Source organism: Podarcis erhardii (genome assembly GCF_964252035.2).
Source record: "Podarcis erhardii genome assembly, chromosome: 2".
Classification (NCBI taxonomy): domain Eukaryota; kingdom Metazoa; phylum Chordata; class Lepidosauria; order Squamata; family Lacertidae; genus Podarcis; species Podarcis erhardii.
The window spans coordinates 100,062,665-100,351,022 of record NC_138498.1 but is presented as its reverse complement, the minus strand read 5'-3'; the positions used below and the strand labels follow the sequence as shown (position 1 = coordinate 100,351,022).

General features: G+C 43.5%; 1 protein-coding gene across 1 annotated transcript; it reads right to left on the bottom strand.

The window, feature by feature from the left end:
* Positions 1-61,756: 61,756 nt before the first annotated feature.
* On the bottom strand, positions 61,757-281,501 carry SUCLG2 (succinate-CoA ligase GDP-forming subunit beta). Its single transcript, XM_081853591.1, has 11 exons — positions 281,352-281,501; positions 225,764-225,905; positions 160,833-160,932; positions 160,651-160,741; positions 155,361-155,513; positions 153,039-153,128; positions 146,558-146,654; positions 140,326-140,487; positions 135,269-135,411; positions 76,217-76,337; positions 61,757-63,447 (listed from the first exon to the last, which is right to left on the bottom strand). The coding sequence occupies exons 1-11, from the start codon at positions 281,436-281,438 to the stop codon at positions 63,332-63,334; spliced, it is 1,302 nt and encodes a 433-aa protein (XP_081709717.1). The 5' UTR covers positions 281,439-281,501; the 3' UTR covers positions 61,757-63,331.
* Between the last annotated feature and the right edge of the window lie 6,857 nt (positions 281,502-288,358).

The following is a 288,358-nucleotide window of genomic DNA, read 5'->3' as shown; positions in this document are numbered from 1 at the left end:
AACAAAGCAATGACTTATGAATTTTGCAGAAGGGGAAGTGTAGCCATTGGGATGCTTCCTAGATATAAGTAAGTGGGCATATTTTCTTGTATGCACTTTCTCTCACTCGATAAGCAGCACTTCATATTTCAAATGAATCTTCACTCCAAAATAGGCACTGCAGCACTGGGCCTGTTTCGAGGCACATGCTAAATACTTCTTGGCATGTTATCTCTGTGGCTCAGAGAAAATAATCATCACATTAAATCTGCCCAAGGTAACACAGGAGAGGCATATTTCTAACAGGCAAAGTGAGACAGAAGAGCCATCTAGAGGCAGCCTGGCTGAGTTTATATCTCACTGAAAGAAGGCTGACTTGGTGAGTTAGCAAGCAATGAATATTAAAACCAATAAGCAATAAGCATATTTTTATATTGTGAACTGCCCTGTGATCTTCCAAAGAAAGGTGGTATAGAAATTATCACTATCACTATCACTATCACTATTATTATTTACACTATCCATCTTGCTATGCTTATTCATCATCAGTGGCTGCTAGTCACTGGGTCCCCCCCCCCCATTCTGATTCTTATATTCATTTGATGACATTCTGTTTTCATTTGTGCTCCTCAATGTCCTGCTATCTCTTGACCACCCAAAACCAACAACAACCATTTTTCTTCTCCCTAAGTTCAGGTATTCAGATCATCACTTCATGCATCTGATGAAGTGAGCTCTGTGCCATCAGCGCTAATGCTGCAATAAATGCCTTAGGTGCCAAAAAACTCTTTGGAGATTTTACTGCAATGGCTATTATGCTATGACCATACTATGGTACCAGTTTGCTGGGGCTAAAGCTGATCTAGAAGACACACTGTCTGAATGGAAAGCCAAGCAAAGGCAAGGGCATTTTGAATGTGGTGCTCAATAGCGATAGTCAGGCAAGGGTGGAGAACCTCAGGCCCCAGGTGGAATGAGGTCCTCAGGACCTCTGCATCTAGCCCCTTGGACTCTCCCAAGGTGACACCCCTTTCCGGTCCACACCCTCCTCAAGTGGTTTTTGCCTGGATGGAATGTGTCCTTAAGAGGCATGATAATGCCTCTCACTTGGCTGGATAGATGAGAGAGAGGTGTGTCAGATGTGCGTAGCTTTATATTGAAACCTCTGACTTTTAGGATACAAAGGTAAGATTCACAACTGTGGCTCCACCTGCTTCTGGCCCTGCCAACCACTGATCTATGGCTCACAGGAGACTGCCAAAGAGGAAATGTGAGCCCTGAGCTGAAAAAGGTCTCGTAATTCCTGGCACTAAGGCAACATGCTTTGATGATTTCATATGTTTCAGAGCTCAGCTATACCAAGAGGTCCACATATACCATATTTTTCACTCTATAAGACACACTTTTTCCCTCCTAAAAAGTAAGGGGAAATGTGTGTATGTCTTTGGAGCGAATGCAAGCTGTGCGACTATCCCTGAAGCCAGAACAGCAAGAGGGATTGCTGTGCAGCAATTCCTCTCGCTGTTCTGGCTTCAGGGATAGTTGCGCGAAGTCTCTTCAACAACATTTGATTCAGAATATATTGTTTTCTTGTTTTCCTCCTCTAAAAACTAGGTGCGTCTTATGGTCGGGTGCGTCTTATAGAGCGAAAACTACGGTATTTGCAACTCCCTGATCCATAGCTCAGTCCCTCAGCCACCATGCTATACCAGCTCACATAGACTAGATATGAGGATGCATGGGCCTAGCCCTGAAGATCAGTCCCAGGGTTGACTCTGAAACAGATCAAGGCCAGTCTGGTTTATTTTATAAAACCAGAACACACTGCAAGCGAGAGAACTAAGAAGCAGAAACTTTAATAAAAGGGAACTGTGAACACCTGCTGATATTGATAAAGGGATGGCCAAGTTTCTTGAAAAACTGTGCTATTCTAAGTATCTGCAATAAGTGAAGTTTTAATCTGAGCTTATTATAAATGTACTTCTGTGCCTCCCCCCCTGTAAGTCTGCACATCTGGTTAGCAGATTCTCTTGTGGTTTCCAACTTCATTTCTGTTCAAGCACCTGTGGAATCCTTGATTGTTAAAGGGGGGAGAGAGAGAGAGAAAGAAAGGAAAAGGAAAAGGCCCATCCAGAAAGCCGAGTCCCAAATGCTGTGCTGCCTTCTGCATTATGTATGCACCTTCTGATCATTCTCGCCAGATGTGGGAGGGAAGGTCTACTCCTGCAGATGCTGCCAGTACAACAGCAAAGGGCTTTTCAAGTCCTCCGAGATGAAGATTTTTATCAATACGTATTCAAAATGAACAGAGTTGAAATATTTACGTGGGGGATTTGGGGCCTTGAGCCGTAAAACTTGCTTGATCTCAATGCCAAAAGCAGAAGAGAAAAAACAAAGAGCCAGCCTGTGGGGGGTGGGATCCGTCTGCCTACGAATTCCTTTCTTCTGCTTTCACAAAAACCAAGAGCCATTGGTAACATAAAAATAGATACATATTTAAAACCGTGCCTCTTTCACAATAAAGGAGAACAAACAAGGATGTTTGGGCCTCCTATCACAGAGCTGCTAAACATTCTGTAAAACTTCGAATTAAGGGTCATAAAGTTCAAGAAGAAGAGGGGACCAAGTCGAGATTGTAGATGGTTGGATATGGTGCATAATTTATGAAGGAAATACTGTGGGCAGATTGTCAGCTGTAACAGAATGCTGTGCAGCACCAGTCCTATCATTAGGCAGAGTGAGGCTGCTTCTTCGGGCAGCTGGTTTTGTGTTTCATAAAAGGTTGGTTGTGTAATTTAAATTTTATTGCATTGTTGACTTACAGGGAGAGGAGCTTGTGGGGACTTTAGGGGAACAATGTACATTTGCTGCTCTGCCTCAAGCAGCAAAATGTTTTGCACTGGCCCTGATTGCTGTGAACATAGTCATTGCTGAAATAACTTTACTGGGCATTAGGATGAAGTTTGATTCAGTTCACTTTTAAAGGCAAATCTACCCAATTTGCACATTCCAACAGAATTTGTGAACTGATCCACAGCCATACTTTGAAATTTGCACTTCTCTGAATTTTGCAGCCCAGTTCTCTAGCCAAGTAATGTGTACAAAAAATGTGCACATAGAAATGAATTATATTGGGGGAAATTGCTTTGCAGAAAATGAATATATTAGGCAAAATTACAAAAAAAAGTAGGAGAAATTCATGTGAAAATGCTGAATTTTCATGAGGATTTTTAAAGATATATTAGCACTTGCAAACTGAACTGAAAGATTGCAATAATGAGAAACTAAGAGGAACAGAAAAGAACAAATTCACCCATCCTTAACTGGCTCCTAGTTTGGTTTCCGGGTTCATTCCAAGTGATGGTTTTGGATCTTTAAATAGCCTTGCAATTGCTTCTCTCCTAACAGTCCTTGCTTCCTTGTAACCTAAAAACTCTGTTTATTCTTCTAGCTCCTGCTGTTCCTGAGCAGTGGAAGCATTTGGGTGCTAGGAAGAGAAGCATCTTTTCATCTGTGTTGCTGCAGCAAAAGTCCAAATGCAGCAGCCTAAGACATTTGGCTGTAGGCAAGGCACCACAAGACTTAGCTTTTGGATAAAATGATCCCGTATTCTCTCCCCTACCACTAAAGTAACACAGATACTGAGGCTGATTTTGGATGTCTGAAAGCACTTGATTCTTGATGAGCATGGAGGGGCTACTAGACTGGTCCTTTGCAATCTTTTTACTTTTTTCCCAGGAGCAAAGTGCCCAGGGCCATTTCCTATCACGGCATTGACACTTCAAGAAATTGACAGAGAGCAACTAGAGGTGAGTCTGGCAAGTCACTGATGTGCTTTGTGAAGGCGGTCTTGTTCAGTGTCGGTTTGCAAGCCCCCTCCATAGAGGCTGGCCCCTCTCACTGTGCTCGGAGCTTGCTTACCGGTAACCTCCTCTGGCTGATATCCGGACAGACCAGGGAGATTTTGATAGGCGACATTTTCCCAAGCGTGGGTAAAATGCACAACCCCTCTCTTCTGCTTCCGCAGGGGAAAGAAAATAAGTCAGAAATCTATTTACATGATGTTTATTTCTGACATTACAGCACTAGAGAAAAACACGTCTGTCAGGGGTTCAGGAGCAGAGACACAGGAGAGGGAGCAAATGGAGAGCGAGGGGGAGGAATCCGAGGGGGGTGTAGGCAGTGACAGTGGTCAGAGGGATTCCACGAGTCTCTCCAGCGAATCGGAAGATTCACAGAAGGGAGCGCCGATGGCCAGGGCGAGGGGGGTGCCAAGGGGGAAAGCCCAGAAGGAAGGGGCCAGCGGGGACTCCCTGAGCAGCAGTTGGAAATCAGGACCAGCTTCCCCACCAGAACGCAGTAGGGGGGAGGAGTCCCAGGAATCGGGACCAGTGTTCTCACCACCAGCGAGAGGAGATGAGTCAGGATTGACCACGCCCACATCGGAGAGCGGGGAAACGGTCAGGAGGAAGGTTACCGGCTGGGCGCGCGCGCCAAGTTCAAATGTACAGGCGAGCGGCACAGCAGGTAGCCCGGATAGGGAGCCAGGTCCTAAAGCCCGCCGGAAGGAAGGGCAAGACTCAGGGGGGTCAGCGTCAGAAGAGTCCAGGAAGGAGGAAACCCCAGGGGGCAGAAGGACCCAGAGGAGGAAAGAACAGCGCAGTAGGTGGAGCCGGGCTAGGATCTTAAACTGGTGTGGAAGGGGTAGTGATTCAGAGGGGACTTCGCCGATCTAAAGTCAAGACGTAGGGCTGCACGCTCTGGGGTTTGAAATGGAAACTAAACTTCAATAAAGGCTTTTGTACATTACATCAACCGGGCGTTGGTCCTCTGTGAGCTGGGACCTAGAGGCAGCTCTGACAGTAAGTCCCCTCTCACCAATTTTTTTTTTAAAAAAAAGAAACCTCGCAACGTGAGGGAACGCAGCGAGGGGCGAAGATTGGTGCTTCGCGAGCTCACGACAACAAGGCAAAATGACTACCGAAGAACAAATAGCAACCCTGCGGAATGCAGTAACACAACTTAACGCAGAAATTTTGGCATCCAGAAAGAAGGAAGCGGAAGCAGCTGCTGTCTGCCAGGATCTGCGAGCCAGGTTAGAAACGTTGACTACACAGGGGCTACCGGGACCCAGACCAGAGGGGATTGGGCTGGGGAAGAGAGGAGGGAGCCTTGTGTCTCATTTCAATGGGAATCTGCAGCAGTATCCTAACTTCCGAGCAGACGTGGTTTATGCGCTAAAGTTGCTGGAGAAGGACTTTAGAGATGAGGAGGAGAAAGTAGGCTTCATAGTAAGTCATCTCCATGGAGAAGCTAAAGCATGGTTGCGCAATCTCTGGAGAGATGAGGATCTAGCCCTCCGGAATGCGGATGCCTTCATTAAAGCGATGGATGCGTGTTTTTTGTCAGAAATTGATGTAGATATCGCCAGGAAAGAGGTTCATGGACTGAGACAAGGCAGAGCCACTGTGAGACAATATCACTCCCGCTTTTTTGCATTGGTCAACGCACTGGGGTGGGAGAAAGAGTCAGCTGCCGTCAGGGACCTGTTCTGGCAGGGGCTGAACAGAGCTGTGAAAGACGAAATTGCAAGGGGGGAGAGACCCCAGACCACCAAAGATGTGGTGCAGAGGGCGCTAACGATTGGGGTGCGCCTGGAAGAACGCCCTTGGAGCAAGGAGGAAGGGCGTTGGGGACGCACGCCAGCAAGAGCACCGCCCTCCTTTCCCAGGGAAACAGCGTGCGCTCAATCCACGCCTCCGCTGGGAGGGGGAGAGGAGCCGATGGAGATAGGTGGTGCTAAAGCTCAGTCAGCAGCCGGAGCCCTAACGCCGGGAGCAGTCAAAACGAAGCCTCCTAGAGGGAACAGGAAATGTTACATCTGCGACAGTGCTCAGCACATGGCGAAAGAGTGTCCCCGGAGGATTCACAAGCACACTGCAGCCTCAGCAACAGTAACAGAATCACTTCAGCAGAGTGCATCGCAGCAGGGAAACGAGATGGTCTGGCTGGAATCGGAGGCACTGGGGACCAGCCAGACAAGTCAGTGAAGCAGTCCCCAGGGATCTTACAGCCCACAAACCCCCTCCCACCCAAACCAGTGGTGCATTTCACCGCATCCCTCCAGCTTCCCAATGGGCTCACCATGGAAGTCCCTATTACCATTGACTCTGGCAGCAATGCAGACTTTATCGGAGTGGATTTTCTCAAGCAACACAACGTGGCGCTCCTACCGGCCACGATGCCCCTAAACGTAGTCACGGTGGACGGCAGAGAGCTACTGGGAGGGCAAGTGCTGCAGCAGACACCTCCAATGGTGATGCGAATTGGAAATCACCGCGAAATCATCAGCTTCAATGTCACCCACCTGTCAGACACGCCCATAGTGTTGGGCATGAGTTGGCTGGACAGGCACAGCCCGGCATTAGCATGGTACCAGCGTCAACTGACCTTCGGCTCCTCCTACTGCGCAGAACACTGCATCCTCGCTAACCCGGAAGAGGAGCGGCACGAGGATGGACCACAGCTGAACTTAGGCGTGTTGCAAGCAGTACCCAACAAGTACAAAGAGTTTTTGGAGGTTTTCTGCGAGAAGGAAGCAGACAAGCTGCCTCCCCACAGACCCTACGACTGCAAAATTGACCTCCTGCCGGGGACGACGCTGCCGACGGGGAAACTGTATTCCATGTCTGAGGATGAACTGCAGGAACTCAGGGAGTTCATAGATCACAACTTGAAGCGGGGATTCATCCGAGAATCCAAAGCAGTGGGGGGCAGTCCCGTGTTTTTTGTGAAGAAGCGGGACACGCCCCAAAAGAGGCTTGTAGTTGATTACAGAATTTTGAATTCGAAAACCAAGCCCACAGCCTTCCCCATGCCCAAGATCGATGACCTGCTGGCGACGGTGAGGAAGGGTCGCATCTTTACCAAGTTGGATCTACGCGGAGCGTACAATCTCATACGCGTGCGGGAGGGCGACGAGTGGAAGACGGCCATGTTTACGCCGCTAGGCACCTATGAATATAGAGTTATGCCTTTTGGATTACAAAATGGTTCCCACTGTTTTCAAGCCTTCATGCACCACGTCTTAGCGGGTCTCCTCTACAAGAAGTGCGTCTGCTTCCTGGACGACATCCTGATCTTCTCGGAGTCGCAGGAGGCCCACGAGAGAGATGTCAAGGAAGTCCTGCAGAGGCTGAGAGAGCACAGGCTTTATGCCAAGCTGGAGAAGTGCCAGTTCGACGTGACGGAGGTGGATTTCCTGGGCTACAAGCTGTCCGACAAGGGACTCGCCATGGACAGCGCCAAGGTCCGCTCGGTGCTGGACTGGAAGAGCCCTCACAATAGGAAGGAGGTCCAGAAATTCATCGGCTTTGCCAACTTTTATCGCAAATTCATCAAGGGTTTCGCTATGCAGACGGCGGCCATCACCGACACCCTCAGTTCCAAGAAGAAGAAGTTCATCTGGACTGAGCAGGCGGAGCTGTCCTTTCAGAAGCTCAAGCGTCTCTTCGCGTCCGAAGGACAACTGCTGCATGTGAACCCCAGCAGGCCCATGAGGGTGGAGACGGACGCCTCAGACAGAGCCGTGCGGGCTGTCCTGTTGCAGCAAGACCACCAGGGGGACTGGAGGCCGTGCGCTTTCTACTCCAGGAAACTCAGCAAGTCGGAACAGAACTACACCATCTGGGACAGGGAGTTGCTGGCCATTCATGCAGCCTTCAAGGCGTGGCGGCACTTCCTCATCGGAGCCAAACACACGGTGCTGGTTCGCACGGACCATAAGAACTTGGAGTACTGGCGCACGGCGAGGTTCCTGAACCAGAGGCACATCCGCTGGGTGGAGTTCTTTGCAGATTTCGACTTCAGGATAGAATACATCCCGGGAGACAGCAACATCATGGCGGATGCGCTATCCAGGAAACCGCAGTATCTCGAGGAAGCGGCACCGGCGGCGGCCAAGCACATTTTCGCACCGGAAGCGTGGGCATGCGCCTCAGCCACGGTGGACCTGGACGCGGTACGTTGCGCGCTGCAGACGGACTCCTTCGCTCGAGCCAAGATAGAGGAGGTGCGCAGCGGCACGGCGAGGGGCGACGAGTTCCAGATACGCGACGGACTGCTCATCCGCAAAGGGGCCCTCTACGTGCCGGGAGACGACCTCCGAGCGAAAGTACTGCAACAGTTGCACGACGTGCCCAGCGCTGGGCACTTCGGCAAAGAGAAGACGGTGGAATTAGTAGCCAGAGACTTTTGGTGGCCCAAGATGAGGGGGGAAGTCGCGGATTACGTCAATAGGTGCGACACCTGCCAAAGGGCCAAGCCGGTACACAGGCAGCCGGCGGGACTGTTGGAACCGCTACAGACACCGTTCAAACCGTGGGAGAGGGTGGCTCTGGACTTTGTCACTGATCTGCCCAGCTCGAGGGGAAAGACAGCAGTACTCGTGGTAGTAGACCTGTTCACCAAGATGGCCCACTTCATTCCTTGTGCGAAGGTGGCCACAGCGGAACAGACAGCCAAGATGTTCATAGACCACGTGTTCAAGGTGCACGGCCTACCACGGTCTATCCTGTCCGACCGGGGGGCGCCAGTTCATCTCCAACTTCTGGCAGAAGCTGATGGGCATCCTGAACGTCAAGGTCAACCTGGCGTCGGCGAGACACCCGCAGACCAATGGGCAGGCAGAAAGGGTCAACGCCGTCATGCAGCAGTACCTGAGATGCTACGCGAATCAGCAGCCCTCGACCTGGGTGGACTACCTACCGCTGGCCGAGTTTGCCTACAACAACACGAAGCACGTGTCCACGGGGGTGACACCGTTTTTCGCCAACAATGGGCGGCATCCCAGAACCTTCCCGGGTTTAGAGAAGGTGAGGGAGGGGGAGCCGCAGGGAGCAGAGGCCGTGGCAGCGGAGTTAGAGGAGGTCCACGAGCAGCTCAGGAGGCAGTTAGAGCTAGCGAAACAAGCTTACAAAGTGCAGGCAGACCGACACAGGAGAGTTGGGGAGGACATCCGGGTGGGGGACTGGGTCTGGTTAGCAGCCCAGGCAGTCCCAGCCAGATCGTTAGCTAAGAAGAAGCTCGGACACAAGCAGCTAGGCCCTTACCAAGTCGAGGCACAGATCAACCCAGTGGCTTTCCGGTTGACACTCCCGGAGGGATCCAGAATGCACCCGGTCTTTCATAGATCGGTGCTCACGCCCTACAAGGCACCTCACAGGTTTCAGGCGCCAGGGACAGCACCAGAACCGCTCAGGGGAGCACCTGAGAAGGGGGGGTCGCCGAGAGGGGAGCCACTCAATGAAGCCACAGAGATTTTAGACTCGAGGTGGGGGGAGGAAGGGATTGAATATCTCCTCGCCACAGAAGACACCCCGGCCAGCGCCAACAGGTGGGTGCCGGATTATGCAGTGGAGGAGCAGTGGCTCAAAGAAGAATTCCATACAATTTTCCCGCACAAACCCATGCCAGCGGATTATTTCGACGAATATCTTTTCACACCCACACTCTCAGCCAGCACTTTCCAGGGTTTCTCATCAGCTGAGGAGACGGCTCCGGGGACTAGTTCCCCAGAGGGATCGCTCTCAGGGTTTGGCACGGGAGGATCTTATTGGTGGGAGGATCAACCCGAAGTGGGCTGGCGCAGAGACCTACCGAAGGGACCTTGGCACGCAGTGTCATCCCAGGCGACAGGGGAAGAGGGGGTCTTGGGTGATTTGGGGGTGGCTCCAGGTTTCGAACACGCCTCCCAAGAGATGGAAGCAGAGGAGATCGCTGTCGATGAGCCCATGCAAGACTTCCCGGACTTATCCCAATGGCTGCATGCCACGGGGGACGAACTGTACCCTGCGCTCACCCCCACAACACTGGAGCTCCCGGAACCCGCACCTGAAGAGGGGGAGGGGGGAAGGGGGGCTTCGAGGGGGGGATGGATGTCAGGGGTTCAGGAGCAGAGACACAGGAGAGGGAGCAAATGGAGAGCGAGGGGGAGGAATCCGAGGGGGGTGTAGGCAGTGACAGTGGTCAGAGGGATTCCACGAGTCTCTCCAGTGAATCGGAAGATTCACAGAAGGGAGCGCCGATGGCCAGGGCGAGGGGGGTGCCAAGGGGGAAACCCCAGAAGGAAGGGGCCAGCGGGGACTCCCTGAGCAGCAGTTGGAAATCAGGACCAGCTTCCCCACCAGAACGCAGTAGGGGGGAGGAGTCCCAGGAATCGGGACCAGTGTTCTCTCCACCAGCGAGAGGAGATGAGTCAGGATTGACCACGCCCACATCGGAGAGCGGGGAAATGGTCAGGAGGAAGGTTACCGGCTGGGCGCGCGCGCCAAGTTCAAATGTACAGGCGAGCGGCACAGCAGGTAGCCCGGATAGGGAGCCAGGTCCTAAAGCCCGCCGGAAGGAAGGGCAAGACTCAGGGGGGTCAGCGTCAGAAGAGTCCAGGAAGGAGGAAACCCCAGGGGGCAGAAGGACCCAGAGGAGGAAAGAACAGCGCAGGAGGTGGAGCCGGGCTAGGATCTTAAACTGGTGTGGAAGGGGTAGTGATTCAGAGGGGACTTCGCCGATCTAAAGTCAAGACGTAGGGCTGCACGCTCTGGGGTTTGAAATGGAAACTAAACTTCAATAAAGGCTTTTGTACATTACATCAACCGGGCGTTGGTCCTCTGTGAGCTGGGACCTAGAGGCAGCTCTGACAACGTCCTTTCAGTTCAGTTCTTCCAGCAAGTCTAACAAACTTCCTGAACATGCGCACACAGAAGGTTTCAAGTTACACTCTTCACAAAGACTTATCCAGCCTGTGAACGTCCTGGGAAATTCTTCTTTCCCACAGATAGGAGCATCATGTGATGTCAACAAACTGGCTGTCTGCAGTGGTGATGTTTCCATATACTGACATTCAGTGCGACAAGCAGCTGAGCAAATGGAGGTGGCGAAAGGAAAACAAATATGTAATCTTAGCTGACAGATTAATCAACTACAACTTTAATTGATCCTCCATCATTTTTAATCAATGACACCACACACACACATTTTTAATGCACCCACAAAAGTATTTTTGACACTATTTTTCTTCTGGTATACCTTTCTCTGATAGCGAACTTAGAGAGTGGAATGCCTTGGAACTGGGCTACCAAACATCAGAAAAGTGGCTTGTTTTTCAAGGGATGGGGGAGATGATCAATTCCATTCCCATTGAAAAAATGAACTCTACCTACCTGCTCCCCCCCCCTAATTTTCACTTTCTGAAGCAGTACACAAACTGAAACAAAAGCACTTCTTGGAATTTTTCAGTATAGTTCTACAGCCAAATAATGTGTACAAAAGTGCATATACTAGGGTAAACTGTGCATTAAACTAACATACAAAAACACACTCTATGAGGGGAGATTGCCTTGCAAAAATGTGTATTTTAGACAAGAACATATACAGATAATATGAATATTAGGAGAAAATTGCACTAAAATGTGATGAATTTTCATGAAGACTAAAAACAACCACAAACATGTGTGGAAACGTGGAGAACTTAAGACTGAAAACGACGAGATAAACAAAAACTGAGAGACTCATACAGCCCTAATACACACCCAGGTTTCTCTTGAGGTATGCAGAAATAAATGTTTGTTAAATATAGAATACAATAGCAGCAGTAACAGAAATCTCAAGAATGGCCCCACAAGCCCCTGTAAGGTCACAGGACTTACAGAATGTTCACGGAAGATGTGCTTATTGTGCGAGTGAAAGAGAAAAGAGTTTGAAACTATAAAAAGCCAGGCAAACTGTGCAGAGAGGGGAGGCGGCAAGGGAAGTAAAACAGCCTGCTCAAGTCGCTAACAACTCATTGTGTGTATCTTGCAAAGGGAGGAGTAGCACTGGAGGCAGTGGTAAAGGGGGAGGAGGCGGCACAGGGGAATGCAGCTTCCTTCAGAGTAGGAGTGATGCCACCAGGGTAATAGATGGGTCGTCCTTGCTCTGGAAAGTTAATCAGCACTTTTTCACGATTTTGTGATAGACAGTGTAGAAAACAAGGAAAATAATCAAGCAGAGGATGAATACTTCTTTCTTTTTCTTTGACTGAGTTCCTACCTTCAGGCTAACTCTATGAATGCCAGTACTTTACCGGATCATCTGCAGTTCTTATTTAAAGCAAACACTGCATTTCAGCTGGCTGAATATCTTTTGTTCAGGCTCGGTGTGTTTTACAAGCTGAATGTCTTCTATAAACATCCGTTCTCTGACGATCAGTGAGCCTAATAAATTGGGGATTATGGGATGCACTGCTGCTCTCTGAAGGGTGTATGCCTGATCATCCAATAGACTATTTAAAGCAGACTATGGGGAGTAGCTAAATAATAAGCAAATTCAAATAAATAAACTTCTGCCCAGATATGATAACACACATATATTGGAATTGTTTGCCTCACCTTCCTTCCAGATTCTCATCCCTTTGATCGACTGTTTCCCTCACACCATTTCAAATCTCCATATTAAATTTCTTCTCATGCTGTGGGTGGAGGAAAGGTCTTCTTCTTGGGTTTTTTATTTTTTTTGCCAGAAATAGATTATTGCTAAGAGAGATCTATTTAATATGACCATATTATATATGGACATCAGCTTCCTTTAGACTCTATGGATTTAATAGCCTACTGGTGGGTGGGTGGGTGGGGGGAGAGAATACAGCTGAAGGACTTAGAAATATTTTGCCCAGAATCTACCAGACACCATTCTTTATGTGCTATGAGAGTGATATTCAGCATAAAATAGATGCTTTTTTTAAAAAAAAAAAGATTCAAAAGAAAGATATGAGCATTTAAAGGAAGGGAATTTAGAGCATTTAGAGGGAAGTAATGTCCCTGTTTCCTCCCTGCAAAAACTTGTGCTTAAATGTGCCCTCGGAACCAACTGAGAAAGTGACGGAAAAAGTATATATAAAAAGAACATTAATGGATAATAAATTATTGAGAACAAACTAAAACAGCATGTAAACAGCATGGCCTTTAAAAGCCTGCTTGAGATGCCTTCTGCTGTCCTGAAAAATGAGCTTCTCATGCCTAAGTTAAGTTGCCGACACTCTCTTGAGCCTCAGATTGCTTCTGACAGAGGGCAACATTTTAACACAGACATAAAGAGTTGTAAATACCAACAAATGTCAAGGAAACAGGAGAAAGAAATGCAGATATGTTATGAGAAAGAACCCGGAGCTGCAATGTTTCCTCATTTCTAGAAAGAGGCACTATGTTCTGCATTACAGTGGTACCTCAGGTTAAGAACTTAATTCGTTCTGGAGGTCTGTTCTTAACCTGAAACTGTTCTTAACCTGAAGCACCACTTTAGCTAATGGGTCCTCCTACTGCTGCCGCGCTGCCGGAGCACGATTTCTGTTCTCATCCTGAAGCAAAGTTCTTAACCTGAGGTACTATTTCTGGGTTAGCGGAGTCTGTAACCTGAAGCGTATGTAACTCGAGGTACCACTGTATATTATGGGATGGGTAGGGTGGGCATCATGCTTCACCAGACACTATCTGTCAGAAAGTTTGAGATTCGGTTATTATTGACTCATATTCGGCACTACCTCTCCCAAAAGGCATTTTGCACTGGCTATTCTTTTCGCTGCACTGGCTATTCTTTCCAGACCGTCAGCATTTTGTGGTTCAAGTGCATTAGCTGTGTAATGAAAGAGGGTTAAAATGCTTTCTGTCACGCTGGCACAACAAATCCACTTTTAAAAATAATAATAAACAAACAGATGCTCATTGGTGTCTAACCACTCCACAAACAAATCAGAATGACTGCTCAATAAAGACTGGTCATAGTGTAAGCTCCCTTTCACTTTTATTTGAGCCCAAAGAGGCTTACCTCTTATTTTATTTTATGCACAGAGCCAAACCCAGGACGAGCCCTATTACTAGGCAAAGTGAGGTGGCTGCCTTAGGCAGCAGAAGCTGAGGGGCTTGGAGCAGACAGAATTGTATGCACCGCATGGCCTGGCCTGCGCCTCCTAAGCTAGTTTGCTGTAAATGAATATGGAGATGGAGGACGAAGCTCCCTACAACCTGTGCTGAAGTAACATTCAGCTGCACTCTTGTTGGCTTCAGTACATTGGATTTGCTTGTATTCATAGCCTGCTGTTCATTGAATATTTTCAATCCCACAGCAGGGAACAAAGTAAGAAAAATAAACATGAGGAAAAACACCAAAATACAAAAATTGCACAATCATATAAACAGACCCAATAAACAATGAATTAGCATTAGAAACTGTGTCTTAAGGTAAACAAGCAAAACTGCAATGAGAAAAATCAAAATTTCTGGTTTAACCAAATACCTAGGCAAAAGAAAAGAAAAAGACCTTCAAACTGATTAAACTGTCTTAGCAACAGTTCCCACCCTGTTCTTCACTAATGGCAGCTGTCTCTCACACAAGAGGGCCCCACTCTGTGCCATCAGACTCTGGGGCTTTTTGAGCAACCTTCCAATGCATTCAGGTTCTCACCCCGAGTGGCATGAATTGTCCCACTCCTTTTCCACAGTCACAACAGAGCAAAGACAAATATGAAAGAGAAAAAAGAGAGAGTGACAGTAAGAGCTATTTCTCTCCCTTTCCTAGTCCTCAGGAAACTCACAGGCCTCAATATTGGTAAGGAGAGGTGGATTTGCTGTCCTCCCCATCTCTCTTCTTCTCCTTACCAGAGTTCAGGAATGGGGACAGAGAGGAGGTGCCATCTTGTCCTTTGCCTCAAGCAGCAAAATGCCTTGGGCTGGCCCTTGCTGAACAGTAGCACTGTGTGTTCAGTTTCAACTGCTATGAACTGCTATTCTCCAAAAGGTGACTGGAATTACCGGTATCATGATTGTAAAACTCATAAGGAAAGGGTTTCCCATTTTATTGGAAATTTCAAAAGTCGTTGAACTACTATCTGAAGAAGTGTACATGCACACGAAAGCTCATACCAAGAACTGACTTAGTTGGTCTTTAAGGTGCTACTGGAAGGAATTTGTTTTGTTTTGACTATGGCAGACCAACACGGCTACCTATCTGTAACTGGTACTATCTAAAAGGCCATTTATTTTTTACTTCAAATCCTGCCCACCTAGCGCTGCTCACACAGAGGGAACAAACAAACGAAAATCCCAGGCAGAGGGCCTTCTTGGTAGTGGCGCCCGCCCTGTGGAATGCCCTCCCATCAGATGTCAAGGAAATAAGCAACTATCTGACTTTTAGAAGACATCTGAAGGCAGCCCTGCTCAGGGAAGTTTTTAGTGTCTGGTGTTTTATCTGGGAAACCCAGCCAGATAGGTGGGGTATAAATAATAATAATAATAATAATAATAATAATAATAATAATAATAATAATTATGGCTCCAGGGACCAGTGTCCAAGTCCAGTGACGATCTCAGTGAAGATTCGAGGCTTCCATCCCTACTAGTTATGTGGAATGCTGGGAACCAGAGTAACCTAGAGCAACCTGCATTGGGCCATTGCTCAGTGGCAGAGCATGTGCTTTGCACTCAGAAGGTCCCAGGTTCAATCTTCAGCATCTCCAGGTAGGATTGGGAAGGAATCCAGCTCTTGAAAGCCATTGCCAACCAGTGTGGACTATGCTGAGCAAGATAGACCAATGGTCTGACTCAGTATAAGGCAGCTTGCAAAGTCTCCTGTGTTCTGTGGGGATTGTAACCCTGTACAGGAAACTGTCTAGATTCTCCTTAAGAGGATCTGTAGATGCCGCATTTCAGTTACACTTTAGGTAGTGAAGCTCAGTCGGCACAGTTCAGAATAGCTGAAAGTCAGTAAGGTCTTCTCCATGCTGGTCCTTGGGCACATAACCTTGCGTTATGAAAGGCCTATCTATCTTTATGCATTAGGGAACTTAAGCTAAAACACACACAACTTTGCTTTACTTCCTCCTAAGCGCAGCTCAGGCACGGTGAGCAATAAAGCAATAGCTGAATTAGAATTCTGTTGAGCGGATGGAGGAAAGAGCCATGCAAGAACACAGGACTGGAAATTTCAGAGTCTATCAATGCATAAAGGAGAAAGAGTCATGAATCACTCTGCGGAGCATCCTCTACATAACCCTTTGGCTTTCAGTTGTGAACGGCAAAAACGTTACATTCTGTTATTCCCAGTATACCTCATCTATTTATCCTGCTGAAGCTTTTTTTCTTGGTGGGGGGGGGGGCGTTTCAAAATGTTTTTATGTACCAATCTCCCGCTGCTTTTCCTATTCAGGGAATGTACTTTGGAGACTGTGGGCCTGCCGTAGAGACCCACAAGTTGCAGCTACTCCTCCTAGCTCCTGGGCCTATGTGAGGCATGTGACCAGAATTATACATTTGGTGTTTGCCAGGCACTGTTGTACATGACTATGTGAATTATTTTGCATGTACTAATAAAACTGTAATATGTGAACTCGTTCTGAGGTACATTGCACCTTGGAGACATTATAATGCATCACATTTCCAAAGTAAATGTTGCCCATAAAACAAAACTTTTCTACCTCTACTGAGGCATCTATTGATCATTTGTATGCAACTTAATGAATCCCCATTTTCAGAAGCAGTTAAGCTAAGTCTTCTAATTCTGTTTAAGATCTAGGGCTGTCTTTACCCAGGGATGCAAGGGGTGTGGGGCACCTGGGCACCGAATTCTGGGGGGCATCAAGTGCCGGCTGCTCTTAACTATCTACCTGTTATGAAATAATAAATAATTTTGATTAAGCTAGAAAAACAAAATACATATATACCTAGGTATTACCGAAATGTATGCCTACTGTTTCACTAAAAGACTATCGACTTTGTGTGCTCATTTACCAAAGACGTGCTGTGCCAGCGGCAGCGCTTGTAATTCACAATGGCGCATTTTAATTTCCCCACTTACAGTTCAAATTGGTTTAGATTTATTGTTAAAAAAATAATGTTTATTTTCGCCAATTGTCAGCATTTTCTTTGGCTACTTAGTACTTAGGGCTCTACTTCACATGCATTTCAGCATGCAATTTTAGTTTTCTATTGCCACAAAAACACGCCTAGAGCACACACTATGAATTCCGCGAGCTGCATTTTTTCTTCATTTTATGATGAATGCTAAGTGAGAAACACATTTCTTTTTCATCCCTTCTTTCATAAACAAGATATAAGGCGTAAGCGTGGTGTCTGACATAGGCATAATCAAAGTTAATTTGGGGGCTAAACTAAATTTGGGGGTGCTGGGCAGATCTTTGCACCCTGGTGGCGTGTATGCTAAAGACATCACTGATAAGATCTGGTCTATGTCCAGGGCTAGCCCACTACATTTTGCTGTCTGAGGCAAAGGAGAAGATGATGATGAAGAAGAAGAAGAAGAAGAAGAAGAAGAAGAGGAGGAGGAGGAGGAGGAGTAGTAGTTTGGATTTGATATCCCGCTTTATCACTACCCAAAGGAGTCTCAAAGCGGCTAACATTCTCTTTTCCCTTCCTCCCCCACAACAAACACTCTGTGAGGTGAGTGGGGCTGAGAGGCCTCAGAGAAGTGTGACTAGCCCAAGGTCACCCAGCAGCTGCATGTGGAGGAGCAGGGAATCAAACCCGGTTCACCAGATTACGAGTATACCGCTGTTAACCACTACACCACACTGGCTTCTACATGGGGCTTTCACATACAGAAGCCAAGAAGACCAGCAGTTGAATGTTACCTCAGCACTGACAATGAGACAGCATCCTTAATCACACCTGAGGGCAACAGACTAGTTGAGGAGGTTGCAAGACAGTCTATGTGGTACAGACAACTTAGTCTTCCAACAGAAAAGAATGCTACCCCTCATCCAGCATTTGCCACCTGAAATGGCTGCCTCAGTATGCTGAATGCTAAAGCCAGCCCTGCCTATATTTAGCCCCAGGGATCACTAAATCTTTTAGGCCAATGGGCACATTTGGAATTTAGAGAATCTGCCATGGGCGCCAGTCACAAAATGGTTGCTGCTGTGCAGGTGTGACATAACACAAAATGGCTGCCATATCAAAAAGAGCAGAAAAGGAGACTAGGCATGAAATAGTCCAGGCACCACACACATACATACATCAGTGGGAAATGGATTTGATTCCTACACTTTTGTACCTGTACAATATGCCCTGCCTCAGTGTTTGCTTACTGGTATGTGTGTGTGTGGGGGGGGAGGTTTAGCCAGTTCTAGAAATACTTTTTCTCCTGTTAGTTTAATGCTATGTGATCTGACTTCATAACATTTTTTTTTAATTGTGTGACTGAATTTGTAATTTAAACCTGCCCACATTTTACCACTTTGCTGTGTAATATGCAACTGTCAACCGAATACTTTGGAAGTGTTTTGTGGTTTTCGTTTTTTTAAGGCATTAGGGTGTGCTGGTTGGTCTGAAAGCATCTTCAGGAATGGCAGTGAGAACTATGTGAGTTATTTTAGCACAGACTTCTGTTCGGTCAAGCTACTGCTTGCTGTTTAAAGCAGTGCACATATGAATGGCACTTGTTTTCCCCTGTATTGGGTGACAAACACTCTGTTTCCTGTGTCAGTTTCTGCCAGAATGTTGCCTCTTCCTCATCTCTGAGCAACAGAAAGTAGATTGATGGTCAAGTCCAACACCTGTGATTGACTGAAGAATATGCTTCCCAAAGTGATGGCTGTGTTTGGGTCTCTGTACCAGCACATCCACAGGAATGAAGATCAATTCCTGCTATTAGGAAATCGATAGCCTAAAGTCAGCTTAGAGGCCATTGGGCAATAATGAGATTCTCCCTGTGGCTTCTTGGAGTCATACTAAGTGCGGGAGGTTCAACTCTCAATATTATGGCTGCCCTAGCCAAAGAAAGATAGGCAATAAATCACAATGTGCTTGCATTTCTGGCCAAGTGAACTATCTACATAAGGCCTTGCATTGCACATGAAAGGTATAGATCAGTGCTTGCCATTTGGCCAGGGCTTTTCCTCCCAAGTAGGCTCTCCCATTGCTATTTCCTTCCCCTGGCAACTTATTATCATCAGCAGTTCTGCTAGGACATTTAAAGACAACGACAGGTGGTATAGGAGAGCCTATTAGAAATGATGGAATCAGCACATCAGAGTGTAGATGAGAGAGTATGGGCCACATGCACACTAGCATGTGGCCCTTGGACCCAGAAAGGTTTACCACAAGAGCTGAGGTGAGAACACTCCAATGTTGGCTGACTTCTGATGAAACCATTAGGAAGACCATCAGGACTTTAAGAAGATGGTTGTGTTCAAGGGCACAAGGCCTTAACAACAATGGTTTAGAATTAGCCTCAGTTGTTTGCTTATGCATCTGAGGTGGCTTATGCATCTGAAGTAGATGAATAAATAAATGTGGCTAGGAGACTGAGCTATGAATCAAGATTCTCCTATCACCTCTTGCCACTTTTGGGCTGGGGAAAACATTCTCAGTGAGCTTTGCTCTGCAGTCTGTGAGGCTGTAATTCCAACTTCTCTTACAGAGTTGCTGTGAAAGACTTACAGCTAGATAATGCTCGTGAGGTGCTTGGAAAGACTCTCCTCCTGCAAGAGAGGGGAGTGGCTGTGGTCGGGAGCCGGACTCCGCCTCAAGCAGGGGGCATTAGCCCCCTGCCTCCCACTCACCTGGCTGGCGCCCACGCCCACGGGCAGGCACCCAACCAGGTGCCTCCAAGGGGGTGTGTTTAGCAGCCCAAATTGCTGCAGCACCAGCCTTCCGGCCTCACTTTTCATCGTCCCGTCGCACCTTTTGCGCTTGGGTGGCGGTTAGGCATTGGAATAATGTGTTGTGGTGTCAAAGGGCTAGGTGTGGCCATCGCCTGCGCCTTCAATTTTGGGTATTCCGTTAAAGGAATCCGGCGGTCGTGTATTCTGTCCGATGCCTGCGTGGCGGGAGGCCATGGCATGACCCTCGGTGACATCAGGGGAGAGCTTATAGTTGGATTAGCATCAACAGGCTCCACCTACTGGTGAATAAACCCCTCCTGTTTTAGACTCACCCCTCTCTGAGGGGGTGGAGTCAGCTGACGTAATCCAATGCCTAAGCCAATACCTTTTCACCTGCTGTAATCAATAAAGTTGTGGCCTTTTTTTGCCCATTAACCTTATATCATGTGTCCTTGTGTTTTCATTCCACTACGCGGGGATCGGGTCCTCGAACCACAATATTCAAATCTTAAGCATTAGTTTCTCTCCAAAGGGTTTGTTGCTGTTTTGGCCTCTATTGCTATTCCAGGTCAGGTGAGAAGGAAGAAGAAGAAGAAGAAGAAGAAGAAGAAGAAGAAGAGGAGGAGGAGGAGGAGTTTGGATTTGATATCCCGCTTTATCACTACCCTAAGGAGTCTCAAAGTGGCTAACAATCTCCTTTCCCTTCCTCCCCCACAACAAACACTCTGTGAGGTGAGTGAGGCCGAGAGACTTCAGAGAAGTGTGACTAGCCCAAGGTCACCCAGCAGCTGCATGTGGAGGAACGGAGACGCGAACCTGGTTCCCCAGATTACGAAACTACCACTCTTAACTACTACACCACACTAGCTGGACAGATCTGGGGAGTTCTTACCTGGTTCAGAATATGATCTGAGATGGAGAAGAAGCTAGAGGCAAGAAGGCAAAGAGGAACAGCACTGAACAGCATGGGCTTGACAAATTTGTATCTCAAACCACTCCCAACTTTAATTTCTCTACTGGAAATGTGCAGTGGCCATACCACATATGATGGGCTGGTGTATCTGCAGGGCAACCTACTCGCACATGAATCTGTCCAATAACTTAGATCTCCATCTGAGGCTCTTCTCTTTGTGCTGAAGGCTGCAGAGGTTAGTAGGGTGGCCATTGGACAGAGGACCTTTTTAATGGTGGGACCCTGGTGATGGAACTCCCACTCCAAACACAGGCAGGGAACCAGTCAGAGGGCCTTCTCGGTAGTGGCACCCACCCTGTGGAATGCCCTGCCATCAGATGTCAAGGAAATAAATAATTATCTGACTTTTAGAAGACATCTAAAGGCAGCCCTGTATAGGGAAGTTTTTAATGTTTGGTTTTTTTATTATGTTTCCGTATATGCTGGAAGCCACCCAGAGTGGCTGGGGCAACCCAGTCTGATGGGAGGAGTAAATAATAAATTTCTTCGTCTTCGTCTTCACCTGGAATCTTCTTTAAGTATTTTTTTTCCAATACAAGACTTAGTCCATACTGTTTCCTGTTTCCTCACCCTTTTAAGAGCAATTGTTTTTATTGACTGTACACCATTTCTTACTCGTATTTTTCTACTGCCTTTGATTGCTACAGCATGTTGCTGCTTATTCAGGTTAAGTTTTGTGCTTAATGATTTACTGTGATATTTTAGATGGTTTCTTATCGATTTGCGAACCACCTTGGGGGTGATTGTAGCAGGGGGAAAATTGTGGGTTGAAAGTTCTTAAGTGAAATAAATATTTGGACCTGGGAGTTCTGATCTCAGATTCCATTGCAGCCACATCCACTGGGCACCCTTGGAAAGTTGCTATGCAGTTCTCTTCCAGCAAGCAGAAAATATGCCTGTTCATCCTTTTTAGGAAAACTCGCCTCACACAAATTGAAAATGATTACCTGTTTCCTGTGTCCCCACACTCTCATAGCTGGGCACAGAACTTGCATGATCCTTCCCCATTTCTTTTTACACCAGGCTGAGAGTGCCCTCAAGATATAAACTCAAAAGTATTTAACTTTATTGCTCAAATAATTCTTTACCGAACAGTCAGGTTTTGATTGTACAATCTGTTTAAAAGCCTGCAATTATGGGTGATGTTGGTTGCTGTTAGCTTTGAAGAAATGCAATTTCTGCAGAGGACCTTAATAATTTGTTCGGTGGACATTTTATGGAATACTTTACAGGCATGTGTGGGAGAGCAAGCAATCATGGAGGCGGCTGCGCACAAAAATGGCATACCTGACTCTGTGCTGCTCATGGATCATAGAAGCGAACCTGTTTAAGAGATGTAAGCTGCCTTAGAAATGCCCACAAGATCATTTTAGGTTATAAAACTATCCCTAGAAAAGTCGCTGCTCTTGCTGTACACACTCAAAGCCAATTTGGAATCATAAGAGCTGCCACTCAACAAAACAAAACAAAACAAAACAAAAAAAACACCTACAGTTGAATTTGTGGGATACTGCTGGAAAAGCTATGTTATTTCCTGGTATGTCCCACAGAGGAACTTACGGTCTTCAAACAAAAACATCTTGGAGGTCCTGGGCCACAGAGAGGTTAGGCTGGCCTCAGCCAGAGCCAGGGCTTTTTCGGTTGTGGCTCTGATCTGGTGGAACGCTCTGTCACAAGAGACTAGGGCCCTGTGGGACTTGACATCTTTCCGCAGGGCCTGCAAGACAGAGCTGTTCCACAAGGGCTTTGACAAGGGCACAGCCTGACCCCCTCCTTTGGCAATCCTCACAGAACTCTAGCCCAATGGTTGCCATTAATCTGATTTGAATTAATTTTATAATGAAATGGTTTTAGAATGTTGTATTTTTTACTGTTGTTAGCTGCTCTGAGCCTGGCTTTGGCTGGGGAGGGCGGGATATAAATAAAAATTATTTATTTATTTATTTATTTATTTCTCAACCTAACCTACATCACGGGGTTGTTGTGGGGGTCAAATAAGGATGGGGACAACTATGTGTGGCACCTTGAGCTCTATAGACAATCACCCCTCACCCATTTGAACACATTGACTACAGCTAATGGGAGTTAGAATCCAATCTTATCTAGAACACCACAGGTGCCCCAGCCCTGCCATAAACCTATGTCTAATCTAAAGTTTTTTCTCTCTCCCAATTGGTTTAAGAGGTTTCTGCTGTAGTTTTTGTCTGTACTTTTACAAGGCCATTACCCTTCCTTTGCCTACTGTATATTTCCAGAATTCCCATTATTGGAAAAAAGAAATAAATCATCTCACACAATATCTTTCAGAGGTATATACCTTTGCTTTGTCAGCAAGGCTACTTTATAGTTTTTAGCTTCAGAAGTGCATGTAACCAAATGATTGAATTTCCCCCTCCTTTGGATGTGCTATTTTTCTTCTAGCTTTTGAAGCATGCCTCATTCCCCTTATAATTCCATCTATTCAGTATGTTGGTTGCACTGCAGGAAACTACTAATGTTAAATTACAAACTCCCGAACTGCTCTGAAATATTTGTAGCATATACAAAAGGCAGCTCTTGCTTCCAACTCAACTTAATATTTATCTGAGGCTACACAGAGAGCGCCAATGTGCATGGGCTCCCTTATTTATTTCAATGCATGCAGTCAATTTGCACATGCAGCAGAATTTATACATAGATTGGTTCTTCCATTGAAACTGATCAGGAAACCCCTGCAGATGTATAGTAACAAAGGCTTTGGGCCCACGAGGGGAGGTTGCTTTATGGTGAAAGTCCGATAGAATTTAGCCAGGCAGGACTGGATGGAACAGGACCTAGGACAGCTCCCAGAAAAGATAGGTGTTGTTCCAATAAAGACCACTGCTCTGAAATTATAGAATATGATGGTGAAAACCTGAAACTACAGAGTTTTGAGAAATTGAAACCTAAAGTCCGAGACTGGTTACATTATTACCAGATTAATGAAACCTTTAAGCAGGACAGGAAACTAGGATTTCAGAAGGAGAGGTCAAAGTTAGAAACAGAATTGTTAGAACCCAATACTAAGAATTTGTCTAGAATGTATAATCTGCTGCTAAAATGGAACACACAGGATGAAACGGTTAAATCAGCTATGATTAAGTGGGCACAAGATATTGGTCATGATATTATGTTTGCTGACTGGGAGCAGTTATGGACCACAGGTATTAAATTTACGGCATGTAGTGCCTTGAAAGAGAATATAATGAAAATGATCTATAGGTGGTACATGACCCCAGTCAAGCTTGCAAAGATATATCATCTGCCCAATAACAATTGCTGGAAGTGTAATGAATGTGAAGGAACTTTTTATCATCTTTGGTGGACCTGCCTGAAGATTAAGGCCTACTGGGAAATGATCTATAATGAAATTAAGAAAATCCTTAAGTGGACATTTGTAAAGAAACCAGAGGCTTTTCTCTTGGGCATGGTAGGCCAAATGGTTCCAAAGAAAGATAGAACATTCTTTATGTACGCAACAACAGCAGCAAGAATTCTTTTGGCGAAGTATTGGAAGACTAAAGAATTACCTACTCTGGAAGAATGGCAGACCAAGGTGACTGAATTTATGGGACTGGCAGAGATGACCGGCAGAATCCGTGACCAGAGGAGAGAGGCAGTGGAAGAAGACTGGAAAAAATTCAAAATCTATCTTAAAAATTGTTGTAAAATTTCGGAATGTTAAGATGTCAAGGGATTGGATATAAAGAATTACAGCTGTAAAAACTGAAATTTTAAAAAAAAGCTTTAAAGAGAATTAAATATAAAAAGGGATGAAGGATTGCTAAAAAATTTTAAAATAAGGATGCAGTGAAGGGGAGGTTTGGGGAAGTCGTGTTATGTTTGTCTGTTTTTTGTTTATGTTGTAAAATTAATAAAAATTATTTTTTGTAAAAAAAAAAAGACCACTGCTCAACGAGTTTCTAATTTGTGTAGGAGGCCTACTGAATATCCAGCCAGGACAAAACTGAAAGGTATAATATCCTGGCTTGAAATGTGGCAGTCCAGTGTCACTTGATGTTAGTGACTGACGGGATGATGAGAAGTGGTGGGAGGCTCCAGCTGGAGAGCCCCCTAGGGAAGTCTCAGAGGAGGAAGAATCAGAGCCAGGGGAGTGGTGGTGAGCCATCGAAGACAGGTCAGGGAATGAAGGGCAATGGAAAGGGGGCAGAATTATACGCGTTTTTGGCTTTCTGCGCTATCTCTGGAAGTAAGTTCCGCGTAAGTTGAGAGTTGCCTGTAATTCTACAGGTGTGCTTTAATGGCCTGGCAAGGGAATGAAAGGATAGGGCAGATCTGCAAAAAGCACAACACTTAATATATTTTTAAATGAGCCAAATTGTCAAGGGGTTGTCACTGGAATCAATAGACTGATTCAGCCTGGAGTGATTCACAGCTGTTTGTACCTCCCCCTGCTAAATAAAGCTTCCATACCTCACCCAAGAATTATGTACTGTCAGCCGAGAGAGAGAGAGAGAGAGAGAGAGAGAGAGAGAGAGAGAGAGAGAAATGTACAACAGAAAGTATATAATTTGGTTGCGGGGGAGGGAAATGTTGCAATAAGCATCATTATACCTGAAATGCAAGAACCTTGAATACTTCCATCTGTTTGCAACTGCTTAATATTTTTCTCAAGTTTCAGGTTGCACTGCAAGCTGCTGTCTGTGCAATCTTTTCTTCTTCTTTTTTTGGCCTATTTTTCTGCCAGCATCCGGACAATAAAGCTGTCAGTATCATTACAGGCCCATCTTTCTTGGCTGGCAAATTGTCTAGTGAGGGCTATAACCTTCTGACTGCTGCTTTGTATAACATAAGTATCCTGTCTTAACCAAACAGAATTTAAATATTTTTGCGATACGAAGCATGCACAAACATCTACACGGAAACAAGCTCGATAATATATTTCCCGAATACCTGCTTTAGCATCAATCTTCCTCCAGTGACAATAACACAGATATCCATTTGTTGCTGAAAATGTATTGACATATTTGGGTGCTGGGGGTGGAGTGGGGCTGCTCAACTGAATTATCTTCAGGGAAGATATGGCTGCTGCTTTTGGAGCCAGGAAAAGGTGATTATAAACTGGATTAAGACAACTGTGTACTATAGCACAACTTTGGGTATCCCTGGGATTTAGGGAGGGGTTAAATGTATGGAGTGCAGAGGTTGAGCCCCTCACTCCCCATGTTTCAGATCTATATATGGGATCCAGTGGAGGCATAATAATAATAATAATAATAATAATAATAATAATAATAATAATAATTTATTTATACCCCGCCCATCTGGCTGGGTTTCTCCAGCCACTCTGGGTGGCTTCCAACAGGATATTAAAATACAATAACTTATTAAACATTAAAAGCTTCCCTAAACAGGGCTGCCTTCAGATGTCTTCTAAAAATGGTAGTTATTTTTCTCTTTGACATCTGGTGGGAGGGGGTTCCACAGGGCGGGTGCCACTACCAAGAAGGCCCTCTGCCTGGTTCCCTGTAATTTGGCTTCTCGCAGTGAGGGAACCGCCAGAAGACTCTCGGCACTGGACCTCAGTGTCCGGGCAGAACGATGGGGATGGAGACGCTCCTTCAGAGGCATGACTCTGCCCAGCCTTGCTGGCTTCTACCAGCCTGCAGCAATGGAGCTATACCAGTCTTACTCCTCTGGTACAAAACTCTCCCTTCTGTCAGAGACATTACATTTCTGACAGACAAAGAGGAATCAGAAGGGGAGGGAGAGGAACCAGAGAGTAGTAGGAACCAGATTCCTTCACACAGTGAGAGTGAGATAGACTTATGTCACTCAGGAATTCAGCTCTGAAAGTAACACAGAGCAGAGAGAACTGGATGCAACAGAGGAGGGGGGAGGGCTTGGAGGACCAGAGTCTCCAAAAAGCCAGAGATTGGGTCATTTAGCAGAAAAGCGCATGACAGGGAAAAGGAGGGGGAAGAGGTGGAGAGTATCATGCTTCCACCGGAAAAAGAAGCTAGATCCGGCAACAGACTGCTGAGCCCATTGATTGCTGAATAAATCTGAAGTAATAAAACTGTCAGAGGTCGCTTCTTGTGTGGGAGAGACTACCAAACCTGACCCCTTCTGCCTACCAAAGATGTTGGCAGTAGCCCAAGGAAAGCCCTAAAACAGGGCATTCTGGGGTTGGTGGGTCCTGGGATCCGCTGGCCTCTGAGCTGGGCTCATTGCCATCAATATGATGGCATTGGGCCCAATTGTTGTGCTCGCTCCAGGATGGTGTCACAATTTGCCTGCCTCTTGCCTTCCACCCCAGCCAGACTAAGCAACAGGGCTGTGAGCGGGGCAATGTCTCTGCCACTTCGTGCCCTGGCAGTGGTTAGATTGTCTTGCTCATCTCTCAGATAAAATGGCCATAGGCCTTCTGGCACTGAAGTACCCATTTAGCCATGAAACCACACAATCCCTCCTCAATCTAACCTGTCTCACAGGTTGTTGTGAGGATTAATTGGGGGAAGTGGGTGGAATCATAAATCCTGTTGTTTGGTGTCCAAGTGTACGGAAATGTTGAACTAATCTATGTTGGTAATGGGACCTACGTGGGATTTCTCCATTTCCTTGTGCAGATTTGTTGGAGTTTCTTCTGCCTTTTGATTGGCCCAGTTCTTCATAAGCAAGGAAGACCAAACACCCAACCAATCAAATCACAAATAACTAAAATAGCCCTCAGCACTGTGCTATTGACAACTGTGTGATGGTTTTTTTGTGTGTGTGTGTGTGCATTCAATCCCTGGTACCTCATTTTCATGACAAAGACTGTAATGGAATCCTTACTCCATACAATATTATTCAGAAGAGTGACAAACTGCATAACTCGAATGATGAGTGGTAGGAGCTTAAAGCCCCTCTCAGATTGGATTTCATACCGGCAATATAACTGAACAGGTTATCGCAATTTTCACCCATATAAATTGTTCCCTCTGAAGCAAACAAATGCATGGTGCAGAATGCTGGGGCTCTGATGCAGAGCTCTGTAAACAAAACTGAAATGCGGTGGCCAGCCTGAATTTATTTGTATTCCTCTTCTCTGTCTAATAGGATTCCATAAGTACCCAAGGTATGAGCAGGGTAGTGTTATCATCCCACGGCATCTTGAATCGAGGCACTATGGAAGCCAATCAAACACTGGCACAAAATCTAGACAGATCTTAACAAAAAGGACATTTGCAGCACTGCCTGTTCTTGAAATAAAATGGGTGGCTGGTACATTCACATTTCCAAAGCTGCTACTGTGTACCTGAGATTTAATGGGTCTCCCTGGAAAAGCTGATATAGGGAATTTCACTCTGGTTTCATAAAAAAAAGTGTTAAAGCATTAAATGGGCATTCTTAAACAATCAGAAAACCTAATCACGCTTATGTTTGGTTTTTTAAAAGGGCAATCTTTCACATGGCAACAGTGTTAGAAAAAATACCTCTCTGTAATCATTTTAAATCAGCGTCTGCTCAATAAAATAGCTGAAAGAGTCTCTTACTCCACATTTCTAAACACATAGGTTGTCAGTATTTGGCAGGAGGGATTCAAGTGCAAGTAAATTTAGGTTAAATTGAAGTGGATGAATATACTCTTGTTAGCCTAGTGTAACAAATCCACTTAAAAATGCAGAGACTGTTTGCAGTTAGGAAAATGAAGGGGAGATCATAGAATCATAGAGTTGGAAGGAATACCAGATGTCTTCTAGCCCAACCCTGTGCAATGCAGGAATCTCAACTAAAGCATCCAAGACAGATGGCCACCCCACCTCTGCTTAAAAAGTACCCACAACCTCCCAAGGGAGACCGTTCCACCGCTGATCAGCTCTGAAAGGTGTAGGATGGGGTCTGAATAATTAACAAGAAGATGTCTAAAGCTGCACAAGCAAATCACGATGAATGCTCATCGCCGTATAACTTCCCCACAAACAAATCAAAACAAATGCCCGATAAAGTCCTGACATAGTCTAACCTTGGCATAAGCTTTGTGCGAGTAATTCAGGAGAAATATTCAACCAACAGGTCATCTGGAGGAGCCCACAGCCATGGGTTTACTTTAGAAGGATATTTGTAGAAGGAAGTTGTCACGTCAGCATTTCCTCAGTGATCGTTTCTCACCTTGAGAAATGGGAATGGAATCAAATTGAGGCAGGGGCCTCAAGCCCAGTAACTGAAAGACAACACCCTTTTGCTGATAATGTTCAAGAGGGTGAAGTTCACTAAATAAAGTTCAGGAAGATGGTTTGCTATCATGAAAAAAGGATACCTGTTTTTCAATTTTCTGTGTCTCGTTGCTTTGGCTTCCAGGCTTTTTCTGTCTCCGGAACACTTGATGAGCAAACTACACACAAAGTTAAATTCATATTTGTGTCAAGGATGCAGTTTTATTTGGTTTTTTTAAAAAAATGCAAATGGCATGAGTGGAAGAGATTGATAATTAATGGAACAGTAGTAAAAGGGAATTGTAGCCTTTCTACCTAGGGGCAGTCCTGAGGAATATCCTTCACATTTGCTTTAAAGTAAAATATCTTGTTGGCACCAATGGAAGATTTCCCCCCAAAATAAATACCAGCTTCAGAAGAGGGATTTCCCTCATGGTACAGTAGAGGCAGGCAAGAGTTAAATTTCCCTCCAGGCCTGCTCTGGTCCCAGTAATTATCCTCACCCAGCTTATGCTATTTGCATTTTTAAACAACCCTTCAGATTTGATGCAAATTCAATCAAATGGCTGTCACCTGCACGTTCAGACATGCAAAGAACCTGCAAATGTAATCTAATGTTTGAAAAATACAGTGAGTAACATTTACTGGCTGTTTTCAATGTGTTGGATGCTGATATGATACACAACTTCTAGCCCCTTAAAGTAAGGTTGCCAGATTTTTTTCAATGAATCTGGGGACACTTTTCAACTTCAATGGATTTTGTATTGGGGCTGATTTGTAAATCTGGGGACTGTCCCCAGGAAACAGGGACATCAGGTAACCTTACCTTAAAGGCATAATTTACATTTTACCAATGTTAACGTTCTTCTCATTTACAAAAGTGAATGTGGTCAAAGCTACCTTTCTTTTTTTTTATAATATATTTATTTCATTTTACAAAAGAACAAAAGAAATTCAAAACCACAAAGCCAATCACAAACATACATCAGAATACAAAAAAATAAAATAAAAATAAAAACTCCAATTTTTAAATTCATGTTTACATAGCAATCTTTCTTGACTTCCTCCCGCCTCCCTTTTCTGTGTTCCTCTTTGTCCAATCAAATACAGCAAATCCTTACCCTCTTTCAAAACTCATTTCTAATTATTAAAATCACTTCTATTATGTCTCCAATCTTTCCTCCTTATGTTTGAACACCTTTAACGTATTGTTTACTTTTGACATAATATAACTTTAATCTTTCACCCTTTTTCTGTTACGTTTTTGCATACTTTTTAACACTGTATCACCAATGCCATATTGTTTTTATATCCAACATCATTTTAGCATTCATAAACCCTACAGTGTTTCTGCAGATAAGTCTTAAACTTCTTCCAGTCCTCTTCCACCACTTCTTCTCCCAGGTCTCGGATTCTGCCAGTCATTTCTGCCAATTCCATATAGTCCATTACTTGCATCTGCCATTCTTCCAAGGTGGGCAAATCTTGTGTCTTCCAGTACTTTCCAGCTACCTTTCTTGTAGTGTGAATGTACTCAAACAGTTGGATAGTTTAAAAAAGTGATGTGGCTAATTGGTATGCTCATTATGTAAATTAAGACCAAAATCATCTCAGTACTGTATGCTTGTTTGACCACTCCCCTTCCTGGGGGGGGGGGGTGGAGTTGTGGAAGGGCATCCAGGATCTCACTGTGACCTGGCAGGGGGTGGAGTGATGCCGCCCACATCATTGGGACTCCCAGCCGTGTTATGCCCCCTGGCTAACCAATCGTGTTAGCCAGGGGGTGTGGCTGCTGCCGTTTAAATCGTGACGCAACTGGGAGGCAGCCTCCTTCGTTGGATCACCCAGCCCACCTGCCCTCTTTTTTTGCATTGCTTGACTTTGGCCTTGCTGTGGACTAATGTTGGTCGCCTTATTGTTGGGGGGGGGGCAGGTAGGAGTTTTTCCACTAGGCAAATTGGCACCAGCCATTTGGTTTTCGCCTACCTTGTAGCAATTGTCACATGTTTGAAAGGTTAGGCATTGGGTAAACCTTGTTCATGGGAGGGGAGGTTGCTGCCTCCGGCTGCCCCTCCTCGTTTAGGGTATCCTGTTAAATGGATCCGGGGGCCGTGGTTCCTGTTCAAAGCCTGGGCATGGGCTAGGGCCATGCCACGACCCCATCAGGAACCCTGGGGGTGCTCTTAATTGATGTCTATCATAGGGCTCCCCCTACCAGTGGGTGAGCCTTCAGAGACTTCCTGCAGACGGGCAGGAGTCAGGATATAGTCTGGTTTCACCCAGTGCCTAAGCCAAACTGTTCACATCTGTAACCAATAAAGCTGTGGTCTTATTTATCCCATTAACTCAAAATATTTGTGTCTCTGTGTTTATTATCTAAGGGGAACTTTGAGCCTGGGGCCTTGCCACACAAATGGAATCCTTCACATGGAGTCTTAGATTTAACTAAGATAAAATGTAATTAAGAGGACTCCTATTCACAGGTTCCAATAAGCCAAAAATAAGGCCAGCTGCAAGACTATAGCCAGAACCTATCCTATTATTTTATTTTACAATGAGGGTATCTCAAGTTTAAATCAGTGATAATAAACAATTTGCCCTTTATATCTGAACATTCATTAGGGCATTAGGTGTTTTCTCAAGCATCGTTATGCTCAAATGATTTAATCTAATCTCTAGCCTCATTCCTGCCCCTAGACTGCTAAAAGTAACACACTTACGGATCCTAATCATAGCTTGAATCTCCCCAGAAATCTTATCATTTAAAAACAGATGAATGAGGATGAAGGTTAACAGAGAGGAGAAATATTTATTTATTCTGTTTAACTAATTGCTAGACCCCTTGTTATGAAACACTGGAGTGCCAGATTTTTAAAAGAAAGATTACAAACCAAAGAAGGAATGAAGCACTGAAACCACAGATCCAGACCAAATTTGGAGAGAATTTGTACACATCTGTACTGATCTTTGGTGTAAGCAAAGCTGTGGGAAATAAGATCATTGTTTGGGCAACTACCTACCCATTGTCAAAACCCATGTGCAGACAATACTGATCACTGGGCTGCTGTGAGGGCAAATTGCTGTTTTAAATATGTTGCAATGTATTTTAATTATTAACTGGCATGTCTTTATCATTCTGTCTTTTATTATTAGTTCTTTTAAATGTAAACCACCTTGAATCCCAACTGGGGAGAAAGGCGAGATATAGACTTCCGGGTTAGCGCGATCGGTTAATGGCGGATTCCCTCCGAGCTCCGGAGGGAATCGGCTCTGCTGAAGACGGGTCTTACCGCGCCGGCGATGCGGGGACCCTTAGAAACCGCAGGCGCGGAAGCCTGCGGACTTGGTGACTCGGCGGGCACCTTTAAGCGCCTTCCCCGACCCACGAAGAGCCTTTTTAAAGGCTACGGAGAGGGTACGGAGAGCGGCGTGGTGCTGTGAGTAGACCGCTACTTCAGTGGAGCGAAGCCACGAGCCATGGCCAGAGAGCGCTGACTTTTTTCCCAAAATTTGGACTGGAAAACAAACAACCCGTGAGTAGAATGGAATTTGGACTTTAAAATTTTTACCTTTGAATTCGGCACGACCGGGGGATGTGCTAAAGGGAAGTCCGCACCCCCCCTACCTACAAACGATCTAAAGCAAGGATTGGAGAACTAAGGTGGAGAGATTACTGTCTTTTTGGTGCTAGATAAAAGATATTTCCATGAATTTGACAGAAGAAGTCTTTGTGCTGGAGAGAAAGGGAGGAATTTTGGAAGTTTTTGTGTAACCCCTCTGCGAAAGATGAGAAAGATGAGGAAGGAAGTCCCTGGAGTACTTGGAATACTGGAATTTAAAAGAATAAAGAAACATGATCGGGACTTCCTCTTTGAGTATGGGAGAGCAGCTGACCTTTTGCAGCAATTGCTTTTAAACATTTTGGATGGAAGAAAATTTGATGTGACTGTGACAGAACTCCTTCGAGACCTGAGGACCAACAAAAAGGATTACCAACAAAATCGGCAGAGAGAGACTGACAGAGAATTGAAGGCCTCGGATGTGAGGAATCCGGGCTAGGAACTGTTTTTGTGGACATTTGCTTGGGAAGGGATGGAAACCGGGATAGGGAGGGAGGGGAGAATAGAATTTCAAAATTTTATGATTTTTGTATTTGGCCATTGTGACCTATAATTAATATAATAAAGGGAGAAATTCGTGGAAGGGAAGTTAGGTCGACCTTAGAAAAAGGATTTAATGTTTATAAGAGAACTGGATAAATTAAATGTGGACAAGTAAAAAGAGCTAAGTTTTAAAAATAATAATAATATGTTTAAGATTATAGATAAGAACTTGCTGAACTAATTATCGGAATTGGGATGTATGAAGAGGGGGTGGGGGAAAGTCAGGGAAAGAGGGTAAAGAAAGTAAGGGTATGAAATTGTATATGTGTTGTCTTCGTCTTTTTGTGTGTGTGTGTCTTTATAAAATGTAAAAACCCAATAAAAATTTTATAAAAAAAAGAAAGAAAGGCGAGATATAAATAAATCAGACCAATAAGCTTGAGGTAAAAAAAAATCGTTTTGACTTGAGGTCTAGTGTGTTATGTGTTTGTGTTTCTTCCTAGATACAGTGGTACCTCGGTTTACAGACGCATCAGGTTACAGACGCTTCAGGTTACAGACTCCGCTAACTCAGAAATAGTACCTCGGGTTAAGAACTTTGCTTCAGGATGAGAACAGAAATTGCGTGGTGGCAGCAGGAGGCCCCGTTAGCTAAAGTGGTGCTTCAGGTTAAGAACAGTTTCAGGTTAAGATCGGACCTCCAGAACAAATTAAGTTCTTAACCCAAGGTACCACTATATATGATGCGAGTCTTTGCACTCCACTGTTTATGCAGGCAATGTTGAGGCAATTTCTTAAAGTATGCCTCACCCCAAAGTTTGCTGCTTTTGTGCTCTCTGTATGTTGGCCTTGATCCAGTTATTCAAGGGGCAAGAGTGGAGGACACTGCCATTCAAGCACCACCTTCTGCTTTGTCTCTAAGAGGTTTACAGGGTTGCCCTGGGCCAAGCAGCTTCTGTCTGAGACATTTCTAGTAGACTTCACTTGCAGGTTTCCCCACATAGACTTTTCTGGAGGCCTGCTCAAAAGCAAACCAAAGCTCACCTCTATATCAAAATTAAAAACAATCCTGATCCGGCTGAAGTTAGTTGTGATGAGCTCCCTCTGAAACCAGTTCCCATCACTTCGTTGCAACTAATTTGAGACATTCACTTCAATGAAACTTAACAGCATTCAACAGGAACCCTTTAAACAGTGCAAATGATAAACTTTATGCCCCCCCCCCTTTTGGATACCAATGAATCGGGAGCCTAGCAGATATAACAAAAGGAAAAGAAATTGCCAATGAGAAGACTTGAGCAAAAGCTCTTAAAATACTAAGCCATTTTTATATTGGTGGCAAGTTCTTCATCCCGTCATTTATCTAGGTAATGGGCCTTTATTGCTTGCAAGAGACGCTGTATTTGCTCACCGAAGATGATGAGATGTGCTCTGTTTGTATGAATATTTGGTCAAGAAGATACCGCTCCTTTGCCACGCGTCTTCCACCCACCGTTCCCCAGTCATAATGTATTTACTCTACAGCAAAACTTCTTGCAGAACACAGACAGAGCCCCACTTTCCTTCCTTAATAGCTATTCCTATCTGAGGGGATTGTGCAAACATAGACAGACCATCAGACGGTTTTAGCCAAGTGAAAGGTTAAGCTTGGAATAATTTTAGTCAGAAGACATTTATTTCAGCAGTGATGATGCTTGGTGTTAAATGAAACTACCTGCCCGCCCCCCGCCCTGGATAATGCTAAAATCCTTCATCAAGGTCTAAATAATAGGAAGACTTAGAGGGGCATTGTGGATAAGGTGTTACACTTAGCTTGGGAAGACAGTTAGTCGCAGTCCTGACAGTCATGAATCTCAAGGTACCAGTTGCTATCCTTCAGCCTTATATATCTTTAAGCCTAGAAGTCAGTCTCAAGTAGGGATGAGGAGAAATTCATTGCAGTTCGCATTTCAGTGTGAGCCGAGCTACCTCTTGCTCTCTGGAACAATATGTGAACACAGCTGCCCTTTGAAATTCACACACCTCTGAATTTGGCGATGCTGTTCTCCAAACAAAAAAGATGTGCATAAAAATCTGTATATTAGAGAGAAGAGTGCAACATGGAAATGACACACACAAAACGTATTATTTAAGGGGAAATGGCTTGCCAAAATATGTATATTAGACAAAATTGCATAAAAGTGTGCATATTGAAAGAGCTGCCCACTAAAATGCCAATGAACTTTTGGCGAGGACTTGTGTTTTAATGTTGTAACTTGCTCTGGGACCATAGGGTGAAAGAGAGGTAAGAAATTGAAGAAGGAGAAGAAGGAGAAAGAGAGAGAGAGAGAGGGAGGGAGAGAGAGAGAGAGAGCAAACTGTTGTGGAAATGTGGCATAGTGGTCATAAGACTGGAAAAACAAGGAACTGAGACAAATGGGCATTGGCAAAGTCTTCCACCTCTAGTCTCAAGAGCCAAGCATCTATGCTGGCCCCCAGTACCAACTTGAAATAATGGCCCCATCCTGCACAGATAAGACAACAAGAAAGTAAGAAGAGCCCTGCTGGATCAAAACAAAAGCCCAAAGGAATGCAGCATCCTTTTCTCACAGTGATCAATCACATACCTTTGGGAACTCCACAAGCAGCACCAGTGCAACATCATTTCCCAATAACTGGTATTCAGAGGTATCCTTCCTGTGATGCTGGGGTCAGTACACAGCTATCATGGCTCCGTGATGACCCCATCCCTATGTTATGAAAGTCAAGCTTCTATGTTAATTTTGAAATTACATTTTCTCTGTTTCTGAAATTGTATGGCGGTTCACACTGCTGCTTTTCTAATGTGCTCTGAAACACAAACATCCCCTTTGCCATTTTTGTTTAATAAAACATGCAGCCGGAGAAAAGCACAAATATAAATAAATGTAGACTATTATGCAACTGTTTTGGTTGGTCCTAAGAAAGGAATTGTGATCCTCTTGATGTTTTGCGTGTGTGAGAGAGAGAGTATCTAAGTTTTGGACTTAACTCATTTGTTATAGGCCTGCCGTCAATTAGATTACAGTGGTAACTCAGTTTAAGAACAGTCCGGTTTAAGAAAAAATTGGTTTAAAAACTCTGAAAAACTGGAACTAGTGTCTTGGTTTGAGAACTTTACCTCGCTCTAAGAACAGAATCAGAACAGTGGAAGGGCACCAGCGGTGGGAGGCCTCATTAGGGAAAGTGTGCCTTGGTTTAAGAATAGTTTCAGTTTAAGAACGGACTTCCGGAATGGATTAAGTTCATAAACCAAGGTACCACTGTAGTTGTCTTCGACCTTTAGGAACACAGGAAGCTGTCATACACTAAGGCAGACTACCAATCCATCTCAGTTTTGCACATTGGCTGGCAATTCCTGACCTTTAACCAAGCTGGCTAAGACTGATGGGAGCTGGAGTCCACAGCCTATGGAGGTCCACAAGTACTAGGAAACACCTTTGGGGTTTAGGTTTTATTTCAAAATAAAAACAGCTTTTATTACTTGCTTTGAAGATAGCTTTCAACAGATAAAGCAAAACTGAAATGGGTAATCTTAAAAGGAAGGTTTCTGGCATACTCTTGTATAAAAAATTGTGAAAGTTGTGGCCTGTTAATAGCTGGTTTCTAAAAGGTAGCTTATTTTGTCATTAATCAGTATCTGGGTTTTTTTATGCTCCTTACCTCATAAATTGGCATGTTGCCATCCATTTTGGGCCGAAATGCAATTTAGACACGGATTGGCTGTGATTAGATTTGCTTCTGCTCAGATGGAAGAAATGGCTTCCACGTTACTCCTACTAATCCTGCATGAACTAAAATAAAAATAATAATAATAAATGTTTACATTATTATGAGTCACCATGACGGCTACCCTAATTGAACTGAAGTTCTAAAAATGCTCATTGGTGATATGCATGCCAAGAAAAAGTGTCTTTCCTAATCTCCCCTGCTTAAAAAAAACCACATGGAATTTTAGCAAATAATAACATGCCCCGTTCAAATTCATGACATGCACAACTAATAAAGCTCAAAAGAATGAGGACCCTGGCTATTTATTTGCATGAAAAAGCTTCAATATAGGATAAACTTTGGCTAAATTAGTTTTTAATCTAGGTGACTAGATGAGAGTTTGACCCTGAACTGTTTTCAAATTGACCTGGGAGAATTTATTCAGCGAGAAGGCTGTGATGCTGATGTTCCAGGCTGGCATAGCTTGCTTTTTATTCATTAATCTCAAAGCATCTCTTGCGTAGCAGAAAATCACCCTTTTTTTATTTTTTTAAAAAAGACTCACCTTATGTGAATTTTCGTTTGATGAGACACAATAATAATAATAATAATAATAAAAGGCTGTTTGAAATCTTAGCAGGAATGCATTCTTTGAAAATTTGAACAAGCAAGGAGGTAGAGGCATCGATTCAGCATTCATTGCCCTCGCTTGACCTGCATAAAAGAGAAATCTACAACTGTAGCCCTTTATGAATACATTAAAGGAAGGCAGCTCGCTGGTGCATCAGCACTCTATTACCCAGAATGATTGTTCTTCGCTTTTTAATAATAAATGATCTGACAAGTCCTTGACACAAAAAAACAGCTTTTAAAACACCATTGTTCAGGGGGCTGTCAGAGGAAAAGAGGAAATAAACACAATGCTAATATTTCCCATTTCCAGGTTGAGGAATAACCTTTGCACATCACCAGAGGTGAGGGATATTGCTAACTGCGCTAGGCCATTTATCCATGCTGTGTCAAGACTGTTCAAAACTTTTGGCTATGGATCCCTGGGACTCTGGCATACGGCACTGAGCTAAGACTAGGTGGAAGACGAGGTCACAGCACATGACATCTGGGATTTGGGATTGGATTGAATGCATGAAGTAATCTTGTTCCAGTATTATTCAACTTTTTCAGCTCCAGGACCTAGTTTTAACCAAAGCATGCATTTCTTAAGGGTTTAACATATACTTACTTATATGGTGGCTGTGTGTTGTGACACACCTTAGATCAGACTGCAACCTGGCTATAGGTCCTGACTAACCAGTTTAAGATCTATCTCTACAGGCCATTAGCTTGCCCTCCACTTGAGTAGGACCCTGGCAGAGACACATGCATGACTGGCATGTTCGCTCCCTCCTGGTCAATCGTTTGGGAGCTTCAAAATCTTTCTTCAGCCCAAACATCACAGCGACTGATGCCAACAGACACCAGCACACTTAGGGATCTGCAGAGTCTTTGCAGCTTGTTTAACAGACCTCAGCAACTCAGCATTTTGGCTAATCTACTTTAGTTACATATAAACACACACGGAGCACTGCAACATGGCTCCCTCTCTCTCTAGCATCAGACAGCAAAGAGAAAAAACAAAGGACAATAGTCCCACTTCACGGAACGCAGTAACACAAACATCCTGTCTATGTCACTTCCCACTTTGTGGAGTCAAAACATATACCATCATGTGAAAGACAACAATCCCATGACTGCAATCACGGAGCAGGAATTCTAACAGTCTAGCACAGTGCTGCTTACTCTAACAGGTAATGTTTCTATAGACAGAGGTCTGCCTAAAGCAAAGATGGGATTCTATGCAGTGCCGGATTTATGTTATAAGCTAAACAAGCTATAGCTTAGGGCCCCACTCTCTTGGGGGGCCCAAAAAAATTAAAGGAAAAAAACAACTGGATGCACATTTCCAAAATATAAGATAAAAAACAAATAAAATAAAACCTACATAGAGCAACAGTGTTTTGTGTTGTGTAGGCTCCTATGATGTAAGTAATGCGCTCCGCCTGCTCCCTTAAATATCATTGGTTTGCTCATTTCTATATATAGAGTGCCTACATTCTGCATGGACTGGTTGCAGGGCAACATGTGGAAATGGCTATTAGGTTCATAAATTACCATATACTGTAGTATATATTCAAAACAAAACCAGAAACTATTTGTTGTTGACAAAGGACAGCTGGACATATAAAGGGCACCATTACCTTCAGTAGCTTAGGGCCTCATCAAACCTAAATCCGGCCCTGGTTCCATGTCCCTCCAGATGTAGCTGATATCCATTCCGTTCTGCCTCAGCCAGCATGGTCAAGGATCAGGGGTCATGGGATAAGGCAACAGACCACAGGTGCCCCATCCCTGACCTCAGGTCTTTCAACTGGAAATGCTAGATTTTGAATATGGATGGGAATTCTTGTACTCAGCAAGTGTCATTTTAGGCAATATGAAGGGAATTGTGGAATAGTGTGTTCATGCAAAACAGTCATAACCACAAACTGGTACAAATGGCATACAGGAATCTCAGAGATAGCTGTAGAGATGAAGCTGATAGAGAATTGCCTCCATTGACTCACAAAATCTATCTAATACATTCACCAGTCATTGTTTCTTCATTACTGGATGATAATGATAAAATGCAGTCAATTGTATTATTATTTCCCATTTTGATTGGGGGGCTTCTCTCCTCCCATTTTTTTTACTTTGCATTTTGTTTCCTTATTTGATTCTGCTTGATTCAGTATTATTACATTCCTTACTTAATTTTGTGATATATTTTTTTAATATTTTAAATATATCCAGCCCACATAAGATTGCTGCCTTATTGGTTAATAATTCAAACGTGTGCCACATGCATTACCCAAGATGTTATCTTTATTAAATTCCAGCCTATTTGTTTCGGGACGGAACTTGCAGTTTGTTGAGGTTGCCTTGAACTATTGTTCTTATAACTGCTTACAACAACCTCTTCTGGTCTGGTGCCAACTCATACATTTTAGAAGTCTACACTGGAAGATAGAATTGCCCAAGAAATGTTCAGTATCTACACTGTGTTGCTTGGGAACAGTTTCTTCCTGCTGTCACTTTTAAAGGGTGTGTGAAACGGAGAGCAACATTAAAAGGAGACATGGTGATTGACCAGGAAAAATATAGTTGCTTGTTGTAGTATTTATGGTGCCGCAGCAAGTGGATCTATGTGGATATTGTCCCTGTGCTGTAGAACACTGTGTTGCTAACGTAGAATCAATACAAAATAAAAAAATTCCTTCCAGTAGCACCTTAAAGACCAACTAAGTTAGTTCTAGGTATGAGCTTTCGTGTGCATGCACACTTCTTCAGATACCATGGACTTCCATTTCATGCGGCTCAGTGTGGTGCCTTGGTATCTGAAGAAGTGTGCATGCACATGAAAGCTCATACCTAGAACTAACTTAGTTGGTCTTTAAGGTGCTACTGGAAGGAATTTTTTTATTTTGTTTTGACTATGGTAGAATCAATGGGTTAGATGCTATCCAGTGGCTTGTGTGGTTCAGAGGTAGCCGGATGTTGTTGGATTCCATCTCCCATCAGCCCCAGACAGCATGGCCAATGAGCAGGAATGATGGGAGTTATAGTTCTGTAACAATCTGGAGGGTGCCACGTCAGGTAACCTTGTGCACATGAACATCACATGCCTTGGAATAGCTAATTGCTTCTAGTGTGCAATGCATTGTCCCTACTGAGCAGATGGTCATCCCACTTCACTCAGTTACACATACACTCCCTCCTCCTAGCTGAAAAGCAAAAATCTTGCACAAGAAGTTGCACAAGCTGGGAGAGTTCATGCAGCCAGAAGTAGTGCTTAAGGCTGTTTGTCACATGCAACGATTTCCTGAACAGCTATAACTTCCATCTAGCCAAGCTGTGCATAGATAACCATTGTAAAAGAAAGCCACCGTATGCGCACATAAATTGGGACGATATGTTTGGTGGCGGATTTTCATGTTAGGAGAGCATTGTGATTGCTGCATACCTATAGCTCCCTCCTGTCTGCATAGTGATACAGAAACTGTTGGGATAGAGCCAAACGATATGCTTCCTTATGTGATACAACAACCTACATTGTTTTCCCTTAAATAATTACAGGCACAGTTGAGCCTGATTCTTACTGGAATAGCAGAATAGGTTAGGAGAATCTGATGTCTTCACTCCCCACAGAAATCAGATCTACCTCCACATGGCTTGGAAAGTTAGAAAAAAGTCTCCATTGGTTATCAATTAAATGAACCTCTAGTTTGACACTCATTCCAGCCTAAGGGCTGCTTCCCATGCTGTGTCTCAAGTATAATGGACTCTAGTCTCTGAAAATATATGTCTTTAAAAAATTGTTTGTTTTTAAGATCCAGCAAGACTCTTTGATGTTGCTGGAATAACAAACTAACAGGGCTACTGTTTTGAAACTCACATAGATTGACATTCTATAAGTCAACTCAATAGATGGAAGGATCCATCTGTCTAGACACAAAGCCCTTTTGTAATAGCATCAGTTCTTCTCTTACAAATAGATGAAATGAACACACTTACAACTTTCACAATCTTTTTATCTCTCACACCTCTCCTCTATTGCGTTTAGAGAGAGAGAGATATCTAACCCTGTCTCTTCTTCAGTGTTGTTCATGGAGATGTAGCAGTCAAGTCACTTTCACACAAAACAAAATGGAGAATGTAATAGGCTACCGCCCATGTGACCAAAGTTAACCAATCACACGAGAGTTACTGGGGAGCATTCTGGAATCGAATACACAGTAAGGCATGTAAGCATTCCCAATTTCAGTAAATTAAATCACTATCTTAACACAATGTTTCACCACGGATATTAATTATAGTTGCTATGATTATTACATAGCCATTTTAAAATCGACAGAACACAATGTTTATGGATTGCACCATGCATTAAAATAGACATTTTTGTGGGAACAAAAGTTGAGAAGTAGTGATTGTGACCAAGGTCATGGCATAGAGGAGAGAAGAGGATCCAATATGACTTCATCTCTGTCTCTCTGTTTGCATTCGTATCTACTTATCTCTCTCTCTCTCTCTCTCTCTCTCTCTCTCTCTCTCTCTCTCTCTCTTACAATGCACACACACACACACACACACACACACACACACACTGCATGCACACGAAAACTTATACCCAGAACAAACTTAGTTGGTCTCTAAGGTGCTACTGGACATTTTTTAATTTTTTTAAAATTTCTTTCGACTGCATCAGACCAACATGGCTACCTACCTGAATCGTCTCTCTCTCTCTCTCTCTCATTCTCTCTCTCTCTCACTCTCTCTCTCTCTCTCTGTGTGTGTGTGTAGTTTAGGAGATATGTTTCAAAAACTGCAGGGAAGAAGTTAAAGTGGAGCCTAATGTGATGTCTCTCAGTGTTCCTTGAGAGTCTAATTGCTATGCAGCCTCATGTTTGGAGCCCGAACTGTAGGGGGAACGAGCTGGAAGGTATGCGCCAGAACGACATTGTCTCATTATGCCACATGCTTCCTCACTTGGAAAAATCAGCTGTGACAAGCCACTTTCGTGGGTGAAGTGCTCAAAAGACATTGGGGAGGCTTGGGGCTGGATGAAAGGTATTTGATGTCAATAGCATTTGACATATGCAGGTTTGATATGTTCCCCGCTTCTAAGCGATGCCACAGAATGCAGCTTATGAGAATAATACAAAGAAAGAGGACACAGAGCTAAACTCCTTCAGATAATTGCTCTCAGTTGTTGCAAGGTGACCTTCCCTTTTCTCTCAACACACATTCAACATATTGGGCAGAGCATGTAGCACAGCACATTCTCCTTCCCTCTCCTCATACGGTGGTAGCTGTTCACAATGCACCCGATCTTGCAAAGAGGAAGCAATTACGAAGCCCAAATATCTTGCTCAGAGAGGCAATGCATATTATGTCCAGGGCTGTATTTAAAAACGCAACCTTTTCTAGGACTGGAGGAATCTTGGATGCATACATATATTTAAAGCACAGAAGTGGCAGTGGCTTTCAGTGACAACACCAAACAGCTTCAATATAGAGTGCCCTTTCTCCAACAGAAGCTCTGCCATCCTATTTTCAGATCGTTTGCTAATAGCATCTGACTAAGCATCCAGTAGTGATGCATGGAAGTGAGAGCTGGACCATCAAGAAGGCTGATCGCTGAAGAATTGATGCTTTTGTATTATGGTGCTGGAGGAGACTCTTGAGAGTCCCCTGGACTGCAAGAAGATCAAACCAATCCATTCTTCAGGAAATCAGCCCTGAGTGCTCACTGGAAGGACAGATCCTGAAGCTGAGACTCCAATACTGTGGCCACCTCATGAGAAGAGAAGACTCCGTGGAAAAGACCCTGATGTTGGGAAAGATGGAGGGTACAAGGAGAAGGGAACGACAGAGGACAAGATGGTTGGACAGCGTTCTCGAAGCTACCAGCATGAGTTTGACTAAACTGCGGGAGACATTGGAAGACAGAAGTGCCTGGCGTGCTCTGGTCCATGGGGTCACGAAGAGTTGGGCACGACTAAACGACTAAACAACAACAACAACAACAAAGAGAGTCATGGAAACACAGAATTGTAGAGTTGGAAGCGATCCCAAGGGTCATCTAATCCCACCCCGCCCCTCCGCAATGCAGGATTCAGAAATAAAGCATCCCTGGCAGATGGCCAGCCAACCTCAAATAAATCCACCATCTTCCAAGGTAGCCTGTTCATTGTTTATTCACTCAAATCATGAGGGTTAGAAGCTTGCTTTTATAACCAAATCTGGTGTCTCTGAGAAAACAAGATGTTTTAATTCTATGAAGCACAACCATGGTCCTGCAGATTCTTTAGAACATGTGGCATACATAGTTGTCTTCATTTTGTATTTTAGTTGCCTTTTCCATTTTGCCTCAGGTGGCAGAATAGGATGTGCTGCCCGTGGCTATGAGGTAGTCATAGGCTCAGTAGTGGTAGCAGATGGAACAGTGTGGGGTGGGGTGGCTTTCCTAGTTTCCCAACATGGAGCTCTCTGCCAGAACCCTAGAAAGAGGAGGGACGATGTCCATGCAGTGTGAGTACAGCATTGGGAGTGTTGGATTCGCACTGCTGCTGTGCCTGCACCACACTCACCTCCTCACTGCCTCACCCCTGCAGCGACCTCCACACTGGGAAGCCAGGGAAGCAAAGCCACTCCAGCCAACTCCAGCTTGCCAGCCGCTACTGGCTATAAGCTCAATATGATGGATTCCATGTTGGCCTCTGTAAGCTAAATGTATGGTACGATACAGGCGGTACAACACGGGTGACGCTGTGGCCTAAACCACTGAGACTCTTGGGCTTGCCAATCAGAAGGTGGGTGGTTCAAATCCCCACGACAGGGTGAACTCCCGTTGCTCTGTCCCAGCTCCTGCCAACCTAGCAGTTTGAAAGCATGCCAGTGCAAGTAGATAAATAGGTACCACTGCAGTGGGAAGGTAAACAGCATTTCCATGCACTCTGGTTTCTGGCACAGTGTTCCATTGATTCAGAGCGGTTTAGTCATGCTGGCCACAGGACCCAGAAAGCTGTCTGTGGACAAACGCCGGCTCCCTCAGCCTGAAGCAAGATGAGCGCCGCAACCCCATAGTTTCCTTTGACTGGACTTAACCATCCAGGGGTCCTTTAGCTTTTTCTACCTTATAGGCTCAACATGATTGATTCCATGTTAGCCTCTGTAAATGGATGGTACGATACAGGGCAAAGCACACCACCTATTGGCATTACATGCAGCAGAAATTGTGCTTCTTGTCCCCACCGACAGAGCCACCTAGCAATGTCTCGAGTCCAGATGTGCAGTCCTCAAGTAATACAAGTTCTCACTCCTCGCTTTGGATTACAGCATCAAACATAGACTATTCAGTGGTTCTCAACCTGTGGGTCCCTAGAGGTTGTTGGACTACAACTCCCATCATCCCTGAGCTCTGGCCTTGCTAGCTAGGGGTAATGGGAGTTGTAGTTCAACAACATCTGGGGACCCACAGGTTGAGAAAGGCTGGACTATGTGCACACCAACAGCAGTGCTACGCTCTCAGCTTTACAGCGCAGGCCACAACCACCTTGTTTCAGAACCTATGACAAGAAACATCCAGCTTTCTCATACGGAACACCCAATGCTTTCGGGAGAAAATTAACATCTGGCCATTTCCCTGGCCTTTTTGCCACAGGCGGGAAGCTGCTTTCAACATGCCATCGCCGGAAGCAGAAGCAAACAAAATGAAATAAATAAACAAATCCCCACAGCATACCATTTTACAGCTTCATTTTACTCGAGTTTGAAACCTCAGTCAGTATCGGAGACACTAGAACATGAGTAATGTTCTGTCTGAGGGACTGGAATGTTCCGGAGGCCCTTAGCCCCTTGTCAAGTGTGTGCATTTATTTTTTAAAATATATATATATAAAGTACAGAGGAGATGAGAAATAGGCCTGGTTTATTGTTGTATTCAGGGAATAGTTCCTTCTCTACTCCCCTCTCTTTTTCTATATACAAGTCACCACCACAGAATGTCCACGGGTAATTTATTTCCAAGCTCCAGCCAATATTAAGTTTGGTTCTGCATCACAGAAGCGTGGAGTTGGAGGGTTTCTCTTAGGCCATCTGCTCAAATATCCTCTGGACGTAGGGCAAAGTAACCTAGTAAGACAAAGTTGTTAAATTGTTATACTATATTCTGTATCTTACTTATTTATTTCTATCTAAGTTTTTATGTGCTGCTCTCTTGTAAATTATCAGGGCGCTGTACAACGATAGGTGTACAATAAAATATAAAACCCATTACCTTCCAGTTCTTCTTTGGCTAGTTCCCTTAAAGCGATGATAAGAAGGTTATGAGAACTCAGGCTTTACATTTTTTTCAGCTCCATTTGCAGTCTTCTGCGTAAACATTCGCAGGACTGCATTGCACACCGTGTTATGCAGCTTTGAGTATTTGTCTAATTGTGCACATCCTACCCATTGTTTCCAAACAGACACAGTTGTAAGAATTTAGAAATGGCATTTCATTTGAAATGAAATGAAACACTGTGCTTAAATACGGGGAACGTTTAAGCATTAGTTAGGGTTCAGGGTATTTTACTGGAGCAGGCATGACACAAACACTGTTTTCTTAAAAAGAGAAAAAGCAAAAAGCTTGGCACTGGTGAGGTGGAAGGAATCTTTACAGCCCCTCAATGCAAATGTTATATACTTGCATGTAATTATTTTTGCATGCTTTGTTCTGAATTCCCTATTGAGGGAATTTGAGGGTTTTTTTTTAATAGAATTTGGAAAATTATTTCAGGAAATAATGTGGTAAGAGCAAATCGTAATATGAATCCTGCTTTTAAGAGAACTTGACAGAAGAGGCTTGCGGTCACAGTCACCCACCCCACCCTTCTTTTGCAGGTCTTGCTCTTGGATTGTCAGCCACCATAAGGCCTAGAATTATGGTTACAGTGGTGCCCCGCAAGACGAACGCCTCGCAAGACGGAAAACTCGCTAGACGAAAGAGTTTATTATTATTATTATTATTATTATTATTATTATTATTATTATTATTTGTACCCCGCCCATCTGGCTGGGTTTCCCCAGCCACTCTGGGCGGCTTCCAACAGAGATAAAAAATACACTAAAATGTCACATATTAAAAACTTCCCTGAACAGGGCTGCCTTCAGGTGTCTTCTGAATGTCAGGTAGTTGTCCATCGCCTTGACATCCGATGGGAGGGCATTCCACAGGGCGGGCGCCACCACCGAGAAGGCCCTCTGCCTGGTTCCCTGCAACTTGGCCTCTCGCAGTGAGGGAACCGCCAGAAGGCCCTCGGAGCTGGACCTCAGTGTCCGGGCAGAACGATGGGGGAGGAGACGCTCCTTCAGATATACTGGACCGAGGCCATTTAGGGCTTTAAAGGTCAGCACCAACACTTTGAATTGTGCTCGGAAACGTACTGGGAGCCAATGTAGGTCTTTCAAGACCGGTGTTATATGGTCTCGGCGGCCGCTCCCAGTCACCAGTCTAGCTGCCGCATTCTGGATTAGTTGTAGTTTCCGGGTCACCTTCAAAGGTAGCCCCACGTAGATCGCATTGCAGTAGTCCAAGCGGGAGATAACCAGAGCATGTACCACTCTGGCGAGACAGTCTGCAGGCAGATAGGGTCTCAGCCTATGTACCAGATGGAGCTGGTAAACAGCTGCCCTGGATACAGATTTGACCTGTGCCTCCATGGACAGCTGTGAGTCCAAAATGACTCCCAGGCTGCGCACCTGGTCCTTCAGGGGCACAGTTACCCCATTCAGGACCAGGGAATCCTCCACACCTGCCCGCCTCCTGTCCCCCAAAAACAGTACTTCTGTCTTGTCAGGATTCAACCTCAATCTGTTAGCCGCCATCCATCCTCCAACCGCTTCCAGACACTCACACAGGACCTTTACCGCCTTCACTGGTTCTGATTTAAAAGAGAGGTAGAGCTGGGTATCATCTGCATACTGATGAACACCCAGCCCAAACCTCCTGATGATCCCTCCCAGCGGCTGCATGTAGATGTTGAAAAGCATGGGGGAGAGGACAGAACCCTGAGGCACCCCACAAGTGAGCGGCCAGGGGTCTGAACACTCATCCCCCACCACCACTTTCTGAACACGGCCCAGGAGGAAGGAGCGGAACCACTGTATGACAGTGCCCCCAGCTCCCAGCCCCTCAAGACGGTCCAGAAGGATGTCATGGTCGATGGTATCAAACGCCGCTGAGAGATCCAGCAGAACTAGGAAACAGCTCTCACCTTTGTCCCTAGCCCGCCGGAGATCATCAACCAGTGCGACCAAGGCAGTTTCAGTCCCATGATGAGGCCTGAATCCCGACTGGAAGGGATCCAAATGGTCCGCTTCTTCCAGGCGTGCCTGGAGTTGTTCAGCAACCACTCGCTCAATCACCTTGCCCAAGAATGGGAGGTTTGAGACTGGGCGATAATTGGCCATCGTGGCCGCATCTAAAGATGGTTTTTTAAGAAGCGGTTTAATAACCGCCTCTTTCAGCGGGTCTGGGAAGGCTCCCTCACGGAGGGAAGCATTCACCACCCCACGAAGCCCATCGCCCAGTCCTTCCCGGCTAGCTTTTATAAGCCAGGATGGGCAAGGATCCAGGAGACAGGTGGTTGGCTTCACTCGTCCAAGCAGCCTGTCCACATCCTCGGAGGTAACAGATTTCCGTTTTGGAGGTGCTTCGCAAAACGAATTTCCTATGCGCTTGCTTCGCAAGATGAAAATGTCTTGCGAGTCCCTGCGGGTTTCCCCCCCCTTTCCCCCCTTTTTCTAAGCCGCTTTTCCGCTTATCCGCTAAGCTGCTAAAAGCCGCTAAAAGCCGCTAAACCGCTAATAGCGCTAATCCACTAAGCCGTCAATGGGCTTGCTTCACAAGACGAGAAAACCGCTAGACGAAGAGACTCGCGGAATGGATTCTTTTCGTCTTGCGAGGCACCACTGTATTTTTATAGCATTGCTGGATACATTCAGTGGTGACAAACAAGGGTCATCGTATAAACATTTAATTGGTTACTTATTAGTGGCAGAAAGAATATTGATAGCTAGAAATTGGAAAGAAGTGAAGAGTTTAAATGTACAAAAATGGTATAACAAGGCAGCCCCGTATCGGGAAGTTTTTAATATGTGATGGTCTGTTGTGTCTTTGTACAGTGGTACCTCGGGTTACATACTCTTCAGGTTGCATACGCTTCAGGTTACAGACTCCGCTAACCCAGAAATAGTGCTTCAGGTTAAGAACTTTGCTTCAGGGTGAGAAAAGAAATCGTGCTCTGGTGGCGCAGTGGCAGCAGGAGGCCCCATTAGCTAAAGTGGTGCTTCAGGTTAAGAACAGTTTCAGGTTAAGAACCAACCTCCAGAACGAATTAAGTACTTAACCTGAGGTACCACTGTATATTTGTTGGAAGCTGCCCAGAGTGGCTGGGGCAACACAGATGGACGGGTACACAAAACAAATTGTTGCAGTTGTTGTTAATGTAATTTGGGATCTGAAAACCAATGCAAAAACTTGTGTAGCTAGAGGGCAACAAACCTGAGACTTCCAGGGCAGACTGTAGCCATTCATCCAGCACACAAACAAGGACAAAATGTACTTGCTTAAATTCCTTAATACATATGGCTGTATTAACTGTTTCCTTCATATTGATATTAGCAGTTTCCAGTCTCTCGCGACTTCAGTGATTGTATGAACTTACGACTATTGTTTACATCTGAACCATGCCTTTGGGTTGGGGAAAAGGGGGAGGGAAAGTGAGGATATTCAGTTTATAATTCTTTTCCTTTTCCTTTCACATTTTTCCAAAGCTAGAAACATAGCTATTTTTTTAAATGAGCATTCATATTTCCAGGTACTATGCCAGTGCTGGTTGATCAGGTGACATCATTGCTTGGCTCCCACAGCTCCTGTACAGTAGAAGAAATGGCTCAGTCAATATGCAGCACATATGGTTAACGTATTTAAAGTGAATTATTGACCTGCCATTCTTGAGCATCAGAAGCAGAGATCCAGGTAACCAGCCAGTTCATAACAGGACGCGACATAATACAATTAGGTCTCATTCGATTTTATCTTTGAATACTCTCAGCATGCATTAAAGTTCATAGACATCAATGAAGGATATAGTTGAAAGATCCAGGAAAAAACAGGGTTCTTGCCTGCCTCTTTATTAGCAACTAGAAGGGAGAATTCTGTTGACTGCTGCATCTCCTGTCAGAGCACTGGAGTAAATGAAGGAGGCCCTGTTCAAACCCTCCTTTCTGTGACTTAAAGGAAAGTCCATTTACGTGTGGAAACTGTTGAGCATATATCCCACATGTTGTGTCTGAACAGAGGGCAGCAGAAGGCATGGCCAATGGTCTAGGATGATGGCAACTGTAGCCCAACAACATCTGGAGGGTACCATATTGGCTATCCCTTCATTCACAATATCCTTCTTAAAGCTAACAATGATACTGTGAATGGATGAGTAGCCAGTGTGTTGCCCTACATTTTAGTTGATTGCCATTTTTTCCCCTTGCAAACTAGAATCATAGAATCATAGAATCATAGAGTTGGAAGAGACCACAAGGGTCATCGAGTCCAACCCCCTGCCAAGCAGGAAACACCATCAGAGCACTCCTGGCATATGGTTGTCAAGCCTCTGCTTAAAGACCTCCAAAGAAGGTGACTCCACCACACTGCTGGAGAACGGCATGGTAAGCACTTGTTCGCTTATGCTACAGCATTAGGTCACTTTGAAGACACTCAATCTCAGGAGAAAAGGGAGAAACATGCTAAAAGGAAGGCACATTTGGCAAACCCTCACCATGATCAACTTCTGCCCGGAAATCTATGTCCCCACTGTGGAAGGACGTGTGGATCCAGAATTGGCCTCCACAGTCACTTACGGACTCACTGTTAAGACTGTGTTCATGGAAGACAATCTTACTCAGCTACGAGCGATTGCTGAAGAAGAAGAAGAAGAAGAAGAAGAAGAAGAAGAAGAGGAGGAGATCAGTTGCTTATTCCTCTACGTAAATGCCTATGGATACAAATATTGCAATGTTTGCAAAATAATTGGAAATCAACACTAATGTGCCCGTTTATAACTTCCAGAAAGGCACTGGCACAACTCAAAAGTTTGAGGCTTATATAATTTATTGTGCCTGATGTCAAAAATGATCGTGCAATGGGCCCTTTTTGGATATTAAAGCTGAATCCAACAGCGTCGTGAGACTCACGCTTTACACATGAAGATCTGATTGGAGTTTATTATGGAGGAAAACTGGCTGGCTGAAAAGCATGATAAAATGATGGACAAAAATGGGGAAAGCAGTGGAATGGATCCCATTCTAAATGCAGCTTCGGGCTGAACAGAAATCTTAAAGAGTCCAGTCAAGTAGAAATATGCAAGAAAGGAACCCCAGAACTTCCCATATAACAAATCAAGGGTGACTAAATCTTGCTTTACCCAAGCAGTAGATCTAGAGCTGCCAGCTGACGAGAAAAAAAAGGCCTGGCCTGCTCCTATGCCTTTAACAGCAGCTTCATTTGCCAAAATGAGTCGATGAAACCTAGAATGGTATCGATATGAGCATCATCACATGCAAAGGTCTGTTCTTAGGGCTACACAGGAGCAGGGGGCTCACACAGACCAGCTACATCTACTGGCAGTGGTCTTCCCCAGAACTACTATCCTCTAGCTGGAGATGAAGGGAATTGAAAAGCATGTAGTCTTCCACTGGGCAGTGCCTTCATAGAATTGAAGAGTTGGAAGGGACCCAAAGGGTCGTCTAGTTCAATCACAGCTTCATTCTAAGCTTTCTCCACCCAGGAACAGTTTTGTCTCTTGATCTGCTAGTTGTGTGTTGAATGGACTTTTTCATCTGAGCCAACAAGTCCATGCTACATTCAGACATCAGTAGTCCACTCCTGGAGGCTTGGCAATGCTAGACCAGTTGCACTTGATGTCTTGAGCATTCAAATGCAGTGAGAAAGTATGCTGGAGTTTCTGTTTACAAGGAAGAAAGTTTCTTAGAAGTTCATTTAATGGCCATCAATCAAGGCACAATATCTTTTCAAAGGAAGCCTTCCTCATCATTCAGGGTATTTCCCCCCTAAAAAAAAGAGCAGTGGAATAATAAATGGCTATTTCCGACCAGGTTTCTATTTGAGGCATGCCTTGTTGAGCAGCATTGCTCCCCCTTCTCAGCAATTCTCGCTCCACAGCATCAGTTTTATTTGCTGGGCCCTCCAAACAATGGTCTATCCATCCATGTCATGCATATAATATCAAATTTATTACAGCAGCTCCTCAGCATATTTTCAGCCGAGGCTTCATTCTTCTCGCACATTCTGCAAATGAACAACAGTTTTAGTTACAAATGTTTCCCGGCGAGACAGCGGACCTGACGGTAGAATGAAACGCGGTGCATTTCTTCCCGACATCTGACCCCCATACAACCAATCATTATGACACACTGCTGAGAAATGCCATTCCTGTCCTGCACCTGATGTATTTCCACTCTAAAGCGAACAGTCGTGGAAACTGAGAGCTGCTGAGCCCTTGATTAGCACTTGAGCAGAGCCAATATATATATCTCTGCATCACTCTTAAGGACAGGAGAATTAAAGTCCCATGTGACCAGGAATCAAGGAGAGGCTGCAAATGGAGCGGATGATGGATCAGGAATCATCTCCCACTTTGGGACATTGAAATGCCATCATTCACAGAGACTGGGCTGTCGTGAACATGCTTCAACTGTGTTCTTGGCCCCACTAGATTCTGACTGTGATATACATTGGTGCATTGAGCTAACCAATAGTCTGGAAACTCTCCCTGTGGAAGTTCCTTCCATGCTTGATGTGGAACCTCTCCATGTCATCCATAGAAGTCCTGTGCTTTGTGAGGATTCTAAGGCATAATATGGGATGTACACAGTTTGCACATGGTAACTGAACAAGCTGGGCCTCATGTCACACAGTGGGTACTGAAAGCATGGTCTAGAACACACCCAAAATGCATCTGAGGCTATGAATTTCACGGGCATATCAGGAAGCTCTTTATGATAGAAGGTTGTCAGGAAGCCACCCAGAGTGGCTGGGGCAATGCAGTCAGATGGGTGGCATATAAATAATAAAATTATTACTACTACTATCTTCTAACTCACAGATGGGGAACCTTTCTCCATCCTAGGGCCACATTCCCTTCTGAGGGCCACATGGCTGTGGTGGGTGGGTGCAGAGGCAAAAACAGGTGGAGCAATGAATATATATGTTACCTTTATATAGTACAATACAGTGGACACTCGGGTTGAGAATGTGATCTGTGTGGGACGCACGTTCGCAACCTGCAGCGGTGCGTCTGTGCACACGCGGGTTGCGATTAGGCGCTGCTGCGCATGTGCGACCGCCGAAACCTGGAAGTAACTGTGGCGATCACACAAGGTCCCCGGACGTTTCATCGTCTATTGATCCCTGTGCCACCACTTTATTTCTCGCTGCCACCACCCAGGCCCTACCTGGTACAATACTGAGTCCAGTCAGGGTTAAATTGGAACATAAACTTTTGTTTATTTATTGCAGTTTAACGGGCGTGTGGTTTCATAAACGGTATCGGTCAATTACAATCATGGGGTGCCTATCCAGACCTATAACTTCCACTACCAGCTCTCACTCACTAAACCACCTCTCAGATATTTACTTGTCTTCCTAGCTCCTAACTGTTCCTGACTCAGCTTATTTCTCTACACTTAACTCAACCTACCCACAGACTCTATCCCAATTCACTCCCACTCCAACCAACCACCCAACTCCCAACGAACTCCTCCCTTCACCCCTCCCAGAGCTGGTCTTATAGTTCCTTGGACTCCACCCCCCCGGGTTCTGATTGGGTAACCTGTTTAACTGGTCCAGTATACCTGAAGGAGTGTCTCCACCTCCATCATTCTGCCTGGACACTGAGGTCCAGCGCCGAGGGCCTTCTGGCGGTTCCCTCGCTGCGAGAAGCCAAGTTACAGGGAACCAGGCAGAGGGCCTTCTCGGTAGTGGCACCCGCCCTGTGGAACGCCCTCCCACCAGATGTCAAAGAGAAAAATAACTACCAAACTTTTAGAAGACATCTAAAGGCAGCCCTGTTTAGGGAAGCTTTTAATGTTTAATATTGTATTTTAGTGTTTTGTTGGTAGCCGCCCAGAGTGGCTGGGGAAACCCAGCCAGATGGGCAGGGTATAAATAATACATCATCATCATCATCATTATTATTAAACTATTTCACCTCCAGCACTCTCATATGTTAACGTCACAGTAACCCATTCCAGTACTTCCGGGTTTCGGCGGGTGCGTAACCCGAAAAAAATGCAACCCTTTGGCAGGATCAGAGTTCAAGGATGGATTCCAGCCAAGCAACAACAGCCATAAGGGGTGTGCTAGGGAGGGGTGTAGCCTGGGGAGAGGGTGTGTGGCCTTAAAGAGTTGTATAGTAATAACTGGTTTTTATTTTCATTGTATTGAGTTATTTGTACACTGCTTAGGGATGATTAAGCAGTATGAAAATTGTCGAAATAAAACAAAAAATAGAGTGGATTAGAGAGCAACATGTGGCACCCAGGCCCGAGGTGCCCATCCTTATTCTAACTTAACAGTGCTGACAGACTTCCAAGCAGAGCTTTTTCCCCTCAACCGGAACTCACCGGAACTCTGTTCTGGAACTTCTCAGGTGGGTACCATTGCCATTCTAAGAGAATGAGGTGAGTTCCGGCACATCTTTTTCTTGAAAAATAGCACCTCTTCCAAGGTTCCTCAAGCTGTCGTCAAAACATGGTTTGAAAGCCACTCACATTAACTGGGCAATGCCACGATTTATACACTTATACAGGGCAAAAATTGCTACCCACATACAATATACAACTTAAGCTTAAGCTTGTACCAGCGCAACAAAAAAGACTCAATTTACTCAGTGAGCAATATAACAAATACATACAAAAGGCTTTGTAACTTTTGTTAAGCTTCACTGCATTTCTTTCCCACACAAAACCATCACGCTTGGTCAAAAACAACAACACACCAATCTGGGATTTTATTTTATTTTTTGCTGGCTTTATTTTATTTTTTTGCCAGTTTTACACTCATAAGATTTCATGCTCCACTGCTCTAATCATTTGCTCCAAACCAGTATTTCTTATAAAGTGCCTCAGATTCAGAGAAAGACATTAAGGTGATTATTAGCCCTAAATGAACCGAGGAAAATATCTTTCTGACTAGCGTGCATGTTGACTTGCTTTTCGTTGCACTCCCAAACAGGATAATACCCAGCGGGTGTTTTTTTTAACACTTTGCATTTCAAGAAACCAGGGACTGGACTTGGAATGGTGGAAGTCTGAAATACTTCAGTTTGAACAATGCCCAGTTTGAAAAAGTCCCAACTTCATCACACAGGTCTTTGTTATGGAACTTGCACCCACAGGAGACAGTGATGGCTCCCAACCTGGATGGCCTTAAAAGAGGACTGGACCAATTCATGGAGGAGAAGGCTATCAATGCCTACTAGCCATGATGCGTATGCTGGAGGAGGGGAGAGTGCTGGTGTGCTTGGTTCCTCCTTAAATGTTTCCCACAGGCATCTGGTTGGCCACCATGAGAACAGGATATTGGACTAGATCAGGCATCCTCAACCTTGGCCCTCCAGATGTTTTTGGCCTACAACTCCCATGATCCCTAGCTAGCAGGACCAGTGGTCAGGGATGATGGGAACTGTAGTCTCAAAACATCTAGAAGGCTGAGGAAGCCTGGCCTAGATGCTTTCCTTTTATTGTTGAACTCCAACTTCCATGAACCCCAGCCTCCAGCCAGCATGGCCATTGGTCAAGGATGATGAGACTTGTAGTCCCACAGTATCTGGAGGGAACCACACTGGCCGTCCTGCCCCATGGCTTCATTTGGACATAACCCCTATCCATGGTTTGGTTTAGGGATCATGATGGTCCATGGGAATTTCTACCACTTGGCAGTTGCCTAATTTTTGTTAGTATTGTAGATGATGCTTCGTTTTTGGAGTTGTTCTTTTAAAAAAACAAAGCTCAGAGAGATGGTTAAAATGCAACCATAGTTTTCAGAGGCATCTAAATGAGATAAGTTGCGGATTACATCAAAAAGAGGACAAACAATTCTAGGAAGCTTTTCGAAGTGAGAACTACCACAATTTTTTTAGCTCCTCCTGTGCTCATGCAATGACTGTGTGCGTTTGTTTTTAAATAAAATTCTACAATGTCTCCAACATTACTGAGGCACACCGGAGATATGAACCAACCACCCCAAAAAATGGATGAAAAGGAATATATTCTTAGTGAACACTGAATATTTGAGAGCATCCAGGATTCATATCAAGTTACCACCTTTCCTTCCAGGGAACTTAAAATATCCTGTAAAAAATTCATGGCTTCTTCAAAATGCTTATGCAGCTAATGCACAAGCTCCTCTTGCCTGTTCTTTCCGTTATCTGGCCCAGTCAGCCCATGTTTCCTGCCCTGTATTCCCCTGGGGTGTTGCAACAACACTCAACATTTTTTTTTAATGACTTCCAATCCTGTTTTACAAGTCCCATCCTATTACAATGACTGGCCAAAGAAACAAATGTCACAGAACACAGAGTTGCATAATCTGTGGAGAGAAGCAATCCAAACAAAGCGGTTCTAACCACAGGTCATCGAAATCGAAACAAAATATGCAAGCTACGGTCTTTTATACACATTTACCCTCTGCTTGGCAGGCTTCCTCCTTGGAGAGAGAAGAAACGGAGAAGACTTACGGAGACGCCTGTCTCTTCTCTCCAGGGATCCTGTGGGCTGGTTCACACATCACAACAGCCTCCACAAAAATTGCTGCAGGATTGTGAGGAGGGGGGTGTTTGTTCAGTTAGCACAGGGATGAGGAACTTGGGGTCCTTCAGACATTGTTGGACTCCAAGTCCCATTAGCCCAAGCCAGCTTGGCAAATAGTCAGGGATGATGGGTGCGGTAGTCCAGCAACATCTGGAAGAAGGCAGGTACCCAGTCTCTGAGTTAGCAGCTCTTACCATGAACATAGAAAGCTGCCTTAAACGGAATAAGACCTTTGGTCTATCCAGCTCAGTATTGTCTAGACTAGCCTTGGGTCCCCAGGTGTTGTTGGACTACAATTCCCATCATCCCTAGCTAGCAGGACCGGTGGCCAGGGATGATGGGAATTGTTGTCCAACAGCAGCAGGGACCCAAGGTTGAGAAAGGCTGGTCTAGACTCACAGCAGCCTTCCAAGTTTCAGATGGGGGATGACATGGATTAAATCTGAGGCCTTCTGCATGCCAAAGTCATGCTCTATCACTGAGCAACGGCCCTTCTCTACAGAATTCAATTTTAGTTTTATTATTTCTATGCCTCCCATCTGACATACGCTTCAGGCTACATACGCTTCAGGTTACAGACTCCGCTAACCCAGAAATAGTGCTTCAGGTTAAGAACTTTGCTTCAGGATGAGAACAGAAATCGTGCTCGGGCGGCGCAGCAGCAGCAGGAGGCCCCATTAGCTAAAGTGGTGCTTCAGGTTAAGAACAGTTTCAGGTTAAGTACAGACCTCCGGAACGAATTAAGTATTTAACCCGAGGTACCATTGCACAGTGAAGCACTCTTTGTAGAAGCTGATGCTTCTGTGTGAGTGTATGTGACTGGGCCAACCCAGCCATTTGGGTGGGGTATAAATAATAAAATTATTACTATATAACAAAATTGTTCTGTAGAGCCGCTGAGCACTGCATCTCAAAGAAACCAACTGATCACCTTTCACCACTGCAGACACCTTAGGGGAACAACACTGTAGAAGTATAGCTGTTGGTTCACAAAAAGAGCAGCCCTGAACAAGAGTGGCCAGACCAGAAGTTTAATGTAGACCTGGTACAGACCATGGGCAATTACATGAGGACTGACATAATCATCATCATCATCATCATCTATTATTTCTACCCCGCCCATCTGGCTGGGTTTTCCCAGCCACTCTGGGCAGCTGTTTAATAGGCGCAGAAGTGCAAGTAGTAGTGGCGGATCGAGGTTCCTTGTGATCCCACCCACTCCCACTTGCAATAGCAAAATGAACACTGCAAACAGCACTAACACAGGCATCTTCCACCAAGGTTGCACTTTTACTGTGCATTTATGGGCTAGTGATTAAACCCAGTAAGACAATAGTATATTGCAACCTACTGGTCGGAGGTGCCACAGAGCTAGTCATTGCAATAAATATTTGGATAGGTCTGTGGCATTACCCCACCCCCTGCCCAACCCTTTCCCCATAATGAGGTATCGTAACTCCTTGGTTACTTTTTAAAAAAATGTTCTTATTTATTGTTGCTCGATTCCTAACAGAATTCATTCCATGAAACCATTCCTTTTTCTTTTTACGAGAGACAATTTGTTACCAGTTTCAAGCAGCCTAGTTTGTATGTCATAATAAACTCCAGAAGCTTCACTCTATTAGCTGTAGAGAGTAATACTGAAATATATTGCTTGAGAAAAAGGAGACCCAATGCTTCTTGGCTAGAATATATCAGAGCAGATGTATCCCTTCTATTGGGCACCATTTGCTTCAATTATTCTTAATGCTTAACGGCAGAATAATTGGGACAAATATTGATGGATATTCTAATAAAAACACTTTCGTCAAATGCTTTAATTGCTGGATCCCGTAACTACGGCATAAAACATTTTGCTTTGCCTATTGACATTTGACAGACTGAAATACGAACCCATCACGTTCATATAAATCTCCAGGCTTGGTTTCGACAGACATAAACACTTGTGCCAACGGAAACACATCTTCAGCTGAAAATAGGCTGCAGGACTAGAGCCATAGCCCTTGGTGGGAGAACCGTAGCTCAGTGGTACAGCTTCTGCTTAGCATGCGAAGGACCAGCTTCTATCCCTGGCACCTCCAGGGAAATACTGAGGGCCTGTTTGGATGTAACAGTCCTGAGTTCCTAAACCAGGTGTAGAGGAACCTTTTGCCCAGAAACTGAATGGGTCTCTTTATCCAGACCTTGGAATATCCTATGGGATACACCATTAACTGAGCACCCTCAGTTTCCTCAACTGTTTTGCCTGGCTAGCATGTGGTCTTGAATTGTGATGATGATAGTGTGTGTGAGTGTGGGTGAGAGAGGCCTCTGAATTTTGGAATGTCACATTCATTACCTATCCCACTTTTGCCTCTAGCCATGACCACCACCAGCAGGTGACTCCAGGAAGGTCCTCGAGCTGAAAGTGTTTCCTCAACCCTGCCCTAGACCAGTGTTTCCCAACCTTGGGCCTCCAGCTGTTTTTGGACTACAACTCCCATCATCCCTAGCTAGCAAGACCAGTGGTCAGGGATGATGGGAATTGTAGTTCAAAAACAGCTGGAGGCCCAAGGTTGGGAAACATTGCCCTAGACCATGGTTTAGGAAGCCAGAATGTCAAGCTGATGTACTCCTCTTAATCATATTGAAACACACACATATACACCACCCACAGCTTCCTTGCAATGATAAGCTGAAAGGCCCACATGCACAGAACTGCTAAAGAAATTCTAATGTGCTCCAAGAAAAAGACAGCAAAATGGAAGTCTTTTTCACAGGGGAAGGAATTGGACAGATTTCAGAAAAGCACTGGCCGTGAGCATGTGATGTCCCTCCTTAAGTATAGAGAGCTCCTTGTTTGCTCCCAGATTTTGCGCAAACTTATGATTATCTTCCACGCCCCTGTCCCTAGCAGCTTATGAGCTGAAATTTGACACAGGGTGACAAATGGAAGGGAGGGTATACAGGGGAATATGCATTCAGCACAGGATGAGTTTCAGTAGGAAACGTATTCTGAAGCCTCGGCAGAAGACCTGAGATTTGAGATAACAGCTTGTAGGTTTTCAGGGAGTTTGTTCCAGGAATAAGGGGGAGCAAGGGAAAAAGAATGGAGCTAAGCAGCAGGAGACCCAAGCACTCTGGCTTCAAACTACCATGCTGAAGGATGCAAGACTGGCACCAACACTGTACTCTTTCCAGCACCAGATTACGGCATTTTTATTCGCCTAGGTTTTTCAGATTTTTAGCTTGATGAATAGCTTCCGGTCCTTACTTCTCAGACCTTGCTATATTTTGATTTTTGTTCATTAATATTGTGTTGATGTTTTAATGTTTATGTACACTGGCCCATGTTTGGATTCTTGAAATATTATTCTATTTTGTAATTGTACTATAGGAGTTTACTATAATCATTAAGATAATTTAAAATAATTTTTTAAAAAAGGTTGGTGGTGATGCAATAGGTGAGAGAAGTTTGGGGGTGTCAGGAGCTGCCAGAGCTTGGATTAGGACTCTTCACGTGTGGCTGCCCCATGTGGTGAGTCCTTGAACTGCATGCTGTAGCAGCTCCCAAGGAAGCTTTGTCTTTTCAGAGCCTTATCCATCCAATCAGGACAGGGAGACTTCCTGCTAAGCAACAAGGTTTTCCTAAACCCTGGTGTGCTCCCTTGATCATGTATTGCCACAGGGAAACAGTGAAGAGTCTTAGAAGTATCCAAAACTGGCTGGTTTGGTTGTATTGGCCAACAACTCATTGCGTCCATTAAAACAGAAGATCTGTTGTCATCCTAGTTCCCTCCAGATGTTTTGGACCATAACTCCCATTAGCCTCAGTTAGCATAACTGTGCTGGCTGCAACTGATGGGAATTATGCTCCAAAACATCTGGAGGGAACCAGGTCGGCCCTTACTATGAAGGAAAGATCACATCTCTTTTTCCTGCTTGTGGAATTTGCGGGAGGAAGTCTGTCTTAACGTGGATAAGTCCTCTGAGCCTTGCCGTCCCAGAAGTGTTTACAGATGCTTTGTCACTGTCAGCCTGCCTCGCCATGACCTTTTTTCCAGAAGCGTCAGTTTACAAAATGGAAAGAGGTCTGCCTCAAACTCCCATCATGTCATCTCCCTCAACAGCAGCTCATTCGCAGAGTAACCTACTTCTGTCACCGACTGGCCCCATTAGTTTTCAGAACAAATTAGTCTTGATTTCAATAGGAATTTAGTGTCAGATTATCAGACTGCTTTCCGACACAGTTCCTGTACATCTGCCCTAGGGGGAAACGTTGGCTCCCCCCTCCCCCCCTGTAAAATCTGGAGGAACAAACTGGCTATAGTCCAACAGAGTCAAGCGAGCTATTAATGGCGGGTACACTTTTTAGCTATGCAGATAATACATCCTGCATCAGGGCATTGGTCCAGGACTAGAAAACCAGTTAAGGTAACAGGGCTGCAACGCGTTTGCAATTTTAAAGGGAATCCTTGTTGTCCAAAATCAGAAGTGCACTCACTAGGAAGCTCTGTTGGCATGAGACTGCTGCATAAATTAATGCTGGGGGAAAATGAAGAAGGATTGGAAGCTGCCTTATACCGAGTCAGACCACATGTCAGAAGAAGAAGAGTTTGGATTTGATATCCTGCTTTGTCACTACCCGAAGGAGTCTCAAAGCGGCTAACAACCTCCTTTCCCTTCCTCCCCCACAACAAACACTCTGTGAGGTGAGTGGGGCTGAGAGACTTCAGAGAAGTGTGACTGGCCCAAGGTCACCCAGCAGCTGCATGTGGAGGAGCGGAGACGCGAACCCGGTTCCCCAGATTACGAGTCCACCGCTCTTAACCACTACACCACACTGGGTCTCAGGGTTGGAGTCAGGCATAGGTCAGCAACAAAAACAATAGATCACCTGCAGTTAAATCTTTATTCAAAGGAACAAGCCACAGCTCAGGAATAGTGTTCTCAGCAACTCTTCCCGGGTCTTGCCCCAATGAAGCAGTTGCGAGGACTGAAGGTCGCCGCCTTCCCAGGGTCCACCTGGAGTCCTCCTCTCCAGGGTCTTTCCCATGCAGTCTCATGCTGTGTGCACAACCACCTTCTGCTCTTTCATTTCATTTCTCTGTGAGTTCTAGGAGACCAAGGGGGAGACTCCCTGGAGCAGCCTGTCTCTGCTCCATCTCTTGGCTGCCCTCCTCTCCAGCCTCAGAGTCAGAGTCTGAACCAATCTCTGCCATAGCCTCTTCCTGTTCACTAAAGCCTGCTACCTCTTCAGCTTCCGACACCACCTCCTCCCAGTCTGCTTTTTCTTCCTCTGACCACTCATCACCGTCCCACCACCAATTCCCTGGCTCTGAGCCTTCTTCCCTTGGGGGTTTCCTGGTTGGTGCATCCCAGCACTCTTTTGCATCCAGCCAGTCCATGACATCCAGCCAGTCCAGACGTCAGAACGGCTTTTCCAGCCCTATATGCAGAGGCTGGAACCTTCTGCGTGCGAAAAAAATGTGTGGTTTAACATTAATGGTGCAATTCTGTGGTGTCTGGGAGTGTGTCCCAGAGGAGCATCAGATTTTACAGTGGGTGGGGGGAAAGAAAGTAGAGATTCCCTCCCATCTTGCTAGTATGGGTCCAACACAGCTTTGGAATTGGCGGTTTGCCTATTGACTTCATGAGAATCTTGTATAAAAAAACAAACCCACAGCATTAATTGGAACTAATGAGATATTAACAATGAAAAATTTATTAGATAATTTTCACTTAAATTAGTTGCAATAGTCTTTCCTGAACATTAAACAAAAAAGTTCGGCACATGCATTTGTAGTTTAAGTTAGTTAGACAATGTGGCGTATACTTCTGTTTCCTTATTGTAGAGCTCGTGTGAATTACCAGCACCAAAAACAAAGTAGATTTCAACAGTGAACATTCCAGTTGTTGTTGTTTTTTTTAAAAAACAAATCTTTACATTGTGAAATAAGCATAATGGTTATTGAATCAGTTCAACAGCTTCTGCACCTTTTTTGCATACATATTTTCCACAAATCAAAGGCACGATAAAGCCAACGTTAAGTACTTGAAAGCTCAATTTATTGCAAAATGAAAATGAAGCACATGATTAATACCTTCTTTGCAATTAACAGAACTGGAAAGTTCTTATCTCAAGCCAGATTATGGCCTAATAATTCTCATTATGGTTTATATTTTTTTCACATTCTTTTTAATGACGGCAGGTTCCCTGACAGCTCATACTAGGCAGGTTTGACTAATCTCAGTGGGATAACAGTATAAATGTTTGAAGAAATGTCATCCCCCCCACAAAAAGATCTTCAGTACGCTATGTCGATTCTCCAACAACAATGCACATTGATTTAGGAAGGTCACAGTCAGTATTAAGTGGACACACAGTTATCAAAATAACATGGTACTATGCATTGCATTCGCCCTTCACTGCTTAAGTATTCACACGAGAAACTCATTCATTCATGATATGATATATCAGTATGGTTTCACACAGCTACATTTTTGAGTTTTCTTTTGATGTGAGGTATACAGTGGATATCAAAGCACAAACATTTAATTTTAAGGCATGTGTGAAACAGGTACACATCTTCTAAGTGAAAAATCCAATTCCTGTTATTTTGGCTCAAATGACATAATATAAATGTAACCATTTCTCTAGCCCTAATTGGAAAAGCTTTTAAAAAAAATAAAAATGGCCAAGATTCAGAAAGCTGTATCTTACACCCTGAAGGTTTTTGGGCATACCCAATTTGGAGTCCTTTTTTTTGTCTTTTAAAAATTCAATTGGCAAGTCTTGTCACAAATGGCATTTGTGACACTTTCAAAAGTTTCTTGCCATGTTGGAAGGCTGCTATTTTTGAGAAACAAAATTCCCATTGTGTGCTTCCTTGGATCCGGGCCATGATGACCAATAAAGACCGAACTATTCTCTACTATTCCTCCAGGACATTAAAGATGTACCAAAACACCTTACAAAAATTACAAATCACTAACAATGGCATATTATATGAGGAAGAAACCAGAGTGGAAATAGATAGTGGTTACTCATCATATTGTACTCGCAGACCATTGTGAAAAATCACTGAACAACAGGAGCTCTGTGTGAAGTTCCAAACAATTTTTTTTTTTTACACACCAAAAAACTCGTAATTTATTGTGGATAGGTTAGGCTGACCAAATAGAGTTTTACTCCTGGCTGGTTAAAAGAATCCTAAATATGCATTTGAGACAACTTGGGGAATGTTGTGTGTTATATAAAGTCCTTTGCTGGAAGTGTCTTCTATTTCTTCGTCACACTGGCCACTGCCTTCTTGGCAGCATCTTCAAGGTCACTTGCGGCAGTGATTGGGAGCCCACTTTCAGTCAGAATGCGCTTGGCTTCATGAACATTTGTCCCTGGTGGGAGAAAGATGAGGGGAAAAGTTAACTTCCAGTTTTTGTCTTCTAGATTTTGGAGGTTCAGAAGAAGGAGACCGAATGGAGATCCTATTTTACACCTAATGAACATTTTGATGTGAGATCACCACACACGCACACACAACAACAACAACAACAACAACAACAACAACAACAACAACAACTCAGCAGGTTTCCAGTATTCATGACTGCACAGATAATAGGTTTAAGGTTTCAAGAGCCACAGAAATACAACTTCAAGGACAATCTTCTGAAACTTGGAGAGTCCCTGCCAGTGTATACAATACTGAGCAAGGGGCAGAATAATAGAATCGTAAAGGTGGAGGGGATCCCAGGAGTCATCTAGTCCAACCTCTTGCAATGCAGGAAACTCAGCTAAAGCATCCACGGCAGATGGCCATCCAAGCTCCACTTAAAAACCTTCAAGGAAGGAGAGTCCACAACCTCCTGAGGGAGACTATCGAATAGTTCGTACTGTCAGAAAGTTTTTCCTGATGTTTAGCTGGAATCTCCAATGGCCTGATTTAGTAGCTGGATTTCGAAGGGGCAGAGGAACCAGAGACCACATTGCAAACGTGCGCTGGATTATGGGAAAAGCTAGAGAGTTCCAGAAAAACATCTACTTCTGCTTCATTGACTATGCAAAAGCCTTTGACTGTGTCGACCACAGCAAACTATGGCAAGTTCTTAAAGAAATGGGAGTGCCTGATCACCTCATCTGTCTCCTGAGAAATCTCTATGTGGGACAAGAAACTACAGTTAGAACTGGATATGGAACAACTGATTGGTTCAAATTTGGGAAAGGAGTACGACAAGGCTGTATATTGTCTCCCTGCTTATTTAACTTAAATGCAGAATTCAACATGTGAAAGGCTGGACTGGATGAATCCCAAGCCGGAATTAAGATTGCCGGAAGAAATAACAACAACCTCAGATATGAGGATGACACAACCTTGATGGCAGAAAGTGAGGAGGAATTAAAGAATCTTTTAATGGGGGTGAAAGAGGAGGGCGCAAAATATGAAGCTCAATATCAAAAAAACTAAGATCATCGCCACTGATCCCATCACCTCCTGGCAAATAGAAGGGGAAGAAATGGAGGCAGTGACAGATTATACTTTCTTGGGCTCCATGATCACTGCAGATGGTGACAGCAGTCACGAAATTAAAAGACGCCTGCTTCTTGGGAGAAAAGTGATGACAAACCTAGATAGCATCTTAAAAAGCAGAGATATCACCTTGCCAATAAAGGTCCATACAGTTAAAGCTATGGTTTTCCCAGTAGTGATGTATGGAAATGAGAGCTGGACCATAAAGAAGGCTGATCACCAAAGAATTGATGCTTTTGAATTATGGTGCTGGAGGAGACTCTTAATGGTCCCATGAGACTGCAAGAAGATCAAACCTCTCCATTCTTAAGGAAATCAGCCCTGAGTGCAAACTGGAAGGACAGATCCTGAAGCTGAGGCTCCAATACTTTGGCCACCACATGAGAAGAGAAGACTCCCTGGAAAAGACCCTGATGTTGGGAAAGATGGAGGGCACAAGGAGAAGGGGATGACAGAGGACGAGATGGTTGGACAGTGTTCTCCAAGCTACCGACATGACCAAACTGCGGGAGACAGTGGAAGACAGGAGTGCCTGGTGTGCTCTGGTCCACGGCGTCACGAAGAGTCGGACACGACTAAACAACAACAAGTTTTCTGTGTTCTCGTAGAACCTTTTTGATTGGAGATGCCAAAGGTTGAACCTTGGACCTTTGGCATGCAAAGTATATGTTCTACTGCTGAGTAAAAGGTCCTCCTGCTGTATCTTCAAAACAGGCCAATATGTGCTCAGCAGTAAAATTTTTAGGTTAGGGGCAGGAAACTTTTGGCCCTTTAGACATTGCTAAGCTACTACTCCCATCACCCCCAGCAAGCATGGTCAATGAGCAGAGACATTGGGAGTCATAGTCCAGCAACATATGGAGGGCTAATTTTTTCCTACACTGATTTAGATTAAGGTTGCTGCAATGCAGTGCATGTTCCTTGGAACAACAGAACACACTTTTGAGCCTAAGGTTGCAATCCTGTGCACATTTACCTGGACGTAAGCTTAATTTAACAGACAGTGGGACTTACTTCTGAGTAAATATGCACAGGACGGAATAGTAAGAGCCACATTAGCTGATGTTCATGTTCAGTCAACAGCAGCACTGCTTCCCCTTTGGAAAAAAAATGCCATAAATTAAGAGAGACATTTCAGGGAAGTGTGCGTTACACTCTGTCAAGCTCCTATAAAAGGCACATGCATAGCTAAATGAGAGGAGATTAATTAAAAGAGATGACTGATTGCTGCTCACATCCTGTAGCTCTTTGCTCATTAATGCTGGGGAAAAAGATAGGCGCAGTTGAAATGTTCTGGCAGAGTGATCATACAAATTCCAGCTTTCCCAAAAGCCTCCTATGCGCTTTGGGCATCTCCTGACAATGATGGCACCTTTCACGGGGTAGCAGAAAGGGCAATGCACAAGACAAAAAGGTCTGTCAGAAATCGAGACAGGTGCTCCCCCCCTCCCCCAAGCTCTGGAGGCTTTAATAAGCACAGGCACTGAATGTCAATAAGGAAGATCAATACAAAAATGACAAGTGCCGTCTCGGAGCCATCCTGGGAGTGGAGACCTCATTTGGGCCTTGGGTAAAATATCCACACGTCTATGTTGGGACTAAAGCTAGAAAGAGGACAGTCACCTTTATGTTTCATTCCTGGAGCAGTAAAGCGTGGCAATAAATCAACGGGAAGGGGATCAGTGTCTGGCTGTATAACGTGGAACAGATATATTTCCCCCATGTAAGTCAGGATGGCAGGAACATACAGAGCTGTTTTAGACAAGTCCATTGTCTGCATTGATTGGAAGAGGCTCTCCAGGGTCTTGGACCGGGGACATTTTCCAGCCATTCCTGGACATGCCAGAGGTTGGACCAGGGACCTTCTGAATGGTCTACCAGTGATCGGCAGCTCTTCTAGTTAAGTAGGGCCGGCTGGCTAAGTCTTATGCAACAAGTGCAACAAGCATCAAAGCGGCTCAATAAATATGCACCAATGAAGTATTATTCAAATGCCTATGCCCTACAGGAGCTGGTCTACTACTATGCATTTATACTAGAGATGGGGAATGTGATCTTCCAGATGCTGATGGACCACAAGTCCCGTCATCCTTGCTGGATGGGGCTGATGGGAGTTGGAGTCAAGATGTCAGCATGGTCAATGGTTAGAGATGATGTAGTACAGAATATCTGTGGGGGGCATCATGTTGGGGGAAGGCTGGTTGAGAGACTTATTTTTATTCAGAGCGGATGCTCAAGAAGTTCAATTCTCTGTTAGTCTTCAATTTCTACACCTGAACACAAAATAAGCAGAGGCTTACGCCCGTTCGTTAAGTAACTACATTTCAATTGGATGAAATGAGTTTCACATACCAGGAATATTAGTAGGTGGCTTAAATCACCACTAACCAGGGAGCTGAAGAATTATCTTAATTGTGGCGGATGGAAAAATTCTTGCAAAATCTTTCCCTCAAATTGCATGTGAGTGAGAACATCGATCTTTAAGTTTAAGAGCCAGTGGTTTCACAGTCCCAACAGCAGGTAAAATCTCTCCATCTCAATTGCAGGAAGGCCAGTTCAATAGTGTTTACTCAGCTTCGAACTGTAAGTAACAAAACCACTGAAGACCACTTACATTAGTCATTTACCACCCACTGTGATAGGTTTAGCCTGTTTCTTTGTTCAAAGTATCGCCAAACTTGCAATACTTCTTGTTATAGTAATGTACTAAATGCACCTTTGCACTGAATATACCCATGAAAAGATTATCTTGATTCAACTCATTTACCTCCAATCAAAACTGCTTGATTGTGATGCACGGAGGGAAACTGAAAAAACAATCTTTTTTTCAAAAACGGGATGGAGCAGAGGAACCTCCTATCATACAGTAGCCATGGTTTGACTTTACCTGGCAGAAATTCCAACTAAGTCATCAGAGAACAGAGCCAGGCTCTATCTGTATAATTCAGCTGATTTCATTGCTGTGCTCTTCTGTCTTGTTGAATGGTTAAACCAAAGCCCGTGACCTTCCAGATGCGAACTCAACACATACCTCTTTGGCAAAGCATCATTTCCCTTTCTAGGGTCAGATAGGTCTAGAAGGCTATGCAATGTTCACACAGCATAGGAAGAAAGCATGGAGGTTACAAAATGCAGGCACACAAAAACCAAGGCTAATACATTCTATCTAAAAGGTTAAACGCAATTGATATTGGGACAGTTAGTGCAGAATCTATATCTATATCTAATATTCAATCAAATATCACAATTTTTGCATCATTGTTGAACTCTAACTTCCATCAGCCTCAGCCAGCATGACCAATGAGAAGAGATGATGGGCACCATTGTGCAAAAACAACTGGAAGACCACAGGTTCCCCATCGTGATTTTTAAATAGTTTAGCACAATGTGCACAAGCCTGCCCTCTCATTGAGGACTGCATGCTCCGCTCACCCTTTCTTCCTATGTGACTGCTTTTAGTTAACAGAAAATTCCCATGCTGCCCAAACTGAAAATTGTGGTTAATAATAACAACTATGGTTTGTTTAAAGAAGTCAGTTTTCATAAACAGTGTTTCAAAATGACATGTTTTAAACTAACCAGAGTTAGTGTTAAGCACAGTTTGTTACACCTGGTGGCAAGATAAACCATGGGTAAGGGAAGAGGAAAGCTTCTGAATTTCTCCTCAGGAGGAGAGGCTGAGTATGCAAAGCTCAGGAGGTGGCCATTTGGGACTGTGCATGAGCAGGGAATTATCCTTATGATTAATTGCTACAAAACACTCAAGAGTTATGAATTGACTTATCTGACATTTAAAAGACTGGGATAGCTCCAGCTTGAACAAAACTCTTGAATGTGTAGTGAAGCCCTGTGGAGTCTTAAAATGCAATCAGAAGAGTTCAGGCCAGCTCTAGTTAAAAGGGACTTCTGACGCAACATTTTAAAGGAAAAGTGAACTTTGGCATGCAGTGCCGGAGATCTGGAGAGGTATACATAAAAACCTTACAATAAGTTTTACTTTGATTATGCACCAAGTGTGCTGAAAAACACATAAATAAGGTCACGGAAACTTCTTCCAAAGAAGAGCTTATCTGGGCCACTTTTTGTTGATAATTGGCAATCTCTGAAAAACTATCACTTGGCAGTGCTCAGAGCTTCCTTCTGCCCTGTTTTCTTTCTGCACACATAATGCAGCCCCAATGCAGCTTCCAAAAGACAAACACAGTTTTGACCTTAACTCCCTCTTCCTTTGCCACTAGAATGTAATTAATGTCATCTCAATATTTAACAATTTGTGCTGCTTCAGCCCTTTTAATCGGAGATAATCCTAAATGAGAGCAGAAGGATGTTAGTCATTCTGGAGACTACTGCTTATGCTCATGAATATGCCAGGACGTTTCCACAGAATGTGAAGATAAATTATAATCAGGTCACTTCAGGACGAGAATGGGGAATTTTTAAACGGGATAAGATGCTGAACCAATTTAAGCTTCCAAATTGCATCAAGATCATTTTAATTTGGGTGTGTGTGTGCCAAATTCTTTTTATACTTTCATAGAGGGATTTTAAGATTTTATTTTCCTGCTCTTGATATCCCCTTTGCCAACTTTTGTATCAACAATACAGAATCCCTCCTGCAGTATATTGACTTTCGGTGTCTTCAGTTCACGTAAAATCTTAGGTGAACTTTTCATTCACTAGGTAAAGTGGTTTACTTGTGCAAAAGAGCCATGAACGAGTAGCTTTTAGGTTTCCGGTACACTAATTTCTCTAACTTTCCATGTTTGAGTACTCAGAACATTGAAAATCGCAGAGGCAACTGCAGCTGAGAACCATGAAACTCCCCTGCTCCTTTTAGGGAATGAACAATATGCTCTGAGAGGAAAAGATTCTGCAAATACATCCAAAGTACTGTGTGAAATGTCCTCCCGCATTCCACCAAGATATTGAAGTTTTGAAATGAAATTGTTGAAAAACTGGAGTATCACAGATCAGCTGGAAAGCATTTCAAAAGCCAAATTGTCCAATCCCCTATCAAAGTAGGAAATACAGCTTCCCTGACAGGTGACCATCCAGCCTCTGCCAATAAACCTCTAATGAAAGAGCCTATCACCTTCTGAGGCAACCTGTTCCATTGCTAAATAGCTTTCCCAATCAGTTTCCCCTAACACTTAGTCAAAATCTTCCTTCTTCTAATTTGAACCCATTGTTTTAAGGTTCTGACAACCCTGGGTTTGTCTTATGACATGTGGTGGTGTTGTGCTAAAATACAGTGGTACCTCAGGTTACAGACTCCGCTAACCCAGAAATAGTACCTCGGGTTAAGAATTTTGCTTCAGGAAGAGAACAGAAATTGTGCAGTGGCGGCGTGGCAGCAGCGGGAGGCCCCATTAGCTAAAGTGGTACCTCAAGTTAAGAACAGTTTCAGGTTAAGAACAGACCTCCAGAATGAATTAAGTTCTTAACCTGAGGTACCACTGTAGCAGTCAGCACATTCCACCTTGAGCAATTATTTGCTGATGCTAGCAGGCCTCAAAACTGAGGTGCATGGCTGAAATGGCTGCAGATGGTTGCTGGAACTGTCTTCAGGGAAATGTCACTGAGAGATCACTCTGAGGTTGTCACTCTGGTGTATTACAGGCTTGGCACTTTTGAAACGTCATGAAACATCAAGCCAGGACATCTAAAACCATACTAGTGTCCTGCTCCGTCCTTACTCGGCAGCCTTCCCTAAACCAAATTCCTTGTTCATTTTGCCACATCAAAATGCTTAAGGGAATGTTAATGAGATCCTCCTAAAAGAAAGCTAATTATACTAGCAGCTTTCTTCTAATGACACCCCTTAGCTGTTAACCATAAAGGATTATTTCTGCTACATAGATGAGATATTTCTAAAACATGTGGGAGAGCAATATGAGCAGGGCAAGAGACAGCCGGGCTTGAATCCAACTAGGTCATTGCACGAGCGAAACGGCATTGGGCAATGGAAAACCACCTGCACCCACCCCAAATCTGCTCTGAGATTTTACTTAACCTTTTTTCCATAGCAGATTTGAGTGCGGGACAGGGGGCACGCAGGAAAAATAAAGGGAGGGGAGTTCTGTTGTGTTATCCAACTACTTAGTTGGCTAAATGACAGTTCTGACCCAAGCATGCAAGTATATCTCAAAAGTTGCCAAGGGACAGAGGACCTTAAGGTCCATGAATAACCATAGTTTAGAGGTCCCAGGCTCTAAGGAAGTCAGACTATCCTCCACCAGGGCCAGGGCCTTCTCAGTGATGGCTCCGACCTGGTGGAATGCTCTGTCCCATGAGACTAGGGCCCTGCAGGATTTAACCTCCTTCTGCCGGGCTATTCCGCCTGGCCTTTAATTTGAATTCAGCCTGATCTTTTATTTCCCTCCCCTTCCCTCCCCTCCCCCTCCCCTTTTATGAAGATTACCCACTCTGAGACCCCACAGCTAATTCTCCCCTGGCCTCCTCGCTGGCCCAAGTAGGACTAATTCAGCCAGCTAGCCCTGGTGACTAGCTAATGCTTATTAGATGGATTTCCCCCAAATTGATTTTTGAACTTTGAATTTTATTGTTATTCATGTTTTTATACTGTATTTTATGCTGCTTCTATGTTGTATTACAATTAAGTGTTTAAAATTTGTTGTTAGCTGCCCTGAGCAGGGCGGGGTATAAATAAAATTATTATTATTATTATTATTATTATTATTATTATTATTATTATTATTAAAGCCATTAAAAATGAGTGAAAAGGGAACGTAGTAAAGATTCTCACTAATGGCAAGGAATAATCAGCGGTTTGTTTTATCCAAACCATTTTTTTTTTTAAATCTCTTCTCTGGTGTTTTGGTTTTCATTTTTTTTTTTTTTACTCAAAAGTTACATGCGGCTCCACAAAGGACATTAAACAGAATTGATGTGAGTAAAAGTTTCCATGCAAAAAAAGTAAAATGGACAAAGTCGGGCGTTCTCACATGGAATATAAACGGGTGTGAGTAGTTCATACGATATCAGTTGCACAAAGCAAACACTTGAATTAAACTGTCTTGCAGAAATGAAAGGAAACAGGCAAATGATGTACAGGCAATAGATAGACTATGAGCAAAATTAACTATGCACAGCATGGTGAGGTTTATTAAAAGCAGAGGAGACATTTCCAGGATGTCAAGAAACAGAAGCTAAAAGCCTTCCATGAACTAAAACAGGTGGAAGCAACCAATTGTTTGCACCCCGTTCCTGCCACAAAGCACGGGAATTTGATAAACCTTGCTTATGAGTGAGAATGAATGAAAATATCACCAGAAAATATAGCAAAGACTGAAATATTTGAAACCTAGAAAGCTCAAGAAGCAGGCCTTTTTTTGGGGGGGGGGGGGAGAAGCTTCCCCCTCTAAACTAAACCAGCATTAACCTCCTGCCACTGGATGGTGTTAGAGAACTGTAAACAGGTTTCCAACGCAAAGCTATCAAAATAATCTGCACTTTGCTTGCACGAAAGCAAGTTTGACAGAGAAAAGGCATGGGATTTGAAGAGAGATTTATACTGCCTTACTCCAGTCACACCGGATAATAGGGAAGATTTCCCTCAAATTTTAACTCTTGCAAAGTGGGGCAAAATGATGAACCGTTTTATTAAATACACTGAGGAGCTGGGCACCAAACAAATTTGGGCCTCTGATGGCCTGACAAATATACATCTGTTTTCCACATTATTTATTTATTATTTTTATTTATTATTTTACTTTTAGAAGGTACAGTAAAGTTACTTTTAGATGCATACTTGCATCTGAAGATGAAAGATATGGCAAATGTCTGTGAATTTTCATTTCATTTCTCAGGTTTCAGATAAGTGTCCTGAATTATAAGAATAGGTTCCCAAACATTTATTGCAGATCCGTGGAGAGATTAAAAAAAGAAAAAAGAAAAACATGTCAAATTTTCATGCAAGATGCTGCACAGCGTAAAACAATTATACAAAAACAGGGGGAGAAGCACAAGATCGGCAGTGCAGATCCATATACACTTAGGTTCCGCTATGCAAACCTAATTCGTTCCTGAGAAACGGTTCATAGGGCAAATATTTGCATAACGAGTCGAGCATTTCCATTATTTCCTGTGGGAAAAATTCTAATGTGTTCCTAACCAAGGAAGTTTAATTCCCAAATGATTTTTAAAAGTCCAGCAAAACCCTAAACAACAGTATTATTATAAGGAGAGATCGTACTCGTATTCCCATTGGGAGAATTGTTCAGGATGCTGAACAATTTCTTGCTGATTTGTATGAATGCAGGTTCCATCTTTCAGAGCACAGAGAGAATAAACACCATGGCGCATCCAGCACAACTGGATGCCTTCATTTGCCCCAGCTGAAACAACGGTTGGACTTCACACTCCTCCACTGACAGACGGATGCCCACAACAACATAGCCCTGCTACCCTCCATGTACTGGGCAGGGAAGTGTCTGCAGCAGGGCTCTGGCTGTACTTGTGGTGGATCCCCAAGTGATTCAGGAACCCTCCCTCTCAAGATCCTAAATTGTGCAAGGAACCTCTGTAAGCACAACAGGCTCCCCAACTCACATGTTTGTCTTTGCCTCGGCGGGCTAGGCAGGGAGGTGCGATGCGGCTTGATTCCTCACTACGCCTCGTGTTGTGTGCTGCACACCTAAACAGGGCTAAAGAGTAGCACAGCTGCTTGCCTAGTAATTAGTCTTGGGATTCGTCATCTCTATATCTGGCTGCATGAAGCCACATACAAATCTATGCCTTGCTTGATGCGGTGGGACAGTTAGTAATGTCCCCCGGCTTGTTTCCACTAGAGCTCCCCCACTTGGATGCTACGCTCCATCTTTTGCAGCATGTATCTGAGTCCAAAAGGTATGCCTTCACTATTAAGCATGGATTACTCAAAAAGGTGCCTCTTAAATCAGGCTTCCTCAACCTTGGCCCTCCAGATGTTTTGCGACTACAATTCCCATCACCCCTGACCACTGGTCCTGCTAGCTAGGGATTATGGGAGTTGTAGGCCAAAAACATCTGGAGGGCCAAGGTTGAGGAAGCCTGTCTTAAATCAATAACAAAATTTTGATGTGGAACAGCAGGGAAACATGCTCAAAGGCATTTTCACCATGCTTGATTCAACCATTTATTCTGGAGATGAACATCTGCGTTTGTCAGATGTCGAATTTTAACTGCTTTGTAGTGTCTTCTGCAGGAATCTGGTATCTACATACTGTAATAGGCGGACGTTTATCATCTGCATATGTTACACCAATGCATGGTGTAAGTAAGCCAATGTAGATCTTTTAAGACCATTGTTATGTGGTCTTGGCGGCCACTCCTGGTCACCAGTCTAGCTGCCGCATTCTGGATTAGTTGTAGTTTCCAGGTCACCTTCAAAGGTAGTCCCACATAGAGTGCATTGCAGTAGTCCAAGCGAGAGATAACTACAGCATGCACCACTCTGGCGAGACAGTTTGCGTGCAGGTAGGGTCTCAGCCTGCGTACCAGATGGAGCTAGTAAACAGCTGCCCTGGACACAGAATAACTAAAGAGAAAGAGATTGTGGTTTGTTTATTCATTCAGTGGTGTATTGAGGAGATTTCTTATTCATTTAATACAAGGGAACAGGTGTGTCCCTGCATAAAAGTACATCTGCAATCAGAACTACCCCTTCCACTAAAACGAATGAAGATATAGGAATTTTGTGTGTGGTGTGTGTTTACACAAGTATGGAACCACAGCCTGGAGACAGAGACTTACAGAAAGCTGGTAACAGTGGGTTGTATCCAATGCCAGTCCTATTCAGGGTAGACTCACTGAAGTTAATGGATATGGTTAACTTAGGCTCATTAATTTCAATGGGTCTACTCTGTGTAGAACTTAAGTTGGATACACCCCAGAGCATCATGACTGAGGAAAAATCCTGTATTATTTTGCAATTGTGTCTATACTTTGTATGAGGAGTGCATGTCTGGCTTTAATCCAATACTTTTAACTATTTGCTATGAAAATCCTGTTAACAAAAAATTGCTGCTCTTTCCCAGCACAAACGACTACTTCAAGTTAAAATGCAAAATACACAGTTCTTCTAGTCAACCTGGCTCCTAAAAAAAAAGGAATGGCTTTTCTGCTGGAAAATTCATTCTCTTTCTCCCCTCTCTTTTATCAAGCAAGAAAATACATGTAATTATAAAGTTACCATTTTCAAACGGGAGAATAATCCTTTCTTTATCCACTGGTAAAACAGCTGGTAATTATTATATAGCTGGGAACAAAGATTTGTCCAGAAAATCCAGCTAAATCAAGACAGATCTGACTGATTAAAACTTTACTCATCCAGACATTTGTAATACATTGCATGTGGGCAAATAGTCTTTAAAGTCCAGGGCACAAATCTGTAAAGATTTATGGGAATAATCATGAACCTTCGGTTAGGGGGGAATGTGCCAAATGGAAAACACAAACCACACTAGGTCCCTCTTCACGATCTTATGAAGCTGTATTTTATTGTATCTGTGGACTCCAGTCTCCTCATAAAAAAATAAGGAATTATTAATTTTAATTAATTTTAGTCTCGTTCCACGCGTTGGGAAGTTCAAAGAAGAGCAGATAATACGATTAAGGGTCTGCGATGGAGGATCAGCTACAAGGGAAGATTAAAGAAACTAAATCTACATGCATCTCAGCCAATGATTATGCAACTTGCGGGTGGATGTTTTGTGTCACACGATTTTGGCCTACAAGTATAGTGATGTTAAGATGCAGATTGTAACAAAACGCTGCTTCCAGTGATCCAAAAACCCCAAAATAAAAATGAAGTATAGAAAGAGTAAAACATCGGAGATCCTTAAATGTGGGTCATCTTTCCTCAATGAAAGGGATGTTCTGGAAGACACCAAGGACCTTTTTCACAAGTTGTAGAGATGGCCACCAAGATGGCTTTAAAAGATTAGACAAATGAATGAAGGATAAGGCTATCAATGGCTAAAAGTTATGATGGCTGCGCTCTACCTCCACTGTCAGAGGTGCTGTTAGCCAGAGGACAGAGCCCTGAATGCCATTTGCTGGGAATCACAAGTGGGGAAAAGGGCTATTGCACTTTGGTCTTGCTTGTGGGCTTCCCATAGGCATCTGGCTGGCCACTGTGAGAATAGGTTGCTGGACTAGACAGGGTTTTGACTGATGCAACAGGACTCTTCTTCCATTTCTCACCCACATCTGCTCTAGAATGCTCTCTAAGGACAGACACAAAATTAAACAAGTTATGTACTGTTCCGTGTGTGTGTGTGTGTGTGTGAGAGAGAGAGAGAGAGAGAGAAATCTCGTTTCAAAGGCACCCAGCACACACACAAAAATCTGGATAGAATTTTCAGTAATTTGTCAAAATTTATCCACTCAGAAGGGCTAATATGCTTGCAAATTTTATCCACTTCTGTCAAACAGAAATAAGTTATGGGCCATAGTGAATAGGGGAAGTGTGAAGTTTCTTTTCATCTGAATCAAACCGAGACCCTGAAGTTTCTGAATGTTGCTCCTTTCTGAACCACTGAATTGGAGTCAGAACTGAATGTGTGGTAGGTGTGCAACCCTAATAATAATAAAAAAGGTCAACGGATGCAAAGGAATGTTGTAGATTTCAAACTTACCTTCAAGTCTGACCACTAGAGGCACTTTCAGTTCAAGCTCTCGGCAGGCTTTGGTGATGCCGTTGGCTATAATGGCACAGTTGACAATCCCACCAAAAATATTGACCAGAATTGCTTCAACCTGGGGGAGAAAAAGAAACATGCTGTCAGATTAGTTAAAACATGTGCCTTTTAAAAGGGAGGCGTAAGGCAGTAGCAGTAGATGCAGCTACTACTAGAAGTGGATGGATATGACCTGAGCCAGTGGAAGCCTGTGAGATTCAACATATAGTGTGCTGGAAAAGTTAATGTAGATTTCTCAGTATTATGCAGTAATGGGTGAACTCCCCGCAGTCTGAATTAGACAGGCTTAGATAGGAGTTCGGCTGCTTTCTCAAAAGTCAGAAGCTTATTTTCTGAGCCAATTAGACTTCAGAAGTTATATCTTCATTCACCCTTTGTCCTATTTGCCGCCAAAATGGCCCTGGGAAAAACTACAGTTCTCAAAAGCCACTTTTGCTTTTGGAGAAAAAAGATAGATCACTTCCTCTTCTCTTTCCCTATAGCAGGGATGGAGAATGTATGTCCCTCCAGATGTTGCTGGACTACAAATTCCATTATCCCTGGCTACTGGCCATTTTGGCTGGGACCGATGGGATTTGGAGTCCAACAACAACCACTGCAGGGGACATACGTTAGCCACCCCTGCTCAAAGGAATGTAAAGCAGTGACACAGCTCTGTTACACTGCATAAGGGAAGGCAGTGATTATTCTCCAGGTCCTATTGAGAGGCAAGCTTTAACAAGCGCCTGACGTTTTTTCTGAGTATGGCTTTTAAGGACTGGTCTGGCATCTCTAATTGGAAGGGAAATGGGGAGGGATATTGAGAATTGGGCAGGCAAGTCAAGAATTCTTTTCTAGCTTGGATTAAAATCTGAGCTGGAAAAGCTTGCCTTTTCTTTAAGGAGATCTTTATGAGCTCCAGAAGCTCATATTTGAGTATCAGAGAACTTAACTGGCTTTTGTCGCCAGACTTAAAATTGAAGAAAATCTTTCAGATTATTAGGGACCAGCTGGCATACTCTTGATGTGAAAGGTCTGGGTTCTTGGTTTTACAAAGCCTTGAAATGTTTGAGTTCTGGGTTCAGATGAGTAGCTGTGGGAAAGCCAGATAATTTCAGATGTAATTTTCCACGAATAAAATTGTGGTAATATTGACAAAACTCAGTAAACGTGTGATGAAAATGCATAAGGTAATGGACCAAACATATAGTATATAGGCTGAGCTTTGAGAATGGTGATTAGTGACTCAGCCAGACCTTCTGACTTAAGATTGCCCTGTATAAATAGGTTCTTAAGAGGCCTTCAGTGCCATCCGTTTTGGTAATCTGCATAATTTTCTCATTTGTTGCAGAATATGCACCTATAGGTCACACTCCTGTTACTGGGAGATTTGCATATCCAGCAGTTAGAAGCATAGTATATAACACCTGCGAAAATGCAAAACTTTCCCAAAGATTTTGCCATCTACTGCTTATTGTGATTGCTTTGTGGAATGAGATGGCGCAAGTGTCATGGACAGCTGCTGGATAATGTATGCCACAATTAGTGAGCAGCGGCGATATCCCCTGCAATGGCTCTATTTTGTAAACTCCCCCCACCCTTTTTAAAAATGCTTATTCCTCTTCAATTCTTTTGAGGTGTTAGCACTATAATTATAATGTGGGAGATCTCATCCAGTTGTTAGATGGGGGATTCAGGAAGATAAGCTTTCAAAACAAATCTCCAGTTATGTGAACCTTTTGCTCGTTAATCATATTAATATAATTATATTATTATTATTATTATTATTGAATAGAAGTCATCTAGACTGCCTGCTCCATGCACATTGAGTCAGGTTTCAGAGATGTGGTTATGCCAATCCAAGAAAGCTATCCTTTCTCACTCTATAATGTGCGACAAAATATACCACGATAGCCAGAAAATGGGAAATTGCACTGGTATTCTGCAAAGTGTAACATGTGACCGGGTTATGCTCTGAGTGCTTCTGAAGAAAGCGCCATCAACAGACAGCTAGTTCCTACTCTTTAAAAGCGACAGGAAAATGTCCACAAAGGAACTCAACAGCAGGAGAGCTCTTGCTATCAAGGGGATACCTCTCCAACACTGCATGGGGCTTATCAACAATTCACGCCAGAAATTCCACATCAGCCATTCATGAAGGCACAGCATGTTTCTTAAAAATAAACTTCACTTTTGGTCGGCCTGGCTTATACTTTTTAAACCTTGTGGGTTTAAACAGCTCCCACTGATATGACTAAATAAACATGTGAGATCTGGGTAGCTGATAAGCTATGTTTGTGGCAAAAAGATTTATTTTAAAAAACCCAGTACAGTGGAATCTTGGTTTTTGAACATAATCTGTTCTGGAAGATCGTTCCGACTTCTGAAACGTTCGAAAACTGAAAGCAGAAGCCTCAATACAATAGGGAAACTCAAAATGGAAGCTGTGTAGCATGTTTGGCTTCCGAAAATTGTTTGAAAACCAGAGCAGATACTTCTGGGTTTTTGGCGTTCGGGAGCTGAAACATACGGTAACGGAGGCGTTTGACAACTGAGGTTCCACTGTACATTACTTGAATGTAACAAAGGAGAAAACATAAAGGCCAGGCATCTTTCCCTTCTCTTTAGTCAATTGCCTGAATAATCTGAACCACAGTATTTAGCAAGTGGATTTTTGCTGAAATCACTGGGGCATATTCCACAATCAAAACAGAGGAGACTCACAGAGGTAAAGTACTTGTCCTGACGTGATAAACGGGGTAAGAAAATCCTTTACAATCAACAAGGAGAGGTAAGTAATAGGGAGTTCATCACAACAGATTAATAGTTAAGTCCCACCAGGAAAAGGGCCGTCCATCAACTCAGAGGAACCGAAATTTCTGGTATGTAACTTACAATCAAATTGCCCTATGGAAATTCCCTTCCCATTTGACTTCAGGCCGTTATTTTACTTGGACGCAAGCACATAAAAAGTTTCCCTGCGGCCTATCTGCACATCTCCATGGAAGCTGCCTTAATTAACTCCACACATTCAATTTTACCTCAAAGTTTATGTGCACCTGGGAACTATGTAGATCAGGTGAGTTTAGCATGGCACCACAAGTTCCTTGTTGTGACATAAGTGAAAATTATCCAGTGTGCTTGGTGGCTCAAATACTGTACTGCACGAGAGATGAAGAAATAGGCCCCTAGCTAATGTGATGGTGCACAATAGTCGTAAACATTCAAACTACTTATGGGGAACATCTTTCAAGGAACACTGAAAATGACTAGAGCTCCAATGAGGAAAACAAAAAGCGGAGGAGCCATGAGCGGGAGAGGAGCTATAGGCAGGAGAAGGCATGGACTGCTGGGAAAGCCTCTCCTCTTCCCGGAGGAGAGGGGTTGTGAGCGGGAATCTCTTCCTGTGCTCACGGGGGGGGGGGGCATGGCCGGGCCCCCTGCGTCACTGGAGCCCTGTGCCCGTGTCATGCACCCTAGCCAGCCAATCCAGTTGGCTGGGGGTGTGTGGTTTAGCTGGAAAAATGGCTGCGAGCTCAGGACTAGACCCACTGAAAGAAATCAACAAAACTTAGTCGTGTTCACTGATTTCAATGGGTCTACTCTGGGTAAAACAGAATACCACTCAATGTAATTTTGCCTGACAGCGGTAAAACAGAAACTTCCTAGCATTAGAATGTTCTTCTCCGTATTATATCTGTAAAACAATCCTTCCATGCCAGAAATGGATTCACTAAAACTCTCTCTGAGAGTGCTCTCTCAGATCAGGACCATTGTTAGGATAAGCATATGCAGAATTAAGAGCACAAGGGAATGCTAAACTTAGTGTCATTTTAATATGATCAAGATGGCACTGGTATCTTCTCATTAACTTCCTTTTCAACTAGTTTTTACTATATTCTTTTTGTGCTTCCCTTGCAATCTAGAATAGTTTATATCTTGCTTTTACATTTCCCTGCTAAATACTGCATTGAATACTGCACTTGATGGCATAGAAGGATTACCACAGCGAAGCTCCCCTAGTCAAGAAATAAGTGATTGGAGCCACATAAGACAAAATGTGTGTAAAGGGATTTATGAAGGATAAGAATGCACTATGAATAGTCTCTGCTGATTTTGACCTTTCATTTAAAGGGAAGAAAAGACTTGCTTCTTAATCTCAGGGTTGAGATAGAAAAACCTGAAAACCTTTTATATAGCTTCTTCAGAAAACGAAAACAAATAATCTAGAGATAGTTGGCGCTAAAGCTACCACTGTTGGGAACCACTTTAATTAGAAAAGATTCAATTTCTGGACCTTCAGCAACATAAACTAATCCCACCTTCCTATTTCTCTGCAGATCACATATTTCGCCTTGGAATAGGACCATAATACCTTTTACTCTGGCGCAGTTGGAAGCAAAGAGACTAGCTGGGGAAACTCAGCCAGATGGGTGGGATATAAATATTATTATTATTATTATTATTATTATTATTATTATTATTATTATTATATTCACCAAGTCCATGGAAGAGCAATGAACAAGGTACAGCATTTGTATGTAGGCTTTCAAATATATAGAAGTTTATAGGGCCTTCTTGGTGGCTGCTCCCAGACTCTGGAACTCCCCTAGAGAAGCTAGACTGGATCTCTCCTTGTTGTCCTTTCGCCAGCAGGTGAAGACTTTGTTGTTCCAACAGGCTTTTGGCAATTGACTGCTTTAAGGGCTGGTGCCGTGCTGCTTTTATTGTACTCATTGGTATATTTTAAACAGATTTTATATATGCAGATAGTTATGGATAATATGGACAGATTAGCTACATACGAACGAATTGCATGTCAATGCAAAATAATAATGGATAAATATGAAGAAATCTGGAACGAATATTTATGCGATAAGGAGGATAGTGGTGGGAAGTAGGTGGAGGAGAGAGAGGTGGGGAAATATTTTTTAAAAAGGTGTAGTCATAGGTATATCGGTGTATTCAAATCTGAATTGTCAAATTGTGTTATTATTGTTATTATGGTTTTTGCTGTATGTGTCTTTTGCGGTTGTTTGTATCGAAAAAACGATTAAATAATTTTTTAAAAAATCTATCAATGTTTAATTGTTTTAAATGATTGTGTTTTTTCTATATTTGTAGCAGCTGATATTTAATCTGTAAGCTGCCTTGAGTCAAGGGAAAAGGCGGGGTATAAATTAAAATAAAATAAAAATAATATTCTGAATGTGAAACTTGTAATAAGCACACAGTTGCTGTTTTCAGCTAGGTGTTTAACTTCTCTTTGTAAGAACCCGTAGAGCTTGCCAGGCATTGTGATGTCACAATGCTCTGCATTTCTCCATCTCCACTGCCCACGTCTCTGGTTGTGAGGGGCAACCAATGTAGACAAGTAAACTTCTATCATACACTACAGACAGAAGAGAGGAATGAAACGTGATTTCCAGCAGCATGTTTAAAACCTTCTGGTTTAACTAACATGCCAGCAGAGACGTATTCAAACATCACATTATCTGATCATCCAAACCAGGCATCCCCAAACTCGGCCCTCCAGATGTTTTGGGACTACAATTCCCATCATCCCTGACCACTGGCCCTGTTAGCTAGGGATGATGGGCGTTGTAGTCCCAAAACATCTGGAGGGCTGAGTTTTGGGGTGCCTGATCCAAACTATGACTTGGAAGAGTGGGAATAAGCTGTGTGCACATAAGCTGTGTGCTTTATCCTTCCTTTTCCTCTTCCCATTAACAGAAATCTTCCTGGTTTGTCAAAGTTTGGCACGATATCTGAACTGGAGAATTGGTTGGAGCAAATCTTCCGAGCCAGCTCTCATGATGAACCAGGAAGTGTTCTATTGAGCCAGCTGCTTGAGGAAAGGAAGGGGGGAAAGAAGTGTGTGCACACACAACTCAGTTGTGATATTCTAAAATGAACCCACTGAACAGAGCTCTGTTGCTAACACAACTGAAAACCTTTTAATTTTTTCCCTCTCTAACGTGTTCCTAACGTTGGGGCACTGGACCAGCTACATGACAGATCCACTTAAGAAAGCATGTTTATATCATTCAAGATAAGGAAGAGGATTTTATGCCCAATATAGACACTTTAATTCCTAATGCAGTCCCCTCATTTAAAGATCTGCCTTTTCCGTTTTCAAGCTGAATTCTAATCAGCTCCATTGGCAGCCACATGAAGAAGAAAAAAAGTATTTTGGAAGAAAATTAAATTTGGCACCGGATAACCGGCATTACGTGTGCCTGGCTTTAATAATAACGACAACAATAATATAAATAAAATCAGCTAAAATAGAGAGGAGCCTGAATGAGTTCAATCAGTAGGAAACTGAATCAGGTGGAGAATTTAATCATGGGCTTTATTATAATTTTATAAATAAGCCTAAAGACCAGTTTAGACAGCCAAGAGATTCCGTTACAAACTCTGCTGAAAATTGGTGAACATTGTTTATCACTTCTCTGCTGCCCTAAATGGATTTTGCAGTTTGTAACATTCAGGCAATGCATTCTGATGAAGGGGTAGTACGTTCTGGTATTCTTGTGTTCACAGAAGAAGGAAGGAGACTGAAAAAGTGCTCAGTGGGGGAAAAGAAAAACCACCCATTGCATATTGCAAACAAGTCTTCATTAACATACCCAGCATCTGAGGACACAGAACATAAAATGTGCACAGAGAACAGAGTACGCTGCCTGCAGAAGAGAGCGATTTCCTCGAATGGCATATTAATGATTAACATCTCCACCTTGCTTCATGCCTTGCAAGGCAGAGCTTTATCTCTCAGGTAGCCTTTTAGTAGGAAGTATAGATGCAAGCATCTTTGTCCGGTAACTGTTTGCTTTTACTGACACAGCAGACATGAAATATCCACCAAAGGGAAGCCACGGCTGACGGCAACAGCTAATGCTAATATGTAAAGACATCCACTGCTATGGCCAATGCACAGCTCATCAATACGAAGGATTAATGTTGGGAAATAGGTGCTACATGAGGACTGTCAGCATTTTACAACAGCATCTCTGGCATCTGCAAGTCGAGAATGACATTTAGCAGCCAGAACCCTAGGGGGTTAAGAAGGGGGCCGGTTAACTTCCTGCCTGTCTGGAACAAGGACCTCCATGAAAATCCTTCACATTAGCCAATCACTTTTACACCCTTACTGAGTTGCCTTCAGGACCCATTCTTCATAAATGAGTTGCCACAAAGTGCCTGCTTATTGTTAATTTATTAATCCTGTCAAGAGCTTATTAAGGCTTATTTCCAACCAATATACAAAATATGAAGTACAGTGGACCCTCTGGATACGAATTAAATTCGTTCCAGGGGTCCTTACTTAACCTGAAAAGTCTGTAACTGGAGGCGCCGCTTCTGCGCACGTGCGCGGCGCAATAGTGCGCGTCTGCGCACGCACGTGGTGCACAGAGTGCTTCTGCGCATGCAACAAACCCTGGAAGTATACACTTCTGGGTTTGCCACGTTCGCAACCCGAAAGTTACGTATCCAGAGCAGTACGTAACTCGAGGGTCCACTGTACAAAACCACAATGTCAGAAGAATGTTATTTTGTTTTAAAAGACAACCTGAGGACCAACTGTCACAGTGAGAGACACAACCACATTCAGATATTTTGCCACCTGTTTGATCGTGAATGTATTGGTCCCCTCAAGAAAGATGTTCAGAATGGTCTCTGAAGGTCAACTAGGAAACCATCTCATAAGAGAATATATGATAAACAGCAAAAGAGAATATATGATAAACAGCAAAATAAAATGAAAGGCAATTTCAACCTGTGAGCAGTTGTACAGGCAGCATATTATTCTTCTAAAATGACATTTTAAAATATAGTAGTAGTAGTAGTAGTAGTAGTAGTAGTAGTAATAATAATAATAATAAGGAAAGCCCCAGGTGTAATAATAATACTAATAATAATAATAATAAGGAAAGCCCCAGGTGTGGAGCCCGAATAAAACTCACAGATTTTCTCCCAGCAGATGTCTACAACTAATACTAGGTTCATATATGGATCAGAGGCTATGTTCTCTAATGGATACATAAACGGTTTAAAACAACAACAACAGGAAAAGTAGTTTACTTATTTACAAATGATGTGCAGTCAGGGATAACCAGCAAAAGAGGCAAATCTATGGATGACAACACCAAATTATGGCAATATAGGCGACAGTGGTACCAGTTGTGTTTGTTTGTCCATGGGTTTGTTTGTCCATGGGTCAAACAAACCCTGACAGTAAGAGCTGTTTGACAGTGGAATTTGCTGCCAAGGAGTGTGGTGGAGTCTCCTTCTTTGGAGGTCTTTAAGCAGAGGCTTGACAATCATATGTCAGGAGTGCTCTGATGGTGTTTCCTGCTTGGCAGGGGGTTGGACTCGATGGCCCTTGTGGTCTCTTCCAACTCTATGATTCTATGATTCTATGGTCTTTCACGTGGGGTGGGCTACAATTTCAACCTAAGGAGTGTGTGGGTGAAGGGAGCCAAATCTCCGCCTATCATCACCATCTTAGTTAATTTAGTTAGTGAATTATCCACCCTTCACCCTAGGTTCCTATGTGACAGTAAAAACAGTATAAAAATAATTGCAATCATAACAAGAATAGATGCTAAAAACATACCTCTCAAGCGATATTTGGGGCACAAGTCATTTAGGGCTTTAAACACTAATGTAAGCACCTAGAATTGGGCCAGAAAACAAACTGGCAACCAATACAGAGCTGTTTTAGTAATTTGGTTGCTGCATTTTGGACCAGTTAAAGCTTCTGAGACAGGCCCATTGCAATAATCCAGTCTGGAAGTTATCAGAGCATGGAATACAGTGGCCAAGTAATTTCTGCCCCAAAGGGACCATAGCTGGTGAGCCCGCCGACGCTGGGAAAAGGTCTCCCAACTGGAAAAGGGTACTGATGCCATCTGAGCTTCTAGGGACAGGGCAACCTCAGCTCTGCTCCTTCTAAGACAGGCCATCTCCCACCACCCAGACTTGAGAACTTGGGACACATAAAACCTCTGTCTTTTCAGGATTCAGCTTCAATTTCTCAGCCTACATTTAGTCCACCACACCCCTTAAATACCAGTCTAACACCTCAACTGCCTCCCTCAAATCTTGGAACAGACAGATGGAGCTGGGAGCAGCAGCCCAAGTTTAAAGAGTCCATGGTCAGGGAGAGGAGTTCAGAACCACATGGAAGCAATGGAGTAGTTCCATGGATTGCTACCCCACCAAGACAAGGCAACACATGCTTATTTTTAATGCATTTGTGCCTTGCAAGATGTGCACTGTGTCAGGAAGGATGCAACAGGAGTGTCACTGGGTTGTGGGTGACCGGGCTGCGTCCTCCCTTTCTGGCTGTGATTCTTTACTCCATACCGGTGGGCAGACACCCTCCCCAGATTCCTTTGCTGTGCCTCTCCCCACCAGAGGGCTGAGGGGAGTCCTTCTGTTTTCCCAATAATCCTGTCCTCCTCCTTGCCTATCTCAGTCCACCACTCCATTACTGAGCCTGGGAGTGGTTCTGGATACGGCAGGGAGCGAATGATGTCCAATGGGCAGTTGGAAGTCAGGAAGAGAGGAGGATTCATCTCCTCTCACCCAAAGCTCCCTTTTAAGATTAGAATCAGAGGCTCCCCCTCCTGCTTTAGACATTCACATAAGGAGGTGAACAACAAACATGGCTGCTGTTGCCATGTCTACAATGGCCCCTATACACACAGTCACTCTGAACTAGGCAAAATCTACTAAAATATCTATGTGTTTCAAAAGGAAAAAAACAAACGAAAAGCCCTACCACACGCAGAGAACACATCTATAAATCTATATACAGTCTAGCTGTTTGATGCAGCAAGAATCTCACCTATCACAGGTACCCTTTGAATCCTACATCAGCAAAATGAATATTGCACACAGTGGCTAAAAGGATTTGTGCATGCCACTGTAGGAGTTTTCAAAATGGCTTCTCAAATATGGAACCCTCTTAGAAAGCACTGAACAATACAATGGTGTCCATATTACACCTTCACAGACTCGGGATACATTTATTATTAGCAGCACAGGACGAAGAGCAGAATTCAGTATCACCGTCAGAAAAACAACCCCCAGCTGCTTCTGGACCAGAATGCCAGAAACACTGATTAATTCATAAGGCAGCATCAATGTTGACTTAAAATGAGAGATTGCAAAGGTACTTTCTGATACTTTTATAGGCACATGTTAATTCAAAATAAAGACCTCTCCAAAACACAATGGGTCTTCTCAATATAAAGTGGGGAAATAATTTTAAAAACAAGTCCCAGTCTCCCTTTCTCTCTCTCACACACCCCGAGTATGTAATTGAGGGGGCTAATTAACAGGAGTCCTTAGATCCCAAGAATCAAAGCTGCTGCTAATGTTCTCTTTATGAGATGCTTCTATTGAAGACAAATTAAATGTTATCTAATCTTGCAGCAGTAGGCAAACCTAATCTTCTGGGTTAGTTTTTCATCTGCTGCTGGTGTCAGATATCTCCATCAGAAAACACCAGCACAGGGAGAGAGAGAGAAAAATCTGTTATAAACAATATTCTAAAATTACTGATATCGCTGTCTGACCTTGCTGTAATCTGTTGCTCTGTAGCTTGATCCATTTATTTTAGCTGAAACAAGCAGCTCAGTAACTGTCAGTAAAGCCGTGTCTGCAGTGAATTAAAAGCTACATATTGGCAGAGAGCTTGCCTCAAGCCTGAGGTGATTGAAATCTGACAAAACCTTTTTGCACCTGCAGGTAGCTCAATGCATTTGTTGAACACTCCTCCTTCCCAAGGCAAACAAGCTCGGCTTAACCCTTTCACTGGCTGCAGTGGTACCCAAAATCCTGTTGTTAAAGAGAGCATTTCCCTTCTGATTATTTCACAAAGATGTTACTGTCACAGTTCTCCCAGGCACAGGAGAAGCCAAGTTAACACAGCAACTATGGAACATTTTTGAGTATCTGGGTGTCGCTGCCGTGACCTTTTGCATCAGCCATAGAAGGGCTAAAATCTGTGTGCAGATCTCTTCAGCGACTCTGTTAGAAATAAGTCCCAGCATCTCTTTGGGATGAACATGGAGAGATTTAATATAATGTTACCATAACAATTGCGTCAGACTTCCACTAGAGGACAGTAGAAATTCAGAATGGGAAGGGAAAATAAAAATGCAATGGGAGCTTTAGAAAGCAAAAAAACCCAAAATCAGTCATTTCTTTCAATACTTTGGGGTGTGGATTTTTCAAGAGCCAAGGAAAGTAAACATGCAAGGTAATTTAATACGACCACCTCTCCCGTCAGCCTAAGAAGGATAGTTACAATTAGCCCCATTAGCTAAAGTGGTACCTCAGGTTAAGAACAGTTTCAGTTTAAGAACGGACACCCAGAATGAATTAAGTTTTTAACCCAAGGTACCACTGGATGTGAAACTGTTGGGCAAGATCACTGGGGGACTTGGGGTGCGATGCCAACAATAAGCAGGTGACATTCACATATTTCTCCTTGTCATCAGAATCAGGTGATGTGATGGATGTACTCAATCCAGGAACTGGTTTCAGTAATGGGTTGAATGATGGCCAGTAAACTACAGCTTAATTCTAGCAAGATGGGAGGTTCTGTGGGTGGATAGTTCCTGTGCCCGGGGAAATGGGGCTCAGTTTGTTTTGTAAGGGGGTGCACTCCATGTGAAAGTTCAAGTTTGTAGTGTGGATGTGCTCAGAACAACTGTGTGAGCTGGTTAAGTTGAGACCGTGGCTGGCCTAAAGTCATTTAGTGAACTTTGTGGCTGAGTGGGGATTTGAACACTGACCTCCCAGGTTCAACCACTACGCTACAGTGGATCTCATAGGGTGCTGCCTTATGCCAAGTCAAACCACTGGCCCACTGAGCTGACTACTGTGTGCCCACACAGACTGGTGGCATCTCTGCATAGTTGCAAGCAGGGGACCTTCCAAGCCGTACTTGGGAGATTCCAGGAATCAAATCTGGGACTTTTTGGAAGTAAGCGCTCTGCCACTCAGCTGCGGCCATCCCTCTACAGGTGAGATTCATAAGGGAGATGGTCATGTTTAACTGATTTTTAAAAAAAATTAAAGGAAAGGAAAGGAAAGATTTCCTTAAAAATCAAGGAAAGATAGTGGTGGTGATGGGGAGATGTCTGAATACTAAGTTGGGTCTCGTTAGAAACCTGTAAGTCTCTCAACACCACTGCCATTATGATTGAAAATTTAACAACAAATATAGGAATGAAATGGCAAGGAGCCCCATTTTATCATGCTTGCCCCTACCGAAGTCATCATAATTCATTGTTTTTCCATTTCATAACTTTTTGAGGGGCTGGCTCGATTTTATTTTTCTTAGCTGAATTTAAACAATTCCAGGACGTTGCCAGGGCAAATGAAAACCCATCTCTGTTATGTCTTGGCATCCACAGTCCAAGCAAATGAAGTGGAAGCACTGCCGTTTTACAAGAAAGATAACGCAAACGAGTCACTTCCGTCAAATGCGCCACTTATTTCAAGGGTGGCCTGAAGAACCCATCAGATCCCATAGCAAGGGATTAGCTGGCTCATGCACTAGGACTGCCTAGCTTGGCTCTCAATCGGAATCAACTTGAAACGTTTTCTTCTTCCTTCCAGTTTGCCCTCTCTGTGCCCAAAGTGGTCATGTTATGTGGAGAGGCTCAGGAATTAATAGCTTGTTTTCCTACTTGGCCACCGTATCAGGGAAAAACCTCGTAATGAACTGACTAGCATGTGAGCCACAGTCCCCGCTCAGTGTGGTATAATCAGTATCCTACCGTATAATTGGTATAATCAGTGCAGTGATTAGAATGCTCAATATAATCGTGGCTGCTGGGACGCGGGTTGCAGGACTTCCAGCGATAGCAGCTGAAGGAGAGTTTCCTTCAGCCAAATTGCCAGAGGCTTCAGCTACTGTGTGTGTGTGGGGGGGGGGGGAAGGCTAAAGGGCTATCCTTCCTTGCCATCATAAAGTTCAGGACAGACATGGTATGTGGCCAAGTGACACCTGTCAGCGCTGCTCATCACGTCAGCTTCAATCTCCGTTTTCTAGTAAGACACCCCAGGTACTGGCAGGGCTTAACGTGGTGCCTTGTTTACAGGACAGCTTTGGCTTGAATCATCAGGAAATAGATGGTAAATAAGATGCAGCAGCGCTAAATTCATTCCTGCACAGGGTGAATACATAATGCCATTTTATCGAGCGGACACCACTTCACATCTCAGGAAGCTATCTCAATTTGTGTTTATTTTTATGATTTATGGAAAACGGGGATTTCTTTCTTTCTTTTTTTAAAAGGAAAAATAATAACAATAACGAAGCAGGACTCAAATTATTTATTATTTAAGCCAGTGCAACAACAACATGCTGCATGTTCCTCTGCAATTAGTCCGTGGCACTTTTAAAAATGTACCGAAAGCTCCAGTGACATATAACAAAACAAGAATTATGCAGTGATCTGAGAAGTAAAGCGGGTGGTGTGGAGGGGAAAGCAAGCGTAGGATTAATAATTTAAGCAATGTGACACAACAGGTTGTGTATTTCTCCGGCGTTTTACCAATGCGCTGTGACAGAGAGCGCGTTTCTGTACAACCTCATCATGTTCTACGTAGCGTTACAAAGCTAAGGGGCTGAGCGACTTTAACCACTTGAAGAGGGTGATAATCTTCTGAAATGACACAATCCCATGTATGTGTGAATGTTCTGAAGGCAAGAGAATGCCCAACGAAAACAAAACTAGAGGAGTTCTTCTGCCGAAAAAAGAATCTTATATAAGAAATAAGGAGGTCTATTTTAATCAACCGCAACCTTCCAAATTAGCAAGCGTTATGTATCACCATGACATATCATGTAAATTTCTTCCAAGGAACCAAAAATTGCAGCTGCTTCTCTGAAGATGGTTCTGTGAGTTAGGTTCAGTGGCCTCAGTGACTGGCTCTCTCAGCTTGGATTTCGGCTGAAGGGCCTCAGCTACTCTGTGAGGTCCAAAGTGTGGCCAATGCTGCCTGTATTTACACCACATACTAAACCATGGGTAGGCAAACTAAGGCCCAGGGGCCGGATCTGGCCCAATTGCCTTCTAAATCTGGCCCGCGGATGGTCCGGGAATCAGCATGTTTTAACGAGTAGAATGTGTCATTTTATTTAAAATGCATCTCTGGGTTATTTGTGGGGCATAGTAATCCGTTCTTTTTTTTTCTTCCCAAAATATAGTCCAGCCCCTCACAAGGTCTGAGGGACAGTGGACCGGCCCCCTGCTGAAAAAGTTTGCTGACCCCTGTTAACTAAAGCAATATGACACCACTTTAAACTGCCATGGCTTCCCCAAAAGAATCCCAGGACCTGTCATTTGCTATTGGTGCTGAGTCATTAAGGAACTCCTGTTCCCCCTCACAGAACAATTCTCAGGAGCGTTAAGCCATTCTGGGAACTGTAGCTCTGTGAGGGAACTAGGGGGTCTCCTAACAATTCTCAGCACCTTTAACAAACTACAGTTCTAGAATATGGAGGTGGGGAGAGCCATGCCTATTTATAATATTAAAGATGTGGCTACTGTTGACATACAGTGGAACCATGAGGCTTGGGTGAAGGATTGAGGGCCGGTGGATGGAAGGAGGAAGTGACTACAATGATTCTGATGAATCTTCACCCAAGTCCAACCCTCAACTCAAGGGCTGCATGGAGATTATTCTGGCATTGTCTATCTGTAGTCTTGCTTCTCCCAGAACTGTGTGGGCTGAAAGTGGGGAGAGGGGCGCAAGTAAGCCCCATCCTCTGCATGCTAGCTCCAGTTCAGACCTTCCTGCATTGATGGGGAAGGTCGGAAGGGAAATCCTGACTTGCAATCCTCTTTGTGGAAAAGACCCCTGTCTTATCAGGGTTCCCGATCTCAAGGTATCAAAGTGCATTCACCCAAACTAAAGAGGGCTAATGTATAGGTTGGAAAGCAAAAACTGTTCTTTCCACACTCCTACTGCGACCTTCTGAAAATCACACAGAATGTTGAATTCTCTCTCTTTTTGGCTGACATTTATTGCTGTCTCTTTTATAGGCAGAGTTCCACATTTTCCTTAGGGCACAGGGCAAGTGCTATACTTTAAAAGGACATACAACAAGGGAACACCAAAATCTCACCCTGAAGAAACATCATGCCCTGCTAAACAGCATTCCCCAAATATATGCTGCCTTCACTTACTGCACCTGTCAAAACATTTACTTTTGATACCCACCCACCAGAATAAAAACAGACGAAGAAAGAGTTAGTCACCAGCTAGGAGAGATTTGGGAATTTTCAGCATTTTGTCACCTGAGAAACATCTTTGGCATTTATTCCCTGTACAGGAGGAAAAAAAGCAGCTTCTCAGTAATTCTTATCTAGGTCAAGCCACTTTTTAATTGATAGACAGACGCTTCTAGGTTTCTTAATAATAAGAGAGTAATTAACATATAAAAACACAATGTCAGGAGTGCCAAATTGCATCTGTTATGTCAAATATATGCACCTGGCAAATAATTTAAAAAGGGTCTTTTAGCAATGAGAACATAATAATCAAAAAGGGTACTTTAATTGTGGCAATTTTTTAAAACGTATTTTTGATTTTGTTGGCTGAGGGTGCAATCCTAATGGTGGTGGTGAGAGAACTGAAGATGGACTAACCACAACATTTTCTCCTGCCCTGGAGGGTAGACTCGAACCCAATAGCTTCAAGTTACAAGAAAGGAGATTCCGACTAAACATATGGAGAAACTTTCTGACAGTAAGAGCTTTTTGACAGTGGAAGGGTCTCTCTCAGGAGGCTGTGGATTCTTCTTCCTTGAAGGTTTTAAAGAAGAGGTTGGATGGCCATCTGTCATGGATGCTTTAGCTGAGATTTCTGCATTGCAGGGGGTTGGACTAGATGATGCTTGGGTCCCTTCCAACTCTATGATTCTGTGATTGAGCAGTCTGTTGGGCTCCCACAGAAGTGAAGTGCTATTACTTGTGTATAGCCACTGGGGAAGTTGTCTTTGGGGTGGGTTAGGGAGGTGAGTAGTTCTAACGGACTTGTCAGGGTTAGTAGCCGTTCAAAATGGAGATCTGGGTTGCAGATGCCATTTGGTGAATTAATTTTGCCTTTTGAATGCTAAATTGCAGTGAATGGGTCTTCTGGTTGCATTTTGTTGGCTTCTAGCCCATGTGGGAATATAGCTGGATCAGGAGACTCAGAAGGCATTGGAACATGACACTGACTTTGTGTTGTAATTGTCCTCTTTGCAAGTTAAAAGTGGGGTTATGGGGAAAGTGATGGGTGAGTAGCAAAGATAGTGCAAACATCCGACAAGAGCGTGGGTTGAATATGTAAATAATTATAGTACACCCGCTCCTAAGAAAAGCAGACAAAATGTTACTTCAGAGTAGAATAATACCCAGTAAATATGGTCCCTTGCTCACTTTCACTTAGACTTAAAAGGTCTTAGGGAAGAACTTTTGTCCTTAATGTTATCTTCAGGGACTGCCAGGTTACTTGCTGAGTATATTAAAGGCCATCCATTGTGAGCAAAGTTTTGGGAAGATGAATGTTCATTTTTATCTTCTGCAGGGTTATATAAAACTAATTTGATTTTTTTTTATAAAAAAAAGAACCTGAATAACTGTGACAGTTTAAAAATTAATGATCAGTAATAACGTTCATACAACTAAAGTGCTAACTTCGGAATTCACATTATAGGATGAACTAGATGGCTCACAGGCTCGGTAATGAGTTTGAAGTCCTTTTATCACTGCCAATTTGAAGCTATAATATTTGTAAATTTGCCGGGCAGCTTTAAAACAAATCACATTTCAGATGTAATGCTCTAGTCCAAATCTGAAGCAGGCATAAAAATGAAGGTGTCCGCATTTACATGTGCTATGTACCTGATTTATTAGCCAAAACAAAGTGTGGCATGCAACAAAGGAACATGGATCCAGAGATCAGATGTGGGTAAGGTATTCTCATCTGCATGGCAAGAAGGACTGAGGCGCATAGCCTAACCTGCAATGTGTGGCTTCAATAAAGATGCACATTACCATCATTATGTGCTTGTGGAACCCCCCCCCCCATATCAGTGCTTCTTTCCATGCATATCACTCAGCTTGCATGATTACAGAGGTTTCAAGAGCTGGATGTACATGGCATGCAGATATACATCTGGATATACACCTGAGACTCGCTCCATCCAACTCAGCAGACTTCTCTGTGTGTACACAAAAGATAGCCTACTATAGTGTGCATCCCAGTAGTGAGAGCCGGACCATAAAGAAGGCTGATAGCTGAAGAACTGATGCTTTTGAATGATGGTGCTGGAGGAGACTCTTGAGAGTCCCATGGACTGCAAGAAGATAAAACCTATCCATTCTGAAGGAAATCAGCCCTGAGTGCTCACTGGAAGGACAAATCCTGAAGCTGAGGCTCCAATACTTTAGCCACCTCATGAGAAGAGAAGACTCCCTGGAAAAGACCCTGATGTTGGGAAAGATGGAGGGCACAAGGAGAAGGGGACGAAAGAGGACGAGGTGGCTGGACAGTGTTCTCGAAGCTACCAGCATGAGTTTGACCAAACTGCGGGAGGCAGTGGAAGACAGGAGTGCTTGGCATGCTCTGGTCCATGGGATCACGAAGAGTCGGACACGACTAAACAACAGTGTATATCTCTCTTATACAGGGCATAGAACTTCGTTTTATGCACTTTTGAGCAGTGAGAACATTGCTTGATTAATTGCATATTTTCCCATATGCTTACTAGCCAAGTTCAAGGTTTTTGTGGTAATACACAAAGCACTAAACAACTTGGGCCCCTTGATACATTAAGGCAGTGGTTGTCAAAGGATGTGGCAGAAGCGGATGGCAAGCCGCGGTAGGAAGATTCAAGGACAATCACAGAAACTTTTAAACATTTCAGTGTAGTGGAGTGTAGTACAGTACACACACACAACCAGAAATAGTATCCCTAGGTCTCTTCAAGAGCACTGGCTATTCTTTTACAGTTCCCCACAACATATTGTTGTGAGCAGGGATTTTCAACTCTGGCAAATATGAAAGAGCACTGCTGGTTGTTCCCCGGTGTTACAGAGGCCCAACCAGGAGTCTTGCTGCTGGTTTTGGGCTGTGGAACACTCTTCCTCTGGAGATTCGGCAGGCCTCTTTGCTGCTCACTTCCAGGAATCTCTTGAAGACCATTTTATACTGACAGCCGTATTTGGTTGTTCATATTTTCCTCAGGATTAGTCAGACATTGTAACAATTATTTTGTATTGCTTTTACAGCCTTTTGTGTTTTGTTGCATTTGCATATATTGATGTGCAGTGCCTTGATATTTTATATGAGTTGGCAGTATAGAAATATGTATTTTTTATACAAATAAATGAAACAGCTGGCAAAACAAGCTTGCGTTTTTCTCAAGCAGCATGGGACATCAAAGTGGCGTTATCACAGTTTTGTTGCAGTTGTATAATCTGCCCAAAGCGTTTTGGGATCACTTGGATAAAGAAAAACTATGGGGCAGGTGACGTGAAGACCAAGATGAGGAAGATGGGAGGTTGCTACAACAATCTAAATTTTCCCAATTGTATAGTCTCTTCTTTGAAAACAGAACAACAAAAGATCTAGATACCTAAAAGAACTGACAGTTTCCATCCTACATAGGGCTTTTCTAGAATTATGCCTACAGATTTGCCTTCTGCTACATTGGACGGTAGCTACAAAGAGATACCTGTCTTCTAACATATTTGCATCTGTAATTTGAAGAAGGTGGAGAATGCAATCCTTTGTGTACTGGAATTCCCTTTATTTGATGGTCCAAAGGAAACATTCTTGAGGAATATTTTGTCTAGTTTAACAACCCGTTCTAATGAAGAAACTATCTGCTTCCTGTTAGAAGATATTTACCAATTTGTGACATACAAAACAACATTACATGCTTTAGCTGCAAGGAAACGTCAGATGGAAAGAACCAGCTAAGGAACCAGCTGTTGTCTGAGAGTTTAAGGTTTATTCTCCTCAGTTATTTCAGAATGGTTTTGTTCTTTTTATTATGCCATGTAATGGTTCTTAGTGTAATTATACCATATTTTCACTTTTATCTTATTTTACCTTCAGCTCATTGCTTAAGCGTCAAAACCATATTAGAAATTTATTTTTAAAGTGGCCAAGATCACTTCAAGCCTAGCACAATAAATGTGTCGATTTAAGCAAGCCTAGTGTCACCATTCTGCTGTCCGCCCTCCGCCCCCGACTTCCAAGTAGTCAGGTCAACTGTGTGGCTACAGGAAACCTGTTGAGAGGATGGCCCTGCTGCAACACAAACCACCAGAAGTGTCTCGCCTGGGTGAGGTGGAACTGCTGTACTGGCTTCCCAGCACATAGGTTGCTGCTGTTTTGCTGGGGGAAGAAGGGCGAGGAGGTTGGCAGGGTGTAAATGGACCAGTAGGAGCACTGGATTACTATTATTCATAATAATGATAATACAATCTTATTACCCGCCCTTCACCTTAAGGTCCTGAGGTGGGTGTTGTTGTTGTATACTCACAGGTCTCAGGGCAGTTCACAACAACATCAATCTAAAGTTCAGTATTGACACCAGTTTGAAACAAATTGCAAACACAGAAATAGGACCTGTCCTGAAAATATATACAGCCGACTCTCAGCTTACGCCAGGGTAACGTTCTGGGTACAGTGGTACCTCGGGTTACATACGCTTCAGGTTACAGACACTTCAGGTTACAGACGCTTCAGGTTACAAAGTCTGCTAACCCAGAAATAGTACCTCGGGTTAAGAACTTTGCTTCAGGATGAGAACAGAAATCGCACAGCGGCGGCGCAGCGGTAGCAGGAGGCCCCATTAGCTAAACTGGTACCTCAGGTTAAGAACGGTTTCAGGTTAAGAACGGACCTCCAGAACGAATTAAGTTCTTAACCCGAGGTACCACTGTATAGTGCATAAAGCCAAAATGCATATGGTCAAAACACACACTCTCTAATTTCCCAAGGCCACATGTACTCTACCAAGATACTCTCTGCACCTTTGAACGCTCTCCAAAGTCGAGTCCAATGGCGGGTGGGACAGCCGATGTTTTTACCCTGTCAAAGGCCAGGGTAAAGAGGTGTGTCACGATGCGACAGAAGCCATGCCAAGCTCCCTCCAACCAGCCCCTCCCCCCATGGTGCGCCACATCTGCAAACCGCTCTCTGCTCGGTGGCGCCCCAAGAGAGCGCTCACACAAAAAGTGCAGACTTTCCTGCTACCCTTCGGTCTAATTAAAATGTTTAAGAACCATTTAATTACAACGTGCCGAACTATACAAATGCAAAGATCTTTCCTACAGAGAATACTGAGATGAACTGAATGTTGGGATTTTTGGATATATATTTTTAATCAAATTTTTAGCGAGTACGCGACTTCCTTGTTTGTAAACAGCTATACTAATGCTAAACATATTTATTCATGACTTGACAAGAAATATAGCTCTGTAATTAATCATTTCCCTATCTAATTCAGACCACATAGAAAAAAGCACAAACAGAACTTGTAGCCCCACTCCCATTGTGAAAATCAGCTATATACAAATGAATGATTATCTGCATTATCAACTATCTACACATGTGCGGCTCTTTTCAGCAGAAACAATACCATACCCTTGGTGCATGTTGCTAATCTCACCCGCTTTCACTCAGCCTTTGTTTTGCTTTAAACTAAGAAAATCCCCTCACATATTAAACGCTCTCTATCATGGGCTATTAAAATTATTGTTTTAGGTTATCTATTAATTGCAGGCTTCTCCATCTGCATTCACTGCTAAGAAGCTAACCCTTTATTAATTGAAAACTCCTTTCAAAAATCTGGTGGCGCAGAAATGTTAAAGGTCAAGGGTCAAGATGAATTCTTTGAGAGAGCCGCCATAACTCCTTTAGCTTCTGAGGAAATTAACTTGCTTTGAAAATAATAATAATAAAAAAGACTTGAGTTCTTACCGCACAAGCAAAAAGAAAAAAAGTAAAACGTAGCTGGGAATAAACAGAACAAATATTTAGTAGATTAGAGGACGTTATTAAAATAAGTGTTTGATACTCGGTTTCAAAGTTCTTATGCGCTTTGCGATATTATCACTGGATGCTATATTGACAATATCCAAGAGGAGGAAGGAGTGGGGAGGTTGGAGTTACCAGTCCTTCTTTCCAAGTATGAACTAAGGAGGTGGCGTGCCCCATCCATTTGGCAGTGAAATAGAGCCAGCCAAAAATAAGGTTGTGGCTTCTACATATTCACCCAGTGCTTTTCAAGCTGCACTGGCTCCCGGTGGAGTACAGGGTCAGATTTAAGGTGCTGCTTTTGACCTTTAAAGCCCTTCACGGCCTGGGACCCTCGTACCTACGGGACCGCCTCTCCCTGTATGCCCCACGGAGAGCCTCAAGGTCCATAAATAGCAACACCCTAGTGGTCCCAGGCCCTAAGGAAGTTAGATTGGCTTCAACCAGAGCCAGGGCCTTTTCAACTCTGGCTCCGGCCTGGTGGAACTCTCTGCCTCATGAGACCAGAGCCCTGCAGGATCTGATTTCTTTCCGCAGGGCCTGTAAGGCAGAGTTGTTCCGCCTGGCCTTTGGCTTGGAGCCAATTTGATTCCCTCCCTCCCTCCCTTTTTTTTTTCTTCTTCTTTTCCTTCTCCTCCTGCGATGAGGCTACATTTTAATATTTTAATGTTCCATTATTTTAATGTTGTCTTTTATTTTTGTTTTTAAGTTTGTAATCATTCATCTTGTTTTTATTATTGCTTGTAAGCTGCTCTGAGCCCGGCCTTGGCTGGAGAGGGCGGGGTATAAATAAAAAATTATTATTATTATTATTATTATTATTATTATTATTATTATTATTACATAAGGGACTATCCCATGTATGCAGAAGCATGACCGCCTTCTTCCAGTTAAAAGACAGTACAGTGGGACCTCAGGTTATAGACACTTCAGGTTACAGACTCCGTTAACCCAGAAATAGTACCTCGGGTTAAGAACTTTGCTTCAGGATGAGAACAGAAATTGCATGGTGGCGGCGCAGCGGCAGCGGGAGGCCCAATTAGCTAAAGTGGTGCTTCAGGTTAAGTTTCAGGTTAAGAATGGACCTCCAGAACGAATTAAGTTCTTAACCCAAGATACCACTATAAGCTTCAAATACCAGTTGCTGAAAATCAAAGGAGGGGAGAGTGCTGCTCTGCTCCACTACTGCTTTTAGGCTTCCCATCTGGTTGGCCACTGGGAGAACAGAATGCTGGGCGAGGGGTGTCACTGGCCAGAACCAGCAGGCTCATATTATGATCTTTATATAACTGAATATTTATTTTTAAGACCCAATGGGCCTTACGGGGACCTGTAAGATTTTGAGACCTGTGCAAGGAGAAAAAACAAGGGGGCGGGGCAGAGTAGGCCATTCAAGCCCCCAGCAGCTTATAGTATGTAACCTGGAGGGGCAGAATGGAGTTTGAAGGATGTGTGTAGTGAGGTTCAAAATCATCATCATCATCCAGATTACGCCTCCCATCCCCACACTATACAAGGAACAAAATTTTAAAAGGGCAGTTTTCCTTACACCGTAGAAACGATCCTCTCCCAGCCAAAATGCTGGAGTACGCCAAAATGGCAAAACTAACTGGGAGACTCAGGAACCAAGAAGACAAGGACTTTAAAAAGGAATGGGGAATTTTTAATTTATATTTAATTTACCTAGGAGACCACTGTAAGCAAATCAAAACCTTAGCTGGACTCTAAAGAATCACTTGTAAAGTAACGAAGATTACGGATAACTTGGAAAAATGAAAATATACTGATATGTAGTTTTAAATATTGTAATAAGGACCAATGTAGGGGATGGGGGGAAGGGTCGTGAGATTCAGAGAATCTCACAAAATGATTACATAAACTGTTCGATTGTAAATTTGTATTGATAAAAGGAAATAAAAAAATATTTATTAAAAGAAAAGAAACAATCCTCTCTCTGCTAAACAGCCATAAAATACTCAGGTTCAGAGCTGCAAGGCAGCCCCCAACCAGCCCTCTAACATTACAATGGTACCTCGGGTTACATACGCTTCAGGTTACAGACTCCGCTAACCCAGAAATAGTACCTCGGGTCAAGAACTTTGCTTCAGGATGAGAACAGAAATCGCGCAGTGGCGGCAGCGGGAGGCCCCATTAGCTAAAGTGGTACCTCAGGTTAAGAGCAGTTTCAGGTTAAGAACAGACCTCCAGAACGAATTAAGTTATTAATCCGAGGTACCACTGTATATAGAACTGAAAGGGTAGCATGCCAATTCTTTCCATTCCCCTTCCTGAAAATCTCCAACAGCTTCTGAAGTCTTTGCAGGAATACTCAACTCCTGTACAGGGAAGATGGGAGCCCTGTATAAAAGCATTCTCCTTCTGGTGTGTGTGGGGCATGCTGCATTGTATTGCAGGCCTTACCTGCCACGTATAATACAGAAAGCGACTGATTAATGGACATCCGAATGCTGCACGATTGCACAATCACGCATGGCACCGAACCCGGAAGTGACCCAAAAATGTCGCTAAATGAGTCATTAAAAAGGTGGGATGGTGGCGGGGCAGATTGGGGCGTAACAAGCTTATGCATGCTCCTCCGATCTGCACGGGGATCAGGAATGGAAACTCTGTGCAAAATGGTTGTCGACTGTACACATCAATACCACCAAATCCACACAATATTTGCTATTTGTGGTGGCAAATTCACATGCAGCCCTGAACACCCTGCATGCCAATACTCATCCCGGGGCGAAACAGCCCTAATCTCACTCAATGGCCATAGGGTGCCTTCAGCTTTTTCCGACAAATAAGCAGGCTAAATAATAATATGTGAAAAGCAAGAAGTGTATTTGTGTCATAGAGGAGGCGGGGGTGGGGAGGAGAACGGAAGAGCATCAGTTTAATTTTAGAGCTCTGTTGAATTCTGCAAAGGACGACAAAATTATTCTGGAATAACTGCAGATGATAATACATTCATTATCATTGTTTCACATTGTCATTTGTCTAAGTGTCTGCAACCGACAGATAGAACCATTTATAATCCCTTGCCCGTCAGAGACGGGAAAATTCTTTTGAATTAGCTCCTAAACTTGAGCTACCCAATCCAATTCTCTCCGCGAATGACTGGGCAACGGTTCAAAACTTTGCTCGGTGCTGGTGTGCATTATTCAGCCTCTTCAAAACAAACAAACAAACCAACAATCCCCAAATTAGTAAACAGAGAGGAACTGATGGGATTTTTCCAAAACGTTTGCCCGACGTTTGCTTCAGTTTTGTTCTGAAGGGAACAAAAGAATATGTAAAAAACCACACAAAATATAAAAGCCTCGATATAGCAGACCCCAGCAACACCTGCTTCTCCACCCCCTGGACTGTAGAGACTGATACGGACACTCTAGACAAAACATTAACACGTTGCTGCCTGATATGTTATCCCCCCTCCCTCTCTCTTTAAAGCAGGGATTGAATTGTATTGGCATCCCAGTCTTGGTGGAAGGTGTATGCCATTTCCCTACCACTATTACTACCATGCCAGTGTGGCGTAATGGTTAAGAGCAGGGGTCAGCAAGCTTTTTCAGCAGGGGGCCGGTCCACTGTCCCTCAGACCTTGTGGGGGGTTGGACTATATATATTTTTTTTGGGGGGGATGAATTCCTATGCCCCACAAATAACTCAGAGATGCATTTTTAATAAAAGGACACATTCTACTCATGTAAAAACACGCTGACTCCCAGACCGTCCGCGGGCTGGATTTAGAAGGCGACTGGGCCGGATCTGGCCCCTGGGCCTTAGTTTGCCTATCCATGGTTAAGAGTGTTAGTCTAGGACCTGGGAGAGCAGGGTTTGAATCCCCCCTCAGCCATTAAGCTCACTGGGTGACTTTGGGCCAGTCAACATCTCTTAGCCTCACCTACCTCACAGAGTTGTTGTGAGGAAGAAATGGGGAGGAGGAGAACCATGTATACCAAATAATAATAATAATAATAATAATAATTGTACCCCACTCATTTGACTGGGTTGCCCCAGCATCTTGAGATCCTTGGAGGATAGAAGTGGTATATGAAGGTAATGAATAAACAACAACAACAACAACAAATCTTTAGCCGACAGCTCCTCACCCCTGCAGCACCCTCCAGCTGTCACGCAATTGCTATTTCATATTTTTTATAATCAGGACAGGCAGTTAGTGTGACATGTTTTAACATCACATCGAGTTTGGACGTGAATGTGGTGCTGCCTGGTACAGTACACTACCCATTACACAGAATTCCAGTCCTTTCACCACAGCAGCATTACAGAATGTACTAATGGATTACTTAAACATTTCCGACTTTGGCAGTGCAAGAGTGAACTTTATGCTTGACAGGTATGTGGGGCTGGGGCAGGAGGCCAAAAATGCGGAAGCTTTTATAGAAAGAGAGGGAATAGAAAACCATGGATGAATGCATTAAATAAGCGGGAGCCATGTTGTTTTATGGAAATAGCAGCAAATGGAAGTGGACCGCCTGAAAATGTATTAACGACAGGAAGACATTCTACAATTTGCCAGGTATACAAAAATGGCTTGTGATAAAGTTGCATAGTGAAAACTGCAGGTATGCTAAGTGGACCTGGTGAGCTAAATAGAAAATGTGGTCTAGACCTTTGTTTGCAGTTCTTTATGAATGCATTAGTAACGTCTTCAGCAAGACACAGAGGCAGAGAAGATAAGACTGTGAAGGGTAGAGTGGAGAAGGAAGCTCCTTAGGCATTTTTAGACGGAAAGTCCACCCCATTTTAAAATGTTGGATGTTCCGCCTCAGAGTGCGTAATACATGGCAACCTTAGGGCACCATGCCAATCACTGCAGTAATAAACAGAATGGCAAGTTTGGACCTAGAAAGACGAGTGCTACTGATAGGGTCTGAAGGATCGACAAGCTTAGAACTTACACCCATTCGCTCCTCTCTAGCTGGAATCTCGTAGACTTCCCCTCAGTTATTGTTGTATCGTGACTGTTCAGTGGTGACTTGTGAGTTGGATGGTGGTGGGACATTCTCCCAGCACTAGTGCTGTGCTTGTCGGAATGGAAATGGGACAGCGAGGTCAGGGAAGCTCTGGAGTGGCAACAACGTCTGTGCAGGGCCACAGCTCCCCTTATCCTAAAAGAGCAGCAACTAATATGGGCCATGTTATTATTAAAGGTGGAAAAAACATTTATCTATAAAGCATTTCTGTACTGCCACATCATAATATATATCAAGACAGTGTACGCTATACACTATAAAACCTCATTTAATGTTAATCATTCAGATGACCAACTGATCAAAAACTGAACATCTGCAAAGGACTGTTGGCTTTTGTGCTGTAACCCCCTTTTTTGTGATCATGCTTGTTTGTGGGTCATGTTTTCCCCATCAGAACAGCTAGCGACCCATCTAGACCAGTATTCTCTTCCCACAGTGTCAGGCTTCGGGGAGTCCGATCCCTCCCACGGTGGCAGCCAAGAAGCAGAAAAACAAGAAAAATTCTTACCAAGTATTTTATTTAATATTCACAGAGAGAGAATGTAGAAATGCAGTCTATCTTAGATAATGCCGTTGCTCCAAGTAAAGTCCCATCCCTCTCTGTCTCTTCTATTCTATGTCATCCCTGCACCGGCTTATCTGTGCTTTCTGCCTCTGAGCTTTCTGTTCTACTACTCTCAAAGCATGCCGGGTCCTGGGATGGGGGGAGGGGGGAAATCAGGAATGCTTTCTAAAATCACTGAGTCTGTCAGCTGTCTCTCCCCTGGTGCTTCTTCTTCCTGCTGCCCTCCCAATATTACCCAGCGTCTCCCCTCTGTAGCCTCTGAACTATGACCTGTTGTAAATCTATACAGTGGTACCTCGGGTTAAGACTTCTGGTTACAGACGCTTCAGGTTATAGACTCTGTTAACTTATAAATAGTACCTCGGGTTAACTTTGCTTCAGGATGAGAACAGAAATCGCACAGTGGCGACGTGGTGGCAGTGGGAGGCCCCATTAGCTAAAGTGGTGTTTCAGGTTAAGAACAGTTTCAGGTTAAGAACGGATCTCCAGAACAAATTAAGTTATTAACCCGAGGTACCGCTGTATCTGTCCTCCTCTTCACGGGAAAGTTCAGCAAAGGGGGACGGGGCAGCCCCCACCATTCCTCCTCAGTCCAGCCCCTGACACACAGTGGCCTATCAGATGCCTGTGGTAAATCTGCTAAAATTGCGGGTTTTTTGCAACTGGTACTCTTGACTGCCTCTGACAGTGGAGACAGAACTTAGGCATCCGGTTTAGTGGCCATTGATAGCCCCATTCTCCAGGATTCCAGGAGAAGGATATAAACAATGATGAGAAGACTCACGTTGTGCCTTTCGCTGCTGTTTCAATTACCAAAAACAATTAACACAGGGAGACGAGTCCAGTCGTGTGTAGTGGCTGGGTATTGCTCCAAAATCTTCCCACCTGGAAGCGACTTCCCTGGAGATACATTTCTTCACACCTGGCTTAACACTAAGTGCTACATCAACTAACCAAAGGAGGAACCAGCGGCTGGACACTCTCTTGAATATGTTGGAGAAAGAAGCACGCGGCAACGAGATGTGGGTATGTCCCAATGGCTTTGAACCAATGATTTCCAGCACGTCATGATTTTACCTGCCCATGGTTTGTTAGGCAACAGTCTCAGAGTATCACAAAACTGTAGCACTCAAATTCAAAGCCTGATGTTGCCCTCCAGGCTCATGGCATATTTTTCTTTCAACTCCCCTACCCCGCTATTCATAACTCTCTTAAAATAAAAATAAATAAATAAATGCAGTAATCGAAATTCATGCCTGAGGAGTTTGTTTTATCCCATTCTCACTGCAGTCTGAAAGGCAACTGTATTAGCACTGCATTACCCTGACATCCTCTATGTTGATTAATCAGGTTATCAGCAAAGCCAGTGATGCTGATCCCTTTTCATACTTGTTGCAGCTATAAAAAAGGCGGGCAGTGGAGGGCTGCTACCATGGAGGAACCATGGCTTTTCACTTTAGGTGACACACCAAACAAGGGTGAGGGAGGAAAACAAGAATAGAATAGCTATGCTTTTCGTGAAGAGTTAATCTCTGACAGAGCCCCATTTCTCTGGCTTCTCCACCTGATCTAATTGCCATAGTACCAATATTTTGAATGCTGATGCTTTTTATTTGGTAAGAGGGGGGGTTGTCTTAAGAAATCCCGTGGCGTTATGCAGAAAACACACAGTTTCCCAAATGGGAGTGAAGAATTGAAGCCAGATTTAGCTGAACAGCAGCCACTCCATAAGATGAACCAAGAACGCAGAGTCTAGCCTGGTGGGGACATCTGTGTTGGAGCGTCATTTTTGCACATAATGTGTGGGCAGGGACTGTTAGGGTTTTGCTATTATAGTCAGGTCATGAAACGTATTCATGAAACGGTTGCTGTAACCATGTTGTCCCATCTGTGCTGAAATCTATTTCAGAGCACACAACATCTTAACCATGCCAGACACCCAAGAGCACGCTGTAAAATCTTACATTTGCAGGCAAAACCTGAAAGGAAGAGACATAATTCTTCTGATTTGTTGGATAACTGTGTGGGACTTGCCATTACTGAAAGGCTCAGCTGCCTTGTTGCTCATTTCCTCTGTAATTCTACTCTCTGAATCTAAAATCTTCTTTAGGAAGCATTATAGGAAATGTTCAAACAGAGCATCCTTTGTGATGCTGTTGATTGTTCTCCCCCCTCTGTTTTTAATTCCTTTATGTGGTTGTCTGTGGAACTTTGCACAATCAGCTGCGGCAGGAGAGAGTGTTTTGCACAAAAATAAAATAAAATGTGTAACTGGCATATACCTGGGGCACTTGTGGTAAGAAACAAGTATTTCCAAAAGAGACGAGCTCTTAGAGATACTCCTATCGCTGACAAAACAAACACAGCAGAATCCAAGGAATGTCTAGGCTTCACCTTGTCATATTTGGCCCATGATGCTAAACTGGCCTATGGAGCCAAAAGGGTTCCTTACCTCTGGGGTATACTATGGGGAGATCTCCATGCATGGCAAAGCTTTCCCTGGACTATACAACTTCATGTTTCGGGTGAACAATTGTGTGGTTAAATGCTTCTCTCATTTGGGGATGGGACGAACCTGCATAGCTAGGCTGAATTCGTGACATGCTAGCTCCCTCTATATGAAGGGAGCTTTTTTCCTGATGCAGCAAACATGCCTGCACTAAACACCTCTAGCCTAAAGAGCTCCAGTCTAGATTCACCACAAAACACAGTTGATTATGTGAACTGGCGTCGACTGAGCCTGCCATACTGTTCAGAATTAGGAGTCACCACTTCCACTAATAGCAAAGAGGGCGTGTGTCAAACCAATTAAACCTGATGGATGGATTACTTCCATTGAGGAGGCATTTGCATAATTGGTTCCATTTCAGTCTGTTTGCCGTGAACCTATAAAATGTGACTTTTACTTTGGATTCTCCCCCCCCCAACCCACAATAAAGGTGAGGGGTTGCTTGAGGATAAAGTTGCAATTGGATTCCCCAAAAATTAACAAGACACAATGGCAGATGTTCTGCCATGGAAATCATCTTAGCTCCAGCAATTTCTCCTGAGTTATGCTAATCTCCATCAGCTGTGGAGCCAGTCCATGGTGTTTATTTCTTTTGTTGATGAAAATGCACCACTTTTTCATGTAATTCAGAAACTATGCACACACACAAACACACAAAGAAAGAAAAGGAAGGGAAAATGCTGAAAAGAATGGCAGAACTTTAATCCGATAGATGAAGACAGCGTATCCTGGAAATCAAAGGGGGTAGAGGATCCCTTAGAATACACAGATGCCTGCATGGAATTGCTGATCTAGTCCAGGACACTGTTTGCCAAACTAAGAGACAATTAGGAGAGCTACGGCAACCCAGGCAATGATGGTGCACTGAGAAGGAAACTGAAAAGGACATGGTAATTTCAAGGTCCATTAGAGACACGGAGGGTGGGAAGGAAATCAATGTTTGCCAAATAGAAAGGGGCAAAATCGGTAGGAAAAGGAATTTTAATTTCAAGCTACTAAGCAGGTATTATGAATAATGCAATGCGAAAATAACCCATATATCTATATATATATGTAATATTTGCATTTTAAGAACTGGGGAAAAGGTAAAATCCTGAGAAAATGAAAAGACAGGGCCAGGAGACCAAAGCTAGTTGCTGCGCCCAAGCCTGGACTACTGTACCACTGAGAAAAGCCCTGCTGGATCACACCAAAGGTCGATCCAGACCTGTGAAGGCTATGCGTTGATCAGCGTGCACTGATCTCCCACACGTAAAACAAATTCACACACAGGCTTCTTCCAAAAAACACCCTGTTTCTTACAGTGCCCAGTCAAGTGTCTATTGGAAGCCTACAAGCAGGGCAAAAGCTTAATAGCCCTCTCCTGCTGCTGTTCCCCAATGACTGGTATTCAGAAGCCGGCATGGTGCCTCTGATCCCGGAGGCCATCGTGACCAGGAGTGATTGACAGCTTTATCCCCCAAGAATTTGTTTAAGCAGTTTTGAAAGCCGTCACAACATCTTATGGTAGCAAATTCCTCAGTTTTACGATGCACTGGGCGAATAAGTATTTCCTTTTGCCTGTCCTGAATCTCCTACCATTCAGTGGTACCACTGGATGACCACAGGTTCTTTTTTTTAAACAAAAAATCTTTATTCATTTAAATTACACACATATACAAAGAATTTACAAAGAATTTACAGTGGTACCTCAGGTTACATACGCTTCAGGTTACAGACTCTGCTAACCCAGAAATAGTACCTCAGGTTAAGAACTTTGCTTCAGGATGAGAACAGAAATCGTGCTCCGGCAGCGCAGCAGCAGGAGGAGGCCCCATTAGCTAAAGTGGTGCTTCAGGTTAAGAACAGTTTCAGGTTAAGAATGGACCTCCGGGCGGCAGCAAGGATTCTCATCGCAAAAAATTGGAAAACTCAAGATTTACCCACACTGGAAGAGTGGCAGATGCAGCTGATGGACTATATGCAACTGGCCGAGATGACTGGCAGAATCCGAGATCTGGGAGAAGAAAAGATGGAGGAAGACTGGGAGAAATTCAAGATGTATTTACAAAAACATTGTAATTTGTTTGAATGTTAAGAAGGATGCTAGATTATAAAAAATTGGCCACCACTAAACTAGATTTAAATTTGATGCTAAGTGAGATTAAAGAAAATATAAAAATTTTATTGGAAAAAGTGCTAGATTATATTTGAATGTGTGGACATGAGACTGTAAACAAGTTGATAATTTGTTTGGAAAAAATTTTTTAACGACGTAAATGAGAGAGGGGGACGTGAGGGAGTCCAAAGAAGCGAAGAATTTGTTGTGATAGAAGCAAGATTGTTTTATGTGTGCACTTTATATCTAAAAAAAACCTTAATAAATATTTTTTTTTAAAAAAAAAGAATGGACCTCCGGAACGAATTAAGTACTTAACCCGAGGTACCACTGTACAATCTCATACTACAAAAAGAAAATTAAAGAAAAAACAATTAAGAAAAAAGTAAAGAAGAAAATACAGAAAGAAGAAAAAGCAGATTTATGTGCATAAAAAAACTTAATCTTCCTAATTAATACTCAAATAAAAAAGACTTCTGACAAAATGAGTCTTCCAATCATTCTCATTGTACTGTTTATACTGTCGTTGTTTCCCCCCGCACAGTTTTATATTCTTTAATATTGTTCCCGTCTAATCCACAAACGGTATTTGTTGTGTTTACAAGTATCACTCAAGTTCTGCTAATATGGTGTGGTTGGTACAATATGATCTTATATAATCCTTAAATATTTTCAATTCTCCAAATATTTTCTGGTTCAATACTCCTTTAACTCTTCCCGTCAGTTTTGCTAGTTGTAAATATTCTAACATGAGTATCTGCCAATCTGTGATTGTCGGTATTGTAAAATAGATGTGGGGTCATACTATCACATGTGGTGGACTTGTGCAATCATTAGGGAATTCTGGGATAATATCTATAATTAATTCAAGAAATTATTCAGACTCACTTTTTAAAAAACCCCAGAGATCTTTCTTTTAGGCATTTTACCATTAGAAATTAAAAAAGACATAAGACCACTGTTGATGTATGCCACCACAGGAGCAATAATTCTTGTGGCGAGGAAGTGGAAAGGATGATCACAGGTTCTAATATGAGACATGTAGGGAAACTTCCTCCAACAGCAGACTCTCCTGGAAATCTTCAGGCCAGTTAACAAAGAAAGTACCACAAGAAAGTAGCCAAAACATTTCAGTACTTTTTTGTATCCAGGGATGGAGGACATCAGAATGTGGATTCTGGAGTTCCAGTTGAAGTCTCATCCAAAAAATAATCATTATTATGCATGTATGCACACGTGTCTTTTGGGGGAAGGTGTGCTATGGTATGCCCCATACTTTACAGGTGAAACTCGGAAAATTAGAATATCGTGGAAAAGTTCATTTATTTCAGTAATTCAACTTACTGAAACTAATATATGAGATAGACTCATGACATGCAAAGCGAGATATGTCAAGCCTTTATTTCTTATAATTGTGATGATCATGGTGTACAACTGATGAAAACCCCAAATTAACAATCTCAGAAAATTAGAATATTAAATGAAATCAGCAAAACAAGGACTGCAAATAGAGCAATATTGGACCTCTAAGAAATAGAAGCATGCATATGTACTCAGTACTTGGTTTGGGCCCCTTTTGCATCAATTACTGCCTCAGCTGTATGCCACAATCATCACAATTATAGCAAATAAAGGCTTGACATATCTCACTTTTAAGATGAATTACGGAAATAAATGAACTTTTCCATGATATTCTAATTTTCCGAGTTTCACCTGTACTTGCAACAATGAAAGAACCTACACTTTTCAAAACAAACCATGACTAATGGTCTATAAACGAGAATATGAGAAACTATGGGGCGGCTATGGAGGAGGACTTGTGGTATGAAAACCAGTAAGGAGCTCAGTGTAGTTAGTTCAACTGCAAAGTAAAAATGGCTGCCTGGGTGGCTGCAGCATGCCCATCCCCTTAAAGGACCACGAGTGGCACACACCAGAGTGCTCAGCTATCACCCTGATATTTATTTTGCAATAACGAAGGTGAGCTGGATGCAAGCCACTCCTTGGAGACTGATGATCAGTTGACTTTAATTGCCCTTAATTATACTTGAGCCATCAGCTCCTCCCCGCAAGTCATTAATCCCTAAGAAATGTCTTAATGCCTGAATTGTTACTGCTTAGGCATCACATTTTTTTATTTCCCAGGCCTTAAATCTTAAAAAGTAATTTTTCCTCCTACTTTATAAGACTGCATTTCACTGCAGTTGACAAGCTGGGTAAGACCAAAGCGATTTGACCAAACCGTAGCCCCTACCTGCCTGTCAACTTTCTCCTCTTTAGTCTCAGTGCTGCCCTTGTAGGTGGAGGATGGGACCAAAACTAGAATTAGTTATTAATTATATGGCCTCGGCCCAGTATACCTGAAGGAGCGTTTCCTTCCCCATCGTTCTGCCCGGACGCTGAGATCCAGCGCCGAGGGCCTTCTGGCGGTTCCCTCACTGCGAGAAGCAAAGCTACAGGGAACCAGGCAGAGGGCCTTCTTGGTAGTGGCGCCTGCCCTGTGGAACGCCCTCCCATCAGATGTCAAAGAGATAAACAACTACCTGACATTCAGAAGGCATCTTAAGGCAGCCCTGTTCAGGGAAGTTTTTAATGTGTGACATCTTAGTGTATTTTTGGTCTTTGTGGAAGCTGCCCAGAGTGGCTGGGGAAACCAGCCAGATGGGCGGGGTACAAATAATAAATTATTATTATTATTATTATTATTATTATTATTATTATTATTATTAGCTGACTCTGCCTGTCCTTGGCTCTAGCTGTGATGTTTGGGGTCTCTGTCTTCTCCCCTCCTAGTCCAAAGGAGCACAAGCCGCCACTGATCATCATATCTGGTTTGCTCATCAAAATGCCTACTGTTTTGTTGTGGTGGTTGCATGTAGGATGAGGCTAACACACACACCTTTTCTGGAAAAGGAAAAACAAAATCACATTACATAGAATTAAACACGTATGCAATCACATTAATGGTCCTTCTACAAGACAAGATACCAAAAATAAAGGATCTAGGCGGGTGGGGAGAAAGGAGAACCATAAGGTATTAGGCAAAATTCAATATTCAAGAAGTGGCCAAAAGAGGAGTTCTGAATGAGACACAGAAGATCAATACCTGGTTCTGTTACTCACTTGACATGTGTCCGTAGAGAAATCATTAGGGTTTACATTTTCCAATTTAGCCTTTGATATTGAGTGACCTCCTTGGTCCTGATATTTCAGAGGGGAAAAGGAATGGAAGTGCCCATCGATTTCAGATAAAAATGGTGGGTGCCGAAATGCTTTGGGGGGGAGGGGAGGGGAGGGGAGGGAAAAACCAAATGCACACAAAGACACACAAGGGGCACAGACAGAGGAGGCAGCCATAGGCGCCCATCTCAGCACAGCAAGCTGAGGTCGATAATGACAAGGAGTCCCAAATCATCACTCCTACACAAAGGACTCTTGCAGTAGGGCATGTAAGCAGCCCTTTGAGAAAAGCATAACACTATTCCTAGACAAAAAGCACTGCTGTTAAGAGAAAGAGCAAGAATCTTTATAAGGCTAAGTAGGATGCCTCTTTGTCCATGTGGCTCAGCTTGAGCTTGAGCTTGAGCTTGAGCTTGAGCTTGGCAGATTCATTTGGTTTTCCATTGCTTTGACCTTTTCTCTTTCAAAGACGCACCTTCTCATCTTCGCACACTGAGGGAAGTAGCCTTTTGGAGCAGGGATGGAGAAAGTCTTGTCTTCCAGGTGTTGCTGGACTCCAACTTCCATCAGCCATAACAAGTGTGGCGTATCATAGGACGAACGGGAGTTGTAGTCCAGTAAGTTCTGGAAGGCCACAGGTCATTTTGTTATGGTTCGGGCATTTGCAGTTTCTTCGAGCTTTCATGTAAAACAAAAGAATGTTCCTAAACACCAGAGTCAAGAATAAAACGTTCAACAGAAACCAGATAGTGATCTTGAATATAACTTCCGCTAGGAAAGTCAGGAGCAGAGAGCTTGATCCTTGCAGTGGACCAGATGCAGTGGGCCCAAGTTTGACAAATGGACAGTGTTGCCCACCTGACATCACAATGACAACAAAGGAACAATCTGCAAAGCACCAAAAAACAGCTGGCAGTCAGAGCTTGTGGAGAGCTGTACTCTAGGCTTTGCAAGACCTGACGGTCAGTGAAGCTCCACCACAACACCCATTGCTTATGCACGAAGATGTTCATATTTGTTTATACAGATAAATAGGTGCAGCCTCTACAACCCTCCCCCCTCCCAATGTTTATGCAAGGAAGTTTTACTATTTGTCGAGACAATTCTGGGTAACACTTTGGAAGCTGAAAAGCAAGTTGCGTGCACAGTAAAGTTTAATGGCAAATATCAAATTCGCCCTGACCTTTAAAAATATTTACAAGAGGGAAAAATGGATTATAATTATTTTTTAAGCCTAAGAGAGAGTAGCACTGTGATATAATTCGGGGAGAAAGGGGGACACACACACACACACCAACACACACCAACAAATCACCCGAACTGGATAATAGCTTCAAGGTAAAGTTTGCTTACACTTGTTGTGATAAAAATACGCATATAAAACATGTGTGGAAAATTGGTTATGTGGCAGAGGGAAAATTATGGGAGAAGTATGAAGTGGAACAGCACAAGGCCCTAAAGAGATTTTATGAACAGAGCTCTTGGTATGACTTCTAAGCCCAAGGGTGTCCATACAGATGAAAACTATGTAGATTTTCTCTGCACAAGTAGCAACAATTTTATGCTTTCCCCCATCTTCAAAATATTTTACTGATACTGTTTCTTCTGTGTCATTTTTCCTGCTGTGGCGGCTCCCTCCCCCCTTTTTTTTACTCTCACGGTTCCTTCCTCCCTCGCCATCTGGGACAAAGGTTTCCCTTCCTGAAAATATCTTATCTATGCTACAATGAGTGTTCAAACCGCCAGATTTCTGACAGCCATGAAGGAATGCTGCTAGCCCTCATACACCTGGTGAATGCCCTGGAACGTCAAAGGGCAAACACGGCCATGTGCAAAAATGGTACATGAAAGTACATCACAGAAAGGACATTTCTGTCTGATGCTGGGGATGGGTGGGTCTAATGCACTCTGACTTTACCATCTGCAAGCGAAGGGCATGACTGGAGAATGGATTCTGGACACTTTTTTTGGATTCCATAGCCCACTACAGAATTTCAGTGCCCATCCTTAATCCTCATTTTGCCTACTTCTAATCAGTGGTGGAGCTCCAAGAACTTAGGTAGAGGTCCTCCGCTGGATAAAGGACCCCTAACCATTAGGTCCAGTCGTGACCGACTCTGGGGTTACGGTGCTTATCTCGCTTTATTGGCTGAGGGAGCCGGCGTACAGCTTCCGGGTCATGTGGCCAGCATGACTAAGCGCTTCTGGCGAACCAGAGCAGCGCACGGAAACACCGTTTACCTTCCCGCCGGAGCGGTACCTATTTATCAACTTGCACTTTGATGTGCTTTTGAACTGCTAGGTTGGCAGGAGCAGGGAACGAGCAACGGGAGCTCACCCCGTTGCGGGGATTCGAACCGCCGACCTTGTGATCGGCAACTCCTAGGCTCTGTGGTTTAACCCACAGCGCCACCCGTGTCCCTCCGCTGGATAGAAGATATATAAACACGTGAGCATTTAAAATGATTGTTCGCAATATGCAAACAACACCATGCAGCACCCATATTATTTCACATCTTATCTAAGTCGGAACTGGCCAGGAATCCCTTTGATACCGGGACACGATCTCAAAAAAGGTAAGTTCAATAAGCTGTGCAGTTATTTTTTTACTTCTTTTTGAGTGGGGTGGGGGCATCACTTTCACCGCATGTTTGAAGCAATTTTCTCAAGTGACAGGCTGTGTTTTGTCTTACTGAACATTTAACCTCTAGATTTGGACAGCACACATTTGGCTTAGCCACATTTCTTTAGGGAACACTGGAGTGGTTACTTCAAGTGACAGTTTTCTAATTATTCTGTCAAGCATCAATCTGTGAAGTTCTACATTCCTCAGAGCGCTGACTGACTGGGCAATCAGCACCTTACTTATAGCCTAAGCATCATCTCCCCTGGAGCGCCTGCCCTGCCAAAGGCTTGGGGTGGGGGGGAATGTCCGAGCATACACACGGCAAAAGCTGAAAGTATCATAACATGCTGCCAGTGCGTATTCCCACCCTAAAATCAGTAGCTTAAGATAGGCTGTTTTGCATCATGGCCCCTGGCTGCAGACTGATGCGAGATTAACAGCAGCAAATAGACATCGCTAGCAAGAACTCCAGATGGATGCCCTTGTGCCTGGACACCACAGAAGACAGAATGCTGAAATAAATGGTCCATGGTGTGTCTCAGCATAGCAAGTATGATTGATTATTTAATTTATTTACCGCTTATTATTTAACATATCTTTAACCGGAGTACAAAAAACTAAAGCAACAACAGACAACTTGAACAAAATATTACGAAAATACACAGCAACATATAAAAACGTTATACTAATACAAAGTCTCACACAAGTTCACTTTCCTTCTGACACATTAATTTTCCTTCCTCTCTCATAGCTTCCAGGTTCTCACCCAAGGTCCAAACAAACTCCCTGCTCACCCACAAAAGTCTCACAATGAGAAGAGTTTCTGGAAACCGTGGGGATCAGCCTAGTGTCTCATTCTAGCCTTGTTTTTTATGGGCAGGCCCAAGGCGGATGGTACTTCCTCAGGCAATGCTAGAAGCTGTGGTTCTCCAGTTGTTGCTTGCCTACTTTAATAGACTTTTGCCACTGACTATTTTGGCTGTAGCTGATGGGAGTTGGGAGTCCAAGAAAGTGTGGGGAGCCACCGGTTCCCCATCTTAGCTTACACAGAATGTACATAGTTACTGCTTTCTATAGAAATTTGTACATCTGCTTATCTATACAGTGGTACCTCGGGTTAAGAACTTAATTCGTTCTGGAGGTCTGTTCTTAACCTGAAACTGTTCTTAACCTGAAGCAGCACTTTAGCTAATGGGGGCCTCCTGCTGCCGCTGCTGCACAATTTCTGTTCTCAAAGTTCTTAACCCGAGGTAATATTTCTGGGTTAGTGGAGTCTGAACCTGAAGCGTATGTAACCTGAAGCTTATGTAGCCCGAGGTACCAAAGTAATTCCACCTGCTTTTGTAACATCAATCTTTCAATAGTAATAACTCATTTTGCAAAGTATGAGGTGAATTTTGACACTCAGTGGGTCTGTGGCCACTGCATAGCTCATCTGTGGCTCATCTGCGTAGAGCAGGGATGGGGAAAATTTGACTCATGGGCCTAATCAGGTCTGAGAGGCCATTTTAGACAAGCCACCGTGCTTTTAAATCCTGACAACCAGCTGAGAGGGCTTTAAAGTGTGTCAGGCATAGGAATGGGGAGATCCCTGCTCGGCCATGAAGACCACTGGGTAACCTTGGACCACTCACCAACAAGCAATCTATCCTCACAGCATTGTTGTGAGGATAAAATGGCGGCAGAAGGCAACAACATACACTGCCTTGAACCCACTGAAGGAAAGGCAGGATACAAAGTGAAATCAACCAGCCAAATCAATCAATCATAGGCTGTAGGTTTGAGGAGAGCCACATCAGCCGCTTCTTCCAGAGCATCTAGTTAAAAATGGGGACAGTCAGAGCATCTTGTTGCTTGATGTGCCTGAGGCCTAAATCACAGTTAGGACAAGATGTATATTGGGAAGTACATTGGTTTGAAAACAAAATGGGTAATCAGTTGTAAACTGAGAGCAATCGTTTGATGAAAATTTTTATTCTGGAGATCCGCTTTATACCATACCAGGAAATCAGGCTCTTCCCCTGATCTGGTGGTTTTGGTGCCAATAGATACGGAGCCCTGCTCAACTGAGTGCTTCTCCATTCCCCACTGTGTGGCAAACACAATCTTACTGAACTGAAAGAGGAAGACCCTGCTCTGTGGGCATGCTCACTTTCTGAGAAGTTTAGATCAGGAAGCTGCCTTTCTTCATAAGCATGTGTTAATTATGTGTTTATTTTGTTTTTTTGTAAATAATTTTATTGAGATTTTTCACCAAATTTTAACATAGTCAGAAAATTCAAATTACACTTTACATTTTCAGTTTAACCCTCCCCCCCCAACGACTTCCCCCAACTTCCCTTTCTGGTTTAGAGTATATTATTTCTGTTCTGCATATAATTTTATGTACCTTCCATGCTAAAATAAATTTATTTCCTAATCTATTCTTAACCTCTTATTCCCTATTTGTATTTACTATTTGTATTTGTTCATTGTAAGTGTATTACTCAAATCCTGCAAGTGAGTTCATTTCAATGTATTGCTTCTGTATATATATCTTAAAAGGTTCCCAATCCTTTTAAAAGTCATTATTGTTAATTATTGTGTTAATTATTTGTTAACTACCTTCAAAGGGTTATATACTGGTGAAACTTAACAGTGTAGATGGTTCTGGTTTAGTAATTTTTAAAAACCGTCATTAGTTCAAAGGACTTCTGTGGCTTGTGATAAAAACAAAATACCCCGCTGCCAAATAAGGTTTTCTTCTAAGTATCGCACAATACGAAAAAAGTATATAAGGCTATATGAAAGTTTTGATTAAAGGCAAATCTTTCACAATCCACAGAGCACATACTCAATCAGGGGCTGAAGAGGAAAACCTCTAGAGAGCTGGAGGAACTAAACAATTCTGGTAAGGTTTCTGTGACTTTCCAGCAAATAGTAATTTGCTCTTTTATATTTCTTTCTTTCTTTTTTTTTTTTTTTTTTTGCATTGCAGTCCCAAAACCTTTAAATCAAATGATTTTCTGGGCATCAGGCATTCAAGTTTCATCACCTACTATAAAATATTGACTCTGCACATTCGTTCCCCTCCCTATACCCTCTCTCTGACTTACTCTTAACAGTAATTGATTTCTTTTTTCAAAGACTTGCCTCTGAAGAGTCCTGCAATAGGATCCAGAAGGCCTAGCTTAATCGGGACTTAGTTTCAACAAAATTAACTTTGCAAAATAAAAATGTTGTCAGTAAATAATAATAATACTCTCAAAACAAACAAACTTAGAAAACCCAATTAGTTAACAAGCTCCCTTTTTTTGGGTTCAGAGAAATGATTATTTTAAGAAATCTATCATTGTTACATGTTTTCTGTCTTAATGTGCTTGCTTTAATCACGTACAGTTGACATTACCTTGTCAACAAGAATAAAGCTTCACAAACTCTCACGCTTAATAAAACTCTCAGCTGGAGTTCATTTCTGAGCACAACTCAATCTGGCATGTGCTTGCAAACCAAATTAAAAGTTTTTTCTTCTCCCCTTTGAACATCGCCTTTCAGTGACTATTTTACTTTTCTGTAAAATGACCTTTGGCTCGGTCCAATATGTTCGCAACTTCGTGCAAATGCAAACGCCGTCCTTGGGACAAACGTGACCCAGTAGCCTTGCTGGTAAACTTATTAGGCTGGTTGATGCCGTTTTTGTAACGGAGGCAGGAAGACGCGGCACTGCCCACCTCCGCCACCGCACTCCCAAAGTCAGGCAGAGACGTCTGTGTGGGTGGCCCGCAGTTCAATTCTAATTGAGGGGAAAGAATTGCACAATCAAGCCTTCACGCACACAGGCCTCAGCATGGATCGCGGAAAAGAGGGCTGTGTGCCTGCTCCGCCACCACTTCAATTGCTCTGCCACCCAAGTAATTGTCTGAAATGGCTTCTGCAGAGCCACCACCTTCCTCTCAGATAATGTGCCTTCCCTTTACTGCGCAACAGGGATTTTGTGAAAGGCGCCGTAAATGTCTCCCGAACATCCGTCATAAAAATGCACAGGACCTGCATACAGTCACGCTTTTTACACAGTGACTATTCAGTTACCAAAGAGGGCGCAGGGAAGAAATGTGTTTTCACTCTCTTCTAAATGGTTACACCCCTGCCTTTCCTCTCACCGCACAGCGAAGACTAATATATAAGGTACAATTCAGATTAACAACAACAGCAACACAGAGAATAAATTCACACAAACATTACCTGGCGGATTTGAGACCCACTATGTCACTCTTTTGTAAATTAGCTTGCATTTTTTGTTACATTGCCAGTTTCTGGAAACTTATGGAGCAGGGAAGGGAAACCTGGGAACCTCCACATATTGTTGGACTGCATCTCCTATCGGCCTCAGCCAGCATGGCCAATGCTCAGGGATGAAGTTCCCCATCCCTGCTTTAGATCTCCAAGCCAGTTCTCCCCCACAAAAGAAACTCCAACTCCTGACAACAAGTCAGAACCCAAATATGAAACTTTCTATGACACATGTGCAGATAAGTCCCTGAAAATATTCCCCTGCCACAGAACATAAGGCTTCTCTCCCCCCCCCCTTTTTAAAGGTATTTACAGTGCAACTCTATGCTTGGCTGTGCCATTTGATTCCAATATGTCTTTCTCAGACTTGTTTCTCTACGGTTGTATCGTTGATCACTCTGAGCACCCTTCCCCAACCTGCTTCCCTCCAAACAGTTTGAACTAAACACAGAATCTAATTTGATGCCTGTTGTGTATTGAGTCAAAGGATTTTATATCTGTATTATTATTGTCTGTATTTGCTTTTGGTTCCAGAGGGTACAGCTACTACTGGTTCATTTAAGCTGCTGTAATTGGATCCTCTGTCTTATTGGTTGCCTCCAAAAGGCAGGACTGTGATTGCCTGATATTGTTCCCTCCAAAATGCATCCTTTCTAGCTTGTTCCCTGTCCCTATAAATGTAGCTCTCCCCTCCTCAAGTTTCAGTCTTGTTGCGTTAATAAAGAAGTGTTACTATAGAACTGTCTCCAGCATATTATGTCAAGAGAGCTGAAATCACAAACCCCACGTCACAACAACTGGCGACGAAGGTGGGATCCGGAATGCTGAGGAGCGGTTAAACGCAGCCCTGCCTCAGAGTCCGGATTGTAGCTAAGAACAAGACTCACTGGCCAGCTGAGAAGACGACCCTGCCCACAGGACAATGGAGAGTCCAAGGGTATTGGAGCCCTTCTAGCCATCAGAGCCCCACACGTGGGAAGACTACGTCGAACGCTTCGAGTTCTTCGCAGTGGCTCAAGGGATCACCGATGCCAGCAAAAGAAGGGCCACATTCCTGAGCTACTGTGGGCCTGAGACCTTCAAGCTGGCCAAGGCATTGCTTGCCCCAGCGAAGCTAAGTGAGACATCTCTCAAAGATATTCTTGCCTGCCTAACAAGCCATTTAGCGCCTACTGAGACCAAGATGGCCCGGCGGATGGAGTTTCATAAGAGGCAGCAGTGTGCTGGGGAGTCTGTATCTGCATTTCTAGCTGAACTGCGGAAGCTCGCTCAGCACTGCGACTTCCAAGATCTGGAAGAGACTCTCCTGGATCGGTTTGTCGGTGGTCTGAGCAGCAAGAAAGCCAGAAGATGCATCGTGGCTAAAGAAGAGGTTACCCTTGCTTCAGCCTTGAAGGAGGCCACTGCCACGGAGAATTATGAAAGAGAGGAGCTTGATGCCAGTCGCAGGGCCCCTAAGCCACAGATAGATGTTGCGCATGCCATGGACGAGCTAGAGGCTACTCCGAGCCAGAGCCCAGTTCGTGGGGTCGAGTCAGTGCGTCAGGCCTGCACAGTGCACAAAGATCACCGAGGCAGGTGCCCTGGTTGTGGCGGAAACCATGAGTGGAAGAGTTGTCGTTTCTGGGATGCTATGTGCCGGACGTGCGGAAAGACAGGTCACATCGCCAGGGTCTGTAGATCGGCGGCGTTGGGAGCGACAGGAGCACCTAGACTGGAGCATCGCAGATCGGCCACAGCAAACCATGTTCTAAAGGACTTCAACTACGTAACGGAGATCAACAGGAGGGTCGTGCAGTTTCCAGCGCAAGGCAAGGCACACGTCAAAGTGAAGATTGAGGGTCAGCTGTGCGACATGGAGGTGGACTCTGGATCTGGATTCACTATCGTGTCGGACCAGACCGCGAGGACATTCATCCCCAGGGGTAAGTTGCCCCCTCTGGAGCCCTTCCCGGCAACTTTGCAGTCATACTCAGCGGGCCGCATCCATGTCATGGGAATGTGTGCCGTGAGAGTACAGTTCCGGGACAAACAGGCAGTACTCAAACTGGTGATTGCGAAGGGCAGTCGCCCCAGTCTGTTGGGCACTGACTGGTTTCCCGCCCTGGGACTGAGTATATCAGGGCTTAATTCAATCCAAACCTGCCCCGAGATGAGCGAGGCATTATACAAAGAATTTGCTGGTCTCTTTAATGGAAAACTGGGTTGTTATAAAGGGCCCCCAGTTGACTTCGAATTGGACCCTGGGGTGGCCCCAATCCGACTCAAACCAAGACGAGTGCCATTTGCACTGCAACCCAAGATCGAAGCAGAGCTGGATAAATTGGTCAAGCAGGGAGTTCTTTCACCCGTGGACTCCGCTAAGTGGGAGACTCCAATCGTCACGCCCCTTAAAGCAAATGGGGAAGTCAGGATCTGTGCTGATTACAAATGTACTATCAATAAGGCACTCAGGGGAAACTCATACCCCATTCCAGTCGTATCACATCTGTTGGCTAAACTGGCTGGGGGCAAGGTGTTCGCCAAACTTGACCTGGCACAAGCTTACCAACAGCTGCCAGTAACCCCACAATCAGCGGAAGCACAGACTATTGTCACACATAAAGGGGCGTTCAGAGTTAACAGATTACAATTTGGAGTTTGTGTGGCCCCAGGGATTTTTCAAGGGCTCATGGAACGCCTGTTAAGAGGTCTGCCGGGGGTCTTGCCATTTTTTGATGACGTTTTGATTGCTGGAAAAGACCCACAGGAACTGGTTGCGCGTGTCCGTGCAGTGTTGCTCAAGTTCAAGGAGGTGGGGTTGCAACTAAAAAAGGAAAAATGCAGTTTTGGGGTGCCAACTGTGGAATTCTTGGGGTTTAAAATTGATGCATCAGGCATCCACACCACAGATGCTAAGGTTAAGGCCATCATCGAGGCACCACGACCACAGAACAAGACGGAGTTGCAGTCATTCCTGGGACTTATTAACTTTTATCATTCGTTCTTACCCCAGAAAGCTTCGGTAACTGAACCATTACATAGACTGTTGCAGAAAAAGAATGTGTGGCGATGGGGGCAGGAGCGGCTTTTGACTCAGATGCATCCCTTTGCCCGGGTTTTCCCTGACCCATAAAATTGGACTCTGCTATTGCTGATTTTCTCTTTTCGTAAAATACTGCTTTACTGGCTTTCATGTTGTATCTCTGTTTTTATGAAACTTCCTTCCTTCCTTTTATGCTTGCATCTCTGTATATGGGCTTAGAGATTTTTAAATATAAAACGTTTCAGAAATGCTTTTAAACAAACAAAAAAAGCTTTGGTAGTAGAACAAAACTGTAGCCAGCACTGATATCCTTATGAAAAATGTAGAAAAGGGAAATGGATTTTCAAGTTACTACACAGTTCATATAACATGGCTCTGAAACCTTCCCCTAAATCAAATGCTCTCACTTCCCCTATGTAAGGCAAATGCGGTTTTCATCTTTCTCAAGTTCCCCCCACCCACGCTCCTCTGTCATCCCCTTGCCGCAAACACTGCTTACGTTTTGCTGTTCCTCAGAGGCAACCCTGCTGTGCACACTGCCACATACCACAAGGGACTTTGACTAAGGGCAAAATCAAATACATAAGAAGAGCCCCTTTGGGTCAGGCCAAGGGACCCACCTAGTCCAGCATCGTGTACTCACAGTGGCCAGCCAGTTGTTCATGGGAAGCCAACAAGCAGGACCTGAGTGCAACAGCACTCTCCTTACTTCCCCTCCCCATTGCCCTTGGTGCATAACAAGCGGGTGGCGCTGTGGTCTAAACCACTGAGCCTCTTGGGCTTGCTGATCAGAAGGTCAGCAGTTCGAATCTGCACAAATGGGTGAGCTCCCATTGCTCTGTCCCAGCTCCTGCCAACTGAATAATAATAATAATAATAATAATAATAATAATAATAAACTTTTATTTGTATCCCGCCCTCCCCGGCCGAGACTGGGTTCAGGGCGGCTAACATCAACTATAAACATTGATATAAAATAAAACAATAATTAAATCACCTCTTAAAAACCTAGCAGTTTGAAAGCACGCCAGTGCAAGTAGATAAATAGATACCGCTGCAGCAGGAGGGTATACAGCGTTTCCATGCGCTCTGGTTTCCATCATGGTGTTCAGTTGCACCAGAAGTGGTTTAGTCATGCTGGCCACATGACCTGGAAAACTGAGTGTCACAAGCCTATAGTTGCCTTTGACTGGACTTAACCTTTCAGGGGTCCTTTACCTTTACCTTCTAACAAAATACACACAGATTAACTTCATTAATACAATTCACATTTTCACTGATGGTTCTATCTTTATGCTGGAAAAATTGGGATTATTCATTCAATGGGAACAACTGCCCATACTTCTCTTGCACCGCCACCCGTGTATGCCCTTGCCTGAAGATCATGTGCTACTGCTCCAAATTTTGTTATTTTAGAAAAGGACAGATTTCCTTCAGTCTAAGAAAAGACTAAAGAAAGTGGAAGAGGACAAAGACTGGATGATGATGATGATATTAAGTATTCACACAAAGAAAGTGTGTGAATGCAGAATGGCAATTTCACCTTAAATTCCTTGTCTGGAAGCAAACCAAATCAGGCCCACAGGCAACCACCTGTATCCACGCTCTGTGGTTAAGCTGTTCATACCTATTTCAAAATAAAAGGAATTCAGCACCTGTAAAGAATTTTAATGGTTAATTAAGCCTTGATGGCATCAAGCCTCGTGTTAGCATGCTTCTGCTAGCACAGGACTTTGTGGCTAAGTTTGACAAAGCCTCCATTAACACCCCCCACTCTAAGCAAACCATTACATCTCCATTCATCAAATAAAAAGGTATTAAATCACTTCTCCTTCCAATGGCTTGAAAAATGCCCACACAGCAAATGAAGGTTCTACCTTGTAATAAGGAAGGACAGTGCACTAAATCATGGCAGAAAACGCCTGCTCCCCAAAAAGGAGGGAGGGGTTGGGAAAGGGAAACACTGGAAATTAAATGCACTAAATGCAACAATACAAAATGAAAATTGTTTGCCTGAACACCCAGTTATTTGCCGGTAAAACAAGAAAGAAAACAGAATTAAGACTAAGCATTGTGGCAAAATCACAGATTAAGTTTTCTATTGTATTTTAGTATTTTTATTGAGTGCCGTGCAACAAAAGATGGGTTTAAAATGCTGCTAAAAATAAAGTGCAATTCGGAATGTAAAAAATAGTTTATTTCATTGACCGGCTCAGTGGTCAAACTCTGAACCAGAATAAGCCCCCTGAAAGCTCTTCAAACAGTACTTCACAACCCACACAGATGTCTCTTAGTGTCTTGTGGCCTGGGCCTAATGACAACATTCTTATTCTGACCCATAAGAGTGTGTCTCCTTCCAACAGAAACCCTTCCAACAGTGGATGAAGAAAGCTGTGAATGGAGCGGGGGCCTTTCCCCATCCTTTGGACCCCCTGGGAAACTCAACAAATCTGCTATACCTGGAATTAGGTGTGCAGAGTGCAGCTGAATGCAGCTATGGGCAGCCTGAGGAAGGACCATCCACCTTGGGCCTCCTACAAAAAGCAAGACTAGAATGAGAGACTAGGGTGATGTCCGCTGTTTCCAGGAACTCTTCTCATTGTAAGACTTTTGTGGGCAAGAGTTTGTGGGAGTTTGTTTGGACCCTGGGTAAGAAGGAGGAAGGAAAATGACTGTGCCAGAAGGAAAATGAATTGATATTCTCATATATATATGTGTGTGTGTGTGTGTGTGTGTAACTTGTATTATATTTTTATATGTAACTGTATTTTTTGTAATGTTTTCTGTAAGTTGTCTGTTGTTGCTGCTTTCTTGTATACTGCTTACGGATATTTTTAATATATTAAGCACTATATAAACATTAAATAAATCAAATGATAAGGCCTTACATGGCGTATATCAACTAAACTTGAAATTATGAGCCCCAGATCATAAAGCCTTTTCCAAGGCCAAATTCTGAACATTTTCCACATATTATTTATGAATTTTGTATTCAGATAAGCCGTTGCTGATAAGGTTTAAAGCCTTGTTTATGTGGATGGGGGGCTGCAATCTGCAGCACATGAGAAAAGTCTTGGTTAATATTGTCTCAAAAATCCACAATGCACAAAAGACTGTTTCCTCTTCCTGCTCAGTTTCTGGCTCAACCTGTCTTAGAGTGAATCTTCACCCTTAAACATGGCTGTATTTCATTGTATTCCAGGGCTGAACAACCTCTCTCTCTCATATAGAAAGGAGGTACAAAAAGCTCACCTCACACCATTTTGTGTGATTCTATCCTTTTTCTGTCCCTTTGGATGTGGTGGCCATTTTGCGCTATGCCACATGTCCACAGCAGCCACTTTGTGATATGCCACCTACTCCATGCCAGCCATTTTGTTACTGGCACCCACAACCTTTTCGTGAAATTTTCAGTGTGTCCACTGTCCTCAAATGGTTGCCAACCCCTCATCTGTATCATCTCCATTTGAATTTATGAACCCTAGAACTATGTGGAGTCACACTGTTGGACCACACAGCCCAGGAATGGATGCTCTCTTGCATCTTAGACAGTGGAGATGCTAAGGGCTGCATGCAAGAAGAGTTTGGATTTGATACCCCGCCTTTCACTGCCTTTAAGGGAGGTGAGTGGGGCTGAGAGACTTCAAAGAAGTGTGACTGGCCCAAGGTCACCCAGCAGCTGCATGTGGAGGAGCAGAGACTCGAACCCGGTTCCCCAGATTACGAGACTACCGCTCTTAACCACTACACCACACTGGCTCTACCCAGCGTGACCTCAAACCTAAGCACAAGTCCCTCTGCAGGCTAGGTGATGTGGGCCATAGTTTAATCTTATTACCCCATGCCCATGGGTAGGCAAACTAAGGCTCGGGAGCTGCATCTGGCCCAATCGCCTTCTAAATCCAGCTGGTGGATGGTCCAGGAATCAGCATGTTTTTACATGAATAGAATGTGTCCTTTTATTTAAAATGCATCTCTGGGTTATTTGTGGGGCCTGCCTGGTGTTTTTACATGAGTAGAAAGTGTGCTTTTATTTAAAATGCACCTCTGGCTTATTTGTGGGGCATAAGAATTCGTTCATTTCCTCCCCCCCCAAAAAAAACCCCACAGTCTGCCTCCCCCAAGGTCTGAGGGACAGTGGACCGGCCCCCTGCTGAAAAAGTTTGCTGACCCCTGCCTATGCCTTTGTTGAAATAAACTTTCTTTTTTTCGCCCCAGCTCTCCTCCAGCTTCCCAGGAACTTCATACCGCGTTCCTTGCATCGGGGGGGGGGGGGGGAGCAAGTCACAAATGAAAGACGCTTTCATGCTGCGCAGAGGAGAACTGGGCAATGAGGCGTGTAAAAGATGCATGGTTATTTGAATCGGAATGCAAAAGGCTTGTTAATGACCACAGAAAAATATGGTTGCTTCTTTATTACCTAATGACATGCAATCTGACAATTCAAATAAATCCGCTGCTGACATACCGCGTTACATTGAGAAGCGAAGGCCGTTGACATTTTGCTTCATTCATTACTGTCTGCCAGCAACGGTATACCGGACAGCGGGGGGTGAGGGTGGGGGAGGGATGCATCCTCTTAAAACAAACAAACAAATAGTAGAAGTCTTTACAGAGCCATTGGGTGTCAGGAAGCATAATCCATTAAAAAAAAAGCAAAGGCATTCTTCAGTCCTGCTACATTCAATGCAGCTCAAGCGCCTTGATGTGGACTGAAGTCTCATTGATTTCAATGGAGCTCAGGCACTTTTATCTTATCTGGACTACGCCCAAGAAATGCAAAAGTCTTTTATGAGAGATTGATTTAAACATAGCAGTAATGAAGAACCCTCTTTAAGGCTGCCTCGAATTGCCTTGAGCCAAGCAACTTGGAACAGTAGTTGGAGCTGCCATGAAAATTCACCCACAGTGGGGAGGGGAGAAAAATATACTTTGGGACGAAGCTCTTCCTACTGCAGACAGTGCCAGAATGAGCCTCAGTCAGGAATTGGTACTGTTAATGTACATGCGAGATGCAGAGTCCATGGTTGGTTCTCCTAAGGTTTTCCAGGTTTTTTAATGGAGACTCAATTGGAATAGCAGTACTAAAAGAGGTGGTGTTTAACCCTTCTTCAAATGCAGTTCTCTTTACCACCCCACAAAACAGGGTGTCCAAACTCATCATTGCAAGTAGCTTAATGTATTTTAATGGAAGCCAGAGGTTTTCTAAACGGGGGTGGGGGCAGGTTCTTCCAGCTTCTACATCTATTGTGACAGCATACTTATTTGTGGTGCTATATTTCTCCCTCCTCTATCTCCACTTTCTATTTTTTGTTTTGTTTTACTAAACATCTAAAATATCATTTATTTCCTCTTCCGCCATTTGACTTCTACGCTTGATAATCAGAAAAGCTGCCCATTATGCTGCAGAACAGGCTGCAATTTTAGGGAAAGAAATCCAGAAGAATTGTTGCTTCAAAAGGAAAACAGCAGTGGTAAGAAAGTATTTTTAAAAGGACAACTGGTATTATTTTTATACCCGCGACAGCTCCAGAAATAAGCAAATAGCAGAAATATTTAATGACACCTTCTTTTCAGGATTCTGATCACTGCCTGAGATGTTGAGAAAATGGAAAGCCAAAAGATCTCCAATTCATACACACACACACACACACACACACACACACACACACACCATAATGGCATTGATGTTCCCCTGCCATTATTTTACCTTCGCTGCCTTAGACAGAAGTGATTCGTTGGACAGGAGTAAACAAGCTTAAGAAAAGTGACATGAATAAGAAATGCTTATTCCATATTCAGAAAACAACAGTCTGTGTTTGGACTGAGGCATGGCTGCAGAAGAAAACAAATTAAGCTTGTCATCAATTATTCCATTTATGGGAGCTAACAGCTGCCAATAGCCAACATTTTACAGTGTTGGAGAAATGTCAGTCAATATAATCTCCTCTGAATACGACAAGTAAACAGTTATTAATAATCAGCTGGTTTGATTAAAGGTCTAATGTTATTATTGACCATATTCTAAATATTATAAGTAGAAGCTTCTGTTCTGTTAGCAAGAGATACCGTGCTATTCCTGCCTTTCAAACCTACTTTTAAAATAACATTGTCTCGTTTTAAACAGAGAAAATTTCAGAACCCACCTAGTCCTATAGCGGTCAACCAGAAAGGTTACAAGAAAGAGATGAGGGCAATAGCTCTCTCCCACCATTGGTACCCAGTGACTGCCTCTGATCCTGAAGATACTATAAAGCCATCATGACCAGTAGCCATTACCAACCTAGTCCTTGATAAAATTTTCTAATCCCCTTTTAGAGCCCCTGAAGCTCATGGTCATCAGCAGCATGATCAGTTAGAGGGATTTCCCTGACGTCCAAATAGGTGGGGCAATACTGTTTACTGTGGTGGGTGATAGGAGGCAGCGAGGTCTGTGCAGTGCAGACACACCAGCGGAGACCATCTGGCACTCCTGCTGGGGTGTCTGCACTCCACTGACCCCCCCGCCTCATGGCTTCTCCTTCCAGTAAAGAGCAGTGACTCCCCTGTCAGGTGGTCAGGTAAGCACCTTTGCCCCACCGTGCTGTCCACTACTGGCCATCACCATATGCTGTGGTAGCTTATATGCAATGTTAACAGGCATAAAAAGTGTGACATAAGTTTTAGAAATCAATAAATATTAGGCCACGGTTAGGCAAACTAAGGCCCGGGAGTCGGATCTGGCCCAATCACCTTCTAAATCTAGCCCGAGTACGGTCCAGGAATCAGCGTCTTTTTACATGAGTAGAATGTGTACTTTTATTTAAAATGCATCTCTGGGTTATTTGTGGGGCATAGGAATTCATTCATTATTTTTTTCAAAATATAATCTGCCCCCCCACAAGGTCTGAGGGACAGTGGACTGGCCCCCTGCTGGAAAATGTCTGCTGACCCCTGTATTAGGCTCTTCCTTTGTGTTCTCTGATGCTATGAAATGGGGTGGGTATTCAGATTTTTCACTGGTTTCTCCCAGACTCTGGAACAGGAATGAGGGATTTCCGGCTCTCCAGTTGTTGTTGAACTACAATTCCCATTGGTCATGCTGTTTGGGGCTGGTGGGAGCCGGAGTCTCAGCATCTGGAGGACCACAGGTCCCCCATTGTTTTAAGGCATTCTCTTCCAGTGGGGTTCAACTGTCTTCCTTCCTTTTGGATTTTAAGTGGAGGATAAAGACTGCCTCATTTCTTTTTTCTTTTTAAATAATTTTTATTACATTTCCATTTAACAATCCAATCATGTCTCATTAATTAATCCAAATTATGCCAATACATATCATAAAGTCCAAATATTTTGCCGAATTTTTTAATTTTTTGTTAGGGGTACCCATGCTTCGAGCTCAGAAGGGTCCAATCCTCTCATATTTCTGCTGCTTTGATGTTCACAAGTCCCGCCTTCCAATCTTGTTGTTGCTATCATTTTTCCTCTTATTAACCTCTGAGTTATTTCCACAAGCGAGTTGAAGCAAACATTATTATAGTCCTGTGTGGATTTTAACGCTAATCCAAAAGTCCTATTCAAGCGGCAGACGCCATTTTGGCAGTTCCCATGAAATACAGTCTAAGCGTCTGCTCATTAACTTTCCCAGACCAGTTGCTGGCCATGATGCCATGGCAGTTTGTCTAACCTTTCTACTGCTATCTATCTACTTATTTAACTTCCTATGCTGCTATGGATTTTTTTTTTAAGCACCACTTTAAATTTATTAATGTCATGTTTTAATTAATTGTTGTTTTGGTGGTTATTTTGTTAGCTGCCTTGGGTATTTTATACAGAAAAGATTGATTTTCTTTTTTAAGCAAATAAAGAAGGAATAATCTAAAGCAGATTTTGGTCCAAGGGCAAGATTCTAACAATTAAGAATGCACAATTGACCACAGCCAAGCATTAGACACGCTCAACATAACCTGAATCAATCACTTGTCTCTAGTAGGAACTCCACTGCTATATGAGTGTAGAAGAACAGCCCTTCTGGATCAGGTCAAAGGTCCCAGCTTGTCCAGCGTTTTGTTCTCACCATGGCCAACAAGATTACGGGAAAGCCTATGGGCAGGACCCAAGCTTAGACCAAGCCTACAGCGAGTGTGTTGCAGTCACATGCAGAGGTTTGTGTGATCCTTTTGCCTCATGGAAAGGAAACAAGAGTTCACACAGGTCAGTCCTGAGCGGACAGCCTCCCCTGCTATGCTTACAGAGGAGTTGTGTGAGATCCATGTCTGAACTTGATCACAGAAGCATCAGTGACCTCGAAGAAACTTCTTTTATTACTCAGTTTCTTGTTTACAGAAAACCATGCCCCTGAAACAGTGAGGGTTTGTTTCAACATGATGGGCTTTCTGTATACTGATAAAAAGGTAAAGGTAAAGGGACCCCTGACCATTAGGTCCACTCGTGGCCGACTCTGGGGTTGTGGTGCTCATCTCGCTTTCTTGGCCAAGGAAGCTGGCGTACAGCTTCCGGGTCATGTGGCCAGCATGACTAAGCCGCGTCTGGCAAACCAGAGCAGCGCACGGAAACACCATTTACTTTCCCGCCGGAGCGGTACCTATTTATCTACTTGCACTTTGACGTGCTTTCAAACTGCTAGGTTGGCAGGAGCAGGGACTGAGCAATGGGAGCTCACCCCATCGCGGGGATTCGAACCGCTGACCTTCTGATCGGCAAGTCCTAGGCTCTGTGGTTTAACCTACAGCGCCACCTGCGTCCCTGTATACTGATACCATTGCTCAAATAATCAGAAGGAAAGAGGAGAGCAACTTACAGAAACAAATTACAACACAAGAAGTGTCTAGAAATAAATGGATTGTGAAGTCTGATTGTCACAACAATGTCAGGTTATTATTTCCGCACCCCACCATACCAGATATATAAAGATTTCAATTATTGGATGCTATTAGCCACTCCCATTCAGTAATAGCCACTGAACGTTTTATCCTGGCAATGTCAACAATGCTTCCCAGAAGGGAATGCCTGAAAGTCTAATGGCAGCCTGTCTTCAACCTTGAAGGATAGGGGGAAGGATGAGAGAGGCGTGGCATCAATGCTCCAATTGTGGTGGAGAACGTTTAGCCAGTGGCGTAGCGTGGGGGGTGCAGGGGGGGCCGGCCGCACCGGGCGCAACATCTGGGGTTAGGGCAAATCCACGGGTTAGGGGGCGCAAATCCACGGGTTAGGGGGCGCAAATTACTTGCCTTGCCCCGGGTGCTGACAACCCACGCTACGCCACTGCGTTTAGCCAAGCCATGCTCTCCCTCTGGCTTTCTAAAAACAGCATCTATGGAAGTCATTACAAGTAAACTTCCCCACCCACACCTGCCCTTCTTGTAACCTGGACACTGCACTAAAGGTGAGGAGAGGACTTAGCCCTGAAGCAACTGGGGCCTGGAATGGTGCTCTGCTGCTGCCCTCCTGAGAGCAGCATCACTGTGGACTGGGACGGTGTGGGGCAGAGGCGAGATCGGGGTTGTGCAGGCATGCTGGCAGGGCCAATCGGGTGCTCCCACTACTGCACAGCTCCGATCTTGCCTTCACCCCGCCCTTGCCCCATCCTAGTAAGTCGTAGCAATTCTGCCATCAAGCAGAGCAGCAACACCCCTCTGTGCTGTCCACTGCTGCCTTTAGGGGTGGGAAAGGAAGGAGAAGAAGAAGAAGAAGAGGAGGAGGAGGAGGAGGAGGAGGAGGAGGAGTTGTTGTTTGGATTTGATATCCCGCTTTATCACTACCCGAAGGAGTCTCAAAGCAGCTAACATTCTCCTTTCCCTTCCTCCCCCACAACAAACACTCTGTGAGGTGAGTGGGGCTGAGAGACTTCAGAGAAGTGTGACTAGCCCAAGGTCACCAGCAGCTGCATGCGGAGGAGCGGAGATGCAAACCCGGTTCACAAGATTACGAGTCCACCCCTCTTCACCACTACACCACACTGGCTCTGCAAATATAATAATACGGTGGTACCTCGAGTTAAGTACTTAATTCATTCTGGAGGTCCATTCTTAACCTGAAACTGTTCTTAACCTGAAGACCACTTTAGCTAATGGGGCCTCCTGCTGCTGCTGCACCGCCGGAGCACAATTTCTGTTCTCATCCTGAAGCAAAGTTCTTAACCCGAGGTACTATTTCCGGGTTAGCAGAGTCTGTAACTTGAAGTGTCTGTAACGTGAGGTACCACTGTAATAATAATAATAATAATAATAATAATAATAATAAATAGTTTTCACTGCACCCTCAGTGTACATGGGTGTGCTTTATAAAGTGGAAGAGTCCAGGTCCCTGCTGTGAAGAGCTTACAATCTAGAATTTGACAGAGGAGAAACAACAGAAGGAGGGAGGTTGGTAGAGACAAGGCTGAACGGGGAAGCAACATGCAGTTGTTTCAGTAACATGTGCTTAGGCTTAGTTGCACACCGAGTCACTGAAGGGCATGAGAGGCACTAAGGGATAGTACCAAAGCTTTCATGGAAAAGGTGGACTTCGAGGAGGGATCTGAAAGCAGGAAGAGGTGGCATCACAGAGGTCTACGAAGAAGGAGGAGACCTTCAGGTGTTGGGTGCTGGTGGAGCTGGAAAAGTGAAGACAGGGATGAATTGAGATAAAAGAGCAAAGGAAGTAGGGGAGGGAAAGTCCATGGAGGGTTCTGAAGGTAAGGAAAGGGAGCTTGTGCTGGATCTGAGATAGTATAGGGATTTGAGGAGTAGCTTGGCTACAGCATCTCAAGGCTACAGCATCTCAGGGAATGAATGTCCTGATGCCAGGACATGAGAGCCAGTGTGGTGTAGTGGTGAAGAGCGGTGGACTCGTAATCTGGTGAACTGGGTTCGCGTCTCCGCTCCTCCACATGCAGCTGCTGGGTGACCTTGGGCTAGTCACACTTCTCTGAAGTCTCTCAGCCTCACTCACCTCACAGAGTGTTTGTTGTGGGGGAGGAAGGGAAAGGAGAATGTTAGCCGCTTTGAGACTCCTTCAGGTAGTGATAAAGCGGGATATCAAATCCAAACTCTTCTGTCTGTCCCAGTCTTAAAGGGCCAGCAGCGGAAGGCCAAACAGTTCTTTTCAGCAACATAAACACAAGGTGATTTGAGACAGATGAATGGAAAGCAGTGCAGAAGAGACAAGAGGAAATGTAAGTGGAGCAGGCAGATTTTTAGAAAGGCTTTGCAAAAAAAGCGTTCTTGCATGTTACGTCCCAACAGCTCATACAGTGCCTTAAAAACTGCCCCATGCTATAGGAGTGGTGATAATGAATAAGAGGCAATCTGTAATTCTTCTTCTTAAACCATGCATAGCTGATGCATGTCTGCATTGAACAGGAGACAGATCGCTTGCAATGTATTGATGGAAATCCCAATTCGGTTCTGCCTGCAATAGTCCTCATAACTTGCTGTGGAAAGGAAAAAGTGACGTAATCTCTCTGGTGTGCACAACCACAGCAGTGACATGAGGGGCAACACTTAAGCCTCACTCTGCAGAACCAAAGGGACAGGCAGCTCAGATGCGCCTGATTTAAAGGGAACTGCAGCATGAATATATTTAATATATATTATAAAAAACAACAACTCAGGAAGCAAAGCAATGGTATACAGAGGCATACAGTAAAAGCCAAAGAGGTTAATATTTTTCCTTTTTTGTTTTTTTTAAAAAGGATGGTGGCAATAATTTCTGTCTGATTTGAAATCTACAGTGGACAAAGCCACAGGCTCCAATTGTACCTACCTGTCAAGGTCTGACATTCCTATTAGCAAGGCGCCCAAGGGCAGACACCGCTTTTAGCAGGGCACTTATTTTACAAAGGATGGCAAAAGCCCAACTTGTCCAGTGGGATGCTTTATATACAAAAAATAAAAATGAAAGTGAGAAGTAAAAAAGGCATATTCTGAAAAGCAGCAGGACGCAAGCTGGAGGAAGAACCGAGAAAGTAAAAATGGAAAGAGTGAAAAAGAACAAATGTGGCGAGCGAGGGAGAGAGGAAAGCTTGAGGTGGCCAAATTCCCTCCAACTTACAGAACAGGAAGCATTTCTATCAGAGAGCCAAGTGGATAATATTAATTAAAAGAGATAACATGAAACAGAAAAAACAAAAGGAGCAGATGAAAGGAAATCAGAATTATTAAATAAAATTGCGACGGGTTAAAAAGAAAAAAGAAACCCCCCCAAATGGAATAGACACTATGATCAAATGCACCAGGCCCTTTGATTCATTTGCCACAGAAAGTCTCCAGCAAAGCCAGGAATTGAAACTTGATGTTTCTGAGATGAGAATCATAGAATTGTAGAGCTGGAAGGGACACATGGGCCATCTAGTCCAACTCCCTGCAGTGGAGGAATGTTTCGCCCAACATGGGGCTCAAACCCACAGCCCTCACGTTCTACCAACCGAGCTGTTGTTTGGCGAACAGTGATATTAACAACAAGTACAAAAATCCAGTTGTGTTGTTTCTTTGGCGCCACTCACATTGAATCATGGCACGATGCCAGTCATTGCTGCAGTAATAATCTGAATATGGAAAAAAATGTAGGCAGAGGTAATTACACTAGTCTTTGCTGCCCAACTGGCTCAGTTCAAGCCCCTTTTTACATACAGTGGTTTGTTTGTTTAGTCATTTAGTCGTGTCTGACTCTTTGTTACCCCATGGACTGGAGCACGCCAGGCACTACTGTCTTCCACTGCCTCCGCAGTTTGGTCAAACTCATGCTGGTAACTTCGACATACAGTGGTACCTTGGGTTAAGAACTTAATTTGTTCCGGAGGTCCGTTCTTTACCTGAAATTGTTCTTAACCTGAAGTACCACTTTAGCTAATGAGGCCTCCTACTGCCGCCACGTGATTTTCGTTCTCATCCTGAAGCAAAGTTCTTAACGCGAGGTACTATTTCTGGGTTAGCGGAACCTGAAGTGTCTGTAACCTGAAGCGTCTGTAACCCAAGGTACCACTGTACTCATCTAAGAACAATGGAACTGCTTCTCACTGCACTGTGATTCCAGGCTGTTGGGAAATTTATAAATACCCCAGTCATATATTCCCCATCAAGACTCCTATGCTTCTCTCCTTCACGCCACTAGAATATCCACATAAGCTACCCAATAAAATGGCATTACATGACTGGCATGGTGAGCAAGTGTTCATTGGATTGCAGTGGTGCAGGAACTCAATGGAAGGGACCCCAAGTTTCATCTGGTACAACTCCCTGAAATGCAGTTATTGCAGTTAAATTCCTGACAGGTGGCCATCCAACAACTGGCTAAAAACCTCCAATGAAGGAGAGAGCCCACCACCTTCTGAGACAGCCCCACAGAAATGGCTCCCACACAACTAGTAATGCATAAAAGTGTGACTTACTGAGCTTGCTAGCTTCAAAATGCGATGGCTGTGGTTGAAACGGCCAAAGGCCTGCTCAGTTTTATGACACGACTTCTTCCTTACGGTTTGCTTACAATGTGGTACAATCAACATTCATCTGCCTCAAAAGACCATGGAGTGTGCCTTCAGGGGTGAAGTCAAGCCACAGCGTTAGCAGCACTGAAGTGACCTCCCCAGGGTGCAAGCCTGGGCAGTGTGAATGGAGGTCCTGGGCTGCCCAGATGATAAGACCCTGCTCCCAGCCTCGCTTATGTGGTCCAAAGGAAAACAGAGCAATACATTTAGTATCAGGAGTTGCCGGAAGGAGGCCTACAAGGAGCCATCCAACTGTCTTAGGGACTCCACTCCGGATTTATGTAGAGTTTACTCCTTAGCCCTTTATTCTCAAAAGATATCCTGCAGAGCAGTGGAGGTTTAGGATAAAAGAATACAGTGGTGCCCCGCAAGACGAACGCCTCGCAAGACGGAAAACCCGCTAGACGAAAGGGTTTTCCGTTTTGGAGGCGCTTCGCAAAACGAATTTCCCTATGGGCTTGCTTCGCAAGACGAAAATGTCTTGCGAGTTCCTGCGGGGTTTTTCCCCTCCCCCCCGTTTCCTAAGCCGCTTATCAGCTGATCCGCTAAAAGCCGCTAAACCGCTAATAGCGCTAATCCGCTAAGCTGTCAATGGGCTTGCTTCGCAAGATGAAAAAACCGCTATACGAAGAGCCTCACGGAACGGATTAATTTCGTCTTGCGAGGCAGCACTGTAAAACCATGGTTGGGTGAAAAGGTGCTTGGTGTTACTTCCAAAGGAATCAGAACAATGGGATCACAGCTAGATTTTGTGTTAGACTGTGAGCCTGAGCTGAAGGTTTACAGAAGGTGGTGACCTCACTCCCGTGATGAAGCTGTAGTTGTGGGGCCAGATGCATGTCTCCGAAATCAAAAGGGGTGTTGAGACAGATCAGTAGGGCTGGGAATAACTTTGTGCATGCACAAATGGGAGATGCCTGGGACCTTGTGCATGTGAAGCTACCAGTCCACAGAGCTATAGCATTTCCTCTTAGTGCAGGAGCTGTGCTTCCATGAGCTCTGCTACTTTGGAGCACTGCCACTGAGCCATTAAGGCCCTCCTCTTGTAGCTGAACAGGATTGAGCCAAGGAGACTCAAACTGTCACAACTTCAGAGAGTTGCTGCATTCGATGCTACTCAGTGCACACTTTTTGGCTTTATGAAGGCAAACATACGAGTGTATCGAGAAAGCGTCTGTGCAGAGTCAACAGGCTTTACCTTGGGATCAGCAGTGAGCAGTTTGAATGCTTGATATACTTGTGCTTCTTTCACGCCTCCACCAAGATCCAGGAAGTTGGCAGGCTTTCCGCCATTAAGGGAAATGATATCGCACGTTGCCATAGCAAGCCCAGCGCCATTGACTGCAATTAAGAGAATCAGAGTTGTGCATTTTAAAATGGCGAAATGCAGACTCGTAGGGATGTCGTTTAGAAAGTGCCACTACCACTACCCAGAGAAGTTACAGTTTAAGAGTGGTAGGAAAACGCTGTAACTAATAATACAATAAAGAGAGAGAGAGAGAGAGAGAGAGAGAGAGAGATTGAGAGAGAGAGAGAGAGAGCAGGGAACAGTGTAAAAGAGATGGACTTTCAGGTTTAATGCACATGGATACAAAGAAGACATCAGCAATATTTGGTGTCTGGCATTCTTAGGCTGCTATTTATTGATTCATTTCTCCCCAGTGATTATGCAGAACTAAATGGACTAAGACATGTTTCACTATTGGGGTGTGTGTGTGTGTGTGTGTGTGTGTGAGAGAGAGAGAGAGAGAGAGAGAGAGAGAGAGAGAGAGAGAGAAAGAAAGGCCATATAGCAACTTCCTGCTCTCTGCTGCAATTGCCAGTTATCTCTGGAAACAGAGCAGCACTATTTGCAAGTGTACTCCCCCCGCCTCCATTAAAATATACCAGTGAGAGCCCAAATAGACCCAGCTGACACCATTGGGCCTGTTTGCTGTTGACTCTCCAATTGCCGTTCTCTAAGCGGTGATTTGCAGCGTCCTGGACTTTGGCCTCATGGTTCAACTCTAGCTGCCCTACTAGGTTCAAGGCCCAAAATAGTATGGCGGGGTGGGGAAAATGGGGTGCTAAAGAAGTCTGAAACAGTGGCACAAGGTTCCTGTTCCAGGCTGGCTGAAGAGGAACAGTCCCTTTTAGAGTCGGGAAATATACTGCAATGTTCTGTTGCAGGCTCCCCACTGGTTTTGTATAGAAAATGAGAGGAACCCTGACAGATGCTGGGAAGAAAACATAGAGCAAAGCTTGCTTGGGGACTGCATGTGACTTGCAGGCTAAATTATGCCCATTCATAGGGTAATTTTAATTGATTAGTACTTAATAAATGAAGCATAATTTTAATTGTGCATAATACAATGATGTTTTCACAGTTTTATGTTCTGAACTTGCATATACTTTCCCAGGGAATTAGGAGCAAAAACCATATTCTGAAACCAGCAGAAACCCCACAAAACGTCTCCTTCACTTACCACTGATCCCTTAATTCCCCTGGCAGTTTTATGGGCCATGTCTAATTTCATTAACCTTGGCATAAAGCTAACATCCTGTTGGAAAATATTTAAAAACTCAGTTCTCCTTTTAACCAAACTCCCACTGGATATTCTTTTGATGACAATGCTTTAGATTTTATCTTCTTTTTTTTAATGGTTGACACCTCTGCTATGTTAAATGTTGCCTGTGTTGCAAATACATTAACTCATCTGGGTAAGAGAGAAGAAAATGCTTTGGCACGTTAAATTGATTGCTCTCTACAAAGTAAGCTGTTATTTTTTTAAAATTCCTTGACCAGGAGCCTACAATCCGGATGGGATGTTTCAGGCGTATAATTTGATGGTGCTATTGGTTTAATGAGTTACAAATCCTTTTTAAAATGTTAATTCCAGTTAGATTAAGACCTCAGTACCAAAGCTACAAATTTGTTCTACCACAATCTCTGAATCTCGCAATTAAGCATGGAGAGAAATCTACATGCCATAAACTGTGAGGAGCAAAAAGCTACTTCTCTACATTTTTTTTTAAAATTCCCATGAAGGCTTAAAAAAAAGTGTAAATGAAATGTTTATGTCAAATATAGACTGGTTCAGCTCTTATTTCCATTTTTATTATGAATTTTCCTTGTATATCTGAAACTGATTTTTATGTGTAATATTTATTTTGATACTAAAAATGATGCTCTAGTTGTTAATAGTGTTTTGCAGAACGTAAAAATTCCCTGGGTTGTTTTTTTTTCTTTTTTTTGTATCTCCTGTTTATTTCACATGTTTTAAGTTATGTTATAAAGCACTTAAGAGTTTTTGCTTAAATATAAGTGGTCCAGATAAATAATTTAATCTTTTATTTCCATTCACTGAAACATTTTTCAAATAATACAGGATCCCAAATTTACATGGTCATGCATGTACATTCTGTTTATCAGGTTAGGCTTTTAAAATGCTGGGGAACCAAAGTATAATGTTAACTTACACTGAAACCAGGCAGAGGGCCTTCTTGGTAGTGGCGCCTGCCCTGTGGAACACCCTCAGATGTCAAGGAAATAAGCAACTATCTTACTTTTAAAAGAAATCTGAAGGCAGCCCTGTTTATGGAAGTTTTTAATGTTTAATGCCCCATTGTGTTTTTAATATTCGGTTGGGAGCCGCCCAGAGTGGCTGGGGAAACCCAGCCAGATGGGTGGGGTATAGATAATAAATCATCATCATTATTATATATAACCTAATCAAACTTTTTAAAAAGAAAAGTGAACAAGAATTGTAAGGAAACAAGAGACAATAATCCAAAGGCAAAGGTTTGGGTAGGAAGATTCTGTGTGTACAAGAAAATCCCCTCGCCCTCTCAAAAATAGTCCCATGCTTCTCACTAAGAGCCAATCCAGGCATGGGTCACATCCACACCATTCATTTGAAGAATAAAGCTACCCACAAATAATCCTGGGAACTGTAGTTCACCCCTCACAGGACTACCATTCGCAACATTCTTTGAGGGAAGCCATGTGCTTTAAATGTATGGTATGGTTGTAGCCATGACATACCTGAGATCTGTGATCCTTTTGTTGTTGTTTAGTAATAAAGCAGCTGCACTGGGGCTTCTAATTTGATCTCGAGCAGGGGTCGGCAACCTGCAGCCCATGGGCCACAAGCGGACCACAGTGGGTCATTTAAACGGCCCACGACCCGCTCCTGGACCAAGCCCCCGCAGCGCCGGAAACCGTGTCTGCTCATTCACAATCCAGCCCATGGAGCGATCTCCATGGGAGTGAACTGGCCTAAAGGTAAACCTTGCAGACCCCTGATCTAGAACAGTGGTTCCCATTTATTTATTTATTTATTTATTTATTTATTTATTTATTTATTTATACACTGCCCATCTGGTTGGGCCTCCCCAGGCACCCTGAGCGGCCTCCAACAAAATACCAAAACACAGCAATGCATCAAACATCAAAAGCTTCTCCAAACAGGGCTGCCTTCAGATGTCTTCTAAAAGTCTGGTAGTTGTTGTTCTCTTTGACATCTGGTGGGAGGGTGTTCCACAGGGCGTGTGCCACTACCGAGAAGGCCCTCTGCCTGGTTCCCTGTAACTTGGCTTCTCGCAGTGATGGAACTGCCAGAAGGCCCTCAGCGCTGGACCTCAGTGTCTGGGTAGAACGATGGGGCTGGAGATGCTCCTTCAGAGGTAGCTTTTTTTACAGAAATGGCGCCACGGACCCCCTGGGTCAACAGACCACCAATTGGGAACTACAGATCTAGAGACTTATCTACCCCCACCCCCAAATTGCTAATAGCAGCTTGGGGAGAGAGGCAATTTAGACTGGGGAAAATTCATGGGAGGAACCAGCTAAAGTCCACTCCCCATTCGCTGATCCATATGGCTATTTCAATGTTTTAAAAAAGTGAAAAATTCAGATCAGGGATTGCTTGAGTGACATCTAGTTGAGGTCTCAACTGTTCTAAAATCTTGCCTGGGTGGTGGGTAGGGAGCCTGGACTGGCGTCCACCAGAACATAATGACTTGCTCCAGTGGATAGGTCTATCATGTGCAGAAGAGCATGAACCCTTAAAAAGGCCCCATTCATTGTCTGTAGCACATTTTCTTTGATGGTTTTCCATACAGGAAGCAATACATAAAACACTGATTCTAAATTCAAATGATAGTTCTGGGTATGCAGTCGAAACATTCTGCCCAGATTCCTTGGGGCAGCAATTACTTTTCCTTCCGTTATTTAGAATTCATTTCTATTCAAATGTTGACAACTTTTTGGATACATGGCTGACAATTCCAGTAACACAGTTGTGGAGTAAGTAAAACACCCACCCGCCATCATTTGGCATCTTTGATGTTCACAGAGCGCGCATATGCCAAGAATAATGACTGCATGCAGCTTAAATGTGAAGAACAGCTCTGCCGCACATTTTTAATGTTACTAAGTGGCCGCGTTTGGACGATCATATTGCAGCTTAATTAGCCAATCTATGAACGAGCCTTTGATTTCAACCTTTGAGCTGGCAAACAAACCAGGAAGTCTTCAATTAACTATAGTTTCCTGTTTCGTCCAACCTGGGAGACTGGGGTTAACAGCTTCAGAACAAGCCAAGATATTAACTTCAATATCTGAAGCTGTTAACCATAGTTTCCTGGGAAAGCCAAGTTTACCGCAAACTTTCTATTTTGTTCAGGACCTTGTGCAAATGGGATGTAGATGCAGCCGTGAGGCTCATTCATACCTTGGCTCATTAAGCTGAGATATGATTATTTGAACGCAGCCTCCATGGTTGTTAATGGTTATGTCAAACACATGGCTGGGAATCCAAAAGACAACTTTAGTCATGAGCCAGTGTGGTGTAGTGGTTAAGAGCGGTAGTCTCGTAATCTGGTGAACCGGGTTCCCGTCTCTGCTCCTCCATGTGCAGCTGCTGGGTGACCTTGGGCCACTCACACTTCTCTGAAGTCTCTCAGCCTCACTCACCTTACATAGTGTTTGTTGTGGGGGAGGAAGGGAAAGGAGAATGTTAGCTGCTTTGAGACTCCTGAAAGGGAGTGAAAGGCGGGATATCAAATCCAAACTCTTCTTCTTCTTCTTCTTCTTCAAAGACCTGCATGCATGGCAGAATTGCTGACTGGTTTTCATTGGACTGCATACCTCCATGTCCTATTGCATGCTGGTTTTGAAACACCCCCAGCTTCCAAATACCCCCCCCATCTTTTAACACATAAGGTCTTTGAATCGAAGACAGAAACGTATTGTATGAATACATTTTTGCTTACCGAAACAGGCAATGTTTCCATCCAGGCCTATGTACTTCAAGTCATAATGGGCAGCTTCATTTTCTATTGGCTCATTCTCAGATTTGTCATCCATGGCAAATATCTCTTTTTGCCTGAACTCAGCATTGTCATCAAAGTTTATCTTGGCATCAAAGCACACAACTAAATGAAAGGGAAATGAAATCAATACATCAGAGCTATTGAGTGGTTAGTTCCAAATGTGAAATAGAGTTGCATAATTTTTAAGCACCACACTTTCCCGTATCGAGAGTGCACAGTCCTGATCTCTGCAAAATCAATGTAACTCCCTGCCCCGCCCCCCAACAGAATTATACAGAAGCAGGCCTCAGGGACTTAGAACAGCAGACATCAAAACTCAATTTGCCATAGGCCTACCAGGTGTCAAGAGTCTTAAACTAAGATGTGGAACGCCAGCGTGGCGAAAACACATAATGAAAGTCAGGGCAGAAAAGGGAAGCTCAACAGAGCAGTCTCCCATAAATGTTCTCAACAGACCGACGTAACAATGCATGTGTTTAATTACAAATCTGTAATAGCTGTAGCTCTTACGCATTATGTTAATAAAGCCTTTAAGCGATTGTTTTAATATGTCCTGCACAAACAAACACAGTCAGAGAAAAACAGGGGGATAAACTAGGGAGGGGGAGAGCCACATATGCCTTGAGCTTCCTGGTGGAAAGGTGGGGTATAAATGTAATAACAAACAGATCTGAAAACAAGAGGAAATGCAACCTAAAATCAAACAGAAGTAATCAAACAAAAAAAGCAGCTAAATATAAACAAGTGCAATTTTGGAAGCAGATCACACACATGAGGAGCCGTGAGATTGCACTCTCCTGTCAGGAGCTTGTCCTACACTCGAGTAGGGCCCTGGCAGAGACACATGCCCGATTGGCATGTTCTCTCCCTCCTGGTCTTTCGCTCGGGAGTTTCAAAAGCTTTCTTCTGCCCGAACATCACCGATGCCAACAGACATCGGCACACTTAGGGATCCGCAGTCTTTGCAGCTTGCGTAACAAACCTCAGCAACTCAGCACTTTGGCTAATCTACCTTATTTACTTATAAACACACACGGAGTACTGCAACATGGCTCCCTCTCTCTCTAGCATCAGATAGCAAATAGAAAGAACAAAGGACAATAGTCCCGCTTCACGGAACACAGTAACACAAACATCCTGTCTCCGTCACTTCCCACTTTGTGGAGTCAAAATACATACCGTCATGTGAATGACAACAATCCCATGACTGCAATCATGGAGCAGGAATTCTAACATCTCCTTCCCGCTTCCGGCTCCAACCTTAACCAGGGGTTGCTCTTAACCGAGATATGAAACCCTGATCCATGCCTGCACCGCTAGCAGGACTCTCCTAGCAGACCTTCCTAACGTCACCATGGAAATCTAATTTCTGCAGAACTTTCACCATTAACAAGAGCAACATTGCAAAACAGCAGGGAAACAAGCCCACCTATTAATATTTATAAAACATTTTCTGCCGTCAAAAGAATACTGTTACATACATGATAGATTATACAAATGCACTTTTTTCTTCTTCTGAACAAATATCAAAGAGAGCCCCGGCACTTCTATTCTTGGAGTGCTTTCCCACTGCTTTTGCTATTGACATGAAGCTGCCAGAGATGCGTGAATTCAACAGCTTATGCTAAGGGGCAAGGAGAACGCTGGCAGTCCTTGGGGCCATCTAGGACAGACATTTTAATCTCCGATTTAAGCATGAACTGCAACAACACTTGCAGAGTTCTTCGCAGTTCCTGTTCACCTACTCTAGAATGTACCTGCTTATACTCTGGTCCACCTGCAATATATATTTAAAGCAGCAGGGTTAGGGTTATGGCTTCGCCCAAAGAATCCAGGGGGTGAGGGGATACATGTGGACAGTGGCCACATTTATGGCACCACTTTAAATAGGCATGGCTCCCCTGCCCCAATATTCTGTTAGGAGACCCCTATTCCCCTTACAGAGTTGCATTTCCCAGAGTAGCTTGATGGTCAATACCACTTCTCAGGGAACTCTGGTAACTGTTGGTCTGTGAAGGGAACAGGGGTCTCTTAATATGTCTTGGCACTCTTAAAAAACTACAATTCCCAAGAGTCTTTGGGGGAAGCGACCATTGCTTTAAGTGGTATGATACTGCCTTAAATACAAAGTGCATATGGGGCCTAAAGTGAAGATCTCCTATTCCACCAACAGTTATTTTTGCATTCTTTGAAGACTACTGATCTCTTTTCAATGGAAAAAAGGATATTAATTTAATCCAGGGTTTCATAAGCAGCACCGGGGTGTGTTTGTGTTGTGATACAGGAGGTAAACAAATTGCCTACTTGCTCCACAGCAGCAGAACATTCAAATTCTATTCATAACCACACTCATAGATTGAACGTGGATATACATCTGGATGCAAAACACCTAATAATAATAATAATAATAATAAATTTTTATTTATATCCCGCCCTCCCCAGCCGAGGCTGGGCTCAGGGCGGCTAACAACAATAAAATAATACAACATTCTAAAATCATTTCATTAAAAAATTACTTCAAATCAAATTGATGGCAACCATTGGGCTAGAGTTCTGTGAAGATTGCCAAAGGAGGGAGTCAGGCTGTGCCCTGGCCAAAGGCCTGGTGGAACAGCTCTGTCTTGCAGGCCCTGAGGAAAGATGTCAAGTCCCGCAGGGCCCTAGTCTCTTGTGGCAGAGCATTCCACCAGATCGGAGCCACAGCCGAAAAAGCCGTTCCCAATATTAATGCAGGATATTTATATGGGCTTCTGTCATCAGTCTTGAAATCATAGAATCGAAGAAGTGGAAAGGACCCAAGGGTCATTGTGTCCAACCCCCTGCAATGCAGGAATCTCAGCTAAAGCATCCATGACAGCTGACCATCCAACCTCTGCTTAAAAACCTCCAAGGAAGGAGAGTCCACCACCTCCCGAGGGAAACAGTCGAACAGCTCTTTCTGCCGGAAAGTTTTCCTGTATGTTCAGTCGGAAATTCCTTTCTTGTAACTAATGTAAACGAAGATCACTATCCTAGGTTCCTGGTGACATGTTACATAACAATTGCAAACTACTGTATCCGGATTGAGGTCATGATCACAGGATACAGTACAATAAACCCACCACTATCTACTACATCGGCTTCCATTGAAAGGAATGGGAAATGGATTTTTTTTTCTGGAATCAGGTCACATGGAAGCGAGTGCTAAACGTGTGCCATATTCCATTAGTTTTCTGGAAGTGTATTTTACATTATGTGTAAGCTCAAATACAATGAAGAAATAAACAGTGAGGGAAACATCAGGGAAATGGAATAAACTGCTGTGTGGCTGCAGCCCTAATCTGCATGCAGTTAGTATAATGCAAAACACCTAGAATCCAGCTAGAAAGTGTAATACAATAATTTACAAATAATACATCTTTCTTTTCCATTTTTTTTTTTTTTTTTGAATCTGGTTTCTTTTACTGTTCTGTTCGTGGTGCCACAAATCTATTCAAAATGCCGTAGGGAATTTTTTAGAGGCGAGGGGGAGAGCAGCAGCTCCTGCACAGAGGCAACATTTGTAAATTCTGATCATTAATCATTTCGCCCAATAATTCAGTTTAATTTGACTATTGTGTGTTACGGTCATAAAACAAACACACACTTGATCATGACTGTAATTCAATCTCTGAATTATTGCCATGTGTTACTATAAATGAATTATTTTTATGATGTTTTGCTCTCTCTCTTTTTTTTTTAAAAAAAGTCACTTTACTATATTTCATTTTGTGTGTCCAAAGGAACACAATCTTGAGGCAAAGGGAAATTTCTCTTTCCTGCATCATCGAAGATCTGTGGCTTTTAAGAGAGCCATTAAGTAACCAGAGATTTTCGCTCTAAGACTCAAAACATTCTGTTTTATTCACTAATGTGGCAAGTTCTCCTTACTGGGTTATCTGTTAGATACAAATTACTGGAGAAGATTATGCTATTTGCTTATAACTGTGTGGACTACAACTGATGGCATCTTGCTGCATTTTGACAACCAAAATGTAGGAAAAAATATGTCAAATCAATTGAGCCATTAAGGGTTTCTCGTTTATTTAGGTTTCTTTATGCACAGTTATATTTCTTTCTCCGTTAGTGGATCAGATCTATGGTTCACATCCACCAGGAAGAAAGGGTTCAGCTTTGTGGGCCTGATTCTGTAGAACTCCCATTTGCAGTCAGATATGCCCTTCCCTGCTGAACTTCAGGCGCTGGGCAAAGATATTTCCATTTCAGCAGGCATTTTATGAAATTCCAAGCAAGCATAATACAGCTTATGTTTTTACTTGTGGGTTTTGTTTTAAATGCTGAATTATTTTGATTGATGGGTATCTTCATTGAGGGTTGTGTATACTGCTTTTGCGACTATCTATGGTGCAAAGCTTTCCCAGAAATATCAGAAGTAAAATAGAATAAAAAAAGCTTGTTCACCCTAAAAGCACTGCAGTATTTATACTTCAGTCTAGTCCACACGTTTCTTGGGATTTGGACCGACTTGGGATACTGTCTGTCTGCCAAGAAAGAAAGAAACTACTGCATTTTTGCATTGTTGCTTAGCCCTGAACATTCCTTATGACACAAATGAATCATTATAAGTTTCACTCACATATTGTATCAGAAATGGGGAAAATAATCAAGTAAAGCAACAATAGGGCGGAAAATCCATGGAAAATGAGATTTTGGCGGCTTGAAATATGACAGTAACTATGCTGGAAGCTGTTACGAGAAGAGTTGTGTATATAAGCCTCCCATAAATAAACATCTGTTAAGGGAGATAAAGATCCTGTTGAGAATCTAATTGGCCTTTAACTCAATGCCATGTTAGCCAGATGAGGCGCAGGCCTAAAGTGAGTTTCAAGCTATGGCTATGAAGGCGATTCTGTTTAGAATTAGCCACTGCCCTAGCCACGAGTGTGCCTGCATTTAGGGTGCTCGCATGGAGCAAGAGGAGCAGGGAGGTGCTTCTGGTCCCCCTCTCAATTTCACAATCCCAGTGGTCCTGTCAGGATCGGGCATGCCCAGAAGCAGAAGCAGAACTCTGGGTGGTAGTGGGGTTTTGTGGTAACCAAGGATGGAGGCTCTCCCCCTTTCGCCTCTTCCATGGAGCGTAGAGCTTCATTTGAGCTGGAGGCGGCAGAGGCTGTTGTTGTTTAGTCGTGTCCGACTCTTTGTGACCCCATGGACCAGAGCACGCAAGGCACTCCTGTCTTCCACTGCCTCCCGCAGTTTGGTCAAACTCATGCTGGTAGCTTCAAGAACACTGTCCAACCATCTCATCCTCTGTCATCCCCTTCTCCAACATCAGGGTCTTTTCCAGGGAGTCTTGTCTTCTCATGAGATGGCCAAAGTACTGGAGCCTCAGCTTCAGGATCTGTCCTTCCAGTGAGCACTCAGGGCTGATTTCCTTCAGAATGGAGAGGTTTGATCTTCTTGCAGTCCATGGGACTCTCAAGAGTCTCCTCCAGCACCATAATTCAAAAGCATCAATTCTTCGGCGATCAGCCTTCTTTATGGTCCAGCTCTCACTTCCATACATCACTACTGGGAAAACCACAGGGAAAGACACAGGATTGTTGTCAAGGACCAGGTGCCACTCTCCATAGATGGGAAGAGTGTGCATTTATAACCACAGCAGTCTTGCAGGGCAAGAGAGCCATGTAAACAAGCACACCGGACCTGGCCTTTAAAAGCTTGGTGGGAGGGGTGTGAAAATTGGTTGGGGCATCTTGGTTGCTCCTGCTCAGTTCCAAACTTCTTTGCCTGGCTCCTGAAGTTCTGACACCTACTGCCAATTTGGCTGCTGAGCCTGTATCATTACTTATGTGAATGAAGGTCTCTGTAAGAGCCCCTGTTGTCGTGTTTTGGGCAGGAGTCAGGACTTGCTCATGCAAGGAAACATGCAAACAGGACAAGAGTTTAGCTCTGATGAGCGCAGAATCACACATCACAGTCAAACCATGGAAAGGAGTGAGGATTTTGAATGTGACAATGGTGGAAAAGAGGCAGATGGTGTGCCCATGGCACATTTTCTTAGAAAATTAGGGAGGTTATGTTGGCACAAGGGTGTAGTATAGAACTCCCATGCATGTGAGTTCATCTAGAAATTCCTATTTCTCTGCTAGATCAAGGTGCTTTTTTAAATCTTTCTTTTTCTCTTTCGTACCTTGTCCTTCTGGAGTTTCGCCAAAGGGATTCACTTCAACTTGAGTGGCATCAACTTTCAGGAAAAGGTTGTACAGCTTCTTAATTTGATCGGCAGCCTAAAGTTGAAAAAAGTGGTGCATAATTACACAAAAGTAAACCAGCGGAGGCGGGCAGAGAATTATCCTGAATTAAGATGCTAAAGATGTTTGTATTTTCTGCATCAGTGTAAAAGCAGCTACAAAAAGTTAATGACATAATAACCTTCCTTTATGAAACACTAATGCTATCTATTGCTTTTAAATCAGTGGCCGATTATTTTAGCCAGGAGGAAATGGAATGCTGATTTGAAATGTCAAACATTACAGAGGCTCACTCTTTGCAGTGCACTAAATAGAACTTTGTAGTTAAAAAAGAGAGAGAAAGCAGTGTCATTAATTCAAACAAACTTAATTTAAGCACAATGAACCAAGTTTGAGAGTTGATAATGAATACATTATGCTGATATTGAAGTTAAAGTGATTACCTTAATGAGACTAAATTCAGAAACTGTGAAGCAATATGCAGCTGACAAATGCAGATTAGTTGCTGAATTTGTTTGGAAAATGTATAAACCCTCCCTTCCAGCATCAAAATGCAACTCTGACTGAAGAAACAATTGTTGAAAAATTGGCTTCTTTGCTCTCTAAACTCAGCTCTTATCTGTTTTCTTGTAAGCAGCATTGACACATGATCAGAACTAACTAAATAACTGCTGCATATTCCTTAAATGTAATTGTAAAAAAGCAAACAGGGAGGCCACTATTTAGAAACGGCATTAACTTCATGATCTGCTGAGCCTTTTATAATCGCCCGCAACCTTCCTTGCCATGAACTACAATTCATTCAGTCTTCTACTTTGATAACTATATTACAGGAGGCCATCTCAACTGTTTGTCCCCAAATTTTGTTCTCTGGGGACGATAAGGAGTCCTTTATTCTCCAATATCTCCCCACCCCATCATCATATCCTAATACAGTGGTACCTCTGGTTATGAACTTAATTCGTTCCGGAGGTCCGTTCTTAACCTGAAACTGTTCTTAACCTGAAGCACCACTTTAGCTAATGGGGCCTCCCGCTGCTGCTGCCACCGCACAATTTCTGTTCTCATCCTGAAGCAAAGTTCTTAACCCGAGGTACTATTTCTGGGTTAGCAGAGTCTGTAATCTGAAGCGTAAGTAACCCGAGGTACCACAGTATTTTCAAATACTTTAACTCAGGGATGTGGAACTTCCACATGCTATTCAGCTCCCATAATCCCCAGGCAACGTGTCCAATTGTCAGGGCTGATGGTAGCTGTAGTCCAACAACATTTGGAGAACCACAAGTTCCTTGTTCTTAGAGTAAGTGATCCGGGGACTCCAGTGATCCTCAAACTTTCTGCTTTCAGGAAAAAAACCCTTGCACAGTCCCTTCCCTGCTCAGGAACTCCCATGCATATTAGAAGATTCTAGGGCATGTTTTGTGTTGCTGATTCAGTATTATTTCACATGCGTGACCTAGAGGATACCACAGGATCTCCTGTGGCTGTGTGCTGGAAGGGGGAACAGGACTGACGAGAAAACTCCCATTCAGCAATACATGCCCATCGTTCCTGGTCTTAGCTGCGAAGAACCTGCTCAACTAGAACCCCTTAATCCTTGCCCCCTACTTAAATGGCCTAAATGCTTATTATTGTATTTGTGCGTTCTTCTTCTCCTGCTGTCCTTGATTTTGTGCTCCCTCTGCTGTCCCCTTCCCTGTCGAAGTTCAGACCAGTGGTTCCCAAAGTAGCTGGTACCACCCTGCTGGGAGACAGTGGAATTACCTAGGAGGGAGCTAAGAGGCAAGAGGTCGTAGGAGAGGGGGCTCCGGAAGTATAAATGACTTATCAGAATATGAAAAGCTGCTATCCCTGGATCAGGTCCATCTCTTTTGTTGAATTAAGCTAAATAGTTTTTGCTTGATGGATTTTGAATAACTGTGCAATTACTTCTTACCATTTTGAATTTTATTGTGTTATCACCTTCCTTAGTGGGTTGTGCAAAACACCATTCTGAATAGTGCTTTTTGTAGGGTAGGGTAAGGGGCACTGGGGATGAGTTTATGGAACCAAGAAGGCAGTGGCCCCAAAAAGTTCTGAAACCATTGGTTTACCTTGCAATCTCTGAAGTGAGAACTTCTGTTTTGCTTTATGCATTCTGAAAAGCTCCAGGAGGATACAAGATGCAAATCACTAAGTTTGTTCATTTTTGTAATTAAAAAAAAAATCAAAATTAAAAGATAAACTTCCACAAGAAGCTGGACTGATACAGTCCTCACTCAACAGCAATTGATTATCTCCCTCTTTCTCTCTCTCATTGAACCAAAGGATACTATCAAACATCTCCTAGAAGAACAAAAACCCGAAAAAAGGGGATGGAAGCAGAAATAGGGACACTTGCCACAGATGACTGAAATAATTGACTTGTACTTTGGCAAGCTCTACCTTGGCTTTCTTACCTTTCCTAAGGCACTATGGTGAGGACAAACTAGACCTGGATCTGAGCATTAGTTAGATGGCTTCCAGCACTCATTTATAACTAGACACATGCAAATAAGGCGGGCAGATGCAACAGAGTGTTTGGATCATGTAGCTAGACAGGACATGTTTGCAAGCCTTAAAAATTCAAACATAATGTGACCAGGTGCAAAGGAAAGGTGACAATAGGTGCATCTGCATGGCTGTGAAGAAGTACAGGTCGCTTTCTATTCAGACTGCCTACATTTCCAAAAAAAGACTAGGCATACTCAAATGGCATTGGAACAACTTCACCTTCAATAGTCTGGCCTACAACCCGGAGCAACGAAACAGGGGCTAGTTTATCTAACAGTTTGTTCCTCTGCCTCATTATATTGGGGAATCAACAACTGCAGATCAACAACCGCAAGTTTCTAAAAGAATCAGCTAGCCTCTGGTTGCCAACTCCAAGGCTAAACAGAAGTATGGAGAGACTGATGTCTGTGGCTGTCTTGGGGAAGAAAGAGCATGTGCCCCCTCCCCCATACGCCACATCATCCCTCCAGTGGTCCTATCTTGAAACAAACTGCTGACCTGGTAACAACATAGAGGAAGCTGTTCATAAAATAACTGTATGGGTGCTATGAGGAATCTTAGTCCTTGGATGCTTGTCTCTAACGCAAGGCTGGAGAACAGGTGGCCCTCCAGATGTTGTTGATCTCCTATCAGCTTGGCATGCAGAAGGTGCCAAGTTCAATCCCCAGCCATTTCCAGGTAAGGTTGGAAAAACTCCTGCATGAAGCTCTGGAAAGCCACTGCCAGTCAGCTTAAGACTGAGCTAGATGGATCCGGGTCTGTCGCGGGGTAAGGCAGCTTTCTAGGTTGAGAGACGCTGGGCAAAGTACTCTCTGGTAGGCCTCATCCTCTGTTGGTAGAGCTGCTCATTCAAAATTTTTTGGATTGACTGATTGATTTCTATACCGCCCTTCATCAAAAGATCTCAGGGCGGTTCCCAAGTTAAAAGCACAGATAAATAGTTAAAACCGAAACAACAAAACAATAACCCCCGCTTCCCACAGACACATTTAAAAGGCCATGGAATCAGCCAAAGGCCTGGTTGAAGAGGAACATTTTCGCCTGGTGCCTAAAGATATAAAATGAAGGTGCAAGATGAATCTCCCTGGGGAGAGCATTCCACAAACAGGGAGACGTTGCAGAAAGGCCTGTTCTCATGTTGCCACCTTCCAGACCTCACGTGGATGGAGGAGGCAATGAGAACCTTTCCTTAAAGGCCTTGACTGATGTTCTCTGCACAAAAAGTGGCTTATATAAGTGGGAACCAGTGGCCTAGGGAGTTTTGAGGAGAGCAATAATTAGCGGAGACAGCACTAGATGGTTGAACATCGCCATGTTGATTTCCCACAGTGCCCCAGAGCAACTGTATGATGATCAGGGACATTTGAGGGGAATTAAAATGGCAGCTGGGTTTAGCCATGTGGTGCTGCTCATAGCATGGAGCTGGGGGGAGGGCAGGCATCAGCAGTGGGTTCTCCTGGCTGCCCAAGGATTCCACATGCTGATGGCATAAGTGATTTAGTGACTACTTGTAGCTGTTCATAGTTTACTTCATCCCAACGGCGCTTATGGTTCTCACTGACATAAGCCACTTTTGTGCACAGAACATCAGTCAAGGCCTTTAAAGAATGGATCCAATTCTAATTTGAATGAACTGTTCCACAGGACCAGAACTATAAACCCCAAATGTTTTGAATCTGAAGAACAAACGGCAGTTCCCTAACCATACGTTTTATCAAATGAAGTATTTACCATGTTTATAGTAAAGTTCTCCACGTTAATGTTTGAAATAATTTGGATACTAATGGGAAATGTTAGAATAAACTGAAATTTAGCCCACCCTCCAAAAAAACACCTCACAAGGCAGTCGTCAAGCAGTATTAAGATTTGTCACAAGGACTCCACAGTATGTTAAATGGAAGAATTTCACTGTCGTACTAACTAGAATTCTTCTGGCATCTACCTACTGGGGAATATAAACGATTATGATAAGACCAAATTAAATAGACCTTTGATTGTACTGATGTAGCCATTATGTTTCTATGCTCCAGTAAATCACGCTGCAAAGGTTATAGCACATGGGAAGAAATGTATTAGCTGTTGTTTAGTTAAGCAGTTCATGCATTGTGCTAATAATTAAGTGCTAGAACATGCAAAGCTAGAAAGATTTAATAATAATTCTCTCTCATTAAAGATACTGCTAAATCTTCAAATGGGTGTTAATCATCTTAATGATTATGCATTTGTTAATTGCACAGTTGGGATAGAAATTAATTAGAAGTGGTGTATTAAAAATTCAAAGGTTTTACAAAAGTGGCATTTTGATGATATGGGAAATTCTGTGCAAAACCCCTCACAAAAAAACAATTTATCATCCTTCTCTTCCCAGAGCAGTAAAATAAAGATTAAGCTAGTTGCAAAACAGGCCTGGTGGCTTGCATTTTCATGGTCCCATTTTGGAACATGAATGATAAATTTTAAAAGGAGTGAAATGCATGCTGAGAATCTACCATCTACAAAATGGCAAGCTTTTGCTTTTCAATAACAACCTGAAGAAAACTGCCGGAAAAAAATTCTGTAGAAAAATTGCAAAAAGATCAACACTGCATTCCAGAGCCATTTCAATCAACAGGCATCTTCACACTGTTTTTTCAGGATTGGCTACCCTGGAAGGGATGGCCAGGGACATTTCTCTTAAGCATCCAGTGGAAGAATGAAGTGCTACCTGTTTATATATTTGTATTGTCTTTGTTATTTTATGATTTGCTGCACTGGGTTCCTTTGGGAGGAAGGACAGAGTTGAACTGAAATTAAAATAATTAATTAATATACAGTTGTACCTCGGAAGTCGAACGGAATCCGTTGCGGAAGTCCGTTCTACTTTCAAAACGTTCGGAAACCAAGGCGCGGCTTCTGATTGGCTGCAGGAAGCTCCTGAAGACAATGGAAAGCCGTGTAAGCCACGTCAGATGTTCTGGTTCCAAGGAATGTTCACAAACCAGAATACTTGCTTCTGGGTTTGCGGTGTTCGAGAGCCAAAACATTCGACTCGCAAGGCATTCAGGATCAAAGGTACGACTGCAATTAATATAATATAAATCTCCATTGTTATGCAGGGTAAAAAAATGGACAGTTTGTATACTGTTGATGCATGTAATCTTGTACACTCTACATACAGCCGTTGGGGTACCACTTGGCATTGTCCTCATCATAAAGTTGCACTCAGGAGCAGGGATTTGCAAATGGTGGAAATTCCTGTGTACTGTAGAAAGTAAAGCACCATCCCTTCACCTACATATGGGCCACTGATGCTGTTTCTTGGTCATGGAACGTGATGGAATTCTGAGAATGAGCTTCTGGAAAGATGGACAGGGAAGCGCAATTCAAGGTAATGCCTGAAGAAAGTAGGAGGTCATTTCCAGTAAGCAGTGAAAAGCTTAATGGGTTGGATTCAAACTTAGTTCAGCTCAGAGTAGATCCATTTATTTCAACGGTTCTACACTCAGCAAGCCTACATCTAGATCCTACCTATTTGTTATCTCAAACGAAGTAGGCATGCTCTAAGAATAGATTCTTGGGATGAAGTCAACCAAGTTACACTGAAGGGCTGACCCACTGAAATCAATTATTGTGATCAACTTAAGTCCGTGGATTTCAAAGGATCTGCTCCAAGTATGATTTAGCTGGAACCCGTATTTTGAACACCGATTGTCTGCCGTAACTCCTAAATGAGAAAGGAAACCAGAGGCGGTTCGTATCCCATGAGCTCTGATGCCACCAAGGTCACTGCCACACTGAGTGCAATCCTCCCTATGTATAAAACGTTCCTGGAACTCCAGAGAACTATTGAGTGGAAAAGGGTCCCAGACATCTGAATGTAGTCACGGTCTTGTTCCTGGAAAAATTTACCTGCTGTTGCAGAGGTCCCTTGAATCCCAGATTTTCTGCCAGCCGTTGGGCTTGAAGATCCTTCACCCCTTCAAAAATATCTATTTCCTCCTGTTGCAACAAAGTGCACAAAACAGAACTAAGATATTCAGTTTGAAAACAGACCCATAACTTCAAAAGCACCCCCAAAATGCTTAATATATATTTGCAAGTTATTAATTAAAATGTGGCAAGTTGCCAAAAGTCTGAGACTGAGGCTATAGCAGCTGCCTATAGGGTATGTTATAATTACTATGCCAGCCAGGGAAGAGAGTCCCTCCAAAAAACTATGTAATTCTTCAGGGTGGCATGCTGACAAGACAATCTGACACCAGTTTTCACTTTTAATTACTGTACAGATGGCATCGATGAATACTTAGTCTGTTAATTTTTGTGACTGGTTCTGGCAAGGAACCAGAACACTGGTGTCATTGCCCGGTAACGTTTCTCTGTTTGTGTATGTTTCAAATGTGCATTATGGAACTCTGCATGCATCTACCATTAGCTCACCAAATATATAAAAGGGATCCTTGTTGCTAAGTGACTGTCTCATGATAAATACTTTTAAGACAGTAACCACTATCAGAAGGTCATAATACAATCAAGCATTCCAGTACAGTAACATGAAATAACAACTAGCTCTAATGTGGGGGGGAAAGGCATTTCATAACAGCAAGTAAACTATTTGTATTGCTAAGGAGCGAAAGAGTATTTTCTTGCTGAGGGGGCAATAGAGACTAATTTATAGAGGAGCAGAACCAGACAGATAGCCACTGCTGGACAATACACTTCAGACTGCTTGTTTGTTTGGATGCTCCCCTCATGAAATCACCTCTATGATTGTGGAAGCCAGGCACCTTGACACTCCAATTTTCTTTTTCCTCAGAGGTAAGCCCCACTGTGTTCAACCTAAGTGACCTTTCTCTTTAGGGCCAGTTTGGAAAACCAGCAGAATCTGGTGGCAAATATTCTCTTAGAATGAGCCCCTTTAGGCTGCAGGTGGGGTGTGGAATATTAAGAGCTTTCTTTTGGTCCAGGAGGAGATGGCTTAACTGTATCTTGGGTTCAGATGACATGCTAAGCTGGAAGTTGGCTTAGCTGCCATGCTGAGCTAAAGTAAAAGGACTGGGAAGGAGCAGAGCGAGTGTTAAGCTCCTCTCAGGGAGCCATCAGATTTGCAGTCCTGGGAAGTCATCGTTTGACTTGTTATGACACTCCTCTGTCAGGAGAAGTGTCTGTGAACACATGAAGCTCTGCAATACTTTGTTCAGACCACTGGTCCTATCTATCCCAAAATCTGCTCTGAGTAGCTGAAACTATTCAAAGTCTCTGCAAACTGTAATCTTTTCAACTGGAGATACCATAATTTCAGCCTAGGGCCATCTCCACGCAAAGCACCCTGAGCTCTGACCCCTCCAATACAACACGTGTTTGGCACATGAACAGCCCATTCTGCAATGCGCCATATGAACATATCTTGTACGCATGGAGATTGCGAGCCATATAATTGCAAACTCTGAAATGGCAGGGTTCTATGTGGGCCACTGTGTGCATGGTCTCTGTGAGCAGCGGGTGAAGCTGGCCCCTGCACACACATTCACTGTACACACAGAGGACCTGATCTAATAGCGCCAAGAGTAAATGTATCAATTCAATCTGCATTTGAGCACTGGTATCGTAATAGTCAGATGCATACACAGTTGAAAGACTGCAAAAGAAGTGATAGTTGTCAGGGATGTCGTAACTTAGCAGTAGGGAACTTGCAGACCAGGATCTTTGTTAGATGCTCCAGTCCTCCCCATTGGACCAGCGAGGTGATTTCATCCAAGGCAAGCCATGCCCACCTTCCCCACACATGACACCATCAGCTGTATTCATTGGTGGGGATCGCAAAGAACAATATTTTTGCCTGCATGATTTGGGTCAGAGCTGCCCACCAGCCAAACTTGGTCCACAGGGGAATAGGAGATAATGATGCGGATCCAATCCAGTACCCCAGCCATAGCTGACAATCTCCAACACAGTTTCCCATTTGTACAGTAAGCTGCCCTTTGCTGTTGCCAATGAAACCAAACCAAGTTAGACCTGTTATTGTGTGTCGTATGAACCTGGCTAAAGGAACTCAACATGCCAAGTTTGCTTTTTCATGATATTGGAAGAAATTTTCAAGCTTGGGTCTTGGGAAGCTCCAATTTCCCATACAAGGTTTGCTGATGTTAATAATAATAATAATAATAATAATAATAATAATAATAATAATGTAAAGATTTTTAAAAACTTAAGTCACCAAGCTTTGAAATGTACCTTGAAGATGAGTTCCGGGCTTTTAGCTGCCACTTCTTCTATATCAACCCCACCTTGTGGGCTGCCAACCAGAACAGGTCCATTGCAAGCTCGATCCATTAATATTGCAAAGTAAGTTTCTCTTGAAATGTCTAGTGCTTCTGCCACCATGACCTGCAAAGTACAATTTGGCAATGTATTATTAGCACGTCTTTGCTGGCAATATCCAACAGAGACAGTATTTCGTTAGCTGCGTTGGAATTTCAGGCTTCCGAGTGAGGAAGTGGCCATTATTCAGAGAGAACACATTGTACTGTAATAAATGTGCACTGGAGTTCGACTCACATTCTTGAATCCATCATTGATTTCTCTCGTCACGGAAGAAATCAATGACTTCATTAGGACATTGGTATCATACAGTTCCTTTCCATTTCATTTTCCTCAGGATTATGGAAATAACCCACAATGGAGATGAGAGAACATGAGAGGAGAAACTACCACAAACTAAGGAGGGACGTTTTCACAAGTTATTTGAAACAAATGCAGGAACAGTATACTTACCTTGGTCCTATTAGCAAGCCCTTACATCAAAAGAAATAAAAATAAGAGAGAAATTTAAAAGGGGCAATTTTAACTTTGTCCAAAGCTGAGAATGATGGAGAATTATCTTACATCTTCTTCTTTTAGAAACCTGAGGGTTTCCTGTGCGAGTTAGGTTAGGCTGAGAAACAGTGACTGGTCCAAGGTCTCCCAGTGAGGTATTTATGGCTGAGCAGGGATATGAATGAACCCAAATGGCAGTGTTTTGTTGATATCCCATATATTTGTTTTTGCTATTTTCCCATTTCTGAGAATCTCTCTCTCCCCTTCCTCCCCTGACACTTAACAAGGGCTTTTTTTCAGCCGGAACTCAGTTCCGGCACCTCTCAGGTAGGCATCATTGCCATCAAAAGAGATCAAGGGAGGTGTTTGTGGTGAGTTCTGGCACTTCTTTTTCTTGAAAAATAGCACTGCATATATCCCTCTTTTTATCTAGATTTTGTACCTCCTTCCTTCCTTCCTTCCTTCCTTCCTTCCTTCCTTCCTTCCTTCCTTCCAAAATGAAAAAAGCACGCAACCATTTTTTTAAAGCCTTGGCATTTGAAGAAATTAATACAAATACAGTATGCTCTAATTTGTTGCAGTAATTCAGTCACAGATTTCTGGCTGAACAGAATTCAGATCTTTAAAAATCTTTAACAACAATTGCAATAATAATAATAACAGTGGTTTGTGCACGACATTGCATATACCCATTTGTCCCTTGCAATCCTCCTCTGCTGTGTTATCTGTTACTTATGATGGCTCTGTTCTACTTCAGTATGCCTCTGAATGCTAGTTACTAGGAATCACAAGTGGGGAGAGTGCTGTTGCGCTCAGTTCCTTCTTTCCCATAAGCAACTGGTTGGCCACTGTGAGAAGAGGATGGTGGACAAGATGGGCAATTGGCCTGATCCAGAAGAGATCTTCTTAGGCTCTTATACAGGCTTGTGGTGGTCTCCTTCACCACACTGTGCTGTTTGAATACAACTGGCCTGTGGCATGCAATGTTCAGCCAGCTCATAACAATCATTTCTGTATTGGTCCCTCTTACTCTGCAGTTGCACATAGACAGGCCCTGCTCATGGGCTTCCTAGAGGTATGTGGTTGGCCAGGGTGGAAAACAGGAATCTGGACTTCAGAGGCCTTTGATCTGATCCATATCAAAGGTTCCCGAACGGCTTAGTTGTCAAACAAATCAGCTCCCGAACACCATAAACTCAGAAGTAAGTGTTCTGGTTTGCAAATGTTTTTCAGAAGTCGAACGTCCGACGTGGCTTCCATGGCTTCCAACGGAGTGTAGGAAGGTGCACCTTGGTTTTCGATTGGTTTCAGGAGTCAAACGGACTCCCGGAATGGATTAAGTTCGAGAACCAAGGTACCACTGTAATGCCTTATGTTATTCTCCTAATGCTTTGAGAAAAGGTGGAAACTCAGCATTCTAATCTATATGCCAACATATCCCTTCCCCTCAATTGCTTTTGAAAATCAAATAGGCTTCAACTCAATATATACCCTAGATTAAGGAATAAAGAGGGCATGAAAATGCATTTTTAGTGGCTGCGCCATACTGACAGCACTTCCACCTCTTAGAAATCTTAGCATCTTTCAGGAGCCCTACAAGATATATCCGTGTAGACTGGCTTTTGTGAATGCTCTTTTACCTTGCACTGTATTATTTCTGCTCCAAGCCTTCAAGATGAGGACCGCTATGAATTTAAATGAATGAATGGAATCCTGTATTTAGAACCCATTACTGAGAGGTTGTGTAATATCTTCCAACGATCTACCATGACATTGAAGCCTTTTTAAAAAAAAAATAATCACCCAGATCTTTAATTCAAACTTTAATAAAGTTAATTCCCTAATTGCTTGGAGAAAAGGGACAGGTAGTGAGTTGTGATAAACGGAAACTGTCTTTGCAGATAACCAGGTTCTCCAAATGCCATGAGGCCGTAAGAGAATTTTATGTAAACCTATAAAATAGCTGCCAACTTCTGAAGGAGCCGAGGGGAGTGCTGTTTATTTAAGACAGATTGATCTTGCACCAACATATTAAGCATTACTTCAGGGAAAGGAAAGTCTTTACCTTCTAAAGCTCATTGGTTGATAAGGACATCATCTGTACTCAGGACATAAACCACAATGTTCCTAGTTCCTCCCTCCCAGCAAGCCTCAGAATTGTAGTTTCATTGGGTTGCTGAGAATTCTGCATTTGTGGTCCTTGCTACCACTTGTAGGATCACATCCCCAGGCTTCTGGGAGCAGCGGTGGGGTGGGTATAAAACAGAGGCAGCAATAGAGGTAGAGAAAAAGTAAGCCCAATATTTCACAATCCTCGCTACACAGTGAATTTTATAGTGTTTGACAACTGCCAAATATGTCTAACATTTTAAAATAATGACTGTGGTGGGGGGACAATGGCCCCAAACACATGCATCCAATTCACGGACTACAGGAGACTGTGTGCCATTTAGCACATGGCAGCCAGTGTGGCGTAATGGTTAGAGGACTGGACTATGACCTGGGAGACCAGAGTGTGAATCTCACTGGGTGACCTTGGCCCAGTCACCATCCCTTAGCCTAACCTACCTCATGGGGTTTTCATGAGGATGAAATGGGGAGGAGGAGAGCCCTGTGTACCACCTTGAGCTTCTTGGAAGATAATGGTGGCATATAAATGTAATAAACAAACAAACAACCATGACATGCTTCTGTCCTTGTAAGCTTCAAGGAAAGCTAGGAAGGTGAGATAAAAGAAGGGGAATTGTTTGTTGTAGATAAATCCACATGTATTTGCAATGACTAGGGAGTGCGCAAAATGGACTTCAAATATGAAATAGATTGTGCTCCATGTCTTTTGAAAACAGGTCAAAGTAGTTGCTCTGATTCTTTCTTTCTGTACTGAAATGGCCATTCCAATGAAGGAAAGCAGAGATCTACTTGTACGGGAGCCAAAGAACTTGCAATTATCTGACTCGGGGCAATGAGTTTAATCTATTGCCAAGTTCCATGAGGTGTCCTCAACAGACTTGTAACCTCTGCTCCTCATATTTATGATCATTTTAGTCTGAGCAAATGGTTTTTTACAGCGACAGACCAAATCATTTTAGCAGCAATTCGCTTTCAATGTTCCAACTTGTATTCATTTTTCTTCAAGTATGGTTGAGAAATTAGACACAAAATTCAGATGTGTCAGCAGGACAGAAACACCCTACTATGCCATTCAATGGACTGAATTTGCCCTCTTTGAAACGGTACCACTTTGATGGCTTATAGTTGTTAAGGAGCACGGCTTTGGAGCAAATCTACATGCTTGATGTCGGTGATCATCCCACAAGCTGTGGAATGGGAAGGGGAAAAGAAGTGTCTCATGACAGAAATAGGCCTGATAGCCCATACTGAGGGCAGAAATGTTGAGAAGGCCTTAGCCAAGCTCAGACTATACACCAGTGTGAATAAGAATACGTTCTATCTTTTCTAAGTTGCAGTATGTTCACTGGCCTTCTGAGGTTGTCATTAAAACAAATCTTCACCAACAATTGTTGGCCTTTGGAGTCCTGTCTAGTCAATATTGTCTCATCCATTGGGACACTTTAACAACCTTTTCGATAGCCATCTTGTGATGGCTCATAGTCATCTTGTGATCCACGAATAAAAACCTTTATCTTTCCCCCTCGCCATTCCCCTCCAGCTGATTTGGTCTCATCTCACTGCAAAAATATTCAGCGTTGGTTCCCAAATTACTTGACATTGCCTCCTACCTTAATGTCATCTGCAAATTCCATCAACATGCTTCTCCATCCCTTTCTCTCACCCACACTAGTCATTAATAAAAACTGCCCACACAGTTGGGTCACTTAAACATTTTTTTCAGCTGCGCAGGAGCTCTTGACAGATAAGCAGCTTCCACGCGGTTGGGAGAACATCAAAAGGGCACTTCAGTGCACATTCATTTGAATAATCTGTTCTAAACATACAAGGCTTTCATTTCATATCGATTTCAGAAGAAAAGCAGAAAGCCTGCTTTTCAAGCCTAACCATCTAATAATGGATGTGCAATATTTCAATTGCAAGTGAAAGAGAAACATTTCCCTGTCGGTGTACCAAAGGCACTTTTTAAGCAGTAACTAGAGAGATATGGGCTCTTTTTAGAGCACATGCATTTAGGAAAGATGGGTGTCATTTTCATGCACCTAAAACATCCTGGCAACGATCCTATGCACAATTATTACAGATCCAGTGAAATCAATGTGACTTCTGCACATAAAAGGGAGCAGTTAACTGCAGGCTGGGATAAACGTTTTAAGTCAAGAATGCTTTATTATTATCTGCTTATCACATTTAGCATTCATTGGGCATAATCTAGTTCCTGCTTTTTCTGCTAGATCATTGCTTGTTAATAACTTCTATTTGCCAAGCCTCCCTTCACACTCTCAAGCCCTCTTCCTGATAATTCCACCATATCAAGTCCATACCAGCCCTGCATCCATCAGACAGCTAGCTTTCCGGGGGAAAGGATGGGCAACTGTTTCATATTCCCAGAATCTCCAGCTAGGGCTGGGAAAGGCCTATCTGAGACCCTGGAGGACCAATGCTAGTCAGTGTCAACAGTACTGAGGCAGATGGACCAATTGCCTCACTCAGCACAAGACATATTGCAGTGCGTCCACTAGCTTCAAGCTACACCTGACAACATTTATTATGATTTGCAGGTGGGGGACTCTCTTACCTTCTGAACTTTGACACCACCCTTCGGAGTTTGCTTCGTGGTGAGATTGTATCCAATCATCTGTTCAGCAAGCTCCCCTACCACTTTAGGGCTAGAAAAGGGAGAGAGAAAGGCAAAAATCGACATTAAGATGGATGGCTTAAAAATAATAATAATAATATTGCTGTAATTTCCCAACTTACTCCTTGGTTAGATGCACGCCTCCTTTCAGCCCACTGCTGAAAACACCTTTTCCTCTTCCTCCGGCCAAGATTTGAGCCTTCAACACAATTTCTGTAGCGTCTGTGAAACAAAACGGAAGGCACGTTGTTGTGCGATTCAAACCATGTTGTCGTGAGACCTGCCACCACTGAGACAGCCCCGAAGAGAAATGTCCCCTCTGGGTCACTACTGGTCACTCTGGCAGACTGCAATGAAAGCGAGGACACGTCTCCTGGGAAACTGTTTGTGGATGGGCACACCTAGATGAGAAATGGGAGCAGACTGGGAGAGGGGGTGGAGGTATGAGTTAACCTGGCTTCTAAGTACAATGCTTGGAAGCTGTGTTGGTAGTGACATAATGAATATATATTCATTCAATGTACAAATGTATATTCAGTGTGATGGGTGGGTGTTAGGTGACTTTGCTATTTTATGTTTCTTTGATTGGTCTGTTGTATTTTTATTGTATTTCTCTTTTGGATTGTTCACTGCTTTGGGGCCATTTTGGTCAAAAAGTGACATATTAATTGTAACGTAATACAATGTACTCTTCTACCCAGCTATTTGTTTCCCTTGCTCTTTACATTTTGCTGCTGTGCTCTGTCCTTGTTCTACTAACTGATGGTGATTTTATAGACAGGCTATTTAATGGTTTGAGGGATTTTAATATGAATGCATTTTGTGAATGAATTTATTGTCTGAGTCTGTTGTGCACCACTCCGAAAGGCAAGTGGTCAACGATTTTTAATAAATAAATAAAATTTGAAAATTTGTTTTTGCCTTTTCCCTAGACTGTCCTTCATCCAACGTATAGCAGGGTAGCGCACACAACCAATAAAATAAGAGCATCAGTTCAATAATTCAATAATTAAAACAGTACAGTGGTTTTAAACAAGCTCATCTGAGTTACAGCCCTCACTCAAATGCCTGTCTGAAGAAAAGCGTTTTCAGTTGACTTTTAAATACCCTCAGTGAGGAGAACGTCGTATTTCCAAAGGGATGGAGTTCCAAAATCAGGAAACTGTTGTGGAAAAGGCCCTCCCCCAGTGATATTGGGTCTTGCCCATCAATGGATCATGGGGAGAGCTTCTCTGACAGAACACAGAGCCCTAGGGCAGATATAAGAGAAGGAGGTTCTTTTTATACTGGGGTACTGCTTTGCATAATATGGGTTTGTACACTAACATTTGTATTGGGCCTAGCAGCGAATGGGCAGCAGGTGCAGCTCCTACAAAATAGGTGAATATGGGTTCACCAGGTAGCCCCACACAAAGCACATGTAGTCCAGTCCTGAAGTCACATGAGCATGGATCATTGTGGCCAAGCAACCCTAACTCAGAAGGGGCAACCAGTCTACGTTGGAAATATGCACACATGGCCTCTGAGGCCACCTGGACCACAATCAACAAAGCTGGATCATGGAGTGCCTCCAAACTGTGTGACTCCATCCAAACGGAGATTCCCACTAACACCACCCCACCCCACCCCACCCAAGCTGCTGCTATAAAAGAAGTGGGAGATCTAAGATTCAGCATTCCTGCATCATATCTGGCTTGTTACTGAGAACCCTAGGAGATCTATGCATACAGAGCTTGCAACGGGATTGATGAGTTAAATTTTGTGTGTGTGTTTTCCTATTATAAAAGCATAAAATTTAAGCCAGGAAAAGAAATTACATTCTCCCCTCCACACAGCTTGTAGGAGGCGTGCACTAGAAAAGATCTGCTTCCCAAGCACTTATTTTTTGACACCTATCACTTTGAACCTTAAATCCTTCCCCTTGAAGATCTGCCGTGCATTCCAATACCCCCCACCCCCCGCTTTCCCCCATCCCCAGCTTTTCTATAATTCATGCCGCCAAAAGGCACATAACAAGGAAATTTAAATGCAACCAAAAAAAAATCAAATAAAAAATGAATCCAGTTTCATATCTGTGTTGTCTAAGCATACAAATTATTAAGATGATTTTTTAAAAAATAAGCCACTTTCCAACTGACGATAGCAAAAGCCAGGAATTGCTCCGTCCGCTGTGATAAAACATCTATTTTGGCATTGTTAATAGACGCTACGAGCATTTAATTAGATTACTTTGAGTCGCTAACCATCCCGACAATGAAAGCCTTGTATGCACCATGGTAAGTGCTGTCAATTATGACTGCGATCATTACCCTTTGTGCCACAGGCTCTTCAGGCCAAGTCAGTTGCATTCATAGCCTGCATACTGATTACTTTTTACTTGGCAACAACAAATAAGGAGAGAAGACAGACTGAGAGAGAGGGGTAAGGGAGGGATGAAAGAGGTGGTTAAAAAAAACCCAACAACTTCAGTGAACCTGCCAAAAGAGCATCAAGGCCGTGAAAGTTCTTTCACGGCAACACGTATGAAAGCCATAAATAAGTGCATAAGGAAAGTAAGCATAACTATGGAAAGGTTAGACCTCAAGTACTAATCAATATAGCGACTTAGCGGAACACTTTACAAACAGGTTCCTGACACCCTAGGGGAAAGTGACATGGAGTAATTTAATTCCACAGTTATTTGCCCAAGCTCTGGAAAATGAAGTAAACCAGCCAAATCTTATTTTACAGTAACTAGGCCTGATGGTTTAGTATTTACCAAGCTGATTCGCTCCTCCAATGTCGCCGTTTCCATTTTATTTAAAGATCCGACTCTCACAAAGCGCACCACAACCAATTCCTATTTGCCGCCGCGCTTTCCGTGTTGTCTCCTGCCTGAATTCCCAGATTGCGTTAGGAAAGAATACCTCGCACAGGAAATTTAATTGTATCCGAAAATATATACATGGTTCGACTGTCCTTGCAGGATGATGCACAAAAGAAAGGCACAGCTTCTAACAGGCTTTGTATGGAAATGAAATAAGCCCATATTCAGGAAACAACATTAAAATGGATCTCTTCAGTTAACGTCTATCATTCAGCTCCAATAAATCTACAAATAATTCCAAGAGAAAAAAAATCTTTTTCTAACTACATACTAGATGTCTCTCTCTTTCCCTGCATGTATATGTATGTCTCTGTGTGAGAAAGTGGGGAAAATCCCTATACTGTATTGCTATTTAAATTAAAAAATCAGGTGCCAGAACTCACAATTGTATGCCTCCCTTGTTTTCTTATATAGTGGTACCTCTAGTTATGAACATAATTCGTTCCGGAGAGCCGTTCTTAACCTGAAACTGTTCTTAATTAGAGGTGTGCTTTTGCTAATGGGGCCTCTTGCTCTTGCTGCGCTGCTGACACACAAATTTCATTCTCTTCCTGGGGCAAAGTTCTCAACTCGAGGTAACTCTTCCAGATTAGCGGAGTTTGTAACCTGAAGCGTTTGTAAGGCATTTGTAACTCGAGGTACCACTGTAATGGCAATGGTTCTGACCCGAGAAGTCCCGGAACTGAATTCCGGTGAGCTCCAGCTGAAAAGAAAGCCCCGATTTTATGTAATTTTAGAAAGTGGCTGGCACAACTAATGTCATATTGATATTTACAACCAGGGGATGTGCTACAGTGCAATATAATGTAGCATTCTCAACACTCCTTCACTTTGCAATTAAGGCCTCTCAATCAATTGCTAGTCCCGTCTTCTGGCCGATAAGACATACTGTGAAACACATTAGTGTGTTTGTAGAGCTCCAAAGTAAAAAACAACAACAAATTAGTAAGATAAGTCAAATGCTTGTTAGAAGCGTGTTGCTTTTGTAACCAATTCTGTCATTAAGTATTGTACCAGCAAATCTTAAAAATGCATTATTAGCCATGGAAAAACTTTCCTGAGAATTTATATTATATTATTACAACAGGATGATTGGCTAACCTCAAATATATGTGAATCTCCACTGAATTAAAGGGAAATTTGTAGCCCTGCCTTAAGATGGGGTTGGCTGAATGGAATTCAGCAGATTCTACAGCTTATGGTTAGACTAGGGTTGTATACATCCGAAATTTTTTGGATATACCCTGGCGGAAATGATGTCCGGGAAAGTATGGACGTGTGGCAAGCCGTGGCAGCAGTGCTGTTTTTGTTGATTTGCATAAACAATAGCTCAAAATAGGCAATTATTTCTGCTCAACAACTTTTTTGGGGGGGGGGTGGGAAAGCTCAACAACTTTTGACTCTGGATTTTCACCTAGGTTAGAAAAGGATTTGGCTGACTGATTTGAAACTTGGTAGTGCACGAATTGGAGGTTTGAGGCTCTCCCTGAAGCCAGGAGAGCAAGAGGGACCGATCCCTCTTGCTCTCCTGAGCACAGCGAGAAGCAATGACACAGTGAGAACGAGACAGGGACTGGGAGCAGGGGCTTAGGAAAAAGGGCCCTTGCAGAGTCTGATAGGTAAGAAATGGCCCTTTGGGGTCAGCTGGCTGAACCACACTCTTCTTCTTCTTTGGCGATCACTTGTAGCTGAGTAAGATTGTCTTCCATAAACACGGTTTTAACAGTGAGTCCGTAAGTGACTGTGGAGGCCAATTCTGGATCCACACGTCCTTCCACAGTGGGGACATTGGTTTCTGGGCGGGAGTTGATTACTGTGTGGATTTGCCAAGCGTGCCTTCCTTCTAGCACCTTTCTCCCTTGCGTCCTGAGTTCGAGTGTCTTCAAAGCCCATGACACCTTTGGTAAAGGCTGTTCTCCAACTGGAGCGCTCGCAGGCCAGTGTTTCCCAGTTGTCAGTGTTTATACTGCATTTTTTAAGATTTGCCTTTAGACAGTCTTTAAACCTCTTTTGTTGACCACCAGCATTACGCTTTCCATTTTTAAGTTCGGAATAGAATAGCTGCTTTGTTAGATGATCATCAGGCTTCCGCACAACATGACCGGTCCAACAAAGTTGATATTGAAGAATCATTGCTTCAACACTGGTGATCTTTGCTTCTTCCAGTGCACTGATATTAGTTCGCCTGTCTTCCCAAGTGATGTGTAAAATTTTTCGGAAACGCTGTTGATGGAATCTTTCGAGGAGTTGGAGATGGCATTCATAAGTGGTCCATGTTTCACAAGCATATAGTAAGGTTGGTAATACAATAGCTTTGTAAACAAGCATTTTGGTTTCCCTGAGAATGAACAACACTAAGGCAGGCTGGCACTGCAGCCAAGGAACTGTCCCCCAAACAGAGAGTTCAGTCTGCCAGGTTTGCAGTGAAAGCAGAGCACTTGTGGCACAGGACATAATACACAATGTTCGTTATGCCTCCTTTGAAAGTACATTTGCCTGTTATCTAATTCAGTCTTGACAACAAGAGATCAGATCTGCACCTCATTCTTACAGTAGGCCAGGCTCCTTCCTGTCTCTGCACAAAGGGCTGGTTTCTATTTGTCTGTCTACCCTGTGCTACACCCTCACTCAACCCATGAGCTAAAGGTTCAAGAGAAATGTAGTCTTGGATGCCATCGTTCTAAACCCGCTTGCTTCCTAGCTCTAGTTCCTTCCAGTGGCAACTAGATGAAAGGAGTGCTTGTTTGGAGGATTGTGTCCAATTCAAAAGACTTGTACTCAGCCTGGGCCAACCTGTCGCAGCAAATGAATTAAATCTATACAGAGCAATTCTTTCAAGGGACAAAACCTTGGGTATTAGATTTTACAATACATCTCCTTGCGTTTTAGTGTTGTGAATACAAATTGAAGTGCTGCACCTTGAAATTGCAACAGGACTCCATACTATAATGAAAGCTTATTGTGAATCAATAAAAATTGGACCTACTTTAGCAACTATGATTGCTCTGGTCCACTGGAAACGCCTGGAGCAGAAACGAGCAGCTTGTTTTCAGCCCACTGCCGTGTCTATTTAACTGCTGGATTCCTGATCACGAAACAATATGGTTGGGTGAGAACAGTGACTGAGGTTTTGATGTGGGATTGCTAATTTTACCTACCTACACATTGTTCTAATATTCCATTCACACTGATGGGAGTTTACAGTCTGCTGCAAGAATAGTAACAAAAATATTTTGCTCTCTACACATACCAGTAAATAACATCCCATGATATGAGTGTGTTATTGGGCTATTATGGGGGGGGGGACTTGTACTAAAATAATCAAACAACTGTTAAAACTTTTAAATAAGCTCTCATGAATGCTCGATCCAGTTATTTATTTAGGGATTTCTATTCCCCCTTTTGTACAGACCATACAATAGCTAACAAAAAGAATAGGGTGATACAGTGGGTTAAAGCATTAGACTAGGGCACAGGAGAACCAGCTTCAAATCTCCACTCAGCCATGAAGCTCACTGGGTGACCGTAGGCCTATCACAGTTTCTCTGTCTAACCTACATCACAGGATTGTTGGGAGGAAAAAACGAGGAGAGGGTAGGAGGAACCAAGTACATTTGTACCTTGGAAGTCAAACAGAATCCATTCTGGAAGTCCGTTCGACTTCCAAAATGTTTGGAAACCAAAGCATGGCTTCTGATTGGCTGCAGGAAGCTCCTGCAGCCAATCAGTAGCCACAGAAGCCACATCAGATATTTGGCTTCCAAAAAAACGTTCAAAAACTGGAACACTCACTTTCGGTTTTTGATCGTTCAGGAGCTGAAACGTTCGGCAACTAAGCCGTTCGAGATCCAAGGTACAACTGTACGTCACCTTTGAGCTCCTTGGGAGAAAAGTAGGATACAAATGTATTTTTTTAAAAAACAATGCCCCCTTTATACTCCTGGGCCTTTTATTTGTATGGGCTATATTCCTAGCACAGAAATCTAGCAGGTGATTATTTTTTTCTGGCATAGAGATCCAAGTGGCAGAAGAAAAGCCTCCTCTGCTGTTATAGGCAGGGGACTGGGGCCAGAATAAAGGATGACAACCTAACCTGGGAGCTGATGACCCTTCAAGACACAGAGAGATTGCAGCACCAGTAATATTTCAAGAGGAAGTGGCAATTCTTTTCCCCTCCCCTGCTCCCCTTCCAAGGAAGAAGATCCAGAATGGTGGCCAAGACACCTGCATGCAAAAGCAGCCTCTGCTTTTATAAAGATAGCATTCCCACAAATAAGAAGTGAATAAATGAAACTGAGGTGTGAAATTGAAGTTTCTCTACAAGACAGAGATCAGCCTCCCACTCACAAGCAGAAATCGGCAGTGTCATATTTATGTTAAATGCCTACGTAGCAACTTGCACGGTTTTTTATTTTTAAATCGATGCCACCCACATTCTAAGCAATCCCACTTACGTTTCATCCCCCACAGATGCAGCCAGGCCTTTCCACACAGGTTTCCAGATCCTGCCCCATACATTCTCCCCTCCCTCGTTTCAGAACTGAAGACAGATTAATCATCTTTTTTATATATATAACTCCAACCTCTTCAAAATGTTGTGTATTTATTACAAGATTGTAGGCCTCATTAAAATCCATAATGATAAATTACCCAGTCTCTTGATTCCGTCAGCCAATGTTATTAATTGTTTTCATATCTGTTATTACACACTTCACTAATATTAAAAACTGAGGAGGGAGAAGCTAGATAAATTCAACTATGGTGTACCTTGACTGCCGCAAAGTACCTCTTCTATGTGGCAAAAGGCTATGTGTACATGGCAACCTTCTGGGGTCATGGATTCTAGCACAGGAATGTGCTTAATTAGTTGACTGGTACAGTGGTACCTTGGGTTAAGTACTTAATTCATTCTGGAGTTCCGTACTTAACCTGAAACTGTTTTTAACCTGAAGCACCACTTTAGCTAATGGGGCGTCCCGCTGCTGCTGCGCCGCTGGAGCACGATTTCTGTTCTCATCCTGAAGCAAAGTTCTTAACCCGAGGTACTATTTCTGGGTTAGCGGAGTCTGTAACCTGAAGCGTATGTAACCTGAGGTACCACTGTATATGAAAGCCTTCTGCAAGCTGGTTCCCTGACCTATAATTTCCAATAGCTCCAGTCAGCCTGGCTCCAGTAGGATATGACATCACAACCTTGAATTAGTAATAGTTGTGGGTGAAACCAAAGAGGATATGTACAAAAGGATATGTACAGGGAACCAGGCAGAGGGTTTCCTCGGTAGTGGCACTCACCCTGTGAAATGCCCTCCCATCAGATTTCAAGGATCTGAGTAACTATATAACCTTTAGAAGACTTCTGAAGGCAGCCCTGTATAGGAAAGCTTTTTAATGTGTAATGTTTTATTATGTTTTCATATATGTTGGAAGCTGCCCAGAGTGGTTGGGGCAACTCAGTCAGATGGTCGGGGTACAAATAATAAAGTAGTAGTAGTAGTAGTACTCTAACAGTGCTAATGCTTTCCTGAATTAGTTCAGCTATCACAGATGTGGTATCAATGATGTAAGGAACACAGTAATAAGGCAAACCTTACCAGAAGGCTCACACTGCCATCTTGAATCTTGCAGAGAGGGACTCAGCAGCTATGCTGGTGAATACTGAAGATACCAATATTTCATTTTGGGACAAGGTACTGGAGAGTGTGGTGGCATCTCAGCTCTAGGGGTTTCTGGAGGAGACTGATTATCTAGATCCATTTCAATCTGGTTTCATGCCAGGTTATGGGACAGAGATGGCTTGGGTTGCCTTGGTGGATGTTTGCCAATGAACTGGGCAGCAGGAGTGTCCCTGTTCATTCAGCTGGACTTCTCAGAGGCTTTCGATACCATCAGCCACAGTATCCTTTGGGCCAACTTGCTGGGATAGGACTTGAAGGCATTGTTTTAAAGTGGTTCTGTTCCTTCCTGGAGCGATTAACCCAGAAGGTGGTCCTGGGTGACCCTGTTTGATGTCGTGGCCATTGGCCTATGAGGTCCCTCAAGGTTTCCCTATGCTATTTAACATTTACATGCAACTGCTTGGAGAGGTCGTCCAGAGCGTTGGGACTCGGTGTCGCCATCATGCTGATGACATCCAGCTCTATTTCTCCTTTCCATCAAAATCCAAGGACGCTGTTTTGGTTCTAAACCAGTGTCTGTTCTCAGTGACAGACTGGAAGAGGGTGAACAAACTGAAACTTAATCCTGACAAGTCAGATGTGCTCTCAGTCGGTCAGAAGGCAAAACGGGGAATCAAGATTCAGCCTGCACCGGATGGGATAACACTAACCCTGTAGACACAACAGTTTCCATGTACTCCTAGACTCAGACCTGAGCATGGTGGTGGCCATGGTTTCTGTGGTGGCCAGGAGGACATTTGCACAGTTAAAGCTTTGCACCCGCTCCTTGAGATATCTGATTTAGCAACAGTGACACATGCCTTAGTTACATCCTATTTGGATTACTGTAATGTGTTCTACATGGGGCTACCTTTGGAAAGTGCTCAGAAACGCAAGGCTGTCTTAAGCATATGTGGTGCTGCGGTGCAAAGATCCGCACGGTGCCCCCCCCACCGGTTGCCCAGTCCCAGGCACACGGGGGGGGGGAGCTGGCCGGCCGCCTCAGCGTCTCGCTGGCTCAGTTGCCCCCAAACTTGCAGTACAGAGCAGAAGAGCCTGTTGCAGCACTCCGACTAACGGTGGGCTGTTCCCCAGACTCAACTCTCAGGCCCCGGACTCTTGCCCCGCACCCCTAGCGCCTATGGGTAAGATGGTCCTACAGAAACTTTAGCTGGCTCAAAGAGCTGTAGCCTGATTGGTTACCTATTCTCAGCTGTAGCCTGATTGGTTACCTATTCTCCTGATAACCAGACTGGATCTGGTTATCAGGAGAATAGGTAAAGGTAAAGGGACCCCTGACCATTAGGTCCAGTCGTGGCCGACTCTGGGGCTGCGGCGCTCATCTCACTTTATTGGCCGAGGGAGCCAGCATACAGCTTTCGGGTCATGTGGCCAGCATGACTAAGCCGCTTCTGGCGAACCAGAGCAGCGCACGGAAACACTGTTTACCTTCCCACCAGAGCGGTACCTATTTATCTACTTGCACTTTGAGGTGCTTTCGAACTGCTAGGTTGGCAGGAACAGGGACCGAGCAACAGGAGCTCACCCCGTTGCGGGGATTCGAACCGCCGACCTTCTGATCGGCAAATCCTAGGCTCTGCAGTTTAACCCACAGTGCCACCTGCGTCCCATCAGGAGAATACAACTCCCTTATTAGAACAGCTCTACAGGCTGCTGATCTGTTTCCAGGCACAATTCAAAGTGCTAGTTGTGGCCTATAATGTCCTACACACCTTTGGTCCAATCTATGGGATTGCTACCTGAAAAACCTGCCCAGGTATTAAGATATTTGCGCAAGGCCCCTCTCTCGGTCTTGGCTTCTCTCACAGGCACACGTCGTGGGCATGCAGGACGGGGCCTTCTCGGTGGCTGCTCCCAGGCTCTGGAACTCCCTCCTTGGAGAAGCCACACTCCCTCCTTGTTTTCCTTCTGTCAGCAACTGAAGACTTTCTTGTTCCAACAGCCTTTTGGGAGCTCACTACTTTTTAATGACAGGGTTAATGAAACGCTGTTTTTAGTCTAATTATGAGTATATTTTAAACAGACACACGCACACACGCACACTGTTTTTTTCTGGGGTTACGCAGGGGTATGCATACCCCTAAACATTTTGGCCTCATTGGGGGGCAGTATTTCTAGATAGATAGATAGATATAGTTTTAATTCTATTAAGGTTTAATTGTTTTTTTAATGATTTCTCTCCCCCCCCCCCATGTTTTTAGTGATTCTTCTTTTTATCTATTGGCTGCCTTGAGTGTCATCCAGGGAAAAAGTGGGGTATAAATAAATATAGTAGTAGTAGTAGTAGTAGTAATTTCAACAATTAACAAAACAAATTGGTGCTGTTGTTTTGTGCTTTGGGATAATACCCATTGATCTGTATCAAGCCAAACTCCAGTGCTTGGGGTACAGATTCCCGTCAATGCAAAAACATTTGCCCTCCCTCCCCCCTAAATATGTTCTCGGGATTCTCCCAACCTTCCAGAGCAGGTGTGGGAGGACATGGGGTATGTGCAGGAGGAAGAAAGTCCTGTTGCAGAAGCAGAAATCCTTGCACTAATGAGAGACATTAGCTGAATGCCATCCCCTGCCTCCAACCTTAGCTATGCCTGCTTAGTACTGCTACTAAACTAATTTTCATGGTGGTCACCATAATATCCTTGTCGCATTGAAACTCACCTGCACATAAAGCATTTAGGTTCCGGCAAGAGATGTGATAAACAGGTAGAGGTGCTATGGAAGCTATGATGGACCCAATCGTGCTTGGGAAAACGGGTATGTCCCCTATGTCTACCCATAACAGATACATGAGCAGACACAGGGAAGTCACACAGGAGGTATTCCCCGCCTTCCTTCCTTCCTTCTTCCTTTTAAAATTATTATTATCATTAATGCAGATAAACGTTAGCAGCGAAAGACTGCTCAGCTGTGTCTTCAGATTCATAATAGCATTTATTATAATGCAGCTTGGAGGATAACTTTTTTATGCATCATGAAGTAGGCAGTGTTGAAATCAAGTAGTCATTAAGAACGAAATACACAGCTCTTGCCCCTAGCAGCAACAATATGCACACCTGTGCTCCTGGACTGATTTCTTTCTCCCCCCCCCCCCCCCGTCTTTTGTAATGATGGCAGAACAGAGCTGTGAGGTGGGAGGGGGAGAGAGAACCTTTGCTTTTTAGCCTGCTTCTTTATGCATGGCTGAACTGCGGAATTCACGGTGGGAATTTTTATTTATCTCCAACTCTAGAAAATGAAGAATTAGAATAGTTTTGTGAATATACATCTTTTTTCCCTTTCTATTTTTTTAAAAATAAAAAATAGAAGTAAGTTTTCCTTAAGAAAGTACAGTCATACCTCGTGTTACATTTGCTTCACATTGCGGCTTTTCAGGTTACGAACGCCACAAACCCAGAAGTGTTTACTTCCAGTTTTGTCGCATGCGCAGAAGCAATCTGCGCGCTTCACGCACTAGCGCTCTATCGTGCTTCACGCACGCGCAGTAGCAGCACTCTACTTACGGACTTTTCAGGGTGCGAACGGCACCCCAAAACGGATCGTGTTCCTAAGTAGAGATACCGCTGTATATGCCTGAGAGAGCACTTGGGCCCTACTGTGAGGATGGCAAAGCGTAACTGAGGCTATAATCCAACACACACCAAGTCCCAATGATGACAATGGGGTTCGCTTCCGAGGAGACATGCACTGGATTGCAATGGGAACCTCTTATCCATGGCAGACAAGCTTGGGAGCTCTGGTGGCCAGAAACCTCTCATCGTAGTCCAAGCGAGGAGAATAGACCACATTGCAAAAGCTACTGCTATGTAATAAATCAACACACTCCAATAGATTGGGGCAGGTGCACTTTATAAAGTCCAAGCAGACAAGACACTGCACCCAGAGTCTAACAATCAAAATTCTGACATAGGAACAGAGTGGTGAGGGGCACACAATTTTTTTTAGTGCTTTATTTTTCTACAAAACAAACAAACAAACAAACAAAACACGGCAGTTTCGTAGGTTCATTAGTAACAACACATGGAAGTCAACTGAAAATGAAAATAAAAATAATATTTAAAGATTATTTAAAGATTACGGACCTTGGCAGTTTCAAATATTCTAACTTTGTTTACCAAATACAATAATATAAACATGCTGAATTAGATCACTCCTTAGATAAGGTTACCAGATTTTTTTCATTGAATCCAGGGACACTTTTTAACTTCAGTAGGAATGATAGGATTTTGTATGGGGACTGATTTGTAAATCCGGGGACTGTTCCCAGGAAACGGGGACATCTGGTAAGCTTACCTTAGAGCCCCAGAAAATATCCCAGTGCAAACTGAAAATATTCCAATGCAATTCTAGAGTTCCTAGAAAAACTCCTATCACTGCATAGAAAAACAACAAAGGAAGGAAAGGGTGATGCGGGCAAGCATAGCACATGCATGTTGTTTCAGCTAAAGTTATCTAGGATTGTAGGGTATGGGGACAAAGGAATTGTGCCAAAGGTGTTGTGGGAAATGTGAGTTCTGAGAAGGGATTTGAAAGTAAGAGAGGTACCATTGTGAAGGTGTTCTGGAGGAGAGTCCAAATTGCACAGGCCAGGAAAGAAGGAAAGAGGGGGTTAGTTTGGAGGAGGAAGAGGAGGAGATTACAATGTTTTTAGACTTGAATTCCAAACCTGGGTAGAGTAGTTCACCCACCAGCAGGAGGGAAAGAAAAAAACACACTACAAAACGTCTTCTCCCTAGCAGAGAGCACGTGCTGAGGTGGGGGATACAAGCCACCCCATTGTTGCTGGGCGAATTTGTAGAGGGACCCAGGCAATGAATTGGTTAATCGGGTCACTGGGGAGAACTGCTTGTTGCCAATTTTGAAGGAGGGGTCAGAGGTTTTAAATACTGGTCGCCCAACTTTGAGCGTTCTCTTGGCTGCTTGCACCGGATCACCCACTGAACCTCCCAGCATTGGGGGGGTTGTTCGCTTGACCTTCCTATGCCTGTCATGGGGTCGTCTGCTTTGAGGCAAGGGCCTGGCCTGGTAGGAATTTGTCCATTTGGCTGATTGGCTGGTGCCATTTGGTTTTGCCTACTGCGTAGCAAATCGTCACAACTTGTAAGGTTGGCGGTTAGGCATTGGTTCAAATTGGTTGGTGGAGGGGTAAGTGCCTACCCCTCCAATGGTGGTGCGGAAAGGGAATTCCGTTAAAGGAATCCAGGGGCTTGCCATTCTTTTCGTCCTTGTCCCTGGCATCGGACTTGGGCCGTGCAAGCCACCAGGAGCATGAGGGTGAGAAGTGAGGGACTGAGGCCCAGCTTCATTTTCTCCCCAAAATTTGTTACCCTGACTGGCTTCCACTGGAATCCGGAAGTCAGTCCTGTCCCCTGGGCAAGGACAGATAGTCTGAACCAATGCCTAAGCAACCACTGACTTGGATGTATTTAAATAAAGTTGTGGCCAAAATTGTGCCAAAAACCCAAACCAAAATTGATGTGTGATGTGTGAGTTATTGGGGGGTGGCTTGGGGACCTCAACACACAACAGAATACATTGAATCCAACAAGCAAATGTTCTATGGAGAGAAAACTGCTTATATGAACAGCACAGGAGGAGGTAGAAGACAGGGCAATGTTTAAGTAAAGATGTTGTCATCACCTGCCCGGCTCTTTCACACAGGGCAAGTGATGAGCCCCTTTCCCCCCCCAAAAAAAATCACCTGTGGAGTCTTGGCATCCATTTGATAGATGTGAGCAGTCAAATATGAGACACAGGGAGGACGGAGCCCATCTCTGTGCAAAGAGATTTGTGTACTATTCAAGTCTTCTTTGGATGATCTAAACAGAACTAAATTGGCTCGCTGTCCTTGTGCTGACCTTTCTGCTTAGGGGCAAATTTCACACAGAGACACAAGGAGAGCAAAAAAATAAATAAAAGGAATAAAAATGAAAGGGATTGGGGAGGGGAGTGGAAATCTGACGGGAATTCGTTATGATGTTTCTTTTTTGTGCAGTGAAGGCTGAGTAATTGGAAAAGCTTGGTCAAAAGCTTATTTTCATGTCTAACGCCATCGAGAATCGAGGGAACACAGTTCACCCAAGCTACAGAGGGACACTCCTTATAGATGCCACTGCTTATAGATGCATGGGCTATATTCAAAAGGAGGAAAACAAAACAAAGAGGGGGCGGGGAACCGCAGACTAATTATATACAGAAACACTGCAGAAGGAAAGTGAGGCATGTATTTATTTCTGAACGCGTCTTATTGCCCTGTTTATTGAAGGGTGTGAGGGGAATCTGCCAAGAGTTTTTATTTGCTAGCATTCACAGCACTGAGCTCCCCCACTTCACCACTGAAAAGTGACTGCATTAAACAGTACAAAAGAGAGAGAGAGAAATATTATGGCCCCGAGGCAACTGGTACATATTAACTACTGCAAAGAGATGAAGTCTCCTCAGAAGCAGGCGCCACCATTTTATAATTTAATATACACCAGAACAAATAATAAACTGAGCACTGGTAATTCTACAACATACAAATTTTGAGCCCATCTCCAAAAACTGTTTTAAAATAAAAGACAGCTTTGAGGAGAGCATTCCGATGGACATAATGGGTACATGACAGGTATTCATTACAGTGGTACCTCGGGTTACAGACGCTTCAGGTTACATACGCTTCAGGTTTCAGACTCCGCTAACCCAGAAATAGTACCTCGGATTAAGAACATTGCTTCGGGATGAGAACAGAAATTGTGCTCTGCCGGCGCTATGGCAGCGGGAGGCCCCATTAGCTAAAGTGGTACCTCAGGTTAAGAACAGTTTCAGGTTAAGAACAGACCTCCAGAACGAATTAAGTTCTTAACCCGAGGTATCACTGTATTGTTTACCTGTAATTTAAATGCCTAGTTCTATATTGTTTTTAAAGAGTTTCATGCACATAGATCATTGGAAATGTTAAGAAGAAGGCTATATATCCTTTATATCCAGGCTGGGTTCAAACATAAAACAAAACTATGGTTTGCTTTAGCATCTGAAATCAGTTAAGCCCACAAATTGTGGTTCGGTTTGGTGCTGCTTGGGAATCTGGTGCTGCGGTTTGAAACTGGTTTGACACTACAATTTGTGATAACTATGTTTTGCTGCTATTTCAGAGTTGCTGCTATTTCACTGACAAACCATGGTTACACAAACTGCTCCACTCAACAGGCCGCTTTACCATAGAGATGGGAGCGAACTGACAATCCTAAGCACTTAGCTGATGGGGAAAACCAGGAAAACAACTCAAAACTATGGTTTTCCTGTTTTACACAAGGAAGCTCAAGTAAGGTGTAAGTTCTCAATCGAGGTTGGCAAAAGCCATGGTTTTCTGTTACACCTGAACTCAACCCTATAACATGCAGAGAAATCATCTTGTATGGAGGACCATTCAATCATGGCTGCCCCAATCTCCCATATGAAGTGAAATTTGGAAATTGTTACTACAGACACATCCCATCTCTTGTAATGCTATCCATTTTGCTAAGTACCTTAGATTCCGGTGTATAAGATGACTTTTTAACCCCGGAAAATAGGTTAAAAAGTCGGGGATCGTCTTATACGCCAGGTACGGCTTTCTCCCAGAGCGGAGCTGCCCAGCGTATTAGGCGACGGGGCTTATAAAACGAACCCCCAAATTCACAGCTGCCAATTTGGGGGGTCATCTAATATGCCCAGTACCTAATACGCTGGAATCTATGGTAAATAAGTATCACACCTTTATTTTAAACATATAATTACTAAACTTCTGAATTGTTCCTTAGACGCTCCAAATTTTTAGGCTGAGAAGGGGGAGGAAGGCAAATTATTTTTGCCACCTAAGATGTCTGCAAACGAGAGGCTTGCAACATAAACCCTTGCAGATGACCACAGTGCTGGAGACAGACAGTCAGGTCGCGCATCCATAGCAGGGACCAGAGGAGGAATGACCACTGGGAGGAGCACAGAGAGAAGAAACGCCACAATGCATCTGCAGTAACTCAACCAGATGCCTTCATGTGCCCCAGCTGCAGCAAAACATGCCTCTCCCATATTGATCTCTACAGCCATAGCAGGCGCTGTAATTCTCCAATGGTTTGACTTCACCCCCACGGGCGCACTCCTCCATTGTCTCCCAAGACAGATGGATGCCAGCAATAGCTTATGAGAAGGGATCCCCACAACCTTCAGGCTTTTATCCTACGAACTGGGAACCTGCCATCAGACTCTCTTCAGTAGCAGATGTCTGCAAGAGTCGGTCTATCCTCTCAACAAATGTGTTTGCACAGACCTTGGAACATGCTCCCGAGCAGTGTGACTCGTGGAAGATAAACAGTAGTGGTTGAAAACTACCAGTCAATCTCCAGGATCCCAAACGATAAGGGGCTTATTTTAGGAAGCTAATGATTGAGGGTATGGGGAGAGAGATAAGCAGGACACAATATAAAAAAAGGAATATAAATTCAACATCTAGCAAGCCTAACAGTTTGAGCAAGCTGCCAAGTTCCACTTATATGCCAGACGTATTAAACTAGCAAACAAAAAAATTACCTCACCTATATCTTGTTTGACACTGAGGTGGACAGGCAGAAGCCAAACCAATGGGGAATCTGGATCAACATGAGGTAGAGCACCTAAGTCTTCAGAGATGGGGATGTGAGGGTGATTGTCACTGCCCAGAGTAGGAAAGAGGTACAAACTGGAAGGATCTCTGTAAGTTCCTGTCACACATATTAAACTGAAGAGAAAATACTAACGTTTGGCAGCCCTGACTGGGACTGAAGGGAATTGTAGTCTGAAAAATCTGGAGTGTACTAGTTACTGGCTGTGCTATTGTGTATTAGAAGTGTAGATGGTTGAGATGTGTCTATTCCATATTTGAGCAAAGGAGTCTTTGCTCTAAGGCAATGGCTCTCCCAGTATTTCTCCCCATGGACCACTTGACAATTGCTGAGGGTCCAGGCAGGCCACTTCATGATATTTTCCTGACTGCTGTAGCAACTGTTAGATGCTGCATGGGTTCTAGTTATATGTTTATTGCTTCTTTGTTTTCTTATATTGCATTTTATTGCATTCTAATTTGAATTCCACAGAACTCTTTAGAATTGAAATTGTAAGTGTTCTTTACAAACATGCCACGGACGACCTGAAGGGAGCTTGTGGTTCGTGGCGACACGTTGAGAACCCCTGCTCAAAGGAAATCAGCAACTGCAAGAAAAGAATTCTCACAGCTTGAGTCAGCTAAGGGACACTGTAATGCATTCACAATTTTCTGCAAGGTACAAGGGAACGGAGGAAGAAAATATATAACATTCAATGGCAGCCAGCGTACAAATTAAAACAAATAATCAACGAAGTATTAATTGCAAAAGAATGAAGTCTTGCTAGCTCTTTAACAATACTACATCTTGTATTTTTTTTTAAAAAAAGCCACATTTTTATAGCGCAGATGTCAGCCTTAAAACACTCATATGTTGTTGAATTTATTCTAGAACCACACAGCTACAGAATGCTAAATAAAGACGAGAGATAGGAACACCTTATGGACTCCAGTTATAAGAGCTGCTTAAATATTTGTAAGCATTTAGCATAAAACAATAAGAGACTTCAAATGATCTTGTACACAAGCCCACTGTATCCTAGTGATATTTCAGCATCAAACCTACACACACACACACACACACACACACACACACAAGAATCCTTATTGCAAAGCACTGGAAGACACAAGATCTACCCACCGTGGAAGAATGGCAGATGCAAGTAATGGACTATATGGAAATGGCAGAAATGACTGGCAGAATACGAGATCAAGGAGAAGAGCAGGTGGAAGAAGATTGGAAGAAGTTTAAAAACTACTTACAAAAACATTGTAAAATTTTTGAATGTTGAGGACACTGAAATGAAACAAAGAGGTTCAAGTGAATAAGATAAATAAGAGTATGAAAGAAGGGATAAATATTGGATGAAAATTTGATTAATATAATATTTGAAGGAATTTTTAAAGGATAAAAGTAATAAAAATGAATTTGCTGAATTAAATTTGAAGTGGAATACAAGAAAGGAGGGCGGGTGGAAGTCAAGAAAACAAGGTTATGAAGGATATGAATTTGAAAAAAGTGTGTTTTTTGTCATCTTTTTTTCTTTTTTCTTTTTTGTATTTTTGTGGTTTTGTATTTTTCTTGTGTTTTTTCTATTTACTGTTTTATAATTTCTTTATTGTGAAAACTTAATAAAATATCATTTAAATACACACACACACACACACACACACACACACACACACACATCACAGTTGGGCAGAAAGTATCTGCAATTCACTTGTGAGCCACTGACTTTCAAATACAGTTGTGCCTTGGATCCCGAACACCCTGGAACTCAGACGTTTTGGCTCCCAAACGCTGCAAACCTGGAAGTGGCTGTTCTGGTTTGCGAACATTCTTTTGAAACCTGAACGTCCAACGGGGCTTCCGCAGCTTCTGATTGGCTGAAGGAGCTTCCTGCAGCCAATTGGAAGCCGTGATTTGGTTTTTGAATGTTTTGGAAGTCAAACGGACTTCCGGAACGGATTCCATTCCAACTTCCAAGGTACGACTGTAGTTGACAGAATGCTAGCACAGGAAAACAAACCTCAGTCTGATTGAGCAGGGCAAACCTGATGTTTGCTTACGCTGAGTGCCTTCTCAAGATCACTTGACCAGTTTAATTATGCCTTAAATGCAAAGAGTTCCAGAGCCTGCACTTCATAAACTTCATAAAGCTAAACACATATTGATTATTCAAGGGGATTCTAGTGAGGCAAACACAAAGCAGACTGCATGAGAAGCCAGCCTAATTCTCCCTGAAACACCAGCCTTCCTTACTCATGGTGCCCTCCAGATCTTTTGGACTACGATTCCCATCAGCCCTAGCCATTGTAGCCAGTGGTCAGGGATGATGGGGAGTTGTAGGCCAGAACTTTTAGAGGGCACCAGGTTGGGGAAGCTGATATACAGGACCTAACTGGCTAGCATCTCAGCCTTTGCAGGCTGCACACCACTGTGTTTTCAGTCCTCAGCTTCAAAGGAAATACTGCTGAATTTAGTCAAAGCTACTGAAAGGGGTTTTTTGTGTGTGATGTGTGCAGAGTTAATTGCAAAGAACTACTTTGGATAGAAATGATATCTACCTTGTAGACTCTCTTTCTTGACCTTTACTCCCCATGTGTGTCAGATTTCCTATGCGGCTTTATAAATAGTGGCTTGTTATCATAAACAATTACATCACACAGTGTACGAAGGCACCCTACAAGCTGCCAGCTTTATTAAGTTAATAATAGATTTCAAAGTGTGAATCCTAATTAATTTCATTTTCCATACGCACACAAGGCTCCATGGGAAGCCAAAATTATAGAGTAGCCATATGGTGCCTCATAAGTAATAATTAAAACTAATTTCCTAATCTTCCCTCGGCAAAGGGGAAAAAAAATACAAATAGTTTTCAGACAATGGAGAAAATGAAACTTTGGTGGTCATAACTTCAGTCATCTTCCGGAGAGGGAATCTTGCTTTCCCCCATTTTTAGTTTTTACTTATGCTGCGAGCCAACTTCGGAAGTTGATAAAATTAAAATAAACAGCTGCTCCGATTCTGAGAATGTGAGCTGGTGATGTATGAGAACTTAAAAGATCAAAGACATTAGGCACAATTCAGAGAATAAGGTCATAAGAACATGGGAAGAACATAAGAAGAGCACGCTGGATCAGGCCACTGGCCTATCTAGTCCCTTCATCCTGTTCCCACAGTGGCCAACCAGGTGGCCGTGGGAAACTAGCAAGCAGGATTCTCCCCTCCTGTGGTTTCCGCCAGCCGGTATTCAGAAGCATTGCTGCCTCCAACTGTGGCTAGCAGCCACTGATCACCCTCTTTGTCTAATCCATCTTTTAAAGGCATCTAGGTTGGTAGCAACTGGAATGATAGGGTTCCAGTGGAATCACCAGGACTTCAGTGCTTATCCAGAGGGTGGTCATATGAATAACCCTCACTTGTTGCTAAGGGAGCAGGGTTGTGCCCAGCTTCCACCCCTACAACACAAGAGCAGCCCTGCCACCCACTGGTTGCACATTGGAAGAGTGTACAGTGGTACCTCAGGTTAAGAACTTAATTCGTTCTGGAGGTCCGTTCTTAACCTGAAACTGTTCTTAACTTGAGGTACCACTTCAGCTGATGGGGCCTCCCACTGCCGCCACGCAATTTCTGTTCTCATCCTGAAGCAAAGTTCTTAACCCGAGGTACTATTTCTGGGTTAGTGGAGTCTGTAACCTGAAGCATCTGTAACCTGAAGCGTCTGTAACCCGAGGTACCACTGTACCAATATACCAATATTCCCTGTTCAGGGAAGTTATTAATGTGTGGCATTTTAATGTATTTTTAATCTTTGTTGGAAGCCGCCCAGAGTGGTTGGGGAAACCCAGCCTGATGGGTGGGGTACAAATAATAAATTATTATACATGCATAGACGTCCTCCATGTGGGTGAGATCCTCACTGGGTCTTCTGAATGTGTAGATCAGTGTTCCCCAAACTTGGGTCTCCAGCTATTTTTGGACTACAATTCACATCATCACTGACCACTGGTCCTGCTATCTAGGGAATATGGGAGTTGTAGTCCAAAAACAGCTGGAGACCCAAGTTTGGGAAACACAGATGTAGATGTTGGTAGAGTGGCTGTTACTCCCCACATCAAAGCTTGAAGAACAATCTTGATATAGAATAAAACTTGCACCATTCTTGCATTTTGCCCAAGGAAAGCAAGCGTGCTCCTGTCATGCAACACAGTAAGTCAGATATTAGTTTGTCCAGTAAGTGTGATATATACTCATGAGCTAATGGCACTAAGCTTCTATTATTACAGCTTTTAATGTAATCAATCATGAGATAAATAAACGAGTGAATGCTGGAATGACTATTATCTCTGCTTAAACTGCTGGAAGCTATTAATGGCTATCTCAAATAAACTGGCTTTTGCCACGGAAAAACCAAGATGTGAGCTACCCTCCTTGGAAGTTACGAATCAGAATAGTATAAATTGGGTGAAATCACGCAGAGAAGTGGTCTTCCAGAAAGGGCAAAAGCATCCTCCCTGTACTCATGACCACAACATGCTTGTCACTAACTTTAAGCAGAGGAAACAGAGAAAGGTCTGAGCAACTTTTCAGAGGGCTGAACAATTAGATGCAAGAAAATTGTAAGAACTTTGGGGACAAAGATGTCTTGGGGCAAAAACCTCTGCAGCATCCTAAGAAGCAGTCCATCAGCATCCCATTCCACCATTCCTCTGTACAGTGGTACCTCGGGTTAAGAACTTAATTCATTCCGGAGGTCCGTTCTTAACCTGAAACTGTTCTTAACCTGAAGCACCACTTTAGCTAATGGGGCCTCCTGCTGCAACACCGCCACCGCACAATTTCTGTTCTCATCCTGAAGCAAAGTTCTTAATCCGAGGTACTATTTCTGGGTTAGCGGAGTCTGTAACCTGAAGCGTCTGTAACCTGAAGCGTCTGTAACCCGAGGTACCACTGTACTGCTAGAATGGCCATCTAGTTAGTCAGAAGCCCAATCTTTCGAAACTCTCCTTTGATTGTTTTTTAAGAACTTTAGCTGCAAATTGTATAACAAAACATAACAAACAAATTTGTTACGGAAACACTTAAGGATGTTGGCAGAAAGCTTAACAGAGTCATGCATTTTCTTAACGGGCACAACAAAAAATATAGATAGAATCTTTCATCATCCTTGTGAGATATTACTGGGTGAGGAGGCCTATGTACATTTCTAGCTACAAACATTTGTCATGTTCAGTCTTTATTTGGACGTTATTCCATAGATGTTTACATGCAAGATGCTGCATACTGTGGTATTGTATTATGACCCAAAGATTCCAGGCTTTCTGTAACACTTTCTCAGCTTATGGGTTTATTCAGCTCTTCACTATGCTGCGTTGCGCTCTAGTTCTCACTGTGTCTCGAGAATAATGAAAAAATAAGCCTTTGCCTCTCTGGGAATCTCATGTGGGGCAGTGAATTTGCCGGTTGCAGAAGTGTAGTCGGCTTCCACCTTATGGTTAACAGGTCAATTTGCAAATAAACTCAAAGACTGCAAAAACAAGATAAAGTATCCAGTGAGCACTTACTCGGAAGAGATGAAAGCTGGGTAAGTGCTGCCCTTGAACTTCTCACTGCTCAATTAATTGGGGAATGTGAAATTTAGGGTCCTCATAGTTCTTGAAATCAGAAAGGAGAAAGAGACTAGACCAAATATGGTGTCCCTGTTCGCTTCCACCCTCCTTTACATTCTGATATCTTGCTCTCCTCTTCCATCATGTTTCCCTTTCTTTGTCTGATACAGAAAATAATAATAATAATAAATAAAATCTCTCCCGGCTTCTGTCAGGAGACAAACAGGGGAGCGCCGTGGCCTCTGTGCCCTAATTTAAACTGAAGAGAAGAAGATGGACCAGATGAGGAACAAAAGAAGACTCCCCACCGGGATCAGGCCAAAGCCCACCTAATCCACCATTCTGTTCTCGCGGTGGCTAATTGTGATAGGAAGCCCATAGGCAGGATCTGAACGCAACAGTTTTGAATGGGTGAATTGGAAAATTTCAATTTTCCATTTTTCAGTCTTAAATTTGGTCCTCCACATTTCCACCTCCAGGGCATGATTTCATATTTTTTTAAAAGGCCTCATGTAAATTCATCAGCATTTTAGCACCCCCCAAAAAAATGCTTTGTAATGCAATTTTGCCTAAAATACACACATGTTTAGGGAAGTTTTTAATGTTTGATTCTATTTTTAATATTCTGTTGGGAGCTGCCCAGAGTGGCTGGGTATAAATAAATTATTATTATTATTATTATTATTATTATTATTAATTATTATTATTATGCAAACCAGTGCTACCTAGTTAACACTTTTTTTACAAAGCATTTTTGCTTGCATAATGTTTCTTGGTTCACTAACGCAGAGTTGTTTTCGGTCCTATACAGCCTATATTGGACTAGACCAGTGGTTCCCAACCTTTTTTGTCCATGCCCCACCTAAGCATCTCTAAAATCCTGATGCCCCACCCCCGGTGACATATAATTCTTATTATTCAAAAAATGAACTCCTATTCACATGGAGGAAGCCTAGAAGGCCATTCACTGTTAATAACGCATTCTCGAATCCACACCCCCCCCCCCGCCTTAAAAATCAAATTGCCCCCCTGTGGGGTGTGTGCCTCACGTTGGGAACCACGGGACTAGACAATCTTCAGCCCTAATTTATATCCTGCCTTTCACAACATGGTCCCAGGGTAGGGCACAACATCTCAAAATGCATTCAACGAAGTATCAAGAAATTACACTAAATAATAAAACTCGATTTAAAACGAAGCAGTACAAATTAAACATATGCCTCCCTTACTTGGGAACAACTGAAGGCTTCTTCACATACCTTATGCATGAGGGGGCTCCACGAACAGAAGGGGAGTGGCTCAATTCCAAAGTCATGCTACACTGTGCCCATTTTCCCTCCTCCTAAACGCTCACAAAGAACTAATATTAAAACAGCTGCTCTCCTATGGCTTTGAATCCACTCAATTGCCCCCCACCGCCCTCCCCCAGCTACGGTTACACCAGATTAATAAGGGACAATATTGTGGTTGGGGAGATAGGAAAAGCGTCTTGGCGAGTCCTCGCTAGATTGCTCTTCAAAGCAAATTCGACACACAGCCTTCAGGACTGGTGTTTTAAAGCCAATTTTACTGGGTAAATGAGAAATGAAATGAGATAATGTGTGCAATAATTGTCTTCTAGTTCATTACCGCTCTTCAGAAACCCAAACGTGTACAATCAAGTCATTTTCTTGAGCCAGTGAGATTGCCACGTTAAATGCCTATGTGTTTCTCCCCACCCCCACCCCGCTCCCGCCGCCACCTAATATTAACTCAGCAGACACTTGTAGGACCTGGTACATCTGCCTATGAAACATATAAGCAGCAGGAATTAAATTGAGGTTAGCTTCTTAGTTACAGCCTGAAGCAATGTTGGAGGATCAACACAGTCCTGGTTTATTTTTTATTTATTTTTCCTACAAAGGGAATTGTATTAAAAAGAGAAATGGATTACTCCTCTCCTAAAATCCAGCCCCCTGAGCATTGAGGATTAATGGTCCGTGTACAGTGAGAAACTCCACCCTCTGAGAAAAAAGCTGCAGGTCTCTTATAAAGGCCAGATCTGAATTAGAGGAAAACAAAGCAGAAGAAGTGCCACCTCAGAGAAACAGTATTGGCTGCGGACTTGGAACATGAAAAATGTGTGTGTGTGAGAGCATAGGAAAATCAGAACATGTGTGAGGTTGAGTAATCATCTCTCCTAGAATAAAACGGCTCTCCTACCCCTCTCCAACGAAGCGCTAGATAAAAGCTTTAGCCAACCGTAAAGAAGTAGCAAAACAGTGGCTGGCAGAAGCACAGCAAGTGACAGAGGTCGCTGCCAGCTGCATCCACGTGCGATCGTTTCTCCCTGCATCTGTGCATGCGTCGCATGGAGGACATAAGTGGGGCTTGCTTTGGAAGCTCTAAGCCTCCCATGACTTAAGCATTTAACTGTGCAGTTTAATCCCACTCACGGTAATGGGACTTAGTCATAACTGACTTTCATTGTGCACCATGAGCCTAAGCCAGTGTGACCCAAGCAAAAGATTGCGGGCATCAAGCCAAAATGTCTCTGTGTATCTTAGCTCAGACACGGACAGGGCAAACAGCTATCCCCTTCCTACCTATACTAACTCTCACCTGTAGGCATCTGTACTTTCCCAAACACCTCTCCAGAGTATTGGAGTGAATGAATTTTATTATTTCGGTCACAGACCAGTTCCAGCCCACATACAATATCAAGGAAATCATAAAACACGATAGGGATACATTTGAATTTGCAATTAGGTGTAACAGGGAGAATACAGATATAGCAACAGTTTAAAAATATATAAATTAATAATAATAATAATAATAATAATAATAATAATAATAATAATAAATTTTATTTATATCCCGCCATGACCAGGCTCAGGACGGCTAACAACCAATAATAAAAACAAGTTGATTAAAATACAACATTAAAATACAACATTAAAACATTAGGATGCAGCCTCTTCACAGGAGGAGAAAGGGGGGAAAAAGAGGGGGAGGGAATCAAACTGATTCTAAGCCAAAGGCCAGGCGGAACAACTCTGTCTTACAGGCCCTGCGGAAAGAAAGCAGATCTTAGTCACTAACATATAACCTAAAATTATCATTTAAACCCTTAATCGTTATGATAGCACAGCTTGTTCCCTAAGTTTTATGGCAATCGCACAGAATTTGGCTACCCTTAACGTGATCTCAGGATCCTTGTCCTCTACCAGGGATTTTATACACTGAAGTTCGGATTCAGAGTATAGGAGGTACTTACTAAATATTGAGCCGCATGGGTTCATACTGGGAGAGGCTGATAGCCCCACAACAGGTGCAATAGCAGAGCACATGATTTCATCTACCTGATTTGGGGTGATCATTTCCTCCTCCTGCAACCCCTTATGATTCACAACGTTTGACAAGCCTTCAGTTATCATGAGAAGCTTTCCAAGACGTACAGGGGGCTGCAGCTGTTGATGGAGGAAGAAGGTCAACCTGTTACGGTGCACGACCTGGCCTTCTCCTAGTGCAACATCTGGGAAGGTGAAATTACAAAAACAACAGAGCATATTATCCCCAACACATTTTGGGTGAAGGGAGATTTAAGGATCTGCTTTCTCTTTCCATGCTGCCTCGAAGGATGAGGCAGGAGGTAAAAATTTTAAATGAATCAATAAATGAAAAAGGCCATTCATGAGCAGAAATAGAAGTGCAGACACAAAACATGATAATAAGCCTAAACTTTGATTAAGACTTGTAAGCTTACCGCTGTATGATTAAACATAGATATCCTGGCTCATAAATAAACAACATTTCAGACTGCAATAAAATCATTCATTCAAATCTCAATAATTCAATATCCATCCTAACATGTTTCTATATATAACAATCAAGATCAGATACATGCCTACCACTTTAATGCATCAAAAATCAAATGGAACACATTTCCTCCGGGAGTGGGGCTGTAGCTGTTGATATAACTAATACATTTGTAGGGTGCTTTCTAGAGCCTATTCTGGTTTGACACAAAAAGTTGCCCTCATCCTTCTCTTCTTTCTCAAAGACTGGCTTTCCAGCTGGCCCCCAGGTCTCCTCTCAACAAGCATTCAGGAGAGGAGAAAATAAAGTGAGGGTTCCTTTAAACCGAAAGAAATGCTAACACACTTTTGCTGGTGACATAAAGCAATGAAATATTACAATGTCACTTCCTTGACATCGCAGACCAAGGGGGCACAGTTGGCAATTTTCTGCTGACATCTCCAAGGATGCTATCGAGGGATCGAGTCGCCTGAAACTACTCAAACAAGACCAAAAGCTATTCTCCTCTCCCAAACAATTCCCCGAGCCAGAATGATGTTGTTTTCTAAGACCAGGATCCAAAGTAGAAAGTTGACCCAATGCAATTTTCATTAAAAGAAACAAGGCGACTCAATAACTGATGCTCTGAAGAGGTTGGATACTAAAGCTGGGCTTCAAATAGTGGTTTTAGGTCCACCCCCCCCAAAAAAAGCTTATCTCTATTCAGTTACATTTGAGGCCATGGGTAGCCAAGGTGCATCCTTCAAATGTTGTTGGACTACAACTCCCATACTGTCTGGCCACTGGCTATGCTGACTGGGGCTGATGGAAACTGGAGTCCAGCAACATCTGGAGTGTACTATGTTGGCGACGTCTGTGTTAGAGAATTTTTTTAAATATATATTTTAGTATTTAACAGGCTACATACCTCACACCAAACACACATCATGTCTATAACCAGCTCTTGAATTTTATCGGTACTTGCTACACAATGCTGTGTGTGTTTGCTGCTCAAGAAATAATTCCAAAGCCTTCAAGAACAAATGATAGAGATCTTTGGATTCTGGAAGTCAAGATTGACCCAATATCTCCTCCCTTCCTCATGTGGAGAACCTTGGCACCAGTGTTTCCCAAACTTGGGTCTCTAGTTGTTTTTGGACAACAATTCCCATCATCCCTGACCACTGGCCATGCTGGTTAGGAATGATGGAAGTTGTAGTCCAACAACATCTTGGAACCCAAGGTTGAGAAAGGCTGCTCTATTCATAAAGACCAAGCGGGCTTTCTCCCGGGTAGACACTTGTCTGACAACATGAGGAATATAATTAATATTCTAGAAAAATTACAAGTGAATATCAATACCAAGGCAGTTTTGATATTTGTGGACCCAGAGAAAGCCTTTGACAACATCTCACGGAGTTTTATGAAGAAGAATCTACAGGGGATGGGGGTAGGCCAAGGTTTTGAAAATGGTATAGGTGCAATTTACTCAGAAAAAAAGGCACAGAAAAAACTCAATATGGAGGCCAAATGGCCGAAATATTGGGAAATTTTGGAACAAGATGGAGACAGAATAAAATTGCAGAGCTTTGAAAAACTGAAAAATAAAGTGCGAGATTGGCTTCATTATTACCAAATAATGGAGGCATATAATTCGGACAAAAAAGTTGGCTTCCAGGTGGAAAAATCAAAATTGGAAACAGAATTGTTTGATCCAAAAACTAAGCATTTGTCAAGAATGTATAACTTGCTGCTGAGATGGAATACTCAGGATGAGATGGTGAAATCAGTTATGATTAAATGGGCACAAGATGTGGGACATAACATAATGATGGCTGACTGGGAACAGTTATGGACCACGGGTATGAAATTTACGGCATGTAATGCCCTAAGAGAAAACTTAATGAAAATGATTTACAGGTGGTACATGACACCAGTCAAGCTTGCAAAAAATTATCATTTGCCCGATAATAAATGTTGGAAATGTAATGAGATTGAAGGTACATTCTTTCACCTTTGGTGGACATGCCCAAGGATTAAGACATTCTGGGAGATGATTTATAATGAAATGAAAAAGGTATTTAAATATACCTTCCTGAAGAAACCAGAGGCCTTTCTCCTGGGCATGGTCGGCCAATTGGTGCCAAAGAAGGATAGAACATTTTTTATGTATGCAACAACTGCAGCAAGAATACTCATCGCAAAATATTGGAAGACACAAGATCTACCCACCCGGGAAGAATGGCAGATGAAGTTGATGGACTACATGGAATTGGCGGAAATGACTGGCAGAATCCGAGACCAGGGAGAAGAGTCGGTGGAAGAAGACTGGAAAAAGTTTAAAGACTATTTACTGTAAAATTAATGAATGTTAGGAAAATGTTGGAATGAAGTTATATGGCTTTAGTAGAAATGTTATGAGGAATCAAGGATAAACAGATTAATAGAGTATTAAAGGGAAAATAAGGTTAGAATGTGTTAAGATAATTATAGGATTAAAAATAGAGGAAGATGGAAAGGAATTGCTGGAAAAATTAATAGAAGTAGAATACAAAAAGGGAGGTGCGAGGAGGTCGCGGAAAGAAGTGAATGAAAGATAAGACATTGAAACTATTTGATGTGTTTTAAATTGTGTTTGTTTTGTTTTGTTAGTTTAATGTTAGTGTTTTGTTAGTGTAATGTAGCGTTGTTTTTTTGTATTGTATTGTATTGTATTGTTTTTATTTTTTGTAGTGTTTAAATTGTTGGAAAAGGTAATAAACATTATTTTAAAAAGGAAAAAAAAAGAAAGAGAAAGGCTGCTCTAGAAGTTTAGGTCTACAATTTCTATCAAGCTGGCTGAGGCTGTTGGAACTCATAGCTCAAATAGAAGGGCAGAACAGTTATATAGGGCTATCCCAAAGTTCCTTGGTTTTCTATGGTAGAAGTAGTTATATTTACTGTGAAATGGGGAATGGAGGAAGTATTCTAATTTTTGCATAAAGAAAAAAAAAATTTTGGCTCCTTCACTTGAACTCTTCTCTGTATAAGTAGCATTGTCCTCAAAGAGGTACCTATGTAGGATACACTGGCCCAGTTCACACATGACACTAATCAAATCCAAACCATGGTTTAACATGAATCAGGAAATGTGTGGGTTCCCAGAATGAAGACCATGACTGCTGCACTCAGCCCTTGGTGCTGCTTCTTCACCAACTGGGTTTGAACATAAACCATGGCTTAGCCGGATCGTAGCCACTGTGCTGCTCCTCTAGTCCTGCCATGGTTTGGCTTAGCATTATGTCTGAACCCAGGCTCATGGCTTGTCTTACTCTAGATAACCCACAAGCAATAACCAATATTTGTTCTTGGTTTACTGTTTATGGTTTGCCTAGGGGATACAAACCATGACCTTCGGTCTGGACATACAGTGGTACCTCAGAACTCAAACGGAATCCATTCTGGAAGTCCATTTGACTTCCCAAATGTTCGGAAGCCGCAGAGCCACAAGAGACGTGCAGGTTCCAAACAACATTCACAAACCAGAACATTCACTTCTGGGTTTGAAACATTCGGAAGCCAAAACGTCGACTGGCAAGGCATTCAACTTCAAAGGTTCAACTATAATGCTAAGCCAAATTCTAAACCATAGCTTAGCCTCAGGTAGTTTGGCAGCATCAGGACCAGGAGTGGTGAGCTATGGCTATGAGCTTCACTCCAGGAACCTAAATATTTGCTCATTTGTGCTAAGTTATGGTTTCGCTTAGTGCTGCGTGTTAACTTGCACCTGAAAACTATTTGAATAAGCCTCTGTATGTCATTTTTTCCAGTCACAAGAAACCTAGAAATGCCACAAAAATTAATCTAGCACTTGATATTTTGAAGCTCTTTTCCATTTAAAATTCTATAACTCATAACATTATTGATTTATGGGAGGGTGTGTGGCATAAACTTTATTTTTCAGCAAGTGCATTCTGCTTAGAGAAATGCCTAGATAAAGCTCACCAGGGAATAGAGAGCAAGCAGCGCTTCGCACCTTGCCCTTTGTTTAGATTGTCAGTTCTTCCTTTTGATCTCTCTTCTGCACTTGAAAAAACCCAAAAATTGATTTTCCCAGATGAGCGAAAAGTAGAAAAGGGACGATGTTTTATTAAAAGATTCTTCATTCTCCCCACAAACTCTTATTTCCTTATTTATACACAAAGAATACCAATCATCTTTGTTGTTTTGGGAAACTCGATTACAGGAAAGAGATGCTCTCAGAAATTCATTCATTGCAGAATAATTCACAGAACAGCTGTTTCTAATCACTCAAAGCTGCCTCAATTTGGAGATTGTTTTTTTAATATCTCAAAAAAACGCACAAAATGAGCCTTGTAATGGCATTCAAAACAGAATCTCAAAAAAAGAAAGAAAGAAAGAAAGAAAGAAAGAAGAAAAGAGGGAAATTCTGCACTGTAAGACCATATAAAAATGTATTTGGAGGTACTCAGTGTGGACGCTTTAGCTGAAGAACGGAGCCATGTTTTGGAGTGTGAGCATATGAACCTTCCTTACTCTGTGTCTATCTTGTTACTTGAGGTCCATCTAGGTCTTTACTATCTACCCCAGTTCTCCACAACCACCTGCAGAACTCTTTCCCAGTCCTGCTGCTTGAGACCACCTAAAAAAGGACCTGGGACTTCCTACTGAAAGAAGCATATACCATTCTGGTGCCCACATTGTGCTAAGCCAAAACATGGCTTAGTCAGAACTTAGTCAGACTGCATCTGCTTTGTTAATTGCCTGGTCACTCTGCTGCTGAAACTAAGTGAACTAAGTCAAAGTTTGTCTCAGCATGTAGTCTGAAACCAGGCTAATTGTATAGCTCTCCCAGACAAACCACAAGCTGAAAACCCTTGAAAACCCCTTGGTTTCAGCTCATGACTTTTGTGCAGAGATCTAAACTATGAGTGCAGCACAGAAGGACTAGGGAGGAGCAAAGCAACCACAATATACTCTCCAAGGAGTTGTATTTTTGTGCAAGGCCATGATTTGCCTTGGTGTGACACAAAAACCAAACTCCTATATCACAGAGATGTGCCTCCTTCCTATTTTTCTCAGGAACAGAGATGGAAACACAGAAATGATCTCTGACATTGTCAAAACTTTGGGTAGTGGTCTTTTGACAAATTTCTACTTAACTAGGTTGGGGGGAGAGAGAATGAGTGAACACTGTCCATATTCGGGCATCCCCTCCAAACTTATGTTAAACATGTGAAGAAGGGAAGCTCCCAACATCTATGCCTTTGATGGGACGTCCGGCAAGGGAATCCAATGAGTGGGACTCCCAATTTGTTCCACAACTGAATTGCATGCTTCTGTCTGCTGTACAGTTTCTTCAATGCCAGGAAAATTGTGGTTGTCATTTCCTCACACCCGTGCGGCCTGGGGAAAGAGCAGAAGACCCTACCCTGGAGAAGTCACTGGTTCACTTCACTCTCCAGTGACCAGGCATTCATCAGTACTTCCTAACATAACTTGTAAGTCAGCAAAAGGAAAAGGAAAATGACAACTACAGTGGTACCTTGGGTTACAGATGCTTCAGGTTACAGACTCCGCTAACCCAAAAATAGTACCTCAGGTTAAGAACTTTACCTCAGGATGAGAACAGAAATCGTGCAGCGGCAGCAGGAGGCCCCATTAGCTAAAGTGGTACCTCAGGTTAAGAACAGTTTCAGGTTAAGAACGGATCTCGGGAACGAATTAGATTCTTAACCCAAGGTACCATTGTATTTAAATCTGACTGTGCCTATAACAAGTGGATGGAGGGTGAAAATGTATCACCATTTTGGTTTGCTACCTGAGAGGGAAGACTCAATGACCAGACAGAAGAGAAAAAAACACAAGGATGTTACCTAGATTAGTTACTTCATGATTAGTTATTTAGGAGCTATCACAACCCTAGCAAGATATTGTAATCAAGTGCATAGTGCCTATTTCTTTTAGTAGTATGGAAAGAGAACTCTTAAAACACCGTGTTCAAACTTTGAACCAAAGGAGTTTCTGACTTGTAAGTTGACAGGTAGATCTTTTATGGTTATCGTCTGTTTAGGAATCGCTGAGTTCAGCTGTGTTGTAGTTAAATGACAGCTGTTATGAAAATCGAAATCAGCATCGAAATCAGATTGATTATACTCTCTGCAGCCAAAGATGGAGAAGCTCTATACAGTCAGCAAAAACAAGACCTGGAACTGACTGTGGCTCAGATCATCAGCTTCTTATAGCAAAATTCAAGCTTAAACTGAAGAAAGTAGGAAAAACCACTGGGCCGGTAAGATACAATCTAAGTCAAATCCCTTATGAATGCACAGTGGAAGTGAGGAACAGGTTTAAGGATTTAGATTTGGTGGGCAGAGTGCCTGAAGAACTATGGATGGAGGCTCGTAACATTATACAGGAGGCAGCAACTAAAACCATCCCAACGAAAAGGAAATGCAAGAAAGCAAAGTGGCTGTCCAACGAGGCCTTACAAATAGCGGGGGAGAGAAGGCAAGCAAAATGCGAGGGAGATAGTGAAAAATACAGGAAATTGAATGCAGATTTCCAAAAAATAGCAAGGAGAGACAAGAAGGCCTTCTTAAACGAACAATGCAAAGAAATAGAGGAAAACAATAGAATGGGAAAAACCAGAGATCTGTTCAAGAAAATTGGAGATATGAAAGGAACATTTCGTACAAAGATTACCTTAATAAAAGACAAAAGTGGAAAGGACCTAACAGAAGCAGAAGACATCAAGAAGAGGTGGCAAGAATACACAGAGGAACTATACCAGAAAGAAATGGATGTCTCGTATACCCCAGGTAGTATGGTTGCTGACCTTGAGCCAGACATCCTGGAGAGTGAAGTCAAATGGGCCTTAGAAAGCACTGCTAATAACAAGGCCAGTGGAAGTGATGATATTCCAGCTGAACTATTTAAAATTTTAAAAGATGATGCTGTTAAGGTGCTACACTCAATATGCCAGCAAATTTGGAAAACTCAGCAGTGGCCAGAGGATTGGAGAAGATCAGTCTACATCCCAATCCCAAAGAAGGGCAGTGCCAAAGAATGCTCCAACTACCGCACAATTGCACTCATTTCACACGCTAGCAAGGTTATGCTTAAAATTCTATAAGGCAGGCTTAAGCAGTATGTGGACCGAGAACTCCCAGAAGTGCAAGCTGGATTTCGAAGGGGCAGAGGAACCAGAGACCAAATTGCAGACATGCGCTGGATTATGGAGAAAGCTAGAGAGTTCCAGAAAGACATCTACTTCTGCTTCATTGACTATGCAAAAGCCTTTGACTGTGTCGACCACAGCAAACTATGGCAAGTTCTTAAAGAAACGGGAGTGCCTGATCAACTCATCTGTCTCCTGAGAAATCTCTATGTGGGACAAGAAGCTACAGTTAGAACCCCCTGCTTGGCAGGGGGTTGGACTCGATGGCCCTTGTGGTCTCTTCCAACTCTATGATTCTATGATTCTATGATTCTATGATTCTAGAACTGGATATGGAACAACTGATTGGTTCAAAATTGGGAAAGGAGTACGGCAAGGCTGTATATTGTCTCCCTGCTTATTTAACTTATATGCAGAATTCATCATGCGAAAGGCTGGGCGGGATGAATCCCAAGCCGGAATTAAGATCGCCGGAAGAATTATCAACAACCTCAGATATGCAGATGATACAACCTTGATGGCAGAAAGTGAAGAGGAATTAAAGAACCTTTTAATGAGGGTGAAAGAGGAGAGTGCAAAATATGGTCTGAAGCTCAACATCAAAAAACTAAGATAATGGCCACTGGGCCCATCACCTCCTGGCAAATAGAAGGGGAAGAAATGGAGGCAGTGAGAGATTTTACTTTCTTGGGCTCCATGATCACTGCAGATGGTGACAGCAGTCACGAAATTAAAAGACGCCTGCTCCTTGGGAGAAAGGCGATGGCAAACCTAGACAGCATCTTAAAAAAGCAGAGACATCACCTTGCCAACAAAGGTCCGTATAATTAAAGCCATGGTTTTCCCAGTAGTGATGTATGGAAGTGAGAGCTGGACCATAAAGAAGGCTGATCGCCGAAGAATTGATGCTTTTGAATTATGGTGCTGAAGGAGACTCTTGAGAGTCCCATGGACTGCAAGAAGATCAAACGCATCCATTCTGAAGGAAATCAGCCCTGAGTGCTCACTGGAAGGACAGATCATGAAGCTGAGGCTCCAATACTTTGGCCACGTCATGAGAAGAGAAGACTCCCTGGAAAAGACCCTGATGTTGGGAAAGATGGAGGGCACAAGGAGAAGGGGACGACAGAGGACGAGATGGTTGGACAGTGTTCTCGAAGCCACAAACATGAGTCTGACCAAACTGTGGGAGGCAGTGGGAGATAGGAGTGCCTGGCGTGCTCTGGTCCATGGGGTCACGAAGAGTCGGACACGATTAAACGACTAAACAAAAGAAATGTGTTTGGTTTTTTGTTAGCACACAAGGACTTTCACATCAGGTTTCAGCTCTTATATACCAAAGAACTCCAGAATGTGGAATATTAAATAATTAGTAATGATAACGGGTTGCATCCTACAATAGGAGTAGCCCCATTGGAAAAAATGGGTATTTCAGTAACTTATCCACAGGGGACTTAAATTGCTGCCCTTGTTCTTACAGAGACTGTGGAATACTGTGCTGTAAACAGATAAAGAAACACAGACAGTGGGAGATGATCCTTTACTCTCTCTCCATCATTGCAATTAAGTTAATGAACTAAATGTTCCTGTCGGAGTGTTCTTTATACCAGTACCCAGCTTTTCCAACATCTCCCTTGATATTCAAGAGTAACATGCAGTCACGATTTTGCATTCCTCCATTTGTCTAGGGTGCCTTAAAATCCTTAATTATCTTTGTAATGCTGTTCTTTCTAACTACATGCTGAATACTAAAATCTTAAGTAAAAATTCAGATTTAAAAGGTGAATGACTATTAAATCTTTGTCCACGCCTAACAAGAGCAATGAGAAACTGTGAAACAAGAGAAAAAACCACACAGAGTAGAAAACTCCAGAAGGACAGCACTTTGGAGATACACTACATAGGCACCCCTCTTTTTGTATACACACATACTCACAATATTATTATGGTGGTAGTATAGTAGTAGTAGTAAATTAATTAAATTTATATCCTCAAATGAGCCAAGGGCAGCAAGTATGCCAATACTAAAACAACCCTACAAGAACTGTTCAAAACTTATTAAAGAAGGTACCTATTCTCACACCAACAATTCCAGAGTTGCCACAGAGAGGACTTTTATTCATCAAATGCTTCAGGAAACAGTTTTTTTAAAAAAAACTACTAAAAGTTTAATCATGCATGCACAAACACACAAGGCAGAAGTTTTACTCTGCGTGTTTATTTTATTTATACTCTCTTTCATAGCACTCTAGAAGGAACACTTGGCGTTGTTTTTCTTTTGCCAAAAATAGAAGCTGGCCATTGTTTTACAGATTTAGATAAATGCTAAATTACGAGGATAAATATGTAACATTAGAAGTGACCTAGTTTGCTTTCTTAGCAGCAAAATTTAAGCAGGCTTTTCTGGATAAAAATGTAGGAGAATGTTAATTGCTAATTTTATTTTGTGCTTTTGTACCAGCTCTTAATACAGTCATACCTTGGGTTGCGAACAATGCAGGTTGCGCATTTTCGGATTACAGACCGTGCTGAACCTGGAAGTACTGAAATGGGTTACTTCCGGGTTTCGGCACTCGCGCATTCACACAAGTGCTAAATTGCGCTTTGCGCATGTGCAGAAATGCCGAATCGCGTCACGCACGTGCGCAGACACAGCGCTGCGGGTTGCGAACGTGCCTCCCGCACAGATCACGTTCGCAACCCGAGGTATGACTGCAATACTCAGTGGCTCTCACGGCTGTTATTACTCATTTTGAATACTGTACTAAAATAGCTATATAACTAAAGTCTCATTTAGAAGTAAAAAAGAAAAGAAAGAAATGTAGGAGGAGATTGCAGAAGCGATAATCTGGATACCTAAACCGTGTTTCATTTCTGTCCCCCCCTTTTCATCCCTCTATTTTTTCAATTCAGTGCATTATTTTTGTGTGGAAATTGCTCTGCTTTGTAAGTGCATTAGTAACAATGAATGGATGCTAACGGCAAATACAATATTAGGCAAGCTTGGCAGTTTCATAGTTGCAATTAACGTTTTTCAGGTGATTAGCCCGAGAAAGTATGTGAGTCAGCATATTGTACACAATTCTTTGGGTTGCCAGAAATTTGTTGGCGTGTCAACAGTTTTCAGTACATTTGTTTTTTTTATTGAGATTTAAACAATGAAATGGTTGTCTGAAATGCTGTTGTCTTTAAGTAGTATTCCAATTAAAATTTCTGTCCAATATAATATTTACAATCACATAAAGTATGTTTTAGTTTCTTACCCGCCCGCCCCCTCCAATATTCATGATGAAATATTTGCAGTATGCTGGGACAAAAATTAACACGAGTGTCTTTTTTTCTAGCTTTGTTTACTAAATACAAGTAAATATGCTAAATTTTCTAATGCAAATTACCCTATGCAGATTTTCAGGAAAACCCACATATCATCATCGTTGACACACCTAAAAGCTTCCATGGGATCAGGCAATTTACCTCAAGCAGAGGTCAACTTGGGCCTTGCACAGGAAGGTCCAGAATCCCACCAGATCCCCAGATCCTGCGCGTTGCCCAACTGATGGATAAATATGCTTCCAGAACTCCCTAAAATCCAACCAGATCTCTAGGGGCAAATCAATGTAAATCCACTAGTATCTAGGATAGCTCCTTCCAGTGGCATGCAAACCACTGCTGAAACTGGGCACCTCTGCCTACCTTAGAAAAGTGCCACCTCTTCCTCTGGCAGGGTACCATTGCAAGGAAGTTTTGGAGGTTCATGAAACAGGAAGGTGTACTGCTTCCCGTTTCCTGAACCTCCAAGACTTCCTTGCAATGATGCCATGCCAGAGGGAGAAGAGGTAAGTAGTAGATCAGGGGTCAGCAAACTTATTCAGCAGGGGGCCGGTCCACTGTCCCTCAGACCTTGTGGGGGGCCGGATTATATTTTGGAAGGGGAAAAAAAAGAACAGATTCCTATGCCCCACAAATAACCCAGAGATGCATTTTAAATAAAAGCACACATTCTACTCTTGTAAAAACACCAGGCAGGCCCCACAAATAACCCAGAGATGCATTTTAAATAAAAGGGCACATTCTACTCATGTAAAAACATGCTGATTCCCAGACAGTCCGTGGGCCGGATTTAGAAGGCGATCAGGCCAGATCCGGACCCCGGGCCTTAGTTTGCCTACCCATGTAGTAGACCTTCTCCCTTTCCCCACCCCCACCCAGTGAAAATGTTGGACCAGGAGAGAGCAAGACTATTTATTTTTATGGTCTCCTCCAATGGTACTGCTATGAAGTTCAAAGTTCTATGGTCATGTAACTGGGGCTGATAGCAGGGGCCTTTGCCACATAATTTGATATAGTACCTCTCAGAAAGGGTAACGTTCCTCTAGGGATCAAAATATATTTGGGGAACTTCTGTGGTAAAACCCAAAACAGACCTGGAACTTCTGTTTGACTTCCCCATGCGAGGTATGGACAAACAAACCCCTACATTTGTTCAAAGCAAGTGTAAGGGTTCTGCGGGGTCACTGAAGCTTGCACCCCCAACACTGTCTATTCCTCCACCAACCATTCCTTCACCTCTGCTGGCTGCATACTTGGCAAGTACATTCTGCTTCTCTATATGAGGCGAGATCCTGAATAGCGCAAGGGCCGCCCCTCCACATGGAGGTGTTTGTTGCATGTGAATTGACACCTGAACACAACAACCCTTTCCCACTACTCAGTGAAGTAGCAGATTTAGCAGCAGTGGGGCAGAGCTGACCCCACAGCTCCATCTCGTTCACTTTAAATGCGTGAGGGGGTAAATCTGAATGTTCCTGAAGAGACCAGCTTTTGCCTGGTTCCCTTTTTCACTATGCTGACAAATGAGTAGAGAGTATTATCAGGAGAGCATCTCTCAAGTGTATAAACACAGGTTGGTGGGAGGGTTGGTGGGACAGCAAAGGTTGTTCTAGGCAACTGTCTGTTTCCAGGTGAACAAAAACAGACATTTTTTTCGTGAGCACTTTAGGGTATGATTTAAAACATGATATGTGAAAATCAAAACCAAATTGTGTGCATGTAAAGAAGCGTGATTGGATTTTAACACTGAACTATCGCTGGAAATCGCAATTAAACTCCATTACCTCTATGTGCTGTGCTTTTTTCCCTAGCTAATCTCTACCTAAATTGGGAAAGCTTTTCGTACAGCTGAAGATGTTCTGGCATTTGCTTAATCTGCTGCTTCAGATTTTAGAAGTTGCTATGACTTTCAAATCTCTATATTACTTCCAAAATTTGCAGATTTTACTGTTTTAAAAAAAGAGTATTTAAACACGTCTAAGAGTGTATCTCTTTATAGAAATGCAGTCGTACCTTGGTTGCTGAACAGCTTAGTTCTCAGACGTTTTGGTTCCTGAACGCCGCAAACCCAGAAGTGAATGTTCTGGTTTGCAAACTCTTTTTGGAAGCTGAACATCTGATGGGGTTCCATGGCTTCTGATTGGCTGCAGGAGCTTCCTGCAACCAATCAGAAGCTGTGGTTGGTTTCCAAACGTTTCAGAAGTAGAATGCACTTCCAGAACGGATTCCATTTGACTTCCAAGGTATGACACTATTGGATTCAGTTGGAAGAATCTAGCTTTTGCTACATTTACTGATTATTTTTAAGAGCTGCTCTTAAAAGTATCTCCAACATAGTGACCATCAAAATATTCAAGAATATTGAACAAATGTGCTCTTCGCATGCGTTCACCAAGCGGCCAGCAGTAACTCCAGATGCCTTTCTGGTGACCACAATGCCCATCACAAAGTGAGATGCCCTTCCTGTTAACTCTCTGTGCCTCACAAAGATCTGAGAAGAGGCTGGTGAGTGATAGACCCTGCCCTCTCTTGAGCCGTCTGTCATCTGCTCAGAACATAGGAGAAGAGAGCGTTGGACTTACACTTCACACTTGGACTTCACACTTGGGCTTCACAGACCCCTGAAACAGAGCAGAGATTCTCACTTCTCATAAATGCCTTAAATGTCTGGAACAAAGTGAGAAACTAAATCGTCTCAGCATGACAGGAATCATGGGGGAAGGAGTGCAGTCCGTGGTGACCACGAATAATTGCTGTTATCGAGATCAGTCACAATCTATTGAGCAAATACAAAAGAACAGTTCTGCTGGATCAAGCCAAATGTCCATTCATCCTATCAGACCAAAGCTTCCAACAGTGGCCAGCCAGGGAAAAGGCAATAGACCTCTCCAATTGTGACTCCCCAGCAATGGGCATTTGTGTATGTGTCTATGTTCACATAGGTTTAAGGAGAATCAGTGTAAGAAACATTCTCCATAAATGCCAAATGCACCATATACTATAAATACACACGATAGGACAGCATTCCCCATAAAACAAAAGGGAAAATTTAGGCTAAGAGATTGGCTTGCCTAAGGCATGTCAGTTAGCTTAGAAGGCCAAGGTGAATTTCCTAGTTCATCCCGGTCCACAGCTCACTCTTTTAAATCACTAGGCAGCACTAGCTTATTATGTAATTTCTGTCTTCATGCTGCAGATTTTGGCTTAAGAAATGAAGACTGTTCTTGCTATGCATATCAATATGAGGTAGGCAGATCATATAAGTGACAGGGGTGTGTGTGTGGAATGGCTTCTCCTATGAATTTACATGGCCCAGTGCGTTGCAGCAAGATCATATTTGCAGAACAATGAAAATAAATTTCTGATTCAGGGGAAATGAAATACTGTATTTTTCCCTCTATAACACGCAGATTTTTTCTCCTAAAAAGGAAGGGGAAATGTCTGTGCGTGTTATAGAGCGAATGTGTGGTCCCTGGAGCTGAAAAATCAGGCAAAAATCATGCAAAAAATCAAATCGGAGAAGCGAAACCTGAAAAGAGGAAGTGGCTGCTTTCCTGCATTCTGCCTCAGGGTCTTACTGCCCACCCTCCTCTGTTTCGTTGCTGTGTTTGCTGAAACGGAACAAAGAGCAGGGAAAGCCCCTCCCCTCCAGGCAAGCAGAGGGGAATTCCTCTCTGTGCTGCTGGGGGAGAGGGAGAGAGAGGGGGGAAGGGAGAGAGAGAGGGGGGGAGGGGGAGGGAGAGAGAGGGGGGAGGGAGAGAGAGAGGGGGAGGGAGGGAGGGAGGGAGGGAGGGAGGGGGAGAGAGAGAGAGAGAGAGAGAGGGAGAGAGAGAGATGGCTGGCTTGGGTGGGGGGAAACTTTTGCCTTTCTTTCCTCCCTCCCGTTAAATCCCTCTCCTGCATTCTTAGCCAGCTGCTTCTCTGCACACCCCTCTCATGTCCCTTCTTTGTTTTTCCTTCACTCCCCCACTTAAAATGTGGTTACAAAGCATAGATCCACATGGATCCTCAGGATCTTTGCATTGGGTCACCCCAAATTCACCATCAGATCACATAGCATGTCCATGGCTACAGCCTGCAACAAAAAAAATCACGCACCCACTGTTGCCTGGGGCTGCAATGGTGCAAAAATGTGGTTACAAAGCATGGATCCACAGGGATTCTCAGGATCTTTGCATTGGGTCACCCCAAATTCACCATCCGATCACATAGCATGTCCATGGCTACAGCCTGCAACAAAAAAATCACGCACCCACTGTTGCCTGGGGCTGCAATGGTGCAAAAACGTGGTTACAAAGCATGGATCCACAGGAATTCTCAGGATTTTTGCATTGGGTCACCCCAAATTCACCATCAGATCACATGTCTGTGGCCACAGCATGAAGCCCAAAAATGATACATCCACTGTTTCATTCAGAATGTTTTTTCCCTTGTTTTCCTCCTCTAAAAACGATGTGCGTGTTATGGTCAGGTGCGTGTTATAGAGCGAAAAATACGGTAGCTAAGGTAACTGCAAAACTGGTGCATTCCAGTTAATATCAGAATCTAAGAGGTGTTTGGAGTCCAATTGCACATTTTATGATGACGGAATTACTCGCTGTAATGTCTTGATATTTTATAAATGCTTATCTAAAATCTTCACTAAATTAAAGGGGGGGGGGGAGAGAAAGCAAATACAGTCATATCTTGGATCTTGAACACCTTGGCTCCCAAACAAATAGGCTCCTAGACGATTGAAAGCCGGAAGTGAGTGTACTGGTTTTGGAACATTCTTTCGGAAGCCAAACGTCCAACGGGACTTCCGTGGCTTCCAATTGGCTGCAGGAGCTTCTGAACAGATTCCGTTCAACTTCCAAGGTACGACTGTATATGTAAAGCTTAAAGGTAAAGGGACCCCTGACCATGATGTCCAGTCGTGGCCGACTCTGGGGTTGCGGTGCTTATCTCGCTTTATTGGCCGAGGGAGCCGGCATACAGCTTCCGGGTCATGTGGCCAGCATGACTAAGCCACTTCTGGCGAACTACAGTAGCGCACGGAAACGCCGTTTACCTTCCCGCTGGAGGTATTTATTTACTTGCACTTTGACGTGCTTTTGAACTGCTAGGTTGGCAGGAGCTGGGACCAAGCAACGGGAGCTCACCCCGTCGCGTGGATTCGAACCGCCGACCTTCTGATCGGCAAGTCCTAGGCTCTGTGGTTTAACCCACAGCGCCACCCACGGAAGAGACAACTAAATACTGAAGTTACAAGTGGACCTTCAAGTCAGCAGAGAGCTTACCATATTTTTCCCTCTATAACACGCAGATTTTTTCTCCTAAAAAGGAAGGGGAAATGTCTGTGCGTGTTATAGAGCGAATGTGTGGTCCCTGGAGCCGAAAAACCAGGCAAAAATCAAATCGCGACGCTTCAAGGAAAAGCGAAACCTGAAAAGAGGAAGCGGCTGCTTTCCTGCATTCTGCCTCAGGGTCTTACTGCCCACCTACCTCTGTTTCGTTGCTGTGTTTGCTGAAACGGAACAAAGAGCAGGGAAAGCCCCTCCCCTCCAGGCAAGCTCCGGTGCTGCTGGGGGAGAGGGAGAGAGAGGGGGGAAGGGAGAGAGAGGGGGGAGGGGGAGGGAGAGAGAGAGGGAGGAGGGAGGGAGAGAGAGGGGGGGAGGGAGGGAGAGAGAGAGGGGGAGGGAGGGAGGGAGGGAGGGAGAGAGAGAGAGAGAGAGAGAGAGAGAGAGAGAGAGAGAGAGAGAGAGAGGGCTGGCTGGCTGGCTGGCTGGCTTGGGTGGGGGAAAACTTTTGCCTTTCTTTCCTCCAACCGGTTAAATCCCTCTCCTGCATTCTTAGCCAGCTGCTTCTCTGCACACCCCTCTAATGTCCCTTCTTTGTTTTTCCTTCGCTCCCCACTTAAAATGTGGTTACAAAGCATAGATCCACATAGATCCTCAGGATCCTTGCATTGGGTCACCCCAAATTCACCATCAGATCACATAGCATGTCCATGGCTACAGCCTGCCCCACCAAAATCACGCACCCACTGTTGCCTGGGGCTGCAATGGTGCAAAAACGTGGTTAAAAAGCATGGATCCACAGGGATTCTCAGGATCCTTGCATTGGGTCACCCCAAATTCACCATCAGATCACATAGCATGTCCATGGCTACAGCCTGCACCAAAAAAATCACGCACCCACTGTTGCCTGGGGCTGCAATGGTGCAAAAACGTGGTTACAAAGCATGGATCCACAGGAATTCTCAGGATTTTGGCATTGGGTCACCCCAAATTCACCATCAGATCACATGTCTGTGGCCACAGCATGAAGCCCAAAAATGATACATCCACTGTTTCATTCAGAATGTTTTTTCCCTTGTTTTCCTCCTCTAAAAACAATGTGCGTGTTATGGTCAGGTGCGTGTTATAGAGCGAAAAATACGGTATTTTCTGTCATATTCCAGGTTACTTGAGTAACTTCCTTTTGTTACACATCACATGGTGGCAGTGGACATCTTTAAATTCACGGGGAAAGTTAAAATACTAGCAGTATACCCGGCACGAGGAGCTATAAATAAGACCATATTCTTTCCCACTGCAAATCCTCCCAGCTATCTGTGTCCCTTGGGGCTTGTTAGTTTCATTTCTAGACCCGGGGGACAAAGCACTTGCTGCAACTACCTGGAAAGAGAGGGCTGGAGACACATTCCTTCTTTGTGACTGAGAAGAATTAAAAGCATTTGAAAAGGAGGGAGGGTTAATAATCACATCAGCTGTTGTTTTTTAAAGCGTGTGTGCGTTTGCATGCAAAATGAAATCTGACTTTAATAGAAATCTACATGTTAAAGCTGACACACAAGTTTAACTGCATCCATGACCTTCCATTAACAATACGGGATTAAAAGCCAGCAGGAAAACAAACAACGAGTGTGTGTGTCAATTTCAGCAACACACATTAAAGACGGCAAAGACTGTCTGTGTCAGTGGCATATTATTCCCATTAATAATATCATTCAGGGCACAATCGAATGAAAGTTTAGCAATCTTAATTACAAAAATTAAGGAGAACCCTGCCTGATGAGACCAAAGGCTGGATCCAATGGCCACGTCTGAGCAGGAGAGCAGATGTTTCACAGGCCAAAGATCCCTGGTTCAATCCCTGAAATCTCGTAGTAGGGTGGAGAAAGATTCCCTGTCTGAAACCCTGGGAAGTTAGTGTAGAACCAGGGAGGCCCATGTGGTATTCTCCAGATGTTGTTGGACTACCATCAGCAGAGTAAATGGGTCAGGGATGGTGGGAGTCATTGTCCAACAACATCTGAAAGATGCCATGTTTGCTCCACCTGGAAAAGACAGTAGATAGTTAATAATAATAATAATAATAATAATAATAATAATAATAATAATAATTTATTTGTACCCCGCCCATCTGGCTGGGTTTCCCCAGCCACTCTGGGCGGCTTCCAACAGAGATAAAAAATACACTAAAATGTCACTTATTAAAAACTTCCCTGAACAGGGCTGCCTTCAGATGTCTTCTGAATGTCAGGTAGTTGTCCATCGCCTTGACATCCGATGGGAGGGCATTCCACAGGGCGGGCGCCACCACCGAGAAGGCCCTCTGCCTGGTTCCCTGCAACTTGGCCTCTCGCAGTGAGGGAACCGCCAGAAGGCCCTCGGAGCTGGACCTCAGTGTCCGGGCAGAACGATGGGGGAGGAGACGCTCCTTCAGATATACTGGACCGAGGCCATTTAGGGCTTTAAAGGTCAGCACCAACACTTTGAATTGTGCTCGGAAACGTACTGGGAGCCAATGTAGGTCTTTCAAGACCGGTGTTATATGGTCTCGGCGGCCGCTCCCAGTCACCAGTCTAGCTGCCGCATTCTGTATTAGTTGTAGTTTCCGGGTCACCTTCAAAGGTAGCCCCACGTAAAGCGCATTGCAGTAATCCAAGCGGGAGATAACCAGAGCATGTACCACTCTGGCGAGACAGTCCGCAGGCAGATAGGGTCTCAGCCTACGTACCAGATGGAGCTGGTAAACAGCTGCCCTGGATACAGATTTGACCTGTGCCTCCATGGACAGCTGTGAGTCCAAAATGACTCCCAGGCTGCGCACCTGGTCCTTCAGGGGCACAGTTACCCCATTCAGGACCAGGGAATCCTCCACACCTGCCCGCCTCCTGTCCCCCAAAAACAGTACTTCTGTCTTGTCAGGATTCAACCTCAATCTGTTAGCCGCCATCCATCCTCCAACCGCTTCCAGACACTCACACAGGACCTTTACCGCCTTCACTGGTTCTGATTTAAAAGAGAGGTAGAGCTGGGTATCATCTGCATACTGATGAACACCCAGCCCAAACCTCCTGATGATCCCTCCCAGCGGCTGCATGTAGATGTTGAAAAGCATGGGGGAGAGGACAGAACCCTGAGGCACCCCACAAGTGAGCGGCCAGGGGTCTGAACACTCATCCCCCACCACCACTTTCTGAACACGGCCCAGGAGGAAGGAGCGGAACCACTGTATGACAGTGCCCCCAGCTCCCAGCCCCTCAAGACGGTCCAGAAGGATGTCATGGTCGATGGTATCAAACGCCGCTGAGAGATCCAGCAGAACTAGGAAACAGCTCTCACCTTTGTCCCTAGCCCGCCAGAGATCATCAACCAGTGCGACCAAGGCAGTTTCAGTCCCATGATGAGGCCTGAATCCCGACTGGAAGGGATCCAAATAGTTAGATGTGTCCCACCTGATTTGGGGTGCCCCATCCTCAGCTGAATCCCTGCTTCTCCTCCAGCCTCCACTTATCTCCCCAATGATGTTCCTCTGTTTTTGGCCTCTCTCCCGGCTGCCCTTCCATGCAGCCCAAAGGCAAGTACAAGGAGAAGTCTCTAACTAATCAGCTCCTTCCTTCTGACAGCTTGTCTCCCCAGAACCCTTTTTTTGGGGGGGGTAAAACTTGTTAGTTTGTGAAGAACTGAGAAGCTGGGCAGAAGGGAGGTGGGCAGAAGAACCTGGAGCATGCTGCTTTTCTTGAGGGAAGAATGACATACACCACACCATGCTTATAGTCCCGCTAAAGAAAACAGATTTCAGGCTCCTGCTGGGATGAGACTTGGAGCATTCAGTAGGAGGACCAGAAGAGAACAAAGAGCCTTCTGATGGCAGAAGCAGGAGGTGGGGGAGATGTGAAGAATGGGAGTGCTTTTTGTGCAGGGCTGCTGGAAGGGAGGTGGTGGTGGTGGGGAACCCAAAGAAGCATTTTGGGAGGGAAAGGGACTAAACTCTCTTGTTACGTACAGCAAGCTGACGTCCACCAGGCCGCTGACTAGCTTTGAGAAACTCTTCCTAACAACAGAGGGGTGGTCTCTACAATATATAAAATACTACTCCAAGACACTGCAACCCCCCTTTATCACGATTAAACATGCTGACAAACAAGCTGGAGGAAGTATTTAAGCTTGTGGACCATGATTTAATCAGGAATAACTGGTTCGTGTGAATGGTACCAAAAGTGAACTGGAGGTTGAAGGAAGCGTGACTTCTGCAGTTAAAAGGTTTGTGGGAAGGCATGCTTAGGTATGTAGAAGCTCAGTGCAGGAGACAGTCAAAGTGATGTTGCTGCTTAAGTTGAGTACCTTGGGTGGTATCTAACTAGTGTTTTGTGCTAGTCCAAGGATTGTCACTTGTGCAATGTGCAACTCAACAGAAAAAAACAAACAAACCAACAAAAACTGTTCTCCATCTCTTCTCTATATGGTCTCACTGTCCAGTAGAGCTTACTACAACCTTGCAATTTTAGTTACAGATAGGTAGCCGTGTTGGTCTGCCATAGTCAAAACAAAACAAATTCCTTCCAGTAGCACCTTAAAGACCAACTAAGTCAGTTCTTGGTATGAGCTTTCGTGTGCATGCACACTTCTTCAGATACACTTCTTCTTCTTCTTCAGGTATCTGAAGAAGTGTGCATGCACACGAAAGCTCATACCAAGAACTGACTTAGTTGGTCTTTAAGGTGCTACTGGAAGGAATTTGTTTTGTCTTGCAATTTTACTTTCTCATTCCATGCTCCTACATTCATACCATTTTTCATTTGCAAGCCAAGATACAGAAAAACCCAACACTTAGGGGCTGTATCTGTTAGTCATGCTGAGAGTATACCCAATAAAATTAATGGGCTTTAATAGGAGCAAGATAACATTATCATTGCGTTGCGACCCACACAATCTCCGACTTTTGCAAAAAGCCTAACAATACAATTCCCACCATTAAAATCCATTCCTCTACACTTTGTTGTTGTTGTTGTTTAGTCGTTTAGTCATGTCCGACTCTTCGTGACCCCATGGACCAGAGCACGCCAGGCACTCCTGTCTTCCACTGCCTCCCGCAGTTTGGTCAGACTCATGTTTGTAGCTTCGAGAACACTGTCCAACCATCTCGTCCTCTGTCGTCCCCTTCTCCTTGTGCCCTCCATCTTTCCCAACATCAGGGTCTTTTCCAGGGAGTCTTCTCTTCTCATGACGTGGCCAAAGTATTGGAGCCTCAGCTTCACGATCTGTCCTTCCAGTGAGCACTCAGGGCTAATTTCCTTAAGAATGGATGCATTTGATCTTCTTGCAGTCCATGGGACTCTCAAGAGTCTCCTCCAGCACCATAATTCAAAAGCATCAATTCTTCGGCGATCAGCCTTCTTGATGGTCCAGCTCTCACTTCCATACATCACTACTGGGAAAACCATGGCATTAACTATACGGACCTTTGTTGGCAAGGTGATGTCTCTGCTTTTTAAGACGCTGTCTAGGTTTGCCATCGCCTTTCTCCCAAGGAGCAGGCGTCTTTTAATTTCGTGACTGCTGTCACCATCTGCAGTGATCATGGAGCCCAAGAAAGTAATATCTCTCACTGCCTCCATTTCTTCCCCTTCTATTTGCCAGGAAGTGATGGGACCAGTGGCCATGATCTTCGTTTTTTTGATGCTGAGCTTCAGACCATATTTTGCGCTCTCCTCTTTCACCCTCCTTAAAAGGTTCTTTAATTCCTCCTCACTTTCTGCCATCAAGGTTGTGTCATCTGCATATCTGAGGTTGTTGATATTTCTTCCGGCAATCTTAATTCCGGCTTGGGATTCATCCAGCCCAGCCTTTTGCATGATGAATTCTGCATATAAGTTAAATAAGCAGGGAGACAATATACAGCCTTGCCGTACTCCTTTTCCAATTTTGAACCAATCAGTTGTTCCATATCCAGTTCTAACTGTAGCTTCTTGTCCCACATAGAGATTTCTCAGGAGACAGATGAGTTGATCAGGCACTCCCATTTCTTTAAGAACTTGCCATAGTTTGCTGTGGTCGACACAGTCAAAGGCTTTTGCATAGTCAATGAAGCAGAAGTAGATGTCTTTCTGGAACTCTCTAGCTTTCTCCATAATCCAGCGCATGTTTGCAATTTGGTCTCTGGTTCCTCTGCCCCTTCGAAATCCAGCTTGCACTTCTGGGAGTTCTCGGTCCACATACTGCTTAAGCCTGCCTTGTAGAATTTTAAGCATAACCTTGCTAGCGTGTGAAATGAGTGCAATTGTGCGGTAGTTGGAGCATTCTTTGGCACTGCCCTTCTTGGGGATTGGGATGTAGACTGATCTTCTCCAATCCTCTGGCCACTGCTGAGTTTTCCAAATTTGCTGGCATATTGAGTGTAGCACCTTAACAGCATCATCTTTTAAAATTTTAAATAGTTCAGCTGGAATATCATCACTTCCACTGGCCTTGTTATTTGCAGTGCTTTCTAAGGCCCATTTGACTTCACTCTCCAGGATGTCTGGCTAAAGGTCAGCAACCACACTACCTGGGGTGTACGAGCCATCCATATCTTTCTGGTATAATTCCTCTGTGTATTCTTGCCACCTCTTCTTGATGTCTTCTGCTTCTGTTAGGTCCTTACCACTTTTGTCTTTTATTAAGGTAATCTTTGTACGAAATGTTCCTTTCATATCTCCAATTTTCTTGAACAGATCTCTGGTTCTTCCCATTCTGTTGTTTTCCTCTATTTCTTTGCATTGCTCGTTTAAGAAGGCCTTCTTGTCTCTCCTTGCTATTTTTTGGAAATATGCATTCAATTTCCTGTATCTTTCACTATCTCCCTCGCATTTTGCTTGCCTTCTCTCCCCCGCTATTTGTAAGGCCTCGTTGGACAGCCACTTTGCTTTCTTGCATTTCCTTTTCATTGGGATGGTTTTCGTTGCTGCCTCCTGTATAATGTTGCGAGCCTCCACCCATAGTTCTTCAGGCACTCTGTCCAGCAAATCTAAATCCTTAAACCTGTTCCTCACTTCCACTGTGTATTCATAAGGGATTTGATTCAGATTGTATCTTACCGGCCCAGTGGTTTTTCCTACTTTCTTCAGTTTAAGCTGGAATTTTGCTATAAGAAGCTGATTATCTGAGCCACAGTCAGCTCCAGGTCTTGTTTTTGCTGACTGTATAGAGCTTCTCCATCTTTGGCTGCAGAGAATATAATCAATCTGATTACGATGCTGCCCATCTGGTGATGTCCACGTGTAGAGTCGTCTCTTGTGTTGTTGGAAAAGAGTGTTTGTGATGACCAGCTTGTTCTCTCGACAGAACTCTATTAGCCTTTGCCCTGCTTCGTTTTGATCTCCAAGGCCAAACTTGCCAGTTGTTCCTTTTATCTCTTGATTCCCTACTTTAGCATTCCAATCCCCTATAATGAGAAGAACATCCTTCTATAAGGTCTTGTAAGTCTTCATAGAATTTGTCGATTTCAGTTTCTTCAGCACCAGTAGTTGGTGCATAAACTTGGATTACTGTGATGTTAAAAGGTCTGCCTTGGATTCGTATCGAGATCATTCTATCATTTTTGGGATTGCATCCCAGTACAGCTTTCGCCACTCTTTTGTTGACTATGAAGGCCACTCCATTTCTTTTACGGGTTTCTTGCCCACAGTAGTAGATATGATGGTCATCCGAACTGAATTCACCCATTCCCGTCTATTTTAGTTCACTGATGCCCAGGATGTCAATATTTATTCTTGCCATCTCATTTTTTACCACATCCAACTTACCCAGGTTCATGGTTCTTACATTCCAGGTTCCTATGCAATATTTTTTCTTTACAGCATTGGACTTTCCTTTCGCTTCCAGGCATATCCGCAGCTGAGCGTCCTTTCGGCTTTGGCCCAGCCGCTTCATCAGCTCTGGATCTACTTGTACTTGTCCTCCGCTCTTCCCCAGTAGCATGTTGGACGCCTTCCGACCTGAGGGGCTCATCTTCCAGCGTCATAACTTTTATATGCCTATTGTCGTTGTCCATGGAGTTTTCTTGGCAGGGATACTGGAGTGGCTACACTTTACTCAACATAAAAACTGCCCCCCTGAATCACATAAGTCGACCCAGCCTAGCATTCTAGCTTGACTCTCATGGGCAGCTGCCAGCAGGGAGAGGATACAGATTAAAAGCCCCCTGCTGATCCTCACATCTGACCGAAGAATCAATGCCTTTTAATTGTCACATCTAATAGGCATTGACAGACTCGACCTCAGGGATTTATCCAACCTTTTTGAAAGCCACTCAAATTAATGGCCACACCTTATGATACAGTTACCACAACACAAATTCTATTAATTATGTGTTGTGTGAATCGAGGCCTTTCAATTTCATTGCACATCTCTTTCAATTCTATCATGCTTAACTCTTCTTTCTCCTTCTCCTTCCAGAGCTGAGGATCCCCAACCTATTTAGGCTTTCCTAAACAGTCGAATCCTTTTGATCAATTTAGTTGAAATATGCCACAAAACAACAAGTAGGGTGTGGCCTTTGAGCCCGGCTTGTGGAATTCCCAGAATTCCCAGAAGCCTCTGGTTGGCCACCATAGGAAACAAAGATACCAAACAACATGGACTTTTGCTCTGATACATGATGAATCTTCTTATGCCCTTATACTGTATCCGCCCGCATTCTTTTGATATGGAGCCTAGTGCATGCTAAACAGGGGCATGCCACAGGAATGACATTGCGACCCTCTATTGATGCTTTTGAATTATGGTGCTGGAGGAGACTCTTGAGAGTCCCATGGACTGCAAGAAGATCAAACCTATCCATTCTTAAGGAAATCAACCCTGAGTGCTCACTGGAAGGACAGATCCTGAAGCTGAGGCTCCAATACTTTGGCCACCTCATGAGAAGAGAAGACTCCCTGGAAAAGACCCTGATTTTGGGAAAGATGGAGGGCACAAGGAGAAGGGGACGACAGAGGACGAGATGGTTTCACAGTGTTCTCGAAGCTACCAGCATGAGTTTGACCAAGCTGTGGGAGGAAATGGAAGACAGGAGTGCCTGACATGCTCTGGTCCATGGGGTCACGAAGAGTCCTGACACGACTAAACGACTAAACAACAACAACACTGCTGTTTTTAGTTTCTTTCCTGATAACACCATAGCATTCGCTTCCCCCACCCCATCACCCTTGAAAATTATAAATTAAATGAAGTACCATAGAAAGCATAATATTCCTTAGAACGTATAAGAGACAGATGGTTCAAGAAATGTGAGCAGGCGTATGCACTCAACGTCCTACAGAACAGACACCAGAGTCAGTCTACGCTGACCTACTTTCAAAGTTGCATTCTGCATTTCCAAACATTTGCTTGCCAAAAAGAATATTTCACTGATAAATGAATCTCTTTTCCAACTGTTAGCCACCTGGTTACTGTTCAGAGAGATTGGGTGTGGGGGTTGTAGCTCACAATATAGCACCCCATCTTTCCCAACCTGGGGTCCTTGCGATTTGGCTCCCATCAGTCCCATTCAACATGGTCAATGGTCAGGGACTATAGGAGTAGTAGTCAAAGCATCTGGACAGCTCCAGGTTGGGGAAAGCTGTAGCAACGTGTTTTGCTTCTTTGTCAACCCAGATGCAACTCATGTGCATGGCCGCTATTTGGAAGTAACAGACACCTGCTGCAAGCCACAATGGGAATTTTAGGCCAGGCAGACCTCTACTTGCAATATGGCATCTGTACCAGACGTACCTGTATTGGTGCTGAACTGGTGCCTGGAGATGGCAATGACTGCCTATACATTCTCACATCCAGTGTGAGAACATTAACATACAAAGCTCTCCATGCCTGGGGACCTCTGATGGAGCACCTCTACCTGCAGCAGCCTTCGGTTTTGAAGGCACAACTCCCTCCCACAAGGAGTTTACACAGGCACTATCCCTACTGAGTTTCATACACCTGGACAAAGCTGTACCCTGAATGCTTCTCAGGTGTTTTGCTTAAAAAGAAAGAAAGTAAAGAATTTAAATTATGGAACACTTTAAATTTTGGAAGTTAAATGTAAGTTTTAAGTTTCGTATATAGCATAATTATTGTACAGCCGTACCTCGGTCGAAAAACAGTCCTGTTAACGAATGATTCGGGCAATGCACTCCACAAAACCAGAAGTAGGTGTTCCGGCTAGTGAACTTTGCCCTGAAAGACGAATGGAAACCAACCAGGGGAAAGGCACCAGCGGTGGGAGGCATCACTGGGGAAAGCGCGCCTCAGTTTAAGAACATTTTCGGTGTAAGAACGGGCTTCCGGAATGAATTAGGTTCATAAACAGAGGTACCACTGTATATTTTATATGTTATTATTATTCACCTACAGAGTAAAAATTGTGATTTAAAGAGAGAGAGAGATTAGATAGATATAGATAGATGATTGATAGATAGATAGTGTCAAGTAGTGGTTGGTAAACAAACAAACAAAGTCCTTTTTCTGGGGGTATGCATACCCCTAAACATTTTGCGAATCTTTGTCCATTTACTGTATTTATTTTTCCCAATTTGAACTATAAAATGGTGATTTTCTTGAGTCAAAATGAGACCACCCTTAAACATTTTTTAGGAAAAAGAGCACTGCATGAATACATAGCCAGATAGCTGTTCTCATACTGTTCAGCATATTATAGTGACATATCAGAAGTAAAAAGAAGAAGTGTGGAGACATGCAGAGGACTAGAAACATGGATGTCCCTTCTCTGCTACAAAGCAGCAGAAGGGGAACATGGTTCTGCAATGGACATGCCATGCACAGGGGAGGGGTGGCTTATCCCTACCCTGACGGGGGACTGCCAAGGACTGAAGAAACAGCGGTCCACATTCTGAGATCCATTTTCACCACCAACCGTCTACAGCCTGCCCCTCAGGAAAAACCTGCAAGCTCCACCCCTCCAGCCTGAATATTACTAACCCAATCTGTGCTAATGAACGTAGCAATATTAACAGGTAATTTCTGGGGAAGCCTTTGTGATGCCAGTGGTCGACATCAGGATAACACTGTTTCTGGAAGGAAGACAAAGTTATGGCAATCACACGCTATCTGGTTTTTCAACCGTGACTATTATTTTACATCTTGTCTGAGTATTTCAGGAACATGAAAGTGACAGCAAAATTAATGTCAAAACAAACTGACAGCTCTTGCTGTACTAATGCTTTCCATGCTATTGGGAAATTCTGATTCAATCATACCTAGCCTGTTCTGACAGCAAGAAAAACAACTAGAAATGACGTTCTTGAACTTTTTAAGCCGAGAAACAAGAATGCCGCACTATTCCTCTATCCTCAGAAAATCAACCAGCTAGCAGATTAAGAGGAATGGTTACAGGCCACCTTCCCTTCTTCCATTTCCCTTTAAAGGGGGCCTTTCCAAATCTCTGATGGATCCCTCTTTTGGGTTTTTCTATAAGGGCCATTGATAGAAAGATCCAGCAGTCACTGGGAGCCCCACCCCAACCCTCTAACTATGGATATTTCCCTGGTCAAATGGACTTACGACAAGGGAACCTTCTCTTTTCCATTTCTATGGAGTTGGCTCGTAGTAGCAAGTAGAGGTCACTACTGGCAGTCTGAGTCTTCCAGGATTTTCCCAGGCCCAACAGCTTGGAAGCAGTGAATTTCCTCTCTACAACGGCAACTTGAAAAGGAACTTAGTGTTAGCAATTTCACTCCTCCGATGCTACATATGTGACTGGTGTAAATTACATGCCTGTCTGAGAAGAGTGTGGGGCAACCTTGGGGGTCTCTCTCTCTCTCTCTCTCTTTCCCTAACCTACTTCACGGAGGTGTTGTGGAGAAAAAACTGCGGAGAAGAGAACATGTGTAGCATTCTGAGCTTCTCGTGGAAAATGTGGGATAAAAATTAAACCAACAACAATACCTCTATGGACAGCCCTGTCGCAGAGGTTAAGCAGTGTCTTACGTAAGCTATCCTGCCTTCACCAGAAACTGCTGTTGACATGGAATATGGGTTAGAAATCTCACCACAGGATGCTGCTAGCTATTGTATATCTTGCGTCAGAGAAGAAAAAATTCAACATGGAAAAGTGGTTGGGTGGGCATGGATAGACTCATGCCTACATAGTTTCCTCAAGTGAGAACATTGGAGGGCTTTAAGTCCATAAAGCATGTGTCAAACTGCCGTACATGGAAACACAGCCCATGTTAAGCATGCAATAGTTCTGTATTTTACACATTAGGAAGGTGGAGTTACTCGAAACACATCCTAGCTTGCACGCCTAGTTATTTTCACAGTTGAAGAATAACAGTATACATCACAAGAAATTAGAAATAAAGAATCCAAATTATCCTAGCGCCCCATGTTATTTGTAATACAATCTGGCTTTTTATCACATTTATATATTAGGAATTGTGCCTTCTGCGGAAAAAGTCACCAATCAAACTCCCTTAAAACAAAAAACAAACAAAAAACAAACAAACCACACAACATAGCCAGGATTAAAAAGAATGGTTTCTATGGCATATGCTAACTATGAAATTCAGTACTCAATTTATAACAATATTTTGTTTGTATTTTCGTCTCCATTCCCACTTCCAAGTGGCAATTTTAGTAATTTGATCAGAAATCCAACACGGAGAACAGTAACTCAGCACAACATTAGTGTCAAACAGCTGAAATGAGATTTTGATTTGCTGGCCCCCTATCCATTACTCACATTACTATAAATCTATTTGATTCAAAGACGTTTGGTGGCAGAGAAGGGTTATAAAATAACTAAAGGTATGCTGCAGCTTGCACTCACGTCCTTAGTGAAAGTTTCTAAAAGTATAAATGGATACTTCTAAGTGCTGGAGGGCAGGGGAATAAGGGAGGGAGAGAGAGTAATTTTCTTATTCAAGAATTTCACTATCAACACTGCTTTATTAATTAAGCTTGATTTGTTTGGAGACCGCATGTTACTTTGAGCTGAGGTTAGGGAATCCTGTGGCTCTCCATATGCTGTTCGACTCCAGCTCCCATCAGCATAACCAAGGGTCAGGGACAGTTGGAATCCAGCAAATTCTGTAGGGCCATGGGTTCCCTACCCACTGACTTAAAATATTATGAGAAACGCGACCAACACTGAAGAGGTCTTTGTTGACTGACAGCCAAGCTGGAGGCTTACATACAAAATCTCTGCTCAGGTATTTATTTTTTCGGTGGTGTTGGGCAAATGGCTTACTCTTTTTTGTCTGTATCTGTAAAATCAGCCAACATGAATAAATCCACCCCTTAATTTCACAGATTCTAGAGTGAAGGGGCAAAATTTGGGTAAAGGTAAAGGTAAAGGGACTCCTGACCATTAAGTCCAGTCGCGGACAACTCTGGGATTGCCCGCTCATCTCGCTTTACTAGCCGAGGGAGCTTCCAGGTCATGTGCCAGCACAACTAAGCCACTTCTATCGAACCAGAGCAGCGCACGGAAACGCCGTTTACCTTCCTGCTGGAGCGGTACCTATTTATCTACTTGTACTTTGATGTGCTTTCGAACTGCTAGGTTGGCAGGAGCAGGGACTGAGCAATGGGAGCTCACCCCGTCGCAGGGATTCGAACCGCTGACCTTCTGATCGGCAAGCCCTAGGCTCTGTGGTTTAACCCACAGGGCCACCCACGTCCCTTATTTGGGTACCCCTCCCCAAAGTCTATACTGCCAATTTATGCATGCTGGAACGGCAAAAAGAATGCTGGAACAGCATGGCAAATGGAAAATTCAGAAGATCTCGCTAGACTGGGAGTTCAACACAATATTCATTTCCAGCAACAAAACTGCCCTCTGGCTCAGGTGCAAAAAAGAAGATAGGTGGTAAATGAAACATATTAAGGAGGGATGGAGTAGTGATGATAATTAGCTAGCATGGAGATTAATTAGTTACTTAGAAGAGAAGGTGTCAAGGCAGCCTTTGTTCGTTTACCTTAAACCAACATCAGTTCTTACCTACATACCCAGCTTCTTTGTTTGCAGCTTAACTTCAGGTTTCCCAGTTGGCATAAAGGGAGGGATGAGGAACCTTTCATGATCTAGAGATGTCATTCGCTTTGGGGCAATCTTCAGTGGGCATGGCCAGAGGCAAACGTGACTAGACAACGAAAGTAAATTTTACCTCTGTACAGAAAGCTGTTTTCTATAGACACACTCCTCTCTATTTTCCATCCAGACAAAAAAAGAGGCATTATCATGGTACAGAGACACAATTACAAGGAGACAGAGCATGGAGCTGCGGGAGTTCTCCTTCCAGCAGGGAGAAGACACCAAGATCTGCATGTCCTCTGATGACGAGGAAGTGACTATAAAGATTGGCGGAGACCAGGCGGTCAAGTTCCCTGATCGGCTTGGGGTGAATTCTGCAAAATTATGCTCAGTAGAAAGGATACATCACGATAAGATCTGTCAAGTTTGACTGACGTTCGACCGTGCCTTGTTCGTGTGTCAGAAGACGGAAAAACAGAAAATAAAACGTATTACTTGACCGTGTCTGCCTTGCCAGCTTCTTGGGGATTCCTACTGACCCTGGGAGGGAGAATTATTAAGTTGGTTTTTGTTCTTAGTTTTACTATGTATTTTCTGTTTTTTATATTGTAATTTTATCTTATGAAGCGCCCTAAGATCTATGGATGAAGGGTGGTATATAAATTGAATATATAAGAATAACAAGGCAAAAACATTCTTGGGTAGTGAAGCAGGGCCTGTGAAAGCTGCAGCAACAGTAAGTCCGGTCCAGGAGCAACGGCCAAGGTTCAGGTGTCCAGGATTAGCAACCAGGGTTCCAAGAATGTGTGGCACTTGCAAAGTTGTTCCAATGAGTTTCCCTCTTTTTTCTTGATGCACCACCTCTTCTTGAGGTTTATGTAAATTATGTAAACTATGTATGTGCAAATGCGCATCGACGAACTCACTGAAAAACATTTAAATGTATGTACTTTAAGCGCATATTTTTCATTCTGTGCACATAAAATGCATGCAATGGGATGGATTGGAGGATTGATGGAGCGTTAAGGAGATCAAAATTAGCTGCTTAGCACATCCCCCACCCACAAAGGATGCTGCTTTTTCAGCAAAAAATGTCTGCTTGCAGAAACATCTATTTGAACCCAAGGAACTACAGTGGTACCTCAAAATGTTCTTAACCTGAGGTACCACTTTAGCTAATGGGGCCTCCCGCTGCCGCCGCATGATTTCTGTTCTCATCCTGAAGCAAAGTTCTTAACCCGAGGTACTATTTCTGGGTTAGCGGAGTCTGTAACCTGAAGCGTCTGTAACCTGAGGTACCACTGTACACAACCCTGCACAGAGCTCTTCTCTTCTTGACAGTGAATGGGAAAGTTCTCTCACACAGCAGAACCTTCACTCACCTCACCAAATGAAATTCTTGATCAGGGATAGGTGGGGGTGGGAATCCAAAATACACAACAATTACTAACATGGCTCACATCCTTGTATTAAATGCCTTTGTCACAAAGCCATAAAGGGAAATCTGATCTTACTCTGTTCATGCAGCAAAACCAAAATCTAGCAACTTCAAATGCATCTGTAGCTTGCAAATGTGGATGTTTATTCACGTTCATTAGAAGTCAATACCAATGCCGATATTTTAAGGTTGCTACCTTAATCCCATCTGTCTCCTCTCTCTAAAGAAGTTCAGGCTCATACCTGACACCGACTGAAAGCCCCATGCAAATATTAATGATACATTATGATCGTTCCGTCACAGACGAATTTCAGAAGCAAGCTCTCAAATCTCTTGGCTTGTTATGCCATGTTAAATACAGATATAAAAAGACAAAATTGTTTATTTTGAGCTTCTATCATAAGGGGGATTGGGCATAACAGAGTACTTTCATTATTATACAGAATGTGTTATTTCCTTATTTGTTGGATACTTGCAGGCTCTTGACCTGGAGCATAAAATGACTTAACGCTGACTTATAAGCAGTGCTTCTTATAAAGTCGTTTCAACTAAGAATTGCTTGGCAATGTGCAAAGCCAAAAATCCTTTGGGTTCTGTCTTTTACTAGACAGAATCCCCTTTGCAGGCATGCATTAATGCCATGACTTTAATTTTCTAGTCATCCGCTTTGCTTGGGGTGGGGGGAGTCTATCAACTCCATTAAGCATGTTTACAAATCCTTTTATGTTCTTTCCCCCTTTTTCACTAGCAACTTCCAGCAGTTTCTGACATATTTTTCAGGGAAACCGTTAATCAAGAAATGTACTAAATACATAGGGTGTTCTAACATTGCCACCGACTTTAGTACTGCAGAGGTTTGTATCTGAAGGAACTGTATCCACCAATAAAATTTTCAGAAACTTTTGGAAGCTGCTTATTAACTGCAAGCACTGGCAGTCAGGCAAACTATTCCAAGGCTGTCTCTCCCTGGCTCAATGCAGATGCAACGCTTCCCAATCTCTGAATCATGATGAATGAGAGATCATGAGCTCACACGCTCCCCACGCCCCTCAAGCTGGGATGCTATGGTCAGCTGAAACAATAATCAGAATCGGGTTTCAAACACTGATTTACATCGAACTACAGTTAGCATTCGGGACGTGGGTGGTCTAAACCACAGAGACTAGGGTTTGCCGATCACCCCGTGACGGGGTGAGCTCCCGCTGCTCGGTCCCAACTCCTGCCCACCCAGCAGTTCGAAAGCACGTCAAAATGCAAGTAGATAAATAGGTACCACTCCAGCGGGAAGGTAAACAGCGTTTCCTTGTGCTGCTCTGGTTTGCCAGAAGCAGCTTAGTCATGCTGGCCACATGACCCAGAAGCTGTCTGCGGACAAACGCCGGCTCCCTCAGCCTTTAGAGTGAGATGAGCGCGCAACCCCAGAATCGTCCGCAGCTGGACTTAACGGTCAGGGATAGCTTTACGTTTATAGTTGCATTCAGCATGGTGAAGATCATGAAGGTAGGGAGAGATTCAGACCAGAGAGAAAGGGGAATGCAAGCCCAAGAAGAAAAACCCAAATGAATCCCTTGTGAAAAGACTGAGAATGGTCACATCTGCCCCCAAACCATTAAAGACCTGATGGACACTCGCACATTGTTATCTATGCCAACAAAGACTCTGGAATAACTAGTGTTGTCAAGTGTGCATCCTCATGGGTTTTTTTTCCAATGCCAAGAGAAAACCTTTTGCTTCATCCAAGTATTTTTAAACAACTTCTGTAGTTGTCCTTTTAGTTTTAAATCTGTGTTTTAAACTTTAGGGTTGTAGTGAACATTTATATTATTATATTATATTATATTATATTATATTATATTATATTATATTATATTATATTATATTATATTATATTATATTATATTATTATATAGCTCTGTATGCCACCCTTCATCTGAAGATTTCAGGGTGGTTCACAACATAAAATTACAATATAACTAGACATAAAATACATAATAATAATAATAATAATTTATTATTTATACCCCGCCCATCTGGCTGGGTTTCCCCAGCCACTCTGGGCGGCTTCCACAGAAACCAAAAATACACTAAAATCACACATTAAGAACTTCCCTGAACAGGGCTGCCTTAAGATGTCTTCTGAATGTCAGGTAGTTGTTTATCGCTTTGACATCTGATGGGGGGCATTCCGCAGGGAGGGCGCCACTACCGAGAAGGCCCTCTCCCTGGTTCCCTGTAACTTGGCCTCTCACAGTGAGGGAACCGCCAGAAGGCCCTCGGCGCTGGATCTCAGTGTCCGGGCAGAACGACACTGATAAAACAATACCCCCCAACCAAACACATAGACTGTTAATCAACTGAAGGTCTGGTTGAAGACATGAACACAACTAACCCAGGTTTCTTAGTGGTCTTTGTCTGTCTTACCACTTCGTCTATCTTGTGGACATGGGGAAAGAGAAGACACCCATCTAAGATGATCTTTCTAGGGAATTCCATGGTTTGTCAACCCCAGGGTACACCAGAGAAGCACATGGCTCTCTTTACCATCTGGGAAATCTACAGTGCAGTGGTGGTTTCTGTTTATGTAACTATCATGGTGTCGTATCCTGCAATGGCCCAAATAACGTTCTAGATAACTAAATGAAACATACATTGGTTTGCAGGGATAAGTAGAGGAACAACATATCAATTTTGAAATGCATTATTCAGACTGAATTTAACTAAACACAACAAAATGATGCCCCAACAAGCAAGTTAACTACAAGGACTGTGTTAATTAACGGCTTAGTGGAGCATGGCAGTGATTTCATAGCTCTTGCAATTCCCTTTACACTAAAATTCAAAGATGTCTTAAATAATCCAGTTAATTCACTGTGCACTTGATACACTTAAATAAAATGGAACATTATCGCCGCGAATGATGGAAACATGCTTTCAAAGATGGAAGATGCAAGACAGTTCAATGAATGAATCATAAACCTTTTTCCACTGCCATGTGTTTTACTGACATAGTGATGGAACACTGACAGAAGAATAACAGCAGCAGCAGCAGCAGCAGCAGCAACATAAGTAAATTTATATATTGCTTAATGCTGCAATGGACCCCTAAGTGGTATACAAAGTGCAAAAAGCCACAAATATTTAAATATAAGCACCCATTAATAAAACAGGCAATGTTGTTGTTTAGTCGTGTCCGACTCTTCATGATCCCATGGACCAGAGCATGCCAGGCACTCCTGTCTTCGACTGCCTCCCGCAACCTCCCGCAGGCAATAAAACAATCCAATTAAACAGAGCAATTTAAAAGGTCGGGAGATCAAGGGAATGCCTATGTAAACAGGTCTGTTTTCCAAAGCCAACAGAATGCCAATACAGATGGGGCTATCGTGCTTCAGCAGAGACACCCTCCTCCATCGTTCCGTATCATGCTTGTTTTCAGAACTGTTCAAGCCCACATTGGCTAGGCTCTGAAACTATACGTTCCCACTATGCGTTCCAGTTTCATACAACATTGTTCAGTCACAGCTGGGCTCCTGGCTTGCTCCAGTCCATGGACCAACCATAGCCTGCCCAATGCATTAGACGTGAACCCCCACTTCAGAGCCCAGTTTGGGTCAGGGGATCCTCAGGAATGGGGACCTGCACAGAGATAGGGGAACTGGCAGAAACTTGTGCAAGCAGAAACACATCCCATGCTTGACAACTCCGGCCCCTTTGTTGTTGCTGTTTGCTTCATGTTTTAAAAACACAATATGCTTCCCACCCCTCTTCCGATATTAATATCCCTGTAATCATACACTGCAATCAATGGCAATATCATTAATAAACCATGGAAATGCCGAACAGTGAGAACATTACTCAGCCTAGAGATCCGTCTCTTTTTATTATGACAGGCATACAACTAGTTTTCTTTTCAGTCCTATTTATAAAAGCCCTTATCTTATTAAGTAGTATCACATCTCAAGTTAAAAGCAGCGAGTAAAGGTACGCTACAAGATCTTTTTCTGGGCTCAGCAGTCCTTAAAGTGAGCTGATGAGAGAATGAAAAGGGAGAGATTAAAAATGATGAGTTCAGAGCCTCACAGGAGATAATTTTCATTGAATCTGCTGAAGTGGCATACGCTGCATTCTGCTGCCTTATTGTCATTGCAATCTGAAGGACTATTACCGAAACAACTTTCACCTATGGAAGAGCAAGGCTGCATATGTAGAGCTTAGTTCTTTAATTTGGAACGCAGCACTTACTGGCACTAAGCACACAGTTACGAATTGACTTTGAAGTCCCATTAAAGCAGGCATAGGCAAACTCCGGCCCTCCAGATGTTTGGGACTGCAGTTCCCATCATCCCTGACCACTGGTCCTGTTAACTAGGGATGATGGGAATTGTAGTCCCAAACATCTGGAGGGCTGGAGTTTGCCTCTGCCTGCATTAAAGCCAATAGGTTTCCAACCGAGGTGCGGGGCTAAGAGAAGCCCATGCAGCTCCCAGATACCTCTGCCACTTTTCCAGAATGTTGTACGTGGCTTGAATGGCATGAATGGCTTGTACCTGTCCCTGGCTCAGTTCTTAGCTATGAGTGCCTGTGTGTCTTCCCAATTGACCTGAATTAATCGTACGACAAGAGCACAAAGCAGCCAAGACAGATAGCACTTGCCCAATCTTCACATGTGTGACAGGCTGGGCAGAAATCATGTTGCCCGTCATAAAACAGGGAAAGGAAAGGTGAGACCACAAGACTTCATTCCGCCCCACTCCTTTGCCCCAGAGGCACTCAGTACAAGCTGCTGCCCAGTATGTGGTGGCCGAAAGAACATATAAGGAAAGACTCATTACACTATGAGAATCTATAGTAGGTTACTTTGGAGCTATAAAGAAGGATAAAAGTGCTCAATGAAATATGCTAGGATTCCAAACCAACTACAGTGGTACCTCGGGTTAAGTACTTAATTCGTTCCGGAGGTCCATTCTTAACCCGAAACTGTTCTTAACCTGAAGCACCACTTTAGCTAATGGGGCCTCCTGCTGCTGCCGCACCACCAGAGCACAATTTCTGTTCTCATCCTGAAGCAAAGTTCTTAACCTGAAGCACTATTTCTGGGTTAGCAGAGTGTGTAACCTGAAGTGTATGTAACCCAAGGTACCACTGTACCTGACTGATTTCAGAAGCTTCCTCATGACATTATGGTACTAGATTGTGCACGTTTTGTGCACAAAACATTTTGTTTTGTTTTGTTTTGATTTGATCTCCATTCTGTTTCATGTCTACATGACACATGCATCTATTCAGGGATTTGGAGTGACGCATCAGACATTAAGCTCTGTTTCCCGTTTTCCTTGAACCCAGGTGTGACTGTGGACATTCTAAACAGGTATCAGGAGTGAGAAATGAGATGGCTGAAATTCAATTACTCGATCAATATATTTGTGAATGTAGATAGAGTTGACCACGAAATAGTCAACTCTGGTTTGGATGACATTGCACTATTCCTAAAACTGGGTTCACAGCAACAGAGTGCTGTTAGGTTCCCATCTGTCGATGTTCATACAAGTGTAATCTGCTGGCAATACCTAGGTTAGATTCCTGCTACATGGGGTCAGCTATGCAGACTTCAGATGATGTTTTTAAGCACCAGGTAAAAGCAGCTTTGATTTCCTGGCTTTTAATTGCCTTTGGTGGTTTCCCTGTTGATTTTGATGGTTTTACTGTTGGATCATTTTTTATTGCTATTGTTTGACAGCTTAGTTTCCTGGTGATCCAAGGAATTTTACGTAGAAATGTAACGAACATAAAATAAACTACTTAGCAATGGCTGGCAGCACAGTCCTATGCAGGTTTTTGCAGAAATAAGCCCCAGAGTCTGAGGAAACTTGCTACTTAATAATAGTAATAATATTTAGATGTATTAGTCACTTATTACCAAGGTTTCCAAGTGACTTACATAAACATAAACACATTATACCATTAAAAATTCATATAAACCATTAACATTAATACTGCAAACACCTCCAATTCACACATGCACAGGGAGACCACCCCCACCCCCTGGCATAACAGCCAAGGGGCGTTTTGGCAGCACACTAACGACATAACAAAATCAGCTGAGTAAATAAGAATGCAGAGATGTAGACTTGCATACATATCTAGTAACCAGCTAATGGCATCGGGCAGCTTGGTCACCATGCAGACTAAGCAACAATTCCTCCCGCCAGCCACACTTTCTTTTTCATTTATTTATTTTTTAAAGTACATGTGGGACCTGGCAACACAAGACTGTAGTACCCTCATTATCTAATAGAATGTTTCTTGCTTAGGGGCCTAGGCAGCCAGCCCTGCCCCATTCTGGAATGCCATTCCATTCTCTCCTACACACCACTTTCCTTTTCCAACTGATAGTCAACATTTCATAATTAGTGATCATGCTCATTCCACATTGGGGGGTCTTTGTGGAGGAGGTTGCCGCCTTTGGTGGATTTTTTATTTTCTAAGATTCTGCAATACTGGGGTCCCCAGCCCTACCCTAGGTATAGGACTAAAAGGTAAAGGTAAAGGGACCCCTGACCATTAGGTCCAGTCGTGACCGACTCTGGGGTTGCGGCGCTCATCTCGCTTTATTGGCCGAGGGAGCTGGTGTACAGCTTTCGGGTCATGTGGCCAGCATGACTAAGCTGCTTCTGGCGAATCAGAGCAGCGCATGGAAACGCCGTTTACCTTTCTGCCGGAGTGGTACCTATTTATCTACTTGCACATTGACGTGCTTTCCAACTGCTAGGTTGGCAGCAACAGGGACCGAGCAACGGGAACTCACCCCGTTGCGGGGATTTAAACCGCCGACCTTCTGATCGGCAAGTCCTAGGCTCTGTGGTTTAACCCACAGCGCCATGCGCGTCCAGCCCAAGTATAGGACTATGCCTCCTGTTTATCAGTGGTCCCAGTTTGTCTACAATCCTGTCAGTGCTCACTATCCAAGTTTGCTGTTTAGCAGGATGGATAGCAAGAAAGGGAAATGAAATTCTGGAAGAGTCATATTGAGCAACAGCATCCGCTGTTCTGCACTACACTACACATTCCGTTATATATGTATATATGCTGACACTCAGAGCCTCTGGGACTAAATGGAATAAAGATTGCATATGAAACCATGTTTGTTATCTTTATATATTTCCGATCCCTAGAATAAAAACGTGTCTTTGCCTCAAAGACCGTATGCAACATGTATGCAACGATATATTTGCAGCACAACATAATTTTCCAGGCTGATTTACAGCCTCTGCAGGTTTCACTTCATTACTAGTCAACTTACTTAGTCTCTTAGCAGCCTCAAGAGCATCATTTGCAGTGTCAGCCACGAAGAATCTCTGAACTGTGACCCCGTGATCAGCCATCAGTTTCTTACTCTGGTATTCCTGCAGGTTTAGCCATCGTCTAGGGGCCAACTGAACAGCCTACAGAAATGAGATGGGGAGGAGATCACAATGTTCATTATGAGCAGTTCATGCAGCAGTCAACAGAGCTATTAAGCAGCATAGTTGTGGTCACCTGCAACCCACAATAAACAAGGCTAGGAAATAACTCTTTAAGATTTTTGCATAGAGTACACTGTATGCATGTTTATGAGCAAAATATTCTGCATCCTTAGAAGAAGGCATTTAGATGGCACCAGTGTATGGTACAGTACTTCTTAATTTTATCCAGGTGTGCTCTGGCTTCTGTGAAATAAATTGCATCTTGATGGTTTCCCTCTCCCAAGCTCCCAAAGCACAAAACATCGTTATCAGGTTATTAGATTAGGTTGTTCACGCTTCCATCCAGACAAGTCCCAGTCACAATATTGGGGTTTATTCTTGTGTAACTGTGAGATTTTCAGTCTTAATTTCAGTGCAGTTCTCACCTGAGTTTCAGACTTTCCAAGCATCCCCAAATGAACAAGAAACGTACTTTTTTTAAAACAAGGCATCAGGGCCAAACAGGTTCTAAATAAAATCTATATTAAAAAAAATGAGAGCCACTGTGATCTAGCAGATATTTCATCCATATCCACTGATGGATATCTAGTGGAGTACTGGTTAGGGAGCCCTGTGCTGCAATCCTTCATCAGCCATGAATTTGTTATGTGCTCCAAATCTGGCTACTTCTCTCCTCGGCTATGCCCCTAACTCCTTCCAATTGTGACTGAATTGTGCAGAAAGAGAGAAAGAAGATGGGGGGGGGGAGAGACAGAGCAACCTTTGCATGGAACTGAAGAGGGTTGAATTGGCTGTTAAATTTCTATTTCCTATACAGCTGAAGATCTGCAAATCTAAGAAACGGGGCAAGTTGGCCCTCAGTGCCGAACACAATGAACGCTTAAGATCTAGCCTACTATTACAATCTTGTAACAGCATGGTTTCTTCTAGTGCCACAACTATTTCAGATTTTGCTGCTATAATCACTTTCAAGTTGACCTAAAATTAGAACCTGATCAGCTTAAGAGGCTTCTTCAATCCCTATGATCCTGTGCATACTTACTTTAAAAAAATAAAAATTATGCTATTTAAATATTTGTGAGCATGGCTGCATTTTACACTAGTTCAAACCAAAATGCCAAGATTAAAAGGTGTCATAGATCTTCAACCATGGTCCCTGGGCCTCATCCCCTTTGCCACTCAGGCATCAGTCAGGCCATATAACCACAACACATTATCATGCTGGGATAGCTCAGTCGGCAGAGCATGAGACTCTTAATCACAAGGCTGTGGGTTCGAGCCCCACGCTAAGCAAAAGATTCCTGCATTGCAGGAGGTTAGACTCAATGACCCACATGGTCCCTTCCAATTCTATGAGGGGCTCTGTGGTGCAAGGGATCAGTATGTCTGTCTGTTAACTAGAAGGTTGGTGGTTCGAACCCACCCAGGGATAGCTGTGGGCAAGATTCCTGCATTGCATGGGGTTGGAAAGGATGACAGCTGGGTTCTCCTCCAACTCTACAGTTCTATGCCCCGGAGGCCAAAACTGTGAACTACACAAACTCAAAACTCCATCCTACCACTGTCTGCTCCACCTGGAAAACCAAACTTCAAGCTACGCCACACACAGCCCAGTGTTCAACATATACTATTTAAGGAATGGGGGTCCTGTGGCTCTCCAGATGTTGATCAACTCCCATTTCCATCAGCGCCAACCAGCACGGCCACTGATCGCCAAAAGTGAGAGCTGTAGTCCCAACAACATTTGGAAGAAGAAGAAGAAGAAGAAGAAGAAGAAGAAGAAGAAGAAGAAGAGTAGGAGTAGTAGTAGTAGTAGTAGTAGTTTGGATTTGATATCCCACTTTATCACTACCCGAAGGAGTCTCAAAGCGGCTAACATTCTCCTTTCCCTTCCTCCCACACAACAAACACTCTGTGAGGTGAGTGAGGCTGAGAGACTTCAGAGAAGTGTGACTGGCCCAAGGTCACCCAGCAGCTGCATGTGGAGGAGCGGAGACGCGAACCCGGTTCACCAGATTACGAGTCCACCGCTCTGAACCACTACACCCTGCACTATATGAAACTGTCTAAGTGGCTAGCTGTCTGAGCAACTTAGAGGTCCTGGACAAGCCTGCCACAAATTCTCACTTGCTTATCCATCCTGAAACCTTGCTAACTCAATGTGCAAGGCTAACCTGCCTTTCCGTCCCAACGCTGAGTATGCCATTTCTTCCCTTGTACTCTTCCACATCCTTGCGTTATCCGGCATACGGGTGCAACCCTGCAAAGGATTGGCCCCATAATGAGTTACTGACAATCATGCTAGAAGTCAAAGGGCATAAGAACAGCCCTAGTGGATAAGGCCAGGGGCCCATCAAGTTAATCATCCTGTCTTCACAGAGGCCTATGGGAAGCCTACAAGAAGGACCCAAGTACAACAGAGCTCTCTAAATTTGTGATGCCCAGTACAGTGGTACCTCGGGTTAAGAACTTAATTCGTTCTGGAGGTCCGTACTTAACCTGAAACTGTTCTTAACCTGAAGCACCACTTTAGCTAATGGGGCCTCCTGCTGCCGCCGCGCCGCCGGAGCACAATTTCTGTTCTCATCCTGAAGCAAAGTTCTTAACCTGAGGTAATATTTCTGGGTTAGCGGAGTCTGTAACCTGAAGCGTATGTAACCCGAGGTACCACTGTAACTGGTATTCAGAGGCATGCTGCCTCCAACCATAACCAGTCCTCCTTCCATTTGTCCATTCCTCTTTTAAACCCATACAAGTTGGCGACCATTGTTGCCTCCCACGGGAGCCAGCATCATAAGGGTGTCATATGACCATGTAAAAGTATTTCCTTTGGTCTGCCCCACATCTTTCAGCAGTCAGCTTCATGGGCTGCCCTAAGTGCTAGTATTTTGAGAGAGGGAGGAAAATCTCACTGTAAATAGCAATGAGAAGTCAACCTAAGCAACTGTAGTACTACCCAGCCGTGCTGTAATTACATTCTATGTCCTGTGGAAGACATCCTCCTTATGGAAAGATGAGCTGTGCCCCTCTGGCAGCTAACCTGCTAGAATCAAACAGCTGTTCATCAAGCAAAAAACCACTATTGGTCCACCAGCTGAGACAAAACAGACACATAGGAATTATTTATTAGATTAATACTGCAATGTGTTTATATCTATCTATCTATCTATCTATCTATCTATCTATCTATCTATCATCTATCTATCTATCTATCTATCTATCTATCTATCTATCTATCTCTATCTATCATCTATCTATCTATCTATTTCCACACTCACACACACAGTGGAGAAGCGGGTTCTTCCTTAACAGCTTTGCATTACAGGGGGGGAAAAGTAATTATCTCACAGCTATATACGTATATGGCTTGCATGCAATATTAAAGCCTTATATCAAAAGCAGCCGCCCATCTGCTGCTGCCTCTACTTTACGACTGTACATCATGGACCACGACCATCAAAACATGCAAGTTTTGTAGGATGCAATAAATAGGCAGCACCACAAAAAAGTGAATAACACAAAACAGTAAGAACTTCCCTTGCAATAAACTGGTGTTTAAAGAGTATATTTGGAGATTTATTTATTTATTCAATCTACACAGGAGGGCTGGAGCTGCAACGAAAAGGTTTGTTATGTGCAAGGAACGCTGTATGAGAGGGAGAGTGAGTGAAAGAGAGAGCTCTACAGGCTCTCAAATGCCTGGGAATGCTACACAGAGTGAATCTTCCATGGAGGGAGCACTTTATGGCCCAGTTGGAATGTACGCAGCTCAGCTTATTCAAGCAAGTGATGAACAAGCCTCGATCCTGCCTTTTGTGTCCTCAGCGCACCACAATTCAACATTTCCAAAAATGTTCCTCTTTAGCCGGGCTGTTGGTTGACTGACATTCAATGCCCTTTAAAAATGTCCTGGGGGGGGGGGGAATTGGCTTACTCTTGCTTTTAATTTTGATTATGTATTTTGTGTTTTTATATTGTGGTTTTATCCTGTGAGCTGCCCTGAGACCTGCAGGTATAGAGTGGTATACTAATACTAATAATAATAATAATAATAATAATAATAATAATAATTAATTAATTAATTAATTTTCCAGGCTAATTGACCATCGTTTCTTATGCCCCAATCAGGAAACGTCTGGTTACCAGGTTCAGAGCATGCCAGGATCTTAAGCCAACTCCAAACCATGGTTTATGATCTTGGCTCATTCTGGTCTTACTAGCTGTAGTCTCCCTAGCTTGGCCGTAAATGGAACTATGGTTCATTAAATCAAGAAACACTGAATCACAACACATGAGGTTTCCAGCAAATGGTACCCAAGAAGCATTGCAGCCTCCAACTGTGGAGGCAGAGCATAGCCATCATGGCTAGTAGCTAATCCTGGCCCTATGCTCCATGAATATCCTTAACCCTCTTTTAAAGCCATCAGAGTTTGTGGCCATCTCCGGTAGGTGCAGGTTCCATGGTTAAACTATGTGCTGTGTGACAAAGTACAGTGATACCTCGGGTTAAGAACTTAATTCGATCTGGAGGTCCGTTCTTAACCTGAAACTGTTCTTAACTTGAGGTACCACTTTAGCTAATGGGGCCTCCCGCTGCCACCGAACAATTTCTGTTCTCATCCTGAGGTAAAGTTCTTAACCCAAGGTACTATTTCTGGGTTAGCGGAGTCTGTAACCTGAAGCATCTGTAACCTGAGGTACCACTGTACTTTTTTTTCTTTGTCCTGAATCTTCCAACATTCAGCTTCACTGGAGGTACAAGAGTACTAGCACTATGAGAGAGTGTAAAAAACCCCCACAACTTTTCTCTATCCAACATTATAAACTTCTAACATGTCACCCACAACTTTTCTCTAAGCTAAAAAGTCCCAAATGAGATGCCTCAATTGGCTCTTGGTTGCAGAACCTGACAAAGACAGGCTGTGATGCTAACTTCAAAATGACCCAGAGTTATACAGACTTTGGCTTGCCTTGGGCTGCCCAAAAATCCTAATGAGCTTCCAAGGCTCAGAACCATTCTGAGATGCATCCTCCCAACAGGAAGAGGTCTGGACCTTTTCCATATCCTGCTATTCTTACAAGATGCCTCTGTTGCCTCCACAGCACAGTTCAGACCAGCCCCAGTCCAATGCTGAAGCTCGAAGCTAAGGAAGAAAGTGAGGGGAAACTGACCCTGGCTTTGGGTTTTTTATTTCAAAGACAGCTTCAGAGGCCCAACACATCTCAGAACAGGCTACATACTGATTCCCAAGACTGAGGCTGGAAAGATGCATCCTCGTCTATGAAGTTGACATTCGCTTGCAAGGCGCTTGTAGGGCTTCCTGGATGCAGTTCCTCACAGACAAACTCTCCTTAAGCCTTGAGGGCTTTTAGATGCAAAGCTGGGAATCAACACTCAGGAGAAAATGAGTTCAGCCATTTCCCCAGAGGCAGGCAGCCCACCTCTCAATGGAAGAGGAAGCCTTTGACCAAAGGAAGGCATGTGGCTTAAATGACAGTCAGTGGTACCTCGGGTTACATAGGCTTCAGGTTACATAGGCTTCAGGTTACAGACTCTGCTAACCCAGAAATATTACCTTAGGTTAAGTACTTTGCTTCAGGATGAGAACAGAAATCATGCTCTGGTGGCACGGCAGCAACAGGAGGCACCATTAGCTAAAGTGGTGTTTCAGCTTAAGAACAGTTTCAGGTAAAGAACGGACCTCCGGAACAAATTAAGTACTTAACCCAAGGTACCACAGTAATAGGCAGTTGCTGTCTAGTCAACAGAGAGCCCTTGTTGATGGGTTGGGGAAGGCCTCTCAAACCCTCCAACATCAATTTGCAAACCTGGTGAGAGTCATAAACCAGCTTATTTAGGTTCAGAAACTCCCGGCTGCCATCTTAAAGGCAAGAATAATATGTGTAAGATAAAAAAAAAAGCAATGCACATTTTTACTATGATTTTCCTTTCTTTTCTGTTTTTTGCCCTTTAGATGATGGCTCAGCATGCGCAGTATTTCCCAAATACAGGCTGAAAATGACATTTGCTGAAGCTCTCGCAAACTAAGTTATTTCCTTTCCGCCCCACTCTGGGTAAAGAAGCGCAGCTTGGCTTTGTGCATGGGCCCGTGCATGGGAGCCTGCCAACGTCCCCCCTCCGCGTACAACCGCTTTGAGCGAACGCCAGGCTCCGCGCTGCAGTAGGGGAATGGAGTTGCACAGATGCTTAGAGCTGTCAGAGGTGACCTTGAGGCTCTCAGCCAAGTTTGCTGCACAGTTAGCTGGGGTTTGTGACAGGCTCTTTGTTTGCCTCTGCAACTAAGGAGCAGCAGGAACGAGGACCTCTGGGGGCAACTAACAAATGGGGCTGGAGGAGCAAGATGCATTTGAGGCAGCGGTAGAAGAGAACGCATCGCTTAACCTCAAGTCACTCAAGGTCTTGTGCGCTTGGGGGGGGGGACAAAGGAAGCAAAAAAGAAAGGTCCGCTTTGAAAATCTCATCTCCCTCTCTAGAAAAAAAATCAAACACTAAATGAACATGATGGGATTGCAATAAAATGGGAGGGAATGAAAGGAACAGATAATCAGCTTTTTATCCTTTCACTACAATCATACGGGTCAGTTTTGGCATTCTGCTCGCTCGGGTTTCTGCAGGCGCCTTTCCATGCCTGTATTTGTCTTGTTTTGTAACCTTTTTTTGTAAGATCATGACTGCTGCCCAATTTCTGTTCATTTAGAAACATTCATGAGTCCTGGAAAAAGCTTTCTAAAACAGAGACCAGCTTTTCCCAACCTGGTGCACTTCAGATGTTTTGAACTACAGCTCCCACTGACTGTGTTGGCTGGGGCTGTTGAGAGCTATACAGTGGTACCTCGGGTTACAGACGCTTCAGGTTACAGACGCTTCAGGTTACAGACTCTGCTAACCCAGAAATAGTACCTCAGGTTAAGAACTTTGCTTCAGGATGAGAACAGAAATTGCGCGGCGGCAGCAGCAGGAGGCCACATTAGCTAAAGTGGTGCTTCAGGTTAAGAACAGTTTCAGGTTAAGAACAGACCTCCAGAACGAATTAAGTTCTTAACCCAAGGTGCCACTATAGTCCAAAAAGACGGCACCAGGCTGAAGGTTGACACTGGCCATTACGATTAATGTCACAGATGTAAAAGCACCATGCACATCTTCAATATCATTAAAACACCACAGGAATATATTTAAATTATTCTTGCATTGCAGTGGGTTGGACTAGATGACACTTGGGGTCCCTTCCAACTCTACAATCCTACAATTCAATGAAAACATCTTGCAAAATATTAAACCTTTGAAATCTTAAAATGAGCTACGGAGAACCTGTGGCCCTAATCAGGTAACCAGGTCTCCTCATTTGGGTCATAATGTGGCTTGCGCTAAACCACACCAACCTGACACCGCAGGACTTCAGGCTCAGGGTATGGAAAGTTCAAATTCAAAAATTTGAACTTTTGAAATTCCTTTTGAAATTCAAAAATTTGAACTTTTGAAATTCCTTTTGAAATTCAAAAGGAAGAACCAGGAGAGTCTCTCCAAATTCTTTCCAGCTACCAGAATCAGTAACTTTTTGACATTTTTCTTGTCACCAAAGCTGTCAAAGTGGCCCTCCAGAGGGTGGGATAATCCGGATCCGGCCTCTGGCAGGATTCCATTTCTCGGCCCTGCCTTAAAAGCATCTCAAACAAGAAGTTAGCAACTATTTCTGCATGGTGAATTTCGCTTTTTATGCTTTTATTGGTTGGTAGCCGGCTCTATTGTTTATACAGTGGTGCCCCGCAAGACGAATGCCTCGCTAAACGAAAAACCCGCAAGACGAAAGGGTTTTCCGATTTTTTAGCGGCTTCGCAAGACGAATTTCCCTATGGGCTTGCTTCGCAAGACGAAAGCCCATAGGGAAATCTCCGGGGACAGCGGGGAAGCGCAGCACCTGTCCTGAAGGCTTGCGGTGGGAGGTCCGGGAACAGAGGAGAAGGCGCGCAGCGATTCTCCTCTGTTCCCGGGGCTTGCGGTGGGAGGAGGGTTTTTCCTCCCCACCGCCAACCTTCAGAACAGCCTTCTGAATGTTGGCGGTGGGAAGGAAAACCCTCCTCCCACCGCAAGCCTTCAGGACAGGTCCGGGAACAGAGGAGAAGGCGCGCAGCGAGTCTCCTCTGTTCCCGGGGCTTGCGGTGGGAGGAAGGTTTTCCTCCCCACCGCCAACATTCAGAAGGCTGTTCTGAAGGCTGGCGGTGGGAAGAAAAGCCCTTCTCCCGCCTCCAGCCTTCAGAAGAGTTCCCCGCAGGGCACCCCAAGCTGCAGGTGTCTGCCCCGCGCGAGGGGCGCTCTGCTTCAGAGCGTCCCTCGCACCGGGCAGCAGGCTGCTATCCGCAGCCTAGGCAGCCCTGCAGGAACTCTTCTGAAGGCTGGCGGCGGGAGAAGGGCTTTTCTTCCCACCGCCAGCCTTCAGAAGGCTGTTCTGAAGGCTGGCGGTGGGGAGAAAAGTCCTTCTCCCCCCGCCAGCCTTCAGAAGAGGTCCGGGGACAGACTGTCCCCGGATCTGGTCTGAAGGCGGTCTCCCTAGGAACGCATTAATTGATTTTCAATGCATTCCTATGGAAAACCGTGCTTCGCAAGACGAAAAACTCGCAAGAAGAAAAAACTTGCGGAACGAATTAATTTCATCTTGCGAGGCACCACTGTACTGTGCTGCAAATCACTTTGAGACGCTTTTGCGAGTAACGCTATTGATAAATATAAATGATCATAGGTCCTTTAAACATTTTAAGTTACAATTCAATAAACAAGAAAACTTTTCAGTTTATAAGAAGTTGTGCTAAGGACTTCCCATGTTCACTCAATGTTGGGAAATTAAATCTATGAAAGTCTATGCCCTTAACATATGCATTTTTTAGGCAGTATTTCTGTGATATCCAATCCTGTGGTTAGTTCCACTACCTTGGTGCTGCGTGGCTTGCAAGTGACAGGGTGGCAATCCCAGATATGTCTGCTCTCTGAATCAGACAAACAAGAGTTTATGCACATGAAATTCCCATTCCAGGTTCAGTGCCGAACTGAAAAGTGATACCATCCACGGCAAAACATCATAAGGTGTCTTCTTTTTGAGCCAATTAAGTGAGAGAATGAACACGATGGAGACTAACATTGTGCTAGTGCCAGAACGATGTCACCCAAGAAGTGAGCTGTTGTGATTCCTCAACCCCAGCCCTCCCTAGGTTACAGGTGAGGAGAAAAACAAGCAGTGCTGCTTGGGGCAGAGGGTCCCTCTGTACCTTCCACAGAATAGGGCAAGCTCCAATAACAGCCACATGCCCTTTTCACAATAGAAGCAAACACTTGCAGAATCAGACAAGGGCCTTTTAAGACAGAACTTCTTCCAAGACGCAGGACCAAGTACAATATAATCCTCATAAGACTTCAAGTGGTCTCAACTCTCCACTGAGAGAACATCTCTCCATAGCAGCGGTAGGGGAGACTCACTGGAAGCTGTCCAGGGTCCTGATTTCTTTCACCTCCGCTTAAAGAGACCTGACCAGGCTTTGCCTCTGACCTTACCTTCTTCACTCTAAAGCTACTGAAATATCAGGACAACTAAAAAATAAATAAATGCATTGCGTCATGTAGGCAATAAGTCCTTGTTTCATCACCAAATTGGACATAGGATAAATCAGAATAGCTGATTAGAAGACAACAGGTGAAAGCTATTTTGGAAGGTAAAATATTATGTACAAATCTGGATGTGAGCCATTTGGCCATTACATTCAAGAAATATGCCTTCTTGTCAAAGCCCACAGCTATAGTACTTTCTCCTTTCACAGATTTTCATTTAGTCATTGGCCAAGTTCTTAATATATGCTCAGAACAGACAAGTGCACACTCATGTTCACAATGAATAAACTTTGCAGGTTAGTGCTAGGCATAGGATTCTGGGAGAGAATAAACCCAAAAGGCAGGTACAATGGAGGGTACCATTGGTATTCCTGCTGGCACTCCTGCCCCCCCCCCACTTGCCAGGGAAAGGATGAGAGAAACCACTGAGGGGGTGCATAGCAAGGGATTTGATGTGTTTGTCATTTTCCTAATCCTGATTATTGGTTCAGCTAAGTTACCACAGTTCCTCATATATTCTCTGCCTCCCTACCTGCCCCCCCCCAAAAAAAGAATTGGGATTATGTCTTAATCCGATGCAAACTTTGGAGAGCAACCCCATCATTGAACACCGTAATATTTGAAGAATTCTTAAGGTCACTTTTCTCTTTTGCAATGCACATGTTGAGTTTGTTACAGGATCACAAAATAAACTAGTTTTCCTTTTATTACTTACCAGTAAAACAATTATATCACCTTTCTGCATAGAGCTCCCATGCCCATTTACAATAGAATCTTACAGCAAGTTTAGCAAGTTGAAACATTTACTTGGAAGTAAGGCAGGCAACTAATCTTGAGAATGACAGTATAAAGAAATCATCAGAAGTCTTAGCACATTGTCAATTGAAAGACAGAAACACACACGCCAGGCATTCTTATTTATCAACATTTCCCTTCGTGGACCATAAAAAACATTCCAATCGTCAAGCAAACACTTTCCATCCTGAATTTCAACTGAGACAGGATTTCAATCAGGATTTTTCACAATACACAAACTCCTTGTGATAAATGAACTACCGGTGAAGATGAATGAATGCAGCCTACCCCTGCATACAACAGTCATTGATTATCTGTACACTTTGGAAATCGCTGGAAATTGACTGTGTATTAAAAGCTCTGCAGAGCTAAAGAAAACATGTTTAAAAGTTACATTACAAGCTTCAGAGAAATAGAACCTCTCTCTGAAGAGAAGAAAAATATCCCTCCTATGAAGAACAGCTATCCAAATGGTTTACATTGCGGTTTTCACATCTCATCGGAGCAAGTAATATTAAAGGATTTTTATTTTATTTTTTTAAAAGTGGGTGAAATATTTAGGAAAGCACAAAAATTATTTACCATACCTTAAATGTGAGGGAGAAAGCTAACTATTTTGTCACCCGGCTGTTTCAAATGGGCACTGCAAATCTGATTTTCTTTCTTTTCCAGATATATTTTATTAAATGTTCAGAACTTTCGCATATACCGGTACATTCTAATACATAATACATTTTTCTTTTGTTTTGTCGAATTCCCATCCCATTTTCAATGGTGTTTCCTTATTTCTCCCCCTTGATGCACCCTAACTTCTCTCTCTGATATCAAAACAATACTACACTAATGCAAACCTGATCTTCAATGTAGATCTTCTTGGCGCTCAAAATACTACTATAGACATCTGTTCGGTCACTGCAGGACAAGGATGTTGGACTAGGTGGGACACTGGCCTAATCCAGGAGGTCCTACTTATGATCTTATGAGCCAGTGTGGCCAAAGCATCTTGCCATCCCCTCCAAAAAAACCCACCTTTTAAAAGATATTGATGGTCTCTCATAATCAAAGGATCAACGAATCATCATCTAAGGGCACATTCCAGCATGATAAAAAGCATGTGAGAATGTTGTGGAGCAAAGCTGGTGAGAGGGTGTGGCTTTCATAGAAGGGCTGTGGCCTAGCAATGTGTGTGGCCTGAGAAAAAGCTCTAGGGTTGGGTACAGGACTCCAGACAGCCAAATTTAGCCACAGTGCCTGAGGACTCCGCACACCTGATCCAGGCAAACAGCTTTCCACTTGTTTATATTGATTAATCCCGGCATAGGCAAACTCTGGCCCTCTAGATGTTTTGGAACTACAATTCCCACCATCCCTAGCTAACAGGGCCAGTGGTCAGGGTTGGGAATTGTAGTCTCAAGACACCTGGAGGGCCGGAGTTTGCCTAGCAATGTATATCGGAAGGAGCGTCTCCACCCCCCACCGTTCTACCCAGACACTGAGGTCCAGCGCCGAGGGCCTTCTGGTGGTTCCCTCATTGCGAGAAGCCATGCTACAGTGAACCAGGCAGAGGGCCTTCTTGGTAGTGGCACCTGCCCTGTGGAACGCCCTCCCACCAGATGTCAAAGAGAAAAACAACTACCAGACTTTTAGAAGACATCTGAAGACAGCCCTGTTTAGGGAAGCTTTTAATGTGTGATGCATTACTGTATTTAAAAATTTTGTTGAAAGCCGCCCAAAGTGGCTGGGGAAGCCCAGCCAGATGAGCAGGGTATAAATTATTGATTGATTGATTGATTGATTGATTACCTATGCCCCGATTAATCTCACAGCAGTATGTTTGTGTAAATCAGTGTGCAGGAACATACATAGCTAAGCATGGCCCATGCTACAAATGTGCCAGATATTTGCAAAGACCACAAACCAACCTTCCTCGTATGTCGCACGCATGAGAGCTGTAAAATAACTTCCACATTTGAAAAGAAGCCCTACATATCTCAGACCATCCCTCTGGCAGCGTAGCCCCCTGGAGACTTACTAAACAGGCTGCTTTCATTTGGCAGGGAATCAAAGCAGCATGTGAATCCAGCTTTTGCATCAGGTATCTGCCAGCTGTACTACTCATTCTGACAATCCCTTCCTGCCACTGCGTGCTGCTGTCAAGAACCTCTATGTCCCTTGCAGCATTATGCCAGAGGTAGCCATGCAGTCTGGCCTGGCCATGACAGATGGACAGCAGGGGAAACTAGGGTTCGAACAAGGTTCATTGGATGTCACCTGAGATTTACTTACAAGAGAGCAATGTGTGTCTGTCTGTGATATATATATATATATATATATATATATATATATATATATATATGCATTTCCATTTCATTCAAAACAGAGGACACCATTACGCTGAGAATTGATCTTTTGCTTCTAAGTAGAAAATTCTAATAATAATAATGTACATAATAATGTACATAAATATTTAAAGGGCTATGTGGTGTATTTGGGTTTTTTTGCACAAAGATGTGGTGATTTTTATTTTATTTTTGCCGCTTTACTGCTTAGTTAGAACTGTGTGATTCATAGAAAAGCAGGATATAAATATTTAAAATGAGATAAATGTTAGGAAAGTCACTTAAATAACACAGATGGTCGTCCAGAGAGAAAAGTCCCAGTAACACTTTACTGAGAAAACTGAGCCAAAAAAGGGGTATAATTCAAAGAGAAAGGAACATTTTGTCTCAGGCCTTGTACACAAGCAATGAGATGTTCAACCAAACATACAGCAACATATCTACCCATCTCCCTCTTGGCTAGTTGACTGTAACACTAACAAAATTAACCCTTAGGTTATGCACAGAATGATCCCTGCTGTTGTACTTCCAACAATTAATAAAAAGAGCTTTGCTGGATCACCACAAAGGCACATGTAATCCAGAATCATGTTTATCACAGTTGTCAACCAGATGCCATTATCCAAGAGGCTGGGTTCTACAGCTTCTCTCTGTAAAGACTGAAATAAAAAAGGATGGTGTAATGGGAAAAGGGGGCTGCTCGTGTGTAAGCGTTTAAGCCCTCAAAGCTTTGCCATCAGTTCCTAAACTCTCCCAGTCCGTGGAGCCATGGGTGCATGGCTACCTCAATCGCTGGCAGAATCCGTCAGTGGGCGCTTCCGGAATTTACGCCAACATAAGAGTTCCTTGACGGAAACTCTCCTTCTGGATTCTCTGCGTGACAGTTTCCTGCGCGGAGTAGGCGTCCCCAGCGGAGGTCCTGAGCCCTCCCCGCTGTTCTCACTGGAAGCATCTTGGAGCCATTCCTCCGACTGAGTTTCTGCAGGAACTCTCCCTCTCCCCCTACTGGTTCCTTCCTCAGCATCCGAAGCTCTCCTAGCCTCCTTGAGCCCTTCCACCACCTGACTCTCCGATGGCAGTTCCCTGACAGATGGCAAGAAACTTTTTCTTGTCTTTGTACTCTCCTGGGCAACCAGTTGGGAGCCGCCAACAGCATCCTGACATTCATACATGTATCCTCCATGAATCTGTTCAGCACACATACCTCTTTGGCAGCTGTAAAAGCATGCTTCTCAGAGGATCAAGGCTGAATTTCTGAAATCTTTACATTCAAGCCTTCATGTGCATTTGTTAAGAATATAAACCTGGGGTGGAGACTATGGCCCTTCAGATGTTGGACTCCCATCAGCCCCAGACAGAATGGCCAATAGTCCTAGGCCAGTGGCAGCCAAACTTGGCCCTCCAGCTGTTTTGGGACTACAACTCCCTTCATCCCTAGCTAACAAGACCAGTGGTCAAGGATGATGGGAACTGTAGCCCCCAAACAACGGGAGGGCCAAGTTTGGCCATCACTGTCCTAGGCAATGGCAGTATTTGGGTTTCCCAGCCTTGATATAAACCATGAGGGTCAAACCCTTAAATTGTGCTGAGCTCCATATTATTTCTGGACACTGCCCTGGCAGACAGCCCACACAGGTGCAGCTAAGGGGGCCCTTGAGGTCTGAAGACTACAAGACAGTGATCAGTAACAGATGGGACTGGGATTTGATGGGATTTGTCTGCATGCACCAGCACATGATACAAGGAAGACTTGCACTAATATGACAGGGAAACCTTGTGTTACACAAACACACACACACACACTGCAATGAGGAATGTTATACTGCCTGGTAAAGCATCAACATTGGGGAGAGGATTTTTGTAATTTTGTTTGATTTTCTCAAAGACCATTTAAAACTTGCGTTCAGGAGGGGGAACCCTACACTTTCTGCACAATTGTCTTTTTTTAAAAAGCTGTATTTCTTTATATGCAGTGTAAGAAAAAGAAGTATCCATTATGCGTGAAATGGTCTTTAATAAACAGAAACAGTTTTATCGACATTCATCTGGTACCTATTATTCCAATATAAATAAAGGCTATCCATCTTTGAGCCAAGTCATTAGATTTTTTGTCTTCTGTCCTGAAGATGAACATAATTTGTGGATTCCGACAAGGCTGCCATTTCCCATAATTTGTTTATCCACCGACTTTCCAATAAAACAGTCTCGCTATGACCATTATTACAAACACCAATTCCCGGCTTTGTCTTTTTATTAGCCCATTTATATAAGATGGCAAAAGCATTTATGGATTCCTAGGAACAGGGCAGCCATACATTTCGGCCATTACAGCTGGCATAAGCTACGTCTGCCTCATTCCCTGATTCCTTCCACCCCACAATCTAAGCCTTTCTAAGGTTCCACAAAAACTTTCCAAGGGCACAGGGCATTGCAGTAAGGAAGAAGGTTGAGGAACTCCCCTTGCATGAACACACTGCATAAGCACTGCAGCGGATCTGACTCTATCTAACTGCTGTGGTGAATAGTAGATTTAAGCTGTATTTGAGATTATTTAGACCCACTCTCAATAATATGCCGTTTCGTTTTATCCAGTCACTCAAGAGTCTTGCATTGAAATTCTCTCATCATTGCACACACAGGGAAGGGGTAGCATAACACTCTACGCGGGGCTGCCCTTGAAGCTGTCCCAGAAACTCCAGCAGGTGCAGAATGATGCAGCGAGGCTCCTCACGGGGTCTCTGCCATGGGAGCATATTCACCTAGTGCTTTTCCAGCTGCACTGGCTCCCGGTGGAGTACAGGGTCAGATTTAAGGTGCTAGTTTTGACCTTTAAAGCCCTTCACAGCCTAGGACCCTCGTACCTACGGCACCGCCTCTCCTGGTATGCCCCACGGAGGACCTTAAGGTCCATAAATAGCAACACCCTAGTGATCCCAGGCCCTAAGGAAGTCAGATTAGCCTCAACCAGAGCCAGGGCCTTCTCAACACTGGCTCCGGCCTGGTGGAACGCTCTGCCTCATGAGACCAGGGCTCTGCGGGATCTGATTTCTTTCCGCAGGGCCTGGAAGACAGAGTTGTTCTGCCTGGCCTTTGGCTTGGAGCCAATTTGATTCCCTCCCCCTCTTTCTTTTTCCTTTCTCCTCCTGTGATGAGGCTACAGTCATTCCTCCTCTGGTCACTGATGTGGATACACAACCTGACTCGCCTCCAGGCACTGTGATCGTCTGTAAGGGATTCCCACCCAGCAGGTGTCTTCATGTCACATTTTCAGACAACTTTATAACACAGAGTTGGTACTCTCTCGCTGAACCATCATTTTATCTGTTTTCGCAACCTACTTTAAATGTTTCTGCTTCACACTCTAAATCAGCTTCTTGAGTTTTATTTTTTATTTTATTTTTTAATGCAAGCTGCAAGCTAGCAAGCATGTTTTTGACTGGTACATAGCTGACCGCCCCGAGTGGTCAAGTCAGCTTCCAGCTGTCCACCTGCCCACGACCCATTAAAAACTCTGCCAACTCAATGGGCAGGGAGTGTGCTGCTGCATAGCTGGAGATGCTCTGAAAACTATTTCAGGAGGCCAAAGGAGATCATGTCATACACACTCTCAGCCACTTTCCATCCCAGTTTACAAGACAAAAGAACTTTAAATCTTTAAACACTATGTGTATTCTTTAAATATTGATAGCGCAGAGGTTGTTTCCGTGGTCTGTAAAACAAATACGAAGCATGGATGCAATGCAAATTGCTGCGGAGAGAAGTACACTAGGAAGGATGGATCTGATAAACATCTGAAATCTCAGACGTATGCCTGCACCAAATACTCTAAGTTTTGTCCGTGCTTTATTCAAACATTAATTCTGTTTGGTTAGGGGTATTGGAGGTACTAAAGGAGAGAATGTGCCAAGAGAAGCGGGATGAAAGATATCTCAAGGGTGCAGAAAAACAAATGTTTTACTGGGGGAATGCACCAACACCACTTTGTGAGAATATTCACAACCTGAATATTCGTTTTGGTTCTTCTAGAAGCTGCTATACATAAATACACACACAGAGAGAGGGGGGTGGGGGAGAGGGAGAGGGAGAGGGAGAGGGAGAGGGAGAGGGAGAGAGAGAGAGAGAGAGAGAGAGAGAGAGAGAGAGAGAGTTTCTGCTAGTTTTTTCCTTCTGTATTAGACACATGGGAATCAGAGAACATAGTGAATGGGATGATGTCACAGTGCTACAACACTGAAGTGTTCAATAAGATGAAAGGTCTACCAATGGCTATACAAGTAAACAGCAATATGTGAACACAAAGAAGTAGGCTTCAGAAATAAACTCGGTACATGCAGCAGCCACAGGTCCTGCCGAAGAAGAAAGCACTAGTTCCATGACACACAGTATGTAAAAGAAATGGAAGGAAATGCCCTCTCCCTCTCGCCATGCTGCCTCTCTGAACTGACATTGTTTGTCCTCCTGGGACCACAGATTTCCTGCTGGTGTTGGAACAGCTCTAGCATTGCTCCCTGTTAGCGCTCGGATATGGATTCTGAAGATCCATTATTGGTTAAAACTTATCTTTTCCCCTGTTGGGTTGGCACCCTTAACCCTACTGGATTCCTACCAATCCAAACGGAAAGCTACACTGCATGAAAAGCTAAGAGGCTTGAGGTTTTCCCCACAGGCCCTGATAGCTGTAGGTTATGAGAAAGCTAGAGCAATAATCTGCCAACGAATTTGGGATGTGGAACTGCAATGCCACGTGAGCGAGATGAATAAACACCCAGCAATACAAGATAATGGGAGAGGATTTACCCCGGCAAATTATGTGTCAAAATTACAAATACCTAAATACAGGTCATTTACCCTCGCTAGATTCAATGTGCTGCCATCTGCCTTATTGCAGGGCAGATTCGAGGGTAAACCATATGCGGAACGGGTCTGCCCCTGCGGCTTGATGGAGGTAGAAACTGTCTCTCATGCCTTGTTACGCTGCCATTTCTACGGGGATATACGCTCAGTATTTATTACCCCTGCTATGCAGAAATCTCCAAATGAATCCGAACTTCAATGTCTAAAATCCCTGGTAGAGGACAAGGATCCTGAGATCACGTAAAGGGTTGCCAAATTCTGTGCGATTGCCATAAAACTTAGGGAACAAGCTGTGCTATCATAGTGATTAAGGCCTTAAATGATAATTTTAGGTTATATGTTAATGACTAAGTTTGAATTTATATATTTTTTAACTGTTGCTATATCTGTATTGTCCCTGTTATACCTAATTGCAAATTCAAATGTATCCCTATCGTGTTTTATGACTTCCTTGATATTGTATGGGGGCTGGAACCGGTCTGTGACCGAAATAATAAAATTCATTCAATCGCTCTAGCATTGCAAATTACCAGACAATTATCTACCAATCACTTAGACTTTGGATGGGGTGGTAGAAATATGAAATATCTTTTTTAAAAGGATTTATGTTAGCAAAAGTAAACTTGATTATGTGGGTGGATGGGAGAGAAGCATTTAGAAAACAGTCTTTAACAGGAAAAGGCAGATGAATTGGGAATCCATTGCTGGGGGAAAGAAGAGAGTAAACATATACTGCCTTTCTTGCTGTTCAACATTTTATTCGATTTGCTTGTGTGCTATGACCTGTAATACAAAGCACTCTTTGCAATTTCAAGACTACGTGAAAGGAAATACGCCAAGTTGTCTATAATGAAAAAGGGTACAATTCATCAATAAAATGAGCAGAGCTTTTCTATTGCAGACTCTGAATTATTCAATAAACATAACTGACAACACCTTTGTTGCAGCTGTTCATAGCCAAAGGAGTATTAGGAAAGTTAACTTGAGCCAATACAATTTTCAGATGAGCCCAACGTAATGCACATTAGGTCACAGACTATAAACTAGTGCCTGGGCCCTGGGCAACTTAGGAACAGCTTCTCCTCTGTGCCCCTAGGTTTTGTTACTCTAAGCGAGAACGCAACTAAAAGAAGCAAAGAACCTAGTCACATTTAACAAAGACCTACATCAATGTCCCTTAGTATTGAAGACGGCAAGATAAATATTGCTTCAGCGGCAGGGGGCATGACACAAGATCAATTATCAACTGGCCCATGTTTTCATTTCTGTGGGGGAGCCCCATCTTGTTGCCCCATCACTAGGCAAAACACTTGTGCTGGGATATAGGACAAGGCCTTCTTAATGGTGATGCCCTGATTTTCAAACACCCTTCCCTTAAGTGATAGTGCTCCGACTTTGTACACCTTCCCACTGAAATGAGAAGGGCACAGAAGCTGCTGGCATTTTGGCACCAGTCGAAGAGGCACCTCTTCACCCAGGCTTTTCAGAGGGACCCAGGAAGCTGCCTTGCACAGTGTCAGACCGCTGGCCCATCCAGGTCAGCCCTGTCTACAATGATAGCAGTGGTTCAACCAAGGTTCCAGACAGTGGTCTTCTCCAGCCTTACCTTGTGATGATGGCGACAGAACCTCAGACATTCTGCATGCATAGCCTATATTCTACTACTGAGCAATAGTCAATTTGCTGCTCTGCAGACAAGTGAATTGAAGTGCTAGCTATTATATTTTAATCTGTGTATTTTATTGTAGTTTGATTCTGTTTTGTAGTGTCCCTTGGAATCATGACCTGATGCAGGCCGGGAAAGTTACAGAACAAATATTAAAGTTAAGAAATGTACAGTTCAACTCCAAGACCTCTGAGAATTACAGGCAAGTTTACAGAAGCGTTGTTTTGGTTGGTTGGTTGGTTGGTTTACTATCAGAAGGGTAAGAGGCAGTATTTGGGAGCAGGATGGTAGTCATGGAGGGTTATCATTAGTAATGAAAAAGGAAATAAAAAACCCTATGTACTATCACTCTTTGTGAACAAACAGGAGTACCTGATGATCTGATCCGAAATGTTTCTGCTGTATTTGACAAACGTCCATCTACGTCATGTTCCTTTCACCAGATTTGTTCACTCTGATTGTATACAGGCCTAAATTCATGGCAAATACTGTACCAACATCCTACCTCTGTCTTTTTAAAGGGATACTTGCAGTTACTTTGAAGACACACGTGACTCTAATAGGGAGTCTAAAGGTAAAGGGACCCCTGAATGTTAGGTCCAGTCATGGCTGACTCTGGGGTTGCAGCGCTCATCTCGTTTTATTGGCTGAAGGAGCTGGCGTACAGCTTCCAGGTCATGTGGCCAGCATAACTAAGCCGCTTCTGGCGAGCCAGAGCAGCGTACGGAAACACCGTTTACCTTCCCGCCAGAGCAGTACCTATTTACAGTGGTACCTCGGGTTACATACGCTTCAGGTTACATATGCTTCAGGTTACAGACTCCGCTAACCCAGAAATAGTGCTTCAGGTTAAGAATTTTGCTTCAGGATGAGAACAGAAATCGTGCACCAGCGGCGCGGCAGCAGCAGGAGGCCCCATTAGCTAAAGAGGTGCTTCAGGTTAAGAACAGTTTCAGGTTAAGTTCGGACCTCCGGAACGAATTAAGTACTTAACCTGAGGTACCACTGTATCTACTTGCACTTTGCAAGATTAAAAACAGACATTAAACCACTTCAAAATGATTTGTAAAAAACAGGACTGTAGAACCCACTGCTAATCATCAGAAAGTATCAGAGCTAACGATGAGTGTTTCAGATAAAGGTTGGAAACACACTACGGTTGATGTTTCCTAAATAATATGGGAGGGGAGCATTCCAGAGAACAGGCACCACTACAGAGAAGGCCCATTTCCACATTACCACTAGATTACAGAATCATAGGGTCATAGAGTTGGAAGTGACCACGAGGGTCATCTAGTCCAACCCTCTGCAATGCAGGAACCTTTAGTCCAACATGGGTCTCGAACGCACGCTCCTGAAATTAACAGTCTCATGCTCTGTTGAGATATCCAACATTCAACACAGTCTGTAGGTCCACTGGTGAGTTTGTGTGTCTCGATGACTCTGTGGACCCAGTTCTCCCACCCAAAAACCTTAATCTCTTCAAAACAATATCTGACTAACCCGAGCTACTCCAAAGGTGAGGCAGATGAGGTAATTGGTTTTCCGTATGCGTGGAAAAAATGACTAGAAGCAGTATCTTTATTATTCTTTCAATTAAATTTTTATCATGTATTCACAGGCAATTTCTTCAAGAGGGATAAAACATTATTTTCTCATTTAAATTTCAATGGTCTGTTCGTCCTGCACAGATGCAAAATCGGGCATTTCTGCTGCAATGCTCTGAAGGCATAATGATTAGACCTAGCACCAAAATATTCAGATATGAACATCCATACATTTATGTAGAAAACTAAGAGATGATTAAAGGTTTCTCGTTTATCTGATTAACTGAATTTCAATTAGTTGATCAAAATATAAAGATTTCAGTATAGAAAACTACATGATGACAATAGGTTCATCCATCACAATTGGCTTCAAAATCTAAATTTATTTTTTGAGACTTTTGTAAAAACAAAACAAAACAAAACAAAACAAAAACCTGGCAAGTGCTGGCAGCATCAGGACCAGTGTGCTAAAGTTCCTGCAGGTTCAGGGCCTACAATAAATGGACAAAGGTGACATGCAAACTCCTTGTCATTTGGTACTCCTCAAAAGTGTGTTGAAGGACATGAAAGAAAAATAGCAGATGGTAAATGAGAGCAAATGAATGATTATGGGAGGTGCAGACAACCTGGAAAGATTGATGTGCGGTTACACAAGGCAGGAAGGCTAAGACGAAATATAGAAGACAACTGCCAAAGCAGATGTCTTGCCTACAAGTCCCCATAAAGAAAATATGAAAAGGATCACCAGGGTAGCGCTCTCTCGGGCTGGAGAATAATAAGGTGACCCAAAGGGGTCTGTCGTAGTATGCATGCAGCTTTCCAAGCAAGACAGCTACTCTAAAAGCAGACAATCCCAGTTCAAGACCTTTCCCCTCTGGTTTCCATAACAGATTAGGTCCAGTTTCATGTTTCCATCCATTCTTTTGAAACATTGCCTTTAAAAAAGATAATAACTCATTTTAAAAAAAGATAATAACTCATTTCAAGCAGTATATGGACCGAGAACTCCCAGAAGTGCAAGCTGGATTTAGAAGAGGCAGAGGAACCAGAGACCAAATTGCAAACATGCGCTGGATTATGGAGAAAGCTAGAGAGTTCCAGAAAGACATCTACTTCCGCTTCCTTGACTATGCAAAAGCCTTTGACTGTGTCGACCACAGCAAACTATGGCAAGTTCTTAAAGAAATGGGAGTGCCTGATCACCTCATCTGTCTCCTGGGAAATCTCTATGTGGGACAAGAAGCTACAGTTAGAACTGGATATGGAACAACTGATTGGTTCAAAATTGGGAAAGGATTACGGCAAGGCTGTATATTGTCTCCCTGCTTATTTAACTTATATGCAGAATTCATCATGCGAAAGGCTGGGCTGGGTGAATCCCAAGCCGGAATTAAGATTGCCGGAAGAAATATCAACAACCTCAGATATGCAGATGACACAACCTTGATGGCAAAACGTGAGGAGGAATTAAATAACCTTTCAATGAGGGAGAAAGAGGAGAGCGCAAAATATGGTCTGAAGCTCAACATCAAAAAAACGAAGATCATGGCCACTGGGCCCATCACCTCCTGGCAAATAGAAGGGGAAGAAATGGAGGCAGTGAGAGATTTTACTTTCTTGGGCTCCATGATCACTGCAGATGGTGACAGCAGTCACAAAATTAAAAGACGCCTGCTCTTTGGGAGAAAGGCGATGGCAAACCTAGACAGCATCTTAAAAAGCAGAGACATCACCTTGCCAACAAAGGTCCGTATCGTTAAAGCCATGGTTTTCCCAGTAGTGATGTATGGAAGTGAGAGCTGGACCATAAAGAAGGCGAATCGCCGAAGAATTGATGCTTTTGAATTATGGTGCTGGAGGAGACTCAAGAGTCCCATGGACTGCAAGAAGATCAAACGCATCCATTCTTAAGGAAATTAGCCCTGAGTGCTCACTGGAAGGACAGATCGTGAAGCTGAGGCTCCAATACTTTGGCCACCTCATGAGAAGAGAAGACTCCCTGAAAAAGACCCTGATGTTGGGAAAGATGGAGGGCACAAGGAGAAGGGGACGACAGAGGACGAGATGGTTGGACAGTGTTCTCGAAGCTACCAACATGAGTCTGACCAAACTGCGGGAGACAGTGGAAGACAGAAGTGCCTGGCGTGCTCTGGTCCATGGGGTCACGAAGAGTCGGACACGACTAAACGACTAAACAACAACAATAACTCATTTTGGCAAATGCCTAGATCCAGGATGGAAGAGCAGGCACCAAGAACCCCTGTGGCATATGTTTCAAGTCTTTAGCAAGGAGGAAAAACTCCTTTAAGAGTCTAGAATCATAGCATAGGAACTCCACAACTTTGCAAGACGGTCCATTCATAAAAACAGCAACAATCCACTGCCCTAGTCTTCCCAGTTCCAAACATCTTACAATCATCCACCCGGGGGGCGGGGGGAGCTTGGAAAAACAATGCAAACCACATGCACATCTCTCCTAAGCAACCTAATCCATTTCCTGCTTTCATATATTCTTGTATTCACATACCCCACAAATTCCTTTATTGGCTATAACAAAAGATGGCATCAACTTTATTCTGATGACTTATGAAAGAGACCCTCTCTTCTTTACCTTAATTTATGTTTGTGCCAGAGACCTGTACTGAGAACTCATAACCAAAGTACACTGGTACCTCAGTTTACAAACAGCCCGGTTCACGAAGAACTCCGAACTCGAACGCTGCAAACCCGGAAGTAGGTGTTCCGGTTTGTGAACTTTGCCCCGGAAGCTGAACGTGCTCCTGAGCTTCTGTTTTTCCTGTTCTGCAGCTAATCTGAGTCCCCCGCATAGTAATTAAGCCTTTCCCCTCCCGCTTCTGCCCTTGCGTGGCTGGTTTGCATCCCCCCATTTTAATTTAAGCCTTTTCCCTCCTGCTTCTGCCCTTGCCCCGCTCATTTGAGCCCCCCCCCATTGTAATTAAGGCCTTCCGTTTCTAACTGCAGTGTTCTGAAGTGATATTTGGTCTTTTGTTTTTGCTAATCTTTTGCATTTTGGTTGTGTGGCTTTTTCATATTTGTGACTGTGACTTGTTTTTCATTTTATGACTATCATCATTAATTTTAATTTTTAACATCTACAATACTGTCTTATTTATTTTATAGTACAGAACATTGATTATTGTTTTCATTTTATGGATCAATGGTCTTGTTAGATAGTAAAATTCATGTTAAATTGCTGTTTTCAGGGTTGTTTTTCATTATCTGGAACGGAGTAATCCATTTTCCATTGCTTTCTATGGGAAAGCACGCCTTGGTTCAAGAACGCTTTGGTTTAAGAACAGACTTCTGGAATGGATTGAGTTCGTAAACCGAGGTACCTGTAGAGGATTCGCCCCATTTCTCTCACCAGGGGAGGAAGCCCACTGTTCTCCATCCAAACTAGATCTAAGGGAACAAGGTCACGCTTCATACAACTTTCCTGTCTGTAACACCATTGTCCATATCAGAACTCTCTGGAGCCAAGTTGATCACAACTAGTCCATGACACAGCAGAGTGCACAATTTGAGTGTGTATCAGTGAGCCCACTCCCAGACAGATGTCCAAAGTTTAAAGGCTCCCAGGGGAGGTGCAAATGACTTCCTGGGAATATTTTCTGGTCTGACTTGAGATAGGTAGGGTTGTTGTTTTTTTCCAGGACCCATTCGCTGCACTGCAGGCTACTGTGTGTTCTCTATTACAATCTGCAGTGTCCTGGGAGAAAGACTCTTTTTATCCGCTAGTAATTCTGGCTGTTCTAGAGATCCTCCCTAGAAACCTGAGAGCACACTGGAGAATCCAGAAGATAAAGAGAGTTGAAATTAATCGGAAAGTCTTCATGAGATAAGATTGAAGTCAAGAGAAATGAGAATCCCGCAATTACTATTTACTCGGGGGGTAGGATCGGGGGAAATGAAGCAACTTGACGCAAAGGTTAACAAGAAGCAGGAAAACACAGCAAAAGTGAAATTCATCACGAAAACTTTTCCCCACCCTCTCTCGCCCTCTACCTCAGCCTTTCCAGTGAGTTTAATGTTAAGGTTCTAAATATACAACCCGTTAGCTTTCCCTGTAAATAATCCCATTGAAATGATAAAAGGTCAGAAAGTGAGTAAAATCAGGAGCTTACTGATGCTTAAATGAGCTTTGAAAAATTGAACTGGCTCCCAGCTTGCCCTTCATAAAGCCCCTTCATTTTGGTAAGAACATTTAATATCTTTCTGCTATTTATCCTGTGTAGGTAGAGTTACTACGTCATATTACTGAGAAGGCAAATCATACAAGGAGTCAGGGCATATGAGAAACTTGAACTTAGGGTTAATAAGCTGAGATACACTCCAACAATAGAACAAGACTAGGACTTTATTTTGTCCCTCATGATATGACCCCAGATACGATACGATACGATACGATATCTTTATTGTCATTGTCCCTTGCGGAACAATGAAATTGAAAAACTACATAAAACTACATAAAAACTACATAAAACTACCACAAAACTACATAAAACTACATAAAAACTACATAAAACTACATAAAACATTCAAAAACCCCTACAAAACTCTAAAACCCCATTTTAAAATACACTATACTACAGAGACCCCTTATGCTGCGTTTAGAACCAGAATTGCATTAGCATAGAAACTGTTTTTCAGGCGGCGAGTCCTGGCCTTTATAACCCTATACCTTCTTCCAGAAGGCAGAAGCTGAAAGAGATCATTTCCGGGGTGCGTACTATCGTGTGCTATCTCTGCCGCTTTCTTATGGCACCTGGCAGCATAGATTTGATCTAAAGTGGGAAGAGTGCACCCAATAATTCTCTCTACAGTTCTTTCTGGCTCAAAGCAGGCTGCTATTTTCCTTCCATGCTTACTATATGTTTAATTTTACTCACTGTCTTTGAACGGCAAAAGCTAGAAGACCAGGCAGTGTGCTCCTATCACATTCCTGCACTAGAAATTAAGGAGGGTGGTTTGGGGGTCTCAAACAGAGAAACAACAAACAGAGAAAAACCACTTGGCTTCACTGTTAACACTTAATCTTTGCAACCAGGGAAGAGCGGTGGAACAATAAATTGGTTCATTAGAATAAGGACACTGAAAGCTATTTCAATCCATAGGAAATGGGATAATCAGCATGGAATATTACAGAAACCCTTAATAGCCTCTGACCAAAACAAAAGCTAAGTGTCAAGCTACACAAAGCTCATCTCCCAATAAACCCACTAACTAGCAAAAAGCTAAAACACTGGAGGGAAATCCATAGAACTGAAACTGTATTCACTAATCCACCAGAATCGCTGGATTATCTACTTAGCACACCAAAATAAAAGAGGGAGGGGAAGGGAGGGCCCCCCTTTAATTTCTCTGCTTAATTACAAGTCAAGTTTTGCAGGACATTCAAAACATTATAAATGAAACAAAACCCCTTAAACAGCTTACTTAACGCTGAGCTGTGAATCACTTCCCTCCCTCCGCCAAAAAATTAATTTAAACGCATCTCCAAGTATTTATTCTGCTTTTCTTCAGTCTGTCTTCATTTGTTCAGCCTTCAGCATTAACTCACCAAAACATTTTGACTCAAAAGAAATCTATCCTCTCATTAGCGCGGAGAAGAAGTTGAACAACTCCATTTAAGCTTGATAGAAGTTACGAAACCTTAAAGGAAGTTTTGCAGCAAATGAAACAAACAGATTTGGTTTAAGAAAGGGAAAGGGAGATTTGGAGGTTCATTTAGAGCCAATGGAAGGCGGCATATCTGAAAACTCTCCCGCTACATGAATCCAGAAAACAGGTACAAATTTTGCTTTCTCTACAAGCCCCTTCGCTGCCACCCCATGCTGTTCAAAAGCCCCCCCCCCCCCATTTGTAGCAGATTTGGGAGATCCACGGAGCAGCTGGAAGGAAGGGAAATTAATAATAATAATAATAATAATAATAATAATAATAATAATAATAATAATTTATTTATTTATACCCCGCCTATCTGGCTGAGTTTCCCCAGCCACTCTGGGCGGCTCCCAATCAAATGTTAAAAACAGTGCAGCATTAAATATTAAAAACTTCCCTAAAGAGGGCTGCCTTCAGATGTCTTTTTAAGATAGGATAGCTGCTTATTTCCTTCACATCTGAAGGGAGGGTGTTCCACAGGGCGGGCGCCACTACTGAGAAGGCCCTCTGTCTGGTTCCCTGTAACCTCACTTCTCGCAATAAGGGAACCGCCAGAAGGCCCTTGGTGCTGGATCTCAGTGCCTGGGCTGAACGATGGGGGTGGAGATGCTCCTTCAGGTATACAGGACCGAGGTTGTTTAGGGCTTTAAAAGTCAGCAGCAACACTTTGAATTGTGCTCGGAAACGTGCTGAAATCACTGAAAAATCACCTCTCACCATTCTACTGACTGAAGCTTCTATATGACCTCCATCAATGGAGGGATAGAACCCTATACATTTTGAGTGGTAACATAGTTCCTAAAATTTATTTAGGAACAAAAATGCAAAATCATCATCCTGAAAGCCTTCACAATAGAAGGCACTGATTTAAAAGAAGGTTTAGAAAAAATACAATATATCTATGCTAAATAATTCAAGAATGAGAAGTATATTCGAGTAGTTGACAGTTGCAGGGAGAAGATCTGGCGGGTCAAAGCTCAGAATGAGCTCAGGCTTGCAAGAGAGGTTAAATATAATAAAAAGGGTTTCTTCATCTATGTGAAGAGGAAGAGGAAGAACAAACAAGTGGTAGGTGCACTGCATGGAGAAGATGGAGAAATACTGTTGGGTGGCAGAAAGAAGGCAGAACATCTTGTTAAGTTGTGGGTGAACATATCAGACGGCACAGCGATTCTTCAAACAGCTCTTGTTTATTCACAGGCCAGGACAGAACTGAACTGAAGGGTTCAGTCAGCCTGCTTATATAGAGCTCCAGTACAATGCAACTGTAACAATTTTCTAAAACTATCCAATCACTGAACGTCACTTTCGATCCCTTATTTGCATAACTATCTACAGTATCCCCCTGCTGGCCCAGGGTGAGAACTTCAGTACATAACATATCTCAACACAACCTACTTTGGCCCCATCTTCTCCGAAAAGGAAAGCAGTGCCCAACCTGGTGATAGCAGAATAAACGATGCAAACAGGGAGCTGCAGCCCAAGATAGGAAAAGAGGTGGTAAGGGAACACCTAGCTACTTTAAATGAATTCACATCTCCAATGTCTAAGGGCACTCAAGGAGCTTGCAGATGTAATCTCAGAGCCTCTGTCTATAATCCCTGAGAATTCTCAGAGAACAGGTGAGGCTCCTGCAGACGGAAGATGGGCCAATGTTGTCCCCATCTTCAAAAAGGGGGAAAGGAAAACCTGAGTAACTACCAGCCGGTGAGCTTGACATCAATACCAGGAAAGGTCCTGGAAGAGATAACTAAACGGTTAGTTTGAGAGCACGTAGAAAAGGATGCTGTGATTACTAAGACCCAGGATGGATTTCTCAAACACAAGTCCTACCAGACACATCTATCTTTCTTTTTTAATAAAAGCTTGGCGGATCAGAGGGATGCTGTGGAGATAGTGTACCTTGATTTCACTAAGGCTTTGACAAAGTCCTACATGAAATTCTTGCAGAGAAGCTGGTAAAACGTGGGCTGGACAAGGTAACTGTTAGGTGGATTTGCACCTGGTTGACTGACCGAGCCCAGAGAGTGCTCACTAATGCGTTGTCATCATCCTGGAAAAAGTGGGGTGCTGCAGGGTTCTGTCCTGGGCCCGTTGTTGTTCAACGTCTTTATAGATAAAGGAATTGAGAGGATACTCATCAAATTTCCAGGTGGCACATTCCCTCGGGAGGTGGTGGACTCTTCTTCATTGGAAGTGTCTAAGCAGAGGTTAGGTGGCCATCTGTCATGGATGCTTTAGTTGAGATTTCTGCATTGCAAAGGGGTTGGAGTAGGTATTCCTTGGGGTCCCTTCCAACTCTACAATTCTACGATTCTATGATTCTGTGACTCAGTTCCAATGTGCCAGCTTTCAACAGAAATTATATTGCATATGTAATTAACTCAAGTCAATTTATGACTATTTTGCTTAATGAAAACTTCAAAGCTCTGGGAAAGGCATGCTTTCCTGACCTAAAAAATAAGCACTTTGAAGTTCCTGATGAAAATAGATTCACACTGCAATATACAACTGTATAATCAATTGTATAAAATACTGTAATACATTCACTGCATTTGCAAATGAAATAAGATTGCATGTGATATGCATTAGCAACCCCAAAGTTAAATGAAATTATTTTCTCTCTATGCATTGAAAATGTTCTTTTTTATTTTAAGTACCTTAAGGGAAAGTTTAATGTTTTTGCTCTGATCTTATAAAATGCCTAACTTCATCATTTTACTACATTAAAATTATATTTATGCAAAACACAGAAGTGTTTTGCGTATTTAATACAACCAAGAAAAAAGTAGATTTTATAGTGCACAAAGAAGACTATTTTACTATCTTCAGTGTGTGTTTTCCAGTAGTTTTGCTGCACACAAAGCTGCTCTACCTTCTTTGAGAGCTTAGTAAAGCCAACTTATGATCAATGATCTTGTCAAGAAGAACTGCTTTTAAAAAATCTGGTAGCTGACATAAATGTCATTTCTACTGCACAAGGAATCTTGACCCCAGCCACAACTGAAGTGTCTTTAGGAATATTGAACACAATACAAAATATAACTTGGGAGTTAACTTTACCTATTTTTTCCTCTTCTTTAGCGGTAACAAATTAAACAGAAGACAGCCGCTTTAAAAATATTCTTACTACTTATGACTAAAATGGGTTTCGAACGATCTCTGTGCCGTCTAATTATGTTTTGAACTGTTGTGATTTCCAAGAGTAGGCAGTCTAAGTTTTCTGATAAATAATTACGTATCCATCAAGAATTTGTCCTCATCTTCTTTATAACCCATCCAAGTTGATGGCTTTCACTTCCTCATGCTCCAGTGAGTTCCACAGTTTAACTATGAGCTGTGTGAAGAAGCACTATCTTTTGTCTGTCCAGAATCTTCCAACTTATGGGCTGCCCCCAATGAGAAAAAGAAGGGGAGAGAAAATGACGGCGAAGAACAGAGAGGGAAAGGAGGGTTGGCAGGGCAAGCAGCGGGAACCTGTCTAAAAAAAGCTCCTTCGTGTGCAATAGCCAGATTACAGATTGCATAAATAAGGGCTTATTTCAGAACAGAGGCAAGCAAACCAGGGAGTAAGCATGGCTGGAGAGATGGGGTCTTGAGGGAGAACATACAAGATAGGAATAGCCAGCTTTTGTGTGGCTTGAATCAGAGAAGACCCAAAGGTCAACTCATTCCACCCCTTCGGCAGACCACGTCAATGACTTTCTGTTGGTAACCAAACTGAATATTGAATAGATTTTGTCATCAAAACAAACAAAAAAAATCTCTTTTAAAATACAAAGGCTATGAAGATCCTTTAGGAAAATATAAGCATCTGGAAGGAAATGAGCACAATACTTTTGACACCAGAGATGAATATCATCAGGACTAACTCTGTGTGTGTGTGTGTGTGTGTGAGAGAGAGAGAGAGAGAGAGAGAGAGAGAGAGTTTTTTACAAGCAAAAGTTTTTAAAATTGTTTTTAATGTATTTTAAATTGTTGTAACTTGCCCTGGGACCTTAAGGTGAAGGTCAGGTAATAAATAAAATTGTAATCATAATCATCTCAGCTACATCCTATCACCTTCAGGTGGCTCAATGGGTCAGTGTGTCTGGCTGTTAACCAGAAGGATTCCTGCACTGTTGGGACTAGATATCCCCAAGTCCCTTCCAACTTACAGTTCTATGATTCTTTGAACCAAAAAACACAGAGCAATCAAAGTATGGGAAACCTGTAGCCCTCCAAATGCTGTTGTACTCCAACTCCCATCAGCACCATCCAGCACGGCCAATGGTCAGGGATGATGAATGCTTAAGTCCAGTATGTCCATGCATGTATGAAGTGGGAGTCGACAACGTTCAAACTGCTTTCAGCAGTGCAACAATGTGTGTGTGTGTGTGTGTGTGTGTGGCCTTAGCATATCATTTGCCCTTAATTCCAACACCTATGTTTCTTGTCTGCCCATGAAATTTATTGCTGAACGGATTTGTATCAAATCCTTTTCCCAAAGAGCATGGGGTTGTATGCATGAGTCTTCTTCTATTTGTCATGGGCAGTTTGGATGCAGAGGAATGGCAGGAAGAACCAGCTGGGGAACCACCAAAGGAAAAAGGCTTAGAACCCAGGGAGTGGTCGGGGGACAATGATGAGTGGTCAAAGGGAGAAGAGGGAAAAGACCAGGGAGCTGTTGGAAGCTGAGGAGGTAGCTTGGTGAGCTAAGAGAGTATGGGGCAGAGAGACATCTCAGAGAGAAGCTTAGGCAGGAGAAGAGGGAGGCCAAGAGGCAGAAAGGAGTCCTGGTTAAGAGGTGTCTCCCCCTCCTGAAAAGGGCAGAAGCAGCAAGAAAATGGCGGAGGAGGAGATTGGCGACGCCAAACACAGTCTCCAATTGCTTGGAAAAAACCCGGGAGAGGAGGGGAACTTAGGCAGAGACCTTCAGTCTCAGCAACTGCTTCACGGGGCCAAGACCTACTAGAAATGAGACGCTGGGCTCATTAGGCCTGACACTCCTTTACAGATTGTGTGTCTGCTAATAAAGAGTTAACTCCAATTTGCTCAGTGTAATTTAATGCTGGCATGCTCCTGACACATTTTATTCTCACACAAAAAAGTCTATGAGGCAGGTTTGGGCTGAGAAATAGTGACTAACTTAGCTTTCTGGCAGAATATTGATCTAAACCCAGTTCTCTACAGTCCAAGTACAATAGTGGGCTCACTAGGACCACAGTGGCTCATTACAGAAGGTGTTCCACAACAAAAAGCAAGTGCTGTGTTCAGCCTGCAATACGAGAATGACTATCACACTAGTAGGGATGGTTAATGAGTCACATATTTCTACTGTACATTTCTATAACACCCAGCCACTGCCACAAGTGTACACAATTTCCCTTAGTCTTTAGGTCATTGTCTTTTTTAATAGCATACTAAGAACTGCCAGAGGGTGGAATGGAAGTGGGGGAGGACAGAGAGGAACAGAACAAGAATGACAGACCATTTCAGCCTAAGAAGAAAATCTAAAGAAAAGGGGGAACAAATGTTTTTTGCAGCCCATTAGGTTTGCACAGCATATCAGCAAAATGCTCTAATGGTAGGAATGGCTGAGCAATGCAGCAAGTTGTAGAGGTGATGAAAAATTACCTTTGCTTGAAGAGGAGTTGAGAAAATTATCAGAGTGGCTTCAGTAGCACCAATGGTATAATCCTACACCCAACTGTCTACGTAAGTCAAGTCCCACTGAAATTCTCAATGGCGCTTACTTCTGAGTAGATATGTACAGGACTGAACTTTAAAAATCATACCAATATATAGGTGACTAAAGTTTGTCTCGCAACTCAGAATTCTTAATTCAGAAATAAGAAGAGTGCATACAGTACTGGAGAATAAAAAATCCATCGCTTTTGCCAGCTACGATTTGTATGATCTCAATTTGTACTTTAAAATCCCAATATGTTGGCATGCTGCAGTATGATAAGCCATCCTTATGGTCAGATAAACATGTTTAGGATGTCACTTTTGGAGTGTTAAGATCTGTAACAAATGTTGCAGTTACAGGGGTACCTCGGGTTACATACGCTTCAGGTTACATACGCTTCAGGTTACAGACTCCACTAACCCAGAAATAGTACCTCGGGTTAAGAACTTTGCTTCAGGATGAGAACAGAAATCGAGCTCCGGCGGCGTGGCGGCAACAGGAGGCCCCATTAGCTAAAGTGGTGCTTCAGGTTAAGAACAGTTTCAGGTTAAGAATGTACCTCCGGAACGAATTAAGTACTTAACCCGAGGTACCACTGTACTTCTATTTTCCTCCACACACTTCAAATCACCTTCAATTATCATATCCAGATGATTGACACAAGATGATTGGAGAGGCACAGAACTGAGAACAAGCGAATTCTGAAAGCACTGATAACGCAAGTCACAATGGCAAGCAACATCATCACCTACTCGCAATGATAAAAGAAGCTGCCCCTAAAGATCAAACAATCCTAGCAAATGAAAGTCTACAAAAGAAAAGGATGTTTGATTTCTTGCTTCCTGTAAATGCAAACATTGACTAGGCCTCTGGAACTTTTTCAGACATGCCCTAACGTTTACTGTGTGGTAAGAGCAAGATCAGGTAAGCGGAAGGTATGGTGAAGAGCAATTTTCCACCAAAACTCAGGAGGTCTTGAAGGAGACCCAGCTGCTGACAATATCAAATCAGGCTGCAGTATTAGAGGTCACTGCCAAAGCGACTCATAAAAGTAGCCAGGCACTCCTAAGAAGCAGGGCGGCAACAAACAGCATTTATAGGGACGTTCAGCGGATGATGGGAGAGCCCAGGTGTGCAAATATTATTATTATTATTATTATTAATAATAATAATAATAATAAGTGATAAAGTTAGGAAATGAGTCAGCATTTCACATTAAGTCCCCAAAAGGCACAAATGAAAGGTATAAACGTCTGAATTGCACATGCATAAAGATACAGCAAAAGAAGCTATTTCTATCTCAATAAACACCTGTGAATTTATCCATATGAGCATGCCTGACAACTTTGCTCCTTCTGCTTCAGGTGCCACACAACAAGTGCAAACCTGGGACACAGCCTTTTCCGTTGCAGCCCAACATCACTTAGGAGACCCACCTGGCCCCACAGGCTTTATGGTAGACTGAGAAGACATTTTTGTTTCATAGAATGCTTGCAAATTACTCCCATTGTATTGATCCCACGCCACAACAGTCTTTTCAGCCATTTTCAGTATGGTTTATTAGATTGTTTCAGTGTTTATTAAGCATCATTCAGTTGTTACTATATAGTAAACCCCACCTTGAATAGGATATAGGCAATTGAAATATAGGTATGAAAAGACATTTTACTGTCCCCAGTTGAGAACCACCATTGCCGGAAAATTGGCTTAACTCCCACCTCTGACAACCTACTCCTGGGATCGTGTATCTGTGGCAGGGTTAGGCCAGCTGCAACCTCACAGAACTACCAATTCCCAGGACTAAAAGTGACTGAACCATTTTTAGAACGCAAAAGTTCAGTCCTCACACAAAAGCAAGAGATCTTCACACGGGTGATGTTTTACCATGGGATTTCACAAGATGAATAATGGCGCAATCCTAATCATGTTTGCCCAGAAGGAAGACCTACTAAATCCAATAGGGTTTCCTCCCAGATAAATGGGGCGAGGAGTGGCGCCTCAACTACTCTCCCTTATAAATAGCTAACTCAGGTGGTGGGTGTTAAGTTGTGGGTGAACATATCAGACAACACAGGCCAGAACAGAACTGAACTGAAGGGTTCAGCCGGCCTGCTTATATAGAGCTCCACTACAACGCAACAGTAACCATTTTCTGTAACTATCCAATCACTGAGCGTGACTTTCAATCCCTTATTTGCATATGTGGACCTGAGTGAAAACTATCTACAGTATCCCCCTGCTGGCCCTGGGTGAAAACTTCAGTACATAACACTGGGTACCAACAAAATGGGTGCCCTGAGAAGCAAGAGATAAGCAGGAGCAGGTAGGGACCAATTCAGTAGACCCACAACTTACATGGGGGTTATGTTCCAGGCATCACACCGAAAGCCCATAGTCAAAACATATTGGGTGCAATGGTGGGCAACATTGCCAACGGCTTTTTCCCCAGATGCCTGCCCCCCCTTAAAAAAAAACAATTTGCCAAGCCCATGAAACTGAATGTGCATAAGTTGCAGGTTTCCTGTATATATTTAAAAAGGAACTCTAATGTGGTTGAGAAGGGAAGCAAGACTAATGGGGACTGAGCATGCCCAGCAGCCACAGAACAACAGAAAAAGAAAAAATGGAAAATTGGCAGTGGTGGAATAGCCTGGTTGGAGGGAATGGCTGACAGAAACATTGAGGAGAAGCTGCAGCCTTTTGTTGCAGGCCCCCTTCGCATTTAACGTGTCCCTAGTGATGACAGGTGATTTTTTTTTTTTAAAAAAAAAAAAAAAAAAAAAGCTTATGCAATAAAACAGGCTCCCGTCACCTGGCAGGTACCAACTGTCATCACATAAGGACACATGCAAAGAAATATTTGCCATGTGAAACTGACCAGATTCTAAGAAAAATATCTCTCTCTCTCCCTCTAGCTCTCTTTTATGAAAGAGATGGATGTGGGAAATTGGATCCAAGTTTGCAATGCAGATGCACCTCGCATTCTGAGCCACTAAAGCACAATGTGTCAGATGCCTTGCTTCCAGGTAGCCTGTTGCACATCTCATCTGCATCTCCCCCAGCCCTTGAAAACAGGTGCAGAGAATCACATGAATATTCGAGCTCCTTTCCTCCTGCTCTTTACTGCGCTCTTCTCACAACAGTCTTATCTGAATCATCCCATCCCCACCCCCCTCAAAAGCACACTAACTCCCAGAAAACCCAGTCCTGTTGACCTGCTGGCCGTGAATATGATGCAGTCCGAGCAGAAGAGGGAAGAGGAAGCCCCCATGCGCCACAGTTGCATGGATTAGCCCTGAGGGTGACACAAACCATAATCTCTTATCATTTTTCACCTTCCCCGGTTATTACCGTCATCAGGCTTGCTTATCATTCCTGAATTACTCAGGGCACACAACATCCGAACGAGCGCTTTTATTTAAGCGGCTGAAAGTGATATGCCGAGAAGTAACCATTCATTTTCTGGCAAACATACTCTTTCATTTACAGTTCAGTCATAAAAGCCTAATTCAATTTAGGGCAAAGCGGGATATCATTTAAGGTCCATTGAATCCTGAAGGTCAGTATTCTTTCTACCACACACTCTTAAGATAAAGCCTAGTCTTCAGGAACTTAAAACCGCTTGGACATTTTAAAGTCGCATATTCATCCTGCAGAGCAAAAGGCTGGCGTTGCTTGGAGACAGGGCATGAGGAATGCTGCCACCAACAGTTAGACCTGTACAGACCCACCTAACTGATAAGAAAATACACAGAACCTTTGGTCCTTTTCCTTTGCTTGTCTTGTTTATCTGCTACTGCTTCCCAATGCTAGTCAAACCACACTAAACCACTGAGCCTCTTGGGCTTGCCGATCAGGTCGGCGGTTCCATTGCTCTGCCCCAGCTCCTGCCAAGCCAGCAGTTCGAGAGCACACCAGTGCAAGTAGATAAATAGATACCGCTGTGGCGGGAAGGTAAATGGTGTTTCCGTGCACTCTGGCTTCCGTCACAGTGTTCCATTGCTCCAGAAGCAGTTTAGTCCTGCTGGCCACATGACCCAGAAAGCTGTCTGTACACAAACGCCAGCTCCCTCGGCCTGAAAGTGAGATGAGCGCCACAACCCCATAGTTGCCTTTGACCGGACTTAACTGTCCAGGGGTCTTTTACCTTTTTATCTTAACCAACCCGTGACCCAACCCGTGGGATTTGGGGCTGCTGTTTTTCCATTCTGAGAAATAACATCCTAAAAATTAGATTTGTTACTGAGCTTTTTTAAAAGATGCATGCAACTCCAACCCATCCACCCACCAAGACAAATTGTGCTTCTGTTCATGATTTCCTCTCCCTACAGGCACAAATTCTAGATATTAATCATGAAAACTTTTCTTCAGGCAGAGACTGTTACAATATAAAACACCTGCTGGCATTTATCAGTAAGTTATAAGAGTTAGGTTCAACATTATCAAAATCCATTGCGGGGAGGGAGAAATAAGAGGCTAAAAGAACAATGAAACTTAAATATCCCTACAGGTAGCACCAGAAGCCTTCCAAAAGGAAGCCATAATCATAAGTGAAATTTTAGCACAGAGAACCGCAGAGTGCCTTCAGATGCCATCAAATCAGATTAAATAACAAGAGTAAGAAACAGGTCAGGTCTGTTATAGGTTTAAAGAAACACAATTAACCTTGACCTTCCCAAACGATTGTAGAATACAGGTGCAAGTGAATGGTTAGGACACCGAGGCTACAATCCCATGCATTTTCGGGTAACTCCCACTGAATTTGGTGGAATGGTTTCAAAGTAGGAATGCGTCAGATTAAACTGCAAGGATACATTTATTCAGGGGCTAGTCACTGGGATTTGCTCCTGAGTAAATGTGAACATCTGACACCTAAGAATCCAGAATGACACTGAAGAATGTTAGAGAGAAGAAACCTCTGGTTTTTTATTGGCTGTTCATCACCCATTACTCCGCCCACTTTTCCTTGACCCCACCCACTGTTTGCCTCCCACCCTGGCACCACTATCTTGTGACTGGTCCAGCTTGGAATGTAGCCCCTAGGCTGAGACTAATCCCCCCTCCCTTAATTCACAAATTAATTTACTGTTGCACCGATTTAAAAGGTTTCGTTGTTGTCAGTCACTGTTTATAGTATTCTAGTCATCTTTGTCTCAGTCCCATCTTCCCATGTTTTGATATTGTAGGGATTTTGTTTGACACCTTGCGTCTCGACTCGGGAGGGGGAAAAAGTGGGGAATCTTAAAATAATAATAATAATCTCCAGCCTTTTCAAGACTGCCCTTTTCTAAGCCGAGCATCTGCCTGTCTCTTTTCAATGACAGGCAGTCAACACTGTTAAACAAGATAGGAATAAAGCAGATGCAATGGAAGGTTGTTGAAGGGGGAGGTTTTTCTTTTGCTCATTAAACTGTCTCGGAGACCTCCACGGACGTCAAGCAGGTGTCTGCCTAGGCAAAGATGCTCAACTGGTACAACTTGCAAACTTGGGACCCGCGGCTGGTTTCCCCAAGGGTAAGTAAGTAGGACAAATGTGTTTTGTTTGTACTAATAAAAAATACTTGACGAGCATCTTCAGGTCTCCTTGTTACAACACAGAGAGACAGATTTAATCAAAGTGTCCATCAAAGTGTCCAAGGAACTCAAAATTAGCAAAACCTTCAGATACCCTCCTTCCTTGTTTATTTGCCTGTACTGAACGTTCTTAGAAGGCCTCTTATGTGTATGGTGCCTGCAGGAAAGCTCCATGTACAGACCAGAGTCCCTTCCAATTCTACAACACTATGAGAAGGAGGCCTGTTTTGGGAGTGCAGCAAACAACACCTGGTGCCAAGCACCAAAAGATCAGGACTCACTGGGTACAGGTGACATGATCAGTACAAAAGCCCCCTGACCTCCACCACTAAGTGCCCATTCTGCCCAGCCTACCAGAACTTGTGCCATGTTCACAGAGGCGAAGGAGTTTACAGGTAGTGCGGCTGCCTGGGACATTTTAAAATGTCACATGGCATTTTTGCCTCTGGGAGAGGTGACACCTACTTCTGGCCACACCCACCTGTTCCCAAATCATGGTGGGGGTTGATATAGACCCCATGTCAACACAGTGGGTCAGTTAGATCAAGGGTACGGAACTTTTGCTGGCCAGTGGGAGAGATCTTTATCAACTCACCCCCTGTCTAATTTGACAAGTGGGGAAGCCCAGCCACCTGGCGTCACTATGCTGCCAGGCAATACTATTCTTTGAAACCAAGGTTGTGGGGCCTTCCAAATAGGCTGTTTGAAAGCCCTGTTGCAAACAGCCCTGCACTGCTCCTTGATCCTCTGGTTTCTGAGGTTTAAAGAGCAGCAGGGGGCTGCTTGCAAAAGGGCTTTCAAACAGCCCAGCACACTGCTCTTTGAACCTCCAGTTTTCAGAGGTTCAGGAAGCAGCATGCGGACTGAGAAGTGGTTTCCCCAATGGATACTACTTTACCCTCCTGGTGCAAGGCAAGCTCATACCACCCATCAGTGTGCCTTGCTCCAGCAAAGGAACAATGGGAATCTCTCTTTAAGCTCCTGATTGGTCGGGGGCGGGCAAGAGGTTTGAAGCCCTGCCCTCACCTGAAGTCATTATGACATCAGGTATAGGGCAGGTGAGTGTGGTTTACCCAAAGCAACCTAGGGAGACTTGGAAGACCTAATCTGGCCTCTGGGCAAAGTTCCTGCTTTCTTGATATAGATCAGGCATAGGCAAACTCTGACCCTCCAGATGTTTGGAACTACAATTCCCATCATCCCTGACCACTGGTCCTGTTAGCTAAGGATGATGGGAATTGTAGTCCAAAACATCTGGAGGGTCAGAGTTTGCCTATGCCTGATATAGATGGTGTCATTTTCCATACCTTGAGCTGCAAACTGACCAGCAGCAAGTTTCACAGGCGATTACATATACATATATATAAAGCTACAATGGTATTTAAAAAATTTGCCTGCTTTACTGTCATTGGGCCAAATATGCAGCAATACTTTTGAAAGCTGGAAATGCATTATGAGGTTGCTTTAAAAAAGCACACACAGCCTCTGAACCACCTAATGCACAGCTTTACGGGGATTATGTTTGTGAAATTTTAATACGCAATGTCCAGCAGCCTTCATTCAAATGAGTTAATTTTCTTAACCTAGAAGTACAACATATTGGCTTCAGGCTTCAAAGCCTTTAACTGGCAATGAACATTTCTTTCTTTCTTTTAATGTAACTCGTATAAAGGCACTGAAGATATAGGTGTGTCTGAATTTCAAAATAAAGACGCACATTGAAGGAGCACTAAATGGAAATACAGCATCATCTTTCACCTAGATGCAACTGAACAAAACTCTGCGTGTCCCTGAAGGAGCTATCGTGCGAAAGGGCCCTAAAAATTCTATTATGGTTATTCATTTACTTTCCGTGAATCCTAAACAAATTGGAGCAAAGGGGGCTGTGAGTCACACGGGTTTTACAAGGATGTGCTCCTAAGATTGGTTCATGCAGTGCCTGTAAGTTTGGGGACATGACTGGCAACGTTGCCAAATAAGTGCTCTTCACTACAGTGGTACCTCAGGGTAAGTAATTCGTTCCGGAGGTCTGTACTTAACCTGAAACTGTACTTAACCTGAAGCACCACTTTAGCTAATGGGGCCTCCTGCTGCCGCCGTGCCTCCGGAGCACAATTTCTGTTCTCATCCTGAAGCAAAGTTCTTAACCTGAAGCAATATTTCTGGATTAACGGACTCTGCAACCTGAAGCGTATGTAACCTGAAGCGTATGTAACCCGAGGTACCACTGTACATGGAAGAGTTCCTTTTATGCCACTCCATACCTGCCCTGCCACTTGAGGTGGGAGACGATTTTGTCTACCTGGGCTCCACCACAACCAGCAACCTCTCCATCGAAGCTGAGCTGTGTCAACATTTCTTGGCATGGCTATTGTTCCCCTGTTGTAATAAGAGAAAGAGCGGCCACTGTGTCTTAATGTAATCTCTGTGTTGGGAAACTCCTGGCTAACAGGCTTCAATTTGCTGGGTCTTCCTGGCAATCATTTGGCATAATGACCCATTCGCCATCTTGATCTCGTAATGCTCGTAAGAACACTTACCAGATTCAGAGAGAGTAAAGAAGGAGCCATTAGCAAGCTCTTCTCTCAAAATACGCCACCAGAAGAAAGCCTTTCGAGGCTTGATGCCAAAGAAACAGATCACCCAGGGACCCGAATGCGGCACATGAATCATTGGTACATAACAGGGGACCAAGCATTCTTCTTCAGCAAACACGATTACTGAGTGAAGGATTTGACACCAAGGATAATGAATTGTGAGAGAGGTTCTGCTTTGTGTCTGAACATAATCAGCACAACACAAGCTACAGGGAAGTTCTGCCAATTTTTTTCTCTCTCCCTCTCTCCCCTTCTCCAGTGAGGCACACAGAGAGAAGCATGCCTCGCTCCCAAGTCACTTAGAGGGCCTTCCACGGTCCCAAATTCAAAACAAGAACAGGTTTCCAAACTGAAGGCTGTGAAGGAGAGCTTGCAAAAAGCTGCAACAGTTTACTGACGTCAAAGGAACAACAACAACATCTGACTGGGCTGCCCCTAGCCACTCTGGGTGACTTCCAACAGATCTGAAAATGTAAAACATCAAACATTAAAAGCTTCTCGATACAGGGCTGCCTTCAAATGTCTTCTAAAAGTAAGATAGTTGCTTATTGCCTTGACATCTGATGGGAGGGCATTCCACAGAGTGGGCACTACTACTGAGAAGGCCTTGCGTCTGGTTCCCTGTAACTTCGCTTCTCACAGTGAGGGAGCCGCCAGAAGGCCCTTGGAGCTACATCTCAGTGTCTGGGCTGAACGATGCAGGTGGAGATTCAGGTATACAATTCAGGTATATAGTGCCAAAGCCATTTAGGGCTTTAAAGGTCAACATACTGGAAACCAGGTTTTGTTTTTTTAGGGGGTAGTCAAGGTATTCAGTAGTGGCACCTGATTTAGTTGTTGTTAATAAGTGTGACACTGACTGTAACAACTTCATGGTGAGTACCAGAATCTATTTTTCTAAAATAAAAGGACTTCTGGGAACCAATGTAGACCTCTTAGGACTAGTGTTTTGTGGAATTCCAGAGGCATGTCTATATCACCATTTGTGGTTTCCAAGCTCTTGCAGCAAAAGCAAGGGCAAGAATGGTTAATTTCAGCTTGGCAGTGCCACAGCTTTGTGTCAATCAAGAGGCCTTGTGGAGAGAGGGCTAACATGAGAAGAGCCCTGCTGGGTCAGATCTGAGGATCAACCTGGCTTCCCACAGGGGCCAACCAGGTTATTCCAGGAAGTCCACAAGCAAGTCATGACAACAAACATTCTCCCACGGTTTAACGGCCCCTCAGCAACTGGTATTGAACACAGAGGCTCCATTTAACCACAATAGCATATCCATGGCATTCTACAATCCAATTCTAAACCCTCGGCCATCACCGTGTCCTATGGTGCCAAATTCCATCGCTTATACTAGTATTTCTCAAACTTGGGTCCCCAGCTGTCGTTGGACTACAACTCCCATCATCCCTAACCACTGGTCCTGCTAGCTAGGGATGATGGGAGTTGTAGTCCAACGACAGCCGGGGACCCAAGTTTGAGAAACACGGGCTTATCCATTCCTTTGAAAAGTATTCCCCTTTTGTCTGCCCTTAATCGACAACCCATTAATTTCATTAGGTGGTGCAGAGGGAGAAAAGGGCTCCTTTATCCTCTTTCAAAACACCACAATTTTTTTGCAAAGTTCTAGCACATCCTCCAAGCTGCAACCACTAGCGCCATGACAATTTTATTTATTTATTGGATTTATATCACACCCTTCCTTCCCAAGGAGCCCACTCATCATCTTACATTAGAACCTGTGTAAACAATGCACCCACAATGGGATGTTGATAACAAGTGCTTTTGTGCACAGTTGTTGAAAGTTTATTTCATTTTGTGGCAAAAGAACAAAAAAACCCAACCAACAAAACAACACTTGCAATTTAAATGTAGCATTCTCAGACAGGTATTTCAGAGGTGGGGCTCTGTGAGGGCAGGAGAGAAGGAATTATTTCTTGCCATAAGGTGAATGTGTTAATAAACTCTTTTTTTTCCTGGTCATTGCAAATCCTGTATCTATTATTCCAGATACGTCAAAAAACCCAAAGCATTTTTAGTTTGTAAGAAATTATACAAAAGGGACAAGTAAAATTATGATTAACAACCTAGACAGTTTCATATGGTGTGATGCAGTTAACTGAAGAATGTTGCCTTTGAGAAAGTCTTTTCACTTGTATGTAGTAATTAGACACTGAATTAATTGAACATTTTTATCAACACATTTAGTATTTCACATACCCTTTTGAAAAGGCTTTGGAATATTTGGAGAACAAAGAACATGCATTTTAAAGCACTAACTCTTACTTCTTTCAGCCTCTCCCTATCCAGAAACTTTTAAAAACTTAGTTACAATTGCAACATCCCTTTGCAAAATTGAAAGCTTGTGAGAGAATAGCCGAAGTATGCTTGGCTCCATAAAACAAACCATGTTTAAAGAGGAGAAAAGGCATTTTGAAGTTCTGGCAGACAAATAAATACCAGAACTTGACAGCTTCTTTTATCCACAGCATTATTTACTGCTTTTACTTTCAGCATGACTTAACTGGTTTCATCATACATGAGAACAAGATCATATTTACATACTAAGCCTTAAAAGCTACTTCTGTGTAAAGTCCATTTTTAATTTTGGTTCCTGTCACTGCTTGTGCCATCTCCCCCCATTTTCTTAAATTTGAGTTGCCAAAAATAGGGGGCGTCTTATACACAGAAAAGTACGGTAAGCATTTTTATTTAAATCCACACTTGCGCTTGCTTGAGCACTTTCTCCCAGGAAACCTGCTGTGGAGCTCTGCATCGGAACAAACAACAATGGAGTTTTCCAATCCACAAATGGATTGCCATTTGTTGTGATTTAGCACTAAAGAGTGGGTTTTCCAGGGCAAAGCAGTGGGGCAAAGGCAAAACCGCTTGGACCCATGTCTCGAAAGAACGGGGCAAGTGGAAAACAAGCAGACGAGACCCAAGGCATGTAGGATCTGTGTTAGCAGCTTTTTGCCAAAGTCTGGGTGCAGATGGGCACCCTGTTATCATGGCCAGGACTTGCTGGCCTTACATTGGAGACCACAGCTGACCATTTTCCACAATGCATTCACAGAAGAATTTCTGATTGCCTTGGCTCTAGAGACAGGTTTTGTACATTACAGAAGGCACAGGTAAAAAAAAAAGGACCCCTGGACAGTTAAGTCCAGTTGTATTTGACTATGGGGTGTGACACTCATCTCCGCTTTCAGGCCGAGGGACAGCAGACAGCTTTCTGGGTCATGTGGCCAGCATGACTAAACCGCTTCCGGTGCAACGGAACACTGTGACAGAAACCAGAGTGAATGGAAATGCCGTTTACCTTCCTGCTACAGTGGTACCTATTTATCTACTCAAACTGGTATGCTTTCGAACTGCTAGGTTGACAGGAGCTTGGACAGAGCAACAGGAGCTCCCCCTCAATGTTCAAAATTAGCTAGGTGCCAAGAACATTTTGCACCCATCGCTCAGCCTGGACACTGAGGTCTTCCCCCGAGGGCCTTCTGGTGATTCCCTCACTGCGAGAAGTGAGGTTACAGGGAGCCAGGCAGAGGGCCTTCTGGAACACCCTCCTTTCAGATGTCAAGGAAACAAACAACTTTCTGACTTTGGAAGACATCCGAAGGCAGCCCTGTTTAGGTAGGTTTTTAATGTTTAATGTTTTGCTTTTACTATTCCACTGGAAGCCGCCCAGAGTGGCTGAGAAACCCAGCCAGATGGGTGGGGTATAAATAATAAAATTATTATTCTGGTTGACCACTGTAAGAACAGGACGCAGGATTAGATGGGCCATTGGCCTGATCCAGCAGGCTCTTATGTTCTTAGCTTTTCCAATCCTTTAGCACCCACCAAGATTCCCATCTTACCTATTAGTAGTAGTAGTACTAGTAGTAGTTTAATTTCTTGCCCACTCTCACATGCCGGGTCTGAACCACAACTGCCTGTTCTCACTTCCAAATCCATCTATCACTATTCACTCACACACCATACTGGGTTAACTTGGGGCCGATTTTAACCCAGGATAATACATTGTGCAAGCTATAGTAAGAATTGGTCTATACAAAAGCAGGAAAAAAGTATTTGCAAGGCCATAACATATTGATTCCCCTTGTATTATTTAAAGAACATACTGGTATATTACACAGAGATCATCTGTGTTCCATTAAAACAGCTAATGGCAGTTTTAATTGAAATAAAGCTCTCTCTGCAGTAAAGTAGACTAAGATTGAATTGCAAGGAAGAGGAATTGACCTCAGAGAGTAAGCTTGCAACTGAAATTCTGATCACAAATAAATGCTACCTTAAAAACTATTAAAGACTAGTTTTAATCTCATTTGAAAACAATATTAGTATTATAGTTGATTCAGCATGAATATTCATTTTCTTCTTGTTAATTAGTAGAGAAAACAGATAAGGGCTTTGCTCAAAGGCCCTTTTATAACTAAAAATCTAAAATAGATTTAAAAAACAAAACCCAACAACCTATGTTTATGAATGATATCAGAAACAATTAGTTCAAACTAAGCCAAATAACATTTTGGTAAAATGATATTAATAGGACTGCAGCCAATTAATTAGTAGCTTACTCAATTCATATATTTGTTGGTTAATTGGTGTGAGCAAAGGCCAAATTTAAACACTGAGGCTATCAATTAAGAGCACACACTCGTTTAAAATATATTATTTCGTTCAGGTGTGTTACTTTTCAAGGAGTAGCCTGACTGAGGAAATATTAATTAATTGTGTAAGCAACTGTAAAATGATCAGATTGTTTAGTTAAATCTGCATGAAACTGAATTTAAATGTCTTTTTTCCCCCTTAAGCTCAAAGTCTCTTTGTTTCACAGGAAGCAAAAGAGGCAATACCCACAGCCTCATACAAAGGAGGGAATGCCTCCTATGAAAGCACTTGTCTGCAATACACTTGTATTGAAAACCATTATTTCTAAAACCTGCTGGCCAATTAATAAGAAAAACCGGTTTTCGTGATCAAAACATTGCAGCCCTAGTTACTATGCTTATGAGCTATGTAGCCCTGTAGTGGTGTTTTTATATATGCCGGAAGCCTCCCATAAATGCTGGGGAAGCCCAGCCAGATAGGTGGGATATTATTATTATTATTATTATTATTGCCATTGAAGTTTGAAAATATCCAGCTTACTCTGCACATTTACCCAGCTCGCAATTCACAAACACAGAGCGAGTTCCTTTGCCACTGGTCTTCTCCTCACAATCAAGTTAAGACTTCTGGGAACATACGTTTCTCTTTTGTTCCTGTGGGGTCTGCGTTCCAAAAACCAGGGGCATAAAAAAAAAACCCCACCACTGCCGCTGTGTTGTTAGTTGCATATTCAGCCATTGCACAAACTGATTTCAACTTCTAACAATGCGCATGTCCAGCGTTCGAGATTTGCCAGGCACCAAGTGCATTTTGTACCTACAGTGGACGAAGAGGCAAGGGAACAGGTACCACTTCCAGGCAAAGCCATTGTGGGAGCATCACACCATCGTGGCCCCAACACAACACATTGTGGCCCAAAGCCAGACTTGCTAAGAGAGAACCTATAGAGAACGAAAGCTTCAAAATACTGAAGTGAAAGATTCTGAAGCCATCTTTCTTAATAAAAAAACAACAACACCAAATTGCTTGAAGCAGAAATAAATACAGTGGTACCTCAGCTTACATACGCTTCAGGTTACATATGCTTCAGGATACAGACGCTTCAGGTTACAGACGCTTCAGGTTACAGACTCCGCTAACCCAGAAACAGTACCTCGGGTTAAGAACTTTGCTTCAGGATGAGAACAGAAATTATGTGGCAGCGGCGTGGCAGCAGTGGGAGGCGCCATTAGCTAAAGTAGTGCTTCAGGTTAAGAACAGTTTCAGGTTAAGAACGGACCTCCAGAACGAATTAAGTACTTAACCCAAGGTACCACTGTACTCTTAGTTTAAATTCTCATTCAAGTGCACTACACAATTGGATCGTGGCTTATGCTTGCTGCACATGCATAATGTATATAAGGCCTTTATGAGCAGAAAAAACCCACTATTTAGAAAAATGAAATGTGACCATTAGCAGGGCAGTGGGGGGAAGAGGCTTCAGGATCAAGGAACCAACTTAAAAAATTCACAAAACAAACCAATTAAGAAGCCAATCGTAATGCAAGATGTCATGATGCACAACACAGCTATGTGGAAAGGAAAGGGGTGTTATGCAGTTGTCTAGACAACAATTTTTCCTCCCCACAGCATGCACAAAAGAAAAATGCTACCCGGTTTAGAACAACAATCTGTATGTCTTAAGCATTTGCAGAGAGCATTCATAATTGGTGACCTAATTATGATTTGGGGAGGGCAAGCATCGCTAGAGGATAGAAAGGAAAATATTTATTTTATTTTATTTTATTTTATTTTATTTTATTTTATTTTATTTTATTTTTTATTTTATTTTATCTTTATTAGTTTTTCAATTAGATACTCCACATACACATATTGTATTACATTTTACATTTATACTTGCTCTTCAGAGCTGACTTCCCTCCTTCAGAAAGGAAAATATTTTAAACAGCCTTTCCTTCTAAACAGATTTTAGGTTCATTAAATGGTAATTTACCTTCCTTCAACATTTCAAGAAGACAGCTATGTTTAAGTTCTGGTAAGTATGCAAATATACTTAAATGCAACTGACTGATCAGGTAAGAGACATGATTGAAAAGAAAAAAAGAAAAGCAAGATTTATTTATCGCTTCCATTTCAAAAATTTATATTCTACCCTTCAAGGGTCAATTGGGATTTCCAGGGCAATTTCAACCAGTTGACAGCTCCAGGCATTAATCATTTTTATAATACGTTTAAAATGCAAAGACCTTGGCAATATTTTGCTTCTTGTCCATTCTTATATGAGGTTGCAATGTTATGCGTATTTATTTAGAAGTCCCGGTGAACAAAATAAGACTTGCTTCCAGGTAACGATTCAGAGGCTTGGACTGTAAAAGTTCTACCTTGACGGATGAGAAAACAAGAACGAAAACCGGCAATGCGGAATCATGGCATCATAGAATCTTAGGAGTTGGAATGGACTCCAAGGGTCATCTAGTCCAACCCCCTGCAATGCAGAACTCTCAGCTAAAGCATCCATAACAGATGGCCATCCAACCTCTGCTTTAAAACCTCCAAGGAAGGAGAGTCCCCAACCTCCCGAGGGAGTCTGCGCTAAAAACCACGCCACCAGCAACACTTCTTATATTGTACCATTGATCCATCCAGCGAGGTACTGTCTACTCCAGGCACCCCCAAACTTGGCCCTCCAGATGTTTTGGGACTACAACTCCCATCATCCCTAGATAACAGGACCAGTGGTCAGGGATGATGGGAATTGTAGTCCCAAAACATCTGGAGGGCCAAGTTTGGGGGTGCCTGGTCTACTCCGACTGGCAACAACTATCCAAGGTTTCAGGCAGGGTTCTTTCCCAGCCCAGGAAAAGACACCAGGGGCTGGACCGGGAGGCCTCCTGTCTACAAAGCAGATTACTCTACAGCCCTTCACACCACTTGGGCATGAGAAGCTTCCATTCGTCTAGTAAAAGGTAAAGGACCCCTGACAGTTAAGTCCAGTCGCAGACGACTCTGGGGTTGCGGCGCTCATCTTGTTAGGATATTTCCGTTCCACCTTAAAAGGGAGCAGGCTTTGTGAGTCACAGAGTCTGCGTATTTCCTGTTCACAGGAAGTTTATGTTTTGTTATTGCTTTCGTTTCTCTCTCTGTGCCTGAACACGCAAGCAGGCAGTCATGTTTTTTCCTTTGTTCTGACCAACGCTGAATAAACTTCTAAATAATGCTCTCCTGCGTGCACCTTTTGCTGTGCGAATTCTGCTGATAGAGCGTGCATCAGCTCTGGAATGTGGCAAGCTATTTTCTGGAGCTCGTGTCGCTAATTGCTGATACTGTATCTACGGGAGATCGATGGATCGTCCGGAGGCGACGTGGGGGCCATGATGGGCTTTATCTCCCTGGCAGTATCCCAACACATCTTGCTTTACTGGCCGAGGGTGCCGGCATTTGTCTGCAGACAGTTTCTCCGGGTCATGTGGCCAGCATGACTAAGCCGCTTCTGGCAAACAAGAGCAGCGCACAGACCCCCCCCCCAAAAAAAACCCCAACTCAGTTCCTCAACAGAATGTTTCCAGTCCACAAAATGGTGGCAGTTCCACCATTTTTAACAACAGTTGAGACCATAGGAGCCAACTTCTAGGGGCCAAGGTCCCTTTGGTCCCCCCAGTAAAATATTTGAGGGAGCTGCCCCACCAGGTTAATGGGAATTGCCATTCAAATGGTGTGCATGTGCCACATCTTGTGATTTATTATGCAAGGCGAGGTTTATCTGCCCCCCCCCATATATTTTGTTCAAGTTGGCATCATTGGCTGAAACTTCAGCGAGAGATTGCATGAAATATAAAGGTAAAGGTAAAGGGACCCCTGACCATTAGGTCCAGTCGTGGCCGACTCTGGAGTTGCGGCGCTCATCTTGCTTTATTGGCCGAGGGAGCCAGTGTACAGCTTCCGGGTCACGTGGCCAGCATGACTAAGTTGCTTCTGGCGAACCAGAGCAGCGCACGGAAACTGTGTTTACCTTCCCGCTGGAGCAGTACATATTTATCTACTTGCACTTTGATGTGCTTTCGAACTGTTAGGTTGGCAGGAGAAGGGACCAAGCAATAGGAGCTCACCCCGTCACGGGGATTCGAACCGCTGACCTTCTGATCGGCAAGTCCTAGGCTCTGTGGTTTAACCCACAGTGCCACCCGCGTCCCTATTTGTCTAGTAAGCATCCCTAATTCATCTTCCAAACAGGGCAGGGTAAAGTGTGAAATGCTAATGTGGGGACTGGAAACATGGGACCCATCCAATGGCAAAAAGGAGTGGGGGCAGGACAGAAAGAAAGAAACAGGGTAGTAGAGAGGGAAGCGGATGCCCCACACAACTTTGACTCTAGCCTCACCCACTGCCAGGATGTAGCTAACCCCCCAAGGGAATGCAATCATCTCCAAGTTTCCCTTCCTCTGCTAAAAGCATAGGAACCAATGAATTAGTAATTTGGAAAGGACAGGGAATGAGTAATTGTGCTCCCCCTCATCCTCTTCAGACATTCAGAATGAATTCACCTAGGGCCAAATACCCAGCTGATACGTAATCGCCATTAGGCTACCTTCCTTGCGTGTAAGGCTACCAACCCATTCCCACTCGCCCCAGTGCATGTTTACAGTGAATACCTGAAGAGGGCTTCTGTGTTTTATCCTAAAAGGCAGCCGAGAAAATTAGCACGCAAATTCCAACATTATTATTATTACTATTATTCCACGTTTGGCAATTACTGCAGCTGGATGCAATAAAAAATTCTGGAGGACTGCGGAGCCCTAGACTGTGTACAGTGGTACCTCAGGTTACATACGCTTCAGGTTACAGACTCCACTAACCCAGAAATTGTGCTTCAGATTAAGAACTTTGCTTCAGGATGAGAACAGAAATCGAGCTCCGGCGGCGCGGCAGCAGCGGGAGGCCCCATTAGCTAAAGAGATGCTTCAGGTTAAGAACAGTTTCAGGTTAAGTATGGACTTCCGGAACGAATTAAGTACTTAACCCGAGGTACCACTGTATAAGTTAACAACAGCTCCAAGTTTCCATAACTAATAAACTGGACATCAAAACTAAAGAGGGGAACAGGGAACTTCTGGCCAACAATCTCTCCATTTCAAAACAAAAACAAACCACAGACATACACTGTAAAATAATTTCATGTGAAACAATATCGGCATCTTTAAATAGGAAATGATCAACAGAGAGCAGAAGGCTATATATTCTGGAGTGCCAGTGAGGGCACGCTCTGTATAATACCATGGTCTTATAGCAGAATATAATGCAGAGTAATAACGTCTGTAATCATTTGGTACCAGCTGCTTTCAGGGACAACCTTGGCTCAGTAGACAGAGCTTCTCAATTAGCAAAGGAAGAGCCCTGATGCCACAGCTCACCTATGCATGCAATGATCCAACCATGACGCTTCTTGTTTTCTGACAAAATGCAACGCTAAGAGCACACATGTCCTTTGGATTTAATGTACACCTGGGCTAGGAAGATTGCTAGACCTATAAGTCAATGAAGACCAATTAACAGCATTTGCGCCGCTCCAGGTGGTGCACAGTTTTCAGCATCCTTTCATCCCGCTAAATGTTTTTACTTTACCATATGTCATCAGTTATGCATAAAAACCAACAGCTAACTATCAGCTTTTTACCTCCAGCGGAACTGGAGTTATGTAGTGAAGGGAAGGTCACGTGTTTTAAGAAATCCAGCAGACGACTGCAAGAGAAAATATGGAGCAAACACACCAGAAACACACCTACAGATCATTATGTACTCTTAGGGCAGGCATCTTTGAGATACGGTAGTGCAATAGCACCTGGGCCATTGTTGTAAGCATATACCAGACTAATGACTAGTTAATGTTGCAAGCATATTCTGAGAGGGGGGTGGATCTGGCCAGCCGCTTCTACGAAAACCATCTTCCACAATGGAAGATCCACCATGAATTCACTAGGTACAGTCATGGGAAAAAGAAAGTGCACCCTCTTTGAATTCTGTGGTTTTACATATGAAGTCATAATAACAATCACCTGTTCCTTAGCAGGTCTTAAAATTAGGTAAATACAATCTCAGATGAACAACAGCACATGACATACAGTGGTACCTCGGGTTAAGAACTTAATGTGTTCTGGAGGTCCATTCTTAACCTGAACTGTTCTTAACCTGAGGTTCCATTTTAGCTAATGGGACCACCCGCTGCTGCCGCCGCACGATTTCTGTTCTCATCCTGAAGCAAAGTTCTTAACCCGAGGTACTATTTCTGGGTTAGCGGAGTCTGTAACGTGAAGCGTCTGTAACCTGAAGTGTTTGTAACCCGAGGTACCACTGTATTACATTGTGTCATTATTTATTTAACAGAAATAAAGCCAAAACGGAAAAGCCATGTGTGAAAAACTAAGTACACCTTAGAATTCAATAGCTTGTTGAACCACCTTAAGCAGCAATAACTTGAAGTGATTGTTTTCTGTAGGACATCATCAGTCTCTCACATTGCTGTGGATAAATTTTGGCCCATTCTTCTTTACAACCTTGCTTCAGTTCATTGAGGTTTGCTGGCATTTGCTTACGCACAGCTCTCTTAAGGTCCCACACAGCAGTTCAATTGCATTGAGGTCTGGACTTTGACTGGGCCATTGCAACACCTTGATTCTTTTTCAGCCATTCTGTTGTAGATTTGCTGGTGTGCTTGGGATCCTGGAGCATGACCCAATTTCAGCCAAGCTTCAGCTGTCGGGCAGATGGCCTCACATTTGACTCTAAAATACTTTGGCATACAGTGGAGTTTATGGTTGACTCAATGACTGCAAGGTTCCCAGGTCCTGTGGCTGCAAAACAAGCCCAAATCATCACCCTTCCACCAGCGTGCTTGACAGTTGGTATGAGGTGTTTGTGCTGATACGCTGTTTGGTTTTCACCAAACATGATGCTGTGCATTATGGCCAAACATCTTCACTTTGGTCTCATCTGTCCAGAGGACATTGTTCCAGAAGTCTTGTGGTTTGTTCAGATGAAACTTCGCAAACCTAAGCAGTGCTGCCATGTTCTTTTGAGAGAGAAGAGGCTTTCTCCTGGCAAGCCTTTCAAACAAACCATACTTGTTATCTTTTTCTAACTGTACTGTCATAAACTTTGACATTTAACATGCTGAGGCCTGTACAGCCTGAGATGTAACTCTTGGGGGGGGGGTGTATGTGTGTGTTTTGCAATTTCTCTGAGCATTGCACGGTCTGACCTTGGGGTGAATTGCTGAGACGTCCACTCCTGGGAAGATTGGCAACCGTCTTGAATGTTTTCCACTTTTGAATAATCTTCCTCACTGTAGAATGATAGACTTTACATTGGTTGAGAGATGGCCTTATAACCCTTCCCAGGTTCATGGGCAGCAGCAATTGCTTCTCTAAGAGCACTGTGTCGTCTTTCCTCCTTGGCATTGCGTTAAAACACACCTGAATGCTCCACACCAGCAAACTGTTGAAACTTCAGCTTTTATAGAGGTGGGCACTCTTACTGATGATCAATTAAGCAAGAGCATTTGATTAGCAGCACCTGTCTGCTTACTTAGCCTCTTAATTCCTATGGAAGCAGTAAGGGTGCACTTAGTTTTTCACACATGATTTCTCAACTTTGGCTTTATTTCTGTTAAATAAATCATGGCACTGTGTAATATGCCATGTGTCGTTGTTCATCTGAGGTTGTATTTACCTGATTTTAAGACCTGCTAAGGAACAGATGGTTGTTATTATGTCTTCCTATGTAAAACCACAGAATTCAAAGAGGGTGCACTTTCTTTTTCCCATGATTGTAAAAAGGTAAAGGTAAAGGTAAAGGGACCCCTGACCATTAGGTCCAGTCATGACCAACTCTGGGGTTGCGGCACTCAGCTTGCTTTACTGGCCGAGGAAGCTGGCATACAGCTTCTGGGTCATGTGGCCAGCATGACTAAGCTGCTTCTGGCGAACCAGAGCAGCGCACGGAAACGCCGTTTACCTTCCCGCCGGAGAGGTACCTATTTATCTACTTGCACTTTGACGTGCTTTCGAACTGTTAGGTTGGCAGGAGCAGGGACCGAGCAACGGGAGCTCACCCCGTCACGGGGATTCAAACCGCTGACCTTCTGATCGGCAAGTCCTAGGCTCTGTGGTTTAACCCACAGCACCACCCATGATTGTAGCTTCTGACAAACTCTCTCACATATCCTCACACTTATGCAGTATAGGCTAGATATGCAATGCCCCATGCTACAGGGTTACAGTTAGCATTACTGAGCTTATGCATGTTAAGTGCTTTAAGCTGCATCACTGCTACGGCTGCTGTTATTCTGCTATGAAGTGTCAGTTTAGGCACAGAGCCAGAGCTCACCAGGCCTCAGTCACAGAGTTTTATCTGTGATGTCAAGGCACACCCTTAGAATATCAGAACTAATGAACTGAGGGTGCAAACTCCACGCAGCCACATTTATTCTGTTAAACAAAAACGCAAGAGGTCAGTGGGCATGTGCCAAGGCCACAGCTTAGAGGGCCACCCACTATAAGCCACCCACTGGCAACCCACAGCCAGGCAGAGGGTCAATCACTGACCTGAGGCTCCTAGGCTAGTTCCCTTATTTCTTGAAGGTAAAAGTGGCTGGCGACAGGACCACTGTCACAGCCACGGCCTGAGGGAAATCACATTCCATGAGCTGCTCCGAAATATTATCAGGAAGAAAAATTAAAAACAAAAGGGAGCCCTGAAGTGGAAGAAGCATTAAGAGAGATCCAAAGGGAGTGGGGGATGGGGGAAGTAAGAATGAAGATCATAGAATATGGTGACGGAAGACAGGAAGAGAGCTGTGATGTGGGGAGAGGGAAAATAAGAGAAAAATAAATAAAAGGCCAGAACTCTGGGGGCAAGGACAGAAGTTGTTTGCATGAGCTGCAATGGCAGAAGAGGATTTTTAAAAAGGAAAGGTGGATTGTGTGGCTATGTTGGCTCCTAGGAACATTGGAAACTGCCTTATTCCAAAAGTCGGAAATCAGTCCATCGAGTTCTGCATCATCTACTCTGACTGGCAGTCAGGATTCCCACTAGCCTCTCTCCCAGCTCTACCAAAAGATGCTGAGGCTTGAATCACAGACCTTCTGCATGCAAAGCAGGTGCCCCTGTACTGAGCTACGGCCCTCCTCAGAATAGCCCACCAGTACCAACCCCTGCCTAACCTGTGATACAGAAACAGCAGGTGCCGCCACCACAGATAAGAAGGCCCCTAAGGGCCTCATTCTCTGTACAGTGAAGGTGACAGAATGGTCACTAGCTCTGTCTTCTATCCACGCACTTATTAAACGTGCAGCAGAGGGGCCCGTTCTCTTTTCTAGCTACCTGCAGTGACAGCTGAAACACTTCCTCCTCTTCATTTCCTCCAACAAGCAAGCAGGAGTTCAAGGAAGCCACCAGCTCTGCTTGCTCTGGATCAGCCTTTCCCACCCCCCTGGGTCCCCAGATATTTGTTGAACTACAACTCCCATCACCCCTAGTTAGCAAGGCCAGAGCTCAGGGATGATGGGAGTTGTAGTCCAACAACATCTGGGGACCCACAGGTTGAGAACCGCTGCTGGATGGTTTAGATCCTGCTGGGGCGAGCAAGCGGTTTCTCCTCCATCCACCCACCTGCCCTCTGGGCTGTGCAGCAGAAAGGGCCAGCACCACAGCATCTTGATGAAGTCCAAACCAACCTGATGGCAAGCTTATTAGCTGCAGCCTCCTGCACCGGATGAGCAAAAGGTAACAGAAGGGAGCTACAGGGAGCTCCACTGCCTTAATTTTCCCATGGCAGAGCCAGACTAGCACCAGCGAAGGTGCAAAGCGGTCAACAAGTATTCCTGAAGCCACTTAAACCAGGGCTTAGCTGAGATTGCCTGTATGAGCAAGGCAAAGGGAATTGCACCCACTGGGTGGCAGGATGAGGCTCCTTTACGGGAGTCTGGGGATGGACGCGTTGCCAAGAATCTTTCAAAGTCTAGCCCTGGTTGGTGCGGTGTGGTTTGAAAGGCGAGGCATACAGTAACTGCCATTCAAATCAGTGGGACTTGCTTCCGAGTATACACCCCTAGGATTGTGTATCAGAGCGAAAGCCTGCTGTTATGCGCTTCGAGTGTTTTGAGCATGAACAGAGTGCCTTTCCATTATCACTGCGAACGGGTCCAGTATATATATATATATACATCAGCACAGGCTAAATAAGGAATTTAAACACGTTCCTAGAAGAAAAGGCCGAGAGGAAAGCCGAGCTCGCAGAACTGCCACCGGGATCCCTTGCCCAAGAACAGCAGCAGCAGCAGCAGCACCCAAAGGAGACCCAGGGCAGTGAGAGAAAGCTCCGCCTAAGCCTGGCCAGCCGCTCCAACCCTCCGCCGGGACGCTGCGGCGCCAGGGCAGGAAAGCCGGAGACGCCGGGAGAGGCCGGGCGCACTCACCGGGCTGCGCCTCGCCAGCAGGGAAGCTCTGAGCAAAGCCAAGTCCCGCAGCGCTGTCCCAGCCTGGCTTGCCATGGGAGACGCCATCTTAAGTCGAGCCACACGTGGGCAGCGAGGAGGGGCGGCCGCCTGAGCGGAGACAGCCCAGGGGGCGGCCCCGGCGAGGAGGGCGAGGAGGCGGAGACGGCGGCGGCGGGCGGGGAAAGGAAAGCGCCGGCGTCTGCTTGAGGGGAAATGCGCCCTCGCAAACCTTGGAGACCGCTGCTTGGGGACCTCTTTCGGAGAGGAGTAAGAAGCGGGGAGCGGCTTGCCTTCGTCTGCTTCCAGCCGCTGGCCCGCGGCGACCCTTGAGCCACTCCAGTGGTCCCGAAAAGCGCCTAGTTAATGCCACGGCGACCGGTTGCACCGCCTCGCCGTGCTTCCCCCGCGCGTAAAAACGCACCCGCGCGCCATGCCCAGATTCACGCTCCAGGGCAATTCTGTGCTGCTTTGAAAGAAGCCCACTGGCGTGCCTAGGGTGGGGCTGAAGTGATGCAGCTGTACATACATGGGGCTGATCTGCGCAGAACACCTTGCTGCAGCCGGAGTGATGCTCCTGTTCCCCCTATTTATGTGGGAGCGAGTCCCAATGAAATCGAGCCGATTTCAGGATGAGCGTCCTTAAAGCCGGCCCGGAGTCCCGGACAGTTGAGATGTTTTGCTAGAAGCGCGGACTACAACCCACGATACAGCTTGTTATTGTTCATTTCTATACCGCTTTATATTTTAAAGGAAAAATCTCAAAAGCGGTTTACAACACATTGAAACATCCAACATGACAATCCATAATAAAAGAAATTCAAGCTCCGGGGGAAATTTTTCAGATACTCCTCTTCCCCATATTATTATTATTATTATTATTATTATTATTTATTCAGTTTGTCATTAGAACATCGCAGGGCGATTCAGATGACACAAATACAAAATGGGAACACAAAATACATGATACAAGAAAGTCAAACCAATAACCTCCCTCCCACAAGCACGTTTAAAAAGCCATAGAGAGTTCGAAGGCTGAGTTATAGAGAAACATTTTTGCCTGGTGCCTAAAAGAGATGCAATGAAGGAGCCAGATGAACAGGTACAGCATTCCACAAGACTTTGTAAGAAGAGGGCAGCTTTGAGCGGCAAGGATGACTTTTCCTGTTTCAAACATTAGAGCCACTTTGCACATGATGTTTTCCTCATTATCTGTGAGAAATCTCCCATGTGACTTGGCTGTGGCTTGTGAAGTATCCCAGAGCATGGGGGTCAGTGCATGGACTTCATATGTGTAGTGACCCTTGTATAACGCTTTTATTACAAGCATCCCAGACCCCTTAAAATTAATCACCCATGAAGACCTTTTAAGCAGGATGGCTATTAAAAAAGAGTAATGAGCAGGTGCATGTTCCACCCTTTTAATACAGTGGTACCTCAGGTTACATACGCTTCAGGTTACATACGCTTCAGGTTACAGACTCTGCTAATCCAGAAATAGTGCTTCAGGTTAAGAACTTTGCTTCAGGATGAGAACAGAAATCGTGCGCTGGCAGCGCAGCGGCAGCAGGAGGCCCCATTAGCTTGGGTGATGAGTGCCCAGCAGTTCAAGGAATGTTTTTTATCATTAACCTTTTCTTTAAGCATAAAAAAAAACCTATTTAACAAACACAAACTCATTTTAACCACCAGGGCTGCATGGAGCTTTCAAAGGAAATAAATAAATAAATGCCCTGAATACCATCTGAGCTCCTGCTGGTACATGTCAAGAATAAAACAGCTATTACAGCAGTGAAGAAAAGAACATTTATGGCTTCGTGTGGTTTTTTTTTTTTATGGATAACAGGTTCTAATTTAGAATGAAATAGACAAAGAGTAAATTCACCTTCACTCATTTCACAATGTTGTTGGTCCCCATTGACTTAAGTGGGAATTCTTCAAGCAAAAAGGAAAAGGGGTGGGGGGAGGCGAGGAATCATCTTTCAGATTTTTCTCACTGAGAAAAACAAATGACTGATTTGTTTTGACACTAATTTATTTTATTATTTGTACCTACAGCCTGCCCTTCACTGAACGGTCCTGGCATATATAAACTGTTTAAACCCATAAGGTAGATTACCGTATTGGCCCGCATATAAACTGCACCCAAATATAATCAGCTTATATTTAAAATGGGGGGGGGGGAGAGAATACCCAAATATAAGCCGCTCCCTTAAAATTCTGCAGGCACTCACACCTGTTCTGTTTTACCGTTTGTCTGTTTCAGCAACAATATCGTAAAAGCCCATTTTTGTAAGGTCACAAATTTAAGCCGCACTTTAACTTTTCCCAGTCGGAATTGGGGGGGGGGGGAGTGAGGCTTATATTCAGGCCAATGTGGTATGTAGAAACTCGTTCCTTGGCGATTTCCCAAAAAAGTCTGAGGAAATATCTTCATCAGAGTCAGTGTGATGTGGTGGTTAGAGTATAGAACTAAGACCTGTGAGAACAGGGTTCAAACTCCTCTGCCATGATCTGACAGGATAACCTTGAGACAGGTACTGCCTCTCAGCCTAACCTACCACACAGGGCTGTTTTGAAGAGTTATGAGCAAAGGGAGAAGAAGAAGAAGAAGAAGAGAAGAAGAGTTTGGATTTGATATCCCGCTTTATCACTACCCGAAGGAGTCTCAAAGCGGCTAACATTCTCCTTTCCCTTCCTCCCCCACAACAAACACTCTGTGAGGTGAGTGGGGCTGAGAGACTTCAGAGAAGTGTGACTGGCCCAAGGTCACCCAGCAGCTGCATGTGGAGGAGCGGAGACACGAACCCGGTTCCCCAGATTACGAGTCCACCGCTCTTAACCACTACACCACAATGGCTTACCCCATGAAGAACCATGCTTACCCTCCTGATCTTTTTGGAGAAAAAAAGGTGGGCTATAAATTCAACCAATCAATAAGTATATGGTGACTTGCTGTTTATTATTTAGTGCTCAGTGCCCAAATAGGCTTCTAAGGGGTTTGGCTAGTATAAAAAACCAAAACAAAACAAATTCCTTCCAGTAGCACCTTAAAGACCAACTAAGTCAGTTCTTGGTATGAGCTTTCGTGTGCATGCACACTTCTTCAGATACAGTATAAAAAACCAGTTACACCAATGTTTAGGAATAGATAATGAGCTGGTTTGGAGCAGGGGTTGAGCAGCACCCAGTGTTGAGGGCCACATTCTTTTGGCAGTAATTTGCGGGTGATGCATACTGGAGCCAAAGGCGAAAGACTTCGGGATTGTTCAATATAGATTGACCCAATCCTCTCAGTCCGAGAGGATTTGACAGGGTTACTCTCAAAATAGTTACACTCCTTTCAAATAAGTGGCAGTGGTGGGGCAGTGGGGCAACTCACCTGAACTCTTCTTTTCTGGTCACGGTACCAGGAGGTAGAGGGGGGCGGTCGGATTGGGGTTGACAAATGCAAATATACGTCCAGAGCTGAGGGCCCTCTGGTGGTTCCCTCACTGCGAGAAGCCAAGTTACAGGGAACCAGGCAGAGGGCCTTCTCAGTAGTGGCGCCTGCCCTGTGGAATGCCCTCCCACCAGATGTCAAAGAGAAAAACAACTACCAGACTTTTAGAAGACATCTGAAGGCAGCCCTGTTTAAGAAGATCAAACCTCTCCATTCTGAAGGAAATCAGCCCTGAGTGCTCAGTGGAAGGACAGATCCTGAAGCTGAGGCTCCAATACTTGGGCCACCTCATGAGAAGAGAAGACTCCCTGGAAAAGACCCTGATGTTGGAAAAGATGGAGGGCACAAGGAGAAGGGGATGACAGAGGACGAGATGGTCCAAACTGCGGGAGGCAGTGGAAGACAGGAGTGCCTAGCGTGCTCTGGTCCATGGGGTCACAAAGTGTCAGACACGACTAAACAACAACAACAAAGGTTATTGTATTTTAATATTCTGTTGGAAGCTGCCCAGAGTGGCTGAGGAAACCCAGCCAGATGGGCGGGGTATAAATAATAATTTATTATTATTATTATTATTATTATTATTATTATTATGCACTAGCAAGAGTGCAGGATTGGCTTCCCTGGTGCACCTGCAACACATCAACCTCACCAACCAATTTGTTGTCAGGCGGGTAAGGAAGGGGCTTCTTTCCCCCAAGCTATACAACTATGGTGTTTTTTAAAATAATAATAATAAATTATTTTAATTTTTATCATATCATAGAATTGTAGAGTTGGAAGGTTTGCCCAGTCAGTGCAGGAATCACAGCTAATACTGCCCTTTCCAGTTGCTCTGAAGCAATGTAAAAACCCAAAAAACCCAAACACTGTTAAAAGCAAAAGAGGAGGAAATAAGGAGGAAATGAATAGGAAGGAAGGAAGTCTGATGGGATGGGGAAATGCGGCAGCTTCAGGAAGTGTGGTGAGCCATATGAAATGAGGCCAGGAGCTGCGGGTTGCCCCACTGTGGTCTGGGTGGTCTGTGGTTATGCCTTTCATTGCAAGCGATCTGAAGAACCCTGCAGTGAAATCGTAGCTTCAAAGAACTCAGGGACTAACCTTTCCACCTACCTCAAGAGAGCTAAAAACTTTGTTCCAAGGAAACACTTACTAACGTTCAAGAGGAAATAGCAAGCTGAAGAGAAACAAGAGCAAAAGAATGCGTGTGTTTGTGTTTGAAGGAAATTTACAACTGGTGTGGACAGAGTGTAATAATCATCCCTCATTCTTTTGGTATCGGATGGTATGAACTTCCATACACAGAGACGCACTCACAGAGGACAGTAATTATGATTGAAATGAATGGGTTGGAAACAAGCAGCACATCAGTTTACGAAAGGCATGTTTCATCTTTATCGAAAAGGCTGCTATGTAGCGAAGAAGAGAGGGAGCCCCAGTCTATCGAGAGAGATTTGTTGCAAGACGCTCGGTTCCAGATAGGCAGAGCTGCTCTATATTGCAGGGAGAGAGAGGCAATTTTATTGAGTTTCTGTCAGAGACAATGGAGGACCAAGGAGGTAAAAAGCACTAAGATCTGAGCTGCGAGATCTAGTGGAGGAAAATGACTTCTCAAGAGGAAGGACCACCGATAAAAGGTGACTGTGACCCCTTCAAAGACGGCTTAAGAAGCTGCTTGAAGGATATGATGAGACAAGTGTAGTGAATGTAATAAAGACAAAGCAAAGAACTGTCCAGCATGGAAATCAAAGCGGCCGCATATGCTGATGTTAAAGGAACAAGTGATTTCAATGGTGGGTGCACTCAAAAATCCTCTTGCAGGGCTTCTGCTGAGGCCTAAATAAGGACCAATACCTATGGTGCAGGGTTTCCTATTCTTTTTCAAAAGCATTTTGCACCAATTGAGGAAATGTGATAATTCATGGGATCAGGGAAGTTATGGAGGGGGAAATTAACCCCTTTCTCCCCTGCGGTCCTGAAGAGAATCCCTCTTCTGAGGCCAATAGTATAACCTGCACAATGAAAACAGTTTCCAATGTCCTCGTGTGTGTTCCTCTCTCACTGTGTGTGTTTTTTTATAAGATATTTATTAAAGTTTTCCAAAAATAATACATTGTAAAACAAAAAGAAAAGAAACAACAGAAATACAAAAGTACAAAAATAAAAAACAACTAAAAACACATAGTTTCCATTTACTTATTTTCTTTTAACTTATTTTCCCGACCTCCTCATACCTCCCTTTCTTGTATTCCAATTTAGATTATTTGTTCAGCAAATCCTCAGCGTTAATTTTTTAAAAAACTTATTTCAAAACCTTATTCTCCATATCTCTTAAGCATTACAGCTGGAAACCACAATTTCTGTCCAACATCATTCTAACATTCATTAATTTTACAATATTTCTGCAAATAGTCTTTAAATTTCTTCCAATCTTCTTCCGCCGACTCTTTTCCCTGGTCTCAGATTCTGCCGGTCATTTCTGCCAGTCCCATGTAGTCGATCATCTTCGTCTGCCATTCTTCCAGAGTGGGTAGATCTTGTGTCTTCCAATATTTTGCAATAAGTATTCTTGCTGCTGTTGTCGCATACATAAAGAAAGTTCTATCCTTCTTTGGCACCAATTGGCCAACCATGCCTAGGAGAAAGGCCTCTGGTTTCTTCAAGAAGGTATATTTAAATACCTTTTTCATTTCATTATAAATCATCTCCCAGAAAGCCTTAATCCTTGGGCACGTCCACCAAAGGTGAAAGAATGTACCTTCAGTCTCTTTACATTTTCCAACATTTATTATCGGGCAAATGATAAATTTTTGCAAGCTTGACTGGGGTCATGTACCACCTATAAATCATTTTCATAATATTCTCTCTTAAGGCATTACATGCCATAAATTTCAAACCGGTGGTCCATAACTGTTCCCAGTCAGCAAACATAATATTATGTCCAACATCCTGTGCCCATTTAATCATAGCAGACTTCACCGTTTCATACTGGGTGTTCCATTTCAGCAGCAAGTTATACATCTTTGACAAAATCTTAGTTTTGGGTTCTAACAATTCCGTTTCTAATTTCGATTTTTCCACCTGGAATCCAATTTTCCTGTCCAATTTATAAGCCTCCATTATCTGATAATAATGAAGCCAATGTCGCACTTTGTTTTTTAGTTTCTCAAAACTCTGTAATTTCAATTTGTCTCCCTCTTGCTCCAAAATTTCCCAGTATTTTGGCCATTTGGACTCCATATTGAGTCTTTTATAAGCTTTCACTTCCATTGGTGACAACCACCTTGGGGTTTTATTTTCCAATAAATCTTTATATCTTATCCAGACATTAAACAATGCTTTCCTGACAATATGGTTTTTAAATGCTTTATGTGCTTTAACCTTGTCATACCACAAATATGCATGCCACCCAAAAGCATTATTGAATCCTTCTAGGTCTAAAATGTCTGTGTTCTCAAGAAGCAGCCAGTCTTTCAACCAGCAGAATGCTGCTGCCTCTCTGTGTGTGTTTGAACTGAAAATTAAAGGTGGGGAAGCAGCAGAAGTG

Coding starts and splice junctions, on each gene's coding strand:
- SUCLG2 (XM_081853591.1), bottom strand. CDS start 281,438: ATGGCGTCTCCCATGGCAAGCCAGGCTGGGACAGCGCTGCGGGACTTG. Junction 146,655..153,038: donor AGGGACCTCTGCAACAGCAG/GTAAATTTTTCC, acceptor TTTCAACTTTAG/GCTGCCGATCAAATTAAGAA. Junction 135,412..140,325: donor TGGAAACATTGCCTGTTTCG/GTAAGCAAAAAT, acceptor TCTTAATTGCAG/TCAATGGCGCTGGGCTTGCT.